Raw genomic sequence first — 288358 nt, 5'->3', positions numbered from 1 at the left:
GGGTGAATAATATGGGGATAAGGATAGTAATGATGGGTGTATTATGCAATGATGAGGAGGATGATGATGGGTGTATAATATGGGGATAAGGATAGTGATGAACGGTGTATAATATGGGGATGACGATGATGGGTGTATTATACAATGATGAGGAGTATGATGATGAGGGGTGTATAATATGGGGATAAGGATAGTGATGATGGCTGTATAATATGGGGATGACGATGATGGGTGTATTATACAATGATGCGGATGTTGATGATGACGGGTGTATAATATGGAGATAAGGATAGTGATGATGGGTGTATAATATGGGGATGACGATGATTGGTGTATTATACAATGATGAGGAGTATGATGATGATGATGATGACGGGTGTATAATATGGGGATAAGGATAGTGATGATGGGTGTATAATATGGGGATGACGATGATTGGTGTATTATACAATGATGAGGAGTATGATGATGATGATGATGACGGGTGTATAATATGGGGATAAGGATAGTGATGATGGGTGTATAATATGGGGATAAGGATAGTGATGATGGGTGTATAATATGGGGATGACGATGATGGGTGTATTATACAATGACTGGAGCATCAGGATGTCAGACAGTGTCAGTGAGTGTGCCACATCATGTCTCGCTGGCTGCTTTGCAATACATGATTTTGGGGATTTCTGCCATGCCATGTACTGACTATGTTACACTACGTAATAGTCACAAATTGTGAGTACCTCTGTCCTGTAACGTATACAGCTATATACACCCACCTTCTTCCTTCCAGGATATAGAGCCCATCCTCCATAATCACTGACTGCAGATATACATCATTATTATTTTGTTTATTTTATTTCAGGTACTTATATAGCGCCATCGATTTACGCAGCGCTTTACATATACATTGTAGTTACATTAGTCCCTACCCTCAAGGAGCTTACAACCTAAGGTCCCTAACACACATTCATACACATACTAGGGTCAATTTAGACAGGATACAAATTACCTACCAGCATGTCCTGTTACTGTATACAGGACAGATGATGTATATCTGCAGTCAGTGATGATGAAGGAAGGTCTCTATTTACAGGAAGGAAGGTGGGTGTATATATCTAGCTGTACACAGGACAGATGATGTTACCTGCATACCCTGATCTGTGAAGCTGAGCTATATACCCTGATCTGTAATTCTGAGCTACATACCCTGATTTGTGAGGCTGAGCTGTAGACTCTGTCCTGTGATGTTAGGGCTGTATACTCCTGCCCTGTGATGCTAGGGCTGTATACTCCTGCCCTGTGATGCTAGGGCTGTATACTCCTATCCTGTGATGCTACGGCTGTATACTCCTATCCTGTGATGCTAGGGCTGTATACTCCTATCCTGTGATGCTAGGGCTGTATACTCCTATCCTGTGATGCTAGGGCTGTATACTCTGTCCTGTGATGCTGAGATCCGTCCGAGACAAACGCGTTACCCCAACAATCTACAACAATGGTGGCACCCCCCAGAACGGGAGGAATATTACAGTCCGGCCAGAGGTATGAGGACAGACCAAGGAGGGGCTGTAGGGCAGGCTGGAGAGTCCAGCAGAAAAAGGAGAAGGGAACACGAGTAAGCAGTATATACAATCTTTCTAAGGTTACATTAACTCAGAAGGAAGTAAATATTTTGAATGCTAGGCTAAAATGTGCAATGACTAAACCAATGAACAAATTTGACATCTATATTGATATACACAAGTATATCCGTAAACTTAATATTAAGAAATACTTTCTGTCCAGCAAACATGATGTAAGGAATTGTAAGGCAGTAGACACTGTCGGGATCGATAGTGGTCTAAAAAATAGATCGCTTTTCAATCCTCCACAACCTGCTAACCATCATGTTGAAGTGTTTAAACAACTAGTCCTAAAGGATTTGGACCTTCTCTCAGTGAATAAACCTTTAAATCCCCAGTATATAACTGAAGGTATTAAAGCTCTTGAAAACAGGAAGGATGTAATTATCCGTCCTGCAGACAAAGGTGGGGGAGTGGTTGTCTTGGATAAAACATATTACCACTCACAGCTTTTGAATATGCTGGAGGATGAGGATACTCACCTCCAATTAGATAAGGATCCTACCCATGAATACTTGTTTAATTTAGTAGACTACGGATACTATATGCGTATTATCACAAAGAAAGAAAAGTTGTACTTATGCCCAAGCTTCAATAGAATACCCACAATTTACACACTCCCTAAAATTCCCAAGGACCCTGTTAAGCCACCTGCTAGACCCATAGTCAACAGCATTAACTCAGTGACATCACGGGTTGGTGAATACCTGGACCACTTTCTGCAATCGAGTGTAATTGCTACAAAAGCATATTTGAAAGACACCACCTGCTTTATACAGAAAATAAAAAGTGTATCCTTTCAGAAAAATGCACAATTGTTTCTGGTGACGGCCGACGTGGCCTCTTTATATACTATAATTCAGCATGAGGATGCCCTCTTGGCGCTCAACTGGGCCTTCAGTAAGAGAGATGATATACCCCGTATTCAAAAGAAATTTGTGGGGATAATTCTTGACTACTGTTTAACACATAACTATTTCTGGTATGCCAGCAATTTCTATAGCCAGAAAACTGGTGTAGCTATGGGCGCAAAGTTTGCGCCGAGCCTGGCAAACTTGTTCATGAGCGAATGGGAGGACAAGTGGATATATATCAAAACGGAAGAGAAGAATTCGTTTTTTACCAATGGTACATAGATGACCTGTTCATGGTGTGGCAGGGCACTGAGGCCTCCATAGTCGAATACTCCCAATGGTTAAACAGTAATGTTAATAACATCAAATTAGAATTTAATTGGAGTCAGGAAGAAATACACTACTTGGATGTTACTGTAATGAAGGGAAAGGATCATCCGTACACTAAGGCGTACTTTAAGAGTACGGACCGCAATAGTTATATCCTGGCACAGAGTGGTCTTCACCCACAATGGTTGCGTAATATACCTAAAGGGCAGTTCACATGTATACGCCGCAATTGCACATTTGATAGCGATTATGTGACTCAGGTAGAAGTGATTAAAAAACGCTTTGTGGAAAAAGGGTACAAGGTGCAGCCTCTGGAAAGGTTGATAGCACAGGTAGGCTCCAATTCACAAGAAGCTTGTCTGGTCCCCAAAACAAAACTACAAGATTCTAAACACGAATGGGGCTTTATAAGCAGGTACCATGAACAATATCATGAGGTAGAGACCATCATTAGAAAACATTGGAATATATTGTGCATGGACCGGGTGCTGAGTAAGCACCTGCCAGTCAATCCGCCATTTATATATAGAAAGACCTCTTCTTTTGGCGACCAGGTGGTCAAAAAGGTACTGGACCCCCCAAACAGAACGAAAATGTTCTGGGACCGAACAGGCTTCTATGCGTGCAGAAAGTGCAAATCTTGTTGGCAAGTTACAACACATTTGAGGGGTCTTACCAGCTTTACTTCAACAGCTAATGGCAAGGAATTCCAGATCAAAGAATTTATATCATGCATGTCGACGCATGTAGTGTACGCTTTAGAATGCCCGTGCGGCCTTATGTATATTGGCCGCACGAAAAGGACTTTAGGCAAAAGGGTGTCAGAACATATATATAACATCCTTCTAGGATATAAAGAGCATAGCGTATCACTGCATTTCAGGGAGAAGCATGATCGAAACCCGGAGGGCCTTACATTTTGGGGTATTGACAACTTACACCCCAACTGGAGAGGAGCTAACATGGTTAGAGAGATATCCAAGCGTGAATCATTGTGGATTTTTCTGGCCAATACACTTAGCCCTAATGGGCTGAATATTGAGCTTGACCTAAATTGTTTCATTAGCAATTATTGATACTAGTTGGCTCCTGTTACCCATTTTTTTCGGGTTCTATGTTGTATTACAGTATTATCCCCTCATCACTAAATCACTGTGGTCAGTGTCACACCGTTAAGGTGCAAGGTTCATTCCATTTTATTATTTTAATATGTATTTTTATATATATATATATATATTTTTATTTATTTATATCTTGAACAATGTTGGTTGTATTTTTATTGATTTTCCAGTATGCTGGAGGATATATCTTTATTTTTCATATTTTTTGATAAATTTTTGATATTTGAAAGAAGACGGAACATATAGCCCTTCAGTTAACCACTTTAGTTAACGACGTTAGTGGTCATCAGATTTCAATAGGGGTTTGGATATTGGCCTATTTTTGTTTATTTAGACTGTAACGGTGTAACTTTACAGTTATGATCATTTGGGTGTTTTAGTAGGAGTATTTCAGCTTTGGTGCACTTATAGCATCTATCTGATGTATTTAATATATAAACATGGACGTTTGGGTATTTTTTACGTAAATTTTCCAGCGTGCTGGTGAATTAATAATAGTTTTTTGTAGTAATTTGTATGTGAATTTATGCCCGTGATAAGGGCGCAATATATATTTCTCTTGCTGGTGAACCTATTTGGCACCCTAGCAATTGGGATTTATATTGGTATACCTTTGATTGAAACTCTATCTTTAATAGTTACCATCATCTGGGTATTTTCAATATTGTGTGTTGAATCAAACTTTTAGAAGATTAATATTTCAATATAATGTCGTGATTGTGAGTTGTATTGGTTTTGGTAATGCATTCCAATGATTTTATAACTATTCAATGTATTTTTATTATATACTGTAAATTTGAGAAGCATGGATAAGGATTAGCCTAGTAATATGGTGCTAACACAGAGTGAGCTGTTACGAATGGATGGGACGCTGCATGGCAGCTGTTTACCCTCCATAAAGGGGCGGGTACGAGTCCGATGGTTCCCGTGGTGATGGCGCTGCGGGAGCCCGCCTCCCATGCTATTTAAGTGTAGAGTCATGTTGCGCGGCCATGCCCTCTGAAGACGGAATTACGAAATGCGTCAGAGCGTGGCTACGCGACCTACCAGCTGAAGACAGGCAGCGTCATCCCGGGACTCATCATAGTGGGCGGGCCGCTCGGAGCTCTGACCAGCGGTGAGCCGATGCTGACTATGTCAGGCTGTTTTAATACTTATATTGTGTAAATGCATTTGTTAAGGGGGTTCCTAGTGGGTTCTGTTTAATAAACATTTTTACACTATGGAGAGCCTCCCCTTCTATTTCCTTACATGTGTTTACCATGACATTACATTACTCTGACTGAGGAGGACTGAGAGATTCTGGCGGGGGAAGAGCTGATCTAAGGGAGAAAGGAGATAACAGGCTTGCCTTTTTCTTACCTCTGGTAAGCTTACATCCATAGGGGGTTACTCACGAGGTGTGGTGAAGGTTTAGTAACCCATGGAAAGGTGCATTCCAGAAGGATATTAATCCCTTATCTCAACTGTCTGCTGCATGCAATGAACTGTTTATAAGAAAACCTTGAGTTTATGCAGTTGTTACTAGTGTTTCTTATACTATCGCTGGTATATTATATGCTGTCGCTGGTATTTGTTTGAATGTTTATTTTGGGACTATTAGTTCTCACGCCACTGCATTGAACTTTCTGTTTCATTACCATTTTTATATTTATATTTATCCTCGTTCATTCGAGATTGTAGTATTACTGTGTTCATTAGACCTCAACCTTTTTGAGTATTTTTGTTTAATTTTAGTAGCGCTGTTAATACTATCTTCTTAAAAGAGAGTATATTTTGACTTTATCCGTGTGTTTTCCTCTTATAACAGCAGCTTGTATTTTATGTATATATATCGGATTTATTTTCACTTTTTTCTTGCTATCCTTTGAGCACTAGGACTGGAGTTGTTTACTAACCCTGGTATTTGTTTATTCACTGAGATGTATACTCCTGACACTATGGGTGGAATACAGGGGATGGAGTTGGTGGATTCTATAAGGGGTGGGGCTTATGGGAAGTGGGAGGGGTCAACAATGAAGGGCGGGTTCTAAATCCCCCCCCATTCTAAAACTTCACCAGCCGCCACTGGTGTGGGCTGCTAGTGGATAGCAATCATATGAGGTAATGAAAAGCTTGGGAAAATTATTATGACACCAAGAGTTTTACCATCATACTCCCGAGCCAGAAAGAGACCATGGATTAAAAAAACAGGGAAACACACATATCCAGTCCATATTACCACATAAAATGTATATATGTACCATGAACTATTGGAAATAAATGTGGGAACCCTAATAGCATCATACGTATGACTGGGATAGATTTGTATACAGGTATGTAATATAAAGATAAAGAGAGATAATATATAACATAGAAGATATATTAATATATTTAATTACATCACAATTAACGTCACACAGTGATTCAGTTTCAGTAGGTTCAGAGAGATATCCTGTAACAAATTGTTCATTGTATCACTTTATTGATACAGTGAAAATTTGTCGTCACTGTTGTATCAATGCAGTGAAACAATAAACAAATTGTAGAATGATTTCTATTTTTACCTGTTCAGCTTCAGAAATAGCTGGAGATATTAGAATAGTTGGAGCATCGCATACTAGCACATTATGTGCCACTTAAAGGTGCAGCGTGCCACATGTGTGTGAGGAGGGGGAGGGGCCGCCACCAACGTCACGCGCACGGCAGATGTAGGGAGGGGCAAACGCACGCATATCGAAGTTCCTTCACTCCTCCATACCTTCACTCAAGGTAAACACCCATGCAACCTTATGGCAGTGCTAGCCCAGAACGTCCCTCCCTTCTCTCCTTTATTTATTTTTCTCACCACTGTGGTTTATGGACTCTCCAGGGTACTCACCTCAGTACATTGGAGGTGGTTCCCATGACCACCCCTTTTGCACACTCTTTTTCACCCCTCCACTCGGGTTTTCGATTTCATTTATACCCATTAATGGTCACTTCACTTACCTATTTTAGGGCACATCATCATTTCCATTCCTTTCACCATGCTGGACACTGGAATGAGAGGCCTGTGACTTTTGGAGGGCTCTGCGTGTGCGCCCCTCTGGATTTGGGGTACATAACCACCTCAACTCCCGGGACAGACCACTTCTATGGCCCTGTTTTCTGCATTCACTGCACACTGTCGCTATCTGTGGCACGTAAGCACTCAGGGTTTGCGAGATTGTCTTGTCTTACTATACTTACCCTTACATTAGAATTAATTTTTACTATATTCTACGTTATATTTTTATAAATACCTACTACATTCTTCCCTGATGAAGTGTTTTAACACAAACGCGTCGGACTCTGAGGATGTGCTTTATAAAGATATATATCTGGATACATCATCAATTTTTTATCCATTGAATTACCTATCATGCTGCTTTTTGATATGTGTATTGACCATACTATATACCATTGCTATGTGCTGACCATGTATATATTTATGAATATGATGGATTTATGATTTTGATGGTATTATTATGCATATGCACCAATATGGTAACATTCATTTATTGACCTTTTTATATGAATGATACCACTGTCATGTATTTATATACTTTTTACTTCAACCATTAAATTTGATCATTATCATCTACACGAGTCAACCACTTCATTCAAAGTCCCATTTTTCCTTATTTGTTTCATTGAATCCGGGATGGAGGCACCCTGTGTGCCTCATCTAAAGTCCCAAACTTCCCATTTGCATAGCTTCAGCAATAGCTGGAGATATTAGAATAGCTGGAGCATCGCATACTAGCACATTATGTGCCACTTACCTGCAAAAAAAAGCCAGATTTGTCCCCACTGGAGGCCGCATCCATGTTCGCTCGTCTTCCTTCCGGGACCACAGATTCCCGCTCTGTGACTGGCCAGAGTCACGTGACATCACTCCTGTGCATGCGCGCTGGACCCGCCAGTCACGGCACTCACTCGTGAAGAAATGGCGCGGAGGGCCGTTTCCTCACAGTGCATGCGCCAATGACATCGGCACAGTACAAGGTAAATATCTCCTAAACGGCATACGTTTAGGAGAGATTTAATGTACCTATAAGTAAGCCATGGCAGTTGCATTGTGGCTTCTCTGCATGCCACAGTCCACACTCTTTACTTACATACATGTACATGAGCCAATACAGCATCACACAGTATGTGTGTGGTTAAATGTCTATATGGCTGATTTGGAGTGATGGAAGTTGCATTGTGGCTCCTCTTTATGCCACAATGCAAACCCATTCCCTCACATACCTGTAACATGTATGTGAGCTCTAACGAGCAGGGCCCTCTGATTCCTCCTGTATTGAATTGTATTGTACTTGTACTGTCAGCCCTAATGTTGTAAAGCGCTGCGTAAACTGTCGGCGCTATATAAATCCTGTATAATAATAATAATAATAATAATGTGAGTCATTATAGCACCGTACATACATGTAGGTGTGAAGTTATATGGCTGCCTTGTAGTGATGTGAGTTGTATTGTGGCTTATCTGGATGCCACAATGCAAGCCCTTCACTTTCATCACATGTATGTCATTATAGCATCACACATACACATGTGATGTTAAATGGCTGTATGCACTGACTTGGAGTGATGGTAGTTGAAGGATGATTAATGCAAAGAGTAGAGCAGTCAGAGAAACCATACACAAGTGAATTTAACCCTTGAAATGCCATGGAAGATATATTGGGAGGGGGAACCGGATCTGATAGCAATAGTCAGCTTACTACCAGAATCCGTTTCCCCTGGACAGAAAGGGACAAAGGAAAGAAGGAAGAGTGAGGATAGTCAATATGGAGCGGGGAACAGTCAGGGAAACCATATACAAGTGATTTTAACCCTTTCAATGCCATGGAATCCACAGTGGGGGGGGGGGGGGTGGAACCGAATCTGATAGCAATAGGCAGCTTGCTATCATCTGTTTCCACTGGACATAAACTGTCCATGGGGAGAAGCAAGAGTGAGGATTGTGTATCTGAAGAGTAGAGCAGTTAAGGAAACCATATACAAGTGATTTTAACATTTGAAATGCCAGTGTCAGGGGAGAGATGGAACAGTGGGTATGCAGTGGGTATGCTGTAGCCGAGTGCGTAGCAGTCAGAGAAAGAGAACAGAAAGCAGTTTAACCCTTCAACCGTGGAGCAAAATTGTGACTGTCAAAATGACAGCGCTGCCTGCCTCTTTTGTTTATGATTATAATGGGGATGTCTCACCTGCCACAGACAGGGCAGCTCCCTGTACTTGTCTATGAACAGGGGGAGGAAATTGTGGTCGTTGAACCCATCCATTTTCTCTGCAAGACACAACACAAGACAAACCCTAATGTCAGGACAAACTCCCCTAATCTTGTTACAATACAGGCTTCCATTTCGAAGCAGTATAGGCCCAAGTTTAGATCCTACCTTCGTTATCATGATCGGCGCCTCCGATGCTCCTTCCTCCGCTCACAGATCGTACGTAAGACGCACGCGTGTTACGCTTTATACACACTGCGCATGCGTGTAACTCCGCCCGCCCCTGACGTTCTTTCTAGTCTATTCCCCGCCCCTTTTCATTCGGCACAGTGGGGGAAGAGCACATGGCGGATACACAGCAGGATCGTGATAATTGTAGCAATGAGGAGGAGGGGGAGGAAAGCACGGATCCGGACACGTCCCAATCCAGGAGATTTAAGGCCTCAAATATGTCCTTTGGGGAGATGTTGGAGATGGTGGACATCCTGAAGAAGGCCGACTATGAGGAGAAGTATGGACCTTACCCCAATCCCAATGACAGAAAGGCCAAGATCATGGCGAAAGTGGTCAGGAGTCTGCACCGGAAATTCAGGGTACGTCGATCGAAAGATCAGCTCAGGAAGCGGTGGTTGGACCTCAAATTAAGAGAACATGAGCAGTACAGAAAGATCCGGAGAGTGCTGCAAAAAAGTAAGTAGTTGTGCTGTGTTCCTATTCTTTTGATGTTTAGTACGTTCGTGCTGCTCCATGTGCTTTTAGGAACTGTTGTACAGTTTAAAATGGCAACTTTCATGTTCATGGGCACATTATTCGTTTGTATCAAACATTTTTCTTTCGGACTATAAAATACCATTGTTTAGGCCATATGCATTTGGCCACCATTTTTACGCCCTATACTTGTCTTAAAAGAATTTGGTTGTGTAGATGGCTTTGTTACTAGAATGAAATGCAAACTAGATTCTGTGTAAGGAGAGGACACTCAGCAGCTGTTTTCACATCTGGACACTGGAACACTAGTATGGGACACAAGAACACCATTTTTATTAGGGGGCCACACAGGTGCTCCAGTGTATACTATAGGGGGGGTGCTACATCTGTGAAGCTTGTACCAAACAGGTAAAGTATTGCAGCTTGACAAAGGACACTGAAAATGCTACATTTTGGAACTCTGCTAAACTTGCCAATTGTACCTCACTTCCAAGCAATGTTTCCTATTTCTAGTTCTGCCATCAAATATCTGTGTGCTAATTATACATTTTTGTTTTACATAGGGGAGAAAAGACTCTGAGGACACCCCTCATCCGAGGAGACCAGAGCCCTCCCCCCTCTGGAAGAAGGGGAAATCCCCCCAACACAAGCTGAGCAGGAGGAAGAAGACGTGGTGGAAATTGTCACCACAACAGGTGAGTGTCTGCGACCACAGGCTCAGGTAAGAGATGGATGCCGGCAGATTTTTGAGACCTAATTTTTTTTTGGGGTTCCTCTCTTTTTAGGTGATCGTGATGTTGTGGATCCAGATCCTTTCACATCCGAAAGTGCCCAGATCCTGATCGGGGAGATCATGGGGTGTAATTTACAATTGGAAAACATCAAGAAAAACATCAATGATGTTATTACTAAAACTAAAAACATCATTGATGTTTTGGGGGGGGTTTAAAGCCCCTCCAAATCCCTTTGTTTTTTGGTGTGCTACAATGTGCAAAATGTTTTTGTGATTTTTCCAAAAGCCAAATTTGGAGGATGCACACAGTGTGTCTACATGTGCTATCTGCCATCACGGGAGATCAATTGACGCGTTTTGGGGGTGCAACCCCTTCCTCAATAATAAAGTAGCTGAGAGGATGGGGTTTCTCATCCCAAACACGTCCCTTGATCCCCCGTGATGGCAGCTAGCACATGTTGAAATTCGTAAATTGCTGTGCATCTTCCAAATTTGGCTTTTCCTGGGGTGACTTCACCCCATCTGAACGCAATATCAAACACAGTTCCTAAATACTCATGTGTGATATTGCCTTCAAGTTCTACAGTTTGTAAGTTCAAGATTTGTGCCTTTCTTGTTGGTTTTACACATGCCTGTTTTATCGTAAATGGACATTTCTATTTTTGAGAATGCTACCCCAAAAATTGTTATACAACAAACATGTTGGTTTGTTTGAAAAACCTTTGGTAAATGCACATGTGATTGTGCAGGTATAAAAATGTTTGTTAATCAAGAATGTGTGGATTATTGTCTCAACGCTACAACACTTTTTGGGTGATGTCATTGCTGTTTTCATAGAAAATGGGGGTTATTTACTAAGGGCAAATCCTTTTGGCACTACAAGTGCAGTTTCAGTGCAGTTGTAAGTGCACTTGTAGTGAAATGTGTCTTTGCATTTAGTAAATAACAGCCAACAGTGCTTTGTATAAGGTTACACAATCACGCCATTTTCTGGAATAAACACATTTCTGGCAGGGTCAGCTAAAACAAACACAAGCAGTAAATGTCCACAAAGAATGTCTTTTTTTTTTTTGTTTTTTTATTATAAAAAGGATTCACATATTTGCTGGCATATTGATGGCCCCCGTACCCGCAAAGAACTCCAGGTATCGTAACCAGACATCATGGACACTCAGGGAGGGCAAGCCAGGACGGCCGCTTTTAAGCGCCGTCAGTGTGGTTTCATGTATCATTCCGGCCTCAGGCCCAACTGAGCCAGCATAGTTGGCCGAATGTTTCCTTAAAAAGTTATGGAGAATACAGCAAGCCAGTATAATATGGTTCAGTTTATACTCCGCCATATGGATAGGTGTCAGAAATAGGCGGAACCGGCTGGCCAGGATCCCAAATGTGTTCTCCACCACTCTTCGGGCTCTGGCCAGCCGGTAATTAAAAACCCTCTGTTCTGGGGTGAGTGTCCTCATCGGGAATGGCCGCATCAGGTGGTCCCCCAGCGCAAACGCTTCATCAGCCACGAACACAAATGGGAGTCCTTCCACATTGTCCTCTGGAGCTGGCAAGTCCAAGCTGCCATTCTGGAGACGCCTGTAGAACTCCATCTGGGCGATGACTCCACCATCGGACATCCGGCCATTCTTCCCCACATCCACATACAAGAAGTCGTAATTAGCCGACACCACCGCCAACATCACAATACTATTGAACCCCTTATAGTTGAAATAGTATGACCCCGAGTTGGGTGGTGGGACGATGTGGACGTGTCTCCCATCAATTGCCCCTCCGCAGTTAGGAAAGTCCCACCGCTCGGCAAAGTGGGAGGCCACAGTCTGCCATTCCTGTGGCGTGGAAGGAAACTGTTGAGGGAAAAAAAAACAAACTATTTTTGCTCAGAAACATGGCAAGCAGATTAGGCACAAACATTATGGGGCAACCTCCAGATAGCATTTATTAAGGGGAATTTAACAACGCCATAGTATAAGGTACACCTATCATATTCCCCCTCCCCCCCTCTCATGGGCCATTTCTAACATTATGGGGTGTGTGGAAATCTTGGACAGGTAACCCTCTTCACTTCATTGAGAAATGAATGCCTAAATACAGGGTATTACTTGGAACAACCCCTCCTTAGTTACACTATTGGCAGCCCACTGGACAGGTAAGAATTGTCATAATACAAAGATATAAATACACACTGTACACATTTGAGGACATTTGGACATTATGCTATTACCTGTCAAGATAATAATAGGATACAAAAACTTTAAACAGTACCATTTGAAAGTATACAGGCAGGCCCTTGCACTACATGCTTTGGGTAATTCATCCATAAATCAGAGCACAAAAGAGATGGGTATAGTGTGTATGGGTTTGGCAAAGTCAGCAGATAGATGATTGAGGAGAGATAGAGAATTGGGATCAGCTGACTTAGCAGTTGGGGGAGGGAGGGTTACTAAAAATGATTTGGGGACACCACAAAAAAAAAAGCCTCTGCCACTCTGCCTGAATTTAAAGCTAAAATAACATTTCTAAACATTTTAGGGGGTGTTTGGGGTAAAGCACTACTACGGAGCTGATAAAATACATTGTTAAGTGACTACATGAGGTGAATATAGGGCCAGGAGAGAACATGCTGGGGAGGTTAGTGAAGGACAATCTGTATGAAGGACCTAAAAAAATAATGACATAAAAATCCAGCATGCATGAGGACAAAGGGGACATTCACAGCAGATTCCAATCATGGTCATTAGGGAATGAGGAAAGAAATACAATATATTATCAAACATTAAATACAAAAAAATGTGAGATTAAAGGATAAAAATCTTACCTTCATATACTCCTTCTGCAGGACTTGTATAATGGCAGAACAGGTCTCTGGGATAATGATCCCCAGAGCCTGGGGGGAGATGCCTGTCGAGAACTTCAAGTCCTGCAGGCTTCTCCCTGTCGCCAAGTACCGCAGGGTAGCGACGAGCCTCTGCTCCGGAGTGATGGCTTGCCTCATGCAGGTATCCTGCCTGCTGATATAGGGGGTCAGCTAAGCCAACAGATGGTGAAACATGGGGTCCGTCATCCTGAGAAAGTTCCTGAAGTCATCAGGATTATTCTCACGGATCTCACGGAGCAAAGGCATATGAGAGAACTGGTCACGCTGAAGCAACCAATTCTTGGTCCATGAACTCCTCCCCACCCTGCTCATGGACTGGACTTGTGTCAAGGTCAGGACCCCAACACCAAGCCCCCGCACAGCACGAACTCTACAAGGAGTACGCATACGCAACATGGCTAGAAAACGGTCTGCTCAGAACGAAGTAACAGAACGCACTGAAGAACAGCAAGGCCTGTGAAGAGCGACCTGAAAAACAGTAACGAACGAACAAGAATACAATGACTAATTAAAGTCACGCGGAACTTGCTTGCACGCACTGAAGAGCAGATACAAACCCACAAGCACAAACTGAACGGCAGAAAACGATCTGAAAGCCACGAGTCTGAAAAAGCGCGAATCGTCTCTCACCAAACTTTTACTAACACGAGATTAGCAAAAGGAGCCCAAAGGGTGCCACGCTTGGTTCTGAACTGGCCTTTTCTAGTCTCGTCGTACGTGCTTGACGTCACCGCGTTCTGGGCGATTGGAAATTCCGGCAACTTTGTGCGACCGTGTGTACGCAAAACAAGTTTGAGCCAACATCCGTTGGAAAAAATCCTAGGATTTTGTTGTCGGAATGTCCGAACAAAGTCCGACCGTGTGTACGGGGCATTACTCTTTTAAATCCTGTTTTGGAGCAATTATCAACCATGCTAATCTTACAGTTGATTACTTCCTTTCTGCTATATTGACTGCCCTTCCCTAAACGGTGTTGACTGCTTTCTTTGAAGAGACGGGAACCCACCGTCAGATCTTGCTGTCTGCCATGCCCCTCACAAAAACCCCGGGCTGTTGCCTGGGTTCCCTGAAGTTTTTATATCTTCAGGGCTCTCAAAAATATTTTCAAATAATTTTTTCAATTATGTTTTCTTTTTTTTCTTCTTTTTGTTGTATTTTGGCATCTCACTCTCATATTCTGGGTCCTTTTTTTGATCCTATTTTGGTTACTAGTGTTTTTTTCTTGGCACCATTTCAACCTAATTGCTTACATATTTCTATGTATGTTGCGCCATGGTCATATTGTTGTTCGTTTAAAGTTTATGTGATGATAGCTATATACACATTTGATTCAGGATGGCTCTTAAATTATACTCCTGTAATGTAAAGGGCCTGAATTCCATCAGGAAGAGATGGCAAGCTTTGAAGGAGTTCAGGTCCTCCAATGTGGAGGTGATTATGGTTCAGGAGACCCACTTCAGACCGGGTGGGTCCTTTAAGTTTGCCTCTAAACATTTTCCCACAGCCTATATAGCCTCTGATCCCTCAGGGAAGGCCAGTGTGGCAATTCTTATTAAACGTTCTTGCCCGATACGTGTCCTCTCTTCCTATCAGGACCCCCGCGGTCGTTTTGTGCTCCTGAGCTGTAGTCACCTGAACACTCAACTCATTCTGGCTAATATTTATGCCCAAACGTAGGACAGATTAGTTTTATTATGAAAGTCTTAGAGAAACTACAATCATTTTCTCAACCTTTTATGATCATAGGAGTAGATTTCAATGTGTGCATGTCCCCGACCAAGGATAGACAGGCCCTATTTCAAGACACCCCACGAATTGCTACCCAGAAGCTTTCTACCTCCTTCCGTAAACTGACCAGATCATATAACCTCTTTGACACATGGAGAGTGAAACATCCTACTCAAAAAAGTTATACATTTTACTCTCCTTCTAACAAGTTATATTCCAGATTGGACCATTTCTTTGTAACTGCCCCCCTACTCCCGTATGTAGTTGCTTCTGAGATCTATCCCATTACTTGGTCGGATCATGCGCCTATTGAACTGGATATTGTCTTAACTGCTCCCACCCCCAAAACTTGCCACTGGCGTCTTAATGAATCCCTGGTCAAAGATCCAGTGATTCAAACCCAATTGCAACAAAAACTATCTGAATTTTTTCAACTAAATGATGGATCGGTTCCAGAAATTTCCACCTTGTGGGAAGCCCATAAGGCTTTTTTCAGGGGTGAATGCATATCTGCAGGATCTCGCCTTAAGCGGGATTCCACCAAATTAAAAGCTGATCTCCTCGCTCAATTGGAAGTCGCAGAGATGCACCTACTTGAATCCCCCACGGTGGAACGACTGAGAGTAGTTACCTGAATTCGGAAACGCATCAAATCATTAGACATGAATAGGATAGCCAAATCAATGTTATGGGCCAGGCATAAGTTCTACGAATTTGCTAACAAACCACATAGTATGCTTGTTAATAGACTAAAAACACACTCCTTCCTTTCGACTCCTGACCATTTGATGCAACCAGATGGTACTCCTACATACTGTCCTAAGGTTATGTCCCAGGTATTTGGTGATTTTTACAGGAAACTTTATAATTGCTTAAGCTCAGATTCGATACCCCAATTTTCACAGACGGAATTTGATGATTTTATGTCTTCCTTAGATTTACCCAAATTGTCCACTACACAAAATTCTACGCTCAATGCCCCTGTCACTGTAGAGGAGATAGCGGCGGTGATTAAAGCCCTACCGGCTCACAAATCTCCAGGCCCGGATGGGTTCCCTTATGTCTATTACAAAATCTTCTCTCCAATTCTAAACCCCTATCTGCAGACTTTATATTCCTCGTTGCTCAAGGGTTCCATCCCACATTCTCAGTTTTTGCATGCCCATATAACTGTCATCCCTAAACCGGGTAAAGACCCGTCACTGCCAGAGAACTACCGCCCTATCGCCTTATTAAATTCGGACTATAATATCTTTACTAAAATACTGGCCAAGAGACTTTCTCCACTACTAACGACATTGATTCACAAAGACCAAGTAGGTTTTGTCCCAACAAGACATGCGGGTGACAATACGAGAAGGACTATAGACCTGATAGACCTTTTGACTAAAACTGAACAATCTGCCATCGTCCTAAGTTTGGACGCACAGAAGGCTTTTGACCGCCTAAGTTGGCCATTCATGTTCGCGGTTCTTTCCAGATACGGCTTCTCTGGCCCTTTTATACAACCCTTACAGGCTCTATATTCTAAACCCTCATCTCAGGTTCAATTGTCCTCAAACTTGTTGCAGCGATTCTCCCTAAGCAATGGCACCAGGCAGGGGTGTCCTTTTTCGTCCCTGCTATTCATTCTGAGCCTAGAACCTCTGGCGTCGGCCATTAGGTCTCATCCGGATATCCGGGGGATCTCGCTGCGACAACAAGACTATAAGCTATCACTCTTTGCGGATGATATTTTGTTGACGCTCACCCACCCTCTCACATCCTTACCTTCTTTACATGATACTCTATCCGCCTTTGGATCTCTATCCCGGTTTAAAATTAATCAGTCAAAAACGGAGGCCCTACCCATTAACATTCCACCAACTCTGCTTAACTATCTCCGACATACCTTCAAATACCGTTGGTGCCCTTCTTCAATGAAGTACTTGGGCGTTCATCTCACTTCCTCGTATTCTTTCCTCTATCAGGCCAACTTTCCTCCTATGTTTACAGAAATAACACGTCTCCTAAACCCTGGACTCCTCTCCCTATCTCTCTCCTTGGTAGAATTAACATCCTTAAGATGTTGATACTTCCTAAATTACTGTACCTATTTGAAACACTTCCAATCCCAGTTCCAATGTCGCAATTGAAACTTCTCCAGAGAAAATGCCTCAAGTTCATATGGAAAAACGCATCTCATAGAATCGCACGATCAGTAGTTTACGCTTTAAAAAACAGAGGAGGACTGGCGGCACCAGATATAGTCAAATATTATTATGCTTCTCACCTTCGGGTAATACCCTCCTGGATTTCTAGGAAAGCTCCAAATAGGTGGGCCGAAATTGAAATGGGGATTACCGTTCCGGTGCATCCGTGCTATATGCTATGGCCTTCCTCGACTAAATTTATGCCTCAACTGAGATCTCTCTGCTTGGCACCGATGCTATTTACCCTAACTATTTGGAAGAGATGTGCGGAGCAGTTTTCCCTATCCTCCAAATGCTATAATCAAAGGCACATAAGGGGGTAGAGACGTGATGACAGTTGCTGCTACTGTCAATTCCCGTCTAGACCCCCTAAAAAAGTGGGGGGGCAAAGTGGGACTATTCCGGTACTAGGTAAGAGGGTACAGTGATGGACATACAAATGAATTAAAACATTATATAAATTCAATTTTTAATAATAAAAAATATACAAAATACCATTACAGACAGAATAACTACATACAATCATAAAAACAAAAGGGATATACCACCCTGACTAAGCAAGTGGATCCCGCAAGATGTTGAGTATGTAAAGCTTTTAGTCTCGACCGGTTTCGCGGTTAACATCGCTTCTTCAGGAGAAACATATCTAGAACATAGTATAAGATAGCTTTAACACATACAAGTAAAAATATTGAACCATTGCAGCAAAAACAATTACAGAAATAACGAAAAAATACAATACATATAGGGTAGAAATGAGGACAAGCTCACCCACTCAGGTGGATTCCATGGATATGCAGGACCCAGTATAAATCCCCCCGCGGCGGACACAGGGGATAATGGACAGACTCTAGTGAGTAAAAATTGAATTAAAAGGATTGTGAACATCAAATTAATAATGATGTGGTGATTAATGAAAGGGTGTGCAATTCCCATAAAAATAAGGTGGACCCAGGGCAGTGGCGTAGAGGGGAAAGAACAGATGGAAAGGGAGGGGGGGAGAGGGACGGAGAAATAGTGAGGCCAAGATAGGGAAGGAGAGACGTAAGAGGAACAAGGGGGGGACATAGGGAAAAAAGAGGGGAAAAAAGGAAAAGAAGTGGAAGGAGAAAAAAGGGGAGGGGGGGAGGGAGGAAAAGAAAGAGGGGGATGGGAAAGGGGAGGGCAGGGGGGAGGGGAAGGGGGGACAGGGGAAAGGGGAGGGCAGGGGGGAGGGGAAGGGGGGACAGGGGAAAAAGGAGGGGAAACACCCCTCCTCTTGTTTCCCCTCCTTTTTCCCCTGTCCCCCCTCCTCCTCTCCCCTGCCCTCCCCTTTCCCTTTTTCCATCGCTACTGCCCTGGGTCCACCTTATTTTTATGGGAATTGCACACCCTTTCATTAATCACCACATCATTATTAATTTGATGTTCACAATCCTTTTAATTCAATTTTTACTCACTAGAGTCTGTCCATTATCCCCTGTGTCCGCCGAGGGGGGATTTATACTAGGTTCTGCATATCCATGGAATCCACCTGAGTGGGTGAGCTTGTCCTCATTTCTACCCTATATGTATTGTATTTTTTCGTTATTTCTGTAATTGTTTTTGCTGCAATGGTTCAATATTTTTACTTGTATGTGTTAAAGCTATCTTATACTATGTTCTAGATATGTTTCTCCTGAAGAAGCGGTGTTAACCGCGAAACCGGTCGAGACTAAAAGCTTTACATACTCAACATCTTGCGGGATCCACTTGCTTAGTCAGGGTGGTATATCCCTTTTTGTTTTTATGATTGTATGTAGTTATTCTGTCTGTAATGGTATTTTGTATATTTTTTATTATTAAAAATTGAATTTTTATAATGTTTTAATTCATTTGTATGTCCATCACTGTACCCTCTTACCTAGTACCGGAATAGTCCCACTTTGTCCCCCCCCCCTTTTTTGGGGGGTCTAGACGGGAATTGACAGTAGCAGCAACTGTCATCACGTCTCTACCCCCTTATGTGCCTTTGATTATAGTATTTTGGGATGATGGTACGTATACTCATTACACTCTATTTTACAAATAAGGCCTTATGAGTTTTGTATCCTCCAAATGCTCTCCATTCCTGAATGTACTTTTCAACCCGGACATACCTGATGGACTGTCCTATATGAGGATGCTCCCTTGGACTCAGGCGGGAATTTTTCAATTGCGACATCTCGTACATCCGGTCACACGTAAACTTATGTCCTTTTCAGACTTGCAAGCGAAATATAAACTCCCTGCTTCCCTTCTCTACTCCTACCTATAATTTAAACATTTTTTCCACTCTAACTCCACCTCACTCTCATTAGAGAAACCTACCGATTTTGAAATCCTATGCGCCAATGGTCCCTATGAAACCAAACAGATCTCTTCTATATACAAAATTTAGCATGAAACCCCACCTTTAACAGAACTCACACATAACTACATGAAAAAATGGTCTCACATACTGCAACGACCAATCTCTATATTAGATTGGGGGAAAATTTGGGAATCTACGTCAAAAATTTTCACGTTGTGTAGTACAGAAGGAAACTGCCATTAAGATCTTGATGTTCTGGTACAGGACCCCGGACTTATTGCATGCCCGCAACCCAGCTGCCTCCAATCTTTGCTGGAGATGCTTTGGGAATGCCCTCTCATTAGCTCTTTTTGGACTAAGATTCAAGATCTTCTACAAACGTTACTATCTACACCCATACCTTTGAACCCCATACATCTCCTTCTAGGCCTCCCTCTCCCGGGAATATCTAAAGCATCAAGGAAACTGATGTCTTTTATCCTTTTGGCCGCGAAGCGCGTTATCCCTAGACATTGGCTCTCCACATCTCCCCCCACATTCCATCACTTTCTTTCCATAATGGCGGATATACGTAGGATGGAACACTTGACTGCTAAAATCGAGGACACACTACCCCTCTTTTATAAAATATGGAAAATATGGGATGATTCTGTGTATCCCCTTGAATTTGATAACCTTCAAGTCCCATAATCCTCCTGATCCCATATCCTGGTTACACTGTACTTTGCCTCCCCTTTCTCTTTTGTATTGTTATGATTCGGAACTATACATTCTTTTTTCATTATGTTTACCATATGATACGGTATGATAACTATGTTTGAATGACCCAATGTTGGAAGACGCTTGGATGTGAACATACCTGTATCCACGTTCAGTTCCACCAGTTTATATATACAACACTCTGTATTATATAGAGTTGAAATGACATCTCTTTGTACTGCAATGTATAATTTTTTTTTTCTTTGAAAAATGTTATAAATAAACAATTTAAAAAAAAAAAAGATTGCAAGCCCTATGTATCTGCGAGTTTCCCCCCTCTTTCCTTGGACAGAAAGAGTCCAGGTAGTGGGAAAAGGGTGAGCGTAGTTTAGTTGGGATGGCACAAGTGATGGGACTCAGGGAAGGGGGGGGGTGTCTGAATTAGTTTAAACCTTGAAAAGCTGGGGAAACCAAATCTGACAGCAGCAGTGTTACTATGAGATACCTCTGTTTCCTATGGCTAAAGAGAGTCCAGCGGTGAGTAAAAACAGTTTTTAGACCCTACAATGTCCCCAGTGTCTCCAATGTCTCCAGTGATCCCAGTGACCTCAGTGTCTCCAGTCCCTAGTGTGCCCAGTGATCCCAGTGTCTCCAGTCCCAGTGTGCTCAGTGATCCCAGTGTCTCCAGTGATCCCAGTGACCTCAGTGTCTCTGGTCCCCAGTGTGCCCATTGTCCCCAATGTCTCTACTGGTTCCAATGTCCCTAGTGTCTCTAGTGACTTCAGTGACCCCAGTGTCTCCTGTGATCCCAATGTCTCCAGTGACCTCAGTGTCTCCAGTGACCCCAGTGTGTCTAGTGTCCCCAGTGACCTCAGTATTTCCAATGTCTTCAGTGTGTCGTGACCCCAGTGTGTTCAGTGGCCCCAGTGTGTCCAATGTCCTCAGTGTGTCTAGGATCTCCAGTGTCTCCAAAGTCCCTAATGTCTCCAGTGTTCCCAGTGTTTCCAATGTCTTCAGTGTCTTCAGTGACCCCAGTGTGTCTAGTGTCCCCAGTGATCAGTGTCTCTAAAGTCCTCAATGTCCTCAGTGGCCCCAGTGTTTTCAATGTCCTCCGTGTCCCCAGTGTCTCCAATGTCTTCAGTGACCCCAGTGTGTCTAGTGTCCCCAGTGTCTTCAGTGACCTCAGTGTCTCCAATGTCCCCAGTGTGTATAGTGTCCCTGGTGTTTTCATTGTCCCCAGTCACCCCAGTGTGTCCAGTGTTCCAGTGACCCTAGCACTCCTGCTCCTTCAAGTGACCTAAAATAATAGGAAGAGATGATAATGATGACGTGTATACTGATAGAAAGATAGATAGATAGATAGATAGATAGATAGATAGATAGATAGATAGATAGATAGATAGATAGATAGATAGATAGATAGATAGATAGATAGATAGATAGATAGATAGATAGATAGATAGATAGATAGATAGGAGTAATAATAATAATAATAGGGACACTTCCAGTGTCTAAAAGTAATAGGAGGGATAACAATAAATAATAGGAGAGGATAATAATGATGATGTAGGAGGGGTAAGAATAAATTAGAAAAAATAATATGAAGGGATAATAATGACGACATGTGTATACTGATCTATATATAAAAAATAAATATGTGGGAGGAGTAATAATAATAGGAGAGTCTTCATCCTTCCAGGTGATATTGTCGGACTAATAATGATGACATAACAGGGACCGCGGGGAGAACTTCCAGTGTCTGTACCGAAATAGGTTTCCCCAGAAAACTGGGGACGCGCATGGGGGCGGTAGAAGGATGATTAGCATTCGGGGGAGAGTAGGAGGAGCAGCAGTGCAAAGGGCTGGAGGGGCGGAGTTCCGATCTCAGCCGAGAGCCAGGGGGAACAGATCTCAGCACAACACCGGTGTTCTGTCGAGAAGTGCCCCTCATCGGATACTGCCTGGCCTGGACTGTGCACGCGCAACACATGCGCTGTACGTAACAGCAGAACAGCTGATTTTAAAATCAGCTGTTCTTACGGCGAGACGGCGCAGGCGTCTGTCCGATTGCGCCCCACGCTCCGCCGCGCTCCCGTGGCGAGTTCATGTGCATGATGGGCAGTTTTCTACACTTTGTGGGCGGAGTTAGCTGGCCACTGCAGCAAAAAAATAAAACTCTGTCTGTGATGGGCGGATTTAAAACTTTGTGATGGGGGGATTTTTAGATTTCTTGTGGGCGTATTTGGATGGCCAGTGCAGCAAAAAAATAAAACTTTGTGATGGGTGGATTTTATGATTTCTTGTGGGCGAAATTAACATGGACAGTGCAGCAAAAAAATATAACTTTGTGATGGCCGCATTTTTACATCTCTTGTGGGCGGATTTATGGGCACTTTGGGGCGGAATTAGATGGCCAGTGCTGCAAAATATAAAAACTTTGTGATGGGCGGATTTCTACTTTTCTTTTGGGTGCCATTTGTGCCCATCATATGCAGCCATTTGTGCCCGTCAAATGCAGCCACTTGTGCCAATCAAATGGAGCCACTTGTGCCCATCATATGCAGCCATCTGTGCCAGTCAAATGCAGCCACTTTTGCCCATCATATGCAGCCATTTCTGCCAATCAAATGCAGCCACTTGTGCCTGTCATATGCAGCCACTTGTGCCCGTCCACTGTGCCCATCATATGCAACCACTGTGCCTATCATATGCAGCCACTGTGCCCATCATATGTAGCCATTTGTGCCCATCAAATGCAGCTGCTTGTGCCCATCATATGCAGCCATTTGTGCCAATCAAATGCAGCCACTTGTACCCGTCATATGCAGCCACTTGTGCCAGTCCACTGTGCCCATCATATGCAGCCACTGTGCCCATCCACTGTGCCGACCATATGCAGCCACTTGTGCCTGTCAAATGCAGCCACTTGTGCCCGTCCACTGTGCCCATCATATGCAGCCACTTGTGCCCATCATATGCAGCCACTTGTGCCCGTATGCAGCCACTGTGCCCATCATATGCAGCCACTGTGCCCATCATATGCAGCCACTGTGCCCATCATATGCAGCCACTGTGCCCATCATATGCAGCCACTTGTGCCTGTCCACTTTGCCCATCATATGCAGCCACTTGTGCCCATCCACAGAGCCCATCATATGCAGCCACTTGTGCCCATCATATGCAGCCACTGTGCCCCATCATATAGCCACTTGTGCCAATAATATGCTGCCACTTGTGCCCATTATATGCTGCCATTAGTGCCCATGAAATGCAGCCATGCATGTCATTTCACTACCCCCCCAACCCACCCACCCCGCGCGCGCACACGGATGGTCTGGCGGCACTTACTGAGTCATGGGGCTTCCTCCTCCTCTTCTGTAGTGAGGGCTGCGGCTGTGTCCGCTCGGCTCCTCAGGCTTCCTCCGCCGTGTCTCCTCTTCTGCCAAAGCATTAGGCATCCAATAGGATTGCCTAATGCTTTGGTCAATCGGGAGACAGGTCTCATTGACCTACCTCCTGATTGGCAGGGAGGAACGTGATAGGGTTGAAATAATGACTTAGAGTTCCACTTTAATTGTTTCTGCTTTTTCTTACCTGTGTACGTATCAATTGTTCTATTTAAATTGTTTGTGCTCCTTTCTTACCTGTGTACGTATCAATTGTTCTATTTAAATTGTTTGTGCTCTTTTCTCTTCTGTGTACGTATCAATCTGTATCTAGATGGAATTTGGAACTGCTGAATAATCATTACATGTTCGCTGATAAGAAACTCTTTGTACCTTAACCTCATTTGGTAATGCCGATAAGATTACTGCTTGTAGAACTGCCTATAAAAGAAGTAAAGGGAGCAGTCCTTTATGCTCAGAACTGTGATACAGACATACCTGACTCCGTGTCATCTTTCTTATAGAAGCAATAATTTGACAAAGCAATATAAACTTAAAGCAACTTATTTAAAAGTTGAACCTAACATTTTGGCGCCCGAACAACAGGGACCCACCAAGTTGCTACAAGAGGTGGCTGAGCTACGCTGACGGAACAAAAGGACAGGCATTCCGGGAACCACAGATCAAAAAACCTGGCCAGGTAAGAAAAAGCTTTATTTTTCTTATATTCTGTGCTCCCCTGATTTGTGCCTATCCGTTCTGTCAGTTACGGTTCTCCTGGTTTTAAAACACCAGCCTCTGTAGTGGTGAGTCTAGAATTACTGCATATTTTAGTTTATATTGCTGGAATTATTTGTTTGTTTTGTTGTCTGTGTCTGTCTTGTCTGTCTTGTTGAGAAAGTGAATGAGCCTTGCTGAGTTAGAAGGGGATTGCCGAACTAAGCAACAGAATGCGCCTTACCTCACATGATTGGGAACTTGAGGGCTTGTGAGCTTGGGGGTCTGACGCTTATGCTTAACCTCACATCTAACTCATAAACCATAGACGGGTTGAGAGTATAAGCCCTGTCTGCTCCATAAAGCAGGGATAAGAGTGTATGAGAGGGATTCCCAGATACGGGGAGGGAATAAGATCTCCAAAAGTCCGGAGATCTAGTCGGATACCTGGCCACTTAAAGGAATGCTTGTATATGTTGTAGCCGCATTTTTGTATATGTTGTAGCCGCATTCTGGTTTGTTATTGGGCTAGCATATAAAGTAATTATTTATTATTGGGCTAGCATATAAAGTAATTCGATTTCAGAAATCTCATTCCGGAGAGGTTTTTAGAATTCTAGCACCCTAGGAGGAAGGCAACGAGGAACTAGTGTAACTTAGCTGGTTTGTTATTGGGCTAGCATATAAAGTAATTATTCATTCTTGTATATGTTGTAGCCGCATTATATTGTACACTAAGTGTCCCACACGCTACCTAGGCAGGACTGTTAGAATGGGCCAGAGGAACACAAAACCCCGTCAGGGAATTGTGGCGCACTATACAGTGCCACAGATAATTAAAAACATCTGTGGGAAAGATGAAGCATAGGACTTAAAGGATGTCTTTCGTAAATTTAAGGTGAAAGGAGCAGCGGGTTTAGACCCGGATTTATGGAGTGAAATAGTGAAATAAAAATAGTGAAAAAAAGTGAAATAAAAAGGGACAGACAAGGAGAGGTGTTAGAGAAGCAATGGATGAGTCAGGTTCAATGCTTAATTAAGGTCTCAAATAGAGCGAAAGAAGAGGGGTGGAAATATAATCCAGACTGTGATGGTTGGGATATGAAAGATAGAAGAACAAAAAATGTTGAAATTTTAAATAATCTTAGCTCAGCCATCCCACCCCCATATACTGACATAGAACGTAAACCACACAAGATATATCCTGTACTTGAGGGGAGAGGATGGGTTTGTCAGGATTGTGGAGCACAAAACCCAGAATGGGCAGTAGAATGTGTGCATTGTGGGGCACAAAAACCTCATCCAGAAACTGTAGCTCCCGTACGCACTGATACACGCATTGTTCAGGTAAACAATCCAGAATTCGGACAAGCAGCCCATCCAAATGCCCCGCCTACTGTCACTCGTAGAATGCAAATAAGGACTTGGGCACCATGGTCAGCAGACACTCTTATGGCATTAATACAGAGCGCCCCAGACCCGGTAGCAAAGCCAGCTGCTTTTTGTAGATTTGTGACACAGTTAATGAATACACATGAAGCGACCTGGCAGGATGGGGAGGATCTATGCAGACACAAAATGACTCTGACCCTGTTTAACCAGTTTATGACAGAAATAGATCCACACAGACCTGCAGGACAAGTTGATGGGGATGGCAACCTGGAGGCAGGACATGTCAGACATATAGACTCAAGGGCCCCTTTTATTGCTAGATTAGAAGCTTTTTGTCAGGCAAAACAACAGGAGAGGGGGTCCATATCACCCATGAAGCAAATGCCAGGACAGACTGTATCGGAATTTTACTTATCTATGGAAAGTATGATGGCAGATGAGGGATTGGACTTGGCCCTGCCAGTCACAATCCGAGCCTTCAATAGACAATTTATGGAAGGATTAATTCCACAGATAAGTGAAAGACTGAAAGCTTGCACACCACCCTTAATTTGTTGCGATTTTTGGCAGAAAAAGGTTGCAAGGTTAATAAGAAAAAGTTGCAAGTGTGTCAGGAAAAAGTTATCTTTTTGGGACATTGTATATCACAGGGTACGAGACATCTCACTGAGGAGAGGGTTCAAGTGATAAAGGGAATGTTACCCCCACGGAATTTCAAACAATTGCGTATGTTTTTAGGTATCGTGTCATATTGTAGACAGTGGATACCACACGCTAGCGCTTTGATGCAGCCATTATACGATTGTTTGAAAATTGTACCGTATATGCTTACAGAAGTAGCTTATGAATCGTTTATCACTTTGAAAAAGTTGTTGATTTCTGCCCCGGCTATTGGTATACCAGATTACACCAAGATATTTAATCTGTACATTGCTGAGATCACTGGACACGCCACAGGTGTTCTGACACAGGCACATGTAAAACAAAGACCAGTCGCTTACTTTTCAGCAGCATTAGATCCAGTATCTAGAGGTTCACCGTCTTGTGTACGGGCGGTAGCTGCAGTGTCAATTATCATAGATAAGTCATCAGAGATTGTTCTAGACAATCCAGTCGTAGTGCATACCACACATGACATACATGCAATCTTGTCTCAGGTACAGCCCAAACACATTTCAATGGCTAGGCAATTAAGGTTACAGTGTACTTTACTCTTACCTCCAAATGTCACTTTTCAGCGCTGTACAACCTTAAATTTGGCCACCTTTTTGCCTCTTCAGTCACCAGATTTGGCAAGGGGGAATGATAGTGCTAATAGTACTAGTGAGAAAAGAAATGAGGACACTGACACTCTTTTGTTTAAAGAAGTAGATCAGCACGATTGTTTTCAGCTCATGGAATAGGAGACAATGGGATTCCCACACGTTACAGATACACCAATTTTAAACGCTGAGTACACCTTGTATATAGATGGTAGTAGGTTTGCTGATGACAAAGGTAAATATCACACAGGGTATGCTGTAGTGACTGATACGCAGGTAATTGAAGCACAGGCCTTACCAGCCCACATGTCAGCAGAGGAAGCAGAATTAAAAGCTTTAGAACAAGCCCTAGAATACTTAAAAGAACGAGAAGGGAATATTTACACTGACTCTGCCTATGCTTATGGTGTAGCGCATGATTATGGCCACATATGGAGGGCTAGAGGTTATCTGACAGCAGCAGGTACACCTGTAAAACATGGAGAAGGGATTAAGAGAGTCCTGAACAATCTTCAAAAGGTTAAACGAGTAGCCATCATGAAGAAAGCGGCACACACGAGCGCAAAAACAATTGAGGCAAAAGGAAATGCATTTGCAGATTTGACTGCAAAACAGGCAGCTCTAGGGGAAGGAAGCCCTGAGACCTTAGCAGCGGTAGAGGTGAGTATCCCAGAACCAACATGGCAGCAGCTGAGTAAATTACAGGAGCAAGCAGGGGAGAGCGAGAAAGATAAGTGGGTCAGAATGGGAGCAGCACCAGACCTGGACAATGTATGGAGGGAAGGAGGCAAAATATGCCTACCTGCCTCTCTGTACCCAGCGATGGCAGCGGCAGTTCACCTACCCACACACGTCAGTTCCAATTCCATGTATAGGATTGTGAACCAAGGATGGCTCGCCCCTGGATTCAGTAGCACTGCAAGAAACTACTGTGCAGCCTGCCAAATCTGTCTCCTGAATAACCCAGGACAATACTTTTTGGGAATGCACCTAGATTAGGTTTATACTTTCCACAGAGTATGCAATTGCAATGTGATAGTTTGACTGCATATGTGATACAATTACAACAACGTCTAACTAAGATCCACAAAAGTGTGTATTCTTCTCTTCCAGACCCTAATTCAATAACAGGTACACATACGCTGCTACCAGGGGATTATGTATATGTAAAGAAACACACCAGAAAGACATTGGAACCCAGGTTTGAAGGTCCTTACCAAGTACTCTTGACCACAGCCACCTCAGTAAAGCTGGAAGGAAAACCTACCTGGATACACGCATCACATTGCAAGAAACAACCCGAGAAAACAACATGATGAAATATCTACTTACATATTTTTTGTTGAAGATTGTTGTTTTACAAATATATGCATGGACTCCTGGTATTAATGTACTTGAAGTAGAGGAAACAACAACTTTCGAATGGGCTATAGATGATCCTAAAGTAGCAAATGATTATTGACAAAGGTAGACTAGTACATCTTTCCTCACAGATACAACAGGATACTGCACCACATTGGTGGGATATATTTAGTGGAATGTCTTCTACAGCAACCAATACCTTTCACTGGTTGTTAAGTCCAATGGTAATTATTATTCTAATATTAATATCACTTACAATCACAAATATATGTGTATACAGGAAAATAAATAGGAAAATTAGGAGAATAGACAGGGCATACCGATAAATGTGTATTGACATCACCCTACTCCTATAAAACTCCTCTTCTTGAATTTTAAGATGTTGGTAATACCTAGGGGGATGGGTTCTACCCCTCTGACAACTCGCGGTCAGGGAAAGGACTCTGGGGAAAAACTGACTAGAACTTATTCATGAGGACCCAGGGGGAAGGAGAGGATGATGTCAAAGGGGGAAATTGATAGGGTTGAAATAATGACTTAGAGTTCCACTTTAATTGTTTCTGCTTTTTCTTACCTGTGTACGTATCAATTGTTCTATTTAAATTGTTTGTGCTCCTTTCTTACCTGTGTACGTATCAATTGTTCTATTTAAATTGTTTGTGCTCTTTTCTCTTCTGTGTACGTATCAATCTGTATCTAGATGGAATTTGGAACTGCTGAATAATCATTACATGTTCGCTGATAAGAAACTCTTTGTACCTTAACCTCATTTGGTAATGCCGATAAGATTACTGCTTGTAGAACTGCCTATAAAAGAAGTAAAGGGAGCAGTCCTTTATGCTCAGAACTGTGATACAGACATACCTGACTCCGTGTCATCTTTCTTATAGAAGCAATAATTTGACAAAGCAATATAAACTTAAAGCAACTTATTTAAAAGTTGAACCTAACAAACGTTAGTGTGAAAATAGCAAAAAATTCATTCGCTATGCCACACAACAGGGTGGGATCGGGACGCAGTGCTCTGCGCCCCGAGCCCACCCTATTTTGAAGCCTATTAGAGCCTCTGGCTCTAATCCCATGCTTCAAAATACACATCCTGCCTATCCCCGACCATAGTATTTCATGTGTCCAGCGTCCTGAAAGGGGCACGTGAATAGGGAGGGCAGGAGAGGTGTCAGCGCCCGTGCGCCCACAATGCACAGGCCGCCACTGGTCTGTGATCTCTGTAAAGTGCTGGGGGCTGGATTGCCTCCGCTGCTTTTCCTCCAATCAGGGGCCAAAGAAGCTAAGTGCGAGTTTACCTGTAGATAAAGAAGGGGGAAGGAGGGAAGGAATTTAGCCCTATAGAGGCGAATTTAAAAGGGGTTACTTTTGGCAACAAATATCAACCATGAAGGTTATGCAAAAATAACAACTTTATTCAGATATCAATTTTAGAAATTAATTGGTAAAAGTACAATACAATAAAACAAATTGGTTTTAAGCAAAAATGAAACAAATCCCACAGACAATTCAAACATACAGGACAAACATAAAACACACAAGTGCAACAGGCCAAGTCTGGGCGTGTTGTTTTAGTCCTCTGCTACCATATATCAATATACAATTAAATTGGATGGTATGGGATCATAATGTATTACCAGTCATGTCAATTATTAAATGGTCAGCAATGGGCTAAAACAACTGTGGAGTAAGGAGAAGAGGAGAAAGTGAACGTGTGTGATCATTGATAAGGATGAAAAATTATATAAACAATGTTAAATTCATCATATGGTCATTGTTGATTAGAGCTAGTAACTGACTGTGTCAAGTAATACGGTCTTCCTTTGGATAAGGCTGAGGAGAAAAGATTAGAGCAAGCAAGGGGGCGTAATAATAAAGTCATGGAATAGTCCCCTCCGGGCTTAGGTTAGTCCGTGGCTAACAACAAATGTGTTTATCCACAAAACCAATCCTTTCCAACTTAATGCCCAAGGTATAAGTCCAAGATTACTTTGCGTAGTATTCTATTAGAATTCGATTTCATTCTATTTTATTCTATTTCTATATAACCATTTTCCGAAATTCGAATCTAGTATAGAGTGAATTCGCGTTCAAATAGAAAAGATTAGAATAAAATAGAAAATAATAGAAAAGAATAGACTAGAAAAACAATAGAACGGAATAGAATAAAATATAATATATACATTATATTTTATCCTGTTCTGTTCTATTGTTTTTCTAGTCTATTATTTTCTATTATTTTCTATTCTAATCTTTTCTATTCAAATTCATTCTATACAAATTAATTAAAATTAGAATAGAAAAGTTTAGAATAGAATAGAAAAGAATAGCATAGAAAAACAATGGTACAGAATAGAAAAAAAAGAGCATATATATATATATATATACACACAGTGGGGACGGAAAGTATTCAGACCCCCTTAAATTTTGTTATATTGCAGCCATTTGCTAAAATCATTTAGACCTCTTTCACACTGGGGCATTTTTCAGGCGCTTTACTGTTGAAAAAAGCGCCTGTAAAGCGCCCAAAAGAAGCCTCATCTGCAATCCCAATGTGAAAGCCTGAGTGCTTTCACACTCAAAAAAAAGTCCTGCAAGCAGCTTCTTTGCAGTGTATTCACTGCTCCTAAAGCGACCCTTCCAATTGAAATCAGTGGGAAGCGCCTTCAAAACGCCTTGGCAGCGGCGCTTTGTGGGCGCTTTTAAACCTTTATTCGGCCATCAGCGGCGGGTTAAAAGCGCCCCGCTAGCGCTCGAAAAACGTTTAAGCGCGCTTTAACCAGCGTTTTTTGGGAGCTGGCAGTGTGAAAGGGGTCTAGGACCCCTTTCACACTGGGGCGTTTTTCAGGCACTTTAGTGTTAAAAAAAGCGCCTGTAAAGCGCCTGAAAGAGGCCTCATCTGCAATACCAATGTGAAAGCCCGAGTGCTTTCACACTGAGGCGCTGCACTGGCAGGGCGTCAAAAAAAGTCCTGCAAGCAGCTTCTTTGCAGCGCTTTCGTGTTTTTGCCACCAGGCTGGGTGCGCCGATGACTCTTTCACACTGCCAGCGCCTGAAAAATGCATGAAAAACGCCCCAGTGTGAAAGAGGTGTGACAGTACAGTACCCTGTCCTAGTAATTGTCGCCCAGGGTTCTCAAATAGGCAGGTTGAGGGGCTCCAGGGTATTTAATGTGGAGGAATCTGTTTTATCAGTTTCCTCCAGTTTGTAAAATCCATTTGGGGACCTGGACCCCGGAGATTCCATATCGTTATGGGTGGGACGGAATCTCCAATCCTGGGACCGGGTTTTAGGAACAGCCAGGAGTCTGGCTGGTTGATTGAGCAGGTGGGCTTATAGCAGAGTCAAGACTAGGGTTCTGGGCTCCAGCCAGAGAGACAGGAGGTCTCCAGGAGTCCAGAGAGTGCAGGTGTGCACTTGTGAAAGCCAGAGACCCAAGTTTGAGGATCATAGCAGTGAGGGGCTGCTTTCTAGATAGACGCTGTGTGCATTCAAGGAGACAGATGAGAGCCTGAAGTGGAAGGCCTAAGCAGCAAGGAAGCTGAAAAGAGGTAATGTAGTTGTACGGGAACCCTGTTATATGGTCAAAAGGGCTGAAGCATAAAGCCTAAGTGGCAGTACTACTGAAGAGAGCCAGGTGGCTTGGCATTTTTTCATTTGTTATTGCTTTTGGGAGAAGAACCCCTGTGTGGGCATCCAAGTGCATGTATGAATTTTCCTTTATTTTGTTCCTTTTAATAAAAGTGGGCTACCATGTCCTTAAATTAAAGGGCCTGTTCGCTGTGAAACTCTCACTGAAAAGGCATCTACCACTGAGCTAGACATCCCCCAATGTCACAGGGGTCTCAAGCGGAGCTTTACCAGCGTTTTTCGGGCGCTGGCAGTGTGAAATAGCTCGGGCTTTCAGATTGGGATTGCAGATGAGGCTTCTTTCAGGCGCTTTTTTTTTACGCTAAAGCGCCTAAAAAAAAAAAATAAATAAATAAAAAACAAAAAAAAAAAAAAACGCCTGAAAAACGCCCCAGTGTGAAAGGGGTCTTAAGTTCATTCATTTTTTTTTTTTTTTTTTTTTTCCTTCCTCATTAATGGGGGGAGAAGAGCCTTAGTGAGAGAGGTAAAGAAGAACCCAAAGATCACTGTGGCTGATCTCCAGAGATACAGTCGGGAGATGGGAGAAAGTTGTAGAAAGTCAACCATCACTGCAGCCCTCCACCAGTCGGGGCTTTATGGCAGAGTGGCCTGACGGAAGCGTCTCTTCAGTGCAAGACACACGACAGCCCGCATGGAGTTTGCTAAAAAACACCTGAAGGACTCCAAGATGGTGAGAAATAAGATTCTCTGGTCTGATGAGACCAAAATAGAACTTTTTGGCCTTAATTCCAAGCGGTATGTGTGAAGAAAACCAGGCACTGCTCATCTCCAATACAGTCCCAACAGTGAAGCATGTTGGTGGCAGCATCATGCTGTGGGGGTTTTTTTTTAGCGGCAGGGACAGGACGACTGGTTGCAATCGAGGGAAAGATGAATGCGACCAAGTACAGGGATATCCTGGACAAAAACCTTCTCCAAAGTGCTCAGGACCTCAGACTGGGCCGAAGGTTTACCTTCCAACAAGACAATGACCCTAAGAACACAGCTAAAATAATGAAGGAGTGGCTTCACAACAACTCAGTGACTGTTCTTGAATGGCCCAGCCAGAGCCCTGACTTAAACCCAAATGAGCATCTCTGGAGAGCCCTAAAAATGGCTGTCCACCAACGTTTACCATCCAACCTGACAGAACTGGAGAGGATCTGCAAAGAGGAATGGCAGAGGATCCCCAAATCCAGGTGTGAAAAACTTGTTGCATCTTTCCCAAAAAGACTCATGGCTGTATTAGATCAAAAGGGTGCTTCTACTAAATACTGAACAAAGGGTCTGAATATTTAGGACCATGTGATATTTCAGTTTTTCTTTTTTTAATAAATCTGCAAAAATGTCAACAATTCTGTGTTTTTCTGTCAATATGGGGTGCTGTGTGTACATTAATGAGGAAAAAAATTAACTTAAATGATTTTAGCAAATGGCTGCAATATAACAAAGAGTGAAAAATTTAAGGGATTCTGAATACTTTCCGTCCCCACTGTATATATAAAACATCTTCCGAAATTCGAATTTCATATAGACTGAAATCAAATTTGAATAGAGTAGAATAGAAAAGAATAGCACAGAATAGAAAAAAAAAAAAAAAAAATATATATATATATATATATATATATATATATATATATATATATATATATATATATATATATATAATTTATTTTCTATTTTATTATATTTTTTTTAGAAAATCTTTTTTTTTTTTTTTTTTTTTTTTTTTTTTAGATTTGTTACTTTTGTAATTCAGAAATTTGGATGCATACGAATTTCCGAATAATGAAAAATTTGTCCAAATTTCGATTCAGAACGAAATGGAATGCACATGTCTACAGACCACCACCTGTACCATTTCCACATCCTTTGACCACCTCCTGTATCCTGTGCGCATCCCCTGACCACCTTCTGTACCATGTCTGCAGCCTCTAACCATCTCTTGTATCATGTCTGCAGTCTCTGAAAGGAAGTCTGGAGAGGAATCAAGAGTGAGAGCGCCGCCGGGATGGGGATTACTGGAGGAGTCAGACATGTATGGACTGTGGAGAGGAAACTATAGAATAAAATCAGAGCCACCAACTTGGAGCCGTCTAACTGAGCCCTGCATGGTGCACTTATGAGGAGGTCAGTGACAGTGCCGTCAGGCCAGTCTGGAAATGGGGCGGGGGGGGGGTTACTGATGTAATGGGGGAAGTAAATACAATAATGTAAGGGGGCATCGATATAAAGATTTCATTTTAGATTAGTAAGCCCCCCCTTACTTTGGTGTATTCACTCTGCGGAAGGTGGTCTCTGGTCACCAGAGTCTCCCACCTGCCCCCACATCAGAGTTTCCGGCATTTCCCTTTACATCAGAGTCTGCAGGATTCTTCCTTGCGGTGCACGGGAACTCAGATGTAAAGGAAAAGGCTGCAGAGCATGATCTAAGGAGGAACTCTGACGTAAGGGGTGCTCTGGTCACCAGAGACCAACTTCTATCAGAGTCCACTGCATTCCAATTTACATTAGAGTTCCCACTTACATCAAAGTCTGCAGCATTGCCCTTTACATCAGTGTTCCCCTTTACATCAGGGTCCGCAGAGTTCCCCCTTGCACTGTAAGATTAAAAGGGATGGAGGACCAGGGACAAGTCCAGGGAACACAGAAGATACATGGGTTAGATCAGAAGGGATGAAGGCCCAGAGACAGGTCCAGGGTACACAGAGGACACATGAGTTAGATTAGAAGGGATGGAGGCCTCTTCTGTGTTCCCTGGACATCCATCCCTTCTAATCTAACCCATGTACTTTCTGTGTTCCCTGGACATGTCTCTTGGGCCTCCACCCCTTTTAATCTTACAGTGCAAGGGAGAATCCTGCAGACTCTGATGTAAAGGGGAATGCTGGAAACTGTGGGGTGGTGGGTGGTGGGGGGTAGACTCTGGTGACTAGAGACCACCTTCTGCAGAGTGAATACACTAAAATAAGGGGGGGATACTAATCTAAGGTGAAATCTCTATATCAGTGCCCCCTTACATTATTGTATTTACTTCCCCCATTACATCAGCAACGACCCCCCCCCCCCCGCCTCAGACTGACCCCACGGCACTGTCACTGACCTCCTCATAGGTGCACCATGCAGGGCTGTTAGACTGCTCCAGGTTGATGGCTCTGGTTTAATTCTATAGTCTCCTCTCCACAGTCCACACATGTCTGACTCCTCCCGTAATCCCCCATCACTCTTGATTCCTCTGCAGACATGATAAAAGACAAGAGATAGTCAGAGATTGCAGACATGATACAAGAGATGGATAGAGGCTGCGCACAGGATACAGGAAGTGGTCAGAGTATGCAGACATGTAGGGGAAGCACACAGAGGGATCAGTCATGTAGGAGGAGCACACAGAGGGGTCCGTCATGTAGCGGGAGCATTTGATTGGCATGAGTGCCTATATGATGGGCACAAGTGGCTGCACATGATGGGCACAAGTGGCTGCACATGATGGGCACAAGTGGCTGCATATGATGGGCACAGTGGACGGGCACAGTAACTGCATATGATGGGCACAGTAACTGCATTTGACGGGCACAAGTGGTTGCATTTGACGGGCACAAGTGGTTGCATTTGACGGGCACAAATGGCTGCATAAGATGGGCACAAATGGTGCCTACAAGTAGAAATCCGCCCATCATAAAGTTTTTATAATTTGCAGCACTGGCCATCTAATTGCTCCCCAAAATGGCCATAAATCTGCCCACAAGATATGTAAAAAATGCGGCTATCACAAAGTTATATTTTTTTGCTGCACTGTCCATGTAAATACGCCCACAACAAATCATAAAATCTGCCCATCACAAGGTTTTATATCCGCCCATCAGAGTTTTTTTTTTTTTGCTGCAGTGGCCAGCTAATTCCGCCCACAAAGTGTAGAAAACCGCCCATCATGCACATGAACTCGCCACGGGAGCGCAGGGTACAGTCTCACAGAAAAGAAAAATTCTATCGACTATTCTGCGCCTGCGCCGTCTTGCCGTAAGAACAGCTGATGTTAAAATCAGCTGTTCTGCTGTTACGTACGGCGCATGTGTTGTGCATGCGCTGTTCAGGCCGAGCACTTCTCGACAGAACACCGGTTGTAGCGGCGCTTTGCGGGTCGTTTTAACCTATTTTCGGCCGCTAGCGGAGGTTAAAAGCGCTTTTAACCCCCGCTAGCGGCCGAAAACCTCCGCAAAAATGACGGTAAAGCGCCGCCCGCCCGCTCCAGTGTGAAAACAGCCCTAGCAGCGTCTGTCTCTGCCTCCCTCCTTTTTTATTCCCTCCTCTGTCCATAAATTTAAGCAGAAAAGCATCATTCCTGGGCGTGGCCATAGCGGCACGGGTCAGGTGACCGAGCTTGTTTACGAGGACTACTTTGATTGGCTGAGGCGCGGCAGCTCTGGGGCTCACGTCACTGACAGACTGCATATAGGCTGTGGAGAGCCTCTCGCAAATCCTGCCCGTTCGTTGTTAGCCTGGCCGTTCGTACAAATCTGCAGCTATTATGCCTCTAGAATTCGAGCTGTGTCCTGGCCGCAAGGTGGGGGGAGATCAGCCATGCTTTATCATAGCCGAGATCGGGCAGAATCACCAGGGAGACCTGGAGATCGCCAAGAAGATGATTCGCATGGCAAAGGTAATATGCAGGAAAACCTGGCGAGTGTGTATGGGTGGGCAATGTGGGCGCACTGATGTCCATAGAGGGAGGGAATGTCACGTGACCATCGTATGACAGGGCATGGATGGGAGACAGGGAAGGGATGATGATCTGCAGTGTGTGTCACCACTTTCTTTATTCCTCCAGTGTGGGTGGGAGTGGGCTGTTAGAGATTGCTGCAAAGTGTAGGGGGTGATGTGTGAGCCTGCCTCTAATGCCATCCTCCACCTCTCTGCATTGTGCCAGCTTCCAGCACCTCCATCTACTGCAGGGCTTTGGTCCCCCTGATCTAGTGTGTGTGTGTGTGTGTGTGTGTGTGTGTGTGTGTGTACATCTTCTTTCATTCTAGACACCACATCCCTCTTCACTCATCAACTTCATTCCATTCTATGTTTCACAGTATTGGCAGGTGATAGAGGCAATCATTTAGGAGGGATTGAAGTGTTAAAGGAGAAATCTGGACAGTTTTTTTTTTTTTTTTCTGGCCTTAATTCTCCTAGGGATAACAGAGGTGTACTCTCTCTCTCTCTCCCCCCCCCCCCCCATATTCATCCGGCCGAGACTTTTAACAGATCCCAACTTTAATGTTGGGATCCACTCAGATGCTGCTGCCCCCGCCACAGCCTGACACCCCAGTGAGCACTGGAAGGGCAGAACTGGCTGACAGTATCCACACTTAGCAGTCTTTGATCGACAATTTCTTGGTGTAGAGGCGTCAGATGCAGCATTAGATCAATGCTACATCCACCTAGACAAGAATAAAGGTGTGGGTTTGTTTTTGTTTTGTTTTATCTCAAACTTCTCATTTAAGCACCAAACCAAAAAATGTCATCTATTGTAGCTTACCGATCCTTAGATGTGGCTGCGTTCACTTTTTTTTTTTTTTTTTTTTTTTAACCTGGAGATCCTGCCAGTAACACACTTTCCGTTTTTTTTAAGCTGGCCATAGATGGATCATGTTTTTTGATCAGCCTGCAGGCTAATCAAACAAAAAGATTCCCCCATGCACACAAGTGAGGTGGATGGAGGAATCCTCTCTATTGAGAAATTGTATTCTGACAGTGAGGAATACACTGATCAACTGACAGGCTGCAGGCCGCTGATCATGTCAAATTTTCTATCATTACCATTTGACAGAAGTTGATAGAGTGGCCATAGATGGATCAAAATGTGGCCAGTCCCTACTGAGCTGTCTGGATTTCGTTCGATTGCCATTTTAAAGTGGAGTTCCACCCAAAAATGGAACTTCCACTTTTTGGATCCCCCCACCCCCCCCCCTCCGGTGTCACATTTGGCACCTTTCAGGGGGAGGAGGGAGCAGATACCCATCTAATACAGGTATTTGCTCCCACTTCCTGGCATAGATCACCCCGTCCTCCCCCGCTGTATTCTGGGAGACACACAGGTCCCAGAACACAGCAGGGACCTGAGAGGACGCGCAGCGCGACTTGCGCATGCACGGTAGGGAACCAGGAAGTGAAGCCTTATTCTCTTACCAAGGATGGTGGCAGCAGCCGAGAGCCAAAGGACGGATCGGCTTCGGCTGCCAGCAGCGCAGGCTCCCTGGACAGGTAAGTGTCCATATATTAAAAGTCAGCAGCTGCAGTATTTGTAGCTGCTGGCTTTTAAATTTTTTTTTTTTTTTTTTTTTTTTTTTTTTTTCAGCGGACCTCTGCTTTAAGAGTCTGCATTCTAGATAAGTAGTAAAGCAGACCCCTTGGTACGGCAGCATTGCCGGTCTGGGGAGAGGGTAGTGTTAGATTAGCGGATCTAAGCTGGGTACATGTGGTCAGAATATCAGCCAGTTCAGCAGGAACTGGCCGCCTTTTGGGCCATGTGTACAGCTGTCCTTCTGACAGAAGCTAGTCAAGGGGACATGCTGGGAAAACCAGCATCCGATCAGCACTTGCAGCCAATGACTGTGGGGGCTGATTGGTATGATCTGGAGGGGGGCCGTCCCCCTGTCAGGACGCTGTAGCACAACGGGAGAGATTGCTGCACTAACATCACTTGTTTAGTACAGTAATCTCTAGGGTTGCACCAATACTAGTATCTGTGCCGATACAAAGTATTTGCACAAGTATCGGTACTCATGCAAATGCACCGATACTTTCAGACTCTTTGAGCTGTCAGTTGGTCTCCCCTGTTGACAACTGAAGTGTTAAAGGAGTCCGGTAATTGGAGCTGTCAAAAAAAAAAAAAGCAGCCGGTAATGTTTATTAACAACATTGCTCAGCCGCTGAAACACTAAAATAAAAAACATTTGTTTCTTTTCGAATCGTTCTGTTTCTTCATCTGCAGATCAAAGGGATGAACAAATGTTCCTCTGTTTTAACCCCTTATAAACCCTCAATTTACTCTAATCGGCCTCAATTAACTTCCTATTCTCCTCCATTTAATTATTTTCCTGGCTTTTTTTTTTTTTTTTGTTCACGTCTATTTTTATTTTAAACAATTAACTTTTTTTTTTGTTTGCTTTGTTAGTGAATATTTTTTCAGATATGTTTACACATTTCACATTAAAGCGCAAAATTAAAAAAAAATCTATATTTCATTTGTAAATAACATTTTCAATGCTTTGTACCATTGCTGACAGCTGAAGTGAAAATAAAACAGTTGCGGTAGGTATCGGTAATTGGTACTCATACTCGTTAAAAAAAAAAAAAAAAAATGGTATCGGTGCATCCCTAGTAGTCCTCTGGGGGGATAAAAAAAAGATTACTAGGGATGCACAGATACACTCCCCCCCCCCCCCCATTCAGCCCGCTGGGTTGACCGAAAAAACGAAAAAAAACTTGGTGTGTACCAGGCTTTAATAAAGCAGAACTCTAGCTAACACTTACTTTAAAAGCAGTTACAGAAAACGTGTGGTGTGTGTGTGTTTTTTTTTTTTTTTTTTTTTTTTGGTTTTTTTTTTCCATTTTGGGATAAATGTTCTACATAAATGAATAAAGGCTGATTATTGTAAACACCCATGCCAGTGGTAAATGGTTTGCCCTAATCCTCTGACACTGTGGACAGTTATGTTAAAGTAAGTTGAAAAATAACACTTATGCCCTGTACACACGATAGGATTTTCCGATAGGACCTTGTTGTCGGAAATTCCGACACACAAAGTTTGAGAGCTTGCTATAAAATTTTCTGACAACAAAATCTGTTGTCGGAAATTCCGCTCGTGTGTACACAAATCTGACGCACAAAGTGCTCAGAATAAATTAAGAGACGAAAGCTATTGGCTACTGCCCCATTTATAGTCCTGACGTACGTGTTTTACATCAACACGTTCAGAATGATCGGATTTTCTGACAACTTTGTGTGACCGTGTGTATGCAAGACAAGTTTGAGCCAACATCCGTCGCAAAAAATCCATGGATTTTGTTGTCGGAATGTCCAATCAATGTCCGACCGTGTGTACACAGGGCATTAGACCTCGTTCATACGGGCTTACGTAAGCGTACACCCATGTGAGCACTGTGTTTTGCCCACACAGGATGCACAGGCGTTCAGTGCATCCCCGTGCAGGCAGTAACAGTCATTTCAGTTGGGATGCAGTGGCTGCAAGGACATATCTGCTGCTTCTGTAGAGGTGAAACTGGCCATACCGTAAACAATTTCCTTGTACAATTTCTTTATTTACCTTCAGCTATGTAGTGCAAGGGCCTGCCTGATTGGATACAAATTGAAAGTGTTTAGGGTTGCCCTTATATTGTGTGGTTTTTGGTAAGTCTAAACAAAAATTGTACAAGAATATTGATTCTATTTATTTATTTTTTTTGTTCAACCCAGCAAAAAAAAAAAAAAAAAAAGTCCGAGTGTACCAGGCTTTAGTGTAGTGCCATTTCCTGAACAGATCTCTATTGTATCCTGCTCATAATTTAGTATATGTATTACATCTGTGTGCAACGCATGAACCCAAAATGTTTGCATTGTACATATTATGAGCTTTCTGGATATATTATAATGGGGAATACATGCCATTTATATTTTTAAATTTGTTCAAGTTAAAGCTCCTCCTTTTTAAAAGAAAAAAAAAATCACAAAAGAAAAACATATGCAAGAGGTTCCAATTATTCCCTATTCTATCCAGAATTAGATGACAAACATGGTGCCTGGAGCTCCCTGTAGTAGTTAATTTACAGAACACTAATCACAAAAATATGAAACGGCAGCTACTTTCTCATTAAGAAAACAAAAATTAATCGCATTAGAGGGTATATTTCTTCTAAAGCCAGTTAGCTTACCGGTGTAGGCGCGTTAACACTTCAGCAAGATATCTGCTACTGTGCCCATCCCGTAAGTAGAGATGGCAGGTGGTCGAATTCCTGCTCTTCCAATATAGCGTCTGGGTGTGTAATGCTTGGCTCCTAAACTGCTGATTCAGCGATTACACTTAAGGCCCCTTTCACATGTGCGAACCGTTTGTCCATTTTTTTTTTTTCTCATCCGTTGACTGATGAAAATCCGACGTCAATGCATTCCTATAGAAAAACAGATGATCGTCTTTTTTTTCATCAGTGATTACACCTAAGGCCCCTTTCACACACGCGGACCATCCGTATGTTTTTCATCCATCCATTGACGGATGCAAAACTGACATCAATGCATTCCTATTTAAAAATGGATGATCGTCTATTTTCATCCGCTTCCGTCAACATCTGTCTTTTTTGAAAGCCCTATTTTTCCTCCGTTAAAAAAACGGATCGGGTGAAAAAAGGATGAATACTTCATCTGTTTTGAGGTGACTGAACTAATGAAATGAACGGTCTGCATGTGTGAAAGGGGCCTTAGACCCCTTTCACACTGGGGCGTTTTTCAGGTGCTTTAGCGTTAAAAAAAGCGCCTGAAAGAAGCCTCATCTGCAATCCCAATGTAAAAACCCGAGCCCTTTCACACTGCCAGCGCCTGAAAAACGCTGGTAAAGCGCCGCTTAAGACCTCTTTCACACTGGGGCGTTTTTTGGGCGCTGGCAGTGTAAAAGGGCTCGGACCATCTGCGCACCCAGCCCCGGGGCAAAAACACGAAAGCGCTGCAAAGAAGCTGCTTGCAGGACTTTTTTTGATGCCCTGCCAGTGCAGCTCCCCAGTGTGAAAGCACTCGGGCTTTCACATTGAGATAGCAGATGAGGCTTCTTTCAGGCACTTTACAGGCGCTTTTTTCACGCTAAAGCGCCTGAAAAATGCCCCAGTGTGAAAGGGGTCTTAGTGAGCTCTTCAGTTTGGCACTGCTCATTTGCAATAACCCCAAGGAAGCAGATTACCGGTATATAAGGGATCTTAGGTCTATTGACATACCAGTAAATCATGCACACACACAATTCAAAAAGAATGAAAAGTAACAGTTAACTGATGGCTGGTTACACAAAATAGTAGTATACAGTGTGAATGCTCTGCCACCTTCTGCAACATATGATAAATGGCTGGTTAAACTTTGTGCCACTTTCCACCTCCTGAACAGATTTACAGCTCATGGATCACAATTTCTTTGCCAACAGACTGAGCAATGGACACTGGGTTTAGTTAACTACACGTTAACCTGTTACCCTGTCACCAGATATTGTAGCAGTAATAACAACTATTTAACAATATTGACTTATTTTAATGCATTCTTTATTTCTTTTCGGTTTTTTAACATTTGGTTAGGTAATATCAGAAGTACAGTAGAAAGCATGATACATATTACAACAGGTTAGGCTATTTAGTTACATGAACCTAAAAAAAAAAAGTATATTACAATGTAATGGGCCATGAAATGGTTAAATTACAGAAAGTACTATTGTACACATCTGAACGTTAACAGTTATCACTTTTAATAGTCTATAATGCAGACCTTGGGCGACACAGGAATATTCAGAGATTTACAATATAGTAGTGCTCTTCACAGAGGCAGTAATTTAAGTTCTGGCTTGGTGTATCTGAGATAACGTTAAGGATTTAAAAATATCCTTTAATAGGAAACAGGGCAAAACAGTGCAAATGACAGAGTTGCATAAAAAAAAATCACAAGACCTTAATAAAACATTTTTTTTACAACAGACATTGATAAACAAGGAATCCTAAGACATTAATAAAAAAAGGTGTGAAATCACAAAAGGCAATGTGAAAAAAAGATAAATCCCCAAACGTAATAATAAAAAAAAGTAAGGAATAACAAAAGACATAAAAAAGGGGTAAGGAGTCATAAAAGACATTAAAAAAAAAAAAAGTAAGGAATCACAAAAGACGAGCATAAATAAGGGTTAAAGAGTGAAAATACTTAACCTGGTTCTGTGAATGCTAGCAAAGTCCAGTAAAGCATAAGATAGATCAGTGTTGGCTCGCATAAGAAGAATCTTGGCTGAAGTTCTTTGATGGTAAAGTAAAGCCCCTGACTGCTTCAAGCAGTCGCTTTTTTTTTTCTGATCCCTGAGGGCGGGGACAGAACTGAACTCATCTGACCAATTGGGTAGGTCTGAGGAGTGGCCAATGGAATGTCAGCCATTACAATAATGCGGCTGCCACTCCCTCAGCTACAGTTTAATAAATGTATTTTAGGTATGCCGCATGCCTAGTAACTCGCATATTATTGTGCAATATGCTATTGCCATTCCAGAGATAATATAAGTGATGTACCTCAGGTAGGCAGGTCACTCAGGAGGTGCAAGATGTCTATTCTGCCTCCTGTATATGATAGACTAGTCATGTGTGATCTTGATCCGTTCAGTATCTTCCACATTCAAATATATAATCGGCTTTGTCATATCATCTGATTTTATGAATTGTGTAGATTTTGAAACAATTGAAGAAGGGGTCTTTTGCAGGTCATGTAGGATAGCCATCGATACAGATCAGGTCTAAATGGCTATTAGAAACTGTTACCCCTGTTTATGCCACAAGTTTTTTAATACACCAGGGATTTCACACAAAAGCAATACAAATCGAACTGGAGGCATTTTCATACAAGTACATGGTACAAGAGGTACGGACATGTAATCTGCTTCTGTCTAGGTAAACTATTGATCACATGGTAGCAAGGTGTCATTGTATAAGTGACACCTGAGATGTGAAAATGTAATTATGGAAGACCATATGTAGTATAAGGAACCCCATGCAGATGACTCCAGTTTGCTTATAGTTGGGAAGAGATCCATGCAAGCCCCCTAGATTAAATGCACTGCAGTTGATTTGTTATGAACTGTACATGAGCAGATTTTGCATGCGATTATGAAAAGAAAAATGCAAGACGGAGCTATAGGCATGTTTAGTGTCTTAGCACTATGTGCCCCTGCTGTCTGGAAGCAAGGAGGCGACTTCTGTCAGGAAGTAACAGCAGGTGGGTAGGATCATGTACTGGGCCTCTTGCCTTGTGGGCTGGCATGGTGGTAGTGTAGGCACAATCTTCTAATTCAGAGACATTTGACAGTGGGGTTTTTTTTTCCCAGTAAAAAAAAATCGCTTCGCTAGTGCACCTGTGCCCAGACTATGGACAATAAATCATGTATACACTTTTACAAGATTAGCATTGTAATGACAATTCAAGCAATCGTTCTATTTGACAATTCAATATAAACTTGAAAAATCTTTTCATGTTTTGAGTTCTATCTGCCTGCTCTTTTCACATCCCCTGGGTTACATGCATGCTTTTCAGCTTCTCCTCTGCTGTTTGCTTTTTTTCTAAGGACTATACCATGATACCATTGCTGCCTGCAAGCAGTAATTCCTGTACTGACACCACACCCTGAGAGCCGGTTCACACTGGGACAACTTGTCAGGTGACTTAGCCGCCTGACAAGTCACGTTCCGTTCTGTACAATGGAACCATTCTAATAGGAGCGACTTAAGTCGCTCCGACTTAGAAAAAGGTTCCTGTAATACTTTGGGGTGCGACTTGAGGCGACTTCTATATAGAAGTCGTTTTGCAAGTCGCTGCTGCTGTCGTGTGCAGGTCGCCTGAGGCAGTCGCGCTGCAAGTCCTGCTGCCTCAGTGTGAACCGGCTCTTAAACACCCCCCCCAGCACTTAAAGTCTGCTTTAAAGAGGAATTAATCTGCTCACATAATTTGTAATAAGAACATCTTTGCCATTCTGAAGTTTCCCTGCAACAACTTTGCATATTTTATATATACTGTGATTCTGTACTTGCCAAATATACTGCAGAAATCTCCCTCCACTAAGTCTGGCTGCATCCATTTTAACTGTGGGCAGCAGAAGCTGCTGCCTGCTCACTTCCTGGATTTACACACAGGCACGACTCCAGCTCTGCAGCCCTGCAGCTCTCATTGGCCCTCTTATGACTCATTCCCCCCCCCCCCCTCCATTCCTGGCAAACTCTCACTAGAAAAAGAGCTTTGCATGATGTCGTAAGCCTAGGCTAATGACCAGAAAAGAAACGGGAAGTGGGATGTACAAGGTATTTACTGTTAGAAAAATATTTTACTATCCAAAGTTAAAACCACAAGGGCAGAGGATTTAATTGATGAAAAAATGACTCGGTCTGCTTTAAGATCTGCAACAGGTAAGTAATTATGTAGTTTATTTTCCCTAAGTGGAACAAAACAATCAATCAAACCATTTTAATTCTTATGCTGCTAACATTTGTAAATAGGAACTTTTTTTTTTTTTTTTTTTTTTATTCAGTAGCTTCCTGGTTTTTGGCCTAGGTCAAAATTTGGCATACATCCCAGGGGTCTTTCATTGGGAGGAGGGGCTTTCCCAGCTAAGCATGCCCTCCTTCCTGCCTGCATGCCTGAGCTAAGAGCAGATAGATTCCAGGAAGTAAATGCTACACAAATCTGCCCTTGCTCAAGATGGCTAGAAATGCTAGGATGGTGTTTTTCTAAGTGATATCTCACAAAGCATGGAAACTTTTTACTTGAACGTCTACTGTAGACGAATGCATAGACAAATACGTTGACATGGCTTCAGAACACATAAAAATATAAAGCAAGGAGACAGATGTGTATGCTTATGGCATAACAACCAATTTTCAGAGTTAGAATTTTGGGGATTTTCTACTGTATCTTAATAGTTTAGTAACATGCGACAGTAAAAAAGGTATTACATGGTGACCAAATCATAGCCATTATATCTTTTATAGAGTGTATATTTTAATTGGAAAAGATGTGCAGACTTCTTTAGCTTGCTTATGTAATCATTAAAGTATTACTAAACCCAGGACTCTGCAGTCATTATATCTGGTCTCCCACAGTACACAGAACATGGAAATGCAATTGTTTTAATATAAACTGCTAAATACAAGGGGTGCACCAAATGGAAATTTTGGTACCGAAAATGCAGGATATTTTAAAAAATATTTATATAATTGTATTCGACTTTTTAATTGATATAATCAATTTAAGTTAATGTGAATTTATTGTTGCCCATTATTGACACCTTTTAGTGCAAGAAAAGCTCAAGAAAAATGCAGCCTCTGACCATCTCTTGTATCATGCCTGCAATCTTACTTAAACACAATGCTAATAGTATTGGCAAAATTTCCGTTTAGTGCACCTCTAGCAGACATAAAACAGGAGATGGTCAGTGACTGACTGCAGACATGATACAAGAGATCAATGCAGCCTCCCAGCCTCCCCTCTGCTCGTCGGGTGCAGCCTCACCTGTGCCCGGATCAGAGCAGCGATCTGCTGTTGTCATGGAGCTGGATTTGAATTTCCTGGGGCGGGCAGCCACAGTAACAATGTCCTGCCTCCTGTCATACGTCACACTGAATTCAATGTCCCAGCATTGGATCGGTGTGCCATCTATCACAGGAGGCGGGACATTGTTACTGCAGCCGCCTCAACATTTCAGCTCCGTGACACAGGGAGATTGCCGCTCTGCGTGAGGAGGGAGGGGAGGATGGATGACACCCCGCCAATGTGCGGCACCCAGGGCGGACCCCGCCTGCATGCCAAATACACCGTTTTCGGCGGCTGAAATTTTGGTTCACCTCCTACTAAATACCTTTTCTCATCAGCAGTATATAGCGGTCTTGTCATTTTATCAGTGTACAGCCAAGCGCTGGTTAAAGCTTGTAGAAGTTTTCCTTCTGACTGCCCTATGAGGCAGCATGACCCCTAACCCTCTGTCTGGACAGTACTGATTGGCCTTGTGCTGATCACATGCACACTGGGATTGTGTAAGGTGAATCAGAAGACCAAATCAAATAGCCTTTTCTTTTTTTTTTTTTTTATACATCATGGGACACAGAGTTGGGCTAATCATTAACTACTGGATATACGCCATCTCTAGGTGAATGGACAATGGTAGACAAAGTCTTGGACATTAAGTGATCCCCTATATAACCCCTCCCATACAGGAAGTACATCAGTTTTTTTTTACCAGTGTCTGCAATGTGGATGGGCACATTTGTTCGAGCCCTCTGAGCTCCAGGTCTCTAGTCCCTCAAACTGTTCTTAAATTAATCAAGGTATTTACCGATCGTATACATTTGACACAGTCTCTATATGCTTAGATAAATGGTACCCGAGCCTTGCAAAAAAGACACAAGATTCTGCAAGGTTTTGCCTGTAATGCATTCTCCAGCCGCTGGGCCCTGCAAAGTGGAATCCTGGACACCACAGCGCTAAGACATTCCTGCAGGGTGCTGTACAGGTCCAAGGGAGTGGACCCTAAACATGAAATGGGTACCCTGTCCTTGAAGGTCCTCAAGTGACAGGAACTCACCGTGATGGGTGAAGATTGGGCTCTTAGTTTCTAAGCTGCCCTGTGCCTGGATGGGTAAGTGAAACCCCCTTATTTACTTATTGTGGGTGTCCCAGTGATTGTAACAATCGGTCAAGCTAGCTAGAGGCTGGACACCTGTGTGCGGTGACTATACGGGGGAGTTTTGGGCTAGTTGTGGGTGTTTGCAAAGTGTACCCTTTTTGCTTGTCTGGCTGTTTTTTACCTGTATGATGGTGCACAACGGTGCGCCGTTTTGCCAGGGGGCATGTGCGTTCGCAAGAGCGCTGCTGTTCTCAGCAGTTTGGCGGCTGTGGCGCATGTGGCTTCGCCATAGGCGTTGTGCACACTCTGAGCCGTGCATGCGCCATAGCCTAATTTGGGCGCATGGAGATTCGTGTCATATGCGAAATACAGCTGTGCCCATTTGCTGGGACTGCGCACGCATGTGCAGAACGTCATGGCATGCAGAACGCCATGGCGCACAGCCAGCTTATTTAAGCTGTGTATGCCAAGCATGTGGTGCTTCCAGAAGGCAGCTTTGGGACACAGAGCAGGCTCTAAACGGGGCATTTGCAGCGGTTCATTTCTCCTTACTTGGGTCACGTGAGTCACCAGGTGTTGCTTGGCGGGCTAAGGTGCTTGGCAGGATTGTTGCATAGGGGCTCGTGAGCCCTATTAAAGGGTCTCCCTTCTGAGGTGTGTTAATACTACACCCAGGTACTTCCTTTTGTGGCTTGTAAATGTCTTCAAAAAGAGGAGCGGGGACTAACACTACAGGGAAGGGCACACATATGTTGTCAGTAGCTCCTGATGAACCTAGTCGTATTCCTAATGTTGTATCCCCTGAAAGACCAGAGGCTTCCAGGCAATTTGAGCCGCTGCGCCTATCTGGTATTGTGCCTACAGTCAACACTGCTGCTTCACCCTTTATCACCAAGGATGTACTGTCCTCGGCCCTAGCCAGGTTAGAGCAGAGGATTGCTGGCATGATTGCCTCCATCCCGCAGGGTGGCAAGAAGCGTGACAGATCCCCCTCAGCTGAGCCTCCTTGTTTGGAGCAGGAATGGGTTGAGAATGGGTAAGGGCTAAAAGCTCAAGATTCTGTGAAGGGCCTGGCGGATGAGTCTGCTTCTGAGCAATCTGGACAAGAAGTTATCCAGTTTGCTTCTGCCTCTCAGTCGCAGAGGCTTTTGATCCAGACTCTTACCGAGATAGTTCGCTGTGCCTTTAAGTTGCCTTTCGCAGAGGTTACTAAGCCCCCTGGTCCACTTTGGGGTCCCTGAGGCCTCTTCAGGCCACACAGGCGTTCCCCTTACACCCACTATTGGAACAGGTGGTGTATGCAAATTGGGAGCATCCTGACAGGATTTTTGTTCCTCCTAAGAGGTTTTCCCTTTTATATACCAGGTTTCTAAGATCCAACGTTCCCTCGGATCCTCCAAAAAGAAACTTACTGTTTTCAGGCACTACATCATTTAATGCATCAAGGAGTGATTGTACAGGTTCCTGTATCTGAAAGGGGCGCAGGGTTTTATTCGAACTGGTTTACGGTTCAAAAACTGGGACACAAGCCCCATTTTGGATCTAAGTTCCCTGAACCAGTATCTACTAATCCAGTCCTTTCGAATGGAGTCTGTCCGCTCAGTTGTATCCTCGCTCCAGATGGGAGACTTTCTAGCCTCCAGCGATTTTATAAAGGAGGCGCATTTACATGTACCTATCTTTCATCAGAGGCTCATCAGAGGTTCCTGCGACTTTTGCAGTGGAGGAACGTCCTTTTCAGTTTGTGACTCTACCCTTTGGGCTTGCCACAGCTCCCCGGGTGTTCACAAAGGTCCTAGCACCAGTACTGGGTCTTTTTAAGGGCCCAAGGCATCTTGGTGCTCAGGTATCCGGACAACCTCCTGCTCAGAGATCACTCACTACAGGCTTTAGAACGGAACATAATCTGCACAGTGCGGTATTTGGAAAGCTTGGGCTGGGTCATTTTAATACTGAAAAGTCAGCCTTGAGATCAGCTCAGTCTGAAATATTTAGGTCTGATCCTAGATATGGTCCAAGCGAGGCTATTTTTGCCATCCAAAAGGATCTGTGCCCTGAAGGATCGGGTGTGTCAGATAAGGGGCACCAGACAACCCTCCATTCGGCTCTGTATGAGTCTTCTAGGAAGGATGGTGTCCTCCTTCGTGGCAGTGTCCTATGCCCAGTTCCATTCCAGGCCTATACAACAAGACCTCTTGTAGGCTTGGAACAGGAGAGGACATTGGATTATCCAATGTTCTCTCCTCGGGCACGCTTGAGCCTAAACTGTGGTTGCAGGAGCAGAACCTGCGAGAGGGAAGATCCAGATGCCAGTCTCTCAGGCTGGGGAGCGATCCTAGAGGGGTTCACGGCTCAGGGGGAAATGGTCAAGGACAGAACAGATCCTGCCCATCATTGTCCTGGAGTTGCGGGCAGAACGTCTGGCCTTTATGGTCCTGGACGGTGGAGCTTCAGGACTGCCCTATCGGTGTTTAGCCTGACGATGCCACTGCAGTGGCCTATATAAACCACCAAGGAGTCGTTCAGCTCTGAAGGAGGTCAACCACATACTAGCCTGGGCAGAGGGACATGTGCTGATACTATTGGCAGTCCATATCCCGGGAGTAGAGAACTAGAAGGCAGATTATCTCAGCTGCCAGCAGATCTGCCCAGGGGAATGGTCCCTACACCCAGGGGTGTTCCAGGAAATTTGCCAGCGTTGGATGGCCAAAGGTCAACCTATATGGCATCCAGGTTCAACAAGCTACAGCAGTTTGTGTCCCAAACAAGGGATGCTCTGGCAATCGGAGCAGATGCTCTGGTAGTTCCATGGAGCCAGTACTCCCTGGTTTATTCTTTTCCCCCAATCCCTCTCCTTCCACATTTTGTTGTGCATAATTCGGAGAGGGAGTTTCAGTCGTTCTTGTGGCACTAGCCTGGCCCAGGAGGCCCTGGTTCCTGGAGATTGTGAGACTAACAATAGACGGGCCATGGACGCTTCCACGTCGCTCTGATCTACTGTCCTATATTCCACCCCAATTTACAGTCTCTAAATTTGACACCATGGTTATTGAAGCCAGGGTGTTGAAGGACCGTGGTATCTACCCTAGTGAATGCTAAAAAAGAAGCTGTCGCTAGGAAGATCTATCATAAGATCTGGAAGACTTATATTGCATGGTGTAAAGCCAAAAAAAGGCATCGTTGGAAATAAGTGATTGGGATAATTCTCATTAGGTTACCTATGTGCCCTTGGGACTTTAACTTGGTGCATTTGAGCCCATCAAGGAAATTCCATTAGACTTGCTGTCATGCAAGCTAGCCTTCCATGTGGCCATCACCTCGGCTAGAAGGGTGTCAGTTGGTGGCCCTTTCGTGCAGGAAACCATACTTGATCCTTCATCACGACAGGGTCGTGTTATGACCTGTTCCAACCTTTTTGCCAAAAGTGGTATCAGCCTTTCATTTAAATCAACATTATTTTGCCTTTTTTTTTTTTTTTTTTTCCCCCTCTCAGCCTCGTTCAGCAGAAGACTGCAATCCTTAGACGTTGTCCGGGCAGTCAAGGTTGATGCTGCGGAGATCCGAGGATTAGACTCCTTCCTTTTTGTTTTACCAAAAGGACCCAAGAAGGGGCAAGCAGCTTCCAAATTTTCCATTGCCAATTGGGTCTGTCAATTGGTCATTCAGGCCTATGGCCTGAAACTTTTAGCTCTCACCCTAAAGGGAGGAGCTTTTTCTACCAGGGGTGTAGGAACCTCCTGGGTTTTATTAGCCCAACTCTGTGTCCCATGATGTACTCAAAGAAAAGTATTTTACAGGTAAGTATGATGGGGAGAAAAAATCCAATTTTTACACAATGCAGAGGATTAACCCCTTAGGTTCCACAGTGGGTATAACAAATGTTTTACTGCATATACAGACTGATTTTACTATTGGGGGTTTAGTAACCCTTTAATATGCCACGCAGGCATATATGCAGTTGACCTACAATCTGTATGCTGTTTTATAGGACAAAATATTTATTTATAATTCTGTTTGGACGGTCTTGTGATTCACTCACACCTGTGGCATTGCATAACCGACTTTGCTGAAAATAGTAGTGTCAGCAGCCTGGCTATGCAGTGTGGCTAGTGTCTGTGTGTGAACTTGGACTGGCTAAAAAGTTACAAATGGTTTATCAGGTAAAACTGTTTAAAAATGTTTTCTTGGAGTACCCCTTTAAAATGTGACAAGGTATATGTGGTGCTAATGTCATTACTAAATTTGGTCCCGAAATGTTTCACTCTTAAATTACTAAAAAAAAAGTTAAACACACTTTAAAAAATGCCTCCAGCTGAAATGACTTTAGGCCAGAGACCGGAATAATAAGCAATTTGTCCCTGAATGCAAGTGGTCTGTAAGTAGTCATTGCCACTTCCAAAATGGAAACCGTGAAGCCAATTTTTCACTCTTTATTTTACTTGGCTCATACCCTGAGAATTCAGTTGTCCTGTTTTTTGTTATGATGAAACCATCTGTAATATATTTTATGCAGATGCTCCAAGTCCTACTCATGTGAGTGGGTGTAATATAGTCAGCATGCAAATATATCTAGTAATGAAGGGAGGCATAACTATGTAATGTGACTGCACAGAGTAAGACCTTGGCACTTTTGGATTAATGTGTGTGTATTAAAGTGGTTGTAAACCCCTCTGCAACTTGTAACTATAGGTAAGGCTTACCTATAGGTACTGTAAATATCTCAATGATGTCAGCGCATGCGATGTAAAGAAACGGCCCTCCGGAACGTTTTGTCACTAGCAAGTGCCGTGACTGACAGCTCCCGTGCGCGGGGAGTGGGCGGGCTTCGTTTGCAGGTAAGTGCTACATAATGGGTTAGTATGCAATACATATTGGCCCATTTATGCTTTTACTTTGCAGGGGAAAAGAGGGAGTAAAACCCATCAGGGTTTACTTCCGCTTTAAATTACATTTGTGTAGCCTTCTATGGCATTAAAGCTGGCCTGTTGATGTTAAATATCAGTTCTGGGCAGACTTCATCATAGGCTTACACGAAGTGCAACTTTATACTCAAGTCCAAAGTATTCATATGCATTAACCACTTGCCACCCGCCCACCGTCAAATGGCGGCTAGGCAGTGCGGCTCTCGTTCTGGGTGGACGTCCTATGACTGCTTACCAGAACGACCGGTCTCGCGTGCCTGCACTGTGTTTCAAGGACACGACGCGACCCTGATCTGTGTAAAGAGCCGCGGCTCTTTAACCATGTGATCGGCTGTGTCCAATCACAGCCGGTCACATGTAAACACGGAGATGCCGACCAGCGGCATCCCCTCACAGGGGACAGCTAGGTATGTAATCAGAGCACCTGATTGTCAGTGACTGCTTCAAACGCTATCAAAAAAACTGCTTAGTGTTTGCAGGGATCAGGCCTGACTCTGCGAACGCTGCAGTTGTGTTTTGTAAGTGACAGTGATCGATTGATACTGTGTTTGGGTGGGCTGGGCGGAGGGTCTAAACGCAGGTGCTAGCAGGTATCTGGGCTGATCCTGCTAACGCTGCATTTTTTGGGGACACTAGAATAGATCTGATCAAATATATTGATCGGTTCACACTATACTATAGCTAGTGCTATTAGGTGCGTGCGTGGGTGTTAGTACTAATCTGATGCTGACTGGTGCGATGCGGACCCTAACTGATGCTAAAACCTGACTGATGTCACCCGCCGGGAGGTGGCATGCACCCGACAGCTGATGAAAACAGCTGCGGTGCCGAAATCGGTAGACTCCAGGACAGGCAAGTGTCCGGTTTATTAAAAGTTAGCTGCTGCAGTATGTGCAGCTGCTGGCTTTCAGTTTTTGCAGCGGTGGGCGGACCTCCGCTTTAAGGACCCAGGGGAGGGGATTCATCTTGGCTTACCCAACAGATAAGCCAAATTGTTTTTGGTGGGGGTTATATTACAATACCATGTCGTTCAACCCCAAAGTGATTATTTATAGGTTGGGTAGTGTAGGCTCTTTCGAGTGTCTTGATCTTGCTATAGTTCCAGGTGCTGACCTTTTTAAAGTATTGAGTATCACTATCCACTTAAAGAAAATCCAACAAGTAGAGCAGTGCCCCTTATAATTGCTATAGTAGGTTTACAGTCTTGAGTCATCTCACCACCAGGGTCTTGTAGAGATGCAAGCATGTACAAAAAAGAGTATCAATGTTCGGTGACCCGATCCTGTTCTCAGCTAGACGCTATCAACATGTTTTAATTAAGATATGTATGTTGAACTTTCAGGATTGTGGTGCAGACTGTGCAAAGTTCCAGAAAAGTGAACTGGAGTACAAATTCAACAAAAAAGCCTTGGAAAGGGCATACACTTCTCCACACTCCTGGGGAAAGACGTACGGGGAACACAAGCGCCACCTGGAGTTCAGCCATGATCAGTATCGAGAGCTACAAAAGTATGCAAAGGAAGTGGGCATTTATTTTACAGCCTCTGGAATGGATGAGGTAAGTCTAAAACAGGAATATGCATTAAAATTGAGTTTTGTTTAAAGCAATATTTGCACAGATTCACATTTCGGAGACTTTTTTTTTTTTTTAATTCTTTTAACACATATACACCATTTACAACAAAGAGAGCACAATAAAATAAGGCTTTCTACCAATATTCTCACCAATCACCTTAAATTTCAGAGACATTTCTAACAGCAGAGCTGCTTAGATTTTAATGTTATGTCATTTAAAGATGGGATGGCTGCTAATGTCAGTTAGGTATTCCTATACCAGGCATTCAGAATTTGTCCAACCTCTAAAGTGAAGGAATAATCACCAGGCATCGAAACACAATCCTCCAGCCTTAAATTATTGTGGTGCAGTCTTCCCTCCAGTCCATTCGATCTCCTACATGAGTGCGGAGAACAGACACTAAAAAACGAAGGTGCTGTCAGGTTTACATGGAAGTAAAAGTTTTGGTAGCTGACAGTTTTGCTCTCCTCCAGCTTCCCAGGCATAAAGGTGGTTATCTGCTCTGAGTTGGGCAGGAGACTATTTTGATTCCAGGAGGCGCTAAGGGCCAGTGGTGTTGGGCTTTTGTTTGCTTTAGAACCACTGTAAAGTGGAAATGAGCAGCAGGTCAACTGTCTGCAACCTCTAAACTGATGTCAAAAGAACATGGAGAAAATGCAACTAAACTAGCACCTGTAGCTCTCCTTGAGCAGTAAAGCTGAGCTATTTTAATAGCTTAATAATGGTGATTCTATTTTCTTACAAATACTCATGAAAGCAAGAGAGAGAACACGCTAATCTAAGTGCAGTATCCCAAAAGTTTTAATACATGGGTAAGATTAAAGTGGTGTTCCGGCCGAAATTATACTTTTTACATAAAAATACCCCTATGATACACAAGCTTCATGTATTCTAGTAAAGTTAGTCTATAAACTAAGGTCTGTTTTGTTAGTGTATAGCAGTATTTTGTTTTTATAAACTTACAGCAGGCCGTGGCCATCTTAAGTGTGGGCATCTGAAGCCAGACTGTATTTCTTCCTGGATCTCATCTCGCACATGCTCAGTGCAGAACAAGCAGTGTAATAGGTTTCAGGTCAGGTTTCCATAGCAACGGCAGTGTCAGAGGAAGTTGGCGCCCTTTCCCAGAAGGCATTGCACACAGGAAATGATGCAATGGGCCACGGCCAGGGAGGAGGAAGTAAAAAATGAATACAGCAGATATACAGTAGGTACTGAGGAAAAAAAATGAAAAAATATCCAATTAGTTTACAGTGCACAGTTTAGTGAGGGATGCTAAAGAGTTGTAAAAGTGGGTGGAACTCCACTTTAAGAACACTTGCAGGAGGAAGCATTAAAATGGGTTTATCTGTAAATGAATCTCCAGGGCTGTGCTCTAGGCGACTGTCATGGTGCTTGTCATCAATAGGAGTTATGGTGTCCGTTTATAAAACAGATTGGCCATGATCCTCAGGATCACGGCTAATCTCTGGGGTGTACCAGTTTTATGTAGCTGAGATAAGGAGCAGAGAACATGTTCTCTGCTTCACAACACAGTACAGGACCGTTTTGTCACAAACGGCCAGTTTATAAAAGTGAGATCTGAAGATCTCACAGCTTTTACACTGAAATATCTCCCTTCTAGATGTTGAATCTGGGAGAGAAGCTGGTGTGATAAGAGGAAGAAGGCTTCTTTCTTGATAATATCAGCACCAGTGGGTTAAAAATGAATACACATATATACAAGTGTGTATTTTAATTTTGTGTGTGTGTGTATGTGTGTGTATATATATATATATATATATATATATATATATATATATATATATATATATATATATATATATATATATATATATATATATATATATATATATATATATATATATGTGTATGCACCGTATCAAAAAACTATCGATCGTTCCTCGGATTAGAGTCACGGATCGGATCATTTTTTCGGATCAGCAAAGAAAAAGGCAAATCTTGTTACACCCACCGGAGTTTTAGATTTCACAGTTATTTAGTTACATGTGAAAATCAGAGGTGTTCTGTCACATTAGCAACCATGTAAGGTCAGGTTTTAAAATGTAACATCTAAACAGTCCGTTGGATTTACAAATACTGTTTATTTGCATATAAGCTCCGTTTAGTGTTGAAAATAACTGAAAACTAAAACTCCTTTTGTGTGTAACAAGATGTCCGCTTGCCCCCTTCTCACTCTATCATTACTGTGTGGGGTGTAGCAAAATGGCGGCGAAGAAATGTCACTTCCTGACGAGACAGTGGCTGCCGCCGGGTGTACCAAGATGGCCGCCGCTCCAAAGCCGCGGCCTTTCCTATGGCCGAGGCAGCGGAGCGCTCCGGATCGCGTGGTGTGCCGATCCGAACAGGTTGACCCGTTCGGATCACGGATCGGTGACGATCCGTTGAGATATACATAATTCACACACACGAGTGTGTGTGTGTGTGTGTGTGTGTGTGTATATAATATCTTTAGTTTCACTTTTTGAACTTGGCTGCACCGTAATCCCACAATATCTCATGAGATTACAGGCAGCCCACCCACTTTTACACTTATCTCGGCCGTTTTCAGAGGAAACACTTCTCCTCTGTTCTCCCTCTGAAAACTGAAGTTCTCAGTTTCATAAATCGGCTGCAGAGGAGATAATTTTCCTCTGAAAACTGCCGAGAACTGAATTGAGAAAAAACTTATCAGTTTTATAAACATACACCTATATCAGGCACGTGAGTTCCAGGATGGGGAAGATGTATGGCCTTCCTGCGTCCATGGGCATGTGGTTGTCACTTTCCAGGCTGTATGGATAGGTGGATGTGTGCTGTCAGCCTCCTGTGGCCACCCAGTAACCCGAAGTGGAACACAGCCCAAGCAACCGGAAGTGACGTCACCAGAATGAGATGAGGCCAGGCTGAATGGGAAAGTTCTGTGGAGAGAATAGGCTACGCGCTCGGAGCATTCGGGTCCTACAGGTCTGAAGAAGGAGCTGAATGCTCCAAGCACGTAGCCCATGTTATGTATTGATGATTGGGATACTGCACTTAGATTGGCACGTCCTTCTCTCTTGTTTTCATTGACACAGAGCCTTCACAACTGAGGACAGCAGCCATAGGTGATCCTTGAAACCTCTCAGTATACAACTAACTTCTCACAGCCCTGTGACCACTAAGAAACTGCCTCCTATTCCACACCAAATATCAAAGCTTTCCAAAAAAAATCTACAGAAGCGTGCCTTACTGTCCTACATCAATGATCCCAAACGTATCTATTGCTTCTGTCTTGTGTCCTTATAGACTGTAGATCATGACACAGGAAGGAGTTGACCAGCTGACCTCATTAGCACACACCCTGCATCACCCACCCTCCCATTCCCAGGTGCACATTTTTTAAATGTAATGCAATCAATCGGTGATCATCCTTCTCACTAAATGCACAATGCACAATATACAATCCGATTGCATAGTGGAGGGATATGCAATTAGCGGACCTCCAGATGTTGCAAATAGGGTTGCACCGATACTAGTATCGGTACTCTGGCAAATGCTCCAGATGCTTCACCAGATACCTGCATCCCGGAAGTCAGTGAGTGGGAGAAGGCGGAGTGCAGGTCCAGGCATGGTGAGAATCCTTGCAGCGGAGGAAGGTAAGCCTGTGGGCAGGGTTGTGGGTCACAGTACAGGCTGTGTGCAGCCGTGCATCCATTGGTGACCGGGCCATCAGAATCGTTAACGGTAGTGACGGCCCAAATCTCCGTCAGAGGCTGTGCACGGCAACGCCCATCCTGGTACACCCTGAACTCTTCCTCAGTAGCCTGCATCATAAGGCGGCAGCGGACATCTTGTTACACCCAGCCCATATAGTTCACTAACTATATGGGCTGCGTGTAACAAGATGTCTGCTGCTGCATTCTGACTAGGCTTACTGAGGCCGAGTGCAGGGGTGTATCAAGATGGGCGCTTGTGATCACATATTGTCGTTTTTATTTTATCATGCCAGACTTCCAACAAATGGTGCTGCATTATTCAGTGCCACTGTCAAACAGTTCCACCTATCATTGCCCATAAGTGCCAGCCATCAGTGCTGCATATCAGTGCCCATCAGTCAGTGCCACATATCTGTGCCACCTATCAGTGCCCATAAGTGCCAGCCATCAGTGCCGCAAATCAGTGGCCATTGGTCAGTGCCACCTATCAGTCATGCATATCGGTGCCAGCAATTAGTAGTGCAAATCTGTGCCCATCAGTATGTGCCACCTATCAGTGCCCATAGGCACTGCTGCATTGCATAGAGTGGTGTATCTAACATGGACAGCATTCTGAGAGCAGAAAGATGATCTAATTGTGCTGCTGTTTGTGTTGAGTCCTGGCAAAGCTGTATTGTTCAGTGTTATCTGCTGAGGGTTTTAAATACCTATGTGACTGTGCATCCTGCCTGGATTAACAATCATTTTAGTAATCTAAAGCAGTGATTCTCAACCCTGTCCTCAAGTACCCCCAACAGGCCATGTTTGCAGGTTTTCCTCTATCTTGCACAGGTGCTTTTAATCAGTCAATGGCTTGGTATTTTGGACAGCTTTTTTATCTTATAGGAATTCCCTAATCATGGCCTGTTGGGGATACTTGAGGACAGGGTTGAGAACCGCTGATCGAAGGAACTCCCATATACAGTGCATCGGGAAAGTATTCACAGCGCTTCACTTTTTCCACATTTTCTTATGTTACAGCCTTATTCAAAAATGGATTAAATTCATTATCTTCCTCAAATTCTATAAACCACACCCCATAATGACGTGAGGTGTGGTGTGTGTTTTGTTTTTTTGTTTTTTTTTTTGTTTTTTTTTTCTTTGTTTATTTTTCTTTGTTTTTTTTTCTTTGTTTTTTTTTCTTTGCTTTTTTTTTCTTTGCTTTTTTTTCTTTGCTTTTTTTCTTTGCTTTTTTTCTTTGCAAGTTTATTAAAATTGAAAACGAAAAAATGACGACATGTACATATTATTCACAGCCTTTGTCATGTCATTCAAAATTGAGCTCAGGTGCATCCTGTTTCCACTGATCATTCTTGAAATGTTTCTACAACTTGGAGTCCACCTGTGGTAAATTCAGTTGGACATGATTTGGAAAGGCACACGCCTGTCTAAGGTCCCGAAGTTAACAGTGCATGTCAGAGCACAAACCAAGTCATGAAGTCCAAGGAATTGTCTGTAGACCAGACAGGATTGTATTGAGGCACAGATTTGAGGAAGGGTACAGAAAAATTCCTGCAGTATTGAAGGTCCCAATGAGCACAGTGGCTTCAGTCCATTAATGGAAGCAGTTTGGAGCCACCAGGACTCTTCCTAGAGCAGGCCGCTTGGCCAAACTCGGTGATCATGGGAGAAGGGCCTTAGTCTTGGAGGTTACCAAGAACCCGATAGTCGCACTGACAGAGCTCCAGCATTTTTCTGTGGAGAGAGGAGAACCTTCTAGAAGAACCACCATCTCTGCAGCACTCCACCAATCAGGCCTGTATGGTAGAGTGGCCAGATGGAAGCCACACCTCAGGCCCATGACAGCCTGCCTGGATTTTGCCAAAAGGTATCTTAAGGACTCTCGGACCATGAGAAACAAAATTCTATGGTCTGATGAAACAAAGATTGAATTCTTTGGCCTGCATGGCAAGCGTCATGTCTGGAGGTAACCGGCACTGCTCATCACCTGGCCAATACCATCCCTACAGTGAAGCATGGTGGTGGCAGGCATCATGCTGTAGGGATGTTTTATAGTGGCAGGAACTGGTATACTAATCGGGATTGAGGAAAAGATGAATGCAGCAATGTAGAGACATTCTTGATAATCATGCTCCAAAGCGCATTTGACCTCAGACTGGTGCGACGGTTCATCTTCCAACAGGACAACGACCCTAAGCACACAGCCAAGATAACAACGGAGTGGCTATGGGACAACTATGAATGTCCAGACTTGAACCCGATTGAACATCTCTGGAGAAATCTGAAAATGGCTGTGCACTGACGCTCCCCATCCAACCTGATGGAGCTTGAGTAGTCCTGCAAAGAAGAATGGGAGAAACTGCCCAAAAAGTGTCAAGCTTGTAGCATCATACTCCAAAAAGACTGTAGGCTGTAATTGGTACCAAAGGTGCTTCAAAAAAGTATTGAGCAAAGGCTGTGAATACTTATGTATATATGGATTTTTTTTTTTCCCCCTTTTTTATTTTTAATAAAATTGCAAAGGTTTCAAAAACTCTTATTTCACGTTGTCTTTATGGGGTATTGTTTGTAGAATTTTGAGGAACATCATTTTAAAATAAGGCTGTAACATAAGAAAATGTGGAAAAAGTCAAGCGCTGTGAATACTTTCCAGATGCACTATAGCTCCCAAGTATCTTCATATATCTTGCCTGCTATATATATATATATATATATATATATATATATATATATATATATATATATATATATAATATTTTTTTTTTTTTTTTTATACACGGACTAGTGCATGCGCAGTTCACACTCCCAGCTCATCCCCAGCCTCTAGAAGATGCCAACGGTGGTGTATTACTGTAACTCCAGCTCACATGTAAAGGCATTAATTATTTCCTGCCCTATGACTGAAGAAGGGAGACCCCAGGCTCAAAAGATAAGCAGCAGTGATGGAGCATCAGCAAGGAGTGTGGAACTCTCGTTTCTATGGGATGGCAATCCTAAGATAAGTGTATGTGCATATTTGCACATTATGGCAAATGTTGCTGTGGCTACCTTCCCTCATCACAACTATAAAGTTTCACTTTATTGTGTTGATGGTAAAGGAAGGAGTCCAGGGCAGAAACATTTTGGGCCGATGCAACAGACAGAGCAGAAACACTATTTGATGCATATGAGTATGGAAATTGAATGCATTTTTTTTTTTTTTTGTGGTTATTTGTTTCAGATGGCAGTGGAGTTTCTACATGAATTGGGGGTTCCATTCTTTAAAGTTGCATCATTGGACACAAATAATCTGATCTATTTAAAAAAGACAGCCCAGAAAGGTTGGTAGAAACGTGTTGACTTTATTGCACAGACAACATAATCCTGTTTTAGAATGAATTTACAGTGTTAGGGGGCATAGGTAATGGGTGTCCCCCCCCCCCCCCCCCCCCCAAAGGTTTAATAACCTATTAAAACAAATTTGTTTTTAATTAAAAAAAATCATTTTACAATGGGGGGTCACATGAGTATTGTGCATGTATGCTAAACTTTGTCCACAAATGACTGCACTATCTGATGCAAAGACCCAAACAACTAAACAATGTAAAAATGGAATGTTATGCACATTTCACATTTGGCATTTTCCATTTAAACTAAAGATTTTCAAAACCTTGCGACAGATTGTATATTGCAATTAAGACATTTTCTTGGCAAACACTGTCAAATGGTGTGGTCATTTTGTAATGCTTTAGATAGATTCCCCAAAATGTGGCATCTATTTTGTGTGTGTATCTATCTATCACTTTACATTCACTTAGTCTAACATAGTTTTGCTACAGACATGTACGTATGTGCCCAATATCCAGAAATTCCTTGGATTTCTTTGGGCTTCTATGCAGTGTTTCGTAGACAAATCTTTTCATCAGCTGCATGTTGTCAATGACGAAAAAAACGAAACTAAAATTAAATCCATTCCAATTTTTTAGTTGACAAAAATCGAATGGGTTTAGTTAAATTATAATGCATTATTTAAAGCGAATGTAAACCCGCTCCTATACCCAGTGAAGTGAACAGCCTCAGGTGATACAGAGATTAAACAAATCTCCCTACATAAATTTTACATGTATATCTGTGGTCTTCAATTGTGTATATCCTTTAGAAAGTACACATCCTGTTAGATGTTCTCTTCCTGTTCAGCGCTGAGTGTGAAGTCTAGATATACAGCCAAGACAGCTGATTGGAGGAAAGGCGCACACACCCTCACTCCACATTGGCAAAGGAAGGAAGTAATGTGCAGAGAGCTCTGCTGTGAGACCGCAAGCTGTCTGCTACGCTATTTATTTATAGCAACCTACCACGACCCAAATGTCAGGCTGCTTTTATCTCCTGTGTCAGAACTTGTCAGAAGTTATCTGGCTGATAACAGAGCTAAGGTGCAGGAGAAAGCCACAGGATCCAGTGCTTTGGAGAGAGAGAAAACTACAAATGTGCCAAGCTCAAATTTCATGAATCGGGTTTACATCCACTTTAAGCATTTCTCTAGAATTTCCAAACTCATTATATACTCCTAGAGTAGAAATCAAAATTTTTTTGTTGTATTGGGTTCCATTCACACAGTGGCATTCTCTTTTGTGGGCGGAATCGCCACTATTCTACTTGCGATTCGGAAACGCCGCAAATCGCAGGACGCCCTTGCGATCCCTGCTGTTTTGAATGGCACCAAATCGCGGCGCAATTTTGCCGTGATTGTTGCCTGATAAATCATGGTAAACGCGCAAACAGAATCACGGGATGCCCAATAAAAGTACAAGAACTTTTCAGCATACCACGATTGTCTGCGCGTTTTTACTGCGATTCGTCGTCAAAATTGCATCGCGATTTGGTGCCATTCAGGCTGCATTCACACCTGAGTGTTTTCAGCTCGTAAAACGCTCATCTCAAAAGTTGCAAAATCCCATTCATTTTAATGGCACCTGTTCACATCTAAGCATTCTGTCGCCTGAAGCTCAAAGTACATGAGCTTCTTTTTAGGTAGATTACAGGTGTTTTACTGCTTTTTACATTGGTGACCTTTTTAGCCTTTAAACTCCTTTACAAAAACTCTGCAGATCTCCTGAAAACGATATGCTTAGGTGTGAAATGCAGCCACAGAATGGCAGGGATTGTGGCATTTACGAATCCCGGCGATTCCGCCCGCAAAACAGAACGCCATGGTGTGAATGGAGCCTTAAGGTTTGAACATGCACTACAGACAGATATATAACAGATCTATAACCTTTTGTAAAACCAAGTTTCATAACAATGCAACTTTTAAAATATTAAAAGGGAGTGCACAGGGCAGAGGACTGGTCTGGAGAGTGTCATTTTATACAGTGCTAAGAACTGCTACCTTGCTGGGAGGGGAAACGCTCACCACGTCACATCCGGACACAAATCCAGCAGTATCTGTTCTGTGGTTTGCAAGGCATTGTTCCAGAACTCCCAGGCAGAAGGCAGACAGAGGGAGCCTGCGTCTCTCAGCCAATACAGCTTGCCGATAGTCAGGGGGCTGGAGCTTTAACAGGCTGAGATCTGAGGAAGGCTAAAGTTAACATGGGTACTGGAGATTTTAGTCGTCTAAATACTACCAAAACCATTCAGATGACTAAAATGCAACTAAAATTGGCATTTTGGTTAAGTCTATGACTAAAGCTTAGTACCCACGGACCGAATGTCTATTGAACACGTTTTAGCCCGTGTACTGCAGCCGGTCTGACTCCTGTCAAAAGGGCATGACCAAAAAAGGTCTGCCGATCGGCTCTCTATCTGTGCTCTCAGCCGCTGACCAGAGTGTTCTGGTAAAGGGGCTGTCCCCTTGTAGGAATACCATAGCACAGCAGGTGAGATCGCTGTACAAACATCGAATTGTTAGTGGTGTGTTTTTTTTATTTTGTTTTTTCAGCCCTGCTGGGTTGAATGAAGAAAAACTAGTGTGTACCAGGCTCCTAAAACTGATGTCAATATTAACAGGGCTTCTATGTTGGATTAGGGCAGCTGGAAGTACAGTAAAGGTAAATGGATACTTGTGCTATTTGACAAGCCTGACATGCAAAAATATAGTACATCTGCACACAGGTCTTTGTCTGTATTAAAAGCTCTTTCACTTTATTGCAAATCATTGCAGTACAAAATAGTCAAACTCCTATTTCACATAGCAGTGTTTCAGACCATGTTTAGCCCTTTACAAGAAAGCAGTTGCTTCTAACTTGATATTGTGTAATGCACACAAGAAAAATGCTAAAAATGAACTTTATTGCACTGGGTAATTTCTTGTGAAAGCCTCCACTGTGTACAAATTTATTTTTTTTATATATTTTTTTTCTTTCCTGTCCTGTTTAGGTCGACCCATGGTAATTTCAAGTGGTATGCAGTCAATGGATACCATGCGTCGGGTTTATGAACTTGTAAAACCAATCAATCCAAACTTCTGTATACTCCAGTGCACTAGCGCATATCCCCTTCTTCCAGAGGATGTCAATCTACGTGTAATACAGGTGTGGGATCTTTTTCATTGTATTTCCATCTTTTGCATTCAAAGAGCTTTTTTTTTTTTTTTATTTGGCCATGAATCTAAGCAATATTTGAGGAGGCCACAGGACTTGCATTCAAAAATATTTAATGCAGCACTTATACTCCATCTTTATGTAAATATTTGCATCAAATTAAAGTTTCCATGATTTAATTTGTGCTTCAAGCATGAAGAGCCAAGCTTATTCATGGTTTACACAGAGCATCAGATCAATTCACAAGTTACATGGCCTATTTCAGGATACGTCTGCTTAAAACTGGACCAACATTTTGGGTGGACTGTGGCTGATTCATTAGGAGTTATATGGAGAAAAGCAAAGGCAGGCTGACTCGTGGGTGGTGTAAAGTAAGCATAGATGTGTTATGACTATTTGACTCCTAAGCTTGCTATGAAAGCTTCCGGTGGGTGCTCCCTAAAGTTGGCTTGTGATGTGTAGGTATTTGGTATTCTGACCAGTATAAATCAGTATTCAATTTTTTCAAAGCCAAGACCCCAAAGCTGGCCAAAAAAACAGGACCCATGTATGTGGTATTTAAATTTTAAAATGAAATGGTACTAGCCAGTCTTGTGTCTTAGACGTGCTACGTTACTGAGGTACACAAGATGTACCTAGCACTCTATTCTGCCCTCTGCTGCCACTCCCCCTGACACTTTTTTACCAGTAACTCATGCTAGGACCTACTGTGTAAATAAAGTAGGCAGCTCTAGCTACTACTGTCAAAAATGAACCTTCTGATCAGTGTTTGTAAACATTTGTACTGCAGTGTGATTCAGAGCAGGTTCACACCAGGACACTGCGAGAGGCGTGTTGTGTACATTTCCTGCAGTGTTCAAAACCGATTTCCTTTGCTATCTGCTGTGGGTGCCAATACATTTCAAATGGCACTGCAAACAGTGTTTGTGCACACCAGATTGCATGGTACTGCAGTGTCATGGAATTTGTGGTTTTCAAAACTAGTGCATGCACTAATTTTTGTGCATTCCAGTGCTATTCCATCCCATTCAGCTGAAAGGGCTGAAAATTTGCACTTTCATTTGTAAATATCTTTGCAATGTGTTGTACTGGTAACATAATTTTAGCATCATCATAAATGGGACAAATTATAAAATTAAAAATGTGTTTTTGTTTTTGTCAAAGTAGAAACGCCTCCTAGATGCATTTACAATAAAATTTTTGTAAAACAATATTACCAAAAGACTCCCGCATTGACAGGCTAATGCAGAAATTATTCCATGTAATGTATTCCATGTAATGAGAACAAAGTATATGATTAGTTAAAAATATGATGGCTTTAAAGGAAATTTGTAAAAAAAAAAAAAAAACTCCTTGCCAAATGTCGTCATTATTTTGGATATGTGTGGTTCTGTGGCACAACAGCACTGTCTAATGTAAAAAACACATTGCAAAATCTTTCATGCTGCTTGGAGCCACAACAGTTTGTGCACCCCAGTGCTGGCATGACCCTAATAATTGTAATATGCATTATTTATGGCACACACTTTAAAGACTGCTTGTTTTTTGCTTTTTTTAGGGATACCAGAAAGCCTTCCCAGATATCCCTATTGGATACTCCGGTCATGAAACTGGTGTTGCCATTACAGTTGCAGCTGTTGCCATGGGTGCCAAAGTAGTTGAACGCCACGTAACTCTAGATAAGAATTGGAAAGGAAATGACCACCAGGCTTCATTAGAGCCAAGTGAACTGGCTGAGCTGGTCAGATCTATCCGAACTGTGGAGAAAGCCATGGGTTCTATTGAAAAACGGCTTTTGCCTTGTGAAATTACTTGTCGCGACAAGGTAATGTCAATATTCTCCAGTAGTTTCCCTGAAGTGTGTGTGTGTGTGTGTGTGTGTGTGTGTGTGTGTGTGTGTGTGTTTTTTTTTTTTTTTTTTTTTTTCCCCCATCAAACCTCAGCACCTAAGTCTACATCTGATAGTGTGCCAATATTACAGGCGGTGCTGCTCTCCTTGAGCGGTGAGACTCCAAAGCGCAACACTGAGGGTGCAAACGCATTACCTTCAACACTAAAGTAAATTTATTAAAATGCCAAAAACATTCTCACAAACAAAAGAAATATAAGCCCGAATCACAACTCCAGTATGGTGGCTACCCTGTATATGTAGTTGGAAAGCTGACGTGTTTGAGGAGGCAAGCCCCCTTCCTCAGAGCTGGTCCAACTTGCTACATTGACATGATTCTTATACCAATATGACAGACCACCCCCAAAAAAAGCTTCAGGGGTGGGACATCCCATTCTTGGATAGTGGCAGCTAGCTATATTGCACAGCATAAGTGTACTATAATACATGATCAAGCATTACACGTGTGGATGGCATCAAATATCATACAGGAACTTCCTGTTTAGGGAAAGGCTGCTTGGCATCCTTCTTGCACGTGAGTCGGGACCTTGGAACACAGGCCATTCAATATAAGTTCTCGCTCAGTCAGCTTTGGATTGCACACTGTTTACATTGTACTTCTGTCCAGACACCCAGGGAAGCCAGCCCTCCACACAGCGCCCCCCGCCCCCCACCCACCCCACGAGGCATGCCTGACGCTTGGTGCAGCTCACTCTGTGCCCAGTATCTGGGGCGTGCATCATCGTGGGGGCCCAGAGCAAAGCCCCGGACACGCCACTATGCTCCTGCCCTGCTGTCTAGCCCTGTGTGGTGTTGCCAAGGAGGCATGGGCCAAAAACAGGACAGCCGTAGGATATACCCACTACAGGGATGGCACTGGATCTGCCCGACCAAATAAAACCTATCTAGCAGCAAGTGCCCCTTTAGAAATAACAGGTGCATCTACACTAACAACTAGACTTCTAGCACCAATATGGGATCAGTCTCTGCAACATGCATCTGAAAATATAATTTACATGTATTTTTATAAATTCATATTCATTGTACATGAAACCGTATGTATGTATGTATGACTCACAAATAGGCCTATTTTATTCAGCCACAGGCAAATGCATTTATATATTACCATGCTCTAAATCTATAGTAACAAAGTAAAAACATCAATAAATGTGAACAGTAAGGATAAAAGCTGTTATTGGATATTTTAAGTCACAAAGGACCCGTAAACCTAAAAACGTTGTGAACACTTCTAAAGAGAGGGTCTTGTGTAGGGCTGAAACGATTAATCGATAATGAAAATTGTTGTCTACGATTTTCATCATCGATTCGTTGGTCTGCATGCACCTTACTCCCTTCCTCCCTGCCTCCATCCGAGTGTTACACAATCCCCTGCATACAAGCCGCTTTCTCAAAGCGGTGCTCATGTGACTGGGCACGTCTGCGCCTCTCCTCCTCGCTGATGTCGGGGTATTCCCAGCTCCGCCCACTTTGCTGCCTCAAGGGAAGAAGAGAGAAGCAGTGGTGAGCGCCAAGCTGCGATAAGGTAGTAGCTTTTAAAATACAGAGGCAAAACACTGATTTTGGTATTTCTGGGAGGACAAGTGCCCCATCATTGGTGTATATAACCTGTGTAACACTCGTTGTTGTTTTTTTTTTTTTTTTTGTTTTTTAATGAATTTTTCCGTGTTTCCGTGTGCACAATAATCGTTAGTTGCAGCCCTACTCTTGTGACAGATGTAAATCTCACTATTAAGATAAATATATATAGTGTAAATGGAGATGGCAGTGCAACAGAAGGCTCCGGTGTAATCACCGCCTTCTGGCATAGTATTACCCGTAGTAGTATTATGGGGTGTCGACATCCGCACATTAACGCCTAATGTAAGATGATACCCACTTGTGCTAATAACACCTGGTACCCAAATGGACCAGATTGCAACCTAACCTGGATATAAGGGTTTTAATACACCCCATCCCAGGAACACCCTAAAATGGAGGAAAGGGGGAAAAAAAACTCCTTGTCAACATGCCTCAAAGCACTGCATTGATGTCCAACCACTCATTCAGCCCCTTAGGAGCTAGGCAACCTAATTGGTGGATCCAATAAGTTTCCCTAAGCATAGCTTCTGGTATTCCAACCCACTGTCCTAAGTCCCCACTAGATAGTTTCTATATCGTAACCTTTAAGGCCTGTGAGATTTTTATTGTGCACATCACAAATGACGAGGAAATGTTTTTGTCAAAACCCTTGAGGTTATTGCATTTGTGTTCTCCTCCAGAACCTGTCTTAAATGGGCATGTGCGGCCCACATATGAGGCTGCAAGGGCAAATCAAACCGTAGACCACAAACTGTGTCGAACCCCACACCTGCATCCACCATACTGGCATTTTTAATAAAATGACTTTAGTGTTGAAGTAATGAACTAGGTGTTTGCACCCTCCTTTCTTTCTTTTTATTGTAATACTTTTGTGTGTGCATGTGTATATACTGAATATATGCCTTTGAGTATTTAGATCAACGGACACCAAGTCTTGGTTGCCTTTCTCATATTTCCTGATTCAATTGACTTGTGTCAGAAGTGAAGTCTTACAACAGGAGTTTGATGTTTATGTGGGAACACATGTTTCATATCTGGTATTCTGTGTACATCAACTTTATTTAATCTTCTCTCCCAATTAATATAACTAATTTCTCATATATTCTTAAAGTTCTCTTAAGTCTTAAAATTTTCTTAAATCATTCTAGTCTGTATTCCAACAGGAAGTTGCATCAACTTTCTGCAGCATAAGACAGTCTCTCACTTTGATCTGAATGGGGAAAATTACATTCTCTTGCTAGTTCACTCGCCAACCCACTTATCACCTTCCTTCCTCTGTAGCAGCTGTTGTAAATACCTAGTACTTCCAGGTATGGGGGCAGCATGCGTGCAGTTCTCAGGCCTGAGCAGTCAGTGAACCTGACAAAAGACACAGCAATGTACTGTTTAATCTGCAATACAGAACTTGCACATGGTTAGGACTGTAGAGCAATGGTGGGAGCATAAATGGGTCATGGAGTGGGCTTAAAATAGAATGTTGCTTTGTCCTAAATGGCTAGAGTGATGGTCCCTTTTAAAGCCTGTAACGTTTAATGTCAAAGAGGTTGCTGTTTTTAAATGGCTTGTGGTAGAAGTAGTTAAAATAGGAGTTGCCATAGTTTAAGACTTAAGCTGGCCATACACCATACAATTTTCCTGTTCAATTTTCTTTAGATTTACCTTCAACTATGTAGTACAAGGGCCTGCCTGATTGCATCCAAATTGAAAGTGTTTAGGTTTGACCTCCTATTATATGGTTTTGGTAAATCTAAAGGAAAGTTGAACAGGAAAATTGAATAGTGTATGGCCAGCCTTACTTGTGTTTTTGTCAAAGCTTAATTCAACAAGCTGAATTAGAAGCTGATTGGCTGCCATGCACAGCTGCACCAGATTTTACACTCCAGTTTTAGTAAATCACCCCCACAATGTGCTTAACCTGATAACGCCCATTAAACAGTCGGTGCTGGAGGAAGTGAATTGTTGGCGTTAAGCCCAGGTTCACACTGACGGGGATTGAAATCGTGTGCGTTCAGCTGAACTCGCACAATTTCATACCCGCATGTCAGTCTGAATTTGGGGGCAGTTTCAGAGACATCTGTGTGGGTTGCTGCACCGATGTCTATACAAATCGCATGGCGACGCCAAAAGTAGTACAGAAATTACTTTTGAGATTCAGTGCAGTGCCGCAAAGTGGGCGTTGCACCGATTCGGATGGTACAAAAGCTGCCAATTTGGCATGCGATTTGACAAGCTGCAATATGAACCTAGGCTAATAGCTGGTCGAACCTCCTTTTGACAACAATGGCCTTGCACAAGCTTTCAGTAGCTCTGGGTCAGACCTGCACAATGTTCAGGAAGGAATTTTTGACCATTCCTGTTTTTTTTTTATAAAAAAAAAAAAAAAAAAAAAAAAAATCTACTTCAGCTCAGATAGATTTGAGGGATGTCTGGTTTGAACGGCTCTTGCGGTCATTCCACAGCATTTCTATGGGATTATGCTCTGGGCTCTGACTGGGTCACTCCAAAAGGCGCATTTCTTTTTTTTTTTTTTTTTCCTCTGAAGCCAGACTGTGGTGGTTTTACAGTGAGCCTTGGTCATTGTCCTATTGCATCACCCAAGTTCTAAGCTTCAGCTGATGGTCAGGCACCCTGACATTATCCTGTAAGATATATTTTGGTTAACTTGGGAATTCTATTTTCCCCTCGATGCTCTAAAACAGCGAAGCCACTGGCTGCCAGCTAGCACTGATTAGTGTGTTCTGGGAGGGGGGACGTCCCCCTGCGAGTATAGAATAGCACAGCAGAGAAGATTGTTGCACAAACATTGCTGGTTAGTACACTGATCTTCGTCTTTTTTTTTTTTTTTTTTTTTCTTTTCCCCTTGCTCAGTTCACTGGTATATACCCAACTTTAGGGTCTGATGCATGTTATGGCAAATTACTGTAGAAAAGCAGTCAATTTCAAGGGGTTCACACTGTTAAATTCATATAGGCATATGCTTTTAATGAAAGCTTTTTATTAAGCTTGACTGTGTATTTAACCACTTCCATACCGGGCAAATTCTGGCATACCTCTCCTACAGGTAAAAATCATTTTTTTTTTTTTTTTTTTTTTCTCGAATCATCATCTTCCAGGGCAGCATCCGAGAGACGGGCTCCTCCTCCATGAAACAGGAAACCCATTAGTCCACCATTATAAATTTCACAGTCTTACCTGCATGCCTCAGTTTGTGTTTAATCCGGACCCACAGGAGCTGCAGAAATGTTTATTATTTTACTTGTCTCTGTGCTTGTTGCAGGAGACACCCTGCCAGCATCCCATACAGCCCAGCGGGCCTTTGGGAGGGCGAGCAGGAGCAGCAAATTTGAACAAACTTGTTCTGCCTGAGATTTCACCCCTACAGAGGGTTCTGCAATTATCCCCCCAAGCTGGAACAATGCACTGGCATTTCCCCATACCGTCTTTTGCATGCTGGTGGGAGGTGCTGCAGCTTCCATCTGGGATCTTTCTCCAGGTGGCAAGCAAGACATCGCCAGTGTGACAGCTGGAGTGAGAGCCTGGGGAATGCTTTACTCCCTGTCACAGGCGCTGCCGAATGGGTAGGTGTTGGACAGCTTCCGCTTCTTTCTTTCCATGGGGTAGTGTCCATGCCTGCCCGCCCGATTCCTCTGTTTACCCCGCCGCATTCGGCGTCCTCCACACCCCGCAGAACAACCCGGTTCCCTCGTGGAGGCTCGTGGGGTGTACCAAGTTGACGCCGGAAAAACGGCACTTCCGGTCGGCGGCCATTTTCCCAGAGACTTTTAGGCGAAAACAGAGCGGAACGCTTCCAGTGACATCACTTCCGGGAGGCGGGAATTTCAAAAAATTAAAAAAAAAATTTGCTATAAAATTCCTCAGAACCCCCCAAACATTATATATGGTTGGGTTTTTTTTTTTTTTTTTGTTTTTAGCAGAGACGCTAGGGAATAAAATAGCAGTTGTTGCAACTTTTTATGTCACAGTATTTACGCAACAATTTTTCAAGAGCGTGTGTGGTGTTGTGTTTTTTTTTTTAAATCAATTTTATTCCTATTTACAAGGAATGTAAAAAATCCCTTTTAAATAAAAATAGGGCATGACAGCTCCTCTTTATGGAGAGATCTCTCCTCCTAGCCTGGAAAGGCTAAGATAAAAAAAAAACTCAGCCTTTTCAGCCAAATACACGGCAGTGTTTACAACTGCCAGGGCAGGATGTGATGTCATAAAGACTGCTGCAGACCATCTGGTCCGCAGTATTCTCTATGATGAACTTCCACCGTCGGCAGACTCCTTGCCTATCACACGGGCGAGCTGGTACATCATTAAAAGCCTAGGATGTACTGTGGGCTGGAAATGGTTAGATTAATTCATATAGACTTTATTTAGAAATGAATGGCATATGAAAATAACCAGATGGAGGCTTCATGCACATGTGCTCCCTTTATTCCTGTATCCTGCTTGGGCTGGGTTCACATGCTGTGGCCAGCGGTTCACAACATGGGGTCCGGTGCGTCCCTGTTAACAGTTTCAGGTGCGATTTGGGTCAGAATTTTTGCCTGAATTGGAACCAAAGATGCACAGGTCCCTTTTTAATGCAGACCGTGGCCGCCCCGGAGCTGTGAACCGACTCCATTAAGAGCCGGTCAGTCTCCTGTCATGCTAATTGGAGGCGGAGAAACCTGCATCCAGTTAGCATAGGTGTGAACCCAGCCTTACACTTTCTGTAAGCTAATGGTAACCTTTTTGTTAAAGCCCACTGAAAACAGGTCACAGGAGTTCAGAATGAATTGCACTCTTCAACTTTTTATAAGTGAAGTAGGCCCAAATAATTTTCAGCAGTTTGAGCTACAGTAGCTCTTTTATTGGCTTGGACTGCATGGGCCAGTCTTCGCTCCCCACATGCATCAATGCGCTTTGACTGCATATGACCCTGTCACCAGTTTTTCTTCCTAGGACCACTTTTGGTAGGTCCTGACTACTGCAGACTGGAAACAACCCAAAAGAGCTGCAGTTTTGGTGTTTCTTTGACCCAGTCTAGCCATTACAACATGGCCCCTGTCGAAGTCACCCAAATCTTTATGCTTGCCTATTTTTATTCCTTTCAGCACATCAATTTCATGGACATGTTGCCATTCTACCTAATCTATCCAACCCACTTTCAGATGCCATTGTAACAAGATAATCAATATTTGCTTATCTGTCATTGATCATAATGTTATGGCTGATTTTGTATATTATATGAAATATAAATGTGTATAATTTTTTTTTTTTTTTTTCAGCTTAATATGATGGTATGCTTATTCTATTATATTCTATTTTTTTTTTTTTTTTCTTTCAGCTTGGTAAATCTGTTGTGGCAAAGACTAAAATTTCCGCAGGGTCTGTGATCACTCTCAACATGTTGACGATAAAGGTAGCCGAGCCGCATGGCTTCCCCCCAGAGGAGATTTTTGACCTTGAAGGCAAGACTGTTAAGCGAGATATAGAGGAGGATGAATCTGTCACAGAAGAGGCAATTGAGAACTACAACACAAGAACTAAATGTTAACTGAAAAGCTTTGTGCCCATCAGAATATTTTTCTCCTGTCACCTCTTACCTTACCAATACATGTTATATGTAGAAGTCAGTTGCACAGGTTGTTGGATCCTTTTCAGTGGCATGCCAGATGGTGTTGCTATAACTAGATCTGTTAAGTCTCAATGGCAAGCAGAGCTGTTCGTTGTAAGGCTGTGAAAAAACTGCATGGCAATCACAATGTTTTGTAAGCAAATTTTGTCTTTGGAAACAAGCTAATCAAAAATTTATGGATTCTTGGTTTTATGTACAAGCAAAAATATTTCTAAAAAATGGTTGAGCTGCTATAAATTTGTGCTTCCTAAACTTTTTTTTAACATGTTGTTGCAAGACCAATTGGCTTGGACAGATTACAACTCCATATATACGATGACTGCATAAATTGAGTTTTCTGCAGCATGATTTAAAACGCTTAATCTTGAATCGCATCTCAGTATCAAACCTCTAATTTTTATAGCCATTTACCACTTTTATTTATAGCATGTTAACTGTCATTTCATTTGTTTATGTATTTGTTTTTATTTCTCGCATGTTTGCATCCCATCAGTCTGCCAACACAACTGACATTTTTTCATGTCACTAATTATACATTTTTCTCTGTATGCTCCAAATTTTTCTGCAGTTTAACTAGAATTCTAATTTAATTCTCATTTTCAATTTGCTACTAGAATCTTGCACTTTGTAAGGATACGTTTTCAAAATAAATGATTCTTTGTCGAGATCGGTTGTGTGCATTTTGAATATTTTGTCTATTAAAAGAAATCACCATACTGGTGTAATGATCTTATGTTCATGCTCAGTAAGGCCACTCATTTTAAAGGTAACTTGTTTAAAAAAAAAAAAAAAAAAAAAAAAAAATTGTGTAGAATGTCATGTGGCTTCTGAATCCCAGGATCCCATACTAGTTATTGGCAGAGATGTTTGGGTAGGGTCACATTTCCATTACTAGAACCTTTTGGTGACCAACGCAAGACTCCAGTTAGATTGACTACTTAATAGGCACCTTTTCTTGGGTTTACTGGTCTTAACATAGTGACTGAGTAAACTTGTATGCGTTAAATGATAATGGTAACACTTCTCTTGAGCTACAATTCTAATGAGTCCTGTTACTTTTTGAAATCTGTAACCTACCAATGTACAACTTTGTGGAAGACTTGCTTCTACATTTTCTGACTTTTTAACCGCTTAAGGACCGAGCCTCTTTCTGAGATTTGTTGTTTACAAGTTAAAAACTTTTTTTTTTTTTTTTTATGTTTTTTACCTTTTTTATTTTTTTTATTTATGCACACTTTAAAAAAAAAAAAAAAATGTCACTTTTGCTATTACAAGGAATGGAATGTAAACAACCCTTGTAATAGAAAAAAAGCATGGCAGGACCCCTTAAATATGAGTTCTGGGTTTAAAAAGACCTCAGATCTCATATTTGGACTTAAATGCAATAGGAGAAAAAAAAAAGTCATTTAAAAAAAATGAAAGAAAAAATGGCCATTTAAGAGCTATGGGCGGAAGTGGAGGAGGTTATAACAGGGGTTATAGTACCTGTGTAGTGTGAGTACTTGAGTGTTGTCTGAGTAGTGTGTGTGTGGATCGTTAGTACTTGTGTATTGCCTTGTTGAGTACCTGTGTATTGTCTTGAGTATTAGTGTCAGGAAGCTAGTTGTTAGGTAATTTGGACAGGGTATAATCCCCAATCCTCATTAAATTTAATAGGTACGATGCCCGGCGGGTGTGGAGAGGCGACTCTTTGTACATCTTGCGGCATGTATGCGTTCCTTGATCATCTGATCGAGGATGAATACTGCTGTGCAAAATGTAAGCACGTTTCCCTGGAAGCCCAGGTACTGAATCTGGGGAAGCAACTGTCGGCACTGAGAAGTCCCTCCATACTAAAGGAGAGCCAGGAATGTACACAGCAGGGGCCAGCACAGAGGCGGGTGGAGACAAAGAGGTGCATGCACTAGCAAAGAGTAGATGGGTGACAGCCAGGAAGGGTAGAGGGGGAAGTGCCAGGGAGGCCAATCCAGGGCTGGTGCATCCCAATAAATACGCTCCATTGAGTGACATTGGTGAAACCAGTCAGGGACCAGCACTGCTGGAGCTGAGGGACTCTTCTAGCTGCCAGGGGAAGAACTACTCCAATGAGAGTGGGGGGGAAGCAAAGGGAAAGGAAAGACCAATTCTGGTGGTAGGGGACTCAATTCTTATGCCGCGTACACACGAGCGGACTTTACGGCAGACTTTGTCCTGCGGACTTTTGGACAGACTTTACGATGGACTTTCTGAATGAACGGACTTGCCTACACACGATCAACCAAAGTCCGACAGATTTGTACGTGATGACGTACGACTGGACTAAAACAAGGAAGTTCATAGCCAATAGCTGCCCTAGCGTCGGTTTTTGTCCATCGGACTAGCATACAGACGACCGGACTCGAGTCCGTCGCAAAGATTTGAAACATGTTTCATTTCTAGTTCTGTCGAACTTTTGGGGAAAAAAAGTCCTCTGGAGCCCACACACGATCGAATTGTCCGACGGACTCCGGTCTGCCGAACCAATTATGCCTTAAAGTCCAGTCGTGTGTACGCGGCTTTAGAAGGACAGAGGGCAATCTGTAACAAAGACCTGAAGCGCCGAACAATATGTTGTCTACCGGGCGCTCGGGTTCGGCACATCACAGATCTGGTGGACAGATTACTGGGAGGGGCTGGGGAAGACCCAGCTGTCATGGTGCAATGACAGTCAGAGGCAGATAGTGTCCTAAAGAACAATTTTAGGGACTTGGGAGCTAAATTGAGGAAAAGGACCTCCGAGGTAGTATTCTCAGGAATACTACCGGCACATCTAGCCACACCAGAAAGGCAGAGGGAGATTAGGGAAGTAAACAAGTGGCTGAAGAGCTTGTGTAGTAAGGAGGGGTTTGGGTTCCTGGTGGACTGGGCCAACTTCTCAGTCGATAACCGGTACTATAGAAGGGACAGACTGCACCTAAATGAGGAGGGTGCAGATCTGCTGGGAATGAAGATGGCCAAAAGTTAGAGGGGTTTTTAAACTAGGTGATGGAGGGGAGGGTCCAGAGGTAGAGGTAGTCAGCATGGAACATATCCCAGAGGGCAGTATTGGGGGCATTAGTGGTAGGTTGACCAAAGCACAAAAACCCAAGGTAAGTATAGTAGCAAGTCCTAGTTGCAATCTCGGAACACCCAATATGAGGACAATATGCGACTGGTCTAAACTATGTAGCATGTTCACCAATGCAAAGAGCATGGCGGACAAGATGGGTGAACTAGAGATACTGTTGTACGAGGAGGATTTGGGTTTTGTGGGAATTTCAGAGACCTGGTTCAACAGCTCTCATGATTGGCTGGCAAACATTCAAGGGTATACCCTTTACCGGAAGGATAGAGAGGGTAAAAAAAAATGGGAGGGGTATGCCTATATATCAAGAATAAGGTACAAGTGAATGTAAGAAATGACATCACTGAGGGAGATAGGGAGGAGGTGGAGTCCTTATGGGTAGAGCTCCAAAGGGATGAAGCGAAGGGGAAAATAATACTGGAAGTATGCTATAGGCCCCCCTAACCTGAGGGAGGAAGTGGAGACATTTCCTATCACAATTTGGATTAGCAGCAAGGATGGGACGTGTTATCATAATGGGGGATTTTAATTATCCAGACAGACTGGGCGGAGGGAACCGCGCATTCATTTAAGGCTCGCCGGTTCCTTAATGTCTTGCAGGACAATTTTATGGGTCAGATGGTAGGAGCACCAACTAGAAATAAAGCATTACTGGATCTACTGATTACTAACAATACAGACCTGATCACGGATATGGAAATATGGGGCAATTTAGGTAACAGCGATCACAGGTCAATTAGTTTCAGTATAAATCACACAAATGGGAAACATAAAGGGAATACAAAGACACTGAATTTCAAAAGAGCCAACTTCCCTAAACTACAAACTTTGCTAAAAGGCCTAAATTGGGATAAAATATTAGGAACAAAGAACATGGAGGAGAGATGGGTTTGCTTTAAGAGCATATTAAATAAGGGCATTAGCCAATGCATCCCATTGGGTAATAAATTTAAAAGAGCAAACAAAAGTTCTGGATGGCTTAACTCCAATGTAAAAATGCATACAAAAGCAAAGGAGAAGGCCTTCAAAAATTCAAGGTTGAGGAATCGTCATCATCAGCATTCAGACTTTATAAAGACTAACAAGAAATATAAGGGTGCAATTAGGACGGCTAAGATAGAACATGAAAGACACATAGCGGAGGAGAGCAAAAAAAATCCCAAGAAATTCTTTAAGTATGTAAACAGTAAAAAAGGAGGACAGACCATATTGGCCCCATAAAGAATGAGGAAAGGCATCTGGTTACAAAGGATGGGAAGATGGCGAAGGTATTGAATTAATTCTTCTCCTCAGTCTTCACAAGGGAATTCGGGGGGGCTTCAGTAATCAAAACTGCAGTGTTTATTCTCATGACACATCACAGAAAGCACCTCCTCGGTTAACAGAGGACAGACTTAAAATTAGACTTGAGAAACTTAACATTAATAAATCACCGGGACCAGGTGGCTTGCATCCGAGGGTACTTAGGGAACTCAGTCAAGTAATTGCCAGAATGTTGTTCCTAATTTTCACAAACAGTCTACTGACTGGAATGGTACCAGCTGATTGGAGAAAAGCCAATGTAGCACCAATATTTAAAAAGAGCCCAAAATACATCCCTGGGAATTACAGACCAGCTAGCCTAACATCAATAGTAAGTAAACTATTGGAGGGGATGAGAAGGGACTATATACAAGATTTTAGTAATGAGAACGGTATCATCAGCATGGTTTCATGAAGAATTGTTCTTGCCAAAACAATCTACTAACCTTCTATGAGGAGGTGAGTTGCCAGCTAGATAAAGGAAGGCCCGTAGACGTGGTGTATCTGGATTTTGCAAAAGCATTTGACAAAGTTCCCCTTCAACGTTTACAGTACAAAATAAAGTCAGTTGGCATGGACCATAGGGTGAGTACATGGATTGAAAACTGGCTACAAGGGCGAGTTCAGAGGGTGGTGATAAATGGGGAGTACTCGGAATGGTCAGGGGTGGGTAGTGGGGTCCCCCAGGGTTCTGTGCTGGGACCAGTCCTATTTAATTTGTTCATAAACTACCTGGAGGATGGGATAAACAGTTCAATCTCTGTATTTGCAGACGATACTAAGCTAAGCAGGGCAATAACTTCTCCGCAGGATGTGGAAACCTTCCAAAAAGATCTGAACAAATTAATGGGGTGGGCAACTACATGGCAAATGAGGTTCAATGTAGAAAAATGTAAAATAATGCATTTGGGTGGCAAAAATATGAATGCAATCTATACACTGGGGGGAGAAACTCTGGGGGAATCTAGGATGGAAAAGGACCTGGGGTCCTAGTAGATGATAGGCTCAGCAATGGCATGCAATGCCAAGCTGCTGTTAACAAAGCAAACAGAATATTGGCATGCATTAAAAAGGGGATCAACTCCAGAGATAAAACGATAATTCTCCCACTCTACAAGACTCTGGTCTGGCCGCACCTAGAGTATGCTGTCCAATTCTGGGCACCAGTCCTCAGGAAGGATGTACTGGAAATGGAGCGAGTACAAAGAAGGGCAACAAAGCTAATAAAGGGTCTGGAGGATCTTGGTTATGAGGAAAGGTTGCGAGCACTGAACTTATCCTCTCTGGAGAAGAGACGCTTGAGAGGGGATATGATTTCAATATACAAATACCGTACTGGTGACCCCACAATAGGAATAAAACTTTTTTGCAGAAGAGGGTTTAACAAGACTCGTGGCCACTCATTAAAATTAGAAGAAAAGAGGTTTAACCTTAAACTACGTAGAGGGTTCTTTACTTTAAGAGCGGCAAGGATGTCGAATTCCCTTCCACAGGCGGTGATCTCAGCAGGGAGCAGCGATAGCTTCAAGAAACTATTAGATGAGCACCTGAATGACCGCAACATACAGGGATATACAATGTAATACTAACACCTAATCACACATAGGTTGGACTTGTGTCTTTTTTCAACCTCACCTACTATGTAACTAAGTGACGTTTTGATGTCGCTTCCGCCCTGCAATGATAAAGACGGGTGGGGGCCATCTTCCCCTCGCTCGTCTCCATGTCAGGCCACGAGAAGGACCCAATCTCCTCCACCGCTGCGGTGCCCTCTCCCACCGCTGATAAAAGTGATCTCACGGCGAAACCACCGCAGAGACCACTTTCATCTTAAACCGGACAGCTCACTGAAGAAGTTATGGCAGCTAGCTGCTGCCATAACAACGATATCCTGCAAAGTACCAACTTATATTGTCTGGAAGTGGTTAATAAACCTCACACTCTGTGCTTCAGTGATCTCTCTATCCTACAGCTACCATGTAATATTCACAAAAAATATAATTACTAAAACAGTGCTCCTATACCTTAACCTTTGTTCTAATACAAATATCTAGCTAAAAACAATTAGGTTGATTTATGTTCAATTAAGCTTTGACAACAAATAAAACTGGAAGAGGATTAGTTTCTATGCAGAGCTGCATCAGATTTTGTACTCTCCAGTTTTTTAGTAATTCAACCCCAATGTGTCTTGTGTAAAATATCTAAGTGAGAGTTTTTTGGGGTTTTTTGCACGTATTAGGTATATTAGGGCAAGATTTATTTTGGAAGTACAAGTCTAGTTTTATTGTAAAAGTGTAAATGCACTTTACCCCAAAACTTTTTGTTCCTGCAACCTCTGGAAGAAGTGCCAATATAATGCGTTGTATTTATGGTATATGGTGATTCTGCCTGCAGCCTTCAGGCTCTTAGAACATGTATGTGAAGCTAAAAACATTTTTAGCTTTAGACCACATATGTCAAACACAAGGCTAGCTGGCTGAATCCAGCCCACCAAGCCATTCCATGTGGCCGTCACACCTCTCCTAAAGCTGTGGCACCCCCCCCCGTCTCCTCCCCCACTTTGTCTCAGCAGTTGGGAGCAGAGAGGACGACAGAACTCCTCCAACAGATCTTGTGCAGATGTGGGGAAGCTTGTGTCTGCCCCCTCACCTGTCACAGCAGTTAGCAGCACCCTGCGCCTTTCTGTGCAGCTGCAGCACTCCCATCTCTGGCTTCCCTGGTCTCCGCAGACCTCTGCAGCTGACTCCAGCTCTACTCTGGTTCTACTCCAGACCCTGCACTTTCTGCTTTCTAGCTTTGTCCCCAGCTTCTTGCCAGCAGCAGCACAAGATAAGGGGGGGTGCACTGTGATATAAGGGAAGGTGAGGGGGCTGCACAATTGCTTATTATGGGAATAATACAATTCTATGCCAGTTGAAAAGGAGGGTTGTACATCCACAAGAAACTTTATTGGTGACTGCTCAGACAAAACACCATGGCAGAACCATATTCTGTCTGCGCAGTCTCCAATAACGTTTTTGTTTTTTTGTGGATATTACCAGTGGTGTGCAGCCCTCCTTTTCCCACTTGCTTCAGGAGTGAGTGGTCTCCGTGCCGGTCTGTGCCTGTCCTTCACAACGGACCTACACTGTATCTGAGCACCACAAAGCAAAAGCGCTATCTTATTCATTTTTAATATTCAAAGCAAACTCCCCCACTTCCATGTCTCAATGCTTTATTTTGCTAAAAAAACACTTTGAAAAACATCCCTTAGCATTTTTGACTATGGCCATCTTCAGTAAGGGCAGATGTGTGTAACATTACCTGGAATCAATCTGCCCTTAGCTCAGGCATGAAAAAGGGGAAAACAAAGTTTAAAGCAAGTAAATCATAAATAAGTACACTTTTGTATTTAAAAAAAAAAAAGGCCGCAAAGCATTGTAACTGTGATCACCCAATCGTGAGTACAATGCAGGACTCCTGCAGACTGCCATGTAAGCTGTCTGCTGTCCCATCCATAGACCATTTTTTTTAAAACTTCTGCCATCGACAAAAATTATTACAACCTCAACCTTCCACCCCTGAAAGAAAAACCCAGTTTTTTTTAAAGTTCGGGGGATGCTTAGAGTGATTGTAAAGGCTCGTGTTTCCTATTTAAAAAAAAAGGAAAAATGTTATTCTTACCACCTCTGTGCAGTTGGTTTTGCACAGAGTGGCCCTGATCCTCCTCCTGAGGTCCCTCTTTGCTGCTCCTCCCTCCCTTTTGAGTTCCCCCCCTCAGCCAGCAGCTTGCTACAGGGGGCACCCAAGCCCAGTCAGAGCACTGTGTATCCATTCAGACACAGAGCCGCGACCTGGCCCTGCCGCCTCTCCCCCCTTGTTGGCTGACTGACTTTGACAGCCGCAGGAGCCAATGGCGCCGCTGCTCTCCCAGCCAATCAGTGTCCTGGATGGCTGAGAGGATCATGGACATCACTGGAGAGAGAAGGGCCTTCAGTAGGTAAATAGGGGGGGGGGGGTGCTGAAGGGCTGCTACACACAGATTTTTTTTATCTGAATGCATTAAGATAAAACCTTCTGCCTTTACAACTCCTTTTCAAGCATTCACTTGTTACCATCTATTCTGTTAGCTTCCTTTTTGTTTGCACCATGCTATTATTCATTTGAAATGAAAAAAACTGTAAAGTGAGGTGGTTGGTTGCATACCTAAGACACCTCACATATTACTGACATTCAACATGCTCCCCATCCCCATAAGTAAGTTTGGTATACGCAAGTTAGCCCTATTATCCCTGATTAAGGCTCCAAGCCCACTGGCTTAAACGTTGCTTCTACAGGAGTTTTGTGTTCTGCCTGTAGAATGTTATCCTATGTGTCTATGCACATTAGGACGATTACAGGCATATTTTGAGGTCAAAGTTTAGAGACCGAAAAAAAACCTTCTCAGGGCCGTCTTTAGTGCAGAGAAACTAGCGCCAGCACTGCTGCCCGCCGGAGTTCTGCCACTTGGCTTGGCTGCTCACTACTGTCTGTTGTAAATACAGGAGTGCTGCTTCTGTATTTACAAGTGATAGCGGGCTCCTCTGTCGGTGGCCATGCAGATCCCTCCCTGCTCTACGCATCTGTATATGAGAGCTGAGGAGGGAGAGGGCGGGCAATGCTCAAAGCTCCTCATCAAGCCAGCTGCCTGCACGGCCACAGACATCCTGTAAGGTTAGTTGCTCTTCTGTAGCTAGCTGCATACTGAGCTTTCTAGATGCTGGGAGAGGATTTAGGGAGGGAGAAAAGATCTACACTGGAGGAGGGGGTGAGCATTGAAATGGAATCTGGGAGGGATGGAGAACTTGGTTGTACACCGCCCTCAACCCAGCATTCCATACATAGTGCACCCCTCAACCCAGCATTCCATACATAGTGCACCCCTCAACCTGACATTCCATACATAGGGCAGCCCTGCATTCCTTACATAACGCACTCCTCAACCTGACATTCCATACGTAGGGCACCCTTCAGCCCTGCATTCCTTACTTACCGCACCCCTCAACCCGACATTCCATACATAACGCACCCCTCATCCTAGCATTCCATACGTAGGGCACCCCTCAGCCCTGCATTCCTTACATAACGCACCCCTCAACTCTGCATTCCATACGTAATGAACCTCTCAACTGTGCAGGTAGTGCACCCCTCAACCCTACACTCTGTAAATAACACACCCCTCAATCCTACACTCTGTAAATAACACACCCCTCAACCCTACACTCTGTAAATAGCGCAACCCTGCACGCCTGACAGTGCACCCCTCATCCCTGCACTCTGTACGTAGCGCACCCCTTTCAACCATGCACTCTGTACGTAGCGCACCCTTTTAACCAGTGCACTCCTGAAAACCTGGTTTATAACAATGCCTCACTGTTAGTGCAGTTTAGCCACACTCACAATTTGATGCAGAGGAAATGATGTGTAGCAACCAATCAGTAAGCAGTAATGATTTGCTGTAATCTCTAGCAATCAATCAGTGAGCAATAATGATGTGCATAAAAATAAGGGGGGATCCCTTGCGCTATCAAAGTGAACGATGAGTGAGTATGTTTATAGTAAATAATAAATTACTGCTAGACCTGAAAAGTGTATACAGTACACTTACAGTGGGTATAATATAAAGAGTGATCAGCGCAACTTATTAACAGCTGTGTATGTCTTAAAATGAATGTGTAAATAGTGCTCTGTAAATATTGCTATGCAAACAAATAACTATGTGCAACTTCAATAAACAATGATATACTAGTAATCCTGTATGAGTAAATATGCATAAACACATTCAATAACAAATCCTATATATAAGGTTAATAAATGCTATTCTCACTATATGAGTAATGAAATAATCAATTCCATATAATCAGATGATAATAATATAATAGTCCATAAGGTGCAAGAGTGTAAAAAGTGCTTATGTGCAACAAAGGATCAAAAAAGTGTATATAAATATAAGTAAACGCAATGCAATAACAAATCCTATATATAAGGTGAATGATAGGCTATTCTCAGTATATGAATAATGAGATAATGCCATATAATCAGATGATAATGATAGTCCATTAGCTCTGAAATATAAAAGTATATATAAATATACGTAAACGCAGTGCAATAACAAATCCTATATATAAGATAAATGATAGTCTATTCTCAGTATATGAATAATGAGATAATCAATGCCATATAATCAGATGATAATAGCGATATGATAGTCTATTAGCTCTGAAATAAAGGTGCAGGAGTGCAGAAATATAAAATATATATATATATATATATATATATATATATACATACATATTATATACGTAAACGCAGTGCAATGGCAAATCTTATATATAAGGTAAATGATGGACTATTCTCAGTATATGAGAATATCGGTATCCAAATAAAGTCTTCAATAGGTGGTTGCCGATGTGCGATCTTCCTGTGCTCCACTTAGTGCTCTCTATATTCTTACCTCAATATGGGTAAAAAACGCCACAGAGATCACTGTAGTTTGGGGCCTCCCCTGGATCCAGCAACAAAGGATGATATAGCTCAAAATGGTGTATTACAAATAATAGCTTCCAATCGGTCCATACAGCCGTTCATTCACAGCGAGTATAAACAGGGGATAAAAAGGAATCTCCCACAGTGCAGTATATAAAAACTCACTAGTTTATTAAACAGTCAAATGGGGACTTACAACGATAAGAGGTAAAACAGCAGATCTGTAATTTACACAGTATTGCAGGCACCTCTTTACGTCACTTCTGTTTTTCTCATAGTCCGGTTACTTCCCTATGCATTACGTCACATCACGTGACTTCATCAGGGGTTCCGGATTGGTCTACAACACAGTCACTTTATATGATGAAACAGGAAGTACTCCGTCAACCATTTTGTTGGATACCTGTCTCCAACATGGAAGCGGCCATTTTTGCTTAGTGAAAAAACAGACTTGATATTATATGGTGTTAGTATCGGCGGCCATATTGTTGGTGGGTAAACAAATCCGATAGGGCAGGGATATGCAATTAGTGGACCTCCAACTGTTGCAAAACTACAAGTCCCATTACATATAAAAATTAAATATACAAACTATATATGTGGAAAATGGTGAACATCAAGTGTAAAAAAATATTATTACAATCTGTGATAAGTTATCAATGCTGCAGAAAAAACTATCATTTTGACAATGAAAAAAATATATAAAAAATATATATATATTAAAAATAATCATGTGTGCACTATAGCATAAATGAAAATAAGTAACTCCATGATAGGGTAAAGTTCATTCAAACTTCGTGCCTTAAATTCAAATAAAGTGTGCAAAATCTTCTTTCCAATAACTTCCACCACACCCTGGTGTCTCGTGAAACCGCTCCCAATGAAAATTCACTCACCAGCTCCAAGTGCCCACACTTGCGTGCAAGGCCTAAAAGCTTAATGGTTCCAGATCATCGGAATAAGTCCACCCAATTTTATCCATCCAGAGGAAAATGTGACATACGTTCCATATGTGAATAAACAGAATTGCTCCCAATAGTGTGATAACGTACAACCAGTTTATTTAACACACACTAAAAACAAATCTCCAATAGTTCAACTCACACTTTAAAACTGTAAATTTTGCACAGCAACCTCCACATCACACTGTATAAACAATGCACAGCATAGCAGCTTATAAATCTCCTGAGGGTTTGTGGTCACGGCGGACCCGAGCTAAGCAGGCGTCTGAGCCGATTATCTCACCCACTCCTCGCTCGCCCGACTGCCACGACCGGTATCTACCTAAGTATGGTTACACCGCACCGTTCGTCCCTCTATAAGTTACTCGTCCGCAATGTCCACCACTGCACGGCCACGCCCCGACATGTTTTGTCACTCCTGTGACTTATTCATGGGATAGGCCGCCCCGAGTGTTCATCAATCCTTATATGTCCTCCCATCAATCACTGACGGTGGAGCGCCCAGTGCGCATGTGTCCCACGTAACACCTCGCGCCTGCGCACTCCTCGTGTCCCCATAAGCACAAACCCCCATTGCTCGGGATCGCCGCTCAATAGACACTGATGTGTCGGGTTGCCCCGCTCCCTATACACATATAATTATGCACTACTCAGATGTCAATCATCTTTAAATCTAATACCATTTAACATTATACAGCACTCATTTCACTAATTTCAAATCTGAGTACCGGACCCCGAATATTATGCACAACGTGACGAATGCTTTAGTACTATTGCTAAAACTAATCAAACATCTTAAAATAACCCTCACTTCCCACTGGTCATGGAGGATCTACATAACATATGGTTGTACACAATGAAAACTACTCATTTAAAATTACGCATAATCATTAAATACAAAATTTTAAAATAGATTAATACTAAAAATATTAAAAATGTTAAAAATATTATAAATATTATAACACATACATTTGCACTACATACCCTTACAACTACCTATGAATGGCTGGAATTTGGTAATCTAAACTCATTTAGACTTATCTGTTCATATATGGATAATTCATATCTCATTTCTGTCCTCCTGAGGTTATAATCTCATTAAATCATGTATCACTTTCACCCCTCTCCCCATATACTCTACGATACCATGTATATTCAGGGGTGTGTTATCCACTAGGGCTTATTCCCAATAATCTCTGGTGGGTGTCAATGTATTATCTGGGGTGCAATAACCACTGGGGTTCACTCCCAACTACCACTGGTCAGTGTCGGTCAAAGATTTATCTTTAATTCCCCCCTCAACAAAAAACTGCATGGATCACACTTATATTCCTTATATTCAGATGTTTCCCTCTTTATTGCAATATACTCTATATTTTTGTTGGGTGATCCCCATAAAATGACTAAACTTTACCCCTTCCTCAACAGGTGTACACCTCTCTGTTACCTTACACATGCCTCACACCACAATGTGTGAACTTATGCGCATGATAAACCTGCCAAGGTTTCAGATTTCATACATCTGGGCTATCATTCCCCTCCCCACCACCGTATGCATTATCCCTAAATTCAGTGACAATGTTTAACTCATCTTTTCTAAACATTTCTCATACCCTGGTGGGTGCTACAACTCTCGGACTCATTCCAATTAAAACAATAATCAAATTAAAAATCATTAATAAAACAGTTCAAATCTAGTTCGATATTGAGTCCTCTCGGAGTCAAACTTTTAAATAAGAATATCCATTCCCGTCTCTCTCCGTAATAGATCCCTTATCCTATTAGACCCCCTCCAGGAGGGGTGCACTACATAAATGCCACAAAACTGTAGCAAAGAAGGGTCTTGTTGGTGTTTTTCCTCGAAGTGCCAAGACACACTGTGGTATTTATATCCATTTTTTATGTTGGTCAAATGTTCATTTATTCGAACCTTCAATTGTCTCTTGGTTCTCCCAACATAGAAAAGGCCGCATGGGCACCACAAAAGGTAAACCACATGCGTAGTGGTACATGTACTAAACTCCTTAATTTCAAAAATCTCTCCATCCCTATTGGTGACACTGGTAATACCCCTATTGCTGATACTCACTGTTTTGCAACAGACACATTTCCTACAGCAATAGAACCCCCTAAAATCAAACCTCAAAGCTCCTGGGTTAGATGGATCCAAGATTTTCTTAACAACACGGTCACCTATATTTGGGGCCTTCCTGTATATGAATTTAGGTTGTGTCGGTAGTATTTCCCTTAAGTGTCTATCCTTACACAGGATATACCAGTATTTTCTAAAAATGCTTTCTATTTCCCTATACTGGCAGTGGAACCCCGAAATAAAGCTGAGTTGGTGCTGATTCTCACCCATCTGGGGCTCTTTCTTCTTCAAACACTGCTCCCTAGGGATTTCCGCCACTTCTTGAATTATTTCCCTGAGTTTCTCATTATTATAACTCTTCTGTATGAACTTCTCCTTCAAGACATTTGCTTGCACTAAGTAATCATCTAATTGTGTGCAGTTCCGACGGATCAGCAATATCTGTCTCTTCGGAATATTTCTTATCCAGGACGGATGATGACCACTTCTAGTGTACAAATAACTATTGTGGTCCGTCGGCTTAAAGTATACTTTCGTTTTGAGCACATTGGAGTCTTTTTCTATAGTCACATCGAAGAAATTAATAATCCTATCACTAATTTGATATTCTAATTTAATATTATTCGTATTCTGATTCAGATGTTCTAAAAATTCCTCTACAGATTCTTTAGATCCCTCCCAAATAAACAAAATATCGTCAATGAACCTACGGTAAAATTTTAACTGGGGTCTATTCATATTAAACACCTGTCTGTCTTCCCACTCGGACATGAACAGGTTGGCGAGGCTGGGGGCATATTTCGCCCCCATCGCCACGCCAACCTGCTGGGAAAAAAACTGCCCGTTGAACCAAAAATAATTGTGGGACATGCAAAATTCCAATGCATGTCCCATAAACTTCTTCTGTACATGTGGGATGTCATCTCTCCTACTTAATGCCCAATTCAGGGCCAGAGATGCATCCTCATGCTGTATAATTGTGTATAAAGAAGCTACATCAGCCGTTATTAGATATGATGTTGCAGTCGGATCCAATTTTACTTGATCCAATAAATGTAACAGGTCCGAGGTATCCTTTAAATAAGCTCTTGTTTCCTTTACACTAGGCTGAAGAAATTTGTCCAAATATTCCCCTAACCTTGCGGTCACCGATCCAATGCCATTGACTATAGGTCGAGGAGGGGGGTGCTGAGTATTTTTATGGACTTTAGGCAGCGTATAGATAACAGGTATCCGGCATGCACTTGGTACCAGATATCTTTTTTCTTTGGGACTTAGGGCCTTTATCCCATACCCTCAATCTATCAGTGCTGCCAATTTGATAATGTATGATTCCGTGGGATCAGATTTTAATTTTTTATAGGTGATCTGGTCACTCACTAATTCCACTAATTGATCCTGATAGAATGACTTATCCATAACTACTACCCCACCTCACTTGTCAGCTGGTCGAATTATTATATTTTTTCTGTTTTCCAGGGATTTTATACCTTCTCTGATATAATGAGGATTCACCCTCTCTTTGGTGGCAATTCCTCAATGTCATTTAGTACCAGTTTTTTGAAAACTTCCACAAAGTGGTTACTTGGAATTTGGGGGTTAAAAATCGATCTATTTCTTAAGCCACTGTCCAATTTATTGGGTACCACAGAGGCTCTAGTTCCCGCCTCCGCTGGGTGGCTCAAGAAATATTTCTTTATGTTCATAGGTCTAATGAACTTATGTGTGTCTATGTACACCTGGAATTTGTTCATTTTCTTCTTCGGTGCACACTTCAAACCCATATTTAAGATGTTTAATTCTTTATGGTCTAATTCAACCCCGCTCAAATTGTAGATACCCGTGTTTATACATCTCTCAACCGTTTTTTTGGGTTGCTTAGATTTTCCTGCCCTACATCCCCTCCTTCTCTTGGTGGGGGCACGATGTCCATGGTTTGAGTCTGTGGGGGTCCATTGTTCCCCCCACCTCTCTGATACGTTGTACGTTGGTTCCCTCTCGGTGTACCCCGTTTCCCTCTCCTCCCCCGTTGTCCTAAAAAAGGTCTATTGTATGGTTGTTGGTCATAGTGATTTTCATTTTCCAAAATTGAGTATCTATTGTACACTGGGATATCATTACCTATTTCTGGGTATCGATTGGATGGGGGGTATTGTCTCCACTGTTGATAATCATGTGGAGGATTATAAAATCGTGGGATATCCCCCCTATATACCCCAGGTGACTTATAATTATACCCTCCCCTTCCTTGTGGGGTGTTCCCTCTATAAGGTCTTGGTGTTTGGTAATTGTATCCTCCCCTCCCTTGCTGCACTGGTCTGGGGGAATAGTAATTTCCACCCTGATTAATATTCCTTTTCTGGTTATCACCATTTCTCATAGTGTCCAACGGCACCTGTCCTCCTTTATTTCCCGGATTCTTATGTCCTGTTTTCTTTTGAGCAAGTTTGGGGGGATGATTATTTACAGTTGATTCTGACGCTTGACTAGGCCCCACATCCGTATCCTCCTGACTGTTAACATTGGTACTTTGCCATGTATAGATCTTATTAGTTTTAAAATCAATAGAGTCCCTGGTGAATTTCTTCACCTTCTTTTTTTGCGTTTCACGATCTATTTTCTCTAATTTCTTCTTCATATTACTATTAAACCCCTTCATCTGGTTGGACTCTTTAATTGGTTCTAATTTCTCTTGTAGCACCCTAATTTTCTCGTTGATCAATCCTAGTTTGATCTGTTTCCTATTTAATACAAGACATTGAAGCTCCCTTCCCACTCTATTAAAAAATCCCAGCCATTCTTCCATATATTTGGGGTCATTTAACCCATCCTGAGGGGATACCTCCTACCTCAGACTTCTAAAAATTAAATTCTCTCTCTGGTAGTGCTCAAATGTAAACACATCCCACCACGCTTTGATTTGTTTCTCTAGGAGATTTTCTAGCGCTTTCAACATCCCCGAGAAATCTTCCTCACAATCCGTCATCTCGATTGTTTGAAAATATACATTCAGGGTCCATTTGTCTAATCGACAAATAATTAAAAGGATCCATGGCCGCTAGTGGTTATAAAGAAATGATAATCTGACAATTGGTCTCCAAAGTACAAAAGCCCACCTATACCTTGTTACCCACCACTGCGCCTCGGAATAAATACCAACTAAATTGAATGACAAATGTTGGTATAGGTATCTCGCTACAGCTGCCACATTGTAAAAATCTATTTTTTTTTTTTTTTTTTTTTTTTTATTTAAAGCCTATGGCGTGCAAAACACACCCCAAAAACTTCACCCGGTGCATAAAAAATGTGCACACACATAAAGAGTGCTCACAAAAAAGTGCCACGGGTACACAAGACGTGCCAATTCCCTGATCCCCCGGGGCGTTAGGCTCCTGCGGGGACAAAGGTACTTACAATGGTCTGTCCGGCCGAAACCAGACAGACCCCGTTCTCTGGAGGGCCTGCCGAGACAGGACCCACCCAAGTACTAGGTGGGGCTCCCCCGAAGGGAGACCCCATGAGAGAGGGCGAACTAAGCCAGAAGGCCATGTCCACCCCCACCCAAGACGTTCAGGGCTGGCCCGAGGACCCGCATCCTTACTAATCAAACGTGAAAGACAAGACGTGACAAAACATAGGTTTTCAAAATAAATAAAAAGTGGGGAAAGGGATAGTGAAGAGGAGAGTGAAAGAAGTGGCCATTGTGTAAAACAATGACCAGGCCCTCCGGCCAGGAATAAAAAATTCCTCTGGTCCTAGCCAAAAGGCCCGGCCCAAGAGGCAGGTGCTTAAAAAGCGTGTTATGGTGCAGTGACCTTGGTGCCCAAAATCAAAGTGTCTGCCACACACAGTGATTCTATGGCACCCCTGGTCTGCCACTCCAGGGGCACTACTCCATAGGCTTTCAAGTTCAACCCCGACCCACAGCCCAGACCACAGCAGCCCCCACCACAGGCAGAAAGGCATGGAGATCCAGAAGCTTGGTGAGAGCCCTTTACCATCAGGCTCCACTGTCGCTCCCATCACTCTTACCTAATTACATTCGGGAAATACTGGCCACTCCCCCCCCCCCTCAAAGGGGAAGTAAGCGTTCTCTCCCGAATAACTGTCCGTAGCTAGAGCTACCACAATCCAGGCCAGAAGGCCAGGGACCCGACCCTCCGGCCAGACCCATGTGCAGCACCCATCCTCACCAGGAGGTCCTTTCTAGACTGGTTGGTTAGGCCCACTGAAGCCCCCATGGGCAACAGGTGATGACTTTCCCTCAACCGTCTGTCCAGGTCCAATTACACCATCGGATTTGCATGTGCCCTTCCCACTATTGGTCGGTACAACATCGCCTCCTCTGGAAACTGATAAGAACAGATACTACACTTGATCTTAGCCAAAAGGCCGAGAAGCGGTAATATTGTAAAAATCTATTAAACCATATAATTTTTATCTAAAACGTGTCTATACTTGAATCACACGTGGCAATAAAAATAGTGGTGCTCCCTCAATACATATATCACCCTTATAGTGACTATTCCTAAAACTCGTGGACACCTATTTTAAGTATACACCAATAATAAAGAAATTACATATAAAAATTAAATATACAAACTATATATGTGGAAAATGGTGAACATCAAGTGTAAAAAAATATTATTACAAGCTGTGTTAAGTTATCAATGCTGCAGAAAAAACTATCATTTTGACAATGAAAAAAAGTTCATTCAAACTTCGTGCCTTAAATTCAAATAAAGTGTGCAAAATCTTCTTTCCAATAACTTCCACCACACCCTGGTGTCTCGTGAAACCGCTCCCAATGAAAATTCACTCACCAGCTCCAAGTGCCCACATTTGCGTGCAAGGCTAAAAAGCTTAATGGTTCCAGATCATCGGAATAAGTCCACCCAATTTTATCCATCCAGAGGAAAATGTGACATACGTTCCATATGTGAATAAACAGAATTGCTCCCAATAGTGTGATAACGTACAACCAGTTTATTTAACACACACTAAAAACAAATCTCCAATAGTTCAACTCACACTTTAAAACTGTAAATTTTGCACAGCAACCTCCACATCACACTGTATAAACAATGCACAGCATAGCAGCTTATAAATCTCCTGAGGGTTTGTGGTCACGGCGGACCCGAGCTAAGCAGGCATCTGAGCCGATTATCTCACCCACTCCTCGCTCGCCCGACTGCCACGACCGGTATCTCCCTAAGTATGATTACACCGCACCGCTTCTCGGCCTTTTGGCTAAGATCAAGTGTAGTCTCGACTGCCTGATTCTTGGTCAAGAGGTGCCTGGGGTAACCGAGGGTCGGCCTTGGGGGGAGCGTCCCTTTTCGAAGGGCCCCCCCTTGCTGCTATTGGCCCAAGGCTTAGTCCCCAGGCAACAAGAAGCGATCCCCTTACCCACCTTTCCTTTGTGGATCGTGTGTGGTGCGATGGTATCAGGATGGTGGTGGTAGCTCCTGATGCTCCAAACACAATTCGGCTGGTAGTAACCGAGCCAAAAAGGGCGGATGTAGGTCTGTACTTTGTACAGAAGACCGTGTTTGAGGAACTGTTTGGTATGACACGGGAAAGTATCTTTTGCGTGCAATGCTTTCCGTTCAGTGGTTTTTATGATGTAACCTTCTGGACGAAGGCAGATATGCAGACATGTTGGCTGAGACAAGCAGAGATGATTGGAGATCCGGTCTTGGAGGGTGTGACCTTTTTGTGCAGCGAGTCCAAGCAGCGTGTACCTCTCATGGTACACATGTATGACCCTTTTGCAAACGATGAAGAGATTCAAATTTTTTTGCTTCGATATTGTGAGAGTGTGTCAGTCGCGTCAAAACAAACCAATGTTTTTGGTACTTTTAATGGGCATAGGAAATTTTGGGTTCAATTCAGGAAGGATCCGGAAGGAATTGGTGGGGTGAGACACCCACCACAGGTTTTTTCGATTGGGCCAAATAGAGGTAACCTATAGTATCCTGGGCAGCCTGTTTTTTGTAGGCTCTGCTTCTCCTTTGGTCACTCCAAGGAGAATTGCCAATCAGGGCAGGCTTGCCGGAATTGTTTTAAGACTACCCACGCAATCGCTGATTGTCCTGAAAAACTGAGTTGTCCTCTGTGTGGAAGTAGGTGTCATCTGGCAAGGGCATGCCCCAAGGTGCCTCGTGGGACTAGTGGGACTGTCAAAATGCCAGGACAAAGTAACCCAGCTAAGGAGGGGGGCTCTGAGCCTAAAGAACAAGCCTCCTATGCGGAGGTTGTTGGGGGTAGCAAACCGTGCAGTGACCCCTTGGAGGCTTTGGGCCAGGCTCTCGCCGTTCTAGCGGGGGATGAGCCACAAGCCCCAGAGCCTGATTTGATCCCTGATGAGGCCGGGGTGAGTAGGGTCTCCTCAAATGGAGGTGTTCCCGAGACCCTTGCGGCTGAGGGGGAACAGCAGGTGGAAAAAGGAGGGGAGAGTGATTCTGGTGGGAATGAGGAGGAGGATATGGACCAGAGCCAGGGCTCGTTGAAGCGGAAAATAGCAAGCTCCGAGCCACTCTCCCCCTCGAAAAATATTGAGGAGTTTCCTAGTGACGAGGAGCCCTCCCAGGCTGGCCCAGATATTGACTCGGACAGTTCGGAAGAGTCTTTTATGAGTTCGGGCCAGGTTGAGAACCCCCAGACTTCTGTGGGGCACCGTAGGAGCTCAAGAAAGAAAAAACCTGAAAAAGAAATGATGATAGTTAAAACGGAAGATGCCCAAAAACCAAAAAGGATGGCTAGGGGGAGGGGGAAAAGCATGGTAAAAAGATGATTTAATTTTATTATTTTGGTTTGCTTTGATCCTTCCTTTTTGCCTTAATGCAGCTTAGGGTATCTTCACTTAATGTACGCAGCATAAAATCTAGTTTTAGGAGGGCTGCAGTTTTTAAACTTTGTTCTGCATGCCCAAGTGATATATTGTGTGTACAAGAATGTAATTTGAGTGAGGAGCCTGGGGTTGCAAAATGGGACGGTGGGCCAGCGGTATGGTCTTTGTGTCCAGAGAGGAATAAGGGGGTGGCTATTTTGTTTAAGGGGGATAGATTTAAAATAAAAAATGTGGTACATATTGAAAGGGGGAGGGCTGTGTTAGTTTTTGTTGGTGTGGGAGGAATTGTAATAAATTTTTTTTGTGTTTATGGCTCAACAAAAAAGCAGGAAAGGTTATGTTTGTTTGATAAATTAAAATTGTACTTAGGGGGAAGGGAACCTATGTTAGTGGTGGGGGATATGAATTGTATTATGAGGGCGGCAGATAGGTGTAGTATTGGGAGAGGGGGGAGTGGGAGAGGGGAGGTGGATAAATCGGGTAAGGAGTTAAGGGATATACTAAATATGTTTAAGTTAGTGGATACTGGGAGGGATGGGGGTTATACTTTTTTTAGTAGTAATGGTACAATAATGTCTCATATTGATTTTTGTTTTGCATCTAGGAATCTGCATTTGGAGTCATTTAAAATAAAGAGGGAGCCTTTTACGGACCATGGTAGGATTGAATGTGTAGTAAGTACAAAAGGGGAAAGTGTGCATGGGAAAGGGGTATGGAAGTTAAATATTAGTTTGTTAGAAGATGAGAGGGTTAGAGATGAGTATGTATGCTTATTTAATAAACTGAAACGGAGGATGCGTGATTTTGAGAATGTTGTTGAATGGTGGGAGTGGGTGAAGGGATGTACAAAAGCGTTCTTCATAAGGAAAGGGTGTGAGAAAGCAAGGAGTGAAAGGGAGATGTATGAGGGTTGGCAGAAACGGTTGGAATATTTGGAGGGATTAAGGAAGTTAGGAGAGAATGTGAAAAATGAATTAGTAGAAGCAAGAGAGAGAGTGAATGAGTGTTTGGAAAAAGAGGTAAAAATATTCTAATACAAATTAAACCGTGTTGAGAGAGAAAGATGGGAAATGTTCAAAATTTTTCTTTAAAAAGGTGTTTGATGGGAAAATGGATATGGTAAGTGTGATTGATGAAGATGGGAAGGAAGTGGGTGGGAATGAAAAGGTGAAGAGAGAGGTATGGAAGTTCTATTCAAAATTGTATGCAGAAAGAGGAGGGGATGAGCAGGTGGAGGATGATGTGTTGGATGAAATCAATAAATATTTGGGTCCAGAGTAGAGGGAATGCTTAGGTGGAAATGTGCATAAAGAAGAGATAGAAAGGAGTATGAAAAGTATGAGAAAGGGGAAGTCGCCGGGAAGTGATGGGCTCCCGGTGGATTTTTATAGTGTTTTTTGGGAAGTGATAGGAAATTGTGTATATGAGGTGTGTATGAAAGTATTGGAAGATGGAAAGATGTCAAAATCAATGGGTGAAAGTGTGATTGTGTTACTATATAAAGGTGGGGAAAGGAATTAGTTAAAAAATTGGAGGCCGATATCATTGTTAAATACAGATTATAAAATCATAGCAAAAGTGATGACTGATAGATTAGGACGTGTGGTTGAAGGGATGGTTGGTAAGGAGCAAATATGTGCCGTACCGGGAAGAACGATTACAGAAAGTTTGATATGCTTGAGGGATGTGTTGTGGTGGTGTAAGGAGAGAAATCAAAAGGTGGCTGTGTTAACAATAGATTTTGAAAAAGCTTACAATAGGGTGGTGCATGCATATATGTTTAAAGTATTAGAAAGAATGGGGGTGCCAGAGCGAATGATGAGATGGATTAAATGTTTGTATGATAAGATGGTTAGTAGAATACTAGTGAATGGATGGTTGACAGAGGAAGTGGAAATAAAATCTGGGGTGAAGCAAGGGTGCCCTTTGTCCCCTGTGTTATTTGTATGTGCAATTGAGCCTTTGTTGAGGATGTTGGGAAGGGATAAATTGGTAAGGGGGATAGAAATACCTGGGAGTGGAGGGGAATGTTTAAGTGTGATTGGATATATGGATGACGAGACAGTGGTGTGCAAGAATGAGGTGGGTTTGAAGAGAGTGAAGTTGTTAGTAAATGTGTTTTGTATGGCTAGTGGATTTAATATTAATTTGGGAAAGAGTGTATGTAAGTTTTTTGGAGACTGGGGTAATGTAGAGCAGGGTGGATGGAGTGTCTGTACAAGCGGTGTGAGGGTGTTAGGTGTAAAATTTGATAAGGATTTGTATGGAAGGGAGAGTTGGGAGGATGTGAGGGCAAGAGTAGAGAAGAAAGTTTTATTTTGGTCCTTGAGATCACTGTCTTTGGAGGGAAAAGCCCTTATAATTAAAGCTGTAATTTTACCGTTTTTTTCTGTTCTGGTATTCTGTATTTCCTGCACCTGATAGGGCGTTTAAAAAAATAATAAAAATTTGTTTTAGTTTTTTCTGGTCATCTAAAATGGAAAAATTGAAGAGAGAGAAGGTGGTGAAGATGACGGTAAATGGGGGAAAAGGATTGGTATGTATAGAGAGGTTTTTGGTGGTAAAATATATTAGTATGTGTGTAAAGATTGCAAACAAAGAGAGTATGGCCGGATGTATGTTAAGATATATGGGAGGTAGTATTTTGAGGAAATGCAAATTAGGGGAAAGTGATTTGAGGAAGCCTGTGTGTTTGAATGCACCATGGTATTATGTAAGGATTGAGAGAGGTGTGAGGAGATATGGGTTAGGTGATGTAAGCAAGGAAGTTTGGGCTGAAAGTAAGAAAGTAATGAGTTTGATAGGGAAAAAGGAAGTGATGGAATTAATTGGAAGTTTGAGTGAAAATGAGTGTGAGAATGTTTGGAGAAGGGTGTGTAGTAAGGATTTGGTGAATCGGCTGAAGGATGTGGCTTGGATGGCAGTGCATGAGTGCTTGCCTACCAGAGTGTTTCAAAGGAGAAGAAGAATGGTTGATAGTGAGGTGTGCCCAAGAGAAGGGTGTGGGCAGTGTGAGAATGTGTATCATCTGTTTTGGGGATGTAATTTTGCAAAAGAAGTGTGGGAAAATATGGGTAAATTAATTGAAGTGTTGACTGGAATTAAGAGAGTAACATACGAAATGGTGTTGTATGGTGTATGTAAATTGGGGAAGGAAGAAATGAGAGTATTGTGGCTGTTGATAAATTGTGTGAAAGAAAGTCTTTGGGATGCTAGGAACATTTTGTTTTTTAGGAAGGAGGTGGTAGATTGTGTCGCCATGGTCCGTGGAAGGTTGTATCTCTATGGATATTGGGATTGTAAAAAATTCGGGCAGGAGAAAGCATATGCCATTTGGAAGTTTAATAAATGGAGGGAGTGGTCTGGTTAAAGTTTTTATTTCTTTATTTTTTTTTTTTAAATTGAAATATGCATTTCTAACATATGTCCTTTTGTTTTTTTCAGGGTATGTGGAGGGTTCTGTGAAGAGAAAGCAAGAAGGCATAGAAAAGGATTGAAGCATGTTATTGTAGGGATAGGCTGGAGGGAAAGATTGTATTCTGGGTAATATGACCTTTTTTTGCATATGTAAATTAGGGTGGTTGTGGGCTATTTTGTACTGTTCATTGTGGAAAAAAACTTTTGTTTTCTTTTTGTTTGAAATGTTTATCTTGAATTTTGTTATGTTATGTTTGATATTATGGATATTTTAAATAAAAGAATTAAAAAAAAAAAATAGATTTTTACAATGTGGCAGCTGTAGCGAGATACCTATACCAACATTTGTCATTCAATTTAGTTGGTATTTATTCCGAGGCGCAGTGGTGGGTAACAAGGTATAGGTGGGCTTTTGTACTTTGGAGACCAATTGTCAGTAGATTATCATTTCTATATAACCACTAGCGGCCATGGATCCTTTTAATTATTTGTCGAATAGACAAATGGACCCTGAATGTATATTTTCAAACAATCAAGAGATGACGGATTGTGAGGAAGATTTCTCAGGGATGTTGAAAGCACTAGAAAATCTCCTAAGGAAACAAATCAAAGCGTGGTGGGATGTGTTTACATTTGAGCACTACCAGAGAGAGAATTTGATTTTTAGAAGTCTGAGGTGGGAGGTATCCCCTCAGGATGGGTTAAATGACCCCAAATATATGGAAGAATGGCTGGGATTTTTTAATAGAGTGGGAAGGGAACTTCAATGTCTTGTATTAAATAGGAAACAGATCAAACTAGGATTGATCAACGAGAAAATTAGGGTGCTACAAGAGAAATTAGAACCAATTAAAGAGTCCAACCAGATGAAGGAGTTTAATAGTAATATGAAGAAGAAATTAGAAAAAATAGATTGTGAAACGCAAAAAAAGAAGGTGAAGAAATTCACCAGGGACTCTAATGATTTTAAAACTAATAAGATCTATACATGGCAAAGTACCAATGTTAACAGTCAGGAGGATACGGATGTGGGGCCTAGTCAAGAGTCTGAATCAACTATAAATAATCTTCCCCCCAAACCTGCTCAAAAGAAAACAGGACATAAGAATCCGGGAAATAAAGGAGGACAGGCGCCGTTGGACACTATGAGAAATGGTGATAACCAGAAAAGAAATATTAATCAGGGTGGAAATTACTGTTCCCCCAGACCAGTGCAGCAAGGGAGGGGAGGATACAATTACCAAACACCAAGACCTTATAGAGGGAACACCCCACAAGGAAGGGGAGGTTATAATTATAAGTCACGTGGGGTATATAGGGGGGATATCCCACGATTTTATAATCCTCCACATGATTATCAACAGTGGAGACAATACCCCCCGTCCAATCGATACCAAGAAATAGGTAATGATATCCCAGTGTACAATTGATACTCAGTTTTGGAAAATGAAAATCACTATGACCAACAACCATACAATAGACCTTTTTTAGGACAACGGGGGAGGGGAGGGAAACGGGGTACACCGAGAGGGAACCAACGTACAAAGTATCAGAGGGGTGGAGGGAACAATGGACCCCCACAGACTCAAACCATGGACATCGTGCCTCCACCAAGAGAAGGAGGGGATGTAGGGCAGGAAAATCTAAGCAACCCAAAAAAACGGTTGAGAGATGTATAAACACGGGTATCTACAATTTGAGCGGGGTTGAATTAGACCATAAAGAATTAAACATCTTAAATATGGGTTTGAAGTGTGCACCGAAGAAGACAATGAACAAATTCCAGGTGTACATAGACACACATAAGTTCATTAGATCTATGAACATAAAGAAATATTTTTTGAGCCACCCAGCAGAGGCGGGAACTAGAGCCTCTGTGGTACCCAATAAATTGGACAGTGGCTTAAGAAATAGATCGATTTTCAACCCCCAAATTCCAGTTAACCACTTTGTGGAAGTTTTCAAAAAACTGGTACTAAATGACATTGAGGAATTGCCACCAAAGAGAGGGGTGAATCCTCATTATATCAGAGAAGGTATAAAATCCCTGGAAAACAGAAAAAAATATAATAATTCGACCAGCTGACAAGTGAGGTGGGGTAGTAGTTATGGATAAGTCATTCTATCAGGATCAATTAGTGGAATTAGTGGGTGACCAGATCACCTATAAAAAATTAAAATCTGATCCCACGGAATCATACATTATCAAATTGGCAGCACTGATAGATTGGGGGTATGGGATAAAGGCCCTAAGTCCCAAAGAAAAAAGATATCTGGTACCAAGTGCATGCCGGATACCTGTTATCTATACGCTGCCTAAAGTCCATAAAAACACTCAGCACCCCCTCCTCGATCTATAGTCAATGGCATCGGATCGGTAACCGCAAGGTTAGGGGAATATTTGGACAGATTTCTTCAGCCTAGTGTAAAGGAAACAAGAGCTTATTTAAAGGATACCTCGGACCTGTTACATTTATTGGATCAAGTAAAATTGGATCCAACTGCAACATCATATCTAATAACGGCTGATGTAGCCTCTTTATACACAATTATACAGCATGAGGATGCATCTCTGGCCCTGAATTGGGCATTAAGTAGGAGAGATGACATCCCACATGTACAGAAGAGGTTTGTGGGACATGCATTGGAATTTTGCATGTCCCACAATTATTTTTGGTTCAATGGGCAGTTTTTTCCCAGCAGGTTGGCGTGGCGATGGGGGCAAAATATGCCCCCAGCCTCGCCAACCTGTTCATGTCAGAGTGGGAAGATAGACAGGTGTTTAATATGAATAGACCCCAGTTAAAATTTTACCGTAGGTTCATTGACAATATTTTGTTTATTTGGGAGGGATCTAAAGAATCTGTAGAGGAATTTTTAGAACATCTGAATCAGAATACGAATAATATTAAATTAGAATATCAAATTAGTGATAGGATTATTAATTTCTTCGATGTGACTATAGAAAAAGACTCCAATGTGCTCAAAACGAAAGTATACTTTAAGCCGACGGACCACAATAGTTATTTGTACACTAGAAGTGGTCATCATCCGTCCTGGATAAGAAATATTCTGAAGAGACAGATATTGCTGATCCGTCGGAACTGCACACAATTAGATGATTACTTAGTGCAAGCAAATGTCTTGAAGGAGAAGTTCATACAGAAGAGGTATAATAATGAGAAACTCAGGGAAATAATTCAAGAAGTGGCGGAAATCCCTAGGGAGCAGTGTTTGAAGAAGAAAGAGCCCCAGATGGGTGAGAATCAGCACCAACTCAGCTTTATTTCGGGGTTCCACTGCCAGTATAGGGAAATAGAAAGCATTTTTAGAAAATACTGGTATATCCTGTGTAAGGATAGACACTTAAGGGAAATACTACCGACACAACCTAAATTCATATACAGGAAGGCCCCAAATATAGGTGACCGTGTTGTTAAGAAAATCTTGGATCCACCTAACCCAGGAGCTTTGAGGTTTGATTTTAGGGGGTTCTATTGCTGTAGGAAATGTGTCTGTTGCAAAACAGTGAGTATCAGCAATAGGGGTATTACCAGTGTCACCAATAGGGATGGAGAGACTTTTGAAATTAAGGAGTTTAGTACATGTACCACTACGCATGTGGTTTACCTTTTGTGGTGCCCATGCAGCCTTTTCTATGTTGGGAGAACCAAGAGACAATTGAAGGTTCGAATAAATGAACATTTGACCAACATAAAAAATGGATATAAATACCACAGTGTGTCTTGGCACTTCGAGGAAAAACACCAACAAGACCCTTCTTTGCTACAGTTTTGTGGCATTGATGTAGTGCACCCCTCCTGGAGGGGGTCTAATAGGATAAGGGATCTATTACGGAGAGAGACGGGAATGGATATTCTTATTTAAAAGTTTGACTCCGAGAGGACTCAATATCGAACTAGATTTGAACTGTTTTATTAATGATTTTTAATTTGATTATTGTTTTAATTGGAATGAGTACGAGAGTTGTAGCACCCACCAGGGTATGAGAAATGTTTAGAAAAGATGAGTTAAACATTGTCACTGAATTTAGGGATAATGCGTATGGTGGTGGGGAGGGGAATGATAGCCTAGAGGTATGAAATATGAAACCTCGGCAGGTTTACCATGCGTATAAGTTCACACATTGTGGTGTGAGGCATGTGTAAGGTAACAGAGAGGTGTACACCTGTTGAGGAAGGGGTAAAGTTTAGTCATTTTATGGGGATCACCCAACAAAAATATAGAGTATATTCCAATAAAGAGGGAAACATCTGAATATAAGGAATATAAGTGTGATCCACGCAGTTTTTTGTTGAGGGGGGAATTAAAGATAAATCTTTGACCGACACCGACCAGTGGTAGTTGGGAGTGAACCCCAGTGGTTATTGCACCCCAGATAATACATTGACACCCACCAGAGATTATTGGGAATAAGCCCTAGTGGATAACACACCCCTGAATATACATGGTATCGTAGAGTATATGGGGGGAGAGGTGAAAGTGATACATGATTTAATGAAATTATAACCTCAGGAGGACAGAAATGAGATATGAACTATCCATATATAAACAGATAAGTCTAAATGAGTTTAGATTACCAAATTCCAGCCATTCATAGGTAGTTGTAAGGGTATGTAGTGCAAATGTATGTGTTATAATATTTATAATATTTTTAACATTTTGAATATTTTTAATATTTTTAGTATTAATCTATTTTAAAATTTTGTATTTAATGATTATGCGTAATTTTAAATGAGTAGTTTTAATTGTGTACAACCATATGCTATGTAGATCCTCCATGACCAGTGGGAAGTGAGTTTTATTTTAAGATGTTTGATTAGTTTTAACAATAGTACTAAAGGCATTCGTCACGTTGTGCGTAATATTCGGGGTCCGGTACTGAGATTTGAAATTAGTGAAATGAGTGCTGTATAATGTTAAATGGTACTAGATTTAAAGATGATTGACATCTGAGTAGCGCATAATTATATGTGTATAGGGAGCGGGGCAACCCGACACATCAGTGTCTATTGAGCGGCGATCCCGAGCAATGGGGGTTTGTGCTTACGGGGACACGAGGAGTGCGCAGGCGCGAGGTGTTACGTGGGACGCATGCGCACTGGGCGCTCCACCGTCAGTGATTGATGGGAGGACATAAGGATTGATGAACACTCGGGGCGGCCTATCCCATGAATAAGTCACAGGAGTGACGAAACATGTCGGAGCGTGGCCATGCAGTGGTGGACATCGCGGACGAGTAACTTATAGAGGGACGAACGGTGCGGTGTAACCAAACTTAGGGAGATACCGGTCGTGGCAGTCGGGCGAGCGAGGAGTGGGTGAGATAATCGGCTCAGACGCCTGCTTAGCTCGGGTCCGCCGTGACCACAAACCCTCAGGAGATTTATAAGCTGCTATGCTGTGCATTGTTTATACAGTGTGATGTGGAGGTTGCTGTGCAAAATTTACAGTTTTAAAGTGTGAGTTGAACTATTGGAGATTTGTTTTTAGTGTGTGTTAAATAAACTGGTTGTACGTTATCACACTATTGGGAGCCGAGAATCTGAGGAAGGTGAAATCCTTCTTACCAGTTACCTGGAATGTGGTAACAACAGATACCAGCCTTTTGGGTTGGGGAGCAGTCCTGGAAGAGGCGACTGTCCAAGGGAAATGGTCCAGAACAGAAAGGACCTTGCCCATCAGAGATTCAGGCAGCGTACCTAGCCCTAAAGGCATGGACATTCAGGTTGCGGAATTGTCCTGTCAGGATTTAATCCGACAATGCCACAGCAGTGGCTTATATCAATCACCAAGGGGGCACCAGAAGTCATGCAGCTCAGGGAGAGGTAAACTGTATCCTAACCTGGGCAGAAAAGCATGTGCCGTGCATTTCGGCAATCTTCCAGGGTTATAGAATTGGCAGGCGGACTCCTTAAGTCTCCAGCAGTTGTTTCCGGGGGAATGGTCTCTTCACCCCGACATCTTCCTGGCTATATGCCAAAGATGGGGGATCCTGGACGTAGATCTGTTTGCATCTGAGTTCAACAACAAAGTCGACAACTTTGTATCAAGAACAAGGGATCCGCTCACATACGCAACAGATGCGTTGGTGACCCCGTGGGATCAGTTCTCAGTGATTTATGCATTCCCTCCTATTCTGTTGCTACCCCAACTTCTTCACAGGATCAAGCAGGAAAGGAAATCGGTAGTGCTTGTGGCCCCAGCATGGCCCAGAAGATCTTGTTTATGCAGAGACCGTAAAAATGGCGGTAGGGGCCCCATGGACCCTACCACCACATTCAGACCTGCTATCGTAGGGACCAGTGTTCCATCCTACCTTGCAAATGCTAAACGGTTTTGGCTATTGAAACCCACATTCTAAAGAATCGTGAGCTTTCAGGATCAGTGATATCTACATTGATTAATGCAAGGAAGCCAGCTTCCAGGGTCATTTATCATAGAGTCTGGAAGGCATATGTTTGCTGGTGTGAATCCAGGGGTTGGCATCCTAGAAAATATGTTATAGGTAGAATCCTTGCCTTTCTGCAAATGGGGTTAAAGATGAAGCTGGCCTTGAGTACTGTCAAAGGCAAGGTCTCGGCCTTATTGGTATTGTTCCAATGACCACTTGCTTTGCATTCTTTGGTCCGTAGCTTTATACAGGGGGTAACGTGGCTTAATCCACCAGTTAGGTCACCCCTGAACCCTTGGGACTTGAATTTAGTTTTGTCGGCATAACAGAAACAGCTTTTTGAGCCGATATGACATATTTCCTTGGTCCTTTAACAAGGAAGCTAGTTTTTCTGGTGGCCATATCTTCAGCAAGAAGGGTATCAGAATTGGCTGATCTTGCTTGTAAAGAGCCATATTTAATCATTCACAAGGATAGAGTAGTATTGCGTTCTCATCCTAGTTTTTTGCCGAAGGTGGTTTCAGGTTTTCATCTAAACCAGGATATTGTTCTACCTTCATTTTTTTTCCAGAACCCTGTTCTACGGAAGAAAACATTCTCTGAATGTAGTGAGAGCAGTCAAAATCTATTTGGAGGCGACTGCTCAGATTCGGAAACATGTTTTGTTTGTGTTGCCTAGGAAAGGACAGGCAGCGTTGAAATCTACTATTGCTTAGTGGATTCGGCAAGTAATTATTCAGCTTATGGTTTGAAGAGGAAAGTTCCACCTTTTTAAATCAAAGCGCACTCCACCAGGGCTGTTAGTGCTTCGTGGGCAGTGCATCACCAAGCCTCCATGTCTCAAATCTGCAAGGCCGCAACTTGGTCTTCAGTCCATACATTAACCAGATTCTATCAGGTGGATGTAAAAAGACATGAGGATATTGCCTTTGGGCGCAGTGTGCTGCAGGCAGCAGTATAGGTCCTCAGGTCTGATTGCATCCCACTTTTGTTTGTGTCTTCCTCCCCTCAGATAGCATTGCTCTTGGACATCCCATACAGTAATTACTGTGGCTCTGTGTCCCGTGATGTACGATAAAGAAAATAGGATTTTTATAACATCTTACCTGTAAAATCCTTTTCTTGGAGTATATCACGGGACACCGAGGTCCCTCTCCTTTTTCTTATTACACGTATTGCTTTGCTACAAAACTAAGGTACTCCCAGTAAGGGGAGGAGTTATATAGGGAGCTAAACTTCCTGTCTAGGGTGTGCCAGTGTCCATCACATAAAGGTGCCTATATAACCCATATAGTAATTACTGTGGCTCTGTGTCCCGTGATGTACTCCAAGAAAAGGATTTTACAAATAAGCTGTTATAAAAATCCTATTTTTTTTTTTTGCAGACATATTTTTTTGGATCACCGATATGATCAACTTTGTTGTTTCCACTTTCATATCATTGTATTTATTATATGTATAGATCATTGTCTATTTTGAGTATTTTGAGCACCATTGCACTTTATTGATATCTATATCTACACCCTAGTGGGGTTTTGTGTAATAAGTTTTTTCTTTTTTTGATCACATTTTGTCACAATTAACAGCACATTCACTTACAGTATTTCACAAAAGTGAGTACACCCCTCACATTTTTGAAAATATTTTATTATATCTTTTCAGGTGACAACACTGAAGAAATGATACTTTGCTACAATGTAAAGTAGTGAGTGTACAGCTTGTATAACCGTGTAAATTTGCTGTCCCCTCAAAATAACTCAACACACAGCCATTAATGCCATTATGTCACAACAAAAGTCACTCAGCATCAGCATAGGCAGTCTTGAAGGGATCTCACATTAAAAAAAAAAATATTCAGTTACATCAGCATCAGGTGCTTGGTAGCTGGTGATCCAAGACTGATTCATTTTTATGAAGGTCAGCTGATCGACTGATTCAGTGGACAGGCGCACCCTGTGATCGGTTACAAAGCCTCCAGCAGCACTGAATGTGCGTTCCGAAAGAACGCTGGATACAGGACAGGCCAGTAGCTCAATTGCATACTATGCAAGCTCTGGCCAGTGATCTATCCTCAAGACCCAGTAACCCAGAGGATTTTCGGTGGGAAAGGTGTCCAAGTCAGATCTTGCCCCTAGGTATTCCTGCACCATGTAAATCAGACGCTGGCGATGGTTGCTGGAACCGATCATACCTTTGGGCTGCGGACTAAAAAATTGTCTGAACGCATCGGTCAGACGGCCACCTTCTCCACCGCTCCTTCTGTGACTGACCGAAGCCTCAGCAACATGTTGTCCAGGACCAGGAATTTGTAATCTCCCAGGCTCTGGAAACGCGTTGCACAAACCTTTCTGAAAGGCCTCCCGAAGATGTTTCATCCTCTGCTCCCTCTGCGACAGCAAGATAAGCTCCGCAACCTTACCCTTGTAACGTGGATCAAGGAGGGTTGCCAGCCAATAATGATCCCTCTCCTTGATACCACGAATACGAGGATCCTTCCGCAGGCTTTGCAGGATCAGGGAGGCCATACAACGTAGGTTTGCTGAGGCATTCAGTCCGGAGTCCTCTGGGTCATTAAGGACAACATAATCCGCAGCCACCTCCTCCCAGCCACGTACAAGCCCATGGGTTTCTTGGGACTGTAAATGATGCCTTGAAGACTGCTGCTGATGCTGAGTGCTAGGCTCCACCTCCATGCTAACACAATCCTCCTCGTCCTCTTCCTGTGTGATCGGCGGGCCAGCAGGAACACTGTCTGGCCTTGAGAGGTAAGGAAGTCCTCCCTCTGTTCTGCCTCAAGTGCCCTGTCCATTATTCCACGCAGCGTGTGCTGCAACAGGTGGACAAGAGGGACAGTGTCACTGATGCATGCACTGTCACTGCTCACCATCCTCGTGGCCTCCTCAAATGGTGACAGGACAGTGCATGCATCCCTCATCATAACCCACTGGTGTGGGGAAAAAAACCAAGCTCCTCTGACCCTGTCCTTGTGCCATAGTCGCACAGGTACTTATTGATGGTGCTCTGCTGCATGTGCAGCCACTGCAGCATGACCAACGTTGAGTTCCACCTGGTGGGCATGTCACAGATTAGGCGGTTCTTGGGCAGGTTAAATTACTTTTGGAGGTCAGCCAGCCGAGCACTGGCATTATATGACTGGCGGAAATGCACACAGACTTTCCTGGCCTACCTCAGGACATCCTGTAAGCCCGGGTACCAAAAACTGCTGCACCCGGGCCCAAGAACTGCTACACCACCAAGTTAAGGATGTGAGCCAAACAGGGCACATAGGTCAGGTGTCCCTGTCGGAGGGCAGAGAGGAGGTTGGTGCCATTGTCGCAAACCACCATTCCTGGCTTAAGCTGGCGTGGCGTCAACCTCCTCTGAGCCTGCCCCTGCAGAGCTAACAGAATCTGTGCCCCAGTATGGCTTCTGTCCCCCAAGCACAACAGCTCAAGCACCGCATGGCATCTTTTTGCCTGCATACTTGCGTAGCCCCTTGAACGCCTACGGAGCACCGCTGGTTCCGAGGACAAATCAGCACAGGAAGAGGCCATGGAGGAAGAAGAAGAGGAGGGGGTGGAGGAGAGAGGTGTGTCAGAATCACCACTAGTAGCATTTTGGAGGCGTGGTGGTGGAACAACCTCCAACACTACTGCACCCTGTCCTGCATCCTTCGCAGCTGCCAGCAGAGTCACCCAGTGGGCCATGAAAGATAGGTAACATCCCTGTCCATGCCTGCTGGACCATGAGTCAGCGGTAATATGCACCTTATCGCTGACTGCCCTGTCCAGCAAGGCCAAGACATTGCCTTCCACATGCCGGTAGAGAGCCGGAATCGCCTTGCGTGAAAGAAAAGTGGCCAAGCATGTGGTGCCCAAGCGGCTGCTGTTTTGGCCACGCGAGATACGCTTCAGACATTTGTTGCAAATAGCAACGGTGCAATCTGCTGCACGTCTCAAAAAAGGCCCACACCAAAGAACTTTTGGAAAAACGCGCAGAGACAGCAGCGCCCTGCACATGCGGAGCTCTGCGGTGTGATGCAGTCGGTTGGCTGCCCTTAAGCTGGCCCCTGGAGGGCATCCTGCCTCGTTGGAGATGTGCCTCCTCCTCCTCTCTCCTATTAGGTACCCATGTAGAGTCAGTGACCTCATCATCCCCTCCCTCCTCATCACTGGAGCAAACCTGGCAGTATGCTGCAGCTGGGGGAACATGACTGCCAGTTTGCTGTCCTTCTTGGGCACCCCCTCTCTCTGGGCTCACGTAACTGCCTTCCTCAAGCAGGGGCGGATCCAGAGCCTAGTCTCGGGAGGGGCACTGGCAGAAAATATGTTTTTGTGCGGAAAATTTATCGGGGCAGTGGCTGGTGTTAGCGCTTTCATCATCACGGCACCATAGTTGTTATGGTGTCAGGATGATTGAAGCGCATTATTTCTACTATTACATTGTAATATAAAATGAAATGGTTCAACTCACCATAATGCAGAATCAGTGGGAGCCCTGAGCGTGTCACTTGCCACGTCCCTGCCACCGGATGCTGATTGTCACTTGCCACATCACTTGTCACACGTTGCGGATTGTCACTTGCCACACGTTACGGATTGTCACTTGCCACGTCACCTGCCACATGTTGCAGATTGTCATTGGTCTGCTAAGATGCAGATTGTCACTTGCCAGAGGGAAGGCAGGCAGCAGAGAGATGATGTAATCTCTCTGCTGCCCGTGGCTGCACAGTGATGGTGGAACTGCAGTGACGCAGGGCAGGCAGTGAGAGATGATGTCATCTCTCTGCTCCCCGCCTGCTGGCTCGATGACTGGCCGGCGACCTGCAGTGCCCGCTCAGGCGCTCACTCACCTGCCAACCCCGCTGACTGGCCAGCACCTCTGCTCACCTGCCAACCGGTCCGCCCGCACACTCACCTGCCGACCTCCCCTCACTCATCTGCCGACCTGCCTGCTCAGGAGCAGTGGCCTAGCGTGGGTTGTCAGCACCCGGGGCAAGGCAAGTAATTTGCGCCCCCCCTAACCTGTGGACTTTTACCACTCCCCGAGTCCCTTCAAATACAATAGTACTGACCTACCTGATTCCTTTACTGACCATTACACACTACACTGACCACTATACTATACTGTCCACTACACTGACCACTATACTATACTGTCCACTACACTGACCACTATACTATACTGTCCACTACACTGACCACTATACTATACTGTCCACTACACTGACCACTATACCACTATACTATACTGTCCACTACACTGACCACTATACTATACTGTCCACTACACTGACCACTATACTATACTGTCCACTACACTGAACACTATACTATACTGTCCACTACACTGACCACTATACTATACTGTCCACTACACTGACTTCTACACTGTCCACTACACTATACTGTCCACTACACTGACCACTATACTATACTGTCCACTACACTACACTGACCACTATACTATACTGTCCACTACACCGAGAACTACACTGACCACTACACTATACTGTCCACTACACTGACCACCATACTACACAAACTGACCACCATACTACACTAACAACAGCGGCTCACATTTTTGCTTCTCTCCCCCGCGCTGTAGCTGCAATGTTCAGTGTCCGGCGCAGCGCACTGTGATTGGGCATATGGGGGTCATGTGCGGAGGCGGGACTTCAGGAGCAATCGCGGACAGGCCAGCTCTACGCCTCACGTGACCCCCATATTCCCAATCACAGCGCGCCGGACACTGAACATGGCAGCCGGAGCCCGGGGACACAGGAAGTTAAAATTAGGAGGAGGCAGCCAGTGACACATACTGGCGCCCCCCTAAATGTCTCGCCCGAGGCCACGACACCCCCATGCTACGCCACTGTTTAGGAGCTCACTCACCCACCAACTCCCGCTGACTGGCCCACCCGCACACTCGTCCCTGGGCCCTGACTGGCCTGTCCATCACTAATTTCTCGGAGGGGGCAATTGCCCCGTTGCCCCCCCTGGATCCGCCCCTGTCCTCAAGCTGGGTACCATCACTGGAGCCCTCAAAACGCTGCACATCCTCCTGCAGCATGTACCCGACACTGTGGTCAAACAGTTCAGGAGACTCCTCAGGACATGGTGGGGCTAGGGAAGGAGTGACTGATGTCACTGAGCCGAGGAAAGAGGCCGCTTTGGCAGACAAAGTACCCTGAGCCTGGGTGAGAGAGGATGAGGACGGCTTGGTCATCCACTCTACCAACTCTTTTGCATGTTGCGGCTCAACACGGCCAGCTGCCGAAAAAAAGGAAAAGCGTGCCCCACGGCCACGTGCTGATGAGGATGCACCGTGTCCATGACCAGCACTGTTGCCTCTAGACACAGAGCCTGCTTGCCCTCCTTTATTGGCCTGTGTGTGTCTGCCTCTCCTTGTTGGCCTTCCAGACATACTGTCTTTGATGTATTGGAATAGGTACACAAGGAATTGTCTGTAGTCAGCTTTAGCTGCACACTGTGCCCAGTATACAGTACACTGACTTAATAAACTGCAGCTTAGCTGAATCAACTGCCTGTATTATTAGGAATAGAACAGGAATAGTCTGCAGTCAGCTTTAGCTGCACACTGTGCCCAGTATACAGTACACTGACTTAATAAACTGCAGCTTAGCTCAATCAACTGCCTGTATTATTAGGAATAGAACATGAATTGTCTGCAGTCAGCTTTAGCTGCACACTGTGCCCAGTATTGACTTAATAAACTGCAGCTTAGCTCAATCAACTGCCTGTATTATTAGGAATAGAACAGGAATTGTCTGCATTCAGCTTTAGCTGCACACTGTGCCCAGTATACAGTACACTGACTTAATAAACTGCAGCTTAGCTCAATCAACTGCCTGTATTTTTAATATGAATAGAACAGGAATTGTCTGCAGTCAGCTTTAGCTGCACATAGTGCCCAATATACAGTACACCGACGTAATAAACTGCAGCTTAGCTCAAACAACTGCCTGTATTATTAGGAATAGAACAGGAATTGTCTGCAGTCAGCTTTAGCTGCACACTGTGCCCAGTATACAGTACACTGACTTAATAAACTGCAGCTTAGCTCAATCAACTGCATGTATTATTAGGAATAGAACAGGAATTGTCTGCAGTCAGCTTTAGCTGCACACTGTGCCCAGTATACAGTACACTGACTTAATAAACTGCAGCTTAGCTCAATCAACTGCCTGTATTATTAGGAATAGAACAGGAATTGTCTGCAGTCAGCTTTAGCTGCACACTGTGCCCAGTATACAGTACACTGACTTAACCACTTGCCGACCGCCTAACGCAGATATACTGCCGCAGAATGGCACGGGCAGGCAAAATCACGTGCAAAATAATAAATGACTCACTATACACTAGCCCCAGCCAATAGTGAAATCATATAGCAGCGCTAAATTAATTTACCTATAAATGTGTGTAAAAATTATACGTGACAAATAATTTACACCATGCTGTATCAACAAAATGTGACCTGTGTCCAAAATCAAAATACATTAAATGCGTATAAAATCTGTGTGAAAAATTTTTTTTTTTTTAAATCATATAAAACTTTCTGCAAACATATAACGTCCAATGTTCAGTGAAACGTAGTGGTATTAGTGGTAATCCATAACGTAATATAGTGCAGATCTTCAATAATTCAATCTTCCACCACACCTCTGTGACTTGTGATTCCACTCCCCTTAGGTCAGCTGGCTAGCACATCACCCTCAACCACCAGATGGCGCTAACATATTTCTGAGTAATCTCGTCTAGTCACAGACAAGAGCAAGTGTCTTGTCTCGCGAGAGTTCGGCTGTCCCTTTTGTGGTTGTCTGCACTACTGTGTGCGGGGTGAAGGCGGCTCTCTGCCACCAGAGAGTATTGCTTGGTCATCGGGACCTCAGAGCTTCACAGAAACAAAGTGGCCCCATTCACACTGGGGCGTGGCTATATGGCAATCGAACGTGCATGACGTAGGACGCTGTGACAGGGAGCGCCATACGAGGAAGTGGGGAAGCGGCTCCAGGAGGTTCCAGGGAACGGGTGAGAGTGTCACCAGTGCTTAAGCTACCTGGGTCCGCCGTGACCACCATACGTTTATCTCATCAATTGGAGTGTCTTGTGGTGATGACCATGGTTGCTGTGCCTCTTTGCTTGATTTAATTTGTGAAATGTGAGTTCAATGGTGGAGGAGAGTGTTTTTTTAATAAAGTTTTATTGCGTTACTGCACTATTGGATCGCTTTCCTTTTTTACATGTGGAGAGAGCTTTGCTTATATACTCTGGATGTCAAACAGGGATTTATTGGAGGTCATCATCTTGCCCCTTTCTGTGTGGGAAAAAGCCTTTAAGCCGAGCACGAGAGTGTAAGGCAAGCGGAGCCGGTTGAGTTTATTCGCCTAAGGGGAGTGGAATCACAAGTCACAGAGGTGTGGTGGAAGATTGAATTATTGAAGATTTGCACTATATTACGTTATGGATTACCACTAATACCACTACGTTTCACTGAACATTGGACTTTATATGTTTGCAGAAAGTTTTATATGATTTAAAAAAAAAAAAAAATTTCAAACAGATTTTATACGCATTTAATATATTTTGATTTTGGACACAGGTCACATTTTGTTGATACAGCGTGGTGTAAATTATTTGTCACATATAATTTTTACACACATTTATAGGTAAATTAATTTAGCGCTGCTATTTGATTTCACTATTGGTTGGGGCTAGTGTATAGTGAGTCATTTATTATTTTGCACTGTTTTAAATATTTAAGCGGCTGCTCAGAGTGAGGCTTTAATTCCACGAGCGCAGCGTTTGGCACATAGGAGGGGGCGGATAACCTGTGTACCATATTAGTGACATAGGCAAAATCACGTACGTGGTACGTGATTTGGCTTCCGAGGTGGTCGGCATCGTTAGGGGAGCAGTCCGTGCTGAGGGGGAGGCCACTGATTCATGGCCACCCCCTCGCGATCGCTCCCAATGAATGACAATCTTCCTCTGCTTCTGTAATGTAAACAGCGGCAGAGGAAGTACTGTCATCTCTCCTCGCACCAGTCTTTTCGTTCCGGCACCGAGGAGAGAGGACATCCAGGTAAGTGCACCAAAACTACACTAACAGTAGAACACTCTAGGCACACATTTCACCCCCCAGTCACCCCCCGATCACCCCCCTGCACCCCCTGTCACAGTGACATCAATAGCAGTTTTCTTTCTGATTATTGCATTGGTGTCATTTGTGACAGTTATAAGTGGTAGGGCAGTTAGTGGTAGGTCCCTTTAGGTCTAGGGTACCCCCCTAACCCCCCTAATAAAGTTTTAACCCCTTGATCACCTCTCGTCGTCAGTGTCACTAAGCGATCGTTTTTCTGATCGCTGTATTAGTGTCACAGGTGACGTTAGTTAGGGAGGTAAGTATTTAAGTTCTCTGTCAGCGTTTTATAGCGTCAGGGACCCCCATATACTACCTAATAAAAGGTTTTAACCCCTGATTGCCCCCTAGTTAACCCTTTCACCAGTGATCACCGTATTATTGTTACGAGTGACGCTGGTTAGTTTGTTTTTTATAGTTTCAGGGCACCCGCCATTTATTACCTAATAAAGGTTTAACCCCCTGATCGCCCGGCGGTGATATAAGTTAAGTTTTAGGGTCAGATAGGGTCTGCGTTGCCCCAGGCAGCGTCAGGTTAGTGCCAGTACCGCTAACACGCACGCAGCATACACCTCCCTTAGTGGTATAGTATCTGAACGGATCAATATCTGACCTGATCAGATCCATACTAGCTTCCCCAGCAGTTTAGGGTTCCCAAAAACGCAGTGTTAGCGGGATCAGCCCAGATACCTGCTAGCACCTGAGTTTTGCCCCTCCGCCCGGCCCGGCCCAGCCCACCCAAGTGCAGTATCGATCGATCACTGTTACTTACAAAACACTAAACACACATAACTGCAGCGTTCGCAGAGTCAGGCCTGATCCCTGTGATCGCTAACAGTTTTTTTGGTAGCATTTTGATACAGTCGCTAACAGTCAGGAGCTTTTTTACCTGTTAGTCTCACTAGTGTACCACTAAATTTAGAACCCAAAATGGCAAATTGAAGGTACACTAGTGAAGAGGCCTACACGTTTCTGAGCATGACAGATAGTGAAGAGAAAGTCACTCATCTGTCAGATTCAGGCTCAGAATACGATCCTGTAGAGGACAGCGGCTCCATGACAGATAGCTCTGACGACGGAGTTGTGGTCCCTGCCAAGGTCAGACGTACCAGACCTCAAACTTCTTCTGTTATTGATGTGCAAGAACCGCAGGTCCCTCGTATGAAGCAGAGCAGTACTAGCGCCGCTATTCCTTCTGGTGAACTGGCAAGCACCAGCGGCCTAGTACACCCTGGTAGTAGTCAATCCAGCACTGTAGTATCACGTGGTGAAGTGGCGAGTCCCATAAGTGCAGTTCAAGCTGGTGAGGTGGCAAGCACAAGTAGTGTCCCGCTGCCACCAAGAAGACGAACACAGGCCCGTTGTGCCCATAGTGCCCTTCCTGCTGAATTGGCCAATCCTAATTGGGAACCCACTACTTCCCCCATTCACTGGCCAACCCGGCATTCAGGTGGAAACAGTTGATTTTACGTCACTTGATTTTTATTCGCTGTTTTTCACCGAAGATCTCTATAGATCTATTGCGGACCAAAGCAATTTGTACGCTGGTCAACACATCGCCACTATTCCCCAGTCCTCCCTTGCCAGAGATTGGAGACCAATTACGGTTTCCGAATTTAAGCTCTTTCTGGGCCTTTCCCTCAACATGGGCATGACTAAAAAGAGTGAGTTGCGGTCATATTGGTCCACTGACCCAATTCACCATATGCCCTTGTTCTCTGCTTCCATGACCAGGGCACGATACGAGCAGATCTTGCGGTTCATGCACTTCAATGACAATGAACTCTGTCGTCCTCGTGGAGACCCTGAATACGATCTACAAAATTCGGCCCCTCGTAAACCACTTCAACCAACGTTTTGCAGACTTGTTTACTCCCCATCAAGTTGTCTGTGTTGATGAGTCCCTGATTAAGTTTTCTGTCTGCTTGTCATTCAAACAGTACCTTCCCAGCAAGCATGCCAGATACGGGGTAAGGTGTATAAGCTCTGTGACAGGGCCACAGGCTATACATGTAGTTTTATGGTTTACGAGGGAAAAGATAGCCACGTAGAGTCGACAAACTGCCTGACTACATAGGAAGCGCTGGCAAGATTGTGTGGGACTTGGTGTCACCCTTATTCAGAAAGGGGTACCACTTATATGTGGACAATTATTACACGAGCGTGCCACTTTTTAGTCACTTGTTTGATCAGCAGATTGGAGCATGTGGCACCGTGCGACCTAATCGAAGGGGCTTTCCCCAGTGGCTTGTAGATTCCCGTCTCAGGCTGGGGGAGAGAGCCTGCTTCAAGTGTAATAACTTGCTCGCTATGAAGTGGAGGGATAGTAAGAATGTTTTCGTTCTTACCTCCCTTCATGCTGACATGACAGTCCAAATTACTACAGCGACTGGTGCTGTGGAGAAACCCCTCTGCGTCCACGAATATAACCAAAATATGGGAGGGGTGGACCTCAACGACTAGTTGTTGGCGCTGTACCTAATTGCCCGCAAGGCCAGACGCTGGTACAAGAAAAAGTGTCTGTTTATTTATTTCAATTGGCTTTGCTGAACGTTCATGTGCTATACAGAGCTTCAGGACGGACTGGATCCTTCCTTAAATTCCAGGAAGAGATCGTCAGAGCCCTTTTGTTTCCAGACGGTGCCCATCATTAGAAGTGGGTGGATGAAAGGAGGTATTCTAATGGTGGGCATACCCACCGATCAATCTCTTTTTTTCGTTCAGCCCACAGGCTGCATGAAAAAAAAGTTTACAATATATGCCCAACAAGGACGAGCAACGTAATGGTATGTTGCTGGACTTTGAATGCTTATACCAGAATGATGCCTGCAGGTTTAGGTATCATCTTAGTATCATTCTTTTCAGCCAGTGGTCGGCTTTCATGTAAAAGCAATCCTAGTGGCTAATTAGCCTCTAGACTGCTTTTACAAGCAGTGGGAGGGAATGCCCCCCCCCCCCGTCTTCCATGTTTTTCTCTGGCTCTCCTGTCCCAAAAGGGAACCTGAGAATGCAGCCGGTGATTCGGCCAGCTGACCATAGAGCTGATCAGAGACCAGAATGGCTCCAAACATCTCTATGGCCTAAGAAACCGTAAGCTACGAGCATTTTATGACTTAGATTTCGCCGGATGTAAACAGCGCCATTGGGAAATTGAGAAAGCATTTTATCACACCGATCTTGGTGTGGTTAGATGCTTTGAAGGCAGAGGAGAGATCTAGGGTCTAATAGACCCCAATTTTTTCAAAAAAGAGTACCTGTCAATACCTATTACTGTCATAGGGGATATTTACATTCCCTGAGATAACAATAAAAATGATTTTAAAAAAATGAAAGGAACAGTTTAAAAATAAGATAAAAAAGCAAAAAAATAATAAAGGAAAAAAAAAAAAAGCACCCCTGTCCCCTCCTGCTCTAGTGCAAAGGCAAACGCAAGCGTCGGTCTGGTGTCAAATGTAAGCAGCAATTGCAGGGAGGGAAGTAATTTTAGCAGTAGACCTCCTCTGTAAATCTAAAGTGGTAACCTGTAAAGGCTTTTAAAAATGTATTTAGTTTGTTGCCACTGCATGTTTGTGCGCAATTTTAAAGCATGTCGTGTTTGGTATCCATGCACTCGGCCTAAGATCATCTTTTTTATTACATCAAACATTTGGGCAATATAGTGTGTTTTAGTGCATTAAAATTTTAAAAAGTGTGTTTTTTCCCCCAAAAATGCGATTGAAAAATCGCTGCGCAAATACTGGGTAAAAAAAAAAATAAAACACCCACCATTTTAATCTTTAGGGCATTTGCTTTAACCACTTGACGACCGCCTCACGCCGATGTACGTCGGCAAGGTGGCACGGACAGGCAAAATCACGTACATATACGTGATTTGCCTTCCGCGGGTGGGGGGTCCGATCGGACCCCCCCCCGGTGCCCGAGGCGGTCGCCATTTCTTCCCGGGCGATGAGAGGTCAGGGGGAGGCCATCCATTGTTGGCCACCCCCTCCCGATCGCTCCCGGCGAATGAAAACGCTTCCTTTCCCTCTGTAATGTAAACAGAGGGAAAGGAAGTGATGTCATCCCTCCTCGAGCCGGTCTTTTCGATCCGGCGCCGAGGAGAGAAGACATCAAGTAAGTCTGCACAACACTATACTAACAGTAGAACACGCCAGGCACACTTGTCACCCCCCTTCACCCCCCGATCACCCCCCTGTACCCTCTGTCACACTGACACCAATAGCAGTTTTGTTTTTTTTTGCATTGGTGTCAGTTTGTGACAGTTATAAGTGTTAGGGCAGTTAGGTTAGCCCCCTTTAGGTCTAGGGTACCCCCCCTTAGGTCCAGGGTACCCCCCTAACCCCCCACTAATAAAGGTTAACCCCGTGATTACCCCCCGTCACCAGTGTCGTTAAGCGATCGTTCTTCTGATCGCTGTATTAGTGACACAGGTGACGCTAGTTAGGGAGGTAAGTATATAGGTTCACTGTCAGTGTTTTATAGCGACAGGGACCCCTATATACTACCTGCTAAAGGTTTTAACCCCCTGATTGCCCCCTAGTTAACCCTTTCACCAGCGATCACCGTACGGGTGATGCTGGTTAGCTAGTTTGTTTTTTGTAGTTTATTATAGTTTATTACAGTTTATTATAGTTTTAGGGCACCCGCCGTTTATTACCTTATAAAGGTTTAACCCCCTAATTGCCCGGCGGTGATATAAATTACGTTTTTAGGGTCAGATAAGGTCTGCGTCGCCCCAGGCAGCGTCAGGTTAGCGCCAGTACAGCTAAAACCCACGCACGCAGCATACACCTCCCTTAGTGCTATAGTATCTGAGCGGATCGATATCTGATCCGATCAGATCTATACTCCCCAGCAGTTTAGGGTTCCCTGAAAGGCAGTGTTAGCGGGATCAGCCCAGATACCTGCTAGCACCTGCGTTTTGCTCCTCGGCCCAGCCCAGCCCAGCCCACCCAAGTGCAGTATCGATCGATAACTGACACTTACAAAACACTAAGCACACATAACTGCAGCGTTCGCAGAGTCAGGCCTGATCCCTGCGATCGCTAACAGTTTTTTGGTAGTGTTTTGATACAGTCGCTGACAGTCAGGGGCTTTTTTGCCTGTGAGTCTCACTAGTGTACCCCTAAATTTAGAGCCCAAAATGGCAAATCGAAGGTACACTAGTGAAGAGGCCTACACGTTTCTGAGCATGACAGATAGTGAAGAGGAAGTCACTCATCTGTCAAGTTCAGGCTCAGAATACGATCCTGTAGAGGACAGCAGCTCCATGACAGATAGCTCTGACGATGGAGTTGTGGTCCCTGCTAGGGTCAGGCGTAACAGAACCCGAACTTCTTCTGTCCTTGAAGTGCAAGAACCGCAGGGCTCTCGTATGGAGCAGAGAAGTACTAGCGCCGCTATTCCTTCTGGTGAACTGGCAAGCACCAGCGGCCTAGTACACCCTGGTCGTACATCCAGCACTGCAGTAACACTTGGTGACGTGGCGAGTCCCATAAGTGCAGTTCAAGCTGGCAAGGTGGCAAGCACTAGTAGTGTTCCGCTGCCACCAAGAAGACAAAGACAGGCCCGTCGTGCCCATAGTGCCCTTCCTGCTGCATTCGCCAATCCGAATTGGGAACCCACCACTTCTGCAGCACCCGTACTTCCCCCTTTCACTGGCCAACCCAGAATTCAGGTGGAAACAGTTGACTTTACGCCACTGGATTTTTATTCACTGTTTTGTACCGAAGATCTCTATAGATCTATTGTGGACCAAAGCAATTTATACGCTGGTCAACACATCGCCGCTAATCCCCAGTCCTCCCTTGCCAGAGATTGGAGACCAATTACGGTCTCCGAATTTAAGACCTTTCTGGGCCTTTCCCTCCTCATGGGCTTGAATATAAAGAGTAAGTTTCGGTCATATTGGTCCACTGACCCAATTTACCATTCGCCCTTGTTCTCTGCTTCTATGGCCAGGGCACGATACAAGCAGATTTTGCGGTTCATGCACTTCAACGACAATGAACTCTGTCGTCCTCGTGGAGACCCTGCATACGATCGGCTCTACAAAATTCGGCCCCTCGTAAACCACTTCAACCAACGTTTTGCAGACTTGTTTACCCCCCATCAAGTTGTCTGCGTTGATGAGTCCCTGATTAAATTTTCTGGCCGCTTGTCATTCAAACAGTACCTTCCCAGCAAGCGTGCCAGATACGGGGTCAAGATATATAAGCTCTGTGACAGGGCCACAGGCTATACATGTAGTTTTATGGTTTACGAGGGCAAAGATAGTCACGTAGAGCCGACAAACTGCCCTGACTACATAGGAAGCGCTGGCAAGATAGTGTGGGACTTGGTGTCACCCTTATTCGGAAAGGGGTACCACTTGTACGTGGACAATTATTATACGAGCGTGCCACTTTTTAGTCACTTGTTTGATCATCAAATTGGAGCATGTGGCACCGTGCGACCTAATCGCCGGGGCTTTCCCCAGCGGCTTGTAGATTCCCGTCTTAGGCTGGGGGAGAGAGCCTGCTTGAAGTATAATAATTTGCTCGCTATGAAGTGGAGGGATAAGAAGAATGTTTTCGTTCTCACCTCCCTTCATGCAGACACGACGACCCAAATTACTACGGCGACTGGTGTTGTGGAGAAACCCCTCTGTGTCCACGAATATAACCTTAATATGGGAGGGGTGGACCTCAACGACCAGTTGTTGGCGCCGTACCTAGTTGCCCGTAAGGCCAGACGCTGGTACAAAAAAGTGTCTGTTTATTTATTTCAATTGGCTTTGCTGAACGCTCATGTGCTATACAGAGCTTCAGGACGGACTGGATCCTTCCTTAAATTCCAGGAAGAGATCGTCAGAGCCCTTCTGTTTCCAGACGGTGTTCTACCTCACCTTCCCCAACCAAATGCAGTAGGCCGGCTGCATGAGAGGCATTTTCCTTATGCCATCCCGAGTACCCCTACCCAACGAGCCCCCCAAAAAAGATGTAGTGTCTGTAGCAAGCGCGGATTTAGGCGTGACACCCGGTGTTTTTGTCCCTCCTGTCCTGGCAATCCTGGTCTTTGCATGGGTGAATGTTTTGAACTCTACCATACACTAGTTGAGTATTAGCGTAGGGTTCAGCACTTCACAGACTAGGACACACTTTCACAGGGTCTCCCAAGATGCCATTGCATTTTGAGAGACCCAAACCTGGAACCAGTTACAAAAGTTAAAAGTTACTAAAAAAAGTGTAAAAAAATAAATAAATAAATAAAAACACAAAAAAAAATATAAAATAAAAAAACCAAAAATAGTTGTTGTTTTATTGTTCTCTCTCTCTCTCTATTCTCTCTCTATTGTTCTGCTCTTTTTTACTCTATTCTATTCTGCAATGCTTTATTGTTATTATGTTTTACCATGTTTGCTTTTCAGATATGCAATTTTTTTTATACTTTACTGTTTACTGTGTTTTGTTGGTAACCATTTTATTGTTTTCAGGTACGCCATTCAGTTGCAGCGCGGATTTATTTATCTTGACAGCAACAGCGTTTGCTCCCACGATATATAAAGCCGTGACTCCAGCGCTGTCGGAGGTGATTTCACCACCACAGTTACATACTTCAGCATATATGCCGAAGCGTGGGGGCAGCAGTGGGTGGAGGAGCGATTTGTTCCTGCCTTTTGCGGGAGGATGCCCCCATGCTTCGGCATATATATATTTTAGGCACAGGTTGCGTTAAATGTTTTATTTTTTACTATGTTTTTTTTTTGTATTTGCTTTGCAGGTATGGTAAGTCTTACTGTTATACTGTAATGTTACTTTGTTTTATTGTTAACCATCATTTGTTTAGCAGGTACGCCATTCAGTTGCAGCGCGGATTTATTTATCTTGACAGCAACAGCGTTTGCTCCCACGATATATAAAGCCGTGACTCCAGCGCTGTCGGAGGTGATTTCACCACAGTTACATACTTCAGCATATATGCCGAAGCGTGGGGGCAGCAGTGGGTGGAGGAGCGATTTGCTCCTGCCTTTTGCGGGAGGATGCCCCCATGCTTCGGCATATATAAATGGTGCATGTATGCCCATCATTAGAAGTGGGTGGATGAAGAGAGGTATTCTAATGGTGGGCATACCCACCGATCAATATCTTTTTTTCGTTCAGCCCACAGGCTGCATGAAAAAAAAGTTTACAATATATGCCCAACAAGGACCAGCAATGTACTGGTATGTTGCTGGACTTTGAGTGGTTATACCAGAATGATGCCTGCAGGTTTAGGTATCATCTTGGTATCATTCTTTTCAGGCAGCTTTCGGCTTTCATGTAAAAGCAATCCTAGCAGCTAATTAGCCTCTAGACTGCTTTTGCAAGCAGTGGGAGGGAATGCCCCCCCCCACTGTCTTCCATGTTTTTCTCTGGCTCTCCTGTCCCAACAGGGAACCTGAAAATGCAGCTGGTGATTCAGCCAGCTGACCATAGAGCTGATCAGAGACCAGAATGGCTCCAAACATCTCTATGGCCTAAGAAACCGGAAGCTACGAGCATTTCATGACTTAGATTTCGCCGGATGTAAACAGCGCCATTGGGAAATTGGGAAAGCATTTTATCACACCGATCTTGGTGTGGTCAGATGCTTTGAGGGCAGAGGAGAGATCTAGGGTCTAATAGACCCCAATTTTTTTTAAAAAGAGTACCTATCACTACCTATTGCTATCATAGGGGATATTTACATTCCCTGAGATAACAATAAAATTAATTTAAAAAAAATAAAAATGAAAGGAACAGTTTAAAAATAAGATAAGATAAAAAAGCAAAAAAAATAAGAAAAAAAAAAAAAAAAGCACCCCTGTCCCCCCCTGCTCTCGCGCAAAGGCGAACGCAAGCGTCGGTCTGGCGTCAAATGTAAACAGCAATTGCACCATGCATGTGAGGTATCACCGCGAAGGTCAGATCGAGGGCAGTAATTTTAGCAGTAGACCTCCTCTGTAAATCTAAAGCGGTAACCTGTAAAGGCTTTTAAAGGCTTTTAAAAATGTATTTATTTTGTCGCCACTGCACGTTTGTGCGCAATTTTAAAGCATGTCATGTTTGGTATCCATGTACTCGGCCTAAGATCATCTTTTTTATTTCATCAAACATTTGGGCAATATAGTGTGTTTTAGTGCATTAAAATTTTAAAAAGTGTGTTTTTTCCCCAAAAAATGCGTTTGAAAAATCGCCGCGCAAATACTGTGTGAAAAAAAAAAAATGAAACACCCACCATATTAATCTATAGGGCATTTGCTTTAAAAAAATATATATATAATGTTTGGGGGTTCAAAGTAATTTTCTTGCAAAAAAAAATAATTTTTTCATGTAATCAAAAAGTGTCAGAAAGGGCTTTGTCTTCAAGTGGTTAGAAGAGTAGGTGATGTGTGACATAAGCTTCTAAATGTTGTGCATAAAATGCCAGGACAGTTCAAACCCCCCCAAATGACCCCATTTTGGAAAGTAGACACCCCAAGCTATTTGCTGAGAGGCATGTCGAGTCCATGGAATATTTTATATTGTGACACAAGTTGCGGGAAAGATACAAATTTTTTTTTTTTTTTTGCACAAAGTTGTCACTAAATGATATATATTGCTCAAACATGCCATGGGAATATGTGAAATTACACCCCAAAATACATTCTGTTGCTTCTCCTGAGTATGGGGATACCACATGTGTGGGACTTTTTGGGAGCCTAGCCGCGCACGGGACCCCGAAAACCAAGCACCGCCTTCAGGCTTTCTAAGGGCGTAAATTTTTGATTTCACTCTTCACTGCCTATCACAGTTTCAGAGGCCATGGAATGCCCAGATGGCACAACCCCCCCCAAATGACCCCATTTTGGAAAATAGACACCCCAAGCTATTTGCTGAGAGGTATAGTGAGTATTTTGCAGACCTCACTTTTTGTCACAAACTTTTGAAAATTGAAAAAAGAAAAAAAAAATACATTTTTCTTGTCTTTCTTCATTTTCAAAAACAAATGAGAGCTGCAAAATACTCACCATGCCTCTCAGCAAATAGCTTGGGGTGTCTACTTTCCAAAATGGGGTCATTTTGGGGGGTTTTGTGCTGTCTTGGCATTTTATGGCCTTTGAAACTGCAATAGGTAGTGAGGAGTGAAATCAAAAATTTACGCCCTTAGAAATCCTGAAGGCGGTGATTGGATTTCGGGGCCCCGTATGAAGCTAGGCTCCCAAAAAGTCCTACACATGTGGTATCCCCGTACTCAGGAGAAGAAGCAGAATATATTTTGGGGTGTAATTCCACTTATGCCCATGGCCTGTGTGAGCAATATATCATTTAGTGACAACTTTGTGCAAAAAAAAAAAATTGTCACTTTCCCGCAACTTGTGTCAAAATATAAAATATTCCATGGACTCAACATGCCTCTCAGCAAATAGCTTGGGGTGTCTACTTTCCAAAATGGGGTCATTTGGGGGGGGTTTGTGCCATCTGGGCTTTTTAATGGCCTTCAAAACTGTGATAGGTAGTGAGGAGTGAAATCACAACTTTACGCCCTTAGAAATCCTGAAGGCGGTGCTTGGTTTTCGGGGCCCCGTACGCGGCTAGGCTCCCAAAAAGTCCCACACATGTGGTATCCCAATACTCAGGAGAAGCAGCTGAATGTATTTTTGGGGTGCAATTCCACATAGGCCCATATCATTTAGTGACAACTTTTTGTAAATATTTTATTTATTTTTTTTTTTTGTCATTATTCAATCACTTGGGACAAAAAAAATAAATATTCAATGGGTTCAACATGCCTCTCAGCAATTTCCTTGGGGTGTTTACTTTCCAAAATGGGGTCATTTGTGGGGGTTTTGTACTGCCCTGCCATTTTAGCACCTCAAGAAATGACATAGGAGAAGCAGCTAAATGTATTTTGGGGCACAATTTCACATATAACCATGGCATGTGTGAGCAATATATCATTTAGTGACAACTTTTTGTATCATTATTCAATCACTTGGAACAAAAAAATGTATATTTAATGGGCTCAACATGCCTCTCAGCAATTTCCTTGGGGTGTCTACTTTCCAAAATGGGGTTATTTGGGGGGGGGTTTGTACTGCCCTGCCATTTTAGCACCTCAAGAAATGACATAGGCAGTCATAAACTAAAAACTGTGTAAATTCCAGAAAATGTACCCTAGTTTGTAGACACTATAACTTTTGCGCAAACCAATAAATATACGCTTATTGACATTTTTTTTACCAAAGACATGTGGCCAAATACATTTTGGCCTAAATGTATGACTAAAATTGAATTTATTGGATTTTTTTTTATAACAAAAAAGTAGAAAATATCGTTTTTTTTTCAAAATTTTCGGTCTTTTTCCGTTTATAGTGCAAAAAATAAAAACCGCAGAGGTGATCAAATGCCATCAAAAGAAAGCTCTATTTGTGGGAAAAAAAGGACGCAAATTGCGTTTGGGTACAGCATTGCATGACCGCGCAATTAGCAGTTAAAGCGATGCAGTGCCAAATAGTAAAAAGTGCTCTGGTCAGGAAGGGGGTAAATCCTTCCGGGGCTGAAGTGGTTAATAAACTGCAGTGAGAATAACAGTACCACTCTGAAGTGAGATCTAGCTAAACTGAATACAGTGTGTATAGATATATATATATATATATATCTATACACACACAACAACTCCTGGGATGCATATATATACTAAATACACTGACTGCAGCTACCTGAATCGCCTGCCTGCTCTATCTAACTGAAATGAAATGACACTCTGACTCTCTCTCTATCTCTCTCACACGCCGCAACACACTACACAAGGCCGACACACAGGCGGCCTTATATAGTGTGGGGCGTGTGCCTACTCCCCTGAGCCATGATTGGCCAAAGGCACCCTTCCTTTGGCCAATTATGGCTCTCTGTGCTGACGGCGCTCTGATTGGCCAAAGCATGCGGGTTATAGTGCATGCTTGGCCAATCATCAGTCAGCAATGCACTGCGATGCCGCAGTGAATTATGGGCCGCGACGCGCCACTAGAATTTGGCACAAATGGCCCATAATGTTCGAAATTCGGCGAACGGCCAAACAGACAATGTTCGAGTCGAACAGGAGTTTGACTTGAACACGAAGCTCATCCCTAATTAGCAGATAGTTGGGATCAGCGCTGCCTTTCTTTTGCTTTTTCCTTCTTTTTTTGGTCCTGCCAAAAATTAGGGTAGCTGCGATCCAGTATTGATTTACATATTTATTTAGTTACTTATTTCTATTATTGATCTTTGGCACTGTGTTGCAATCTTCACATGTCCTGGGAGTGTTCTGATGGGTCGGTGTTCCAAAGAGCTTCTTTGGACATAATTTGAAGTCTCTGTACATGCATCCCAAGACTGTTCTAGGTTTCCCACTTCCCTTTGCATGGTTCCCCTTTCGTTATAATCCCCCCCCAGATCCAGACCTCCTCCCTTTTATAACACACAGGAGGGAGACTAGACCCCAGAGGAAAACCTTCAGACAATCAAGAAAAGGCAGCATGAGCATTATTTTAACCCCTTCCTCCCAACCTGGGCAGGCAGTGGACTACCTGACCGAGAGTAGGCAACCTGCCTACATGCTGCTGTATGTAAACTAAGCTAATTGTAAAAGTAAAAAGCCAAATAGGTAGGTCAGTGTATGCAGTTGCTGAAATCCCCAGAAATATTATTTTAATTATTAAAATTCTATAATTATTTAATGCATTTGTGTATTTTCAGTGTTCCTCTCAAAGCTGCGTGAAAAAAACTCTCTCTCCAATGTGCAGTATTTAAAAAAAAAAAAAAAAAAAAACATTTTATTTGTTGGTACGTGTCTCCTATGTCTATTTAATAGTAGTTTGCCTTTTAACCCTTTAAATGGCCAGAAATAAACTACAAGATTCACCCATATAGACATCAATGGCTTCTAAATTTGGGTTTGCACTATTTCAAACAAGATCTGCAGAACCCTTGGTGATCTGAAACCAGGCAGATTTGCCCATCACCAAGAGAGAGTGAATCTCCACATCTGGGACACAGCAGTAAAAACCTGACAGGGGTTCTAACACTTCTCTGCTTGGTTTGCCTGGCTTATACCATATGTGCCTCATGGTAATCATAATGGCCTACTAATATGGCTTGTAAGCATCTTACTGACATGTGCATCTGTCAGACAGATATTGAATCAACATATGCATAGAATTTCAAGGCATTGCAATCCCAGAATATATACTGTATATATGCTTGGTAAGATTCACAGTAGCATACACCTGCGCTTCCCAGGCATAAAAGGGGCTTAGAGTATGCATGCAAAATGTGCTAACAAGCTTTTTTGTTGCCCATACAGAACTATACACCACCAAATATTCCGGAGCAGTTTCTTTTTTCCTTAAAAGCAACACATTTAACATAAAATAATTACGGTATATTGCTGTTATTTATAAACATTGTTATATTCCCTATTCATAATCAGATTTACAGAACCACAAGACAAAAAAAAATTCAATTTTTTGTTTCAAGAGCAGATCAGTATATATTGATGTAGACATCTGACAGGTTGCAATTTTACAAAAACTTTTTGCTTTAGTCTTTATAAACATTCTCAGTTCATTAATGCCTGAAATAAAACTGCCTCTTGCTATGACGTCTCCCGTTATAGAATAAATTAGCTCAGAAAAAAAATACAGTGTGATATTTCAGAATGCATTTAACAAGTCTCACAGCAAGCCACTGTGATCAAAATCACCTGGCTTCTCCTTTTTCCAAAAAGCTGTTAAGAACTAGCTTGGTAATACAAAAATAATGCAAAATAGTATTGTAATTGTAAGCCATCATGCATAGATGGTTAGCAGCTCCTGTGTGTTGAGGCCTAAAAAATCCCCAGCGCCAAGGAAGCCACGTACAGCCTCCAGTACAACTGTGAATGGCTTCTGCATCATCATTTACCCGTTCATGCGTGTAGGGTACTCTACAATCACTCTAAGTACATGCACAAGTAAGCCATCAGTGTTTGCCTGAGTACAGCCGCATATAGTCGTTCATTTGCATTGCTGTACAGATTGAATTTCTTGCAGATCCCCAGGATATTACGCCTCAGCACGCAGGAGTTGCTAAGTGTCCATGAGCAGGAGGCCTAAATGTGGTGAATAAACTACTGGGACATTTTATTCTGACAGTGGCACCCGGAGCTGTCAGAATACACTGATCAGCAGCTGTAGCCGCTGATCAAGAAATGTTCTCCAGCATGTTCCTTCGACAAAATTTAATCAAAAGATTGACTTCTATCAAGCAGGGACAGCCACATACTGATTAAGAATCGTCTGGACCGATTGACCATAGCTTCTAATATTTTTGTTACCCCTTTCACTTTAAATGAATAGTAATATAATTTGCAATATTTTTATATAATTAACTATATAAGCAATGATGTTGGTGGGTATGATATGCATCACATCCCCCCAAAAATTCAGTAAATTCAAACTATAGAGCATAATGTTGGACTTTAAAGCTGCCAAACACTTTAAGAGGAAAAGAGAATTCATGCAGTATCTAGATAAATGCAAATCAATTTATTATACAAAGTTAAAAGTCAAACGCACTCCACAATACAATGCATAAAGATGTTTAGCTATCCACATGTATGAAAGAGATACCCTGTATGTATCCCTCTCCATCCTATATATATATTACACATGCTATACTGTATCATAAAACACATATTATATAGACATTTTGTTTCAGAATGTAGGCATCCTCATGGATACAGACTGGATATAGTAGAGGGTGGAAGGGTACATCATCTTCCTGCTATAAGAAGGAGCTCATATGTACGGGGTCAAATGTGAGTAGCAAAGAATCCTACCATTAGATATAAGACCAAGCGTCCCTCATACACATCAGCTAGGGAGCTGTCTATGGTGACCTGAAAACAAGTTATTGCACAAGTAGTGTGTTTGAACAGAAACTGTAAGAGTGTGTTTTGGCATCAAGGAGAAGCCATCTGACCAGGACGTTGCCTTGTAATAAAAGAAAAGTATGGCCGGACTGTTCTTTTGGGTCACAGGAGTGCACTTACTTTTTTGACCCGAATCAATTGACAGCAGGCTAAATCCCACTGTCAGTTGACATGGCAGAGCTAATCTAGGCTATGGAAGGATCCTGAATGTATTGTCAGGATCCCCATCTCACAGATCATGGCTGAGAGCCAAAGCCTGCCTTCCCCCTCTCCTGCCTGGAGCTCCAGTGAGCACTGGAGGGACAGAGCAGTGACTGACAGTCACTGCTCTGATTAGACCGAGAACTGAGTGATCAGCCAATGTATAATCTCTCAGTTTTCTGGCTTAGAGTGGGCGGGGGGAGGGCTGCTGTGGCATAGAGGTGGGTATGTATGTTTTTTATAAACCCTAAACTTCTCCTTTAAGAGACTGTGAGGGTTATTTACTAAAGCTGGAGAGTGCAAAATCTTGTGCAACTCTGCAAAGAACTCAATCATCTTCCAGTAAACAGGTTGGTGACCACCGCTCCAGGTAACTGGGTTTGAATTTCCCATCCTCCGCTGGGTGAATTGTGAGAGCTCCAGGTGCTGGCGATTGCTATTCCAATGGTATAGGTGCAATGAAAAATCTGGACTGCCGCACTCCGGATTGGAATAATAAAGGTAAAATCTTCTTTATTGAAAAAATAACATGGTATAAAATGCGTACATTGCTCTGTTGAAGTGATACAGCATAACCGCTGACGCGTTTCACGCTCCCATAGAGCGCTTACTCATAGCTATGAGTAAGCGCTCTATGGGAGCGTGAAACGCATCAGCGGTTATGCTGTATCACTTCAACAGAGCAATGTACGCATTTTATACCATGTTATTTTTTCAATAAAGAAGATTTTACCTTTATTATTCCAATCCGGAGTGTGGCAGTCCAGATTTCTCATTGCACCTCAATCAGCTTCCAGGTTTTATTGACAAAGCTTAATTGAACAAGCAGAAGTTAGAAGCTGTTTGGCTACCATGCACAGCTGCACCAGAGTGCTCCAGTTCTAGTGAATCTCCCCCACGTTGTGTCATTAGGCAAGAGACTGTGCAGCCGAGGTGGACATTTCATTTGTCACAAAACTGACTGAGCCAATGTGCTAAGTCTCTGTGGAGACCGGCTCAGGGACTCTGAAGTTCATTTACCCAAGAGGCTAGAAAATGTAAGCTCTGTTGTGGTGATGCTGAAAACTCCTGCTGGTAACCCTGTGAGTTGTTTTCAACTTTTCTCTTAACAAAAAGTGGGTTAAAAGCCTTTGAAATGTACTTACCTGGCTGGACTGGAGTTGATGAAAAGCAATACATGTGAAAAGCAATACAAGTGAATCTCCACAGATGCAAATGTTAAAATCGGTATTTAAGTTTAAGTTTATATAGAACTAGCATTCATTTAAAAAAAAAATTAAATACATATGGTTTATCCCATTCATTACTTTGCCAATCTGACAAAAAATTTGTTTGATAAAATGAAAAACTTATTCTACTGTAAACTGAGAGATTCCTGTGATCTCAGTAGCACAGTTAACACATTTTCTATAATCTAACTCAAAACCAAATTATTTTTTAATACAAAGGGTCACAATGAGTATATAATGTTAAAGCTGAAGGTTCCCACAATGCTAAGTGTTCCATGACGGCAGGAGGTGGACTTTCCTTCATCCATTCCCAAATCAGGGAATGCTTTGTGTTGTGGAGACTTATAGGACTGGTGCAGGGCTAGTGCAAGGATTTTGGAGACCCTAGGCTGAAACCTCATTTTGCCGCCCCCTGGCTCCGATTCTTGTGATGCCTCTCCACCTATTTCTTCAGCCGTGGTCCGCAGGCCCACACCTGCGCCTCTGGATCCAGCCTGAAGACAAATAGTGGTGGCATCGGCTAGGGTAGTATAGAGGCAGGCTATGGTAGTATATGGACAGGCTAGGGTAGTATATGGACAGGCAAGGGTAGTATACAGACGGGCCATGATAGTATATGGACAGGCTAGGGTAGTATATGGACAGGCTAGGGTAGTATATGGACAGGCAAGGGTAGTATACAGACAGGCTAGGGTAGTATATGGACAGGCTAGGGTAGTATATGAACAGGCTAGGGTAGTATATGAACAGGCTAGGATAGTATACAGACAGGCTAGGGTAGTATATGGACAGGCTATTGTAGTATACGGACAGGCTAGGGTAGTATACGGACAGGCTAGGGTAGCATATGGGCAGGTCAGGGTCGTATATCAAAAGTCATTGGGAGGTTCCACAATCTGAAGAACAGCATAATATGATAATGATGATCAGCCTCCCTGCTGTATTTAATAGAGGCAATGGTCAAGGCATGGGGAAAGGTGTGTGTGCAGTTATGACTGTACAGTACCTTTCCGGAGACTTTTGCCGGCGATCTGTGTGCACTGCTGGGCTAGCTGCTGAGTGGGTGAACCTCACATGGACTCTGCTGCTCTGCATGCCTGCACGGCTGCACTGCTCACTTCCAGAGCTCTTCTTTTACCTGATTCTCTCAGCACTTACTTGCTGAAGGAGTCAGGCAGTGTGCAGGGCAAGCCGAATCACTGTGCCAGGCCATCACCGAAAATAAAAAAAAAAGTCCCTCTTAATCTACAGTCTCCTGGCCCTCTGGGTGAACTGTTGGAGCTCCCCTCAGGGAATATGATTATGGATCCATGACAGGGATTCGGAGAAACAGGATGTGTACACTGACTGACTCTGACTGTACACACCCTGCATGAATTATGAAATTACAATACATTCAGTGGAGCCCAGAGGAAATTTTGTCCCCTATGCGATGGAAAAAAAAAAGTTAAGCAAAAAAAAAAGAAAAAGAATTTTTTTTATTTTCCCGAAAAATAAAATTACACTGAAGCACATAAAATCCCCCCACCCCAAAAAAAAAATGTTGAGGCCCCCCACCGCCACATATAAGCACATACGAACGTAAACAACAATGTCGGGGGCACCTACGTCTAAAAACGTTGATTGCAATACACGTTACATATCGCCGTGTATGCTGTAATGAGAGAAATAATTCTAGCTTCTCTGTAACACTAAACAGATGACCTGTAGGGGACTTTTAAAATGTCACCTATAGAAAATATAGGGTACTGAAGTTTGTCGCCATTTCACGGGCGCACACAAATATAAGGCTAAACATGCTGGATATCTATTTACTTGTCTTTTATATTTTACCAAAAATGTGGGTAGTTTATTGCATTTGTTTGCCCTAAAATTCAGTTTAGTGTGTTTTTTACTGAAATTCTGCATTTCCTTGATCTTTGCGGTAATATTGTGTGATATAAAAAACTGGCCACTATTTTATTCTCTAGGGTGTCTGCTTTCAGAAAATATATAATGCTTGGGGGTTTTATGTAATCTTCAGACCTAAAATGATTTCTTAAACTTGTACAAAAAAAATGCAAAAACGGCTCTGGCAACAAAAAGGAAGATAAAAAATCCCACTAAACTTCAGCTTTAAGTCAATCTACAGATTGTGACTGATCCATCCCATAACCGTAGAGCAGGATACAGTGGTTCTGTAAATCTGCAGCGAAAAGTATGCAAGTGCTTCATTCCTGCTGTGACATCAAAGAAAGAAAGAACTCCAGATTCATAGTCCAGGAAAACCCCAATTTTTTCTGGGTGGTGGTTGAGATGAATTGCTTTCCTTTCTCCTTTGTGGAAAGCCCAGTACTCATGATCAAATCTTTTAATACACCATGATCCACTGGTCCATCCGAGCCGACTGAACTCAGAGTCTCCTTTCCTCTGGATCGACGGGTAAGTGACGCCTATCCACCATCCTTGTCCTGCTTGAAGGACATCTACCTCCCAGTAGTGTGTGCCAGAAAAGTAAGAGTCTCTGCTTAGTATCTGCATGAGTTTATCAAACCTTTGAGGGTGGCTGGAGTTAAATTTCCCTAACCAGGCGCAGTTTACTGTAAGGAGGTCTTCAGAGAGCCTCAGCTTAGGATGCATTGTATTGGGATCTAATGTTGGACATCTGGCATCTGAAAAAATATATAAAATACATTATCAGTTTCATGTTCATATTACAAGTGAAATAGCAGTGGTTGTGGCAGAGATAGAAATAGAATAATGCGCTGCTGCTATCTTGTGGTCACATTGAGAGTGCACAGATGTTATAGAAATCCTGTGCCGAGTGCCATTGATGACCTTCCTTAAACTGCTAGTGGCCTGGCTGTAAGGCTTCATGCACAAGGCATGCATAATTACTGTTGCTGGACTTGAAGCTTCCACTTACAGCCACCAATTGAGATTAATTAAAAGATGCGGCTGTATGCAGATATGAGCTGGGAATTGCATAAAGCACCCATATGTACGTATGCTCTGAATGTACTCAGACAACATGAAGCATACATCTTAGGGTTGCCACCTGTTCGGGATTTACCCGGACAGTCCGGGTTTTGAATCATGTGTCTCCGGGTTTCAGGTGGGCTGAAACCCGGACACATAATTCAAAACCCAGACTGTCAGACATTATTCAGACAGGAATGTGGCTTGGAACAGGGCCTGACAGGAGAATGAGGGGGCACTAAGAGCGCTGCATTACTATTCTCTTTGGAGCTCCCAAAAGGTGTACTAGGTCTCTTACAATCCTATAGTCACGTATAGTGTATAGTAAAAAATTTAGGTGTTCAGTTGTTCGGGTTTGGCTTGAAGAAAAAGTGGCAAACCTAATACATCTGTGCGCGTCTTTTAAGCAACCCTTATGCCCTGTACACACGATCGGACATTGATTGGACATTCCGACAACAAAATCTATGGATTTTTTCCGACGGATGTTGGCTCAAACTTGTCTTGCATACACATGGTCGCACAAAGTTTTTGGAAAATCCGATCGTTCTGAACGCGGTGGCGTAAAACACGTACGTCGGGACAGTAGTCAATAGCTTTCGTCTCTTAATTTATTCTGAGCATGCGTGGCACTTTGTGCGTTGGATTTGTGTACACACGAATTTAACCGATCAGATTTTGTTGTCAGAAAATTTTATAGCCTGTTCTCAAACTTTGCGTGTCGGAAATTCCAACGGAAAAAGTCCGATTAGGCCCACACACAATCGGAATTTCCGACAACATAATCCGATCGCACTTTTTCCATCGGAAAATCCGACTGTGTGTACAGGGCATTAGTGCATAACTGCGTACAGCCACACATTCTAATTCAGTGTTTCTCAATCTTTTTTCAGTCAAGTCACCCTTCTGCACATCTCGAGGCACCCCAATCTAAAATTTAAAAAATGAAATAATAGTTTTACATATTGCAGCAGCATCCACACACGTGGGTGAACTCAATATTAGAAATGATTTATTCCTCCACCTTTGCGCAACTGGTACTGACTATTCTAGAGTTTCTCTTCTCCCTCTGTTTCTCTCCCTCTCCCTGCTAATGGGATGCAAGTGCTGACAAAAAGGCAGTAGAGGGACAAACAAGGATGCTGTGCAGGCACCCAATGTCCTTTTATAGCAACCAATGACATCATCTGTTGTTAGGATGCCAGTGGCTGTCCCACACGTGCCCAAAGTTGTAATGCTGCACAATAAAACCTGTGGCTTTGTGTAACAAAAAAGGCAAGCTTGATCCACTCACAGGATTGTTGTGGCAATCTGTGGCATTTTTCCCAAGGCACGCCTGAGGAACCCAATAGGCACATTGGTTGAAAAAGGTTGTTCTAATTCATCTCAATGGGCCACTGTACATGTCAACTGTGGGTCCTGGAAAGTGATTACGCAGGCCCTGCGCACTATTTGGCCTCTGTACGGCCGTGTGCAAGAAGCCTAATACTGATTTGCTGATTTCAACTATTGGCCTGGCAGAAGCTTGCAGCAAATGAAGTCACACCAATGTCACAATGTGATCTGCATGCCTGTTCTATGTTACTGAATCTTGTAAAGCAGTAGTTGATTTCAGTCAGTTCTAAAGAGACACTAAACTCTGGTTTCTGTACTTTTATCTCAAAAAAGCACCTTCTATTGCTCTCAGTCTCCTCTCAATCTCAAAATTCCCTTTTTTTCCCTGCTATAATCTGATTACCTGTTGGCTGAGGGTGACTACATTTATTTTCCAATGTCTCCTGTATGTAGGAACATAGCCACCCTCTCTTGCTCACTCCTGAGATGGGGACTATGGGATTTGTAGTGCACATAGGGCAGTACACATTACCACAAAGAACAAGTAATACATAAAAAAGTGTTGCCTTTAGTTCTACTTTAGAGATCTCCTTTCTAATTACAATTCACGCTTACTACTAATTTCTGTCTTTTTCAGTTATGTTCCCCATAGCAAAACTCTGTCTATATCCAGCAAATGACTATTAAAAATGGTCTCCCCTCCTAAATACAGCCAATCTTCATTTCTCAGTACAAAACTGGAACCGAGTAATAGTGAAAACAGCTGTTTTTCCTTTGCTTTTTAAAAAGGTGTAATCTGTTTAATACAAGTCACAAACATACTGATTTGCTGCCATCTAGTGTCTAAATTAATGTATTACATTATCTAATCAAAAAATAATAATTCAGTTTAAAGCAACACTGTTGCAAAAATCAAAGTGCCGAAAGAGCGATAGACGATAATATACACCAGGGATCTGCAATTATCGGACCTCCAGCTGTTGCAAAACTATAAGTCCCATCATGCCTCTGCCTCTGGGTGACATGCTTGTGGCTGTCAAAGTCTTGCTATGCCTCATGGGATTTGTAGTTCTGCAACAGATGGAGGTCCGCTAATTGCATATCCCTGATATACACTCATCTCTCCTACTGCCCACATGGCTGAACACTAGTCTGATGCAGAGAAATCGCTCAATTAAAGTGGTTGTAAAGGCAGAAGGTTTTTTTTTATCTTAACGCATTCTATGCATTAAGATAAAAAGCCTTTTGTGTGCAGCAGCCCCTCTAATTCTTACCTGAGCCCCATCTCTATCTACGAGTGCCTCAGCTGTCTGGGACTCTCCCTCCCGATCGGCTCAATCAAACTCAGTTAACTAGTCAGGAGAGAGAGGGGGTGGGGCCAAACCGCAGCTTTGTGTCTGAATGGATACACGGAGCTGCAGCTGTGGGGGCACTCAACAGGGGGGAGGGGCCAGGAACTCTAGCCAGGGACCCAAGAAGAGGAGGATCGGGCTGCTCTATGCAAAACCACTGCAAAGTGCAGTTAAAGTGACACTAAAGGTTCAAATATTTTTTTTTTAAAAGAACAAACATGTCATACTTACCTCCACTGTGCAGCTCGTTTTGCACAGAGTGGCCCCGATCCTCATCTTCTGGGGTCCCTCGGCAGCTGTCTTGACTCCTCCCCGCTTCTGATAACCCCCTCCGGGAAGCGCACTCCCAAGGGGGGTTACCTTGCAGGCGCGCTCCCGAGACCTGTACTCGGCATCCATAGCAGCCGACTACAGGACTCGGCCCCGCCCCCCGACCCTTGCATCACTGGAGTTGATTGACAGCAGCACGAGCCAATGGCTGTGGTAATAGTACATAAATTATATACACTTACAGTGCTACAATCCTCCGTTACAAATTAATAATCAAATAAGTAAACTAAAAAAGTTTAGTGATTGAGTGATTTAATAAATTCCTCCGTGTAAAGGCAATAATCAAAGGAAGCCACCTAGGTGTGGATAGCCTGTTCACAGCGGTCCTACTATCAACCAATCCCTCACTCAGAGTCCTGTCGGCTTCTTACAATTTTCAGTGTTCTTTCAGGGTTTCAGTGTGTAATGGTTCTCACATAAAATCAAAAAGAAAAGCACATCATTGCGCAATGCTAATTTGTAATAAATTCTCCAAAGGGCGGGTGATTGCACTCACATTTGTTGATAAACAACCAGCGCATATACAACGGTCAGACGCTTGTATCGAGTGTGTCCTCACTCCGTATCTAATATGCACAAGCACCATAGATGTCGTCACTAGGCTCCTTCCGATGCGTTGCATCACATGTCACGTGACTTTTTCAAGGGTCAAGGGTGAAAAAGTCACAGGATAAAGAAACACACTGGGGTTTTTCAATGATGTTGGGCTTCTGATGTGTTGCTTTACCTTTAGGCAGTGGAGGGTTTCCACCTGGTAACCTACTCTCAATATATGCATTGCTATATACCGTGATTCCCCGAAAGTAAGACACTTCCAGTTTTGCGTCTCACTTTAATATAAGGCATCCCCCGATAATAAGGCCACCCCGATAATAAAGCCCCCGAAGCTACCCTAAAGCATCTGACTCCTCTGGACTGTAGCGGTGGGCGCCACCACGCAGCTCACTGATTGGCCACAGCGCAACCGGAGATGTTCAGGCAGTGTGAGGTCTCTTTAAATCAGAGAACCCGTGCCGCCGCCAGGACAAGCTGCCATCTTCTGCTCGCTCTGCCCTGACGGAGTCTGGCTGACTCACAATTAGACAGTGAGTGAGCCGCACGGGGCAGGAGTCGGGCACATTGTGTGGAATCTGGCCGGCACAGATACACAGGGGTGACTGAGGTGGAGGGGGGATGTCTGATAAAGAGGTGGGGGGATGTCTGGTAAGGGGGGGGGTGGAATGTCTGGTGAAGGGGGAGAGACTAAATAATACACTGTCCACTGGCACAGGGGTGGGGGGAGGGGGACTTACTTAAAATGACACAGGGTGAATTTGAGGGGGGGGGGAATCAAAATGCCACAGGAGGATCTGAAGGGGGGGAATCAATAAAAATGGCACAATAAATGTGTACCGTATTCTTCTTCATGGAAAAATAAGACATCCCCTGAAAATAAGACCTAGCGCATCTTTGGGAGCAAAAATTAATATAAGACACTGTCTTATTTTCGGGGAAACAGGAAACGTCAGCAGGAGTCAAACTTCATATTTAATAGCAAAATTTAGAAAGCACTAGCATAGTTGCCAACATTGGCAAAAAATGTATAGGGACACTTTTTTGTCTGTAGGCAGGGTCTTATTATAATTTGGGGGGCATTCGTTTGTAGGTGTGACATAGCGAAAAAGAGAAAGAAAGAAATAGGGAGGGAAGAAGAAAGAAGGAAGGAAGGAAAGAAAGAGGGATAGAGGGACAGCAGGCCCAGATCCTACACCACAATAGCAATACTGTATGTGTGTTCCAGAAAGTTTAACAATCAGCAGATAAAGATACTCCAAACACCTGGTGTTAGCGTTTCAATCATCACGGCACCATGATTGAAGCGCATTATTACTATTATCACATTGTAATATAAAATGAAATAGTTCAACTCACCATAATGCAGAATCAGTGGAAGCCCTGAGCGTTTCACTGATGCCATCAGGTGTCCCCAGCAGAGTCCTTCCTTAGATCAGGTGCCCCCAGCAGAGTCCCTCCTTACATCAGGTGCCCCCAGTAGAGTCCCTCCTTACATCAGGTGACCCCAGTAGAGTCCCTCCTTACATTATGTGCCCCCAGTAGAGTCCCACCTTCCACAGGTTCCCCCAGTAGAGTCCATCCTTACATCAGGTGCCCCAAGTAAAGTCCCCCCTTACATCAGGTGCCTCCAGTAGAGTCCCTCCTTACATCAGGTGCCCCCAGTAGGGTCCCTTGTTACATCAGGTGCCCCCAGTAGAGTCCCTCGTTACATCAGGTGCCCCCAGTAGAGTCCCTCCTGCATGATTTGATCTCCAATGCTATTACAGAAGACCAGCTCTCGTGGAGGTCGAGCATGACTCCTCAAAGGGAAGAAACAAGAGGCGGAGCCCAGGTGCTGCCAATAGAAATGGAGCTGCCGCCCACCAGCCACCCTGCGGCCTTTCCCACAACAGGTCACAGACCGGCAGCAGGCCGCAGAGCGGGGGGTTGGCGGCAGCTCTATTTCTATTGGCAGGGCTCTGTGGACCCGGCGGTCACGCATACTCCCGTGTGCGCGGTTCTAGGATGACGTAAATGTACACCTTCCCAGAGTTATTGAGCCGCGCTGCATCCGTCATGGCCCGGTGGTTAAGTGGTTAAAGGCTAAGTTCACTTTTTTTTCTAAATTCCAGCTCCCCTATGTACCAATATAGCATTCCAGTACTTTTTGTGTAAGAATATCAAAGCTTTCCATAAAATCTACCGACACGTACCTTACTGTCCTACATTCATTACGCCCTTACAGACTGTAGGTTATGACACTGGAAGGAGTTGACCAGCTGACCTCATTAGCACAAACCCTGCATCATCCACCCTCCCATTCCCAGCTGCACATTTTTTAAATGAAATGCAATCAGAGATCACCCTTCTCACTAAATACACAATATACAATCAGATTTCATAGTGTATGGCCATCTTTATAGAAGTACATAGAAGTGAGTGGACAAAAACGCTCAGCTGTCAAGCCGTGTTCACATCTTTGCATAGCGGGAACTCGCATTCCCACATGCATTTTTATTTTTTTTTAGCGATGTGGGGAGGTGTTTTAGAGCATTTTCACTCATCACACATAAGGCAGCCCATCCACGTGAATGTGCTGCCCTACATGCAGCAATCGCCCCAAAGAAGCTTCAGAACTTTTTTTTACAACGTAGTTTGGTGCATTTTTTACTGCGATTTTTATGTGCAGTGCATTTCTGAAATGCAAGGAAATGCACAGATGTGAATGGAGCCTCATTTTTCTTGTTGTTATCGCACCAATTCACTTTCGGGACCCATTCACACCTAGCATAGTGGGAGCGCACATTTTGTGTCTCGTTTTTCCTGTCACACGCATAGGGCAGCCTGTTGATTTAAATGGGCTGTGCTATATGTGGCTTATGGGACATATTGGCGTTTTGTGGGTTGCGTGTTTTTTACTGTGCATTTTGCAGCATTTGCCACTCATTTTTTCACATGCCAAAATGTGTATTTGCTTTTGTGTTTGGTGTGTTGTTAACAAATAATGGCACTGAAGGCGCAACTAGTAATTTTAGGTCTATAAAGGTGGCCATACACTATACAATCTGATTGTACAATCTCCTTTAGATCTGCCATCAGTCATGTAGTGCAAAGGCCTGCCTGATTGGATATAGAGTGAATGGCTAGATAGGTGTTTCCTCCTGTTATATAAATTTGGTAAATCTAAAGGAGAACACGCATGTGGGAATGTGAGTTCCCGCTATGCAGAGATGTGAAGCATTGCAGCTGCAGCATGTGTACATCCCTACCTGGCTGGCTGTATAATTTAGGTAGGCAATCCCATACTTTTCGCTGAGAAACACGCATCCTATTATAGGAACAGTTTTACCTAATAAAAAATAAACCCCGCATAAGGTTAACAGAACTTACGTTTCAAGAACAGTGATCTGTCCACAAAGCACCCCGTTTTAATTAACGTTCCAGGTTTTTGTGTTGCTCTCTCTCTGAGGCCACTAAATGTATCTAAATAAAAAAAGATGCATTATTATATGTGATTACAATGGAACATTTAGAGATGGTTATGCGTAACAACTCTTCCATATATGGCATTACCATTAATGATGTAGAATATAACATTTCTCTTTTATGCAGATGACTTTTTACTTTATATCACATCACCTAGGCTTAGTATTCCTTCTATTTAAAAAGCATTTAATACGTTTGGCCTCCTAAGTAATTTCAAGGTCAACTTCAAAATCAGATATATTAAATATTTCATTACCAAGGGAAGAAGTTTTATTCTTAACATCTTCATATCCCTTTGATTGGCAAGCTGTTGCTGTGAAATATTTAGGAGTGAGGAATCCAGTGGATCTCTGTCTCATTATGATTTAAATTTTCTTCCACTTTTATCACAAACCAAATCTGAACTCTTAACTTGGTCAAAAATCCCTTTATCCTGGTTTGGTCGTATTAATGCTATCAAAATGGATATTCTCCCAAAATACTTGTATAAGTTCCAAATCTTACCAATAAAGTACCAAAAATCTTTTTGTTAATAAATTAATACATTTTATAATATTTAATAATAATTTAATAAATTAAACATTACAATTTATATGGAAGACCACCAAACCTCGACTTAATTGGAAAATCCTTTGTCGTGCAAAAGTAGAGGCGCAGCTCTACTGGACCTTGAGCTCCATTATAAAGCAGCTATATTTTCTCGTATCTTAGACTGGTTTCATCATCCTTATAATAAACAATGGGTTCAACTTAGAAATAGATTCCTCTACGCTACATCCAAAAGCTGCCCTTTGGATTCCTCTTAAAGACATCGGACTGCACTCCTCTTGCCCTTGGCTTACTTACACAGTCCTAAAGCGCTGGCACCATTTCCCTTATCTTTACCACACCCTCTCACTTCTCTACTAAACAATCCTTCTTTTCATATTGGTCTTTACTCACACGCTATTCTAAGTTGGGATAAATTAGACATATGCTTATAGAAGATACATTTCCTTAATTTTCACAATTTCAAGTTATGCATTACCAGATGAAGGGCCTCTGGTTCCTTTAAATTAGATTACAGAGTTTTTATCACTTTTTATCACCAAAAACTGCTATTCATTGCCTACTTACTTACAGAATTTGAGCAGTTTTTTCGACTCCCCAGGTTTATCTTTCTATACAGCCAACTGGACGGTGGAACTTGGCAGCCCAATTCGTGTTGAGAAATGGGATGAAATTTTTCTTAATGCCCATAAATTTTCAATGGCTTGCGAGACTCAAGAATGCAATTTTAAATTGCTTTCGAGATGGTATCGTACTCCAGTTAATATATATTGTATTTTTCCATCTCAGTTGGATCTGTGTAGGCATTGTCATGCTTCTATGGGTACCCCTCTTCATATTTGGTGGGAATGCCCTCCTATCTATAAACTTTGGGAGTGTGTAATTTGTCTTTATAACATATTCAGAAATTAATTCTTAATTCCCTAGAATTTACTCTTCTCTCTTTTTTACCTCAACTTCTATCTCAAGCTAAAAAATCTCTTCTTATCTCCGCAGTTATTGATACCTGGATATTGGAAATCTTCGATTATTCCCTCAATTCCATATTGGACTGAGAGGTTCAATGGAATTATGCGTATGGAGGAATTAGTAGCAGAAAATAGCAATACTTATGAGAAGTTTAAAAGGGTTTGGTTGACCTGGATACTTATACTTACACTTAAAAGCATCACTCTGTATAAGATTTTCTCTTATTCAACTCATGTGAGAACTCCTGCTTTTTTCTCCCCCTTCCTTTTTTTTGTACTCTTAAGTTTTCAGACTTTTGGAATGTACTTATTGTGTATTGCCTATATTTCCTATTTTTGGGTGTTGGATCATTTCGAATTACGATATATAGACAAAGGACTGTAAACTTTTCTGTTTTTTCTTATGAAGTAAGGTGGATTGTACTTGTTTTTTCTTAATCTATATAATTTTTGATAACTAATAAACAAATATTTGCTTAAATAAAAAAGATGAATATTTTTTATTTCATTTGTCTAATTTAAAAAATAGCACACCTTTTATTTATTCACAAATCATGTCTCTCTCTGATCAGTAGGTCATTGACCACCCTCTTAAAGCTTTTATCTTTCTCTTCCACCAATCATTTTATTCCTGAGCTTTATGTGAAAGAACACATCCCTGATATCCCTTTAGATGAGCATGATTAACAGCAATCAATCAGCAGTCTTGCACAGCTAAAGTCTGCACCACCCAGTACATCTAAAGGGATCCAGGGGAGGTGTTCATTCATTGTTTTTGAAAAATATCTGAGGCAGAATGCTGGGATGTTTACACTTTACAGGAGCCTACCAGCCCCTCCCACCAAACTCAAGCAAAAAGCAGCAGAGATACCAGTGATGATGTCACTGGGTCTTAAAAGGTGTGTTTATTGAAAAACAAAATGATTTGTTGGAAAAGATTTAATTGCATGTTGATCAGGGAGAAGGGGGAAACAAAGGAAAGGTATTATATGCACTGACTACACTTCAACTTTACAGTGTAGTTTATACAATTCTTAAAAATAAGGTCTTGCTGACTTGTGTAGTGTAAGGAACAGTGGTGGCCCGTCCATAGGGGGCACACGGGCGCTGCCCTCCCCAAGCTGTAATAAAAAAAAAGGTGCCCTTTAAGGGTGTCCGGGCGCCTGCCACACGGTGGTTTATGGAAAACTTCCCAGCTTGCAATCAGCTGATTGCAAGCTTAGAAGCTGATTTGCCCGTGTTTAAGGCGTCTGCAGGGCGCAAACGATGTGCCTACAAACACTACCACTCTACACTGATTTGTTTCTGTCCTCTTTTCCTGCATTTTAATTAGCGGGGATTGGAGAACGGCAGGCAGTGTTTTTTTCAGCACACCCGCGTCACTTCCGGTTTCCTGTCTCATTGCAGTATGAAGTGTACACCAATGACGGACTGAGACTGCCAGCGCGGCTCCATAGGCAGAGTTAAGCCCCCATGCAGGGCAGTAACTAGGCATGGACGGAGGAGAAGCGGCTCTGTATTGATGCAGGGACTGAGGGACAAACTTGGAGTTGGAGCAGCTTGTCCTATCAGTAGCAAGCAAATGCAAGTAAACATTTCACTCACTCACCTGATAACAGCTCCCTGCACACTAGGCTCAGCCTTATTTATTGCAGGAGAGACACCAATCTTCCCCTGTGACAGGTTGCCCATCTTCTATTGTGACAGGTTGTCCTTTGGCATGCTGCTATCTTCAGCTATCTCAGAGTTTGTTGAACTTGTCTCCAGTTACAGTTATACTGTCCCAGCAGTAAGTCTGAGCCTGAGTGTGCAGTGAATGTTCTGTTATCAGGTGAGGAGGTTAACCCTTTACTTCCCTGCATTTATTCTGTTGGTTTCTCTTATTACCTACTGGAGGTAGGGTATGAGCCCAGGTTCAGACTACTGCGATCTAAGACATGGCATGTGATTTGTACCCGCACTGCGGTGCGAATAACATGCGATGTCTGTGAGATGCGAGTTCAGCCATACAGTTGTATGGCTGAACTCGCATTAGATTCGCAGGAAAAAAAGTGCAGGGACTTGTTTTCCCCCACACTGAAATCGGATCGCATAGGTGTTCTCACCTATGCGATGCAATTTCTGTGCGAGTTGAGTGTGAACTGCCTGCGGGAGAGATGCGATGCGGGAACCGACGCTGGAATAGCACTGGTTCCCACATCGCATCAGTGTGAACCCAGGCTAAAGGAGAAGGCTCATCTCATAAAACCAGGGCTGGTGCTCCATGCTTCTAGATTAGAAGCATTCACTATTTTAGAATTCAACTGTTTGTTGAACCCGGGTGTATTACAAGGATGAAGATGATGATGACGGGTGTATTATAGAATGATGAAGATGATGATGACGGGTGTATTTTAGAATGATGAGGATGGGTGTATTATCCACTTCAGACCCGGAAGAATTTACCCCCTTCCTGACCAGAGCACTTTTTGCGATTCGGCACTGCGTCGCTTTAACTGACAATTGCGCAGTCGTGCGACGTGGCTCCCAAACAAAGTTGATGTCCTTTTTTTTCCCCACAAATAGAGCTTTCTATTGGAGGTATTTGATCACCTCTGTGGTTTTTATTTTTTGCGCTATAAACAAAAAAATAGCAACACTTTTGAAAAAACACATTATTTTTTACTTTTTGCTATAATAAATATCCACAAAAATATTTTAAAAAACATTTATTTTCCTCAGTTTAGGCCGATACTTCTTCTACATTTTTCTTCTACATATTTTTGGTAAAAAAAAATCGCAATAAGCGTTTATTGATTGGTTTGTGCAAAAGTTATAGCGTCTACAAAATAGGGGATAGTTTTATGACATTTTTATTAATAATTTTTTTTTACTAGTAATGGCGGCGATCAGCGATTTTTATCGTGACTGCGACATTATGGCGGACACATCGGACATTTTTGACACATTTTTGGGACCATTGTCATTTATACAGCAATCAGTGCTATACAAATGCACTGATTCCTGTGTAAATGACACTGGCAGTGAAGCGGTTAACCACTAGAGGGCAGTGTAGGGGTTAAGTATGTCCTGGGAAGTGTTTCTAACTGTGGGGGGGGGGGCGTGTAACACATCATTGATCTCTGCTCCCGATCACAGGAAGCAGAGAACAGTGACACTGTCACTAGGCAGAACAGGGAGATGCTGTTTACATCAGCATCTCTCCGTTCTTCCTCTCCGTGAGGCGATCGCGGGTATCCCCACAACGATCGAGTCCGCAGGACCTGCGACCCGACTCACGGAGCTCCCGGCCAGCATGCACGCAATGGCATGGCGGCAAATTTAAAGGGATGTACGGGTACACCCATTTGCCCAGACGTGCCATTCTGCCGATGTACATCGTCGTGCGCCGGTCGGGAACCGGTTATACAAGGATGAGGGTTATGATGATGGGTGTATTATAGAATGATGAGGATGGGTGTATTATACAAGGATGAGGATGATGATGACGGGTGTATTATAGAATGATGAGGATGGGTGTATTATACAAGGATGAGGATTATGATGATGACGGGTGTATTATAGAATGATGAGGATAGGTGTATTATGCAAGGATGAGGATGGGTGTATTATGCAAGGATGAGGATGATGAGGATGGGTGTATTATAGAATGAGGATGGGTGTATTATACAAGGATGAGGATGATGAGGATGGGTGTATTATACAAGGATGAGGATAGCGATGACGGGTGTATTATACAAGGATGAGGATGATGATGACGGGTGTATTATACAAGGCATAGGATGAGTGTATTATACAAGGATGAGGATAGCGATGACGGGTGTATTATACAATGATGATGAGGATGGTGATGACGGGTGTATTATACAATGATGAGCATGGGTGTATTATACAAGGATGAGGATGATGATGACGGCTGTATTATACAATGAGGAGGACGGGTGTATTATACAAGGATGAGGATGATGATGATGGCTGTATTATACAATGAGGAGGATGGGTGTATTGTACAACGATGAGGATGACGGCTGTATTGTACAAGGATGACAATGATGGCTGTATTATACAAAGATGAGGATGGGTGTATTGTACAAGGACGAGGGCTGTATTATACAAGGATGACGATGATGGCTGTATTATAAAAGGATGAGGATGATGATGAAGGGTGTATTCTACGGAGATGAGGATAGTGATGACGGGTGTATAATATGGGTTTGATGATGACGGGTGTATAATATGGGTCTGATGATGACGGGTGTATAATATGGGTCTGATGATGACGGGTGTATAATATGGGTTTGATGACGACGACGAGGAGTATGATGATGATGATGATGATGATGGGTGTATAATATGGGGATAAGGATAGTGATGATGGGTGTATAATATGGGGATGACGATGATGGGTGTATTATACAATGATGAGGATGATGATGACGGGTGTATAATATGGGGATAAGGATAGTGATGATGGGTGTATAATATGGGGATGACGATGATGGGTGTATTATACAATCATGAGGAGTATGATGATGATGGGTGTATAATATGGGGATAAGGATAGTGATGATGGGTGTATTATACAATGATGAGGAGTATGATGATGGGTGTATAATATGGGGATAAGGATAGTGATGATGGGTGTATTATACAATGATGAGGAGTATAATGATGGGTGTATAATATGGGGATAAGGATAGTGATGATGGGTGTAATATACATTGATGAGGAGTATGATGATGGGTGTATAATATGGGGATAAGGATAGTGATGATGGGTGTAATATACATTGATGAGGAGTATGATGATGGGTGTATAATATGGGGATAAGGATAGTGATGATGGGTGTATTATACAATGATGAGGAGTATGATGATGGGTGTATAATATGGGGATAAGGATAGTGATGATGGGTGTATAATATGGGGATGACGATGATGGGTGTATTATACAATGACCGGAGCATCAGGGTGTGAGGCTTGATTCACACCTATGCATTTTTAATGCTTTTTGCATTTTGCTCTACAGAATGTGTTCCATATGTTAAATGGGCTGTAGTGCAAATCTGCAAAATGCAAAAAGCACTAAAAATGCATAGGTGTGAATCAGGCCTAAGACAGTATCAGTGAGTGTGCCACATCATGTCTCGCTGGCTGCTTTGCAATACATGATTTGGGGGAGTTCTACCATGCCATGTATTGACTACGTTACATTATTATATATTTTTATGTGACATCACTGAAGAAATGACTTTGCTACAATGTAAAGTAGTGAGTGTACAGCATGTATAACAGTGTAAATTTGCTGTCCCCTCAAAATAACTCAACACACAGTCATTAATGTCTAAACCGCTGGTAACAAAAGTGAGTACACCCCTAAGTGAAAATGTCCAAATTGGGCCCAATTAGCTATTTTCCCTCCCCGGTGTCATGTAACTCGTTAGTGTTACAAGGTCTCAGGTGAGAATGGGGAGCAGGTGTGTTAAATTCGGTGTTATCGCTCTCACTCTCTCATACTGATCACTGGTAGTTCAACGAGGCACCTCATGGCAAAGAACTCTCTGAGGATCTGAAAAAAGAAATGTTGCTCTACATAAAGATGGCCTAGGCTATAAGAAGATTGCCAAGACCCTGAAGCTGAGCTGCAGCATGGTGGCCAAGACCATACAGCGATTTAACAGGAAGAGGTTCCACTCAGAACAGTCCTCGCCATGGTCGACCAAAGTAGTTGAGTGCACGTGCTCAGTGTCATATTCAGAGGTTGTGTTTGGGAAATAGACGTATGAGTGCTGCCAGCATTGCTGCAGAGGTTGAAGGGGTGGAGGGTCAGCCTGTTAGTGCTCAGACCATACGCCGCACACTGCATCAAATTGGTCTGCATGGCTGTCGTCCCAGAAGGAAGCCTCTTCTAAAGATGATGTACAAGAAAGTCCGCAAACAGTTTGCTGAAGACAAGCAGACTAAGGATATGGATTACTGGAACCATGTCCTGTGGTCTGATGAAACCAAGATAAACTTATTTGGTTCAGATGGTGTCAAGCGTGTGTGGCAGCAACCAGGTGAGGAGTACAAAGACAAGTGTGTCTTGCCTACAGTCAAGCATGGTGGTGGGAGGGTCATGGTCTGGGGCTTTATGAGTGCTGCAAGCACTGGGGAGCTACAGTTCATTGAGAGAACCATGAATGTCAACATGTAATGTGACATACTAAAGCAGAGCATGATCCCCTTCACTTCGGAGACTGGGCCACAGGGCAATATTCCAACATGATAACGACCCCAAACAAACCTCCAAGATGACCACTGCCTTGCTAAAGAAGCTGAGGGTAAAGGTGATGGACTGGCCAAGCATGTCTCCAGACCTAAACCCTATTGAGCATCTTTGGGGCATCCTCAAACGGAAGGTGGAGGAGCACAAGATCTCTAACATGCACCAGCTCTGTGATGTTGTAATGGAGGAGTGGAAGAGGACTCCAGTGGCAACCTGTGAAGCTCTGGTGAACTCCATGCCCAAGAGGGTTAAGGCAGTGCTGGAAAATAATGGTGGCCACGCAAAATATTGACACCTTTTGCCTAATTTGGACATTTTCACTTAGGGGTGTACTCACTTTTGTTGCCAGCGGTTTAGTCATTAATGGCTGTGTGTTGAGTTATTTTGAAGAGACAGCAAATTCACACTTTTTTACAAGCTGTACACTCACCACTTTACATTGTAGCAAAGTATAATTTCTTCAGTGTTGTCACATGAAAAGTGTCAGGGGATGTTATACACAACATCCAATGCAGGTGATCAGATCGCTGGGCTGCACCAAGGAATCAGGGACAAACAAGTAAATAAATAAAAAAAGTATGTTTATTATAAATGATAAAGATACACGTGAAATCAAGACAGCAAACCAAAACCAAGTAAATAGTGAAAACACAGCAAACCCCCAAACCCACCTAACTATCTAACTAATATAATACACGAGCAAGGAAACAAACATGAAATAAAAATAAGGCATGGGCAAAAGCGACAAGGGAACAGAAACCAGGAATAATGAAGCAGACCAAGGAGCAGGGAACAGGAAACAGGACTCAAGGACAGGATACACAAACGGGGTCCAGGAACAAACAGGAACAGGCTGGAACAAGAGCAGGTACTGGCAGGGACAAGGGCTTAGCAGAGGAATTGTGAAGCACTGAGGCTTAGTTCAGGGTGGGTCTATATAGTCCAGCAGACCCATGAAAGGTGTGCTGATGGCAGGTCTGAAGTCCAGGCAGGGAGAAACCCGCTGGTGGCCACTAGAATTACACCCTTTTGGTGCTGAATGTAATATTGCCACCAGCAGGTGAAACCGGAGATGACACCGTACCTGACAAAAAGATATAATAAAATATTTTCAAAAATGTGAGGTGTGTACTCACTTTTGTGAGATACTGTAGCTAGCTGTATACAGGACAGATGATGTGTACCTGCATACCCTGATCGGTGAGGCTGAGCTATATACCCTGATCAGTGAGGCTGAGCTATATACCCTGATCAGTGAGGCTGAGCTATATACCCTCATCTGTGAGGCTGAGCTATATACCCTCATCTGTGAGGCTGAGCTATATACCCTCATCTGTGAGGCTGAGCTATATACCCTCATCTGTGAGGCTGAGCTATATACCCTCATCTGTGAGGCTGAGCTGTATACTCTGTCCTGTGATGCTAGGGCTGTATACTCCTGTCCTGTGATGCTAGGGCTGTATACTGTGTCCTGTGATGCTAGGGCTGTATACTGTGTCCTGTGATGCTAGGGCTGTATACTCTGTCCTGTGATGCTAGGGCTGTATACTCTGTCCTGTGATGCTAGGGCTGTATACTCCTTTCCTGTGATGCTAGGGCTGTATACTCCTGTCCTGTGATGCTAGGGCTGTATACTCCTGTCCTGTGATGCTAGGGCTGTATACTTCTGTCCTGTGATGCTAGGGCTGTAAACTCTGTCCTGTGATGCTAGGGCTGTATACTCATTTCCTGTGATGCTAGGGCTGTATACTCTGTTCTGTGATACTAGGGCTGTATACTCTGTCCTGTGATGCTAGGGCTGTATACTCCTGTCCTGTGATGCTAGGGCTGTATACTCCTGTCCTGTGATGCTAGGGCTGTATACTCCTGTCCTGTGATGCTAGGGCTGTATACTTCTGTCCTGTGATACTAGGGCTGTATACTCTGTCCTGTGATGCTAGGGCTGTATACTCTGTCCTGTGATGCTAGGGCTGTATACTCCTGACACTATGGGTGGAATACAGGGAACGGAGTGGGTGAATTCTATAAGGGGTGGGGCTTATAGGAAGCGGGAGGGGTCAAAAAGGAAGGGCGGGGTCTGGTGCCCCCCCATCCTAAAACGTCACCAGCCGCCACTGGTAAGGAAGAAGAAATCCCCATTCTTCTGCCAGATTATGTCATTCATATGCAAAAGATTACACTGTTAATTGCAGATTACAATCCTCAAAAAATGTAATCAAAGCAATTTGGAAATGTTTACCATCTTGCAAAAGCTTACATACCTACCTACCATGCTTACCTTTTTGAAGACGGGTTGTAAGAGGCTCCTTGAATATAGATTTGAAAGTTTCTGTGAAAGAGCCATAGTAATTTTCCAGATGTTCAAAAGTAACTGGGACTGGATGCCACTGTTCAGCTGGAGCCATGGAAGTCCTAATCTCCCTCTCTGATGCTGTATAATCCTGTTTAAAAACACAAGTACCATGTCATCTACTTCACTAAACCAATAAAGGATAGTGATATACCAGAACAGAATGAATTACATACCAGATAAACTAACGCACCTCTGGATAGTGATGTACTAGAACAGAATGAATTACTACACAATTAACCACTTGCCGACCGCCTCATGACGATGTACGTCGGCAGAATGGCACGGGCAGGCAGAATCACGTACCTGTACGTGATCTGCCTCCCGCAGGCGGGGGGTCCGATCGGACCCCCCCCCAGTGCCCGAAGCGGTCGGCGTTTGTCCCCCGCCAATCGGAGGTGAGGGGGAGGCCATCCATTCGTGGCCCCCCCCCTCGCGATCGCTCCCAGTCAATGGGATCATTCCCCTTCCTCTGTATAATACACAGAGGCAGAGGAAATGATGTAATCTCTCCTCGGCTCGGTATTTTCTGTTCCGGCGCCGAGAAGAGAAGACTGCAATGTGAGTGTAAAACACACACACACAGTAGAACATGCCAGGCACACAATACACCCCCTTTACCCCCCAATCCCCCCCCCGATCACCCCCCAATCACCCCCACCCCTCTGTCACACTGACACCAAGCAGGTTTTTTTTTTTTCTGATTACTGCATTGGTGTCAGTTTGTGACAGTTAGTGTGGTAGGGCAGTTAGTGTTAGGCACCCTTTAGGGCTAGGGTACCCCCCTAACCCCCCTAATAAAGTTTTAACCCCTTGATCACCCCCGTCGCCAGTGTCGCTAAGCGATCATTTTTCTGATCGCTGTATTAGTGTCACTGGTGACGCTAGTTAGGGAGGTAAATATTTAGGTTCGCCGTCAGCGTTTTTTAGTGACAGGGACCCCCATATACTAACTAATAAAAGGTTTTAACCCCTTGATTGCCTCCTAGTTAACCCTTTCACCACTGATCACCGTATAACCGTTACGAGTGACGCTGGTTAGTTTGTTTATTTTTTATAGTGTCAGGGCACCCGCAGTTTATTACCTAATAAAGGTTTAGCCCCCTGATTGCCCGGCGGTGATATGCATCGCCCCAGGCAGCGTCAGGTTAGCGCCAGTACCGCTAACACCCACACACGCAGCATACGCCTCCCTTAGTGGTATAGTATCTGAACGGATCAATATCTGATCCGATCAGATCTATACTAACGTCCCCAGCAGTTTAGGGTTCCCAAAAATGCAGTGTTAGCGGGATCAGCCCAGATACCTGATAGCACCTGCATTTTGCCCCTCCGCCCGGCCCAGCCCACCCAAGTGCAGTATCGATCGATCACTGTCACAAAACACTAAACGCATAACTGCAGCATTCGCAGAGTCAGGCCTGATCCCTGTGATCGCTAACAGTTTTTTTGGTAGCGTTTTGGTGAACTGGCAAGCACCAGCCCCAGGCAGTGTCAGGTTAGTGCCAGTACCGCTAATACCCATGCACGCACCGTATACCTCCCTTAGTGGTATAGTATCTGAACGGATCAATATCTGATCCGATCAGATCTATACTAGCGTCCCCAGCAGTTTAGGGTTCCCAAAAACGCAGTGTTAGCCGGATCAGCCCAGATACCTGCTAGCACCTGCGTTTTGTCCCTCCGCCCGGCTCAGCCCACCCAAGTGCAGTATCGATCGATCACTGTCACTTACAAAACACTAAACGCATAACTGCAGCGCTCGCAGAGTCAGGCCTGATCCCTGCGATCGCTAACAGTTTTTTTGGTAGCGCTTTGGTGAACTGGCAAGTGCCAGCGGCCTAGTACACCCCGGTCGTAGTCACATGGCGAGTCCCATAAGTGCAGTTCAAGCTGGTGAGGTGGCAAGCACAAGTAGTGTCCCGCTGCCACCAAGAAGAAGACAAACAGGCCCGTCGTGCCCATAATGCCCTTCCTGCTGCATTTGCCAATCCTAATTGGGAACCCACCACTTCTGCAGCACCCGTACTTCCCCCATTCACATCCCCAACAAAATGCAGTCGGTTGCATGAGAGGCATTTTCTTTATGTCCTCCCGAGTACCCCTACCCAACGAACCCCCCCAAAAAAGATGTTGTGTCTGCAGCAAGCGCGGATATAGGCGTGACACCCGCTATTATTGTCCCTCCTGTCCTGACAATCCTGGTCTTTGCATTGGTGAATGTTTTGAACGCTACCATGCACTAGTTATTAGCGTAGGGTACAGCATTGCACAGACTAGGCACACTTTCACAGGGTCTCCCAAGATGCCATCGCATTTTGAGAGACCCGAACCTGGAACCGGTTACAGTTAAAATAAAATAAAAGTTACAAAAAAAAGTGTAAAAAAACAAAAAAAACCAAAAAAAATATATAAAATAAAAAAAACAAAAATAGTTGTCGTTTTATTGTTCTCTCTCGCTCTATTCTCTCTCTATTGTTCTCCTCTTTTTTACTGTATTCTATTCTGCAATGTTTTATTGTTGTTATGTTTTATAATGTTTGCTTTTCAGGTATGCAATTTTTTATACTTTACCGTTTACTGTGTTTTATTGTTAACCATTTTTTTTGTCTTCAGGTACGCCATTCACGACTTTGAGTGGTTATACCAGAATGATGCCTGCAGGTTTAGGTATCATCTTGGTATCATTCTTTTCAGCCAGCGGTCGGCTTTCATGTAAAAGCAATCCTAGCGGCTAATTAGCCTCTAGACTGCTTTTACAAGCAGTGGAAGGGAATGCCCCCCCCCCGCCGTCTTCCGTGTTTTTCTCTGGCTCTCCTGTCTCAACAGGGAACCTGAGAATGCAGCCGGTGATTCAGCCAGCTGACCATAGAGCTGATCAGAGACCAGAGTGGCTCCAAACATCTCTATGGCCTAAGAAACCGGAAGCTATGAGCATTTCATGACTTAGATTTCGCCGGATGTAAACAGCGCCATTGGGAAATTGGGAAAGCATTTTATCACACCAAGCTTGGTGTGGTCAGATGCTTTGAGGGCAGAGGAGAGATCTAGGGTCTAATAGACCCCAATTTTTTCAAAAAAGAGTACCTGTCACTACCTATTGCTATCATAGGGGATATTTACATTCCCTGAGATAACAATAAAAATGATAAAAAAAAAATGAAAGGAACAGTTTAAAAATAAGATAAAAAAGCAAAAAAATAATAAAGAAAAAAAAAAACAAAACAAAAAAAACACCCCTGTCCCCCCCTGCTCTCGCGCTAAGGCGAACGCAAACGTCGGTCTGGCGTCAAATGTAAACAGCAATTGCACCATGCATGTGAGGTATCACAGCGAAGGTCAGATCGAGGGCAGTAATTTTAGCAGTAGACCTCCTCTGTAAATCTAAAGTGGTAACCTGTAAAGGCTTTTAAAGGCTTTTAAAAATGTATTTATTTGTTGACACTGCACGTTTGTGCACAATTTTAAAGCATGTCATGTTTGGTATCCATGTACTCGGCCTAAGATCATCTTTTTTATTTCATCAAACATTTGTGTGTTTTAGTGCATTAAATTTTAAAATTTTATTTTAAAAAGTGTGTTTTTTCCCCAAAAAATGCATTTGAAAAATGGCTGCGCAAATACTGTGTGGAAAAAAAAATGAAACACCCACCATTTTCATCTGTAGGGCATTTGCTTTAAAAAAAAATAATGTTTGGGGGTTCAAAGTAATTTTCTTGCAAAAAAATAAATAATTTTTTCATGTAAACAAAAAGTGTCAGAAAGGGCTTTGTCTTCAAGTTGTTAGAAGAGTGGGTGATGTGTGATATAAGCTTCTAAATGTTGTGCATAAAATGCCAGGACAGTTCAAAACCCCCCCTAAATGACCCCATTTTGGAAAGTAGACACCCCAAGCTATTTGCTGAGAGGCGTGTCGAGTCCATGGAATATTTTATATTGTGACACAAGTTGCGGGAAAGAGACACATTTTTTTTTTGCACAAAGTTGTCACTAAATGATATATTGCTCAAACATGCCATGGGAATATGTGAAATTACATCCCAAAATACATTCTGTTGCTTCTCCTGAGTACGGGGAGGGATACCACATGTGAGACTTTTTGGGAGCCTAGCCGCGTACAGGACCCCGAAAACCAAGCACCGCCTTCAGGCTTTCTAAGGGCGTAAATTTTTATGACCCTATTTTGGAAAGTAGACACCCCAAGCTATTTGCTGAGAGGTATAGTGAGTATTTTGCAGACCTCACTTTTTGTCACAAAATTTGAAAATTGAAAAAAGAAAAAAAAAATGTTTTTTCTTGCCTTTCTTCATTTTCAAAAACAAATGAGAGCTGCAAAATACTCACCATGCCTCTCAGCAAATAGCTTGGGGTGTCTACTTTCCAAAATGGGGTCATTTGGGGGGGGGGGGGTTTGTGCCACCTGGGCATTCCATGGCCTCCGAAACTGTGATAGGCAGTGAAGAGTGAAATCAAAAATTTACACCCTTAGAAATCCTGAAGGCGGTGATTGGATTTCGGGGCCCCGTACGCGGCTAGGCTCCCAAAAAGTCCCACACATGTGGTATCCCCATACTCAGGAGAAGCAGCTAAATGTATTTTGGGGTGCAATTCCACATATGCTCATGGCCTGTGTGAGCAATATATCATTTAGTGACAACTTTTTGTAATTTTTTTTTTTTTTTTGTCATTATTCAATCACTTGGGACAAAAAAAATTAATATTCAATGGGCTCAACGTGCCTCTCAGCAATTTCCTTGGGGTGTCTACTTTCCAAAATGGAGTCATTTGGGGGAGTTTTGTACTGCCCTGCCATTTTAGCACCTCAAGAAATGACAAAGGCAGTCATAAACTAAAAGCTGTGTAAATTCCAGAAAATGTACCCTAGCTTGTAGACGCTATAACTTTTGCGCAAACCAATAAATATATGCTTACTGACATTTTTTTTACCAAAGACATGTGGCCGAATACATTTTGGCCTAAATGTATGACTAAAATTGAGTTTATTGGATTTTTTTATAACAAAAAGTAGAAAATATCATTTTTTTAAAAAATTTTCGGTCTTTTTCCGTTTATAGCGCAAAAAATAAAAACCGCAGAGGTGATCAAATACCATCAAAAGAAAGCTCTATTTGTGGGAAGAAAAGGATGCACATTTTGTTTGGGTACAGCATTGCATGACCGCGCAATTAGCAGTTAAAGTGACGCGGTGCCAAATTGTAAAAAGTGCTCTGGTCAGGAAGGGGGTAAATCCTTCCGGGGCTGAAGTGGTTAAGGAAGAAGTTGCTAGAACAATAGGACATTTCAGAGCAGACAAAGTAAAATTCAGCTACCATTAAAATATTTCTGGCAGGCTAGTAGATTTCATATATTTTTGGAGTCATCCATGCTATGCCTAATATTACAGGTCAAATTCAATATACTGTATCACTTGCGACTGGAATTTATCTATCAAAGGTGAACTCTGAGATAAGAACGACATGTGTGAGATGCATGTTCTCTTGAATATTGGCATGCTTTGTGAATTTCTTTTGAATCCGTGTAGTAATTCAGTGTGAAAAGTTTCCTCAATGCATGAGCTTCATGTAATAAAGAACAGTCACTGCTATAACTGGTCTTGTCTCAAACCCCTATTGTAGTATTCTGCACGCAGCCTGTAGGGGGAGAAGCTTCTGGGTCCTTTTCACAGCTGTGCTGTCTGCACAGGATATTTGCAGTACAATGATGATGTCACTACTACTTTTATATGGTGATATCTGACTTTCCAAAGGCAGTTAGTGCACACAAAGTAGTTTTATCGTATTTTTGGCTAATAAGGAATATATTTAAAAGAGAGTTTTGTGCCCAAAGTTCAGCTTTAAAGCAGTGGTAAACTACCACTTTAAACCTGCACCTACAAGTAAACTTACAATAAAGCTTACTTGTAGGTACAGTGAATATCTCCTAAACGTGAGCTGTGTGCAGTTTGCTCTGCATTGATGGCACACTGAATGTGCCGTCAATGCAGAGAGAGCTGTGCCACGATCGTGACTCTCATGCACACGTGTAGGAGTGACGCCATTGTGGCTTGGCCAATCAAACGGCTGGAGAGCATGAACCCAGAAGGAAGACCGGCCTAAGGTGGAAGCACCTGAGGTGGCAATGCACCACTGGGGGGCTCCTTTTACAAGGTAAGTCTGTCATAATGTGCTAGTATCACATTATGGCAAAAATCTGCAAGGTTCCCAACTTTTTTTTTTTTTTTCTAGAGTTTACTACCACTCGTTTTTCACACGCTGAATACTTCCTACACTCATGATAAATGTAGGAAGCATTTAGTTCCTTCTCACAGCCAATCCCTGTGAGAGGGAATGATCAAAGGCTGCAGGCATGCAGCCTGCCTTTACATGTGTGATTGCTGTGATTCGTTACAGCAATCACATGGTACAAAGCCAATTTCATTGGCCCTGTATCGTGCTATGTGATCTGCTGTGTCCGAGGGACACACTAATCACAGAGCGCACTGCTGCTCGGTCTAGGAGCCACACATGAGTGGCCAATGTATATATATATATATATATATATACACTCTTCCGACACTACTTCTGTCTGGCCATTTATCTACATGGGCTGGACAGGAACTAGTTAAAGTATATGTAAACCCTAACTTCTTAATTAAAATAATATTTGTTAAAAAAATAATACTGATATTGAGTGTTTTATTAGATCTGTTCAGTGAGTGCAAAAATAATATCAGTTGGTCTTGTCAGAAATTTAGAGCTGTCCTGTTTTTTGTACACAGGTCCTGCGTTATCTCAAAAAGAGTAATTAGCCCTCCTAGCTCTTATCTTGGGACTACAGATTAATTAGCCTTTCTGTTGTATAGAAAAGACCAGGGGGAGGGTTTAAGTTTAAGAGTGCATTTCAGGCAGATCAACAAGTATTTTTCTGCACTTTCAGGGTGTTCAAAGTTATACAACATGGGGCAATGTGCAGAGATGTACCACATATGTTTTTTTATGTATGCAGAGAGAGAGAGAGAGAGAGAGAGAGAGAGGAGCAAGATTATTATTATTATTATACAGTATTTATATAGCGCCAACAGTTTACGTAGCGCTTTACAACTTGAGGGTAGACAGTACAAGTACAATACAATTTGATACAGTAGGAATCAGAGGGCCCTGCTCCTTAGAGCTTACAATCTAAGAGGGGAGGTCAAGAGATACAAGAGGTAATAACTGTGGGTGATGTGCTGATTGAGAAGATAAATGTACAGTTGTTAGGTGGGGGCCAGATAGGCTTCTCTGAAGAGATGAGTTTTCAGGGATCGTCTGAAAGTGGATAAAGTAGGAGAAAAACGGACGGATTGGGGTAGAGCATTCCAGAGGATGGGGGAGGCTCTGGAGAAGTCCTGAAGGCGAGCATGGGATGAGGTGACAAGGGAGTTTGAGAGCAGGAGGTCTTGGGAGGAGCGAAGGGAACGATTAGGTTGGTATTTTGTGACTAGGTTAGAGATGTAGCTAGGGGCCAAGTTGTGGATGGCTTTGTAAGTTATAGTTAGTATCTTGAATTTAATTCGGTGACTGAGTGGCAGCCAATGGAGGGATTGGCAGAGGGGTGTAGCAGATGCTGAGCGGTTTGTGTGGTGGATGAGCCTGGCCGCAGCGTTCATGATGGACTGAAGTGGGGATAGCCTATTTAGAGGTAAACCAATGAGGAGGGAGTTGCAGTAGTCAAGGCGGGAGATGAACAGGGAGTGGATTAGAAGCTTTGTGGTGTCAATGGTTAGGAAGGGGCGTATCTTGGAGATGTTGCGAAGACAGAGGCGGCAAGCTTTGGATAGTGATAGAATGTGGGGTCGAAAGGTTAGTTCAGAGTCCAGAATTACACCTAGGACCTTGGCGTGGGGAGATGGGTTGATAGTTGAGCCGTTGATCTTGACAGGGAGATCAGGGGAAGTGGCACCTGAGGGAGGAAATATCATGAGCTCGGTTTTGGATAGGTTGAGTTTGAGAAAGTGATGTGACATCCAGGCTGATATGTCTGCTAATAAGTTGGTAATGCGTGAGGAGACAGATGGAGAGAGCTGGGGGGTGGAGAGATAGATTTGGGTGTCATCAGCGTAGAGATGATATTTAAAGCCGTGGGAGGCAATCAACTGACCCAAGGAGGTGGTGTAGATTGAGAAAAGGAGAGGTCCGAGAACAGAACCTTGGGGGACCCCAACGGAAAAAGGAAGAGGAGAGGAGGAAGTAGAGTTGTAAGTGACACTGAAGGAGCGGTGGGATAGGTAGGATGAGAACCAGCGAAGAGTGCAGTCACGGAGACCAAAGGAGTGGAGTTTTTCGAGGAGGAGTGGGTGGTCCACTGTGTCAAAGGCAGCAGAGAGCAGATGGTGTGTGAGTGTACCCTGTGCCAACTTGGCTGCCTGAATTGCAGGATGTTACACTGGTCGATACCAGTGTGTGGCTGGAGCATCAAGGGTGATTTTCCCTTGGATTGATCAAAGAAACAGAGAGGCTGTGTCTGTTGTGTCCTGGCTGGAGGTCCACCACAACAAGCCATTAACAAGACCCTGAGCGAGCAGGAGACGCTCACCTACAGTGTGGACCAACAATCGGGTCTATGTACAGAACAGTCAAAGAAGTCCCAGAAGGCTGGAGTGAGCCAGAGAGCAACTACCAAAGGTGGGGTTGAGTCTCAGGACAGAGAATCCCCCACGAAGACAAGCAACACCTGTGAAGCAGGCTAAGAGACCATCCCAGCTTACAATCCAGAAAAGTCCTGGTACCTGACAGCGCTGCCTAGCAGGAACCAGAAGTCCCCGGAAGGCAGGTTGTACCCGTGCACCCTGTCAAACCCACCTGGAAGGAGCCAGTGTGTGAGGACAACTCATCTACAGATGAGCCAGAGAGGAGCGGCAGTGGTAGGGCCATAGACTTGGGTCACCCCCTGTTGTAGGAAGAATTCAGGCCTATAGATGCTGACTGGGAAGAATGGTCATTGCATAGCAGCTCAGAAGTAAAATGGGAGTGGGGAGACTCTCAGGAAGATGTGTAGGTGCTTCCGGTGGTGTCAGATGTGTCAGAGTCAGCTGAGAAGGCCAAAGGATCCCTGCACACCCCTGTTTGTGTCCGGCAGTGGTTCCAGAACAAACCATCTAAGACCCAGACCAGAAGTGCTGAGTGCAGGCAGTGGGTAGTGAGGTCATCCCATGCCTGTGTCCTTCCTGAGAAAGGCAAGCCACGGGAACTTCCAAGGTTCTCCCAGTTTCAGAGGGAGGTGCAGCGAAGGACAGCATTAGCATGGGGCCCAGATTATCCTTATGTCCCACAAAACATCATGGACATTGGGGACTCACGTGCACAGTGGGAGGATCACATGGTGTGGAACTTCATGCATATCCCCAAACTGTTGCAGGGATCCCATAATGAAAAGGCTTGGGCTCGGTTCCAGGTCATTCGACAAGAATGGCGGCTGGGACGAGCCATATACAAAGACCAGGTGGTGATTGTCAAGGCCAACCAAGAGTCACTCTGCTGCTGTCAGGGGAACTGATGGCAGCATTACCAGATTGCCAAACCCGAATTTGTATTTGTGAATAGGCTGCTGTGAACATTTCAGCCTGATGTAGCATGGATGGACAGCAAGTGCGCTGTAGCCAAGGGTCTGCTACCTCTTGATTTCTTTCTTATGGACTAGGCTGGCCCAGTTTCCTAAACTGCTTCCAGTGATGTGCTCCTGAAGAAGATCCTTGGGTGAGGCCCTTTGTCATGTTGCATCGCTACTATGGAGGCGCTCCTCCTTCAGAGACTCTTTGTGCAAAAATGTTCTCTATATTTTTTTGCCAGCAGGATTTTAACCCCCTGCTAGCAGAATGTACAAATAGTTAGTGTGAGGATGTATTTTTCTTCTGTTTCCTGCAAGATCATCATGGCTGGCTGTCCTGTCTGATTCTGGACTTCTGGGACTGTTCCTGCTATTCTTACAGCTATGCTAGGAGGACTTCCCTTTAGTGGGGGGGGGGGGTCTGGTAAACATGTACATATGTTGGTGATTGAATTACTCTACTCGCTACATGGACCTGAAGTCAGGATGTATATATCTATATACCTGTCATGTATACAGAATGAACATTGTGTATATCTCTATTTTTTATATATTGTTAACTTATTTGTATAAAGCTGTTTCCCAAGTTTGTTCTTTTTTCCCCTTCCCCTTTTCTTATGGGGTGCCCATTTTTCTCCTGGGCGCAGGGGCCAGTTTTTTTTTCCAGCTGATGGGGACACTGCTGCTTTTTAGAGGGAGGTGGGTGTAGCACCCTCTAGTGTGTGCTAGTAGTATAAGAGTAGGAAAAAGCATATTTTGGCCAGGAATAACCTGAGTCATTGAATTGGGTCAGGGTTACTGGAGGCCAGGGCTTGATGACTGGCAGCTCTCTGGTGCCTCCCCCTGGTGTCTGGAAGGTTGGAGAACCTTATAGAACTACAGGGCGGGGGTTAGGAGCAGCCATGAATATTTATGGGGCCTCAGCCAATCCACAGAAGTGGGCTGGCAGGGGGCAGAGACAACCCCATAAATAGACATGGGCCATTCCAGCAGGGGAGTAGGGTGGAAGATGAAGATCAAGTGCTGAGGAGAGGCTATCGGTGGCCGTTGAGGAAACCCCCTGCCAGGGAGGGGTGATACCTTGGGCTGGAGGCCCAGGATAGCTAGCCTAGAAGGATCTCACCACAGGAGGCACTTGGAGGAGAACCTTCAGGAGAGGCAGCAGGACAGAGCAAAAGACAGACAATGAGTAGAGGTCAGCACTGAGCAGGGACAACACAAGGGAAGAGACTGTCAGCTGTAACAGTGCTCTCTGAAGTCAGCAGTGGGCTTAATCTTCATCCTTGCCCTGGGAAATCTACATGGAAGTGTGCCAGTTAGGCAGGACTGGGAAAGAAAGTCAGTCAGGAGGGCTGAGGGGAGGATCAACAAGGAGTGACTGGTGGCAGCCAAGTGGGCTAGCAATTTTTGCAAGCAAGTGGAGCTGGGATCAGTGGCCACAAGAGAAGCAGGAGGAATATCATGCTGTTTGCTCACTGCCCTACTTTGCCAAGGGACAGAGTTCCTGCCTGTAATGGGCCTTTGCTGAGCTAACACAAAACTGTTAGTTCCCCCAAGAGTGAGCAGCAGGTGCCTTGCTGAGAAAACCAAGTTTGTGTAGGAGGAAGGAAAAGTGGAATTTTTGTAAATAGGGAGGAATTGTCCCTTTTTTATAGATCTGGATATTTTTCAAGTTGGGCATCCCATCATTTCCTACCCCATCCAAGCTATTAACCCCTAAAAAAGTATTTTAAAAAACACGCCAAGGACTGGTTCCTGGGTTGGAGTGCAGGAAGGAAATGCTGTGTGACTAGCTGTGCAGCAGTGGGGAACTGGGACACCAGTGACTCTTACAGGGGCAGTGCTACATTTAAAATAATTTTTGCCTTGACATACACATTGAAAAGCAGTACCAGCAGAGTGTGGAGCAGGTTGCATATTTACTTTAAAGAGACCCTGTCACTAACTTAAAAAAAGGATAGGTAGAAGTACAAAAAATTAAAGTATTTAAAATGCTTACTTTGCAGCATTTTTCCATTCCATAAAAAAGTTTTTTTCCTTTGCCATGTGCCCTTGAACCCCTCCCCTCACCTTCCTACATAACTTTTTATGTAATTGGCATGGGAGACGTGAAGAAGAATACTAAAAAAGAGTGTCACTTGAGTGACAGCTCTAAGTCTGCTGGGGCTGCTGACACTACATCCAAAATGGCGGCATCCATTAGCAGTCTTAGATCTTTTAGATGTCTGCATAAAGGAGGCTTTGATGGATAATTAACATGAATATACAATAAAAACACATATCATCTTATGGGAAGATTGTTGTTGAAATGAATGGTCTTTCACCGAGGTCTCTTTAAATGACCATGCATGCATTGAACATTCCTTTTTGTGTGCAACATTTGGGAGAAAACAACCATGTGATGAAATTAAATGCCAGCCCTTTAAGAAGGAATGAAGCCCTTCAATGGGTGAAGCACATCTGCCATATGGTGGAGTCATGTGGGCACCCCACGTATGGCTCTTAAAGGTATATAACATATGAACTATGTCAGCATATTGGTAAATAACTAAGGTTTAATGTCAACTGGGCAACATCAGCACAAGGGATACCTTTTAAATATTCTTTTTAGAGCTTTGAAGATTAATTACTTGAACTGAAAAATCCGGCTTTAATGAAGAGAATATTCTACTGGTTGTGTAAGAGTACTAAATAATTACTAATTTCTATTTGGATTGTTTTCAAGATATGCTATTAGGAGGAAATGCACCACACTAATTAGTGTTCACAAAAAGGATTGGGATGTGGTTAGTATTATACATTTTATTTCTGTTTTGTTCACAAAATACATATTGGGTATATGCAGCACTGAGATGATCCAAAGTATGATGTTTCCTGGGATACATGGTACAGCAGTAGAGATATTACAGGCAGATGTCCACTGAGGGGTAATTAACTAATACTCTAATTTAACTCCATGAAATCTTATAAAAAACTATTTGCAATTTTACAATTGGTGTCTGAATAAATCTTTGCCATCATTTAATTATTTTTTGCAGGTAGACCAGTTTTAATGAACATGGCAGGTTGTCAATGTCATCAGGTACGTTTCTACTCAAGTTTTCACGAATCAGCCCTTCAACGATAAAATCTAATTGGTTGCAATGAGCCATAGTTTTATATTAGCTCTAATTTTCTCATTCACAGCAGACAGCTATTTACTTTCACACTATGTGAATACTAGCAAAAGTGTGCCTATTTGTTGAATGGGTTGAAATACCACATTTCTAAAAAGAAAAAAAATCCTATCTAAGATTACAGAGTTTAGTGGTCTGGGGACTGTAACATATAGCATACTGAGTGCAGCAGTTTAGGGTATGTACTGTAATATATGAGTACAGATTGCAGTGGGTCAGACCAGTGTTTCTCAACTCCAGTCCTCAAGGCACACCAACAGGTTTTTTCAGGATTTCCCTCAGATGAAACAGCTGCGGTAATTACTAAGGCAGTGAAACTGATCAAATCACCTGTGAAAATAATGGAATGCCTGAAAACATGACCTGTTGGGGCGCCTTGAGGACTAGGGGTGAGAAACACTGGGTCAGAGTAAGTAATGTATAGAATACAGTAGGCCAGACTATTCATTGTAAGGTGTAATGTAGGTGTAATGTATAGTGCACATTTTTCCCCTGTATAATAGATACAGAACAGCGAAAAGCATGCATCCGTATGAAGTTTGTGATTTATCACATGATGTGCAGAGTGCAGTGGCCCAGTTTATGTAATATGCAGTATGGTGAACACAATGCAGCAGTCCAGAGTATGTAATGTGCAGAATGGTGTATAGAATACAGCAGTCTAGAGCAGTGTTTCCCAACCTTTTTTCAGTCAAGCCACCCTTTAAAATTCTGCACAATCTTAAGGCACCCTATTAAAAAATGTAAAGTACTAAACGAATAGTTTTACATAATGCAGCAACATTTACACATGTAGGACACCCAACGTTAGAGGTGATTTTATTCCTCCAAAGCAAATACATCTTTGCACACTGGTACTGATTAATACTTCAGTGTTTCTCTTCTCCCTTGATTTCTCTCCCTCAGTGCCGGTTCACACAGGGGCGACTTGTCAGGCGACCTAGCCGCCTGACAAGTCGCCTCCTGTTCTGTACAATAGAACCATTCTAATAGGAGCGACGCAAGTCGCTCCGACTTAGAAAAAGGTTCCTGTACCACTTTGGGGGCGACTTGGGGCGACTTGCATAGACTTCTATACAGAAGTCGTTTGGCAAGTCGCCGTGGCAGTCGTGTGCAGGTCGCCTCGGTGAGGCGACCTGCAAGTCGTGCCGCCCCTGTGTGAACCGGGGCTCACTCAGCTAATTTGACCCCGGGGCTGAGAGAGAGGGACTGGAGAAGGGCAAACAAGAATGCTGTTCAGGGGCCCAACGTCCTTTTTTTTTTAACAGATGATGTCATTGGTTGTTAGGCCACTTGCGGCTAAAAGGTTTTAATGGTGCACAATGAAAACCCGTGGCTTTATGTAACTTATAGGGGGCTTTAAAAAAATTGCTGGCATGTATACAGTTTTTGGGCAATTTTTAAGCAATTTGCCAAGGAACCACTGAATAAAAACCTGAAGACACCCTGGTTGAAAAAGGCTGGTCTAGAGTAATTCAATTAAAGCACAGCAGTCTGGAGTATGCAACCTGAGGTGGATACACACGGCTGGTGTAGCTACTATATGCCACATTATGATTCACCCTGATTTGTGCATTTCTGGGTTCCTTGTGAGGCGTCTGCCTTCCCGTGTGGCCACTCAGGCAGATGTATGGATTCTCCTACTGGGAATGTTTTTAAATTGTTGTTTCATGGTGCGTCACCAAAATCTAGTTCATCTCCTGCCTTTGATTAAGAATTTCTTTTAAACCTGAAGGGATATGGGAAAATGGGGAGAACAAATAGTTGGCGACAAGATGACACAATGGAGGCGATTTAGAAAAACTGGTGCACGCAGAATCTGGTGCAGCTGTGCATATTGACCAGTCAGCTTCTAGCTTGTTCAATTAAGCTTTGCCAATAAAACCTAAAAGCTGATTGGTTACTATGCACAGCTACACCAGATCATGTGTGCACCAGTTTTAGTAAACCCCCCTAATATGTCAGCAATGGGGTTTTATGCTTATTTTAAAATATATATTAACAATAAAATTTGTATTGGTTTTATATAAAAAAAAAATGTTTTCTATGTGGTCAAGCATACCTAAAAAGTCCCATACTTTGTAATTCTTTGTCGTGTATGAGGATCATGGGAGGTGCCTACAAACATTCCCTAATTTATCTGTAAACAGCTTGATTGAGAAAATGTTCTCTAATGTCCGAAGGCACCTTCATTGTAGTGTGTGCTATCTTTGCTGTCTATACTAGTTCAATGAATAAGTCTTGATAAAATAATATGAATGGAAATTGTGCTAGCGCAATAACCAAATACTACCAGCTTACCTCAATGAGTTTTATGGCATCAGGCTGCTGATGAATACTTCTGACTTTGGTTGATATTTTGTCAATGATCTTTATCTGGTCTTGGCATGTCTCTATTTGACCATCATAGGCCCACAGAACCATTTTGGCCTTGTCATCAATATATTTTTTTGCAAATGTTTCTTCTTTTTCAAGCAGAAGACGCAGTTCTGTAAATTTCGAGGTGATAGAATCCTTGCTTGCCAGAGTGTGGGCCTAATGGTAAAGGTGAATAGTGAGGGATTAAGTCAAGGTGCATCATACAATATATTCACAGCAAAGGTCATAAGCTGTCTGTTATAGCAAGGTGATGTGCACTATACTGATAGAGAGGTAGCTAATGATTTCAATATTCCAGTCTCAGGTTTTGTTGGTTGGTCTCAAATTGCACAACAAGGTGGCACAAAAAAATACCTACCGTAATTTAGATTCTTTCAAGTATATTTATTTAATACATATTTAATTTAATTTGCAGTTGCTGCTAGTGAAAAGGAAATTCCAACTAATAAGCTTTTCACACAAGTCAAAAATTGCAAAACTACCAAACTGTTATATGTATTTTGCTAACAATACTAAACTATGGTAAGACACATACTAAATACTGATAAACCATTGGTTTTATTAAGTGCAGTTTTAAATCCCTCCCTTCCTACAGATCACTCCTATGCGATTTCTTCTGTTTACAATTACATGATGCCTAAACTGTATGTACAGTGTCTTGCAAAAGTATTCACCCCCCCCCCTGCCATTTTTCGTGTTTTGTTGCCTCACAACCTGGAATTAACATGGCTTGTTTGAGGATTTGCATCATTTAATTTACAGGACATGCCCACAACTTTGAAGATGTTTTTTATTTTGAGGCAAACAACAAATAGGACAAAATAAAAGAAAAAGTCAATGTGCATAACTATCCACCCCCCTAAAGTCAATACTTTGTAGAGCCACCTTTGGGGCTATCACAGCTCCAAGTGGCTTTGGATAAGTCTCTATGAGCTTGCCACATCTTACCACAGGGATTTTTGCCCATTCCTCCTTGCAAAACTGCTCCAGCTCCTTCAAGTTGGATGGTTGGCGTTTGTGAACAGCAATCTTTAAGTCTGACCGCAGATTTTCTATTGGATTGAGGTCTGGGCTTTGACTAGGCCATTCCAACACATTTACATGTTTCCCCTTAAGCCACTCAAGTTTTGCTTTAGCAGTGTGTTTGGGGTCATTGTCCTGCTGGAAGGTGAACCTCCGTCCTAGCCTCAAATCACACACAGAGTGGTACAGGTTTTGCTTAAGAATATCCCTGTATTTAGCACCATCAATCTTTCCCTCAACTCTGACCAGTTTCCCAGTCCTGACTGCTGAAAAACATCCCGTTGGGTGATGTGATGTGTTGGGTTTGCACCAGACATGGCATTTTCTTTGATGGCCAAAAAGTTCAATTTTAGTCTCATCAGACCAGAGCACCTTCCTCCATACATTTTGGGAGTCTCCCACGTGCCTTTTCGCAAACTCAAAACATGCCATTTTGTTTTTTGCAGAAAGGAATGGCTTTCTTCTGGCCACTCTGCATAAAGCCCAACTCTATGGAGTGTTTATTGTCGTCCTATGTATAGATACTCCAGTCTCTGCTGTGGAACTCTGCAGCTTCTCCAGGCTTACCTTAGGTCTCTGTGCTGCCTCTCTGATTAATGCCCTCCTTGCCCGGTCCGTGAGTTTTGGTGTGTAGCCATCTCTTGGCAGGTTTGCTGTTGTGCCATGTTCTTTCCATTTGGTTATGATAGAATTGATGGTGCTCCTAGGGATCATCAAAGATTTGGATATTTTTTTTATAACCTAAACCTGACTTGTACTTCTCAACAACATTGTTCATTGTTTGGAGAGTTCCTTGGTCTTCATGGCAGTGATTGGTTAGTGGTGCCTCTTGCTTAGGTGTTGCAGCCTCTGAGGCCTTTCAAAAAGGTTTGTATATGTAATGACAGATCATGTGACACTTAGATTGCACACAGGTGGACATCATTTCACTAATCGTGTGACTTCCGAAGGTAATTGGTTGCACCAGAGCTTTTAATGGGCTTCATAACAAAGGGGGTGAATACATACGCACATGCCAATTATCAGTTTTTTTATTTCTGAAAAATAGTTTTATGTATATATTTTTCTAATTTTACTTCACCAACTTAGACTACTGTGTTCTGATCCATCACATATAATTCAGATTAAAAAAACATTGAACTAAAGGCAGGAATGTAACAAAATAGGTAAAAAGCCAAGGGGGTGAATACTTTTGCAAGGCACTGTAAAACTGAACAATGAACTTCTCATTTGCTCGCGTTTGGTCTGTTAAATATACCATTAAAAGCATTTTGGTATAGCTGTTCAATAAGTGCAAAAAATACCTACTGATCTTGTAAAAAATTCTCAGCTGCCCTGCGAAATTGCAACACTACCTGTGTTATCTCAAGGAGTCTGATGAGCCCTCCATTGTCTTAGCTTGTGTTTAACATTTGTCTACTGGCACCTTTTTAATTTTTGTATTCATGTTAAAAATCTGCATTTTTTCCTAGAAATTACTTCAACCACTTCAGCTCTGGAAGATTTGGCTGCTCAATGACCGGGCCATTTTATGCTATTCGGCACTGCGTCACTTTAACTGACAATTGCGCGATCGTGCAAAACTGTACCCAAACAAAATTGACGTCCTTTTTTTCCGCACAAATAGTGCTTTCTTTTGGTGGCATTTGATCGCCACTGTGGTTTTTATTTTTTGCGCTATAAACAAAAGAAGAGTGACAATTTTGAAAAAAACACAATATCTTTTACTTTTTGCTATAATAAATATCCCACATTTTTTATCAAAAAAACAAATTTTTTCCTCATTTTAGGCCATTATGTATTCTTCTATATATCTTTGGTAAAAAAAAAAAAATCACAATAGCGTCTACAAAATAAGGGATTCATTTATGGCATTGTTATTATTTTTTTTTTACTAGTAATGGCGGCGATCTGCAATTTTTATTGCGACAGCGACATTATGGCAGACACATCGGACACTTTTGACACATTTTTGAAACCATTGACAATTATATAGCGATCAGTGCTATAAAAATGCACTGATTACTGTATAAATGTCACTGGCAGGGAAGGGGTTAACACTAGGGGGCGATCAAGGGGTTAACTGTGTTCCCTATGTTTGTTTCTAACTCTGGGGGGATGGGACTGTTTAGGAGGAGAGAGAAATCGGTGTTCATACATAGTATGAACACACGATCTATCTCCTCTCCCCTGAAAAAAAATATACACAGATCCCAGTTCTTGCCCTGTCACGAGCGATCGCAGGAGCTCGGCGCCCATCGCACCCGTCGGACACTCACATCAAGTCCGTCCACAACGTGCGGGCGAGCGCGTCCCTAGTGGCCAAAAGGTGAAGCGACCTAACATAACGTCGCTTCGCCCAGCCGTGCCAATCTGCCACAGTAAAACCCCCAAACAATTATATATTTCTGAAAGCAGATTCCCTGGAAATTTAAATTTTGGTAGTTGCTATTTATTAATTGCATATTTTCAGGAAAAGATATACTAAAATGAATTATTTAATATAAAAGATTGGGTCGCAATGAGTAAATAGATACAAAACATGTCAAGCCTTAATTTTGTGCACATCCATAAAATTGCTAATAATATGGTACCCAAAATAGTCTGTTGTCCAAAATTGGCCATAGGTATGTCAGAAACCATGAATCAGACTGAGACAGAAGTACAGTTAAATCTCACTTGTTTAATAATAATAAAGAAAGGTAAACAAAGTAAACATAGTCAAAACATAGCCAGAGTTCAGGAACCGAAACGGATAGTCAGATAAGCCAAAACGTCAGGGAGCCAGAGATGAGTGTAGTAGAACAGCAAGCAGGATCTGGAGCCAAAAGACATGTCAGCCAAGCAAGTCTTTAACAGGAACACAGGAGAGCATCTCTAGAGATGTGACTAAGGTGAAGGCAGAGATCATCTGGGCTGGACGGCTTAAGTAGGCAGGACTGGTGAGCAGGATATCATCAACAGGTGAGTCACTGTGGAGAGATGGGGGCTGGCAATTAGCTGACAGCTGAGCGTCCAGCTCAGAGAAGGAAGGGCTGAGCCCAACCCTGACAAGGTGATGCTTTGAAAGCCTATACAGGTTGTCAGTTAAAATATGGAATCAGCAAGAGAAAAAAAGGGGTGCCATCCAACAGTGTCACAAGAGTTGCCACCATCCCTAGCATACGAGAAAAGAAAGAGACCCCTCAAAGAGTGGTGGGACTTTGAAGGCAACGGAAATCAGAATATAAATAAAAAAGCGGGTTTTATTATTACAATTATATAAAATTATACATATTGACAAGAATTAATCCAAATACAAACATGTAAATCAATTTGACAGTAAAAACAATGTTCTGCTGGTGAATGAACAAACGGTGTATTCATATAGTCTTCTACCTGGGCCTACGCGTTTCGGGACTGTTGAGGTCCCTTCATCAGGGGCAAAATGGTAAGCAGACTTTACACTAGTAAAACATGAAATATCATAATTGGGTACAATTGTATTGAACATGTTTACTGCACTTAACATCATTCCAGGAAGGGGGAAAAAGAAAAAAAAAAAAAAAAAAAAAAAAAAAAAAACTACACACCCAAGCATGAACAGGAGAGGAGACCAACCGCCGGAGACACTCTCAGGGGCAGCTACGCATCAGACGCCAGAAAACCAAATAAGGAAACAGGCGTGTCTCTGGCCCCACCTTCTCCACACTGGTCCCAATGTATCACCACAAAAGGGGGACAACGCTACCTCAAAGGTCCCAGCGACCAGGGGATCAGGAAGAGAGAGGAAGGAGAAGAGGAGATTATCTGAAAATACAAAAAAAAGGAGAGGAGAGGAGGCCTTATGTGCTGAGATGTTAAAAAAAAGGGGGCTTATAAGGTAATTGGATGTATGTCTGCAGAAGACGCATAATGACATGCGTCTGAGCAGCAATATGACCATATATTTTGAGAAGCATGCAGATTGCGCGGTATGCGGATATTCACAAAAAGCAGTTCAGAAAGTAATCTCAGCATGCATAACTTACCCCAATATTGGTATGTAGAAAATATATCCAGTAGCAAGTAAGAGAAGTCAGTGTACTAAAAGCGCTAACTCAGCTACAGTTGCAATGGTGAGTAAAGACCTCATCTAGGGAAATCTGAAAAGGAGTGGAGAAAGTGGTGGTTGAGTATAATGCAAGCCAGTGTGTGTAGTCATGGTGTCTCATGGCAGGCACATAGAAGGGCGTATTCGTGTAACAAGAGTAAGATAAAATGAAGGTGATCCTGGAGGCTAGTGCAGAAGAAGCCTTACCTGAGTATGGTGGTTACTGGCCGCCTTACATCGCCGCCGCCGTGTCAGACAATGACACCGGCACGAGCGTAAGGGGGTGGGGTATAAGAGGAGAAGGAGGAAGTGGGTGCGGCGATGATTGGCGTGGGATCCCGCCAACCATAATGCCGCTCCTATTATTCACAGGTGCCAGGGGAATCCTACAGCGTCGACAGACGCTGAAAGGGAGAACCCGTGGTGACGTCGTGTAGGAGGAGGAAAGGGGAGTGGCTGCGGCAATGATTGGCGTGGGATTCGGCCAATCATACCGCAACTCGGATCAATTGTAGATGCCAGGGAATTCCCACAGCGTCAACAGACGCTGAGAAAGGGAAACCATGGCAATAAGCAGACACAACTCAGGATCACATCATTCCCCCTGCTATCCAAAGGGGGCTGTACATAAAGCAGTACCGCTCCAGCAGAAACGCTGGAGCGGAGAGATGCACAGAAACACAGGGCATCTCTAATTTCAAAAATGGGGGGGTAACCAGCCACTTCACCGATGCACCTGCATAAGTGTGTACCTGGCAACATAATACAAACCACCCCTGAAGGGGAGGTGTGTAGTTGGTGTATAGACAAAGAGATATAATGGGGAATGTTCACCAAGGTCGTCACATGGACATCGCAGGGGCAGAGGGACCCTGGGCGGGGACTGCACGGCACCCCCCCCAAAAACGTGAGGCCGTGGGGGGGGGGTCATGCAGAGACCGTCCACCGACGCAAAAAAGGGAACCATAAATAGCGGGCATGGTCTGGCAGAAAAGAACTGCCAGGCGTACCGCGAGTATGTTCCGGGTACCCATAAGTAGGCCCCCCGAAGGACACACGGTTCCAGGGGGGCCCACGTGCACCGGGCGGGACAAGAGGGGGCCAGAGCTGCGGCTGACAGATGTAGCCCAAAAGTGATCGACAGTGTGTCTCAAATCATGGCATGCCTGTGCGTGACAAAGAAAAGAGGGGGGGGGGGGAAGGGAGAGGGGGGAAAAGAAATAAAATAAAAACAATGACAAAATTGAACAAAATTCAAAAAAGGAAAAACATACATGAGGGCAATAAGGATAGACATGACAGTCTCAGTATTTTATAGATCTTTTTCGCAAACCCCAGAGGAGAAACCTTCTAGAAAGGGTCTAAAACTCAAATGATCGTTGAGACCAGGGGGTGAGGTGGCGGCAAGGTCCGCGATCCAACGAGCCTCCCGTTGCAGCAAGGCCTTGTTCCAATCACCACCCCTCGGACTCGGATGCACTCTGTCCAGGATTAGAAAATAGATGTTGGGAAAAGTACCATGGTGCACATTCGCCACATGTCTCCCCAGTGGGAGTTCAGGATTCGCTTTCCTCATGGCAGAAATATGCCGTGAGGCTCGCAATGAAAATTTTTGTTTAGTCTTACCTACATAGAATTGGAGGCACTGGCAGACTAAAAGATATATCACGCCCTCTGTTTTGCAGTTAGCAAAATGGCGTGGTCTATATGGATGTCCATTGGGGAGGGTCACATGTTGTTGTGTGTTCATGAATCTACATGTGGAGCATCCTCCACATGTGAAAGTCCCAAACCTCTTACAGGGGTCCCCGTGTGTTCCACCAGTAAACTCACTGCGGACCAAATGGTCACGCAGGGAACTGGTACGCCGGTAGGTGATTGCCGGTCGGGCAGGTAAGTATGGGCGTAGATTATTATCAGAGTGCAAAAGATGCCAGTGTTTGTTGAGGATGGATTTAATAGATTCATGTTGGTTTGTGAACCGCATGATGATCCTAGTAGTGGGGTCCATATTGGCCTTCTTCTGAGAGCCAGAAAGGAGTTCCCACCTAGTGTGTCTGTTAGCACGTTTAAACGCTTTTTTCAGGAGTGTAGATGAATAGCCCCTCAGAAGTAGTCTCTCTCTGAGAGCGGCAGCTTCACTTAGATAAGATTGTTGATCAGAGCAATTCGGTCTCAGCCGCAAATATTGGCTGTAGGGAATCGCTCGGATAAGTGGTTGGGGGTGGGAACTAGAGGCGTGTAAGATGGTGTTGCCAGCGGTAGGTTTTCGGAAAAGGCTGCTGGAGAGCGTTCCATCAGAGTTCTTGCTGATGGTTGTGTCCAAGAATGTAATATTGTGTGCACTATGGGTCACGGTAAACTTTAAATTGAAATTGTTGCACTGCATCATATGGATGCATTCATTAAGTTGGTTTTCGGAACCCTCCCATAACACCAAAATGTCGTCTATATAACGATACCATGCGACTATGTGTTGAGTGTGCGATCTGAAGGCCTCATCAGAAAGAAAGGACTGCTCCCACTCCCCCAGGTACAGGTTGGCGTAGGATGGGGCACAGGAGGTCCCCATTGCCACGCCCTGTACCTGGAGGAAGTGGGAGCCATCAAAAGAAAAAACATTATGATAAAGGATGAACTCCAGGGCCATAATAACAAACTCAGAGTTTTTTGTCATCTCTGTGAGTTTGAGTGATGAAATGTCTGACCACAGTCAGCCCTAAATGGTGGGGAATTGAGCTATAAAGGGCCTCAACGTCGATGGCTACCAGTAGTGACTGTGCTGAGACATGTAGGCCTTCCAGGGATTGTAACAGGTGGATAGTATCACGTACGTAAGAGGGCAAGTTTTCCACGAAAGGTTTGAGGTAAGAGTCTACAAAGAGACTCAAGTGTTCAGTAATAGCTCCGTTACCGGAGACTATGGGTCTACCTGGTGGAGTTGTACAGTTTTTATGAACTTTGGGTAGACAATAGAACGTTGGAATTTTGGGAAACTTTGTTCGTAAAAATTCCCAAGTGTCCTGATTGATGATGCCCTGTGAAAAGGCACCATCAACCAGGGCATAAAATTGGGTCTCAAATTTCGTGATGTTGGATCTGGGTATAGGTTTGTACCAGTCCCGATTAGACAACACTTTCTGGCACATGTTTTTGTATTGCTCGTTGGTCATGATCACAATATTGCCCCCCTTGTCGGAGGGCTTAATGACCAAGGAGTGACATTTTTTCAGAGTATTTAGAGCGAGCATTTCGGAAGGGGATATATTCCCGATCCTTTTGTGTATTTTAAGTTTTTGAATTTCAGATGTAACCATAGTAACGAAAGACGACAGATTGGGGTTAGAGCTCAGGGGAGGGAATTTATCCGATTTGTTCTTGAATTTTATGTTGGCATGAGATGGAATGGTTGATTCCATAGGTATATCGGCAAGGAGGGAATCTAAGTCAATAGTGTCGATCAAACCCCCTGATTTGATCGACACTATTGACTTAGATTCCCTCCTTGCCGATATACCTATGGAATCAACCATTCCATCTCATGCCAACATAAAATTCAAGAACAAATCGGATAAATTCCCTCCCCTGAGCTCTAACCCCAATCTGTCGTCTTTCGTTACTATGGTTACATCTGAAATTCAAAAACTTAAAATACACAAAAGGATCGGGAATATATCCCCTTCCGAAATGCTCGCTCTAAATACTCTGAAAAAATGTCACTCCTTGGTCATTAAGCCCTCCGACAAGGGGGGCAATATTGTGATCATGACCAACGAGCAATACAAAAACATGTGCCAGAAAGTGTTGTCTAATCGGGACTGGTACAAACCTATACCCAGATCCAACATCACGAAATTTGAGACCCAATTTTATGCCCTGGTTGATGGTGCCTTTTCACAGGGCATCATCAATCAGGACACTTGGGAATTTTTACGAACAAAGTTTCCCAAAATTCCAACGTTCTATTGTCTACCCAAAGTTCATAAAAACTGTACAACTCCACCAGGTAGACCCATAGTCTCCGGTAACGGAGCTATTACTGAACACTTGAGTCTCTTTGTAGACTCTTACCTCAAACCTTTCGTGGAAAACTTGCCCTCTTACGTACGTGATACTATCCACCTGTTACAATCCCTGGAAGGCCTACATGTCTCAGCACAGTCACTACTGGTAGCCATCGACGTTGAGGCCCTTTATAGCTCAATTCCCCACCATTTAGGGCTGACTGTGGTCAGACATTTCATCACTCAAACTCACAGAGATGACAAAAAACTCTGTGAGTTTGTTATTATGGCCCTGGAGTTCATCCTTTATCATAATGTTTTTTCTTTTGATGGCTCCCACTTCCTCCAGGTACAGGGCGTGGCAATGGGGACCTCCTGTGCCCCATCCTACGCCAACCTGTACCTGGGGGAGTGGGAGCAGTCCTTTCTTTCTGATGAGGCCTTCAGATCGCACACTCAACACATAGTCGCATGGTATCGTTATATAGACGACATTTTGGCGTTATGGGAGGGTTCCGAAAACCAACTTAATGAATGCATCCATATGATGCAGTGCAACAATTTCAATTTAAAGTTTACCGTGACCCATAGTGCACACAATATTACATTCTTGGACACAACCATCAGCAAGAACTCTGATGGAACGCTCTCCAGCAGCCTTTTCCGAAAACCTACCGCTGGCAACACCATCTTACACGCCTCTAGTTCCCACCCCCAACCACTTATCCGAGCGATTCCCTACAGCCAATATTTGCGGCTGAGACGGAATTGCTCTGATCAACAATCTTATCTAAGTGAAGCTGCCGCTCTCAGAGAGAGACTACTTCTGAGGGGCTATTCATCTACACTCCTGAAAAAAGCGTTTAAACGTGCTAACAGACACACTAGGTGGGAACTCCTTTCTGGCTCTCAGAAGAAGGCCAATATGGACCCCACTACTAGGATCATCATGCGGTTCACAAACCAACATGAATCTATTAAATCCATCCTCAACAAACACTGGCATCTTTTGCACTCTGATAATAACCTACGCCCATACTTACCTGCCCGACCGGCAATCACCTACCGGCGTACCAGTTCCCTGCGTGACCATTTGGTCCGCAGTGAGTTTACTGGTGGAACACACGGGGACCCCTGTAAGAGGTTTGGGACTTTCACATGTGGAGGATGCTCCACATGTAGATTCATGAACACACAACAACATGTGACCCTCCCCAATGGACATCCATATAGACCACGCCATTTTGCTAACTGCAAAACAGAGGGCGTGATATATCTTTTAGTCTGCCAGTGCCTCCAATTCTATGTAGGTAAGACTAAACAAAAATTTTCATTGCGAGCCTCACGGCATATTTCTGCCATGAGGAAAGCGAATCCTGAACTCCCACTGGGGAGACATGTGGCGAATGTGCACCATGGTACTTTTCCCAACATCTATTTTCTAATCCTGGACAGAGTGCATCCGAGTCCGAGGGGTGGTGATTGGAACAAGGCCTTGCTGCAACGGGAGGCTCGTTGGATCGCGGACCTTGCCGCCACCTCACCCCCTGGTCTCAACGATCATTTGAGTTTTAGACCCTTTCTAGAAGGTTTCTCCTCTGGGGTTTGCGAAAAAGATCTATAAAATACTGAGACTGTCATGTCTATCCTTATTGCCCTCATGTATGTTTTTCCTTTTTTGAATTTTGTTCAATTTTGTCATTGTTTTTATTTTATTTCTTTTCCCCCCTCTCCCTTCCCCCCCCCCCCCTCTTTTCTTTGTCACGCACAGGCATGCCATGATTTGAGACACACTGTCGATCACTTTTGGGCTACATCTGTCAGCCGCAGCTCTGGCCCCCTCTTGTCCCGCCCGGCGCACGTGGGCCCCCCTGGAACCGTGTGTCCTTCGGGGGGCCTACTTATGGGTACCCGGAACATACTCGCGGTACGCCTGGCAGTTCTTTTCTGCCAGACCATGCCCGCTATTTATGGTTCCCTTTTTTGCGTCGGTGGACGGTCTCTGCATGACCCCCCCCCCACGGCCTCACGTTTTTGGGGGGGGTGCCGTGCAGTCCCCGCCCAGGGTCCCTCTGCCCCTGCGATGTCCATGTGACGACCTTGGTGAACATTCCCCATTATATCTCTTTGTCTATACACCAACTACACACCTCCCCTTCAGGGGTGGTTTGTATTATGTTGCCAGGTACACACTTATGCAGGTGCATCGGTGAAGTGGCTGGTTACCCCCCCATTTTTGAAATTAGAGATGCCCTGTGTTTCTGTGCATCTCTCCGCTCCAGCGTTTCTGCTGGAGCGGTACTGCTTTATGTACAGCCCCCTTTGGATAGCAGGGGGAATGATGTGATCCTGAGTTGTGTCTGCTTATTGCCATGGTTTCCCTTTCTCAGCGTCTGTTGACGCTGTGGGAATTCCCTGGCATCTACAATTGATCCGAGTTGCGGTATGATTGGCCGAATCCCACGCCAATCATTGCCGCAGCCACTCCCCTTTCCTCCTCCTACACGACGTCACCACGGGTTCTCCCTTTCAGCGTCTGTCGACGCTGTAGGATTCCCCTGGCACCTGTGAATAATAGGAGCGGCATTATGGTTGGCGGGATCCCACGCCAATCATCGCCGCACCCACTTCCTCCTTCTCCTCTTATACCCCACCCCCTTACGCTCGTGCCGGTGTCATTGTCTGACACGGCGGCGGCGATGTAAGGCGGCCAGTAACCACCATACTCAGGTAAGGCTTCTTCTGCACTAGCCTCCAGGATCACCTTCATTTTATCTTACTCTTGTTACACGAATACGCCCTTCTATGTGCCTGCCATGAGACACCATGACTACACACACTGGCTTGCATTATACTCAACCACCACTTTCTCCACTCCTTTTCAGATTTCCCTAGATGAGGTCTTTACTCACCATTGCAACTGTAGCTGAGTTAGCGCTTTTAGTACACTGACTTCTCTTACTTGCTACTGGATATATTTTCTACATACCAATATTGGGGTAAGTTATGCATGCTGAGATTACTTTCTGAACTGCTTTTTGTGAATATCCGCATACCGTGCAATCTGCATGCTTCTCAAAATATATGGTCATATTGCTGCTCAGACGCATGTCATTATGCGTCTTCTGCAGACATACATCCAATTACCTTATAAGCCCCCTTTTTTTTAACATCTCAGCACATAAGGCCTCCTCTCCTCTCCTTTTTTTTGTATTTTCAGATAATCTCCTCTTCTCCTTCCTCTCTCTTCCTGATCCCCTGGTCGCTGGGACCTTTGAGGTAGCGTTGTCCCCCTTTTGTGGTGATACATTGGGACCAGTGTGGAGAAGGTGGGGCCAGAGACACGCCTGTTTCCTTATTTGGTTTTCTGGCGTCTGATGCGTAGCTGCCCCTGAGAGTGTCTCCGGCGGTTGGTCTCCTCTCCTGTTCATGCTTGGGTGTGTAGTTTTTTTTTTTTTTTTTTTTTTTTTTTTTCTTTTTCCCCCTTCCTGGAATGATGTTAAGTGCAGTAAACATGTTCAATACAATTGTACCTAATTATGATATTTCATGTTTTACTAGTGTAAAGTCTGCTTACCATTTTGCCCCTGATGAAGGGACCTCAACAGTCCCGAAACGCGTAGGCCCAGGTAGAAGACTATATGAATACACCGTTTGTTCATTCACCAGCAGAACATTGTTTTTACTGTCAAATTGATTTACATGTTTGTATTTGGATTAATTCTTGTCAATATGTATAATTTTATATAATTGTAATAATAAAACCCGCTTTTTTATTTATATTCTGATTTCCGTTGCCTTCAAAGTCCCACCACTCTTTGAGGGGTCTCTTTCTTTTCTCAGTTAAAATATGGCCCCAGAATTATATCTCCCACTTCAACATTCATAGTGATACCTCACATGTGTGGTGCAATTTATGTGTGTATATACACATGTTTGCTTTGCTGCATGTTTTAATAAGGGTGCACACAAAAGTAAAGGGTGCTTCACATTATTTTACATTTATTTTATAGAATGTCTCAGAGAAAGAGTTGGATCAATGAAGGAGAGCACAGACACAAGAGCTTAGTCAGATCAGTAAAGACATACAGTAGGAGGTGAGTGGGATGGATGAAGGAAGGCAGAGAAATAGGAGTTTAGTTTGGTTTGTTTGGAGAGTAAAAGATTGTCAGGGTAGGATAAATACCAGTCACTTTGTTGGCTATAGAAAGAAAGACATCAGATTGGTTGAATAGACTTACCAGAAGCTTTGTGAAATCAGGATGGGCAACAAGCATTTACCTTAAGATGTTACCTTTCTACTTGTTCCTGTCTTTTACAAAGCAGCACCCTCTGGACAATTTAAGGTACCATACATTTTTGCAACTTCACAAGCGTGCACAATTGTAAGGCTTGACACGTTTGGTATCTAATAACTAAATGCAACCCTATCTTTTATATTAAATAAATACATTTTAGTGTATTTTATCCTGAAAATATGCATTTGATAAATAGCTATGCAAATATTATGCAACTTAAAAAATTGTGATCATTTCCGGGGTCCCTGCTTTCATAATTGTTTGGGCGTTTAGAGTAACGTTTAACAAAAAATGCAGATTTTTACATGCATGCAAAAATATTTTAAAAAATGCCCTGGTAGACAAATGGTTAAACACAAGCTAAGACCATGGAGGGCTAACCAGACTCCTTAGGATAACACTGGAAGTGTGGACATGACGCAGGGCAGCTCTGAATTTCTGAGAAGATCAGTAGGTATTTGTTGCACCTACTGAACATAATTTTTTTTCTATACCTTTTTATAGTCCTGTACTTAAGTTGCTGTAGAGGAGACAGATGGCAGAAGCAGTAAAACAGTAGTTTAGTTTGTAAAGGAGAAGTGCATTGATTGGACTGAAGAAGAGAGCCAAAAGGAAGCATATAAGCCAACAGGAGCAAGGAGAAAGGGCATGGTTGTTCCCCAGTGAAGACAGAAACAAGAAGAAAGCCGTTCTCTGTAAAAAGTAATACTTAGAATAGTGCTGCCCATTCAGCGCTGAGACATTATAACATTAATACTTAGTAATTTAATGTCACATAATGAATTCCAAGAGTGGCACTTGCACATTCTAACAAATTACTGCCACTCTTCTGTATTTGTCTATTCTACAGAACAGCCATTAGCAAATGATGGGAAAGTTCAAACAAGAAAAACAACTTTGATTGCCTACATCATCAAGAGGCTGATGTATGGTCAAGACCCATAACCTGGACCCTTATCTAAAATACAATTACAATGCTGTATTGTTTTATATGGATACATTGTATTTTTTGTTTCATGCTAATTCAAAAGTTTAAAAAAGGCCTTTACTTGGTTTTTGAGTGCAGAGGTAAGGAAAGGTAACACCTTAAGGCTAATGCTTGTGGCCCATCCTCAATTCAAAAAGCTTCTGGTAAGGCTATTCTTGGTCACGCAATTTGATGTCTTGCTATGTCCAACAATCAATATTTATCCTGCCCTGAAAATTTGTCTTTTGTAGCATTTGCAGAAAGGTTCTCCCTAAATAGTGCAGAGACCACCAGTCACCCAAGCAGACCGACAATTAAAGTTGTTGTTAAAGAAAAACTTTATCAGGTGTGGGGTTTAGGGTCACGGGATACTCTAAAACAACCAGCAGCACCAGCAAATGATCTAGCTTCTCCCTAGTCTGTCAATATTTGCTTCTCTGGAGGTAGCTGGGAATCTCTGTATATCTAAGGCTCTACAGCTGTAGACCACAGGGCAATCATTAGCAATCAGTTCTCTTATGTCTCTATGCAACTGTCAGTCCCCAGTAAGATCCTTACACACAGTGTCCTAGTAGCAGTCTGCCACCCAATCACCTCAGGTAGATCCCCAAAGAGGGAGATGACAAAGTCCTTCTCCAGATCTGGACTCTGAAACAATGTCCTTTAGTAGGTATCCTCTTTTTAGCTGTACTCCTTAGCACAACAAATGCTGAGGCCCAGAACATATCTTGTCTTAGCAAGCATTCTTCTAGGGGCAGCAGCACCAGGAGTGCTGGAACCCTCCTTGATGAGGAAAGAACTATCTGCTCAGGGCACCTATACATTTCTTACCTTCCCAGTAGACATGTGCACCGTCAATAAATTTGTTTAGTTTCATTCCGTTCGTATTAGCCGTTAATTCGTATTTCGTAATTTGTGTCCGAAATTCAATTTGGATTCGTACGAAATACAAATTTTCGTTAGGTTTGTTAACTTTTCGTAACAATTACGAAATTTCATTATGATTAATTTAAAAAACAAAAAATACCTTTCTCAATATGGCAGTCGTCTGACTCATTATGCTCATTATGAGGGGCTCCCACCATCCCTGTGCTGACTTCCTCCTGGGGCTGTACCCCTGCTGTGCTCATTATAAGGGGCTCCCACCTTCCCAGTGCTGTGCTGACTTCCTCCTGGGGCTGTGTACCCCTGCTGTGCTCATTATGAGGGGCTCCCACCATCTCTGTGCTGTGATGACTTCCTGGGATTGTACCCCTGCTGTGCTCATTATGAGGGGCTCCCACCATCCCTGTGCTGTGATGACTTCCTGGGTTTGTACCCCTGCTGTGCTCATTATGAGGGGCTCCCACCATCCCTGTGCTGTGCTGACTTCCTGGGTTTGTACCCCTGCTGTGCTCATTATGAGGGGCTCCCACCATCCCTATGCTGTGATTACTTCCTGGGTTTGTACCCCTGCTGTGCTCATTATGAGGGGGCTCTAACCATTCCTGTGCTGACTTCCTGGGTTTGTACCCTTGCTGTGCTCATTTTGAGGGGGCTCACACCATCCCTATGCTGTGATGACTTCCTGGGTTTGTACCCCTGCTGTGCTGATTATAAGGGGCTCCCACCATCCCTGTGCTGTGCTGACTTCCCCGAGGAAGTCAGCACAGGGATGGTGGGAGCCCCTTATAATGAGCACAGCAGGGGTACAAACCCAGGAAGTCATCACAGCATAGGGATGGTGGGAGCCCCTCATGATGAGCATGAGTCAGACGACTGCCATATTGAGAAAGGTATTTTTTGCTTTTTAAATTTATCATAACGAACGTTCGTAATTGTTATATACTTTCCAATATACTTTTGTACATATGTCATGCAAAATACCAATTTTGTATTGCTGTATTTGATTTTCTTGGCTGTTAATGAATGCCACAAAGCTACTGTCAGAAATCTGGTTTAAAAAAAAAAAAAAAAAACACTTTGTGTTTATAACTTATACCCCTAATATGCATTAGCATAATTTAGGAAGCATGTGAAGGGTATCCTTTAACCCTTTGCCGACCGCATACGATATATATGGCGGAAAGGCGGCTCTCCTGTGTAGGACTACGTACCTAGTAGGTGATCCTGCACTTCCAGGTCTGGGGCGCGCACACGTGCTGCTGGTGACCCGTTCCCTCTGTGATTGGACACAGCAGGAGCCAATCAGTGGATCCGGAGCACTCAATGTCCGCCGGGACACGCCGATTATTCAGGACACAAGTAAAATGGTGGTCTGCCCATGTAAACAAGGCAGACTGCCGTTCTGTCAGTAGGGAAGGTACTGATCCTGTGTTTCTGCAAAGCAGGAACACGGATCTCTGCCTTCCGTTAGTACAAGCACCTCCCACACAGTAACCAAGCACATTTTAGGCACACAGTTAACCCCCTGATCGCCCCTGTTAACCTTTTCCCGGCCAATGTCATTTGTATAGTGACAGTGCATATTTTTAGCACTGATCACTGTATTAGTGTCACTGGTTCCCAAAAAAGTGTCACTTAGTGTCCAATTTGTCCACCGCAATGTCGCAGTCCTGCTATAAGTCACTAAACACCGCCATTACTAGTAAAAAAAAAAAAAAATTCTATAAATATATCCCATAGTTTGTAGACACTAACTTTTGCGCAAACCAATCAGTATAAGCTTATTGAGATTTTTTTAACCAATAATATGTAGCAGAACACATATTGGCCTAAATTTTTTTTCAAAATTAGATTTTTAAAAAAAAAATTATTGGATGTGTTTTATAGCAGGAAGTAAAAAGTATTGTTTTTTTTTCAAAACTGTTGGTCTTTTTTTGTTTATAGCACAAAAAATAAAAACCACAGAGGCAATTAAATACCCCAAAAGAAAGCTCTATTTGTGGGAAAAAAAAGGACATGAATTTTATTTGGGTACAGCGTCGCACGACGCTGTACCCAACAACTGACAACCCAACAACTGACAATTGTCAGTTAAAGTAACGTATTGCCGTATCGCAAAAAATGGCCTGGTCAAGAAAGGGGGTAAACCTTCCAGGGCTGAAGTGGTTAATATGTGCATGTTTTGCTGCTTTTGGTTGGTACCTCTGCAATATGTGTTACAGAAAGGAAAAAAAAATAGCAAACACATGGGCTACATACAGCATGTTAGTATTGAATGAAACCCTCTGATGTTCTCTTGTTCTTAAGAAATGCCTCATACCTTGAGTTCAGTGGCAGCTTGCTCAATATTCTGTATGTTGCCAAGTACATTGATTGTCTTTTGATCAAGCTGCTCCAGGCATCTGTTCGTCAGATTCTACAAGAAATAAGAAAGTTTATTACTATAGCACACTGTTTTCAGCAAAGCTGTATGGCTCACTTTTTCAGCAGCAGAAGGACTGCAATGCACTCCAGCAAAATGTGCTTGCTCAGCTGTTACAAGTGCACAGTGCACAATGCCAATCATCTTTGTCAGTAATTAAATAACGGAAACACTTCATTATAATATGCGCACATACCTGGCCAGTGATGCGTTATAAACAGGGCCAGATTTAATCAGCCATCAGTCCATTTCTACAGCCTTCAATCACACAACCTTTGGCGGCAAAAGTATCAGTTTTGTTATGCTTGCCTCTTTTACACTGAATATTTGAAGTTTTATGAAATGACTGTGTTTCTACGCATGGTGGAGATAAATGTGTGACTGATAACTACAGAGGAAAAGCCAACATTTGCCCTTGTTGTCCAAAGCTATGGCTGATTTCCTTCTGGAGTATGTGAGTTGTCTTGCTTGTCTCTGACTTCAGTACTTTCTCGGTCAATGAAGTCAAAACTACTTTTCTACATACTTGTTCTGAATTCAAACTATCGAAGCTGTGGATTATCATGACAGACAGATAACTGGCATCTTGCATAAAATTGTCAGCAAAGGCAGTCCACATGTTTCTCTCACAAAAGATCTCCTTTAAAAAAAAGACAATCTTAATACTTTTTTTATTAGCTATGAAGTTGAATACTTGCTGTGCATTCCATAGCAGTCACTTATTAAAGGTGTTACTCTTATCTTCTTTTATTTCACCTTCAACGGTGCTACCTTGTGATCTATTGCACTGTAACATGCCTCAAATGCAAAGGTGGTGTACAGATAGAATTGAGACGTCTTAGTTATGAATATTTGTAGCCATGTTAACCACTTGCCGACCGGCTCACGCCGATATACGTCGGCAGAATGGCACGTACAGGCAGATTAACGTACCTGTACGTTGCCCTTTAAGACGCGGCATTGTGGGCGCACGCCGTGAGCTCCGTGAGTGTGATCGTAGGTCCCGCGTACTCGATGTTCGCTGGGATACCCGCGATCGTCTCACGGAGAGGAAGATCGCGGAAATGCTGATGTAAACAAGCATTTCCCCATTCTTCCTAGTGACAGGACACTGATCACTGCTCCCTGTTATCGGGAGCGGTGATCAGTGTCGTGACACACGTAGCCCATCCCCCCACAGTTAGAACACATCCCTAGGACACACTTAACCCCTGCAGTGCTCTCTGGTTAACCCCTTCACTGCCAGTCACATTTACACAGTAATCAATGCATTTTTAATCGCACTGATCGCTGTATAAATGTGAATGGTCCCAAAATAGCGCCAAAAGTGTACGATATGTCCGCAATAATTTCGCAGTCACAATAAAAATTGCAGATCGCCGCCATTACTAGTAAAAAAAAAGTATTAATAAAAATGCCATAAAAGTTAGGGTTAATGTACACTGCTGCTGGTAAAACAAACATTTAGGAGCAGTTGGGTGTTTTTTTTTTTTCAGCTGCTCCTGAACTCTTCTCTATGTTATCATATCAGTACATGTACATAGGGTCGTTTCTAGGCAGTTGAGTTTAGAAGTATTTTTTGGAAAGCAAAAAAATGCATTCAGGACGGATGTTCAGAGGCATTTGAAACGCCAAACGTCTGTAACAGCTTGTAAACAAGTGTAAACGCAGTAACTCGCGTTTAGCTGCATTTCGTTTACAGGTGTTTTTAATTTTTGAGTATTTGAAAAGAAAAAAACGCTTCTAAACGCAAACGGCATGTAAACGTGGCAAAACGGACGTTTTTAAACATCGTCAAGTTAAAACGTTCAGGGGAGGTTGTAAAATGTCCCGTGTACATTAAGCCTTACATTACAGGCATGTTGTGAATGATAACTGCCACAGTTGCTTGTGCTCTCAACAGCATTGTCAAGCCAAATGGCTGGTGACATAACTGATCACATATGCAGCACCATGGCAACTGAGGCTAAGATGGATGGCTTGGCTTGAAAGGATAGCAGGGGTTAGTTTCCGTTTTACTGGCCACAAAAAAAGAACTGCAATGCAGTTTTAAAGAAAAAAAATATTTTTTTCGGAAAAAAATATTTTTTTCTGAAAAAAATAAATATCCTTCAATCAGGCTGGGTTCACACTAGTGCTAATTGGATGCTGGTTTCCCCAAATCCAATTTGCATGTCCGGAGACTAACCAGCTCTCAATGGAACTGGTTCACACAGCTCCAGGATGGCTGCGAAGTTTGCAGAAGAGTCCATGTGCGTCTTCTGGCCTGTTTCAGGTCCGAAACCAGCCAAAAATTTGGGCCCGATTCGTCCCTGAAACAGAGAACAGGTACCGGACCCCTGCTGTGAGCCGCTCTGCACAGCAGCACAGCTCCCAACTGTCCCTGATTTGGAGGGACTGTCCCCGATTTGGAGCAATGTCCCTCTGTCCCTCATTCCACCTCATTTGTCCCTCATTTTGGTCTGATCTACAGTCAGGTCCATAAATATTGGGACATCAACACAATTCTAATCTTTTTGGCTCTATACACCACCACAATAGATTTGAAATGAAACAAACAAGATGTGCTTTAACTGCAGACTTTCAGCTTTAATTTGAAGGGATTTACATCCAAACCAGGTGAACGCGGTAGGAATTACAACAGTTTGTATATGTGCCTCCCACTTTTTAAGGGACCAAAAGTAATGGGACAGATTAACAATCATCCATCAAACTTTTACTTTTTAATACTTGGTTGCAAATCCTTTGCAGTCAATTACAGCCTAAAGTCTGGAACGCATAGACATCACCAGACGCTGGGTTTCATCCCTGGCCTCTAGTGCAACTGTCTTCAGTTCCTGCTTGTTCTTGGGGCATTTTCCCTTCAGTTTTGTCTTCAGCAAGTGAAATGCATGCTCAATCAGATTCAGGTCAGGTGATTGACTTGGCCATTGCATAACATACCACTTCTTTCCCTTAAAAAACTCTTTGGTTGCTTTCACAGTATGCTTCGGGTTGTTGTCCATCTGCACTGTGAAGGGCCGTCCAATGAGTTCTGAAGCATTTTGCTGAATATGAGCAGATAATATTGCCCGAAACACTTCAGAATTCATCCTGCTGCTTTTGTCAGCAGTCACATCATCAGTAAATACAAGAGAACCAGTTCCATTGGCAGCCATACATGCCCACGCCATGACACTACCACCACGGTGCTTCACTGATGAGGTGGTATGCTTTGGATCATGAGCAGTTCCTTTCCTTCTCCATACTCTTCTCTTCCCATCACTCTGGTACAAGTTGATCTTGGTCTCATCTGTCCATAGGATGTTGTTTCAGAACTGTGAAGGCTTTTTTAGATTTGTTTGTCAAACTCTAATCTGGCCTTCCTGTTTTTGAGGCTCACCAATGGTTTACATCTTGTGGTGCACCCTCTGTATTCACTCTGGTGAAGTCTTCTCTTGATTGTTGACTTTGACACACATACACCTACCTCCTGGAGAGTGTTCTTGATCTGGCCAACTGTTGTGAAGAGTGTTTTCTTCACCAGGGAAAGAATTCTTCGGTCATCCTCCACAGTTGTTTTCCGTTGTCTTCCGGGTCTTTTGGTGTTGCTGAACTCACGGTGCATTCTTTTTTTTTAAGGATGTTCCAAACAGTTGATTTGGCCACACCTAATGTTTTTGCTATCTCTCTGATGGGTTTGTTTTGTTTTTTCAGCCTAATGATGGCTTGCTTCACTGATAGTGACAACTCTTTGGATCTCATATTGACATGGTGACAGCAACAGATTCCAAATGCAAATAGCACACTTGAAATGAACTATGGACCTTTTATCTGCTCCTTGTAAATGGGATAATGAGGGAATAACACACACCTGGCCATGGAACAGCTGAGCAGCCAATTGTCCCATTACTTTTGGTCCCTTAAAAAGTGGGAGGCACGTATACAGACTGTTGTAATTCCTACACCGTTCACCTGATTTGGATGTAAATACCCTCCAATTAAAGCTGAAAGTCTGCAGTTAAAGCACATTTTGTTCGTTTCATTTCAAATCCATTGTGGTGGTGTATAGAGCCAAAAAGATTTGAATTGTGTAGATGTCCCAATATTTATGGACCTGACGGTATATAGTTGTATATAAAATGCACTTTTTATGTTTCAAAGTGTTTCCCAGTGCTAAGCCTTTCATCCAATTTCTAAATTGCTGCATTTGTACATTTTAAAAGCCAATATAAAGGAATAGTAGTGGTAAAAGAAAGTCCTTGTGGATTTAATTAACCTTTTTTTTTTGTTAATTCTCCTTTAAGGGGGTGTGGCAGGGGGCGTGTCCTATGCCTACATACATTTTTTATTAGGTGTCCCTCATTCCCATCTAAAAATGTTGGGAGGTATGCAGCAGTGTGAACTCAGCCTCAAGGTTACCATATAAGCATAGCATAATATTTTTCAATGAAGGTTTGCCCCCTAACAAAGTATTCTACTTATACCATCTACCTCATCCCAAAAAACTATTGCTATCACCTTTCCAGGTAAACTGAAAGACTTCACTTTCTTTGGAGTGGGTCAGCATGCTTTATTATTGTTTTGACTTTTGTTTTGAATTCAAGATATAATGGGGTGAACGTTTTTCCTGATGTTCTGAATCACTGCAGGCATATTTTTGTAGTTATTTAATTAAAAATGCAAGATTGTTCCATGACATTTCTTTTGAGGAGTTTTTGTTCAGGTGTCAAGAGCATTGGGATCCAATGAGCAGCAACTTTTGTCATTGCCAGACGTTCTTTGAGAATCCAAAATGCATTTGTATTCAGCCCCTCTGAGTCAATACTTTGTAGAACCACCTTTAGCTGCAATTACAGCTGCAAGTCTTTTTGGGGATGTCTCTACCAGCTTTGTACATATAGAGAGTGACATTTTTGCCCATTCTTCTGTGCAAAATAGCTCAAGTTCTGTCATATTGGATGGGGAGCGTCTGTGAACCGCAATTTTCAAGTCTTGCCACAGATTCTCAATTGGATTTAGGTCTGGACTTTGACTGGGCCATTCTAACACATGAATATGCTTTGATCCGAACCATTCCATTGTAGCTCTGGCTGTATATTTAGGGTCATTGTCCTGCTAGAAGGTGAACTTCCGCCCTGGTCTCAAGTCTCTTGCAGACTCTAACAGTTTTTAATCTAAGATTGCCCTGTATTTGGTTCCATCCATCTTCCCATCAACTCTGACCAATTTCCCTGTCCCTGCTGAAGAAAAGCATCCCCACAACATGATGCTGCCACCACCATGTTTCACGGTGGGGATGGTGTGTTCAGGGTGATGTGCAGTGTTAATTTTCCACCACACATAGTGTTTTGCTTTTAGGCCAAAAAGTTAAATTTTGGTCTCACGTGACCAGAGCACCTTCTTCCACATGTTTGCTGTGTCCTCCACATGGCTTCTCGCAAACTGCAAACGGGACTGCTTATGGCTTTTGTTAAACTATGGCTTTCTTCTTGCCACTCTTCCATAAAGGCCAGATTTGCAGAGTGCAGGACTAATAGTTGTCCTGTGGACAGATTCTCCCACCTGAGCTGTGGATCTCTGCAGCTCCTCCAGAGTTACCATGGGCCTCTTGGCTGCTTCTCTGAATAATGCTCTCCTTGTCCAGCCTGTCAGTTTAGGTGGGTGGCTATGTCTTAGTAGGTTCGCAGTTGTGCTATACTCTTTCCATTTTCGGATGATAGATTGAACAGTGCTCTGTGAGATGTTCAAAGCTTGGGATTTTTTTTTAGAACCTAACCCTGCTTTAACCACTTCAGCCCCAGAGGGATTTACCCCCCTTAATGACCAGAGCATTTTTTGCGATACAGCACTGCGTCGCTTTAACTGACAATTGTGTGATCGTGCGACGCTGTACCCAAACAAAATTGACGTCCTTTCTTTTCCACAAATAGAGCTTTCTTTTGGTGGTATTTGATCACCTCTGTGGTTTTTATTTCTTGCGCTATAAACAAAAAAAGAGTGACAATTTTGAAAAAAAAAAAAAAAAAATTTTTTTTTTACTTTCTGCTATAATACATATCCATAAAAAAAAATAATGTATTCATCAGTTTAGGCCGATATATATTCTTCTACATATTCGTGGTAAACAAAAACACAATAGGCATATATTAATTGGTTTGTGCAAAAGTTATTGCGTCTACAAACTATGGGAAAGATTTAGGGACTTTTATTTTTTATTGTTTTTACTGGTAATGGCGGCGATCTGCGATTTTTAGCGGGACTGCGAAATCGCAGCGGACAAATCTGACCCCAAATTACACTTTTTGGGGACCAGTGACATTATTACATTAATCAGTGCTATAAAAATACACTGATCAATGTAAAAATGACACTGGCAGGGAAGGGGTTAACACTAGGGCGCAATCAAGGGGTTAGGTGTTTTCCCTTAGCGTGTTCTAACTGTAGGGGGGATGGGCTTACAGAAACATGACAGAGATCACTGCTCCCGATCACTGAGAACAGTAGATCCCTGTCATGTCACTAGGCAGAACAGGGAAATGCCTTGTTGTCCGTTCTGCCTCTCTGCTCCCGCGGTGCACACGCGCCCGCTATCCTGCTTTTACGGACTGGCATACAGGTACGTCAGTTTGAGTAAGAGAGCCGACCTGCCGCAATATATCTGCGTGAGCAGGTCGGCAAGTGGTTAAACTTCTTCACAACTTTATCTCTGACCTGTTTGGTGTGTTCCTTGGCCTTCATGATGCTGTTTGTTCACTAAGGTTCTCTAACAAACTTCTGAGGGCTTCACAGAACAGCTGTATTTATACTGAGATTAAATTATGCACAGGTGGACTCTAGTTACTAATTAGGTGACTTCTGAAGGCAATTGATTCCACTAGATTTTAGTTAGGGGTATCAGAGTAAAGGGGGCTGAATGCAAATGCACGCCACACTTTTCAGATATTTATTTGTAAAAAAAATATGAAAACCATTTATCAATTTCCTTCCACTTCACAATTATGTGCCACTTTGCGTTGGTCTATCATATAAAATCCCAATAATAATCAAATAATCAAAAATGGCAAATAGTGTGCAGCGCTTCCTGTACAAAGTGAATCAACGTACAACAGTCTTATAAGGCTGCTTCCACACTGTGGCCACGGCACTGTGTGAAAGCCTGAATGCCTAAAACACCTGAAAACTGCCTTCAGTGTGCAAGTAGCCTAAAAGTGAATAAAGTCCCATCCTGTGTGTCCGTGATTGAACTACATCTTCGATTAAATATTCCAGTAAAATATATGATACGTCTATGTGCTTACCAGAAAGTGAAAAGAAATAAGCAAGATGTAAACGTCACCAGCTGTGCCTGGAAATGATTCGTCACACACGTGCACCTCCACCAATCTATGCACTCACCAGATAGTCAATAGTAATATGCCTTTAGGCAGTTACTCTGAAGCAGTGAGACATCATCACATCATGGTGTAGCAGTAGAATGGGCGTCCACAATAGAATAAGGCACTAAATGAAAAAGCTCACCTATTGGAGCCCAAAAATGCTCATATGGTGTAGTATTTTATTAAAAAACTGACATAAAAACAGCTGCAGCGAGATATCTGTGATAGGTGAACCCCTTGATAACGTGCTGGAGCACAAAACACGTCAGGAGGGGCCTACGTGCTGATGCTGTCAGGACCGCTTCCTCGTGATGGGAGCGGTGGCGTACCATGTGAGTTTTTTGGCCTAATTTGTATCTCTCTGCAGCTGTTTTTGTCAGTAGGCTCAATGTGAAAGCTTTATTGAACAAGCTGAAGTTGGAAGTTAATTTTGTCACCAAGTTTGGCACTTGGCTGGCAATTCTTGCCTTATCTGAAATAGGATATTCAGGTGCATCTCAAAAAATTTGAATATCATCAAAAAGTTAATTTCAGTAATTCAATTCAAAAAGTGAATCTCATTTATTATATATATTCATTACACACAGACTGATATATTTTAAGCATTTCTTTCTTTTAGTTTTGATGATTATGACTTACAGCTAGTGAAAACCCAAAATTCAGTATCTCAGAAAATTTGAATATTACATCAGACCAAAAAAACAAAAACAAAGGATTTTTAATACAGAAATATTTGCTTACTGAAAAGTATGTCCATATACAGTACAGTATGCACTCAATACTTGATCAGGGCTACTTTTGCATGACTTACTGCATCAATGCAGCGTGGCATGGATGCGTTCAGCCTGTGGCACCGCTGAGGTGTTATGGAAGCCCAGGTTGCTTTGATAGCGGCCTTCAGCTAGTCTGCATTGTTGGGTCTCTCATCTTCCTCTTGACAATACCCCACAGATTCTCTATAGGGTTTAGGTCAGGCAAGTTTGCTGGCCAAACACAGTAATACCATGATCATTAAACCAGGTATTAGTACTTTTGGCAGTGTGGGCAGGTGCCAAGTCCTGCTAGAAAATTAAATCAGCATCTCCATAAAGCTGGTCAGCAGAGTGAAACATGAAGTGTTCTAGAATTTCCTGATAGGGCTGCGCTAACTTTGAACTTGATAAAACACAGTGGACCAAAACCAGCAGATGACGTGGCTCCCCAAATCATCACAGATTGTGGAAACTTCACACTGGACCTCATGCACCTCAGTGCCTCTCCACTCTTCCTTCAGACTCTGGGACCTTTATTTTCAAATGAAATGCAAAATTTACTTTCATCTGAAAAGAGGACGGAGCAACAGTCCAGTTTCACTTTTTGAATTTAATTACTGAAATAAAATTAACCTTTTGATGATACCTCAATTTTTTGAGATGCACGCGTGTGTGTATATATATGTATATATATATATATATATATATATATATATATATAAAATCAACCTATGCCCTTGCTCCCCTTTTTATCCAAACTCCTTGAACATCTGGTCTACAACCGATTGAGCAACCACCTTGCTGAGAATAGCCTTCTTGATCCCCTTCAATCTGGATTTCGTCCTCAACACTCCACAGAAACTGCTCTCTTCTAACTAACAAACGATCTACTAATGGCCAAAACCTATGGACACTATTCTGTACTTCTACTCCTGAACCTTTCTGCTGCCTTTGATATGGTTGACCACCCCCTCCTCCTCAAAAAACTCCACACCTTTGGTCTCTGTGACTACTCTTCGCTGGTTCTCTTCCTACTTATCCAACTGAACCTTTAGCGTTACTTACAATTCTACTTCCTCCTCTCCTCTTCCTTTCTCTGTTGGGGTCCCCCAAGGTTCTGTTCTTGGACCTCTCCTATTTTCAATCTACACATCCTCCCTGGGTCAGCTGATAGCCTCCCATGGCTTCCAATACCATCTCTATGCTGATGACATCCATATCTATTTCTCTACCCCTAAGCTCACTCCCTCCAACTCCTCACGTATCACTAATTTACTAACAGATATATCAGTCTGGATGTCACACCACTTCCTCAAACTCAATCTATCCAAAACCAAATTTATCATTTTTCCTCCCCCACATGCCCACTCCCCTGATCTCTCTGTCAAATTTGATGGCACAAATATGGAAGCCCAGGTTGCTAAGCCCATCCCCACATGCCAAGGTCCTAGGTGTAGTCCTGGACTCAGAACTCTCCTTTAAGCCCCACGTCCAATCACTGTCTAAATCTTGCTGCCTTAACCTCCGCAACATCTCCATAAAATGCCCCTTTCTAACCAATGACACAACAAAGCTCTTAATTCACTCCCTGGTCATCTCTCGCCTTGTCTACTGCAACTCCCTTCTCATTGGCTTACCTCTACATAGTCTATCCCCCCTTCAATCCATCATGAATGCTGCCAGACTCTTCCACCTTACAAACTGCTCAGTATCTGCTATTTCTCTCTGTCAATCCCTCCACTGGTTTCCGCTCACCCAGCAAATTATATTCAAAATACTAACTACTTACAAAGCCATCCACAACTTAGCCCCCAGCTACATCACTTGCCTTGTATCAAAATACCAACCTTATCATTCACTTCGTTCCTCTTAAGACCTCCTTCTCTCTAGCTCCCTCGTCACCTCCTCCCACGGTCGCTTCCAGGACTTTTCCAGAGCCTCTCCAATCCTATGGAACTCCTTACCCCAATCTGTCCCATTATCTCCTACTCTATTAGCTTTTAGACGATCCCTGAAAACCATCCTCTTCAGAGAAGCCTATCCTACCCATACCTAACAACTGTATTTTCATTTTCTCCATCAGTTCATCCCCCACAGTTATTAGTTCCATCTGACCCTCCCTTCTGGATTGTAAGCTCTAACGAGCAGGGCCCTCTGATTTCTCCTGTATTGAATTGTATTGTAACTTTACTGTCTGCCCTCATATTGTAAAGCACTGCACAAACTGTTGGCGCTATATAAATCCTGTATAATAATAATAATAAAAACACTTCTATCAATGCTACTGGCACAAATGGTCCCACTGTGCAAAGGAAGGCCTTTTTTTCTCCATTAAAATGAACATCTCAAATAAAGTATTTTCATGGCACAATTGATTAGATATTTGATACCCACACCAGCCTAGAAGGGCTTGCCTAAGCTGTTACCTGCATCTATGCCTTTATTTTAACATTTGTGGTGTGCATCTTTTATTACTTTTTTTTGTGTATTCACAGAAAGGTAGCAACCACAGTCATAAGGCCATCGCCCTGCACTCTCTTCCTGTCAGCAAGTTCCTAATGTTAGAATAACAGCATTATGCAAACTATCCTGATTGGCTGATATTGCTGCTATTCCTACTGTATACATTACTGTAGGATTACAAGTACAAATTGCTTATAGGTTCAATAATATATATATATATATATATATATATATATATATATATATATATATAAAATTTAGGTCTATGACTGAAAGTTTCCTGATATAAGATAACATACTGTAAAAATATTCAGATCAGCTAATTTCTGAACATGTGATACAACAAATTGTTCTGAATTATTATTATTATACAGGATTTATCTAGCACCAGCAGTTTGCACAGCGCTTTACAACATGAGGGCAGACAGTACAAGTTCAATGCAATTCAATACAGGCGGAATCAGAGGGCCCTGCTCAATATATAATAATGGCTTATAAATTTAAAGAATATCTGCAATATCCAGGGCAATATAATATGTTAATTTAATAGCCAGCTTCCCCACCAGTCACCTGCCACAGTCCACAAAACAAGCTATGGTTGCATTATGGTGCTATGATTACACAACTTGTGTATATTTTTAACTACTATTACAAATGGCAGATAAGCTTCATTATTTATCACATTTACAAGGCACAGAGCAAAAAGTAAACTTGTTTATGACTTGATAGCAGTAAGGAAAACGGAAACCTGTTTAGAAAGAAGACTGCTGAATTTGTATTTTCCTATGTCAAAAACCTGTCTTTTTGTATCTAGTTGTGATAGACGTGTTTAAGTACACTAATTAAAAGATGGCTTTTGCTATTCCGCTGCTTCTTTGTCAGCAGTTTTAAGTAACTTCTTTTTTTTAGCATGTGGCAGTAATTAATTATCAACTTAAAATAAAAATAATAATGGAAGTCTGTGGCAAGTTGCCAGCATGTTTCTTAGTAGAGTTGCCAGTTCTTTCATACCTTGATTAACTTTTATATTTCAAGTGATCCACCAGATGTCAGTAGACAACCAGAGCTTTGCCTACGTAGTTCCATCCACTTAGTACCGGAGAATATGAATCTACCGTATTTCATATACATTATGTCAGCCATTTACAATACTGGTTCACAACGGAAGTAGTGTTTAACAGTAATATTACAGCCAAGTTTGCACCTATGTACATTACGAAACATGGTTTTACCACAGTCTTATGAGCTAAGGCATTGGACCGTTGCTACTGCCACTGCAGCTCCTTTAAATAGTCACTGTCACTTTGCCAGTTTAGGACGTGACAGTGTCTGCGCATAGCCCACTCCCTAGGTATATCTTTTTTCCCCAGCCATACACTCTCTCGTCATCTCCCTGCACTGCCACAGGTCGAGCAGGGCTACTTTGTATATGACCTCCCCTATGTGACGGTGCCTGGGTGGTAAATCACCGGGCCCCAACACTTGGGAGGGTGCCATGGTGTCATCCTTTTGTATAAACTCCAACACAAGCCCACACTGGAGTTTAGACAGGTAGAATTGCTGCAGTGGGGAGGTGGCAAGGGAGTGCAGATTGGGAGATATCCCAATCTGCAAAAACTAATTTCAGGGAGGTGGCGCAAAGCCCCCCTCAACCAGGCCAGATGATGGAGATCCCACAGAGAATACAACTCCCATCATCCACCCACAATATTCCACAACTCCCATCACTCATTCACATTATTCCACAACTCCCATCATCCACCCACATTATTCCACAACTCCCAGGCGGGGGGGGTAATACAATAAAGAATATAAAATAATAAAAAGAGTGAAGATCAGAGTTGACGGCACACAGGAAAGGCCTCTCTCACACCATAAAGGTCTCTATGGCCATTGGGACTGCGGGAATCAATATAGAGATGATCAGCTGAACACAAATTTGCAGCAGGTGGCACTACACAAAGGGGACCCAGAAGACAGTCCACTCAGGACACCTCACCCTGGGGGAGAACAGCGGGCATGGGAGACCCCCCCAGTGCATCCATGCCACTGGAGAAGATGCAGGGAGGAGGTGGGTGGAGCTAACCACTAGACGCGGAGGAGGAGGAAGTTAAATCCTCCTCTGCTCTGAATGCTGGTGCCTCACTCACCTCCTTGTCGTGACGTCATTAGTTGCTAGATGCCAGACGGGCCGGGAATAGCAACCAGTTTGGGCAGTGAACCAGCGACAGTGGTGGAACTTGTAATAAGGGTCTCCGGGACATGTGGTCACCCTAGGTGCACCCCGTGCAACTGCTCAGGATCGGCCCTGCAGATATCGCGTGGCACTTGCGGGGTGCCAGGGAGCCGCAGCCAAAATGCGGGAGACTCCCGCACCTCGCAGGAGACTTGGGATGTCTGGCTTGGTAAGTGTAGACTTCCTGGGGAGGAGGTGGGCTATGTGACAAAACTGTAACTTTGTCCTAAATGGTCAAAGTATCAGTGTCCCTTTAAGGCCCCATTCACACCTCAGTGTTTTCTTAGCTTGGAAAAAAAAAATCAATGATTCTCTATTGTGTTGGTTCACATCTCCAATCCATGCCGCCTGAAGCCAAATGCCTGAAACTCAAAAAAGTTCTGGAGCTTTTTTGCAGCTCAAATTGGGCCGATTAGCACTTTTTTGGCATGTTTTTATTCCCATAGAAATTAATGGAAATGCTATTTGTATGGTTTTGTGCACTTTTGCGCATTTTGGCACGCGTTTTTGCACGATTTCTGCTCGAATAAAAATATGAAAAAAAAAAAAAATAGTAATAATATATGAATAAATAAGTGTAAAATACACAAATAACAAAAAATACTCATAAATACATAAATGATTAATATGTAATAATAAATAATAAACCCCCTAACCTTATAAGGATATATTAAATACATTATTATTAATAATAATAATAATAATAATAATACATAATAAAATAATAAACAACCAAGCCTGAACAAAAAAAAAAATAATAGTCATTTTATTATTATTATCATTATTAATATTAATAACAATTATTTATTTATTTTGTGTGCATGTTAGGGTATTTATTTATTTTATTATTATTATTTTAGCGCTACCACTGCAAGAGCCGCTGGTGAATAAGGGATCCCCCACCCTGCACAGCCCGGCACACGGAATTTTCCGCAGCACTCTTGAGTCAACAGTCCTTGCAGCTTTGTTTTTGTGTTTTTATTAGGGGTATTAAACTTGGATGGGGATGGGGTATTATGGGATGCCCACTTAACTTTAGCAGAACTCTTCAGGGACACCTTCTTCTGTACAGTCTATTTACACACATTAGCTCCTCCAGCACAAAAAAACTCCCAAGACCAGCTGGCATACTGTTAATGCCCTTTACAGGCAGGGACCGTGGGCCCCTTGGTTGTGTAGCAAAGTCCCAGTGCCCAGCTGTCCTTCTGAGGCTACTGATCCCAGCACCACCTCTTCAGGCACTGCCAGCCCACCTGGCTGCAGCTGCCCCTTTCTCTAGCCCTCCTGGTTAATCTTCCACAGTCCTCCCAGACTGACGCTGCATCCATCTCAGACTGCTCTCACTCAGTTCTCTCAGGCTGCCTCTCAGTCCTCCCCGACTGTAACACTCACCAGTCCACCTGGCTGTCTTCTCCTTGGAGATCTCCCGGATGTGCTCACTGGCTCCTACTGTCCTCACACCTGCTCCCATGCCACTGGACAGGATTCCTCCTTGGAATATCAGAGAATCTTATCTGAGCTCCCAGGCCCGAGGTCCACCCCAGACTAAGGGGTTACTCTCAAGGGCACACCGACAGCCTCCTAGCACTACATCTCCAACCTCCACCCAAACTTTCCTTCCCCAGCTGGGCTGACCCTGAGTATTTGAGGGGGCCTGCCCCCTGCAAACCCATCTGTTGGGGATTGGTCAGGGTCCTCATGAATACTCCAGGCAGCACCCGCTATCCTCCCTCCCATTTTTCTGGAAGTTTCCATCAAGTTCCAGAAGTAGGGGGAGGTACCAGAGATCCCTGGATCACTCACCTGACCCAGATTAAAACACAGACTTGGCTGCCAGCCAAGCCAAAACATTTCACTAGTGTAGCACACTCTAGTGTGCTAGAGTAGGAAATGTTAGGTTTTTGGTAAAGGGTTGTGGGTTAAGGTTAGAGGTTCATTATTTATGTATTTATTATTACATAGTATTCATTTATTGTATTTATTTATTATTTTTATGTATTTGTGTATTTATTTTACATTTATTGATTAATTTATTGTAATTATTAGTAGTAATAGTATTACCTTCCCTAACAAAAAAAATAATAATAATAATAAGACAATAAATAAAATATTAACCCCCTAACCTAACCTTAACTCTAACCCCTTACTCTAAAAAAAAAATAATTATAATAAATTAATAATAAAAAAGAAATAAAAGGCAATTGAAAAGCTTAAAAAGCTGAAAAACCTAGCAACAAATTTTTAGTTTTCTCTATTGGCTAAAAAAAAAATAAAAAAAAAAAAAATGGCAAAGCTCAAAAATGCTGTATAAAAATGTGCAAAAGAGCACATTAAAACGTGCCAAAATCACGCATAAAAAAAACGCAAAAAAAACTAACTGTTAGATGTCTATCTACCACTTTCTCCAACAGTCTTCTCTGTGAATTTTATTAGATAGCTGATGTAGTATCAAGCACAGAAACAGATATGCGTGCCTTCGTAGAAACATTCTGGGGAAATAACTAAGCTTCTTGCGCTATTATTATAGTGCAAGAAACTGTCCAGAATGGCGTGTAGCACATTAACTGAGCAGATAGTCCTGTTGCAGGTCTATCTGTGCCACCCTCACCAGTTTTTTCATTTCAGACTGAAATAAAAACTAGAGTTTTTGCCCCTAATACACAGAATACAGCAAGTTTTCCATATAGAAAACTGCTGCAGTTTACACCCTCAATGTCTCCCCTAGTATCCACTGCAGCTAATCAAGCACAGATTGTGCTTAATTAGCTGCTTCCCAAGCTACAGTAGCCAGGGTATTAAAACTCTAAACCAGGAAGTGATGAAATGCTGGGCCTTCCCACTAAAAGTGATGAAGGATCTGTACAACCATCTGCATCGCTTTTACAGAACAGCTAACCGGCTGAAAAATAAATAAAGCTCATAACTTCAACTGCAGGCATAAGCTTGTTTCAACCAGTACATTTTAAAACAGTCTAAGGACTTGTGTCTTTTTTCAATCATATTAACTATGTAATTATATAACTATGTAAAAATGGCAAGTGTATAAGGTAAAGCTGATCTCCAGTCAGATATAAATGACATTAATAAAATTCCGTATTCATCAATACATCATTGCATGTTTTCTTTTTTTTTCTTGCAAGCTGTGTAAGTACCTGAACTTAACTAGGCATCAACCTTTTGAAAATGTCTCTATCATCTCAAGTTAAAGGGACGTGGCACATAGATCACTTTGGTATCCACAGCGCCAGTCTGTGGTGATACCTTCAAAATATTATTTTCAGCTTTTGCAAATAACAGTTGTACAGCAGAGCTCAGAGAGGGAGAGGGACAAGCAGTACAAGGTTCCAATTAGATGTGTTGCAATGTTCATGTACTGAAGAACATGCTGAAAGGAGGAAAGAGCAAAGTGACAGAGAGGTGAGCCCATCAGTCTGCTCCTTCTACTTTCACTGTTCAGTCATAGGCAATGACAAGACCTAAATGCATTACTGAACTGCAGGAGAGAAAAACTAGATTTCCTCCGTTGTAATATCATTTGACAGGTATATCAGCTTCCATATACGTATTAAATCTGTTTATTTAGCTGTTTCGATTTGCGATCTGCCTTTTGGGCACCATTACCAATGCATTAGCACCCGCAGCAGATCGCAAAGGCAATGCGTTTTGAATGTGATACAGGAAACGCACACTGAACATACCTTTCTTGAACTGCTCCATTAAACCCATGTGATGAAGTTGGGGAATGGCAGCTTGCTGCTACCAACTAAAACATACCTAATATACGTTTACATGAAAAAAATAAAAAAATAAATAAAATGATGCACTTTAAACATTTTTCTTTGGGATAAAAACATAGCATGCTATGTAGCAAGGTTTTGTGTGAATACAAAACACACATTACCATGCCTACATATCCCATGCAAGTGAGCCGGGTGGAACCAAGCAGAGAGGAGAGGACAGAGACATCATAGCTGGTAAGGTCTGATGTGATCAGTGTGAAGCAGAGGCTGCACAAACATGGAACATACAAAAAAGCAAGAGTTTATCTGGTTGTCTGGTGTCTGAAACATGAGCTCTTTAGTGACAGTTCCCTTTAAAGCAGAACTAAACTCTTTCAGACAACATTAACTTTTTTTAATCCTCATGCTGCTAGTATTAGTAAATATATAGGAAAGTATATCATATTTACTTGTTTTAAACTTTTTTTTACATTTCTCCAGTTACTTCCTGGTTTCTAGCCTGGGCTAAAATGATGTCATACCTCCCAGAAGTCTTCAGGAGGGGAGGAGGGGCTTTCTCAGCTAAGCACACCCTCATGCATGCCTGAGCTAAGGGCAGATGGAAACCCTGCAAGTAAATGCTACCTGAATCATCTGCCCTTACTCAAGATGGCCACAGTCAGAAATGCTAGGCAGCTAAAAGAATAGTTGGTAACAAGTGAATGCTCTACTTTAAGCATCCCAAACGTAGAAAAAATATAATACAAAAAAAAAAGATTAAAACCTCAACATGTCACCCCTGAAAGAAAAGCCCAGTTTTTAAACTTTTGCTATGGATGGGGCCGCAGCTAAAAGTTACGAGCAGACAGCATACACTGACAGTCTGCACGAGTCCTGCATTGCACTTGCGATTGGCTGATCGCGAATGCAATGCTTTGCAGGCTCCTAGTAAAAAAACAAATGCACATTTTCTTTTACCGGCAAAAAGATGTGCATTTATTATAATTTTTGATTTATTTATTTATTTATTTTTTACAAAAGTGTACGATTTACTCGCTTCAAACTTTTTTTTTTTTCATTTTTTCATGCCTGAGCTAAGGACAGTTTGTGAATTAAATAGTGCTTTCAGTTTGTGGGGCTCAGGTACAGGTAAGTTCCAATTTAGACAATGCTCAATAAGAGGAAACTAAAGGAACCCCGTTCAGATTGATTTGTTACAGTAATGCTCGGTAAGATAAACGGTAATGCATGCATTTTGAATGGAATTCCAACGCATTGTTACAATAGCATCTGCACTGCAGCACTCCACAATGAACCCAGTAGTGTTCAAACTTATGGCTGAAAGCAAAAATACTAAATATATTACTATGCAACAATTAACATTTACCAAAGAAAGAATGAAAGAGCTATACATTTCCTTCAATGCACCCTTCATCCAAATGAATATATATATATATATATATATATATATATATATATATATATATACACTTATATATACTTATCTAGGTGGATGCAGCATCGGTGCGATGCTGCATCTCTCCCCCATCGACTCTAACATTGAGAACCGAGTGATTAAACACAGCCGATCACTCGGTTCTCACAGCTCCCTGAGCAGAGAGCTGGTGTCTGCCAGTCACCGCTCTCTGCTCTGCCCCCTCCTCACTCACTGGAAAGCTGGGCCGCGCCAGGTGCCAGTCCAGCCATGTGGGTGGATCCCTACCATATGGTCGAGGTCCTTCTCGAGCCTGGACCAGGTCTGTAATGTCAGCTGACAGATTAATCCATACTCCTGCACTTTGGCTATACTTCTCCTCTAACCGGTTCCCGACCGTACGTCGGCAGAATGGCACGGCTGGGCAAATGGGCGTACCTGTACGTCCCTTTGAATTTGCCGCCGTGCCATTGCGTGCGTGCTGGCCGGGAGCTCCGTGAGTCGGGTCGCGGGTCCCGTGGACTCGATCGCCTTGGGGATACCTGCGATCGCCTTACGGAGAGGATGAACGGGGAGATGCTAATGTAAAAAAGCATCTCCCCGTTCTGCCTAGTGACAGTATCACTGATCTCTGCACCCTGTAATCGGGAGCAGAGATCAGTGATGTGTCACACGTAGCCACGCTCCCCCACAGTTAGTAACACTCCCCAGGACATACTTAACCCCTCCCTAGCCTCCTAGTGGTTAACCCCTTCACTGCCAGTGTCATTTACACAGGAATCAGTGCATTTGTATAGCACTGATTGCGGTATAAATGACAATGGTCCCAAAAATTGTGTCAAAAATGTCTGATGTGTCCGCCATAATGTCGCACTCACAATAAAAATCGCTGATTGGTTTCAATTCACAGATGTATCACCATAATCCACAATACTGGATGTTCGGCCCCACCTGGGGGGCGGGCCTCCCCTCCTGGCACAGCGAGTCCCCCTGAGGGGTGCTGGGGTGGGGGAGCGGCCCCTCTCTCTGGAGTTGGCCTCCATGGATTTAGCCTACTATTGAAACCATACATGCCTCCATCTTTATTAAAATGTTTACTCGGTCTAGTACTATTTCGCTAATAGATGTACAATGGCTTTACCTGTATTGTAGCTTAACTCTTATGTTATATTCTTTTGTTGATAACTCAATAAAAACTATTGAAAGTAAAAATCGCTGATCGCCGCCATTACTAGTAAAAAAAAATGAATAATAAAAATGCCATAAAACTATCCCCTATTTTGTAAACGCTATAAATTTTTGCGCAAACCAATCAATAAAGGCTTATTGCGATTTTTTTTTTTTTTTACTAAAAATATGTAGAAGAATACGTATTGGCCTAAACTGAGGAAAAAAATTTTTTTTTAAATATTTTTTGGGGATATTTATTATAGTAAAAAGTAAAAAATAATGCGCTTTATTCAAAATTGTTGCTTTTTTTTTTGTTTATAGCGCAAAAGATAAAAACCGTAGAGGTGATCAAATCCCACCAAAAGAAAGCTCTATTTGTGGGAAAAAAAGGACGTCAATTTTGTTTGGGAGCCACGTCGCACAACCGCGCAATTGTCAGTTAAAATGATGCAGTGCCGAATCGCAAAAAACGCACTGGTCAGGAAGGGGTAAATTCTTCCGGGGCTGAAGTGGTTAAGGGAGATAGTTTAGCTACAATACAGTTCAATACATACGAGTTTAGAGAGCCCTGCTTGTGTGAGCTTACAATCTAAAATGACTGTAAGATTATTTTGGGCAAAGTTCTGCCTCACAGTGTTTCATATTATGTGTATATTATAGTGTTGCCACCTCTTTTTGTCTACAGTCACAATTTAGAGAAACCTAGAGCACTACACAGCAATCTGCAAAGCAAATGTCAAATGTCTTAACCTGGCCATACACTACTAGAATTTTCTTCTAAAAAAGTTATTTTCAAAAAGTTCATTTGATTTCCATGATTCCATTGATGGAATCAGATTGATAATCGTCCTCGACCATTGTGATAAGGATATTCGATGGAGAAGGATGGAAATTTTTTTTTTTTATGGTTTTCATCCGGGAGAAATTGTAACTCACATTTGTATCCCTAAATCAAATGCTGAGTTCAAAACATTGGCATGGCAAATTTTGTCAAACAAAATTTGTTGAGTCCATAATGGTACCAGTGAAAGCTCTGATAAACGATTTTTCTGAATTTCAATACGGATATTTGAACAGAATTCTACTAGTGTATGAAGAGCTTAAAGGAGAAGTAGGGTTGGAGCTTTTTTGGCCATACTTCTTCACAGGAGTGCAGTTCGTTCAGCACTCCTGTGACCTGTTTTTCACCTATAGCGGGCTAAAGTCTGCTGTCGCCTGATGTCACTCAGCCGGTCCAGGCTTGGGAAAGATCCTACCGTATGGTCAGGATCTGGCTCATCCTTTCAGTGATCCGCTGAGAGCCTGAGCCAGCCCCTCCCACCCCCTCCACAGCCCAGCACTCCAGTGAGTGCTAGAGGAGAGAGCAGAGAGACGCTTTTAGGCAGATGCAGTCTACTTTCTCCATGGCAGGGGGCGCTCTCCACTGCAACACTGTTGTTGGAGAGGAAGTCAGGAGGAACTAGGTTCCGCTATGGTTTGTGGGGTCACTGGGAAAGCTATCCCATGTTACTCAAGCCATCATAGGTTTACCAGAGCCTTTTTAAGGCCCTGGCTCTGGGCTCCTGGTGTTGACGTGCTTTTTGTGAGTGGACAGAGTAGGGACAAGTACAGTACTGTTAGGGTCAATAGTAGAGTTAGGGAAAGGTTCATGATGAGGAGGGTAAGCGCATACTTACCAACTGTCCCGAATTTCCCGGGACATTTCCGGGATTTAGACTATTTTCACGATTTTATTGTTTCCCGGGAAATGTCCCGAGATATCCATTTTTTCACAATTTTCCGACAGCGCCGCCTGGCACCGCTAGAGGTCCGCGGCCGGCGGAGACATCTCCGCTGGCCGACATTTTTAAGAAGACCAGGAACACGTCAGGGCAGCTAGACGGAGCTCCTGTGTCGCCGCCCACCCTCCGTCCCGCTCTGCCCCGCCCTGCTTACCGCCCCCCCACTTTGCTCTGACCACACCCTGCCCCAATCCGCCCCGCTGCCGGTGTTATGGAAAGGGGGTTCTACTAGGACACCTGATGTAAGGGGGGATTCGCCGGGGACACCTGATGTAAGGGGGGCTCCACTGGGGACACCTGATAAAAGGGGGCTCCGCTGGGGACATCTGATGTAAGGGGGGCTCCGCTGGTGACACCTGATTTAAGGGGGGCTCCGCTGGTGACACCTGATTTAAGGGGGGGCTCCGCTGGTGACACCTGATGTAAGGGGGGCTCCGCTGGGGACACCTGATGTAAGGGGGGGCACCGCTGGGGACACCTGATGTAAGGGGGGGCTCCGCTGGGGACATCTGATATAAGGGGGCTCCGCTGGGGACATCTGATGTAAGGGGGGGCTCCGCTGGGGACATCTGATGTAAGGGGGCTCCGCTGGGGACATCTGATGTAAGGGGGCTCCGCTGGGGACATCTGATGTAAGGGGGGGCACCGCTGGGGACATCTGATGTAAGCGGGGCTCCACTGGGGACACCTGATGTAAGGGGGCTCCGCTGGGGACACCTGATGTAAGGGGGGCTCCGCTGGGGACATCTGATGTAAGGGGGGGCTCCGCTGGGGACACCTGATGTAAGGGGGGCTCCGCTGGGGATATCTGATGTAAGGGGGGCTCCGCTGGGGATATCTGATGTAAGGGGGGCTCCGCTGGGGACATCTGATGTAAGGGGGGGCTTCTCTGGGGTCACCTGATGCAAGCACGGACTCTGCTGGGACACCTGATGCAAGGACGGACTCTGCTGCGGGCACCTGATGCAAGGACGGATGGCTGGTGGCAGGCGACGTGGCAGGTGACACGCTCAGGGATCCCACTGATTCCGCATTATGGTGAGTTGAATGATTTCATTTTATATTACAATGTAATAATAGAAATAATGCACTTCAATCATCCTGACACCATAACAACCATGGTGCCGGGATGATTGAAGTGATAACACCAGGTGTTTGGAGTATCTTTATCTGCTGATTGTTAAACTTTCTGGAATACCCACATTTCCATTTTTGTGTAGGATCTGGGGCTGCTGTCCCTCCATCCCTCTCCCCCCCTTTCCCTCTCCATCCCTTATTCATCTCAGACTCTAACCACACCCCTTTGAGCCACTCCCATTTAAGACACGCCCACTATTTTGTGTAAACCACACCCACTATTTTGTGTAAACCACGCCCATTTTTGCCGCGATGCGCTCCGTCTGCCGCATTTTTACTTCCCCCTGTGCCACACCTACAAATGCATGCCCCACCCCCTAATTATAAGACTCCGCCTACAGCCAAAAAAGTGTCCCTAAAATGTTTTTTTATAATGTTGGCAACTATGTAAGTGTAGGTTCACATCTCTTCTGGACACCTTCCCGGTTGAGCACTAGATGGCCAGGCTGCATTCTGCTCCCCCATACAGATGCTATAATTCTGGCTGGAACATGCTACTGGAACTGTGAGTGTACCTGGCTGGGTAGCTTTGCCACCGGGTTTGTTGTAAACTGTTGCTGCTTTCCTTCAATACAAGTTCTTATTGCACCAGCCTGCACGAGTTTCTCCACACCACACTGGACCCCACCTACATGCTGACAGTCACAGCTCTCTGCTCAGAGCAGAAGGGAGAACTGAGCGATCATGCGTGTTTTTTTGTTTAATCTAATTTCTCTTTTAATTAGTTAATAAATAGCATTGCTTCCACCAAAGGGTGACTTGTATGCTGCATGCAAGCCGCAGCCTACTTTTAGTGACAGACAACTTTCACTCATATTTAAGACACTCCTTAAAACCTGTGGTGGTCAACTTTCTTGACAGAGGGGACCTCAAGTGCGACCACTGACATCGCCACAGTAGTGCAAATAATATTTAGTGAATGTAATACTACAGAGAACTCTCAAAGACTGCAGACATGCAAAAGGAAATATTGAGACTAAAAACATGCTATAGGAATTGTTGGAGACTGGAGACATGCTTCAAAGGACAGTCATAGACAAAAGACATGTTATATGAAACTGCTGGAGAGCACTGCTATTATAACCGCTTTACAAATCAATGCTTCCACGTTTGTGATTTCCACACCTTCCTTTAAAAATGGCATCTCACAATTGATATTCCTCTTAACAAGATGCATAAAAAAAATCAGAGGAAAAAAAAACATAAAGAGAAAAGGGATAGAAAAAGTAAGTTAGTATGATAGAAATAAACCATTTAATAACCAAAAGACAGTTTAAAAGTATTTTTATTGGCTGACTGTGTACATACTCAGAGATGGAAAACACAGAGCACTGTCTGCAAGGACCTGAAGGTCTCACAATAAGTGCTAAAACAATACAGGTACTATCCATGCTGCATGTCACAAAACCTACATGTACTGTACATGAACAATGATGCCCATGATACACATTTGGTCTGCTCTTGAGTGCAGTACTCCAGTACAGAAGCAACAGAAGCACAGGAACTCACTGCAACTCGTAGATAAGAACAACTGATTTATCAGTACAAATATCAAAATGCCTGTGTATTATATATTTATCTCTTACTGGTGATTGCACATGGCTTAACTTGTAGTTTTTAGGTTACAGTTCAGAAAGAGGAACACGCTGGAAAGGGCCTAAATGCATTTGCAAAATGCTGCTTTACGTGCATTTTTAAAGTTGATTTTTTTCTTGCCAGGACCAAGAGCTGCTGGGCAAATGCCCATTGTGAAGTGGACCTTGCACAACATGCAATGTCCACTGCATACAGTCAGGTCCGTAAATATTGGGACATTGACACAATTCTAATCTTTTTGGCTCTATACACCACCACAATGGATTTGAAATGAAACGAACAAGATGTGCTTTAACTGCAGACTTTCAGCTTTAATTTGAGGGTATTTACATCCAAATCAGGTGAACGGTGTAGGAATTACAACAGTTTGTATATGTGCCTCCCACTTTTTAAGGGACCAAAAGTAAATGGGACAGATTAACAATCATCCATCAAACTTTCACTTTTTAGTACTTGGTTGCAAATCCTTTGCAGTCAATTACAGTCTGAAGTCTGGAATGCATAGACATCACCAGACGCTGGGTTTCATCCCTGGTGATGCTCTGCCAGGCCTCTACTGCAACTGTCTTCAGTTCCTGCTTGTTCTTGGGGCATTTTCCCTTCAGTTTTGTCTTCAGCAAGTGAAATGCATGCTCAATCGCATTCAGGTAAGGTGATTAACTTGGCCATTGCATAACATTCCACTTATTTCCCTTAAAAAACTCTTTGGTTGCTTCGGGTCATTGTCCATCTGCACTGTGAAGCGCCGTCCAATGAGTTCTGAAGCATTTTGCTGAATATGAGCAGAAAATATTGCCCGAAACACTTCAGAATTCATCCTGCTGCTTTTGTCATTTCTTCAGAGTTGCCACATGAAAAGATATAATAAAATATTTACAAAAATGTGAGGGGTGTACTCACTTTTGTGAGATACTGTATATCCTGTTAACCCCTGATGAAGGAGACAACACTCATATCCGAAACGTGTTGGGTATAGGATTCTGTATCTCTATTTTGCATACCTTGACTCCTTAAATATTCATGATCATGTTCGATATTTCATGTATTTTTCTATAAACAATTACAATTATATATTTTTACTTTCATTGTCTTTTGGTAGTGCCTTCAAAATCCCACCCCTAGGGGTTCTCTTTCTCTTTGTTCTTCATGGTATGTGGCACATTCTGAAATCTCAAATATCAGACTTATTTTTCATTTCGGCAAGATTTGGGGCACTCTACATTCCTTAGATCTTGACAGAAAAAAAAGCTTCATGTGAACTAAAACTAGGTGCTGGACCCAGAAACGAAAGCTAATGGCTACTGCCCCGTTTATAGTCCTGACGTACGTGTTTTACGTAATTGCGTTCAGAACGATCGGATTTTCCGACAACTTTGTGCGACCATGTGTATGCAAGACAAGTTTGAGCCAACATCCGTCGCAAAAAATCCATGGATTTTGTTGTCGGAATGTCCGATCAATGTCCGATCGTGTGTACAGGGCATTACACTTTTTTTCTAGTGTTTCAGCAAAAAGGTGCTTTCTAGGTGCAAGGTTTGTTTTTAAAAATAAAGTAGAACATGGACAGAAAGCTAACACTTTGTCTAAGTCTAGATTAAAAATGAACAGTTGAAAACTACTTAGCAAACAGTAACTGAGACAATAAATAAATACTTTGGTCTTGTAGTAGTCTTAGGCAGCCCATAGATGATTTGATTTTCTTTCCTTCTATCAGAAAAGACGATCTCTCGATTCCCTGACTGTGTTGATGGGGGGAATGCAGCCCATGGATGATAAGATGATTTTCACCAAGAGTGGAAAGAAAATCGCTCGGATCCCCCATCAACACAGTTAGTATTGATGGGGGATCGCCTCCCTCAGCGCTATTGTGTTCTGCTGATGGAGGGGGGTGCACTGCGAATCTTTCTGGCTGGGAGAACACAACGATAACTGCTAGCGGCTATAGCCATCAACAATAATCACATGCCAAAACTCCAACAAGCTGGTTGTACCCAATTTGATTGATGAATCAACTTGGGTACAATCAGCCTGCCCATACATGGATCAAAATTCAGCCGGTCGCTGCTGAACTGGCTGAATTTCGTTCCTTGCATGGCCGGCTTTAGTAATGCACAGAATAGTGTGTGTCAGCAGTATGTTGCATAGTGCCTCTTTTTTATTGATGGTCAGTGGGAGGAAAAAATTCCAGGTGTCTATAGTCAATAAGAGAAAGAAATGGGCAGTATCTGTGGTTAGTGAGAGCAAAAAATGCTTGGCATCAGTGGCCACAGCAGCCAAGGAGACGGAGCAGGGCACAGCCCTGATCAGGATTCCAGGGTTGTATTCAAATCCTGGGACAGTCCCACGGAATTGGGGAGTGGTAGAAAGGTGTATATATACCGTGTTTTGAAAAAGTATTCACACCCCTTGAAATTTTCCACATTTTGTCATGTTACAACCAAAAAACGGAAAATTGTATACTCACCTTTCCGTAATTTTCCTTTCCTGTCGCATCTCATGGCAGCATACACCTATGGGTTGTGGCTCCGCCCCCGCAACCTGATAGGACCGCGTAGCTATTAAAGTCTGAGAGAGCCCCTGCCCCAGCATTCTCCGAGTATATATACCTCACCTCAGATGGGTGGGCATTTGTATGCTGCCATGAGATGCGACAGGAAAGGAAAATTACGGAAAGGTGAGTATACAATTTTCCGTTTTCCTGTCGCATCATGGCAGCATACACCTATGGGGAATAACTCGCAAACTGGGTGGGTATGAGCAAAAGATAAGTTTTTTATTTAGAAGGTATTGAGGAGTTAGCCTGAATAATTGCTCTCCCAAATTCTACCGTGGACAATCTAGCGGAGTCCACTTTATAATGAGAAATAAAGGTGGTTTTTGAAGACCAAGTGGCTGCTTTGCAGATGGTTTTGGCTGATACCCTGCAGTAGGCCGCCCAGGAGTTCGCCATTGCCCTTGTGGAGTGTGCCCTTAAGCCCTCAGGTACTCATGCGTTGTTAGATGCGTAAGCTCTCTTAATGATCTTCACCAACCATGCTGCGATGGTGCGAGAGGTTGCTGCTTGTCCTCTTCTAAACCCATGAGGAATGACCAGTAGGTCCTCTGTCTTCCTCAAATTGCTGGTTGCCAAGAGGTAGGCCTGGATATTCGACTTTATGTCAAGCGGATGTGGATCACCCTGTTCTGTGGAGAGGGTGGGGAGACATAGTTCTTGGTTAAAGTGGAAAGATGATGACACTTTCGGGATGAAGCGATCCGATGGTTTTAAGACTACTTTGTCTGGATAGAACATCAAGTATGGTTCCTTAGCCTGTAAGGCTTGAATTTCCGATACCCTTTTAGCTGATGTAATTGCTATTAGGAAAGTGACTTTGAGAGTTAGGTCCCACAGGGAAACATTCTCTAACGGAAAAAATGGCTCATGGGATAAGGCTTCCAACACTACTGAAAGATCCCATGTCGGGAAGGAAGGTTTCCTAGGTGGTCTCAACTTTAGGCAAGCCTTCTGAAATTGGATGATGAGAGGTTCTTGAGCCCATTTCACTCCTGTCATAGCGGATAGGGCTGATACATGTACCTTCAGGGTACTAGACCCAAGACCTTTATCTAGACCTAACTGGAGAAACTCGAGGATCTGAGCAACTGATGGAGATGCCGGGTTCCAGGATTGCTGTTGTGCGATTAAGAGAAAACTCTCCCAGACCCTTTTATAGGTTTTATTGGTCGTGGATTTTCTGGCCTGGAGGAGAGTGTCTATCACTTTCTGGGAGCAACCTTGGACTAAGAACCTAGTCCTTTCAATCTCCATGCTGTTAGATGCAGCCTCTCCGGAAATGGGTGAAGGAGTTGCCCCTGCGACAGTATATCCGCTGTCATTGGGAGTGTCAGTGGTTTTGCTGTGCTCAATTGGAGGAGCGTCGTAAACCATGGTCGTCTCGGCCAAAATGGGAGGACTGCTAGCACTGTGGCTTTCGACCTCTTGAGTCTGAGTAAGAATCTCGGAATGAGTGGCGTTGGCGGAAATATGTACCCCAAACGGAAGTTCCAGTCGTGTTGTAGGCAATCCGTGCCTTCTGCCGATGGGAAAGGAATTCTGGCTAGATATCTCTGGCATTTCGTGTTGACCGGTGTTGCCGCCAGGTCTATATCCGGTATTCCCCAGGTTTGGGTTATGAGGGTAAAGGCTTGGTGACTTAAGGCCCACTCGTTGTTTGATACAAGGGTCCGACTTAGAGAGTCGGCTAGTTGATTTTGGACTCCTGGGACATACGCTGCCGTTAATCCCGACAGGTTCAGCTGTGCCCACTCGAAGACTGGACGGACTTCCTGCATCATGGAGCGACTCCTGGTGCCCCCCTGCCTGTTGATATAGGCAACTGCCACTCTGTTGTCCAATTTTAGCAGGACCTCTTTCCCCCTGAGGAGGGGGCTGAAGGCTAACAGAGCTTGGAAAGCTGCTTTCATCTCCAATATATTTGAAACCACGTTCTGTGTTCTGAATGTCCAAAGGCCCTGGACTGCGTGATGGCGGTAGTGTGCCCCCCAGCCCTTCAGGCTGGCGTCTGAAGTGATTATTTCCTGAGGAAGAGGGACTATATGCCTGCATCTCTTCAGATTGTTCAATCTGGTCCACCACCAGAGTGATTGTTTTATTTCTTTTTGGACTATGATTGGCTGAGACAATGATACCCCATTCCATTGTTTTAACAGTGATGCTTGCAGAGGTCTGGTGTTCCATTGGGCCCATTGTACCATTGGGATGGTTGCTGAGAATGACCCCAGTATGCTGAGGTACTCCCGGGCTGGTAGTGTGGTAGAGGCTAATAACTTTCTTGCCTTCTGAATGAGGCTGGGAATTTTTTCCCGCGGAAGTTCCACCGACGGGTGTCTAGTTCCGCCCCCAGGAATATCATTCTCTGAGTGGGCTGCAGATTGCTTTTCCCCCAGTTTATGATCCAGCCGAAGTTTTGTAGGGTGGTAATCAGAATGGATCGATGCAGTAGAAGGGAATCTTGATTGTCTGCTAGCAAAAGGATGTCGTCCAGGTAATGATGGACTCTCAATCCTTGTTCTCTTAGTAAGGCTATTACTGGCAGTAAGATTTTTGTGAATGTCCTTGGAGCGGTGGAGATCCCGAACGGGAGACTTCGGAATTGAAAATGATGGAGACCTACCGCAAAGTGGAGAAACTTTTGGAATGAGATGTGAATGGGGACGTGCAGATAGGCGTCTTGTAAATCGACGGAAAGCATCCAATCCCCGATATTCATGGCCCGAAGAATTGACTGGAGGCTCTCCATTTTGAATGTCTCGACTAAGATTGAGCGATTGAGATTCTTTAGATCTAAGACAGGGCGTAGATCCCCCGATTTCTTCTTCACCAGAAACAACGGGGAGTAGAATCCCGTTGACCTTTGGGATATTGGAACTTCCACTATGGCTTCCTTTTGTAACAGGTCTTGGACGTATTTTGTCAGTAGCATCCTTTTTTCCCGGGATGACGGTAATCTGGTTACAGAGAATTGGTCTCTTGGAGCCCGTATCTTGAATTTCCATTTGTGCCCGAACTGGACAGTGTTTATCGTCCATGGGTCCTTTATTGTATCCGCCCAGACCTGCTTGAAACTCATGAGTCTGGCCCCCACTAAAGCTGGTTGGGCGGACGCACCTTCAAAAAGACTTTTGTTCCCCTGTGGCAGGGGTCTTAGACTTTTGGAGCTTGAGGAATGATGACTGGGGATTCTTCCAGTTCCTCCTATACTCTTTTCCGGGCCTGTAGGATCTTGCCTCTCTGTATTTATCTGGCAGATTTCTTCTAGAAACCGGTGGTCTCTGCTGTCTGGGCCTCCTATCTGAAGGGATGAGTCCCGATTTTCCCCCCGTGACTTTAGAAATAGCCAAGTCCAGTTTTTCTCCAAAAAGGTTTACGCCATCAAAGGGTATTTTACACCAATTGGATTTTGAGGAGGGATCTGCCGACCAGGGTTTTAACCAGAGCGCCCTTCTGGCCATTACTGAGCTTAACATTGCTCTTGAAGTGGTTTTAATTATATCCACAGAGGCTTCTGCGACAAAGTCGCCTGCAAGACTAAGTTCTTGGAGGGCTGAGATAACTTTCTCCTGCTCCATTCCTTCTGATACCAGCTTCTCGGCCATCGTGGACCAGCTTGAGATAGCCTTACCGACGGCAGCCAATGCTATTGCTGGCCTGCAAGCGCCACCTGCCGAGAGGTAGGTTCTCTTAAGATCCAGATCGATCTTTCTATCCAGGACATCTTTGAATGTGACTGCATCCTCTATTGGAAGTGTTACGTGCCTGGCGAGGCGCATTAGAGAAGAGTCGACCACTGGAGGAGATATTAGTGGGTTGACGTTAGGCTCTTTAAGTGGATAGAGCTTTGATAATCTGTTGCTGAGGCCAGTTTTTTTCTCTGGCTTTTGCCACTCATCCTTAATTAGATCCTCAAGTTCCTCAATGAACGGGAAGTTCTCTGGGTCTTTTTTGAGATTTGGAAAGTATTTCCTCACTTTTTAAGGAGTTTCTTTTTCTTCCACCCAGTCGATCGCCTCTTTTACTGACTTCACGAATGGGTCGATCAGTGAGAAGTCGAAGCTGGTGGATGCCTCTAGATCATCAGTGTCAGAGAGAGGGTCTGACATCTTTGATGATGATGGGGCAGTGGATGAGGTACTTTGTATAGGTCTGCTGGCCTCTGGCTCTGCGACTTGTGGTGACGGTTCGATTGGTTCTCTTGCCTCTGTTTCTCTGTCCTTAGTTGCCTCAATGAAGCATGTGCGACAGGCTAGTTTGTCTGGAAGTGCTGTAGCACCGCAAATCCAGCATGAGTTCCCGGGTGGACGGGAAGGCTGGGTGACAGGAGATTTCCTGCGCGCAGGGGATTTCTTGTGGTGGGAGCGACTATGCCTTGATCTTGATCGGCTCCTCCTGCGACTTGATCTGCTCCTCCTGCGACTTGAGTGGCTTCTGCGACTTGAGCGACTTCTGCCGCGCTCTGAGCGACTCTGCCTGTGGCTTGAGCGGCTCCTTCTTGAAGGCTCCCCTCGTCTTGAATGTGACGTTCTGGAAGACCTGGTGGGGCTGTTCAATTTAAACAGCATTAGTGAGGGCTCTCTTTTTTCTTCCTCTTCATACTTACCCATCATCCCCTCTTACCTAGTAGGCTGGCGATGGTCTACCTGGGCAACGGTCTCCATGAAAGGTGATGAATCAACCTATAATATATAGGTGACTTAGCATGCATGGAATAGCAGATAGTAAACAAGCAAAGAAAAAAACACCATAGATCTTACCTGGGTGTGGAGATAGCAAGAGAGAGACAGGGTAGAACAGCTGGGTAGAGTAGCAAAGAGATCCGGTCAAAATTCCTCCTTACAGGTTCAGGAGAGAAGAGACAAGAAAATGCTGACATTACAGCGTTTTTAAACTTGCCGCCGTCGCGGCGGTGATGACGTCACGCTCGCGCATGCTCAGATGCGCTCCGAGGCCTCCGACGCCATTTTGGAAGCTGGAAAGTGGGATGCCCTGACGAGATACCGCTGTTTGCGCATGCGCGAGGAGCTGAGACGCTCGGCGCTAGGCACAGAGAGCGGAGGGGGGACAAGCTGGAGCTATGGAGACAGACAGGAGGGGAAGTTACCCACAGGTGCACTGAAAGGAGCTGGAGACCGCTGCGATCCATAAACCTGTTTAAGGTTTGTAATGTATTGTAACATACCCCTGAGACCATCAGAGTGGGGTTCCTTCCATTGAGCTCATTTAGAGGCTGTACAGGATAGGACTTCCACCCAGGAGAGGCTAGAACCTGGCTGGGGCGAATGTTTAGGTAAGGGATGCATGTTTTCGGTCCTTGACAGGTGAGGAAAAAAAGGAGAATGCTGGGGCAGGGGCTCTCTCAGACTTTAATAGCTACGCGGTCCTATCAGGTTGCGGGGGCGGAGCCACAACCCATAGGTGTATGCTGCCATGATGCGACAGGAAACGTAAATGTATTTTATTGGGATTTTATGTGATAGACCAACACAAAGTGGCACATAATTGTGAAATGGAGGGAAAATGATAAATGGTTTTCAAATGTTCTTACAAATAATAATGTGAAAAGCGTGGTGTGCATTTGTATTCAGTCCCCTTTACTCTGATACCCCTAACTAAAATCTAGTGGAACCAAATGCCTTCAGGAGTCACCTAATTAGTAAAATAGAGTCTACCTGTGTGTAATTTAATCCCAGTATAAATACAGCTGTTCTGTGAAGCCCTCAGGAGGTTTGTTAGAGAAACTTGGTGAACAAACAGCACCATGAAGGTCAAGGAACACACCAGACAGGTCAGGGATAAAGTTGTGGAAAAGTATAAAGCAGGGTTAGGTTATAAAAAAATATCCCAAGCTTTGAACATCTCACGGAGCACTGTTCAATCCATTATCTGAAAATGGAAAGAGTATGGCACAACTGCAAACCTACCAAGACATGGCCGTCCACCTAAACTGACAGACTGGGCAAGGAGAGCATTCATCAAAGAAGCAGCCAAGAGGCCCATGTTAAAGGGGACCTTCACACATCTTTCCATCTATTAAATCTGCTGCCCTTGTTTTAACTTTGGATAATAAAACATTTTTTTCTGCCAGTAAATACCTTATACAGCCCACTTCCTGTTTCTTGTCTGGTCATTAGCCTAGGCTTATGACATCATGCACAGCTATCTCTCTCACTCCGATGCCACGTACACATGAGCGGACTTTTTGACTGGATTGGTCCGACGGACCGAGTCCGGCGGACAATTCAACCGTGTGTGGGCTTCATCGGACCTGCAGCTGACTTTTTCGGTCGAAAATCTGACGGACTTTAGATTTGGAACATGTTTCAAATCTTTACGTCGGAACTCTGCTGGACCCAGTTCCTATCAAAAAGTCTGCTCGTCTGTATGCTAGTCCAACGGACGAAAACCAACGCTAGGGCAGCTATTGGCTACTGGCTATCAACTCCCTTATTTTAGTCCAGTCGTACGTCATCGCGTACAAATCCGTCGGACTTTGGTGTGATCGTGTGTAGGCAAGTCCATTCGTTGGGAAAGTCCGTTGGAAGTCCGCCGGATAGTCCATCGGACCAGTCCGATCGAAAAGTTCGCTTGTGTGTACGCGGCATGAGAGTTTGCCAGGAAGAGTGAGTCATAAGAGGACCAATGAGAGCTGCAGGGCTGAAGAGCTGGAGGTGTGCCTCTGTGTGTCTGTGTAAGGAAGTGAACAGGCAGCAGCTTCAGCTGCCCACTGTTAAAATGGATGCAGCCAGACTTAGTGGAGGGAGATTTCTGCAGCATATTTGGCAAGTACAAAATGACAGTATGTATTAAATATGCAAAGTGGTTGGAGGGAAGCTTCAGAATAGCAAAAATGTTTTTATTACAAATTATGTGAACAGACTGCAGTTCCTCTTTAACTCTGGAGGAGCTGCAAAATCCACAGCTCAGGATGGAGAATCTGTCCACAGGACAACTATTAGACGTGCAATCCACAAATCTGGCCTTTATGGAAGAGTGGCAAGAAGAATGTCATTGTTGAAAGAAAGCCATAAGAAGCCCTGTTTGCAGTTTGCGAGAAGCCATGTGGGGGACAAACATGGAAGAAGGTGCTCTGGTCAGATGAGACCAAGATTGAACTTTTTGGCCTTAAAGCAAAACACTATGTGTGGCAGAAAACTAACACTGCACATCACCCTGAACACACCATCCCCACCGTAAAACATGGTGGTGGCAGCATCATGTTGTGGGGATGCTTTTCTTCAGCAGGGACAGGGAAGCTGGACAGAGTTGATGGGAAGATGGATGGAGCCAAATACAGGGAAATCTTATGCCTCGTACACACGTGCGGACTTTACGACTGGACAGGTCCGACGGACTTTCAAACGAACGGACTTGCCTACACACGATAACACCAAAGTCCGACGGATTTGTACGTGATGACGTACGACCTGACTAAAATAAGGAAGTTGATAGCCAGTAGCCAATAGCTGCCCTAGTGTGGGTTTTCATCCGTCGGACTAGCATACAGAGGAGCGGATTTTTCAACCGGACTCGAGTCTGACGGAAAGATTTGAAGCATTTTTCAAATCTAAAGTCCGTCAGATTTTCGACTGGAAAAGTCCGCTGAAGGTCCGATGAAGCCCACACACGATCGGATTGTGTGCCGGACTCAGTCCTTCGGACCAGTCCGGTCGAAAAGTCCGCTCGTGTGTACACGGCATTAGAGTCTGCAACAGACTTGAGACTGGGGCAGAGGTTCACCTTCCAGCAGGACAACAACCCTAAACATATAGCCAGAGATACAATGGAATGGTTTAGATCAAAGCATATTCACTTGTTAGAATGGCCCAGTCAAAGTCCAGACCTAAATCCAATTGAGAATCTGTGGCAAGACTTGAAAATTGCTGTTCACAGACGTTCTCCATCCAATCTAATAGAGCTTGAGCTATTTTGCAAAGAAGAATGGCCAAAAATGTCACTCTCTATATGTACAAAGCTGGTAGAGACATCCCCCAAAAGACTTGCAGCTGTAATTGCAGTGAAAGGTGGTTCTACAAAGTATTGACTCAGAGGGGCTGAATACAAATGCATGCCACACTTTTCACATATTTATTTGTAAACAATTTTGAAAACCATTTGTGATTTTCCTTCCACTTCACAATTATGTGCCACTTTGTGTTGGTCTATCGCATAAAATCCCAATAAAATAAATTTATGTTTTTGGTTGTAATATGACAAAATGTGGAAAATTTCAAGGGGTATGAATACTTTTTCAAGGCACTGTATGTATATATATATATGTATATATATATATATATATATGTATATATATATATATATATATATATATATATATATATATATATATATATATATATATATATATATATATATTTAAACCCAGCATGCCATAAGGACCAGCTGGTTCAGATCTGTGTATTGCAGTGCTTTACAATGCAAGTGCTATGCTGCCCTCCCTAGGTGCATTGATGCTGTAGGTCACACACATTATAGTAACATACTAGTGTGAATGGGCCCCTAACCTTGATTTGAGTAGCAACACATCTCATTTTGAATAACTTGAACAGACCTATATCTGTGTGCATACCTCATGTACTGCTAAATTAATCTCCACTGCATCGTTTAGCCTTAGTTTACTATAAAAGCAAAAGTCTACATATAAATACTTATGATGACATTTAATGATAATTAGGGTTTAGAATTCAATATCATTTTCTATAAAACAATGGGGGTTATTTACTAAAGGCAAATCCACTTTGCACTACAAGTGCACTTGAAGGTGCAGTTGCTGGAGATCTGATAAGATCTGAAATGAGGGGAAGCTCTGCTGATTTTATCATCCAATCATGTACAAGCAAAAATGCTGTTTTTTATTTTCCTTGCATGTCCTCCTCAGATCTACAGCGACTGCACTTCCAAGTGCACTTGTAGTGCAAAGTGGATTTGCGTTTAGTAAATAACCCCCAGTGTGTAGTTTGGTGGAACAATAAACTATACCAAAAACAAATTATCAAACAAATGTATTAATGTAACTCGTTATGCACAGCAAACCTTTTTTTACTGCTTGTTTGTTAACAAGATTGGCAGATGCCAACCTTTTCTGCCAGCCAAGGTCGAATGAAAAATCAAACTCATTGCCCCAGTGACCAAATTATCATGGCAATAAAGGAGTAAACATTAGAACTTGGCATGGCCAAGTCAAATAAACAAAGCATCTCTCTGGCATGAAAATACCCATTTTTTATTTGGAAAGAAACTTGACAGCACATGCTCAGTCTTCTTACATGGGTGCCATTCAGGACTTTTATTTCAAATTCTGTCTTCTGCAAATGTTACTTTTGTATGCTAACCAATAGTGCAGTACCTCTTTACACTGCAAGCCGTTTACACTCTGTGCGGTTTATGAGAGTGTCTGAAAGAGAACTGTAACATCCAATCAAATGATTGCATTTTTCAGATCTGCATTTGAAGAATAAATACGACTATTTTATTTGCTACGGGCTACGCAGTTTTTTCTTTTAGTTTGTTTTTTTTATGTTAAACAGGGCTCCTTCTCTATGGTTTGCCTACAGCCAAACATTTTTTATTAAAAGCGGTATTAATGAAATAACATAGTTGTCATTTTTTTAGCCCAAAATGGTCTTGTTATACCAGAAAAAGGTCCGATCTGCATACTGAGAACTGTAAAGTCTCAGGATTTACAGAATTAAAAAGATGTTCTTACGTCAATCAAAGGGAGCCTTTATTATGCCCTATAAACATAAAAGTTCAGGACCTGCATACTGTATAAAATAACAGGGTAGTATTAGCTTTACCCTTCAATCTATGGAATATATGGCATTTAAGAATTGCTCCCCCTTATCAATGTCTCACTGCACAGTAGCCAACCATGCTAAATATATAATAAATGTTATCTCATTAAACAATGTGTCAGAACAGCTAGCCCGAAGCAAAAAAAAAAAACAACATATATATATATATATATATATATATATATATATATATATATATATATATATATATATATATATATAGTGAAGGGCTAGCATGACTGGGAGAAAGAGGGTTCATTTTAAATTTAAGAGGGGAGAGGCACTTACTGTGATTAGTGAGTTCACAGAGGGAGGAGGGTCTGCAGGAGGTTTTATAGGCGGGATAGTAAAGTTCCCGGCATCCGGAGGAGAACTGTTAGCCTGGTTTCACACATGTGCGGTGCGAATTGAAGCTCAGGTTTCACTGGGAAGATAAAAATCTGTTGTTCAAAGGCTTCTCTGCGTTCTAGCTGCGTATCAGTGAGCAGGGAGAGGGGGAGGGAGGGGGGGGGGAGGTGTAGTGAGGAGAAGGAGAAAATCCTTGTTCAGAACGCAATGCATCTGCGAATCAGATGTGTTCCCATAGGAGGTAATGGGCTTGTAATTCGCACCGCAATGCCCAAAAAACGCACACGTTTGAACCAGATACATTCAAATGAATGTATTTTAAAATGTCCTGCGAATTGGATGCGGTGTAAGCCGCATCTAATTTGCATAGGTGTGAACCCGAGCTTAAGGAAGAAAGTTCCCACCCACCTGCCCCTGCACTGGATCGGTTTTCCTTAGGTGGTCATAGTGGCATGGCGGTTGGGATCTTTGTAGGTGTTTTAAAAATCTGCTGTGCTTATCATATTAGGGACCCATCTAAGGTACAATGTGCAATGCCAGTTAATGGTGGGTTAACTGGTAAGTTGAACTGAGAGGCATCTGCAGAGAGTTGGGGTTGTTTCCGATACGGTGTGGTGCGGCTGAAGACTGTGTAAGTAGTTACGCAGATACAAGGTGGATGTTTGCTACTTTACGCCTCCAATGATCGGCAACCTTATGTTATTTGTTACTGTATTATTAATATTGTTTCTGTTTTAATGAATGTTTGTAAGATTTGGTTATTGGTTAATAAATGGCCGCTCCGGCCAATTTTACTCCAAAATAGTGTCATGGTGGTCATTGCAGTTTAGTTAGGGTTAAGAGGTTGGGGTAGCATAGAGGTCATTATCACTTAGGGCTGATGACATCTGTGGTGCCTTAGTCTACAATAGCCCGAAGCAAAACAAAAAAAATATAGTGAAGAGCTAGCATGATTGGGAAAAAGGGGAATCCGGGAGAAAGAGGGTTCATTTTAAATTTAAGAAGGAAAGGGGACTTACTGTGATTGGTGGGTTAACAGAAGGAGAAGGGTCTGCAGGGGGTCTTCTAGGTTGGATAGTAAAGTTCCCGGCATCTGGAGGAGTACCATTGAGATAGAAAGTTCCCTCCCGCCCGCCCCTGCATTGGATTAGTTATCCTTGGGTGGTCATACTGGCATGGCGGTTGTGGTCTTTGGAGGCGTTTTAAAAATCTGCTGTGCTTATCAATTAGGGACCCATCTATGGTATAGAGTCCCTTGCGCAATGCCAGTTAATGGTGGGTTAACTGGTAAGTTGAACTGAGAGGCATCTGCAGAGGGTTGGGGTTGTCCCTGAGCTGGTGTTGTGTGGCTGGAGACTGTGTAAGTAGTTACGCAGATACAAGGTGGATGTTTGATAGTTTGTGCCTCCAAAGATTGGCAACCTTATATTTATTGTTACGGTATTATTAATATTGTTTCTGGTTTTCAGGAATGTTTGTTATATGTGGTTATTGGTTAGTAAATGGAAGCTATGGCCAATTTTACTCCAAAATGGTATTGTGGTCGTTTTTGCAGTTTAGTTGGGGTAAAGGAGTTGGGGTAGCATAGCAGTCATTATTACGCTGGGCTGATGACCTCTGTGGTGCCTTAGTCATGACAGAAGAACCCTTTGTGTTCTGCCCATATCCAGAATATCCACTGCTTATTATCAAACATCTGGAGTGTTGTCTTATCAAAGCTCTACTAACAGTGCCATCTGAATTTAAGCTATCCATTCACTTAGATGCCTATTTTCTAATGTCTAAAAAGTGGACCTGTAGACTAAAACAATCATGTAGGTAAACTAATGGTTGCCTAATAACTGTACAGCAATTAAGTGCATAGTGACCAAAGCTTTCAGATGACATTGTTCATATTCATGTGATGCCCACATATATGACTAATACAGGCAGTTCTTTAGCCCCTGTTCACATTGACTGCGGCTTTGAAATCATGCTTCTTCATCTGAAATTGCGCAATTTTGAAGCTTTGAAGACATATTTGCGGCTTCATGTACAGATGTCTATTTAAGTCACACCCGAAATTGCCAAAAGTAGTGCATGTACTACTTTTTCAAATTGGTACAGCAGTGCAAAGTCTGCGTCGCACCAATTTGGACAGTGCCATTGCCGGCAATAGGATGCGACGTGTAATGCGATTTGACCTGTCAAGGCAAATGGTCAATTCACTTTGCAAGGATCATTCTGTTCCTTACCTATCTACTGTACATCGTTAAACTGCTGCAAACTCACAGCTTATAGCCTCCTTTCACACTACCTCCATTGTTTAAAACCCGCTGAAAAGAGACCCACAAAGGTGAAATTAGGTTTTCAGGCATGTCATAAGCAATAATGGGCTTCCTTTTTTTTTTTTTTTTTTTTTACTGCTGGATAGCAACTTTGCATTGCAAGGTCTGCAAATCAAGCATTTTGCTTGTGGTTGCAGTGCAGTCCCATTCAATTACATGGGAAGGTTTGACAAGTGGTGCCACCTCTCAAACATGGGATTCTGTGTTCAAATAACCGCACCAATGTGTACTCACCCGACCTGTACCATGTTTGCTTGTACCTGGGCAGTCAGGGGGCTTTAAAAAAAACATCAGATCAACTGTTTTTTCCACCCCCTGGCAATCCCTGTGAAAGGGGCCAAAGGGAGCTGCCTTTATCACTCCACTTATATCAAGGGGGAATGAGTTTGTATTCAATTCTATACTGATTTATTAACTTATATTCTGCAGATTAGTGTAGGGTAAGGAAAACATCAAAGATAAGAATGTGATTGACAAGTATAGGCTTGATAGTAATCATAAAGAAGAAAAAAAAAAAAAAAACATAAAACATATAGGATTAGCTGTTATTTACTGTATGCACACATTCATTCAATAAAATTGCAAGCACTAAGCAATCTCCAAAAAACAAAAACCAACCCTATCATGTTTGTATCAGAACAGTGATAACCAAATATAGGAAGCACAACTGTGAAATAACTATTTACGTGTTAGTTGAATATTATTGAAAAAAACATTTGGGTAAGCAAACAGTTTGCAAAGAAAAGTGTGGAAAAAATACATGTAACCAAGGAATGCTATTAAAAGAACTGAAATTAAATGAAGAATCCACGAGAGACTACCACGTCTGACAAAGAAATTCACAGTGAAGCAGCTGGGAACTGATATTGCTGGTTCCTCCAGCTGGTGATTGTTGTCATTGGAGAGCAATCACCTAACAAAGGCATCGCTCTTCTGCCCACATGATATATACATACTAGAAGTGTGATGTACTAACATGTGAGGTGAAAAGATGTGAACACAAATAACCAATCATGTGCAGGGGAAATTAAAAAAATGTATTCTGTCTTGCAGGGACATAACTAGAAATCTGATGAGGCCTCCTCCCCGAACTCTCTCTGGAGCAGCTGTCAGGGTAAACTGTGGCAATAAATGTGACTGATCTCAACCCCTTTACGCAAGCAGGAGCTGACTTTTAAATAGGCCTTTTCACCCAAGGCCGATAGGCAGAGCTCTTGATTATGTAGCACTGTTATGTGCTGATATCACTGTGAGCCCCTCCTACAGGGAGCCACAGGGGGATTGGTCCAATAATTGCTCCCCCTGCCGCTCTGATCACCCCCCCCCCATGATCTGACCACCCCCCCTCCCCCAGCTCTGATCCCCCTATGACCCCCCCCCCCAGCTGGCTTTCAGCTGCTGTGGAGCGCAGGAGGAGATCAAGATGGGAAGCGAGGGAGGGGTAAATATGCTATGAGATTACCGGCCCCTTAGTTTCCTGAGTTAAAACAGTGAGCGATTGGTACCAATCGCTCCTGTGTTCATTTATAAGTGAACTGTTTTTACTATGCTTCAGTTTGTGATAAAACAGCAAGCCTCTGTACAGAGCACCTCCTGTTCATTTATTCTGCAGTGCAGCTGAGGCTGCAGAGAAAGGGATTGAGAAATCTGTGTGATCTGTGATATTTTACCAAAGTTTGGATTGCTCTTCAGAGAGAATTTGATAGGCAGTGAGGTGAAGTGCTCTTGTATCATCTCTTCACTGTCTTCTTTAACCACTTCAACCTCTCAGAGCGATACCATTCACTTTAATAGGTTGTGTATCGCCCAGCGAAAGCCACAGGGGATATAATGTCTACTGTGGCCACGAACCAAAGCATCACTGCCACTGCATGTGAATACCCTCAGCCGCTGCCTTTGCAGCTAAAGGGAATAGCAGTTGGAAGGTGGTAAAACTGCAGGGTTTTACTGCCACCCAACCTCATGTGTAAACAAGCCCTAAGGGTCCATTCACACAGGCTGTGAATGAGTGGTTTGTTCATGTGGTTGGAACCACCTGTTACTCTATGGGCGTGCACCGGCTGTACAAACACAGCCACAAGTCCTAATGTGCAGGTGTGAGCAGGTGGCCCCAAATGCACACTGTCTGTGTTCAAAGCCATATACCCACATGGCCCAAATTACATAGTTAAATAGTTAGTCTGGATGAAAAAAGACACAAGTCCATCTAGTTCCACCAATAAAAAGGAAAAAAATATACAATCCTATATACATAATTGAATACCCATAGTTAATCCAGAGGAAGGCGAAAACCCCCAGCAAAGCATGATACAATTTGCTACAGCAGGGGAAAAAATTCCTTCCTGACCCCCTGAGATGCAATCAGATATTCCCTGGATCAACTTTACCTATAAATGTTAGTATTTATATTATGTACACTTTGGAAAGAATCCCGACCTTTTTTAAAGCAATCTACTGAGTTTGACAGAACCAGCTCTGGAAGGAGTCTATTCTACATTTTCACAACTCTTACTGTGAAGAAACCTTTTCATATTTGGAGATGAAATCGCTTTTCCTCCAAATGTATAGAGTGCCCCCTTGTCCTCTGTGATGACCTTAAAGTGAATAAGTCCACTATATGGACCACTTATGTATTTATACATGTTGATCATATCCCTCCTGGGGCTCCATTCACACTAGCGCGTTTTTTGATGCATTTTGCAGAAATGCATGGGAATTTTTTACATGGGTTCCTATGGAACATGTTCACATCAATGCATTTTTGTACCTCTGCGTTTTTGGAAAGGGTCAGGGACTTTTTTTCATGCAAAATGCAGCGTTTTGCATGTAATAGAATTCAATGGACCAGCATCAAAAACGCAAGTACAGTGTTTTTGCTGCATTTTTACAGCGTTTTTGCGGCTTTTTTGACGCTTTTTTTTATTTTTTAGACTGTAAAAAAAAAAAAAAAAAAACGCAAAATGTGGCAAAAACGCTGCAAAAACGCTGCTCAAAAACGCGGCAAGCATCACAAAAAACACTGCAGAAACGCTTAAAAGCAACATGCATAGATGTGAATCGAGCCTGAGGCCTGATTCACCCCTATGCAGGTTGCAGTTTGCATATTGCAGGTGCATTTTGCATTTTTCAATACACGCTTTTGATCCATTGAAGTCAATGGAACCAAAAACCAGAAAAGGGTCCATGGCCCTTTCTATAAAATGCACAGATGTGAACTACATCCATAGGAAACCATGATAAATGGACTGTAGTGTATTTATGCAAAACTGAAAACGCATTAAAAAATGTATAGGTGTGAACCAGCCCTTAATCTCCTCCTCTCATGAGAGAATACATTTAGGCCTGGTTCACACCTATGTATTTTTACTCCTTTTAACATTTTGCAGATTTGCTCTACAGTCCATCTAACATGGTTTCCCATAGAACACGTTCTGTAGTGCAAATCTGCAAAATGCAAAAAGCACTAAAAATGCATAGGTGTGAACTAGGTCTCAGTTCTTCTTCTAATCTTTCCTGATAGCTGAGCTCCTCCATGCCTCTTATCAGTTTGGTTGCCCTTCTCTGCACTTTCTCCAATTCCCCGATTATCCTTTTTGAGAACTGGTACCCAAAACTGAACTGCATATTCCAGATGAGGTCTTACTAATGATTTGTACAGGGGCAAAATTATATCTCTCTCTCTAGAGTCCATACCTCTCTTAATACAAGAAAGGACTTTGCTCACTTTGGAAACCTCTGCTTTGCATTAAGCTTATGATCTACTAGATCAGTGGTCTCCAACCTTTTTGGCACCGGGGACCGGCATTGTTGAAGAAAATTGTGCCAAGGCCCTGAGGGGGGGAGGGGGGGGGGTGTATGCAGCTTTTCGCGGGCAATTTATCGGGGCAATGGCTGGTGTTGGCGCTTCAATCATTCCAGCACCATCATTGATATGATGTCAGGATGATTGAAGCATATTATATCTATTACTACATTGTAATATATAATGAAATAGTTCAACTCACCATAATGCACAATGTGCCAGAGTGTCACTTGCCACGTCGCCTGCCACCAGATGCGGACTGTCACTTTCCACGTCGCCTGCCTTCAGATGCAGTTTGTCACTTGCCACTTTGCTTGTCACCAGATGCGGATTGTCACATTCAACATCACCTGCCTGCAGATGCAGCTTGTCACTTGCCACATCGCCTGCCACCAGATGCAGATGTCACTTTCCACGTCGCCTGCCTTCAGATGCAGCTTGTCACTTGCCCCGTCCCCTGCCACCAGATGCATTTTGCCCCTTGCCACGTCACCTGCCATCAGATGCAGCTTGTCATTTGCCACGTCACTTGCCATCAGATGCAGCTTGTCATTTGCCACGTCACCTGCCATCAGATGCAGCTTGTCATCTGCCACGTCACCTGCCACAACAGGAAGATTGTCACTGCAGTGGTGGCAGCACAGGTGTGTGCATTAGTTCAGAGGCAAGCCTGGAAATAGTGGGTAGTGAGGGAGAACAGCGGTAATGGGGGAGGGGGGGCGCAGGTAGTGAGAGATGATCTCATCTCCCTGCCTCACCTCCAGCAGTGTATCAGTGTTCTGCCACGCTGTGTGGGCGGAGGAGCAGTGATGCGGGCGGGCAGTGAGAGATGATCTCAGCTCTCTGCTCCCCGCCTCACCTCCAGCATTATAGCAGCCCCGCTGTGAGCGTGGAAGAGCGGCAATGCAGAGATGATCTCATCTCTCTGCTCGCTTGCCTCAGTATAGCGGCCCCGCTGTGAGCACCGAACAGCAGTGATACAGGCGGGCGGTGAGAGATGATGTCATCTCTCTGCTCGCTCCGCTGCCGCTCATCAGACAGTGCAGCCTTCGCGGCCCGGCTGCAAACAAGCCATGGCCCGGCAGTGGGCCGCGGCCCGGGGGTTGATGACCCCTGTACTAGATCACCCAGATCCTTTTCCACCACCGATTCCTCCAGTTGTACTCCCCCTAGTATTTATGATAAAATAAAGAAATGGTCACACTCTGAATATCCAAAAAACTTGCTTGATGTAACTTTTTTGTCACAAGTGTATCAGACAAACACAGGACAAGCAGTTGACATGTTTTGCAAGCAATAGCTTGCTTGTTCACAACAAAAGTAGCTTACACTAAGCAGTAGTGTACTTACCTTGTCCCCAGGATCCTGCGATGTCCCCCCGCGCTGTCTGCGGGCTCCGTCCTCTGACCGAAGCCTCTCTGTGCCAGGCTCCGTTCCCTGCGAGCGTCGCGACGCACGGGGGCGGAGCCTGACAGCAAACTCAAAATATGTCAAAATCATAACACATATAATACTGTAATCTTACAGATTACAGTACTGTATGAAATCATTTCACTTCCCCTTTGTCCCCAGTGCTTTGGACCATGCCCTACATGCATTTTTATATGATATATACTGTTCTTTCTGCCTGGAAACTGGAGATTGTCCATAGCAACCAAAAAGTGTCCTGTTACGTCAAAAAGTGGTTTTAGACCAGCTATAAAACAGCGATAATAAATTAGAACACTTGCAGAATTGATCGATAGTGAATTGTGGGGAAATTTATTTTATTATTTATATTTATTTATTATATTATAATTTATGATTTTGTGTTTCAAACTTCATCATACCCGGATATCCACTAGACTCTTGGTGGACAGATTTAAGTGTGTTATTGCTAAGAATTACAGACCTACAATATAAAACTCCAAATTTCTATGCAAAATAATTGTACTGCTTTGAGACGCAAAAATCTGAAATAATCATACCGTCAGGGAGGTTAAGACGGCTCTCATAGGGAAACATTGATTTTCACACGTCATGCGACGTGAGCTCCCAATGTAGGAGCGTTTGTCGTACCCGTGTGAACCCGGCCTCAGGCTTACTTTGTAATGATGGACTCACATGTTGTGGTGGCAGTTTGTAATGTCATGGCTAATTGATTCCCCTATGTCCTTGTATTGTTTCAGTTAGCTTGCCCCTATGTGCCAAAGGGGCAAGCAACTTCCTGTTCTGGGTTACACAAAGTTCAGTGCATGCCTTGCCACCTCCTCTGTGTTGCATCACATATGTGGGAGTGAACATGTGTTGAAACACATCATCTAGCTGCATTAAGTGAATTCTCTATGTGTCTGCGAATGCTCTGCCTGCTTGTCAGATCAGATCTGATTACTGCACCAGCACTAGACTGTGAGACCCAGGGATTGTGGGATGTGTATGTTGGTAGGTGCAGTTTGCGTGTCTGCCCCTAAATGGTTATTTTCCTAGTACAGTATGGCAAGGGAGGTTGTAGTTAATCAGCTCCCCTTTCAGAGAAATCTCTCCTCTAGTGCTGTAATTGGTGTGGTTAATGCCCACATAAATACCATTGATGGGTGGAGCCGAATGTAGACGGGGCATGGGAGCCCGATATCCCAGAACTGCTAAGATGTAGTCTCATGCAGTGCTAATCTAAAGGGCCCTTTGCAGGACTGAAGTTCCAGGCAAGGTGGAACAGCATATGTGAGTAGTGGTGTAGTTTGGGAATGAGTGTGCCATCTGGGAGCATGCCTGGATGGACAGAACCATAGAGGGATATTGGAAAGAGACTGGTATACTATAAAAGGCACTTTGATCCCTCTTATCCTCAGCTGTGGGTCCTGAGGCAAGATGACAGAAACGAATGCTGTGGACTTAGTATACATGGGGAAGTGGTCCTAATCCTGTGGTGCTCCCAAGGAGGAAAGAAGGTATAGAGGAAAGATGGCTTAAAAAGAAATATGCTTGCGTCCTGCACAGAAGTGACAGCTATAGAATGTCTACTCCTATGTGTGGCATTCTGCACAGAACAGTTCTAACCACTTGCTTACTGGGCACTTAAACCCCCCTCCTATCCAGACCAATTTTCAGCTTTCAGCCCTGACGCATTTTGAATGACAATTGCGTGGTCATACAACACTGTACCCAAATGAAATTTTTATCATTTTTTTCCACAAATAGAGCTTTCTTTTGGTGGTATTTGATCACCTTTGCAGTTTTTATTTTTTGTTAAAAAAATGTAAAAAGACCGAATTTAAATTTTTTTTTTTTTTTTATTTTTTTTTTTATTTTGTTATAAAATTTTAAAAGGTAATTTTTCTCCTTCATTGATGTACGCTGATGAGGCGACACTGATGGGCACTGATAGGTGGCAGTGATGGGCACTGATGGGTGGCAGTGATGGGCACTGTTGGTTGTCAATAATGGGCACTGATCGGTTACACTGATAGGCAGCACTGCTAGGTGGCACTAATTGGCACCACTGGTGGGCATTGATAGGTGGCACTTGTGGGCATTGATAGGTGGCACTTGTAGGCATTGATAGGTGGCACTCATGGGCATTGATAGGTGGCACTGTGGGCACTGTCAGGTGGCAATGGCAGGTGGCACTGGCAGGGGGTACTGGTGGCACATATGAGGCAGAATTGCCTCTTCCTCTTCGGGACTGATGTCCCTTGCTGATAAGCCGGTGATCGGCTTTTTTTTCTCCTCGCGCCGTCAGCGTGAGGAGAAAAAAAAACGATCACAGAGCTTTTGTTTTGATCATGTGATCAGCTGTCATTGGCTGACAGCTGATCACATGGTAAGGGGGCAGGACCGGCCCCTTACTCGGATCGGTGATCACCCGAGCCTCAGTGACTCGGTGATCGCAGGCGCGTGCACAGGGGAGGCTGTCATATGACACAGAAAGTGTCATATGACAAAAAGTAATCCAAGTACAGGTGGGTAGTGATACTATGCAAGAAGAAGCAGGGAGGGGACTTGTACAGTTTGGCACCAACATCCACCCATTCATAGTTCCCATTACATGTAGATTCTTCATAGGAAGTATCAGTTCTCATGCTATAGACAGAGGTCATGCATTAATCTGTGCAGCGCCATTTGGCATGCCTCATGTTTGAACACAAACAGAAGCTTCGGACACTGAAATATGAAGATTTAGGGCCCATTTACACCAAATTGCGGTACAGGAAAGGCATGTTTTGTGTGCATTTCCCACAACGCAGGTGAATGCATTGCCCTTGTGAGATGCATGCAGGTGCCAATGAATTGTTAATGGCACCCCAAATGCTTCTGCTTTTGTGGCCACCAATTTACATGGTACCACAGTACCAGGGTGGTTGGTGCAGTGCGTACTGAAAAAGTAGTGCTTGCACTACTTCTTCCATGTTCCAGTGTGTTTTGCAGCGCATTCAAATGATTGGGCTGTCAAAACTAGACTGCACAGGAACGCACACATCCCAGAGTGAGCCAGCCCTTGCTCTACTACAGACTGTCTATACAGGGCAACAAATGAAACAGCTCCTGATGACGACACCACATGGAAACACGTAAGCAGGGATTTCTTGGAGTGACGTCATTCTGCACAGCCTGCCCGCACAAAGCCTGGGTTTGCGACTCGAGCCAAGAGCACTTGAGGTTTAAGCATTTGATCCTGACATTATTCAATGTAAATGTGCTACATTTTAGGCAGTTAATAAATCAAAGGATTTTACACTATTGGCGCTTCTCTGTTCCTCACTTATGGTTGCCCATGGGAGATAAAACTGTGCTGGCCTAACCCATGATGTGCTGGAAATGAATAATCCTTTGTATGCTGGAGAGGAGTTTGTTCAGAGTGACCTCATCTAAAGTCTGGATAGTGGAGAGATGGATTGATATTGCAGATTGATATTACAGCTGCAGATGTACCACTATTTTTTTATAATTGAACTATGTGTGGGTGAGTATCCAGTTTTCTTAAAGGTGGCGGACACTTGGGGCGGTTATAACACTGAAGACGACCAGATGTACAGTATATATGATTTTTTTGCACAGAGCACCTAGCACTGGGGAATTAAAGACACTTTATAGAGACTTTGGAATATGGATTGATCTCAGTTGATGAACTTGTACACAGTATTTATTTCACATATGAATATATATTTTTTTATTTGTATTTTTTGTTGATTGAGTTCAGTTGATGGAATTTTTACACAGTATTTATTTCACATATGAATTACCTACATATATGAATTTGACACCGCTTTTATTATTAGAGATATGCATTTTTAGATAGAGCATGTATGTGTGGTTGATTTATATACATACCTTTTTTGTTTTTTTATGAGCGCAGTCACAAGAAACATATTTTATTATTTGAGGAACTTTATTAGCGCTTGTGACTGCAGCTGTCGAAGTATACAGTGCTTTGAAAAAGTATTCATACCCCTTGAAATTTTCCACATTTTGTCTTGTTACAACTAAAAACAGAAATGTATTTTATGTGATAGAACAACACAAAGTGGCACATAATTGTAAAGTGGAAGGAAAATGATAAATAGTTTTCAATTTTTCTTACAAATAGATATGTGAAAAGTGTGGCGTGCATTTGTATTCAGCCCCCCTGAGTCAATACTTTGTAGAACCACCTTTCACTGCAAGTCTTTTTTTGGGGGATGTCTCTACCAGCTTTGCACATCTAGATAGTGAAACTTTTGCCCATTCTTCTTTGCAAAATAGCTCAAGCTCTGTCAGATTGGATGAAGAGCGTCTGTGAGCAGCAATTTTCAAGTCTTGCCACAGATTCTCAATTGGATTTAGATCTGGACTTTGACTGGGCCATTCTAAGACATGAATATACTTTGATCTAAACCATTTCATTGTAGCTCTGGCTGTATGTTTAGGGTCGTTGTCCCGCTGGTAGGTGAACATCCGCCCCAGTCTCAAGTCTCTTGTAGACTAATGCCCTGTACACACGGTCGGACATTGATCAGACATTCCGACAACAAAATCCATGGATTTTTTCCGACGGATGTCGGCTCAAACTTGTCTTGCATACACATGGTCACACAAAGTTGTCAGAAAATCCGATCGTTCTGAACGCGGTGACGTAAAACACGTATGTCGGCACTATAAACGGGGCAGTAGCCAATAGCTTTCGTCTCTTAATTTATTCTGAGCATGCGTCGCACTTTGTGCATTGGATTTGTGTACACACGATCGGAATTTCCGACAACGGATTTTGTTGTCGGAAAATTTTATAGCAAGCTCTCAAACTTTCTATGTCGGAAATTCCGATGAAAAATTTGTGATGGAGCCCACGCCGGTCGGAATTTCCGACAACAAGGTCCTATCACACATTTTCTGTCCGAAAATACGACCGTGTCAACAGGGCATCACAGGTTTTCTTCTAAGATTGCCCGTTATTTGGCTCCATCCATCTTCCCATCAACTCTGACCGGCTTCCCTGTCAATGAAGAAGAAAAGCATCCCCACAACATGATGCTGCCACCACCATGTTTCACTGTGGAGATGGTATGTTCAGGGTAATGTGCAATAATACCGTATTTATCGGCGTATAATTCCAAGTTAAGGAGGGAATTTTAAGGAAAAAAACTTTTAGGAGTAAAGTTTAAGGAAGAAAAACTTACATTAAAATGCCCATCAATGCAGCGTTATCGTGTCCATCTGCAGCCTTGTCAGTGTCAATGGAGCCTTGCCCCAGTGTCCATTGCAGCCTTGTCAGTGCAGCCTTGTCAGTGCAGCTTTGCCCCAGTGCAGAATTGTCAGTGCAGCCTTGCCCCAGTGTCCATTGCAGCCTTGTCAGTGCAGCTTTGCCCCAGTGCAGCCTTGTCGGTGCAGATATGTCAGTGCAGCCTTGTCAGTGCAGCTTTTCTCCAGTGCAGCCTTGCCCCAGTGCAGCTTTGCCCCCATGCAGCCTTGCCCCAGTGCAGCCTTGCCCCCCCGTGCAGCCTTGCCCCCCCGTGCAGCCTTGCCCCCCCATGCAGCCTTGCCCCCGTGCAGCTTTGTGGGATTGCCGCGATCCCTGCCGTCATACACAGCCCTGTGTAAATTTAAATATGGCGCCGAGACTGCAGGGACTCGGCGGAGCGCTGATACACATAGCCGAGAGTCCTCGGGTTTTCTCGGCGCCGCTTACAGTCCCGCCCAGTTCCGCCCTATGGGCGGGACTGTAAGCGGCGCCGAGAAAACCCGAGGACTCTCGGCTATGTGTAGCTCCGCTCCGCCGAGTCCCTGCAGTCTCGGCGTCGTATTTGAATTTCCACACGGCTGTGTATGTCGGCGCCGATCGCGGCAATTGCCGCGATCGCTCCGATCACACACAATTGGGGGGGGATCGGCCTATAACACGCACCCACGATTTTCCCCTGATTTTCAGGGGAAAAAAGTGCGTGTTATATGCCGATAAATACGGTAGTTTTGCGCCACACAACGTTTTGCTTTTAGGCCAAAGAGTTTAATTTTGGCCTCATCTGACCAGAGCACCTTCTTCCACATGCTTGCTGTGTCCCCCACATGGCTTCTCGCAAACTGTAAACTGGACTTCTTTTGGCTTTCTTTCAACAATGGCTTTCTTCTTGCCACTTTTCCATAAAGATCAGATTTGTGGAGTGCACGACTAATAGTTGTCCTGTGGACAGATTCTCCCACCTGAGCTGTGGATCTCTGCAGCTCCTCCAGAGTTACCATGGGTCTCTTGGCTGCTTGTCTGATTAATGCTCTCCTTGCCCAACCTGTCAGTTTAGGTAGACAGCTATGTCTTGGTAGGTTTGCAGTTGTGCCATACTCTTTCCATTTTCAGATGATTGATTGAACAGTGCTCAGTGAGATGTTAAAAGCTTGGGATTTTTTTAAATAAATTAACCCTGCTTTAAACTTCTCCACAACTGTAGCCCTGACCTGTCTGGTGTTTTTTCTTGGCCTTCATGATGCTGTTTGTTCACTAAAGTTCTCTAACAAACCTCCGAGGGCTTCACAGAACAGCTGTATTTATACTGAGATTAATTTACACACAGGTGTACTATTTACTAATTGGGTGACTTCTGAAGGCAATTGGTTCCACTAGATTTTAGTTAGGGGTATCAGAGTAAAGGGGGCTGAGTACAAATGCACGCCACACTTTTCGGATATTTATTTGTAAAAAATGTTGAAAACCATTTATCATCTTCCTTCCTCTTCACAATTTACATTTACGTTTTTGGTTGTAAAGGTGGAAAATGTGAATGGGTATGAATACTTTTTCAAGGCACTGTATGTAAAGACACATGGTGCAGCAAACCATTTAAGAATAAGTTAACATGAAACAATATGATTAATGTAAATCTAATGCAGTGAAAAACACCACAAAGTGCACGTAAGAAGGTTTATAATGCCTTTAGCTTCCCCCCAGCAGACAAGGTTACAATACAAGCATAACTACATTATCAGCATTCCATCCGAATGTCATATTTCATCTCTGTAGAATAAATGTTTACACACCATGTACAACAAATAGACAACTCCTCAGCTAACAAGGCCAAAGCTTACCATATGCTCTACAACATTCACAGGTTCAAGCTCTACTTTCAAAGATGGTATCATTTTTTAGCATGCAAAAAAATCTCTAGGTGTTCTGGAACTAACCACGTACTGCCATGAACTGCATGGAACCTTTTGTACCTATATAGGATTTTCACTGCAATCTTTTTTAGGGTTCATTGACACTGCCACCAATCTATGCATTTTGAACCTAAGCATAATGCAAAGACATTTAAAAATACATTCAGGACGCAGTCACACTATGTGCAGAGACCTGCATTTTTCTGCGGAAGAAAAATACAGGTCTCTGCAAGGGCACACAGACAACGTTTTTTTTTTTTACTGCCGTCTGTGATCCCAAGGCTCCAAGAGACTTACACGACGTCAGCGCCCAGGGCAAGGCAAGTAATTTGCGCCCCCTAAACCGTGGACTTTTAGCATTCCCTGAGTCCCTTCCACTAGCACAGTATTAAACCCCTTATGGTACATTTTAGGCTTATTCATACATACATTATTGTCAAAAGTAATGGGACGCCTGCCTTTACACGCACATGAACTTTAATGGCATCCTAGTCTTAGTCTGTAGGGTTCAATATTGAATTGGCCCACCCTTTGCAGCTATGACAGCTTCAAATCTTTTGGGAAGGCTGTCCACAAGGTTTAGGAGTGTGTCTATGGGAATGTTTGACCATTCTTCCAGAAGTGCATTTGTGAGGTCAGGCACTGATGTGGACGAGAAGGTCTGGCTTGCAGTCTCCGCTCTAATTCATCCCAAAGGTGTTCTATCGGGTTGAGGTCAGGACTCTGTGCAGGCCAGTCAAGTTCCTCCACTCCAAACTCGCTCATCCATGTAGTTATGGACCTTGCTTTGTGCACTGGTCCAAATCATTTGGTGAAAGGGGGATTATGGTGTGGGGTTGTTTTTCAGGGGTTGGGCTTGGCCCCTTAGTTCCAGTGATGGGAACTCTTAAGGCGTCAGCCTATCAAGACATTTCGGACAATTTCATGCTCCCAACTTTGTGGGGACAGTTTGGGGGTGGCCCCTTCCTGTTCCAACATGACTGAGAAACAGTGCACAAAGCAAGGATATTTTCTCTTTTTCTGAGCATTCTTTGTAAACCCTAGAGATGGTTATGCATGAAAATCCCAGTAGATCAGCAGTTTTTAAAAACACTCAGACCAGCTCGTCTGGCACCAACAACCATGCCATGTTCAAAGTCACTTACAGTAAATGCCCTTTCTTCCCCATTCAGATGCTCAGTTTGAACTTCAGCAAGTCATCTTCACCATGTCTAGATGCCTAAATGAGTTGCTGCTGATTAGCAATTTGTGTTATCAAGCAATTGAACAGGTGTACCTAATAAAGTGGCCGGTGTGTGTGTATATATATATATATATATATATATATATATATATATATATATATATATATATATATATATATATATATATTATATATTTTTTTTTTTTTTTACACAGGGCTTTTCTCTTTTTTTCTGGCGGAGCGCACTGGAACGCCATTCCACCACCTATGCCAAGCATGCTCTCCTCCTAATTGTATAGCCTGCGCCCTGCCGTTCCACGGAGGGATCAAACATGGGTGCTCCTCCACCAGAGCACTCCCCAATATCTGTATAGTCCAGGTTCCTCCTCCAACCCCTATGTCGTCTGCTGCGCACTGGCCCGAGGGATCGAACGGAGCTTGTGAGAGCGGAAGGCGAAGTGATCTGTACTCTATGTAAAATAAGTGCAGCGCTGAACCAAAACTAAAAACGTGTATCAAACAAAAATAAATAAATCAGTGACTTTAAAGCAACTGTAAGTAATGTGAATCAACACAATAGAAACTTGTAAGGTGTATATGAATGTCCAAATGTAATGTGTTAAGCTCTGCAGCTCTTTATCCAATAAAATCCCTGTATTTTTTGACCTATGCCATGTGGTGCCCCGTTTTTCTCTTTTTTCTCCATGACTTCATCCATGATTGGTTTCTTCTGACCTTTTGAACCTACCTGGGATCGGAGAGTGTGTGAGTGAGCTGACAACCCCCACCTGTGACTATCCTGGTTATCGGTGACCGTGACCCAAGTGACAACCCTGCCTATCGGAGATCGCGACCGAAGGGAGAACATCTGGGTAGATTTCACAGGAGGCCACCTCCACAAGCTTTGACAGACGTACTGCTATATGGCAGATACGTCCTACTTGATTCGGTAAGAGTACCTAACTCTAGATGTTTATGACGTGTTGCCTGTGGTTGTTGTGCATTCCAGTCTTCAGTCAACATCCTGTGTCCAAGCACCCCCTCTGTTTGAGAAGAATCTTTCTATTTATATTTATGGACTCTGGCTGCAGAGCTTAACATTACATTTGGACATTCATATACACCTCACAAGTTTCTATTGTGTTGATTCACATTAATTACAGTTGCTTTAAAGTCACTGATTTATTTATTTTTGTTTGATACACGTTTTTAGTTTTGGTTCAGCGCTGCACTTATTTTATATATATTTGATGTGACTTGGTTTGTTTGTGTGCTAGCTGCTATTCACTACATTGTTCACATACATTTGTTTTGGGGTCAGCGCAGCTTCTCATCTATATCACATCTGTACTCTGTGGCTCGGCCCGCCCCTCAGTTCCGTGCGGGAGATCGGTTTGATGCCGTGTGTGGGACTCGAACGGTATCAGATCATAGATAATGGTAGGTAGCCTGCCAGGCGGTCCTCCTCCCTAGCCCCATGTCATGTAATCTGGTCTGTGGTGGACTTGGCTGGGTGGTCTCTTTGCTGGGCAGTGGCACTCTTTGCTGGGTAGTCTCTTTACTGGTGGTGGTATTTTTGCTGGGCAGTCTCTTTACTGGGCAGTCTCTTTACTGGTGGTACTTTTGCTGGGCAGTCTCTTTAGCGGTGGTACTTTTGCTGGGCAGTCTCTTTACTGGGCAGTCTCATTGCTGGTGGTCTTTTTGCTGGGCAGTCTCTTTGCTGGTGATCTTTTTGCTGGACTAATCTGGGCCGTCTCTTTATTGGGCGGTCTCTTTGCTGTCTAAGCTGGGCGATCTTTTTGTTGGGCTGGGCGGTCTTTTTGCTGGACTAAGCTAGGCGGTCTTTTTGCTGGCGGTCTCTTTGCTGGGTTGGCGGTCTCTTTGCTGGACTAAGCTGGGTGGTCTCTTTGTTGGGCTGGGCAGTCTCTTTGCGGGACTAAGCTGGGTGGTCTTTTTGCTGGTGGTCTCTTTGCTGGACTAAGCTGGGTGGTCTTTTTGCTGGTGGTCTCTTTGTTGGGCTGGCGGTCTCTTTGCTGGACTAAGCTGGGTGGTCTCTTTGCGGGACTAAGCTGGGTGGTCTTCTTGCTGGTGGTCTCTTTGCTGGAGGTCTCTTTGCTGGACAAAGTTAGGCAGTCTTTTTGCTAGACTGGGCTGGGCAGTCTCTTTGCTGGGCTGGCGGTCTCCTTGCTGGAATAAGCTGTGTGTTCTCTTTGCTGGGCTGGACGGTCTCTTCGCTGGGCAATCTCTTTGCTGGCTAAGCTGGGTGGTCTCTTTGCTGGGCTGGACGGTCTCTTTGCTGGACTGGGCAGTCTCTTTGCTGGGCAATATCTTTGCTGGGTGGTCTCTTTACTGGGCTGAGCGGTCTCTAGTGGACTAGGCTGGGTGGTCTCTTTGCTGAACTGTGGCTGTCTCTAATGCACTGGGAATGTCTCTCTGCTGCACATTTGGGAATGTCTCTTTGCTCAATATATGGGGGTGCATGTCTTGGTCCATGTGAGTTGCAGGCTTTGTGTACACCTAGCTGCCAGTGGCTGTATACAAATGTTGACACACATGTATTTTAGTCTTGCATTGATTTCTACAGGGTGTTGGCAGCTAGCTGTACCTGTGCCTTGTGGGCACCCAAGTACGCTCCCCTTTTTTTTCTGTATGGTTTAAAGCAATGGTGTGCATGAGCCCTCAACTCCTTTTTCAGCATGGTGCAGTAGTGCACAACAGAATAACATTCCAGCATGCATTGGGGCTGCTCTGAGGTGCATGTGTAAATGCAGGAGGTTGTGAAAATGTAGATACAGGATCTAAAAGCTTAGCTTGACATTGTTAACATCGCAATCTTTTTAGTTTGAAGTCTATGCGATTATACAGGTTAAGCGATCAAGTTTATTATAATTTGAAAACCTGATTAAAATAACTTTGTACATGCATTTTTTTTTTTTATTATTGCTGAACATAACCTTTTTTAGTTTATTCCTGACCTTTATATGACCTGACAACTTAGTGCTTTACAATATACAAAGCCATTACCTTCATTCTTAGTTAGTTTTCATCTATATATTCAGATCATCTTCATCCATCATCCCATCGATTCATCTACTAGACTCCTTTAGAAAGAAGTGAATTTTTTTTATAATTTTTACCATGAAAAAGATAACTAGCTTTTTTGCCCACGGCAATAAAAAATTACGAATAAGTGAACCGGGACAGGGAACGCACAACAGTCAAACTGATTTACAGTCTGCATCTTCATGTGTTTCTTCACCAATTGAATTGGATTCCGTGTCTACTGATGAAGTTCTGCCTTCTACTTCAGAAACACTTGATGGTCCTTCTTGCACTGATCCAGATTATCTTGAAAGTCCTGAAACTGCCTGGCCAAGTTGCTGGACTTTGGAACAAAAAAAACTCTTTTTGCAAGAAATACGATTGGCTTGACTTCCATGATCAGACGTTTGGGTGCAAGGTGTGCAGAAAAGTTGGTATTCTTGGCGTAGAAAAAAAAATGGCATGAAGATGTAGAAGGAATGGCAAGTTATGGCACCAAGCGATCACAGCAGCTCACTTCTTTAAGAAAAAAAATGTTTGATCACAAAGAAAGTTCTTCACACAAGGCCACCTTAAAAATTATTTTGAAATGAAAAAATGAACATCTTGAAACGATTTGTTTAAAACACTTGGCCCAAGAGAAAGAAATAACTATGAAGATCTTTCACACTGCATAAAAAATAGCCAAAGAAAACCAGTCCTTCAACAGTTTTTGCTCTGAAACAAATCTGCACGAGTTAAATGGTGTTAATATGGGCCACATTCTTCACTCAACAAATGACTGTATTAATATTGTGAATCACATCACACAAGAAATAAGAAAAAAACTTGGTCAATGAAATCATAAGATCCAAAAGTAAAATCACCCTTATTATTGATGAGTCAACCACCTTAAGTCAAAAATCTACACTGATTGTATATGTTCCATTTCTTCTCGCAAACAGTGCAATGGATTCCCCAGTAAATTTCTTTCTTGATTTGGTTCAACTTGAAAGCGTGAATGCGAAAGGAATTTGCACTTCTCTCCTTAACTGCCTGCATTCTTATGGGATAATGGACGACTACTTAAAGCGGAGTTTCGCCAAAAAAAAAAAAAAATTAAGTCAGCAGCTACAAATACTGCAGCTGCTGACTTTTAATAAATCGGACACTCACCTGTCCCAGGGTACAGCGATGTGGGGGAACGAAGCCCCGCTCGTCTCCTCCTCCCCTCTGCGGCGCTGACATTGTCACTGTGGGCACCCGGCTGTGGCTTCACAGCCGAGCACGCACTGTGCATGCACGAGCCACGCATCGCGCTGTGACTGGCTGGGCAATCATCTGGGACCTGTGATGTGTCCCAGATGATTGCCACGAGAGGGAGGGGGGAGAGGTGAACTTCCTTCCGGAGCCACGGTGCCCCGGGAAGAAGTAGGAGCTGGAACCCTCTAAAGAGTGGCCAGATGTGGCATGTCAGGGGGTCACCTTCCCTTAAAGCGGAAGTTCCATTTTTGGGTGGAACTCCGCTTTAAGGCAGCATTTGATCAGTGTTACATGTGATGGTGCAGCCGTGATGTTAGGCAATAAAAGCGGTGTTGGGAAATTGTTAAAGGAGAAATTTCCTTCAATTATTCTGTGGCACTGTCCTAATCACAGATTAGAATTTTCAGTTGGAGATACGGTCAAACAAACAAACATCAGGAATCAATAGATTTAAGGCCTTTATGGATAAGTTGTACGTACTATATCATGTGCCTCCCAAAAACGGCAGAGAACAGCAAGCCTGTGCTAGCTCCCTAGAGGCGCAGCTTTTGAAAATAGGACGATTTCTCAGTACAAGATGGGTGGCATCTACTTTTCGATCTGTGTCAGCAGTGTGGGAAAGCTACAGAGTGGGGGTTCGTCATTTTGAAGAAGCAAAGCAAGATACCGCCCGGGACAAGACTGAACGGTGTATGTATGAAGGCCTATTGAGAAAAATTACCAGCACAAACTTCTTATTGGATTTGGGACTCGTGTGATGCTCTTCAGGAGTTGTCTGAATTAAGCTTGGTGTTGCAAGAGTGAAGAATAAATCTATACAGGGCAAATAAAAAAATACAAACTCTCGTACAACTCTTTGAAAGCAGAAAAACAGAGCCAGGTTCTTATTATAAAGAAGCAGCTGTTGCCTCTGAAAAGCTCTGTTTCCAGGGAATCTCCCTTTATAGAAAAGAAGCTAAGAATGACCCTCCCATAGGTCCTGATGCTTTTTATGAAAAATTAAAATCTACAATAGAAAGTAGACTGCTCACTGAAAATGATTCAGCTCTTGCCAATTGCACCAGGGTGCTCGACTCCAAACATTAGCCTGACAATGTTGAGCAAAAGCTTACTTTTGGAGAGGAGGAAATTAGAGATTTGTCCATTAGATTCCAGTTGAATGAAAGGAAAAAGGATACATGCTTTCAGAGAATATTTGATTGAGAAAACTTTGCCTAATGACCTGTGTCCTCTTATAAATGCCATTGAAAGTGTCCCAATTTCATCCAGTGAGTGTGAAAAAGGATTCTCACAAATTAATTTAATAGTTACTCCCAACAAAGCTTCTCTTTTGACAAAAAACATTTCAGGACTACTGTTTATCAGAGTTAATGGTCCTCCTCTACGTTGTTTTGACCCCTCTAAATATGATGATTCATGGCTACTTCGTGGTCATCACGCTGCTACTGATGTGAGAAGCAGAGAAGATGCATATCACAAAAATGCTGAAATCATCTGGAAGTGTCTCTGAGCTTACTTTGGTAAGTATTTCAATATTTTTGCACATTTCACTGCATTGCTTTTTATTTATTTATTATTTATTCCATACAAATTACTTGTATAGCTCCCAAATTATACTTTGATCCCTGTTTTCTAAAGGGGCGGTCCTAGGGGGTGGGTACGGGTGTGACCAGGGGAGGGGGGTGAGTCCCAGCACCTTTTCTCTGAGAAAAAAGCCCTGTGTGTACAAATATATATATATATATATATATATATATATATATATATATATATATATATATATTAGTGACAGGAAGCCAGGAAAATCTATGGGTTGTGTGCAGGATGGGAGATATATTTGTCCCAGGTTCATGCTGTACACGGATTGCTTTTGTGTTTGTGCTGTGTAGCGAGCTTGTTTGGCGCTCAATGAGGGTTAACAAGCTCAGGTGTAACAGATAAAGCACTCAGGGCTCTCTAAAACTCCCAGGTTGCTTCAACAAGGGGCTCCACCCTGGAACCAGTTCACTGTGCATGGTAGACTGGGAAGCAGCAATACTTCTGAATGGTGAGATTAAGTCTGTTTGACTAAAAGCTTCTGTTTATTTCTATGTGACCGGCAAGTTTCTGGGCAGTGGTAGGCTGTGGCAGACCAAGTGGATAGGTTCCTGTGATTTTGTAGTTAGATGCCCAAAATGGCAAGGGTTAATTTTCCGTTTTGTTTTATTTTACCTGTTTTGATGCCTGCACTTTGTAACCACAGACGTGTAAATAAACCGCAGTTTTTGCTTTCACAATATCTTGCTGTCTGTCCGTGGCTACTTCACTGAGCTGTGACCCATCCAAGGGTAATATATAAGATTATTTGTAGTCAGAGTCTTCACTTGGAAATGCGATAATCCTAACTACCAAGACCTGAGGTGTGCCTTGGCCTAGCTGGTCAGTATGCCTAAAAGAGGGCATACCCTGAATGAATATGTATGAAATGTAAATAAAATGATAAAAGTATGGGGGAACGGGTGGGTGGGAACCCAGAAACGAGCCGACAAAGGATCTAATAGAGGAAGAGGGATATATAGCCCTCAGACTCCTCCTACAAATGCATGCTAGCCTGTGGCCAGCCTTCTAACTTGTAGTCCGAGTCTTCAATTGGAAATGCGATATTCCTAACTACCAAGACCCGAGGTGTGCCTTGGCCTAGCTGGTCAGTATGAAATAAATTAAAATTGGGGGTGTGTGGCGCATACCTATACATAGAAATGAACGAGGGGCTATATTGAAGGTGTACTGGGGGCTGACTCTGAGGGGTTGATTTACTAAAGGCCAATAGACTGTGCACCTTGGAAAGTGCAATTGCACTCTGCAAGTGCAGTTGCTCCAGAGCTTAGTAAATGAGGTAAAGCTTCACTTTGCAAAGAATACCCAATCACATGCAAGGAAAATTTAAAAAACAGCATTTTTGCTTGCACATGATTGGTTGATGAAAGGCAGCAGAGCTACTGCTCATTTACTAAGCTCTGGAGCAACTGCTCTTGCCATGTGCTACTGCACTTTCCAAAGTGCACAGTCTTTTTGCCTTTAGTAAATCAACCCCTATGTGTGCATTAACCAGCAACCTAGAATGTGTGCCCAATATCTACTGAAAAGGACAAAAGTAGTGAAAATAGTGGTGTACACCTAACCTAAAAGGTCATGTGAATGATAGAGAAAATATGAATAATTATGTTGTCCTAAATTACAAAACCAAAGATTTACCCAAAAAATGCATGTACTACGTGCATCCAGATGCATAAATAAATAGAAATTAATAGAGTGTCACCTCCGGTAGTAATGCAAATGTGATTTGCTAAGTGCATATATGCATAAATATCACTAATGGAAAAAATAATAAAAAAAATAGTAAAAAAAAAATAAAAAAACATAATAAAAATAAAAAACTAAAATCTCAACACAAAAAAATTATATAATCCAATAAAGTGCATAAAGTGTGCTAAGCACACTAGGAAGTGTATGTGACTACAATTGTTGCATTCACAAATTAAAATGAAAAAATGTGATTTCTTCAGAATAACAAAAGATATACACTACTGGCTATATCCGAGATATCAGGAATCTAAGGAACACGGTTGGGACCTACAGTGTACATACCCTGGTGGACTGGCGCCCTAGAACATAACAGTTACACGCATTACCCCTGCAGGGGTGATGGGATGCGGTGAGTGGGGACCCTTGAGGGGGAGCACTTAAGTCATTTGGATATGCCTTGCAAGCACTCAAGTCACATATGATGAGTTTTACCATTTTTACCACACCATCTGATCCTTAATTATATGCGGACTGTTTTTTTTATATATATCCTCACTACACATATGTATATATGGTGTTCTGGACTCTGGACATTAATTTCACATTAACCCTCTACTTTGGTTTTTGTTTTATTGGTCATTTTTTCATTTTAATTTGTGAATGCAACAATTGTGGTCACATACACTTCCTAGTGTGCTTAGCACATTTTATGCACTTTATTGGATTATATCATTTTTTTTGTGTTGAGATTTTAGTTTTTTATTTTTATTATATTTTTTAATTATTTTTTTACTATTTTTTATTATTTTTTCCATTGGTGATATTTATGCATATATGCACTTAGCAAATCACATTTGCATTACTACCGAGGTGACACTCTATTAAGTTCTATTTATTTATGCATCTGGATGCACGTAGTACATGCATTTTTTGGGTAAATCTTTGGTTTTGTAATTTAGGACAACATAATTATTCATATTTTCTCTATCATTCACATGACCTTTTAGGTTAGGTGTACACCACTATTTTCACTACTTTTGTCCTTTTCAGTAGATATTGGGCACACATTCTAGGTTGCTGGTTAATGCACATATAGAGTCAGCCCCCAGTACACCTTCAATATAGCCCCTCGTTCATTTCTATGTATAGGTAAGCGCCACACACCCCCAATTTTTATTTATTATTGTCTGGAGCTCTTCTCAGGTGAGCCCTAGTAGGGGAGGCAGCTACCTAATTCCTACAACCTTATAGTCTATATTTGTTATCCTAATTCCTTATTTGTCCTAAGCGTGGCTACCTTCTTTATATTTTATTCTAGCTGGTCAGTATGCCTAAAAGAGGGCAAAAAGAGACACGAAGTAGGTGTGATGTGAAAGCTTCAATCAAGGGCCAGCAACAACCATCAGTCCAGAAAATAGCGAATGCCCGGATGATTATAGAAAAGGGGGTTGCGTATGTAACTGCTGAAACAGGAGGATCTCCAGCACCCTGTGTACCTGATGATAAAAGGGACCCCCTGTTCGGGACCTACGAAAGTTGCCTCAGATCCTGATTAGGAAAGTAAACCTGGGCATGAGAACAAACTGTTTATAGTGAGAGGATGCATGGGGAAATGGAGAAAGAGCTGACCAGAGGAATATTGCAGAGAAGGACATATACTTTAATCCGACACTGTTATTATGGTACAGTAATATAACCACCAACCCCTGGCTTGTTAATCTATTCTAATTATGGGGAAATTGTAAGCGTAGTAAAAGGGAACTGCCTAGAGCACTAAATGGGAACTGCGCCAAGGGTAGGATACAGAAAGTCTGACACACCACGAAAACCTGGCCATTAACTGGTAGCCGTAACAAAGAGAACTTTCCTGACTAACTTTAAATACCCCTTAACCTGGCTTAGAGAGGGTAAGCTGCAAAAATGGACAGACTGGCAGGAGTTTGTAGGTGCCTGAAATGCTGGTCACCTGATAGATACTTGATAGTGTTGGCAGATGAGGCCAAACTGCAGAGGCAATATGCAGCAAAAGCCAGACACATGAGCCTATGAAACCTTCCATGGTAGAAGCCTACGGAATACTCTGGATAAAGAACCATTGGCCAGATCTATCACCTGTGACCAGGCATGCCCCCAGTTCCACATGCCACTGTGAAGGAATTGCAACATCCCCTGCCAGCACACTGAGAAGAGCAGGAGCCGGGTTCGCAGCTGACACCTCCGCTCTAGCCGAGCGGGCTATGAACCCCTCCATCCAGTCTAACAATTGTAGCATAGACGTTAAGAGTGCATGAAGTACCGCATGAAACTGGGTTAAAGAATCATGCAGAGAAACATGTTCTGCGCTGGTGGATGGAAGAGTTTGGGACGGAGTTGGGAATAACAACCTAAAAAGTACTACACCCCCCAGCTGAGGCCGGGAAAGGGGTACACCAGTGATAAAACTCAGCTACTCCTTAATGAACTCCCATGCGGCGTTGGAGAGATGAATACGAATTTGTCGCTTCTGAAACGCGCCACATGCCCTGATCTAAGGAAACACAAACTAGAGAAATGAGAACAGACAACCAACCCATGAAACAACAACACCCCTACGTACCTGACAATATAGGTGCAGAAATGACCAGACCAACAGCGTATGAATGTGAACCTAACAATGACACCACCCTAGTGTATGCAGTGAGCGAGCCTGAGCAACCTGCAGCGCCAAAACAGGTCATTAAAAGTGAACACTCAGGGCTGAGATACCCACAGACTGTCGTGGGTAGTACTAAAGATGTAATGGTGAAAGTGCATGTATGACGTATGGTATACGGGCGAGAAGATTGTGGGACGACAATCAATTAAAAACTAAACCTCAGCCTGTATGGATCCGTAGACGTGACAGACCCTGGATGTGAGCACTAGCTAACAGAAATGCTATGAACGAAATGCTACGACAGGAATGCTATGACAGAAAAAACAGACAGGTAGCAAAACTGAAACCCTCAGGGCTAGTGTACCTACAGACCATGGTGGGTAGTCATACAAGTGTAATGAAATTAACATGCATCGTATGTCGTATGTTATATGGCCGAGAAGATTGTGGACAACAATCATTTAAAAACGAAACCTCAGCTCATATGGAACTGTAGAAGTGACAGATCCTGAGATGTGAGCACTGCTAACTAAACCAATGTGTACGAAGAACACCAAACGAAAAGGTACGATGACATGGAAACAAACGAAGATGAAACGGCTATTAGTTTATGCCGTGGCTTTATGGCACAGACAGGCTATGAAAGAACATGCTGGACACACTGCTATGACAGAAATGCTATGACAGAACATGCTGGACAGAAGCGCTGAGACAGAAGTGCTGAGACATGAAACGCTATGACAGGGTCGCAGACCACGCTGCCAAGAATGGCTCTGACTGGAAACGGCTGCGACTGGAACGCGCTGCGATCGCACCGGCTATGACAGAACAAGCTGTGACTGGAACACTATGACTGAACACCTTAGGACAGCACCTGCTGCGACAGTGCCCACTGACTGTGATACGCTATACAGGAATGCTACAACTGAACACGCTAAGATGACCACGCTAGGACAGCACCTGTTGTGACAGAACACGCAACAACTGGAATGCTATGACTAAACATGTTCTGACAGCACCCGCTATGACTGCAACAAGTTATGACAGCCCCGCTAAGAGAGAACACGCTATAACAGGAATGCTATGACTGAACACATGATAGCACCTGCTGAGACTGAAAACGCTGAGACTGAAAATGCTGTGACAGAACCGCTATGGCTGAAAATGCTGTGACAGAACCACTATGACTACAACGCCATGAAAAGATTCCACCAAAATATGACAACCAGAACCACAAATTCTAACATTCAGTTTACAAGGGAAGGCTGGGTGATAGACAACAGGAGACATTGGTGGAAATGATTTCTGTTTGCGACAGAATTCCTGTTTTCCAAAAAATGTTACCAGCATAAACTGGCCGATTATAATTGTTCCAGGTACAAATCGTCAGAAACGACCCACCTGATCCCAGCTATAAAATATACATCGTAGGGTTGCCCCTTCTGATTATTTTGTTAACAAATTTTTGTTTATCTTTTTCCCGATCTAATGAAAGATCGTCCTGCAGCTTGCAGTCGGGTACAGGGATTGTTCTGTCAGTGGGAAGACATTGCAGCAATGCTACAAACTGGGAAGAAATTAAAGAACCGTCCCCATGGACGAATTCAGAAATGATTGCTATCATGAAAAAGTTGCACGTTCCTTTCCTGATTGTCAGCTCAGAAGCTGAAAATAATATCAGAGGTCGGCCAGAAACTTGGAAGCCCGACCTACTCCGATATCTGGGGACAGCAGGTGACACCAATAACTGGGAGGCTAGAAATAGCCGGACAGACAGAGAGGTGACAACGAAATTCAATCCGGAATTGGATATAACTGGAGAAACGAAAATACAATTCCAGCACCAAGCAGGAGATATTATTATTTGTGTATTAGGGCACAGGGAGAGAGGAGCTGGCGGGCGGCCGATCATTCCCCCCCCGCAGCGTGAACACCGGGAGAAGCGGGCAGAGGGCCCCCTCGTGAAGCCAGACCTGCCCAGAGAGAGAGAGGAGCTTGCGGGTGGCCGAATCACCCCACCAGCGTGAACACTGGGAGAAGCGGGCGGACAGCCCCCTCATGATGCTGGATACACCCTGGGGTGATAAGAAGGTGGGTGGGCGGGCAGGCGGGCGGTCTCCCCGTTAGTGCCTGGCATGAGCACCGAGAGAGGAACCGCCACCACTGTAGCAGCCGACCATCGCTCAGCAGGGACCCAGAGGTGATGTGTGTTGGCGTAACCCAGAAACGAGCCGACAAAGGATCTAATAGAGGAGGAGGGATATATAGCCCTCAGACTCCTCCTACAAATTCAGGCTAGCCTGCGTCCAGCCTTCTAGCATAATATATTATAGTATATATTATTAAATGAATATATATTATAATAGTGGTCCCTACCTAAGAATGGGGGTCCAGAGGCTGTTATGCCTGCTTTGCTGCTGCGTACATGCTGTGGAAACCCAATGGGTTCCTTCATACACAGCCTGAGACTCTGACTGCCCACAGATTTTTAATATTGGTTGAGTCTGAGATATCTCTGACTACTGTAATCAAAGATATAGTCTCAGAATCAACCAATATTAAAAGGCTGTGGTTAGCCAATTAGAGGATCCCACCCTCCCACAGTACAAACCCCCCCCCCCCTCCACTAAGTATTGGCCTCCCTCCTTCAGTACAGACCGCCCTGCCAGCCCACCCCCTCAGTACAGACTCCACTCCCTTCTAGCCCCCCTTCGCCAACATAGAACTGTACAGATCGCCAGTCTTTCTTGGTTGTTAGGAGCAGCCAGAGGGAGTGCTTCAGGACACATATAACAGGGGCTTGCAGCACTGTGCAACACACGCACAAAAAACATTGTCAGGAAGTTACTGAATAATCAGCGGTCACCTGCCATTTTTTGTGGGCAGCCCCATAGCACATCACAAGCGCCAGCACCGTGTGCAGATAACACCCCTAGCAACCTAATTGGCCTGCTAAACTATCATACCTCCTGACCAGAAGAGTGGAAGAATACTCCGCCATAGTGGCTGGTTGAACGTAGCAAAATAGCTGATTGAGCAGCCCAAGACAATGAGAGCGAAGGGTTGTGGAAGCCAAGCACCGGAACCAGATCTGAGCAGGACTTGGAAATGTAGTTGAGCTGGGGGGTATGTTAATATGACACCAATGTTGGTGGGAGGACACTGTCGGAGGACCCCAAGAACAATCTGTCAGAGGGTGTGGGAGAGGGCACCCAGAAGTGCACCCCTCTAAATGTTACACCCGGGGTGACCTCACCGGTTGCCCCCCCTCCCAGTCCTGCAAGAGACTTTTACTACTGCTCCTGTGGCTCCCAGACGCCACAACAGCAGGCAGATTTTACTCTGTACGCTATATACCCTAGTGTACTGCTATGTTCAAAAGCCCTAAAAGGATAGTCCTTATTTCTCAGCCAATATTTCCTTCTAGGATTGATTCACAAATGACACAAACGTAGCTTGTGCTGTACTGATTTGCCTTATAGAATTATCACATTTTCTCCATCTATACATTTTAAACAACTTCTTACTAAGTAAAGTCCATGGTTTCCATTCCATTCCATCTACACATCATAAATCATTCTTATCCTATTATCACCTGGACCTTGCAAGTTAATATTTAATAAAACTTTTACTGCAGACAAACATAAAATATACTTTGAAATACATTGAGGAGAATGGTTTTGTAATTTTGTCCAGCCAGTCCTGGGATTAAAGCCAGTCATACATGGATCAAAATTCAGTTGGTTAAGCAAGGATGAGCTGAATTTCGATCCATGTATGAGCCAAATGATTGTACCCACCTTGATTACTGCCAGCAGCGTAATAATTGTGTTTTCCACCCAGGACGGCATCCCCGCCCCCGCCTCCCCACTGGCAGAACACAGAAGCACTACAGGAGGCACATTAAGTATTGATGGGGGAATCAATTTTCTTTCCTTCTACTCATAGTGGAAGGAAAATTTAGTAATCTACGGGCTGCTTAACACAGCTTTGCCAGAATGAAGAGCCAAACTGGCTACCTCATTTTTCTCTGCAGCATTTTAATATGAATTAAAGCAGAGTTCCACCCATTTAAAAGTCAGCAGGTACAAAAAGTGTAGCTGCTGACTTTTAATAATCGTACACTCACCTGTCCCACGGTCCAGCGATACGAACGAAACCCCGCTCCTCTCCCCCACCTCTCTGCAGCGTCAGCATTGTAACTGTGGGCGCCCGGCTGTGGCTTCACAGCCGGGCACGCACTGCATGCACGAGCCGCGCTGCGCACTGTGGATAACCGGGCAATCTTCTGGGACCTGAAGATTGCAGGGAGGGGGGGAAGAGGTGAACTTCCTTCCGGTGCTGCGGAGCCCTAGGAGGAAGTGGGAGCTGGATGCCTCTGAAAAGAAGGTATCCACTCTCCTCCCCCCAAAAAATTACATGCCAAATATGGCATGTCAGGGGGTCACCATCACTTAAAGTGGAAGTTCCATTTTTGGGTGGAACTCCACTTTAAGCCCTGTACACATGGAGTGAATACCAAGTGTACGGCATCCGGTCTGACAAAAGCCACCAAAATGTCCGGCTTCTGTTGAAGGGGCATGACCGAAAAAGGTCTGCCGATCAGCACTCTCAGACAATGGCTGAGTTGTTTTAGAAGAAGACCATTTTGAAATGAAATATGACCTGATCTCATGGATTCCCTAAGGCTTAATGTACATGGGACGTTTTTACAACCTCTCCTGAACGATTTAACTTGGCAGATAGTAACCAACGTTTAAAACGTCCGTTTTGCCGCATTTAGAAGCATTTGGAAAAACTTTTTTTTTTTTTTTTTTTTTTTCCAAAATAGCCAAAAATGAAAAACACCTGTAAACGAAATGCGGCTAAACGCGAGTTACCGCGTTTAGCTCTTGAAATGCCTCTAAACTCAGCGTCTGAACTCATTTTTTTGCTTTCCAAAAAAGGCCTCTAAACTCAACTGCCTAAAAACGAGATTAAACGAACCTGTGTACATGTACACATAATTAGATACCACTGGATGAGTTCAGGGGCAGCTGAAAAAAGCATCCAACCAGGGCAGTTTTTTCCACTGGGCATGCTGGGCAGTTGCCCGGGGGCCCCACTTGCCTGGAGGGCCCCATCCAGGGCCGATCTTCAGTGCTGCAATCTGCTGCTTAAGTTGACTGACTGCACTGGTTGCTCACTTGCTAGAATCGCCGGCTGCCCGGCGTCTAGCTATCAGCCAGTGACGTCAGTCAGAGGCCGCGGCCGCCCCAGCATTCATGGCGCGCCGCGGCCGCCCCTAGCGGCTAGTGAACAAGCTCCGCCCACCTCTGCCATGTTCTTCAGACAGCGTGGAGAGGGAGCAGAGTGGAAAGACGGCCCTGATTGATAGCTGGCGCTGCCTTGCTGCTGTGAGTGACACACTGTACTGCACCAGGCCGGCGGCCTCAAGTAAGTCTAACACTGTCTACTTAAGTAAGTTCAAGTTGTGCATCAAACACAGCCACTGTCTGTGCCCCTCAAACGCTGCCACTGTGCCCATCAAACGCTGCCACTGTGCCCATCAAACGCTGCCACTGTGCCCATCAAACGCTGCCACTGTGCCCATCAAAAGTTATATTGTCCAAACGTTGTGTTAATGTTTAAACACTGATTTTGTTGGAAATACCAATAAATATAGCCTTATTGATAATTTGCATTTTTATTCTCGTGCGCAATTGTGTAGACAGGGCCCCCAGTGCACTGTATTGCTGGGGGCTATAATGCTCTTAAGATGGCCCTGCATCCAACTGCCTCTGAACGTCCGTTTACCAGCAGCAGTGTACATGATGCCTTAATAAACAGTATAGAGCACAAATTGACCAACACTTTAAGCAAATCCCAGGCTGCACTGCAGAGAGAGTCAAGAGGATTGTGGGAGAGACTATAAGCACAAGGCGGACTAGGCCAAGAGGCCTTGTTTCCTAGATCCCATCGGGAGAGCAACCCTCTGTTGCTGTGTGAGGGGATTGTAGCATACCAAGGGGCACACAGTCTGCAGCTCCAGCCCAGAGGAACAGAACCCGCATGCTTCCAGAAGGACGCTCCGCAGCAGCACGGAATGTCACGGAATTGGACGATTCAATGGGTCAGAGACTAAAAGCCATTGCGACACATCTGCAGCCAGGACAATCGGTTGATCGCTCTTTGGAGGACCACTGAATGCATATAGGATTGGTGAGGGGGCTTTACCCAGGAACCTTATTGCCTTCCATAAAACACCACACCTGAATACTGTGCATAAACACCTATTATCCGGATCCCGTAGAGGAGTGCTATATCACAGCACCAGCTATTTTACATTCCTTCTCATTACCCTGTTACATTGAGGGACCCTTTCCACAGAGCTCCTACATGCCGGTGACGAGGACAAATGCGAAGCTTTGTTTCTAGAACATTATTGTTGTTGCTCTTAAAGGGGACACGCCACTGGTGTTTGTATTACTTCATTGGGGGTTATTTACGAAAGGCAAATCCACTTTGCACTACAAGTGCAAACTACAAGTGCAAAGTGCACTTGAAATTGCACTGACAGTGCACTTGGAAGTGCAGTCGCTGTAGATCCGAGGGGGACATGCTAGGAAAATTTAAAAAACAGCATTTTAGCTTGCACATGATTGGATGATAAAATCAGCAGTTTCCCCTCATTTCAGATCTACCCCTCAGATTTACAGCGACTGCACTTCCAAGTGCATTTTTCAGTGCAATTTCAAGTGCACTTTGCACTTGTAGCTTGCACTTGTAGTGCAAAGTGGATCTGCCTTTCGTAAATAACCCCCACTGTGTGTGTATTGGAAGTACTATAGGCTGGCCCGGGGTTCCCCTTTAGCCATAGTATTCTACATCAATCAATATCTTGTTTTTGTTGGGGAGTCTATTTAATCAGTGTATGTTGTTGTTATTCTTTTATTGTTGCATAGTGTAATTTGAGAACTTTTTCAACCAAGTCCTGGCTACTTATACAGGACTTGGCTGACTAATATTACTTTAAACTTTTCTCTGGCCCAAGTAAACTTGAGAGAGCAGAACTGTGTTTGTGTGTTTATTACTGGGTTATTCCATTAATCACATTGCTAGGTGTGCCACAGGGGCTGGGACAGTTCTTTGGGGTTGAGAGGGATGGGAGTGTAATGGACTGAACAAACAAAAGCAGCTCCTTTGGGGGTATCGCTATTCATATAACTCCCTTCAAGTGACGGACTTTGTCATAAAAGGGAATTTCTGAAACAGAACTGACTTGAAACTCCTTGGCTTCACTAACAACCTACCTTTCTAGTCATATTTTCTGGTTCAATCATTTTTATTGCAAATATGCCAGAAAATTTGCAGTAATACAAAGCAAGCACCAAGTCCGCCCACGCAGGGGCTATGACTGGAGACCTAAGACACATAGATGCGTACACATAGCATAAACAAAGAAGGGTGGGCCTTCTTCTCAAACAATCCCATTAAACCCAAAAACAGAGCATGTATGTATGTCAGGGAAAACCACAAATTTTGTCAAAGTAGCAAGGGCCCATGTGTCAATGACCCCACGTAGGTAGTCCTGGATGCCAATAAATAATTAAAGAGGCTAAAGAGCCCAGCAAATGAAAAGAGACAGAAAGCAAAGACAAAGAAGAATGTGAAGAGTAAAGCATGGAGGGAGTAGGGAAAAGGTAGGGACCTGGGATTGCCTGAGACACCTGTAAAAGTCGACCCATGCTTGTCAGAGGAAGGTCAGGGAAGGCCTATCTCAAACTCTAGTCATATTTTCAAATCAGGAACTGTCATAACCCATGAAAAATAGCCATATTGGTGGTGCATGCGCGGAGTCTAGCAGGGCAGACATGCATTGTTAGAGCTCCACACTGCTGAGGAGAGAAGAGAAGGACAAAGCGGAGCCTGCAGGCTCAAAAGGTATCCATTTGAACCTTTTTGCCCCAGGGAACAAACTGTGAAAGTTTGGGCAGGAAAAAAGGTACTGGGAGGAAGCCGTGGCAGAAATAAAAATCACCTCACAAAGAGCTCACAGGCACTCACTGCAGCTGAAGCAGCTCCAGTCACCTCACAAGATACAGCATCAGGGCGCTCTCACAGACAGAAAATGTCACAGCAAGACTCTCCATTTGAGTCAGATACAGAACAAATCCTCTCACAAACTTCTCCACAAGCCTCCTCAGCATCCCCAGTAATATTATTACAATTTGAAAAGATGCTTCATAAGGCTTTAAAACAAACCTCAGACCAAATAACAAACAGCCTAACCAAAGAAATAAGAGAGCTGGGAAACCGCACCGCAGCCTTAGAAATAAAAATGGATGAAATTGAAATTACAACCCAAGAAAATATAACAGAATTGGAACAATTAAAAGAAGAGAATTTAATACTTCAAACTAAGCTCGAAGATTACGAAAATAGAGCCAGACGTTCAAACTTGCGCATAAGGGGAATACCTGAAACTGTGACAGACCTACAATCTACTATTACTGCTCTATTACAAGAACTAAAGCCAGATATCCCTATTGAACGTTTAGAACTGGACAGAGTACACAGAGCCCTCACAGCCAAAAAGAAAGATGGACCCCCACGTGATATAAATCACAAAATTTCATTATTACAGAACGAAAGAACAAATACTAATTGCTGCAAGAGAAAAAAAAGGAACTTAATTTTCAAGGACACAATTATCAAATTTTTGTGGACCTATCCCAACTTACTATTACTAAAAGACGATCCATGAAACCCCAACTAATGGAACTGCAACGCCACAACATTATGTATCAATGGGGTTTCCCCTTTTCAGTCAGATTTAACTACTAAGGTACAATTTACAGAAGCAGATCAGCAGATGAACTACAACAAACCCTTTTAAAATTAAATCTGACAGAACCCACAAGCAACAACTCTCCCACGTGCAGAAGAATGGCATCATCTTCTCCTTCAGGCAGCACCCAGAAAATATCAGAACAAAATGGGAATCATCATTCTCACAAAAGAGGCCGTTATGCCACATCATCCATGGACCAAGAAGATTCAATGGACTGACATCCTATTTCCTGATATCTCTTCATTTATTATACTAAGAGATGGTTCTCTATAAAAAACCTGTATTTATAACTGAATGTAACTGCATTCTGATAGTCACACACTGTGTGGGATCATGTTACATTCCAGTTATATTTCTTATTACTTCTGATTCATATAGCCTTAGAATATATAAGTGAAATAAGGAAATTCTTGTTCAGTTATATATTTTCAGGTAATAACAATAGATTTATTACTTTTTAGGACAAATATGTTCAATAATCCAGAAGTAATGGAAGCTTTTTCTTTCTTTTCTCAAAACAAATATATTATTACCTAACTAGTTCCTAGAATTATGTTTTTGTTTATTCTAATCTGAAGCAATACAACCTCAATTTTATGAGTTAACATATCTAAACAGTTACATATGAATAAAATATGTAATTGTTTACTCCTAAAAGGGTTAAAATCCCAAAATAATTCAAACCATCTTCATCAATACCAAAGTTATTAACAGTACCTTTCTAACTGAATTATTTAGCCTAGGGCAAAACTAACCATATACAACCACCCTGGAATAAATAATTTCAACAAAAACTATATTCTGCGCTCCAATTAATGAAACATCATTTTGATGTCTTTTGACATAGCACTTCTTTCCTGTAAGCGGAAGATCCGTGTACCCCCATTAGCCCTCCTCATTCTCCCAACCATATTATGTGGGAGTGTGACGAAGGCACTTATTCCCCTGAGAGAGATATTTATTCTCTTTCACGGGTAAATTGTGATTACTTGCAAAAAATAATTTTATACAATGTATCATCTAATCTCATATGTTTTTTGTTTACTCTTTACTCCAGAATTCACTGGTTTCTTTCCTATCTTTTCATCTCTTCAGTCCACACAGGTTGATCTGCGCAGTCAGCTCTGCATAACAAAAAGTAAGTCAAAACTATTTGATCTGTTGCCATGGCACCACTGAATATACTTTCCCTGAATGTTCAGGGAATAAATGTCCCTCAAAAAAGGACCAAAGCCTTCCGTACTTTCCATAACAAGAAGGCTCACATAGTATGCCTCCAAGAAACACACTTCACCAAAGATTCTACTCCAAAATATATTTTTCCTTTTTATCAACAAATTTACACGGCTTCTGCCTGTACCAAACAAAGGGGTACTCTAATTGCATTTCACCGATCCACACCATTCACCTTATCATCAGAAATTAAAGACCCAGAAGGTAGATACCTGATACTCATGGGTTATATAATGGATACAGCAATCACGGTGATTTCCTACTACGCTCCTAACAAACAACCTACACCATTCCTCTCACATATATTACAAGTGATTAATACACACAAAATAGGAACAGTGATAATGTGCGGGGATTCGAACCAGGTCCTCCTCCCATGTCTAGATAAATCACCTTTTATACCATCATAAAATAACCTCTAGATTACCTTTTCCTCAACTTCTTTTCAAATACAATCTGGTAGATTCGTGGAGAGAAAGTAACCTAATGAAAAAGAAATTCACTTATTTCTCGCACCCTCATCAAACCTTCACCAGAATAGATCATATTTTTCTAACAATAGGAATGATACCAGAAATTATTGCATCAGATATAATTCCGATTCTGTGGTCTGACCATAATGCAGTATACACTACTATAGCCTCAGCCATACCAAAAGCGCATGACCCAACGTGGTACTTACCGGACATAATGCTCAAACACCCACTACATCAGATGGCCATTGAACAAGCTTTAAAGGAATACATAATAATTAATAATACAACAGACATTTCCCCAATAACACTGTGGGAAGCTCATAAGCCTGTCTTGCGTGGTACAATACAAAGACAAATGGCACTATTTAAACGGAAACGCAAAAATCTAGCAAAAAAAACTAGAACTCAATTTTAATGCAGCCTACATATCATTCCAAGATAATCCATCTCAGAGTACAAAATCTCATCTGGAAAAATCTAGATTGGAATACGATCTATTTCTCACTGAGTCAGTTGATAAATCCCTCAAACGCTCCAAACACAATTTCTACATGAATACAAACAAACCAGGCACATATTTGGCACGGGCATTAAATTCAACTAACAAATCTTTCAAACCAATACGTTTGAAATTATCAAAAAATGTTTATACTTGTAATCCAGTTAAAATAGTCCATAAATTTCACTCACACCTCGCAACTTTATACAAGACAAACAATGAATTTAATCCTACAGAGGCTGAATCCTTATTCTCAAAAATAACCTTACCTGAGTTGTCTCAGAATCAAAAAAGCAGTTTGGATGAGCCTATAACTATAGATGAAGTTGCTAACGCCATAAAAGACCTAAAACTTAACAAAAAGACCAGGCCCAGACGGCTACTCGGCTTTATACTATAAAGCCTTCTCAGAAATACTCTCTCCCATTCTCACTGAAACTTTTAACAAACTTCTAGAAGGACATTCTTTTCGGCAAGAAACATTAATGGCAATTGTTTGTATGATCCCAAAACCCCTTTCTGATGATACTTCCTGTGTGAATTATCGGCCTATCTCTCTGTTAAACCTTGATATTAAATTATTAGCAAAAATAATAGCAAAACGCCTCAATAGCATTATAGGAAAATTAATACATAGAGATCAAGTAGGCTTCATGCCAAATAGACAGGCAGGCGATAAGATACGCAGGGCAGTGTTATTGGCACATATTGCTAAAAAACGGAAAATCCCTTTATGTTTTCTATCTCTCGATATTAAGAGGGCATTTGATACAATATCCTGGCAATATATGCAATATTCATTACAAAAATAGGGTTTTGGACCCCACTTTTTAACATGGATCAAAGCATTATATAATAAACCCAAAGCCTATATAAAATATGCTGGATACAAATCTGATGCCTTTAATATCGAAAGAGGTACCCGACAGGGTTGCCCATTATCTCCCTTATTATTTGCCCTTATACTCGAACCCATGGCCCAATACATCAGAACAAACCAAACTATAACTGGCATTGAAGTAGGAGGTATTACACACAAATTATGTATATTTGCAGACGATATATTACTTTTTCTATCATCACCACAGGTCTCTGGTCCTAACTTAATACCAGCTCTTGATGGATTTGCAGCCCTATCCGGCCTTATGATTAATCCTAAGAAATGCCTAGTGCTTAATATTTCGCTCACAAACATGGAATTGATCCCGGCTAGGGCTGCACTCCCATTCACATGGGCAGAAAAATCAATCCCATATCTTGGAATTCATTTAACAGCATCTCATTCTGACTTATTCTCAACCAATTATCCTCCTGTATTAAGACAGATCACAAATCTAATAAAACAATGGTCGCAACTTCCTTTATCCTGCATAGGGAAGATTAATGCAATCAAAATGACTATTCTACCCAAATTGCTTTATCTATTCAGAGTCCTCCCTATTCCAATTCCTTCCTATTTTTTGAGAATAGTACAAAAAAGAGCAACTTCGTTTATATGGGGCTCTTCTAAACCACGTATACCTATACACACACTACATCTTCCCAAAAATAAAGGAGGCCTGGGATACCCTAATTTTACTAACTACTACAGAGCAGCACATTTGGCCAGTCTGTCCAAATACCATGCAAAACAGGAAATCCCATTATGGGCATTTATAGAGGCTTCAGAAAATGCCCTCTATTAATATCAAACTTGTTATGGCTTGATCCTAAAGACCGCTTTAAAATTCATAATCCCATAACTAAACACTTCTTATCTCTCTGGGATAAACTAAAAACCAAATCAGTTACAATCTCCACACAATCCTCTCCTTTCTTTTATCAGAAATCCGGCCTTTTATCCGGCATGGATCTACCCAAATTCTTTTAAAGCTTGGACAACATCAGGCATTCAGACACTAAATGACTTCATAGCATCTAAATCATTCCTTTCATTCCCATCGCTTAGAGAAAAATATGATCTACCAAACTCTGAGATATTTAGATATCTCCAAATAAAAATTTCTATACACCATTCCTAAAGGAGGATACACCATTATCCCAATTATCCATTTTTGAATCAATCTGTACAAAAGATCCATTTGCTAAAGGTACAATTTCATCACTTTATAATCAATTTTATGGAGTAGTAAATCTTAATAGACCCTCTTACGTTCAGAGGTGGGAGGAGGACCTGGGACGAACTTTAGAAGACACGGACTGGTCTAACATATGGCTCACATCTAAGTCATCTTCACCCAACATCTTAGCACTGGAGACAAATTATAAAGTCCTAACTCGCTGGTACCTTGTACCCGCTAGAGTGGCAAAATAATCACCTAATACCTCAGCTCTTTGTTTTCGAGGATGCCCAGAAATAGGCACACATTTACACATATGGTGGATGTGCCCAGTAATCCAAACCTTCTGGAAGGAAGTCTTCGTGATTGCATCTAAAATATTTAAAAAAATAATACAACCAGATCCATATATAACTTTACTTAATCTAAAACCGGAATGGTTAACACTCTCTCAATTCAAACTTATGATCCAACTAATAACGGCTGCAAAACAAACAGTGGCCAAGGAATGGAAATCTCCTACATTGGTACTAGCAGGAACAATTCACAGAATGAATAATACAATGTTCCATGCTAAGATGGTAGCCATCGATCAAAATCAAATTCCAAAATTTGAAAAACTTTGGCATCCTTGGATAAAACAACAGTTCCTGTCAAATTTCAATGACTCTGTCCTGTTGCCATGGTAACAGATTAAATGACTTACAGAGATACCCATTCTAAGGCTTCAAAGAGAACTAAAAAGAATAATAAACTGACGAGCGGGACAACCTTGTGGACCATACCTCTGCCTTTCTACCCTTTTTCTTCTCTTTCCTTTTCTCCACCTTACGATTAAAGCTCATCAGAATTTATTTGACCTATATACACTCTACCTGTAAACAATATGTATAGTAGGTATAAATCATTTAAATACCTACAAAAGTAACTAAGGAAATGATATATATCTTTAATTTAGGTTTACGTGAACCCAATGTTTAATATTTGAAATTTCATGATATTTACCTATATAAACCCTACTGTAAAACAATGAGCTTACTTTATAGACCCTTGTAAACTTACTTTATGTATCTTTATAATATTGTATACTCAATAAACTTCTTTTGACAAGGAAAAATAGTCATATTAGGTTATTGATGTATCCAGCATTCCTCCCCCTTTGTTGTGTGAGTATGTAAGGCAGCAGGTTCCATGGCCACAGCTGGTGACCTGCTATCTTGTGACCATTTCCCCCAGGTTCAGACCTAAGCTCATCCTTGCAAAACTACTACTGAGGTGGTACAGCTTTCTGGGATCTTCAACTTATGTTGGAGCAGTTGTGGCAGCTCAGGCTCATTCCTACACATTTGGTGGGAATGACCCTTAATCGCTTCTTTGCCCAATGCAATCACAAAGCACAGATGAAGCAATTTGCTGCATGTCCTATTATTTCAGTTCACACCAACTGGTGTGTGCTGAAAAAAGTATGACATGGTGCATTTTTTACCCCTTGCAGATTGTTGTGACGCATTACAGCACACACACTGCGTGTGTATAGACATGTATGAAATGGCATTTTGTGACAATTCAAAAAAGCTTTAAAAAAGTGTGCGATGCATTGTAACAAAACATTGCACTGCCCCTTCAGAGTGCACACCGCAGTGTAATGGGCTGCTGGTGTGAATGAGCCCTTGAAGAAAAAAATTTAAATCTAAGAAAGTATTTGTAGACACTTGTAACACTGGGGGGATCATTTATTAAATGCAAATCCACTTTCTACTAGAAGAGCACTTGGACGTGCAGTCGCTTTAGATCTGAGGGGTAGATCCTGAAAAAAGGGGAAGCTCTGCTGATTTTATCATCCAACCACGTACAAGCAAAAATGCTGTTTTATTTTACTTGCATAACCCTCTCAGATCTACAGCGACTACACTTCCAAGTGCACTTGTAGTGCAAAGTGGATTTGCCTTGAGTAAATAAACCACATAGTTATATATTTTAATCTGTTGTGGAACAAGACAAATCAATACAACAGCATTGGTCCTGGGGATGTTATAATGTTGTCACCTAAAATCCCCAAAAATTCCACGCTCCGAATAATAATTTACAACATTTAGTAGCTAATACTAAAATACTTGACACAGAATTTAATGTAATATAAAATCCAAGTACAGAGCTCAGATGAAAATATTCATACAGTCAAATATCTGGCATTGTTTGCTTCACACAGCAAACAATAAGAAATTGTGCACACGTAGTAACAAATCAACGCCTAAGGCTTCACGCACACGAGACTCCGATGCAAACTCTGCTGAACATGTTTTTAAAAGCTGAAACCGGCGTTTAGAAACACCAGTTTTGCCGAGTTTGCATGCCGCGTTCAGCGGCGTTTTACCGCGTTTGCATCTAGAAGCGTCTGCAGAGCAGAGAATAACATTTTGCAACCCAAATTTGGGGCCCTGTATCTCAGGGCCACTTGGTGCTAGGAACCCCAAATGGAACTAACTCTACAACATACCCAAAGCTGGGGTTCCTAGCACCAAGTGGCTCCGAGATATGGGGCCCCAAATTCGGGTCACAAAATGTCATTCTCTGCTGCAGAAAAGTGCTTGACATTTTGTGACCCGACTTTGGGGCCCCATATCTTGGGGTCACAAAATTTCAGGGTCACACCCAAATTTGGTGTGCTAACACAGTGGAACTAACTCTACAACATATCTAAAGCTGGGGTTCCTAGCTCCAAGTGGCCCCGAGATATGGGGCCCCAAAGCCGGGTCACAAAATGTCAAGCACTTTTCTGCAGCAGAGAATAACATTTTGCGACCTGACTTTGGGGTCCCATATATCGGGGCCACTTGGTGCTAGGAACCCCAAATTCGGTGTGCAAAACTGTGGAACTAGCACTACAACATATCCAAATTTGGGGTTCCTATCACTAAGTGGCCCCGAGATATGGGGCCCCAAAGTCGGGTCACAAAATGTCATTCTCTGCTGTGGAAAAGTGCTTGACATTTTGTGACCCGAATTTGGGGCCCCATATCTCGGGGCCACTTGGTGCTAGGAACCCCAAATTTGGATATGTTGTAGTGCTAGTTCCACTGTGTTTGCACACCAAATTCCTAGCGGGTCGCAAAATGTCATTCTCTGCTGCAGTTTACCATCATATTTCTGTATTTTCTGGTCCAAAAAATAGGGTTCCTTTAAAAACACTTATGAACGCAAATACGGCTAAACGCGGTACTGGCGTTTAGCGTCTGAAATGTGGAAAACTTTTGTGTCTGAACCCATTTTTTTGCTTCTGGAAAAACGCGGTTAAACACAACTGCCTAAAACGACAAAAATCGAGACTGTGTACATGGACACATAGCATAACATTGAGTTCAGGGGCAGTTGAAAAAAGTGTCCAACTGCCTCTGAATGCGCGTTTAACAGCATCTCGTGTACATGATGCCTAAGACAATTTGTGATCAATCCCGGTGAATATGCAAAGTCCACAAAACTGTGTTCTCCAAAAAAATGCAACCCTCTGCTGTGCCTCCCTCCAGAGCTTGCAAAAGGATTCTGTGGGAACAGAAGAAAAAAAAAACATATGCTCTTTATCAGAAATCCATGGCTCTTCAGAGTAGCTATAAATGCTTGTGGGACCAACTCACTATACACCAGAGGGCAGAGGAAGCTCCAAATTGCAACCAAATTCCTCTTACAGAACAGGGAGACAGAAAGAAGAGCCAAGTCTCACAGTGCAGCAAATAAATAAAACACCTTTATTTAAAATAAGTATCACACGTACAATATTGGCTCTTGATACCGTGCATAAAAATAAAGCTGGAGTATAAACCAGTTACCCTGCACTCGGCTATAGCCTCAAAAAACCCTAGCTGCTGGTGAAATAAAACTTCCCAGTGTTTCTAAATACCATAATCAGCATACCAGCACTACAGTGAGTATCCCTGTATAACCACTTTGCTATTATATATTTTTATACATATATGTTTTTTTTAAGCAGAGGCCCTAGAGCAGCAGTCCCCAAGCTTTTTGGCTCCAGGGACTGGTTTCAGGGCAGCCAATTTTCGTGAGGACCGGGGGTGTGGGGGATGGGGGCAACGGGCTGGGTAAGGATGGTGGTTGTAGTGGATGGATCAGGGCATGGGATTGTCAGAACATTTGGGGTTAAAAGAATTTATATTCATATATATATATATATATATATATATATATATATATATATATATATATATATATATATATATATATGCCTTTATATTGTATATTTTTCAAATGAACATGAGAGGAGCCATTTTGGCTCTAAAGTTGAATCAGAGTTCATAGCCCATGAATAGGCATTGTTGCAAAAGTTGCTTTATGTCTTGAGACTGTGTAAAAATACCAGTATCCCAGGTTATATATCTTTTGTCTTTGACACTTATAGATAAGGGAAGTTGGTACAAACTTACAAAGCCTGCAAAACTAAATAGTATTTTCAAGAACAAACCACATAACAAAAAGGGCTTATCCACAAATGATATATTTTAAATAATGATGTTTCTTTTATACATCTTTACAATGTATCTTTATTAGGTAACATTATATAAACCTGTTTACTACATCTATATTATTATAAGGTTGCAAATATGGTATCTTATTTAGGAAACCATTCATGAACAACTGTTAGGCTTATCGTAAGAATCCTGACTTCACTTTTATGGCATTTACAGCCCCAGTTAATTGTGTGGGGTATATTTTCTCATACACATATATTTTAAGAAGCGCCAGGATGGCTGGGGATATTGACACTTGATTGTCAACCATTAGACAATTAGTGGTGTTTTGCTAAGCCAAGGTCAGAAGGTCATGTCAATCACATTTAAAGTAATTTCTGATCCAACATCGCCCCTAAGAGGCTGAAATTGGTAATTATTCAAAATGGCGTTGGTCTTGGTTGTCAAGGTAACATAGGTAATTCCATTGTCATATGACATCATCCATTACATAGTAATGAGACCTACACCCATTTTTGGGGTGAGATAAAAAGGAGAGACAGATAGCCGGAAAAGGGGAGCTATGGGAAGATCTGGGAGAGCTATGGGAAGAGAGCTATGGGAAGATCTGGAGGAGCTCTGAGGATGACTGGACAGGTCTATCTCTAAGGTGGAAAGAAGTCTCTTTTGGGACTTGCTTCTCAAACTGACAGAATTCTTAAAGACCTGGTAAAGTATTAATGTTTCCAATGTATACCTTTTTAGGTAATTGAAGTTTGGTTGAGCATATTCTTGACTAACCCAATCCATTGTTAGTTCTGCTTTGGAGTGAAGTGAATTCTAACTGCAGTATGAATTTGTTTTGCTTCTAAACCAAGAGATATATATTGTTATATCTCACAATACTGACTTCAAAGTTTTAGAATTGGATTGGTTATAGTATGTGTTAAACCATTGATTCATTCTAAATCTAAAATATAAGCTTTGATTAAATTATCAAGCTGTGCACAATATAACAATTTTGTTTGTGCATTTAAGAGTGTAATAAGAAGGTCTGTTGGTTTTGAGAAGAGATCACATCATAGTATTAAGGTAAACAATATTTGTTTACACAAGTCCGTGAAGTCACGGAAGGCTATTCACAAGTTACCAGGTTTAAAATGTACAAGTATCATTTAAGTATTGAAATGTGGTATTTTGTTATAAGAAATTGAATAAGAGAACTGTGAGTATTATCTGAACCATCATTTATCTTTGATATGTAGAAGTATATCCATTTATTTGTTTTATCACAAAATATACCTGATATTTAATTTGCACTGTATTTTTAGTTAATAAATATATATTTTTGAACAACATCATTTGTATCACTTGTCTTCAAAATAGCACGGATAAACGAACTTGAATTTCTTGTAGGTATTGGTAGGAAATTGTAAATCTCCCAAATCAAAGATTTGCATATTTTCATGATTACAATACTATTTTATTATTTCAGTATAAACATTCTGACAGGATATTCACGAAGTCTGTTCTCAGCCCCCTTTACACCACAACCCCCCTTTACAGCACAGCCCCCCCTTTATATCGGTGTTCACAGTCCCCCATTACATCACAGTTCCTCCTTAAAAGCAGTCTCATATTGTCCTCAGTTCCCCTTCACATCACAGCCCCCTTTTACATTACAGTGCCCTTTACATTAATGTAACGGGGACTACTCTGTAAAGGGGAAAAGAGAGAAAAGATATACTGTACCTGTGCTCAAATCCCTATAGCTTGTACATGTATTTGAACTATCTTTTCTCTGTTTTAACACAGGTCAGTGATCAGACCGACACCTAGTTGCTCTCCCCCACCTTGTGTCTTTATGCCCCGTGTTGGCATGGTGTCCACCATAGCATTTGCAGTGGGAGAGCAGTGAGGACCGGCCATAAAAGGGATTATTTTGACGCAGTTGGACAACTTAAGCATATATTGCAATGTGTGTGAACTAAAAATCCCTGTTTTTCATTGCATAGTTTGCTGGAAAGGGTGTACAGCAGTGTGCAGAGGGTCCATCCAGAATTTGTAGTGTTAAAATGTGGTCACACCCCTTTAGCACCTGATAGTTTAAATTCACGTACAAGCTATTAGGATTTGAGCACAGGTATATCTTTTCTCTGTTGTAACGCAGGTCAGTGACCAGACATGAACCTAGTTGCTCTCCCCCACCTTGTGTCTTTATGCCCCATGTTGGCATGGTGTTCACCGTAGCATTTGCAATGGAAAGCAGTGTAGGACTGCCCATAAGAGTGATTACTTTAATGCAGTTGGCCGGCTTAAGCATATATTGCAATATGTGTGAACTAAAAATCCCTATTTTCTCACCTCGTCTTTCAGGACAGCACCTGGAGAGAGCGCAGCTCCACCCACTTCCCAGGAAACACTGCAGTCATTCCTTTAAAGCCTGGACACTTCCACCATGGCCTCAGTTGTAGCGTTTCCTCCAGCCATGGTGGAAGCGCTGCAGGGGACCAGGGGTGTGCTGTGCTCTCTCCAGGTGGAGTAGGGTAGGAGCATACCTGTTTGTGCCTTTTTTTTTTTTTTTTGTGTCTTTTGTTACAACCAGCCCAACACCCCCCCCCCCGACGGGGGCTGTTACGATGCCCTTCAACTTCTCAAGCCCGGCAAGGGCAGAGGCCGACGGAGGTCCTGTGCCGATAGACAGGAGGGCGCGGGCTTAGGGAGTCTGCATGGTGCAGCGTCTCTGGAGTCTGTGCTTGTCCGGTCCGAGTGGAGGGTGACGTCACTGCCGGATGGGGCGGGACTTCCAGCAGTGTGCAGCGGCTTCCAGTTCCGGCCACTGGAACGCAGAAGGGGAAGGCGGCTTCGGCAGTGCAATTTCCGATCTTCGCAGTAGCGAATGGACCAGGAAAATATGAAATAAAAGCTGCCGGATGGCTGCTGGACACTGGGAGAATGGAGCCAGGGTAACCAGCAGTGAAGGCGGGAGCAGGAGCCACGAGCACCAGCCAAGCCCAGGTAGGAGAGGCAGTGGTCTCTGTTAATTACCTGGGCTATGTATGTTTTTTTTTTTTGTCCCTCCCTTCCTCCCCTGTAGGAGGGGGGGGGAGGGAGCTTGCCTCACACTACGCAGGTGACTTCTCTGGGGAGTGTGTGGGTTTTTGTTTTTTTTTTGTTTTTCTACAGCAGTGGTATTGTAGGGTAGGTTTGTTCCACTGACTGTTTGGGAAGGAGATCCAATGTACAGTATATTTACAATGTGTTTGTTGGCTTGGTGTATTTCAGACTAAAGCTAAAGAGAAAACTAAGCATGTTTCCCCTCCCCCTAAGAAATGGTGTGTTTCATGTAAAGCTTCCCTTAGGGAGTCTTGGACCAAACCTTTGTGCAGGTCTTTCATAGCAGACTTGGTCAGAGAGGAGACTTCCACTAAAGTGCCCCTCTGCCCAACCTAGTGAGATGCTCACTTCATTCCGGAAGGAATTGAAAGATACGTTTCAGTCCTTCCGCTTCTATCTGGACAAACGTCCGATGGCGCAGTCGACAGTTCTCCACCCAGCACTCACATTTCCTCTGCAGCCAGGAGAGTGGTTAGTGAGTCGGAGGATGAGGAGAAAAGTATGTCTTCAGGGTCAGACGAGGGGGAAGGCAAAGAAAAAAAGAGGTATCGTCCTCCCTTTATAGGCTCTTTGGAAGAGGTAGACTACCTTCTAAAGACCATACATATGACCCTAAATATTAAGGAGGATAAGAGCCAAATTGTCCCTACATGACAAAATGTATCGGGGTATGGATGAGGTCAAGCATCGGGTGTTCTCGGTGCACAAAGTGTTGACAGAAGCTATAAAAAAAAAGTGAGTGGAAAGACCCAGAGAGGGCCCCCTTTTTTTTCCAGGTCTCCTAAAAGGAGATTCCCTTTTGACGAAGATAGCACGCAAGTTTCAAACAAGAGACCTAAACTTGACGCAGCTTTCTCGCAAGTATCGAGAATCACCGACTTAGCTTTTGAGGACATAGGTGTTTTGAAAGACACTATGGACAAGAGAGCTAATTCTTTGGCTAGTGTAGAATCCCAAACCTTTTTTAACAATCTCAAACCAGCAATGGCATCTACGGTGGTATCCAGGAATTTAGAACATTGGTTGGAACAACTAAAGGGCCATATTGGAGGCAGGGACCTCTCGCAAAGATTTGCTGGATACTTCACCAGTCCTACAAACGGCAGTAGGTTACATGGCAGATGTCTCGGCTGAGTCCGTAAAGATGTCCGCAAGATCTTCAGCATGAATTAATTCAGCTAGACAAGCTTTGTGGGTAAAGGCCTGGTAAGGTGATTCAACCTCTGGTATTTGGCCCCGATCTTGACGCTGTTCTGGACAGAACAGCAGATAACAAAAAAGCATTTCTGGCCAAAAAGAAAGTTGCACCACAACCTAAAAAGAATTTGTCCTTTTCACCAGAGCTGGGACTCAAAGGAAACAAGACAGAAGACTTGGCGGTCCCAGAGGGGTCAAGGGAAATCTGAGGTGTTTCGAAACCCCAGCCAACCCAAAAAGACCCAGTGATGGTCTCCCGACTGTAGGAGGAAGGCTCCAGTCTTTTTTCCCGCAGTGGGAAGGGTCGACATACAGTGCGTTTTTGTTCTCAAAGTAATCTCAGAAGTTCTCGGAAAGCCCACCGTCTCGATTTTATGTGACGCAGCTCCCAGAGATCAAGAAAAATCTTTGGCGATGACATCACTCTTGCAGGAATTCCTTCAACAGAAAGTAATCCGGGAAGAGAAAGGACTAGGGTGTTATTGACATGTTTTTCTAGAAAAAAAGCCAATGGGAAAATTCAGGTTAATACTGAATTTAAAGATCTAAAACAGGTCCATTCGATACAGAAAATTTTTTCGTATGGACACAATTATTCGGTGAGGAAACTTCTTCCCGCGGGGTGCTTTCTAGCCTCCATAGATCTCAGGGACGCGTACTTGCATGTTCCCATAACACCAACGTCAGAGATATCTGCATCTGGCAATCAAAGCGGGGGGAGTGGTGTCACACTTTCAGTTCAGGGCTCTCCCGTTCGGTCTCTCCTCTTCCCTAAGGATTTTCAAAAGATCATGGCAGAAGCATTGGCATCACTCAGGTTGGAGGGGGTCTCAGTAGTACCATATCTGGACAACCTCCTTTTGTTTGCCAGCTCAAAGGACCTATTATGCAGGGATTTGAAAAGGGCACAGAGCAATTTAGAAAATTTGGACTGGCTTCTGAACAAGGAAAAATCAAACCTAATTCCTTCTCAGGTGATCATTTTCCTAAGGTATGTCATCAACTCGGTACAGGAAAAAAATTTCCTCCCAGAGGAAAAGATGATAAAAGGTGCAGGCAGCAGTAAAGAAAGTACAGGCAAATCTGTTACAGTTCGGGCAGCCATGTCCACGCCGGGGCTTCTCACAGCCTCAATCCCAGCTGTTCAGTGGGCCCGCCCCCATGCGAGAGACCACCAACAGGCGATTCTACAGACTTGGGCCTATGGAAAATCTTTTGGAGAAGCAGATCAGGATCCCATCTCCAGTAAAAAGAAAGTTAGGGTGGTGGAGGAGGCAAAGGAATTTGAGCAAGGGTTTGTTCTAGACCTTTCCCGCGGAAAAATTTTGACAACAGATGGGAGTCCCTGGGGGTGGGGTGCGCATCTCGAAAGCCAGATGGCCCAAGGGTCCTGGTCAGTAGAGGAATCCAGGAGCTCCTCCAACTGGAGGGAACTAAGTAGAGGTCGACCGATATGGGTTTTTCTCTGGCCGATGCCGATGCCGATATTTACAAATCGCGATGGCCGATATGTGATGCCGATTTTTTTGGCCCGATATATTAGGCCGATTTTTTTTTTTTTTTTTTTTTACCTTCATCTCATAAAATCTAACAGTTAGACCCCTTTCACAATGAGGCGTTTTTCAGGCGCTTTTGGGCTAAAAATAGCACCTGTAAAGTGCCTGTCAAACGGCTCCCCTGCAGTCTTAGTGTGAAAGCCCGAGTGCTTTCACACTGAGGCGATGTGCTGGCAGGATGTTAAAAAAGTCCTGCAAGCAGCATCTTTGGAGCGGTGTGTATACCACCACTCCTGCCCATTGAAATGAATGCGCACCGCTGCCGAAGCGCCTGCAAAGCGTTTCGGCAGCGGCGCTTCAGGGGCGCATTTAACCCCTTCCTCGGCCGCTAGCTGGGTTATAAGCGCCCTGCTAGCAGCCGAATAGCGCCGCTAAAATGATGGTAAAGAGCCGCTAAAACTAGCAGCGTTTTACCGTCAACGCATGCCCGCTCCAGTGTGAAAGCAACCTTCAGTGATACAGAAATTTTTTTACATTTAAACATTTATTAAACAAAACAAACCTCCAATCAGTTCACTTGTATGTAGAAAAAAAATATAAAAAAACACCTCTCTTAAATATTAAATACACAAAAACAGGTAATCAAAACTTCTGGATGAAAAAAAAAAAAAAAGGACTTTACTGCTTAGTTTTTTTTAAAATTTATTAGTGTATTTTTTTAAAAAAAAATTGCATTTGAAAGACCGCTGCGCAAATACCGTGTGACATAAAATATTGCAACAACCGCTATTTTATTCCCTAGAGTCTCTGCTAAAAAAAATATATATAATGTTTGGGGGTTCTAAGTGATTTTCTAGCATAAAATACAGGATTTTTACTTGTAAGCAACAAATGTCAGAAAAGATTTAGTCTTTAAATGGTTAAACTGAGAGCTTCTACACACGGAATTTAGTTCATTCATAAGTGTAAACATTGTATCCTTCAGGTTCTTTTTATCAGATTTGGCAGGCTGCCCAGAGAGGGGGAGAAGTCGCTTCACACAGGCAACTTACACTGACTTCTATTACAGAAGTCTTTTGCAAGTCGCGCTGAAGCTATATCGGCTTTTTTTTTTTTATCAGCACAATCGGCCGATGCCGATTAAGTAAAAAACCCCAAATATCGGCCGATATATCGGCCGGCCGATATATCGGTCGACCTCTAGAACTAAGGACCATTTTCCAGGGGCTGTGGGCCTTCAGATAGATAATCAGGGGCCAACACATCCAGGTGTTGTCAGACAATGCCACATTAGTGGCCTACATCTCAAGACGGGGGCACAAGAAGAAGGTGTCTTCTAAACTTGGCCCTGCAGACTCTGACTTGGGCAGATGACAACTTGGCATCCTTAACAGGGCCAGATAGCGGACTTCTTAAGCAGAAGAAGGATGCTAGAGTCCGAATGGAGCTTAAGTCTGGAGGTTTTTCAGAGGATAGTAGACAGATAGGGGGGCTCCCCAGGTAGACCTTTTTGCATCACAAACAAATGCAAAAGTACGGGTCTACTTTTCTCTGAACAGGCAAGACCAAGCGGCGGGTCTGGACAGACTGGCTCAGCACTGGACCTTCTGCTTGTGCTACGTTTTTCCCCCTGTGCAAATGATCCCTTTAGTACTCAAGAAGCTACAGGGAGAAAAGACGACCCTAATTCTAGTATAGATATAAACCTTGTGAGCTGCCGAAACTAAAAACCTCAAACAAAGCTAAAAGAAATATCAACTATACTATAAAATAGATGCCAGCACTCCCCACACTACCTCAAAATGTGACAATGCAAACATATATAACCCAATGTGCGGTGATAAAGTGAACATGCAGGGTGACACCTTGTTTGTGTGTAAATATATATACTTTTTTTTTTTTTTTTTTTTTTACAATAAATATATCCCAAATATAGTGCAAGTGCTCAGTTATACTAAATATAAAAATAAAGTGCAGGTGCTCAGTGTGTTTGTACACAGCCCTCAATAATGTTTTCAAGCAAACAATGATAATAGTTCATAAATGTAACAAAGGAATAGGTGAAAAAATGGTGTCTTCAAGCAATGTGCACTCTCCCCCACCAGGTGTATCCTCACCTTAAGGGCTTTAAAAATGAGCCTGTAGTGTATAGCAACAGCTTAGATGGTGATCATGTGTTTTCCTCATTCGTATAGTGGCTGGTTAACTTTAAGCATAGATCCCATATTCATTGCACCTCCTGGTAAAAACGTCGATCAACAAAGCCACAACTTCCTCCTGGTCTTTTAGTAATCACCTCATATCATGCAGGAAATAACAGAGGCGTGCAATAGTGTAATTCCGTTTTTAAAATAAATGTAATATCAACTTAAGCTCATAACATTACACTTACATTTAATATATTCTAATAGCCCCGTATTGGCCCAGGAGGCCTTGGTTTTTAGTCATACTAAAGTTAGTGGTAGAGTCCCATTGGTTGCTTCCGACCTGAAGGGACCTGCTGACTCAGGGTCTCCTTCTGAATCTCGACGTAGGTCATCTCAAGCTAGCAGCTTAGTTACTGAGGAGCAAATCCTGAGGAATAAGGGTTTGTCCGAAAGTTTAATTTGTACCCTGCTAAATAGCAAGAACAAGGTCACAAGAGCCATTTATTTTAAAACCTAGAAATGCTTCAATTCCTGGTGCTTTTCAAAAAATTACTCTCCACAGGAGGACCTTTCTGTTCTGGAATTTCTCCATGACGGAATGGAGAAGGGTTTGGCAGCTAGCACCTTAAAAGTTCAGGTAGCTGCACTATCAGTTTTCCTAGAAAGAAGGTTATCTCTAGACCCTTGGATCATCAGGTTTTTTCAAGGCACTAGCTAGGGCTAGGCCGGTTCCATTTAAGTTTTCCCCAAATGGGATTTATCAGTTGCTTTGCAGGGTCTAACTAGAAGACCTTTCGAACCACCCGAATTTTGGTTGTTAAAACTAACACTGCTGATAGCAGTCACCTCGGCTAGAAGGGTCAGTGAACTTCAGGCAGTATCTATCATTGAGCCTGTCTTGGCAGTTTTCCCAGATCGGGTAGTACTGAGGACAGACCCGGGGTTTTTGTCGAAGGATGCTTCAGTTTTTCACAGATCCCAAGAGATAATTCTACCAACGTTCTGTCCAATTCCAACATGCCCTAAAGAGAGAGTTTCATAGTCTGGACGTAAAGAGATGTGTTTTATGCTATCTGGAGGTAACAAGAGAGTTTATAAAGTCCAATTCTCTATTTTTTTTATTTTCTGGGTCTTCTGGGTCTCGTAAAGGTTATGAAGCTTCTAAAAGCATGATTGGTAGGTGGCTTCGGATGGCTATCCACAAAGCTTATAGGCTGTGCAAATAGAACCCCCTGCAGGGACGGTGGCCCATTCAACTCGGGCTGTAGCAACATCCTGGGCAGAATGAGCTGGGGCTTCGCCAGGGCGAATCTGCAAGGCGGCCACATGGACAAGTTATTTCACCTTTACTCATCACTATAGGATGGACCTGCTCTCGGCAGCAGAGCAATCATTTGGCAGGAAGGTCCTGCAGGCAGTGGTCCCACCCTAAGTGTAAGTACTCGTTTATCATCTCCAGGTGCTGTCCTAAAAGACGAGGTGAGAAAACCTTAGTTAGACTTACCGGTAACGGTATTTCTACGAGTCTTTCAGGACGTCGCCGATGATCCTCCCTTGTTTGTAAATGTTTATGTGTTGTTGTTGCTATGTTCTGCCCATATAATTTCAGTATGGCTAGAGGTACTCGGTAACAACTGAGGCCATGGTGGAAGTGTTCAGGCTTTAAATGACTGCAGTGTTTCCTGGGAAGTGGGTGGAGTTGCGCTCTCTTCAGGTGCTATCCTGAAAGACTCGTAGAAATACCGTTACCGGTAAGTCTAATTAAGGTTTTTCATTGCATAGTTTGCTGGAAAGGGTGTATAGCAGTATGCAGAGAGTCCATCCAGAATTTGTACTCTGTAAAGGGGCACTGTAATGTAAACATTGGCTGTGATGTAAAGGGGACTGCACTGTAACAGTGCCCCTTTACAGTGCATTCCCCTTTTAATTACAGTGCCCCCTTTACATCACAGCCCCCCTTTACAGCATAGTGTCCCTGTAGTCTGCTCCTTCCCTCTCTAACATCAATCTCTGCCTTCCCTGCTCAGGACTGCTACCTGCAGGGCAGAGGCTGTTAACATTCTGCGTTCCCTCTCCCAGCTCCTCCACCCACCAGCCCTGCTGATAGGATGACATTGTGGGCCAAGGGGTGAAGGAGCCTGGAAAAGACACACGGGCATGGCTGCACAGCAGGGGATGAGCGGCAACTGCTGTCTGAGATAGGCCTGTGCAAACCGCGGTTGCCACTCATGCTCTGCTGTGTGGCCTGGTCAGCAATAGGCCACGGACCGGCACAGGTCCGCTGTCTGGGGGTTTAGGACCCCTGCCCTAGAGAATAAAATGGTGATGGTCGCAATGTCACACAGTATTAGCGGTTTTTCAAATACAATTTTTTTTTTTTTAAATACACTTTAACCACTTGCCTACTGGGCACTTTTACCTCCTTCATGCTCTGGCCAATTTTCAGCTTTCAGCACTATTGCACTCTGAATGACATATATGCGGTCATGCAACACTGTACCCAAATGTTTTTTTGCTATTTTTTTATAAAGTAATTTTTCTCCTTCACTGAGGTGCGTTGATAAGACAGCACTGAAGGGCACTAATAAGGAGGCACTAATATGCAGCACTGATGGGCTACTGATATTTAGCACTGATAGGCGGCACAGATAGGTGGCACTGATAGGTGGCACTGATGGGCTCCACTTTGAAGTGATGTCATCGCGCGCAGCGGTCATCGGGCAGAACGGCAGGAATTGGTTTATACCCCAGCTTTATTTTTTATGGACAGTAACAAGAGCTAATATTGCAGGTGTGATAGTTATTTTAAATAAAGGTGTTTAATTTATTTGCTACACTATGAGGCTTGGCTTTTCTTGGCTTGTTCTGTTAGAGAACTTTGGCAGTTTGGGGCTCCTTTTTCCTTCTGGTGTATAATGAGTTGGTCCCCCAAGTGTTTATGCCTACTCTTTAAAAACGGAGAGCCATGGATTTCTGGTAAAGAGCATATGTTTTTTTTTCCTTCATTCCCACAGAATCCTTTTGCTCTGGAGGGGGATTGTGACACAGCAGAGTTGTATTTGTTTTGGAGAACTGGGTTTTGTGTAGTCTGTATATACTATACGGACTACACTATATACTCTGCTGAAAAATTGGGCATGGGGGGGTTGGTGGTGCCAGAACACTAACTCCTCACAGTTACTCTTGTTGGGCGCAGGAACAGACCCTGCTGTTAAATATTATTTTAAAAATTGTAATTACATGCCCCTGCTAAACAGGGGCAGAAAAATTGGGCCTTGGGTGTTGGTGGTGCCCTAAACCAAAAATATTGTTGGAAGCTAGCATCATCAAGATTTGGGAATAGGATAGGCAGTCTTCAAGGGATCCCAGATCCCTAGCAAATTCAATCAGTTACATCAGCACCAGGGGCTTGGTAGCTGCTGATCCAGGACTGATTCACTTTTATAAATGTGAGCCTATTAATGGAGTCTGTGGACAGGCGCACTCTTTGATCCATTACAAACCCTCCAGCAGCACTGAATGTGCGTTCAGAAAGCATGCTGGATGCAGGACAGGCCAGTAGCTTGATTGCATATTGAGCAAGTTTTGGCCAGTGGTCCATCCTCAAGACCCAGGAGATGCTTTGTTGGAAAGGTCTCCAAGTCTGCTCTTGCCCCTAGATATTCCTGCACCATATAATGCAGACTCTGCCGATGGTTGCTTGAACCTATCAGCCCTGGGTGCCAAGGACTAAAAAATTGTTTAAAGCCATCGGTCAGCCAGCCACCTTCTCCACCGCTCTTCCTCTGACCAAACAAAGCCTCAGAAACACGTTGTCCAGCACCAGGAAATGGTACCCTCCCAGGGTCTGGAAACTTTTCTTCAAGGCGTCCTGAAGATGATTCATCATCTGCTCCATCTGTGAAGGCAGGATGAGCTCCGCAACTTTACCCTTGTAACGTGGATCAAGAAGGGTTTCCAGCCAGTAATGATCCCTCTCCTTGATACCATGAATCCTAGGGTCCTTTCGCAGGCTTTGCAGAATCAGGGAGCCCATGCAGCATAGGTTTGCAGAGGCATTCGATTCTGAGTCCTCTGGGTCACTAAGGTTGACATTGTCATGAACTACCTCCTCCCAGTCATGTACAACTCCTTGGGTTTCTGAGGACTGAAAACCATACCTTGAAGACTGCTGCGTGTTATCCTCAATATCCATGCTGAAACAATCTTCCTCCTCTTTTTCTTCCTGTGTGTTTGGCGGCCCCGCAGGAATGCTAGCTGCATAAAGGGGGCCTTGAGAGGAAAGGATGTCCTGCTCTTCCTCCCACTGTTCTGCCTCAAGTGCCCTCTCCATGATTCCACAAAGCGTGTGCTCCAGCAGGAAGACTAGAAGGACAGTGTCACTGACACATGCATTGTCGCTGCTCACCATCCTTGTGGCCTCCTCAAATGGTGACAGGACAGTGCATGCATCCTTATGTAGCCACTGGCGTGGTGAAAAGAAGCCAAGCTCCCCTGAGCCTGTCCTGGTGCCATACTCGCACAGGTACTCATTGATCGCCCACTGTTGTGTGTGTGCAGCCACTGCAGCATTGACAATGTTGAGTTCCACCTAGTGGGCATGTCACAAATGAGGTGGTTGGTGGGCAGGTTGAATTCCCGTTACATGTCAGCCAGCCGAGCACTGGCATTGTATGACCGCCGGAAATGACGTGTGCCAAGCATGGAACATGTGTCAAGTGTCCCTGTCGGAGGGCGGAGAGAAGGTTGGTGCCATTGTCGCATACAACCATTCCTAGCTCAAGCTGCCATGGTGTCAACCACCTCTGAGCCTGCCCCTGCAGAGCTAACCGAATCTCTGCCCCAGTGTGACTCCTGTCCCCTAGGCAGACCAACTCAAGCACCGCATGGAATCTTTTAGCCTGACTGCTTGCGTAGCCCCTTGAATGCTTACGGAGCACTGCTGGTTCAGAGGACAATTCTGCAGAAGAGGCCATAGAGGAAGAAGAGGAGGAGGGGGTGGAGCAGAGAGATGTGGCAGAATCACAACCATCTTTTTGGAGGCATTGTGGCGGAACAAGCTCCAACACTGAACCCTGTCCTGCATCTTCCCCAGCTGCCAGCAAAGTTACCCAGTGCGCCGTGAGGGAAAGGTAACGTCCCTGACCATGCCTGTTGGACCATGAGTCAGCGGTAATATGAACCTTGCTGCTGACCACCCTGTCCAACGAGGCCAAAACATTGCCTTCCACATGACGGTAGAGAGCTGGAATGGCCTTACGTGAAGAAATGTTTTGTTTTTGCCACTGTGGTACAGCACATTCCACAAATTTGTAAAAGGGGGCAGAGTCTACCAGCTGAAAAGGCAGCAGTTGCAGTCCTAGCAATTTGGCCAAGTTAGCATTTAGACGCTGAGCATTTGGATGGCTGTGACAATATTTTTTTTTTTTTTCTTTTTTTACATTTCAGCAACCATTGGGTAAGCGAAATTTGCCTGCTGAAATCAACTGGTGGTGTACTGCTAGCAGATTGGCTGCAAGTACTTGTGGCACTTATTGCTATACCTTGATTCCTCTCAGTGCAGGTTTTTCTTGTCAAGCATGTGGTGCCCAAGTGGGTGCTGTTCTGGCCACGCTTGATCCGCTTCAAACATAGATTGCAAACAGCAACGGTGTGATCTGCTGCACATGTGTCAAAAAAAGCCCACACCAATGACATTTTGGAAGCCAGTGGGGAGTCAGTAGTGCCGTGGAGCTCTGTGGTGTGATGCAATAGGGTGGCCGCCCTTAAGCTGGCCCCTGGAGGACATCCTGCCTCGTTAAAGTTGTGCCTCCTCCTCCTCTCTTCTCTCAGGCACCCAAGTAGTCAGTGACCTCATCCCCTCCCTCCTTGTCACTGGAGAAAAATTGGCAGTATGCTGTAGTTGGGAGAACATTACTGCTAGTTTCTTGTCCTTCTGTGGCACCCCCTCTCTCTAGGGTCACGTTATTCCCTTCCTCAACCCGGAAACCAACATCGGAGCCTTCAAATTGCTGCGCATCCTCCAGCAGAATGTAACAGACACCATGGTCAAATAATTTTGATTACTCCTCTGTGCATGATGGTGGGGCTACAGAAGGAGTAACTGTGGACAAGGAGACGCAACAGGCTGTCTTGTCACACAGTTGTGCACACAGGTAAAGCTCACAGTTCCGCAGCATACAGGCTTACAGGCAATAGTTCATGGCTCTAATCAGAGCTACAATCTTTTATGTGGTTACTCTCACCCAGCAAGTACACAATCCAGCAATGGAACTTTTCACATTTTCACACAGCATCTGTCTCTCTCTCTCTCTCTCTCACTCCCCTACTGAAATTATATATATATATATATATATATATATTTTTTTTTTTTACACTAACCTGCCTAATCTAGCTCTAATTCTCTCAATCTCCACATCACACTACATACAGCGACCGTGTAAGCAGCCTTATATAGTGTGGGGTGTGGACTTAGCCCCCTAAGCCATGATTGGCTAAAGGCACCCTGCTCTCACAGCAGATCGCGTTGTGATTGGCCAAAGCATGCAGGTCAGGTGCATGCTTTGGCCAATCAGCAGCCGTCAATGCACTGCAATCTTGCAGTGTATTATGGGGTGCTCCGCGGCGCTCAAATATGCTAAGAATGCCCCATATAATCGGTTCGTTTGCGAGCAAACGAACATCGGGACCATCCCTAGCGATAATTCTTAGCAGTTTTTGAAATACTTAGACCAGCCGTCTGGCACCAACAACCGTGCCACGTTCAAAGTCACTTAAATCCCCTTTCTTTCCCATTCTGATGCTCAGTTTGAACTTCAGCATGAGGTCATCATGTTGGGATACTGCCCTGCGGCCCAGTCTCCAAAAGGAGGGGGATCATGCTCTGCTTCAGTATGTCACAGTACAGGTTTGCATTCATGGTTCCCTCAATGAACTGTAGCTCCCCAGTGCCGGCAGCACTCATGCAGCACCAGACCATGACACTCCCAAAACCATGCTTGACTGTAGACAAGATACACATGTCTTTGCACTCCTCACCTGGTTGCTGCTACACACGCTTAAAATCATCTGAACCAAATACATTTTTGTTGGTCTCATCAGACCACAGGACAAGGTTCCAGTAATCCATGTCCTTAGTCTGCTTGTCTTCAAACTGTTTGCAGGCTTTCTTGTGCATCATCTTTAGAAGAGGCTTCCTTCTGGGATGACAGTCATGCAGACCAATTTGATGCAGTGTCTGAGGACTGACAGGTTGACCCCACCCCTTCGACCTCTGCAGCAATGCTGGCAGCACTCATATGTCTATTTCCCAAAGACAACCTCTGGATATGACGTTGAGCACCTGCACTCAACTTCTTTGGTGGACCATGGCGAGGCCTGTTTTGAGTGGAACCTGTCTTGTTAAACCGCTGTATGGTCTTGGCCACTGTGCTGCAGCTCAGTTTCAGGGTCTTGGCAATCTTCTTATAGCCTAGGCCATCTTTATGTAGAGCAACAATTCTTTTTTCAGATCCTTAGAGAGTTCTTTGCCATGAAGTGCCATGTTGAACTTCCAGTGACCAGTATGAGAGAGAGAGCGATAATGCCAAATTTAACACACCTGCTCCCCATTCACACCTGAGACCTTGTAACATGACAAGGGGGAGGAAAAATGGCTAATTGGGCCCAATTTGGTTATTTTCACTTAGGGGTGTACTCACTTTTGTTGCCAGTAGTTTAGACATTAATGGCTGTGTGTTGAGTTATTTTGAGGAGACAGCAAATTTACACTGTTATACAAGCTGTACACTCACTACTTTACTTTGTAGCAAAGTGTCATTTCTTCAGTGTTGTCACATGAAAAGATATAATAAAATATTTTTAAAAATGTGAGGGGTGTACTCACTTTTGTGAGATACTGTATATACGAGGGTTCTTCAAAAAGTTTCTGCAGTTTTGTTATAGGTTTCGCAGACATCTTCACCACAGGGTGGCAATTATTATACTAAACTGCAAGGTCAGCTGCCTTGTCAGACAGACTAGTCACATGACACTCTCAGGCACGAATAATTACTACTCCTCCCACCCTCACCGTTTCCAACAAAAATATAAAAGAGCAGAAACTTTGTGAAGACCCCTCTTATATACACATAAATGTTGTGCGTTGTATTTCTGCTTTAGCCCAGGTTCACACGGAGCTGCGGGAATGAAGCCGTGCAAGTTCAGCTGAACTTGCACGATTTCACTCCTGCATGTCAGTCCCGATTTCAGCTGCAATTTCACAGACATATGTGTGCGTTTCTGCACAGATATCAATGGAAATCTCACCCCGAAATCGCAAAAAGTAGTACAGAAACTACATTTTGAAATCGATGCGGCATCGCACCGATAAGGATGGTGCAATTTCCGGCAATTGCCACCGATTTTGACATGTCAAATCGCACCAATGTGAACCAGGGCTAAAGCTGAATGGGTTGTTTTACAAGGTAATTGTTTATATATACTTTAGGCATAGTGAGTTTGCCTTACCTTCTTGTGCATGGCTTCCTGCTGTATGAGGGTCACTGGGTGGCCTTTATGAGTGCCAAGCAGGGGACACATGGTACAGATGCACACTCTGCAAATGCCACAGTACATCTCCACCAGCCTGTCCCTGTGCTGTGGGCACCGCCGGGTACCACTCCTCATTCTCCTGGCCTCCTCTCCTGCTGCATCACACACATGGTGCCCAGCCAGTGACACCCCACCACTCTCCTCTTCCAGCATGTGCGGTTGGAAGTGCTCAGGGCAATAGGACTCCCCACAGGTCAGGCAGCTCCACCGGGCAGTACATGGATGATGAACTGGGCACAGGTTACATTGCAATGGATGTTGCCTCAGGCTTTCTTGGCTCTCCCTAGGCAAGGTACAGGTTGGGCATGGCTTTTCACAATCAGGAAGTTGCTGCCAGAAGCCCTCAAGACAGCCAAGGCAGAAGCAATGCCCACAGTTTACTAAACATACAGGTACAGGACAGCCAGCACCACACAGTCCACAATGCTCAAGGAGGGGAGGATGACTGAAGGCAGAGACTTCTGGTGACACCTTCTCCATGGCACCTGTTAATTGCAAGTTGGTAGCACTGCTCTGAATTTTCTTCTTCAGAATCACTCCCAGGTCTCCACTCACACCCTATGGAGAAGCCATAAAAAGTGTAGGTGTAATGTGCTGATTGTAGGAGGCAAGCTGTCTTGTGTACACTGCACTGCCCTAGTGAACCTAGCACCAGGAAATGAAACCAAACCAGCTTTACATGTAACTCTTTGTGAGCTGAAAGCTTCGTTGTAAACATAAGCCAGATGATGACATAGAATGAGCATTTGCATCTATAAAGAGGCCAGAAAAATATTCCAAAACCAGATTTTTTTTTTTTTCCAAATATTTTTTATTCAAAGTTTTACAATTTTTACGAAAATCAACAAAAGAAAAGGAAATAAAGAAAATCACAAAAAATCTGTAGCAATCGTACATTCCCTCAATGCATGCACCTGGAGTAGCAAACACTTTACATATGATATAAGCATAGGTAGAAAAATTACAGGATATCAGTAATAGATAAAATCAAATTGAATACATCATTAACCATAGAACTTAGACCCCTTTTACACTGAGGCATTTTTCTGGTGCTTTTGGGATAAAAATAGTGCTTGAAAAACACCTCCCCTGCAGTCTCAGTGTGAAAGCCCGAGTGCTTTCACACTGAGGCGATGCGCTGGCAGGACGTTAAGAAAAACTCCTGCAAGCGGCATCTTTGGAGCAGTGATCCTGCCCATTGAAATGAATGGGCAGCACCGCCGGCAAAGCGGGTCGTTTTAACCCTTTTTCAGCCACTAGCGCGGGTTAAAAGTGCTCCGCTAGCGGCCGAAAACCTCTGCAAAAACGACAGTAAAGCAACGCTAAAAATGGCAATGCTTTACCGCCAGCGGCGCCGACGCCCCAGTGTAAAAGCAGCCTTACACAGCGCTACTCGGATCCCTCTACGCACACATGTGCAAGGAGGAGCAATAGGGCTTTATCAATTGCTAATTAAGGATAATAAGCAAGGGAGCAGTACCACTGTTACTGTATGCCCAGTACAGGTAACAAATACCTCTCAACTAAAGTTTGCCTACCCACTGGGGTTGATTTACTAAAACTGGAGGTTGCAAAATCTGGTGCAGCTGGTGAAGCCTCTAACTTCAGCTTGTTCAATTAAGCTTTGACAAAAAAAAAAAACAAAACATGGAAGCTGATTGGATTGGTTTCTAAGCAGAGCTGCAGGGCCATCTTAAGAGCATTATAGGCCCCCAGACAATACAGTGCACTGGGGCCCTGTCTACACTACATCCACTGACCACTACACTACACTACACACCAGACTAACCTACCTGATTCCTATACAGACCACTACACTACACACTAACCTCTACACACCACACCACCCTACCTGATTTCTATACTGACCATTACTACACTACCCACAGACCACTACACAATACACTACATACTGACCGCTACACAATACTCTACCCACAGACCAATACACCACACACACACAATACACTACACACAATACACAATACACTACACACAATACACTATGCACCACACACTATACACCACACATTACACTATACACTGACTTTATGGCTGCTTCCTCTCCCCAGACCATATCTACTCCCCCCTGGGCCAGCAACAAAACTCACGAGTGAGTCTCTTACCTTTTTTTTTTTTATCTTTTACGATCTGCTCTGCCTCTGCGCCACCGCCCATCACACTGCCAGACTTCCATGATCGGTTACCCGCAGAGGAGGAGAAGACAGTGGCCACAGCTCACAGTGAAGGCCAGCCCCACTCTCCCGCGATTGAGGACAGGCCAGCCCCACCTGCCCCACATGACCTTTTTCGCCCAATCACAGGGCGCCAGGGGCCGGCCTGAGACTGGACATGGCGGCCGGAGCGTGGGGTCACAGAAAATTGCAGCGAGGGTGACCTATAGATGCTTGGCTGGGGTCGCTGGGCAGGTGGGGCCCCCCAGGCAAGTGAGGCCCCTGGGCAACTGCCCAGCGTGCCCAGTGGAAAAGACTGCTCTGCAGAGCTGCACCAGATTTTTTCACTATCCAGTTTTAGTAAACCAACCCCACTGTCTGCTCTGACCAACCACATCTGCCAGTGCTATACATCAGTCATTGCACAACAAACATCAACACCAGTAAAGTTAACCTCCCTGACGGTGTGGCTCGGGGTGGATTTTCAGCACCAAAAGCGGTAACCCTGAGCCACACTCGGGATCGCATCGCAGGATCCAGGTACAGCAAACTTACCTTGTCCACTGGATCTTGCGATGTCCTCCCCGCTCTGTGTGCGAGCCGTCCTCCGCGCGATTCATCACAGTGCCGAGCTTCATTCCCTGCGAGGGTTGCGACGCACGGGCGCCAAATTCAAGAAGTAAAAAACACAATACATATACAGTACACTGTAATCTTACAGATTACATTACTGTATCAATTTATTTCACATCCCTTTTGTCCCTAGTGGTTTGTCCAGTGCCCTGCATGCAGTTTTATATTATAAATACTGTTCTTTCTGCCTGGAAACTGGAGATTGTCCATAGCAACCAAAAAGTGTCCCCTTACATCAAAAGTGGTTTTAGACAAGCTAGAAAACAGTGATAATAAATTAGAATCACTTGCAGAATTGAGCGATAGTGTTTGTGGGAAAATCCGTCATCAAACACTGAAAGTAATGACAGTGACAATTCTGCAACTGAGCAAATTTCTGTGTTTTTGATTTGATTACATTATTGAATAATTTTTATTATTATTATATTATTATTTGTTATAATTATTTATAGTTATTTATTATATTATAATTTATGATTTCGTGTTTCAGGCTCCATGCACACTGGAGCTGATAAACTGCAGTTTATTGGAGTTTGGGCGTATTTTTTAAAAGCCCATAAACTCCACTATATGTTATCGTTTTTTAGCTTTAATGAGCAGTGGAGTTTATGGGCTTTTTTCTGAACGCCAGAAATTCGCGTTCAAAGTGCCGTTTTTCCCCATCAAAAAAACGCCAAGCGCTGATAAACGCTCATTAATTAGTGCTCGGCGTTCTATTTTTTCAATGCATTGTGGGAGTTTGGAATGCATTGTGGGATTTTTGGAGTGTCCTCTGTGTATTTTTATTAGAAACGCCCATAAACGCTAATGCTAAAAAACGCTCATAAACGCTAGTACAAAACGCTGTCAAAAGCGCGTTTTTCAACCAGAGTTTTCTGCCAGCAATCTGGCGTCCAGAAAAAGCTTTTTTGAGCTTCAGTGTGCATGGAGCCTCAAACTTTATCATACCCGGGATGTCTACTAGACTCTTGTTTGGACAGATTTAAGTGAGTTATTCCTTAGGCCGTGTACACACGAGCGGACTTTTCGGCATCAAAGGTCCGACGGAACAAATTCGTCGGACATTCCGATCGTGTGTGGGCTTCATCGGACCGGAAAAAAACGTTCGTCTATATGCTAGTCCGACGGACCGAAACTGACGCAAGGGCAGCTATTGGCTACTGGCTATGAACTTCCATATTCTAGTCTGGTCGTACGTCATCACGTTCGAAACGATCGGACTTTGGTGGGATCGTGTGTAGGCAAGCCCGTTTCGTCGGAACTCCGTCGAAAAGTCCTTCGGAGTTCAGTCCGATGAGAAGTCCGCTCGCGTGTACACGGCATAAGAATTACAGGCCTACAATATAAAACGCCAAATTTTCATGCAAAATAATTGTACCGCTTTCAGCATCAAAAATCTGAAATAATCATACCGCCAGGGAGGTTAATATTGAAAAAATCTGCATGGACACTAATGCTAGGGGCCCATCCTGGAATCTGTTGTAACGGGTTTGCCTTTCTTTATTAAGCAAAGTAGAGTTGACGTGCGCGTGCCAAACCTCAAGTTTAGGCGTGAGGGGAGAAAGCCATATTAACATAATGCATTTGGGGGCCAGGAATAATAATCTAGAGATGGGAGTCCAGGCTTGAGGTGTATATGCTTCTTCATCCAAGAATCCCAGTATACATGTCAGTGGGTCAGTATGCAAAATAGTCTGGAATGCCAGGTTATTAGTAGCAATAACACGGTGCCAGTAGTGCTCCATGCTTTTCCAAAGCATGTTCAGAAGATCCGCAGGGGATCCTCCACATCTGGGACAATCTCGGCTCTCTCTATGGTTCCATTGATATAGCTTATGTGGCATTCTGTATACCCTATGCATGATGAAGAGTTGGGACAGTCCTTGCATTGGTGAAAGGGACACTATTACCTGTTCTAACACACCTTGCCATCTCCCCATCCAAAGCAGCAACATCTTTAGCCCACTCTTTTCTGCCAGTGAGCTGTAGATTACCAAGCAAACTATCTAGCAATGATCTATACAGGGAAGAGACGAGTTCCTTTTTGTCTGCAGTAGTAGCTAACTGGTCCATAAGCGGGGCATTGATCAATTTAAGAGTAGTCTGTTTAGTTTGGGCTGAAAGAGTGTGTCAAAGTTGGAGGTATTGGAAGAACCTGCAAGAGGGGATACTAAATTCCTGCTGTATATCTTGAAAGGATTTAAGATGGTGATTTTGCATACAAGTGATGAAGGAACTGGACACCCTTCGATTACCAGCCAGAACTTTGCTACAGTAGGAAAGAATGAAAACCCCTCTTTTTTTTTTTTTTTTGCTGCCTATGTCCCATTAGGCTGCATTCACACCTGATCAGAGAATATTTCAAGTAATTAACCAGTGTTGTTTGTGTGATTTGTATGTATACGTGCATTTTTTAACCGTTTTCATGTGTTTTGTAAGCTTCAGGCAGAGGAAGCTAGACGTTAGGCTGACAAACACTCGAAAAACGCATAAGTGATTGTATTGCCTCCGTGAGGCTACAGTAACACAAGCATTGGGTGCGCATTCAAGGCAATTTTTAAAGGCTTAATTTTTTTGCCTTTTTTATGAGTGACATGCCTTATAGGGATGCTTGAAAAACACACATTTTTGCCCAATTGTTCAGGTTCTTCCACTGACGTCTGTGGAGGCAAAAATGTCCAAACCTGCCTAAAATGTCCTCTACTTTTTCAAGTGACAGGCATCTCTAATGTTGAGAATTTGGAAGCTTTGACCTTCAAGTTACAAAATGCTCAAGTGTCTATGTGAAGGAAAACTTCTCAAAGTAAAAAAAAATTTAAAAAATATAGAAACTCAGAGGAACAGGTGTTCCTTTGGATCACACAGCAAGACATGTCACGGGTTTTAATACTTAACTTTGGGGTAAGTATGGGGTTGAAAAGCCACCGCTTACAGACTGACGCATGTCTTCCTCTTCTTCAAAGCCTATGAAAGTGTCAGAATCCTCCTCCTCATCCTCCTCCCCTCTCTCCTCCTGTGTGTTCTGTGACATAGGAATGATGGTGTCTGCATAAAGTGGGCCTTGAGAGGAAAGGAAGTCCTCCTCTTCCTCCTGCTTCTCTGCCTCCAGTGCCCTGTCCATAATGCCACGCAGAGTCTGCTCCAGCAGGAACACAACAGGGATTGTGTCACTGATGCATGCTCTGTCATTGCTCACGATCCTTGTGGTCTCCTCAAATGGTGACAATACAGTGCATGCATCCTTAATGATCAGCCATTGGCGTGGGGAAAAAAAGCCAAGGCAGCCTGAGCCTGTCATCGTGCCGTACTGACACGGCCCTCTGCTGCATGTATAGCCGCTGCAGCATTCCCAAAGTTGAGTTCCAGCTGGTGGGCATGTCAGAAATCAGGCGGTTTACGGGCAGGTGGAATTCCCGCTGAATTTCAGCCAACCGAGCACTGGTTGTGTATGACCGCCTGAAATGGCTACATACTCTTCTGGCCAACTTTAGTACACCTTGCAACCCTGGGTACGTACTTAGGAAACGCTGCACCACCAAATTGAGGACATGTGCCAAGCATGGCACAGGTGTCAACTTTCCCTGTCTAAGGGCAGACAGGAGGTTTGAGCCATTATCGGACACCACCATTCCTGGCTCCAGCTGGCGTGGTGTGAACCACCTCTGGGCCTGTCCTTGCAGAGCTGCAAGAATCTCTGCTCTGGTATGGTTCCTGTCCCCTAAACACACCACCTGACGCACTGCATGGCACCTTTTAGCCTGACTCTGGGAAAAGCCCTTTGAACACTTAGGGCGTACCTGATGTTCATAGGACAATTCTGCAGAGGAGGGCATGGAGGTGGCGGAGGAGGGGGTAGAGCTCACAGGTCTGGCATCATCACCACCAGCTGTATGGAGACATGGGGGCACAACAAGCTGTAGCACTGAGCCCTGTCCTGCATCCTTTCGAGTTGCAAGCAGCGTTACCCAGTGTACGGTGAATGAAATTTATCGTCCCTGCCCATGCTTGCTTGACCACGTGTCAGCAGTAAGGTGGATTTTACGGCTGACTTCCTTGCCCAATGATGCCAGAACATTCTCTTCCACGTGATGGTAGAGCGATGGAATGGCTTTACGTGAAAAGTAGTATCGACTGGGAACCTGCCATTGTGGTACAGCACATTGTGCGAATTCACGGAAGAGGGCGGAATCCACCAGGCTGAAAGGCGGAAGTTGGAGAGCCAACAGCTTTGACAAGCTTGCATTCAGGCGCTGGGCATGTGGGTGGCAGGGACTGTATTTTTTTTCTGCTGCAGAAGATGGGGCAGAGAAATTTGACGGCTACAGTCTACAGCTGGTGGTGTGCTGCTGGTAGATGAGCTGCTAGGACCTTGGACACCCTGTACTATACCATCATCCCTGTCAGTGGAGGCAGCTGAAAGGTAATGACTCGGTATCGCAGTGGCAGACTGAAGTGGGTAAGGAGGAGGAGGAGGAGGGACAGAATTGTGCCCCTTTTGTGTGGCTTTTGGGTGCTCTTGCCAACGGGCTGAGTGGTTGGACGTTAAATGTCTTGTTAGGCATGTGGTACCCAAATGGTTGGTGTTTTTGCCATGTTTGATGTGCCTGTGACACAGTTTGCAGATAGCAACAGTGCGATCTGCTGCAGATGTGCTGAAAAAGGCCCAGACAGCTGAGCTGTGGGGGGTGGGCCGGGAGATAACAGCTGCAGAATGTGATGGAATAGAGTGGCTGCTCTCTAATCTTTCTTGATGCCGACCTCCTTGGGGTTGTGCCGCCTCACCTTCAGTTTCCTCCTCTGCTCTATCTGGCACCCAAATCGCATCAGTGAACTCATCATCATCATCATCATCATCATCTTGCCTGCTTGGTGCTATGGTGGCCTGAATTTATGGGAGGAGCCCGGGGGGTATTTAAGCAGCTCGCTCACCTGTGGTGCTTGTTGGTTTCCTGTGCGCGATATATGTCATTAGGCCGACTATTCAAATACCAGCGTCCGCAAGTTCTTGTCTCGCAAGTTCCCGCATTCGCAATTTCCGTGCTCGAGAGTTTCGAAGTCCATGTTACCGATTCGTATTTTCGTACCATGCGTCTGGCTCGGCTGTTGCAGGTAGGGTTCCGACTGACTTTTGTTTTCACGCATTGTTAGATATCATGTCAATAAACCGTGATATCAAACTTACGAATCACTCCCAAATTTTCACAACGTAACCGCAATGCATACCACTCGCACCATTGTTATGTTACCGTTGTTCGTTATTTGTAAACCACCGCGACGTAGACATCGCTTCATTCAGGCATGTCTAACAAATTGTTACCATGCGTCAGTAGACAACCGTTGTGATTCGCAATTCGCTATTTTCTTATCGACTCATGTCAGTTCGATACTAAGTCATTTCTCATTTCAGAAACATTTCTAAACATTTCAAACATTTCAAACCATTTCAAATCATTTCATTCATTTCAGTCACGTACCGCGCTCCGATCCAAATCCAGTCGCATCTAAAGATGCACCGATTCGCTCCGGTGTGCCCCAGTTGCTTACGGCCTCATTTCAGTGCATGCTCCAGAGTCACATTTGTTGTCAGTCGCTCGTTACGACTCACCAATTTGTACCTCTGTCATGGCCATCATTTCACTGCCACGTATCACGCTCCTATACGATTTCAGTCGCATTAAATGCACCGATTCGTCTCGGCGTGCCCCAGGTATGTACCACATGCTCCAGAGTCCGATTCGTAGTCAGCCGCAATAGCGGCATGATCGATTCGCGCCTCTGTCATGGCAAACAAACCATTACACGATCACTCACCGCGCACCGGTTCGAATCCAGTCGCATTACGATGCACCGATTCATTACGGCGTGCCCCAGGGCTCGGCCTCATTTCAGTACATGCTCCAGAGTCTGGATCGTAGTTAGTCGCAGATATCGGGCGACCGATCCGCATCCCTGTCATGGGAATTATTACCATTCATTTCACTCACACATATCGCATCACCGTTTCAAAACCAGTCGCATCCGAGATGCACCGATTCGTTATGGAATGCCCCAGTTGTTTCGGCTGTATCCATACCTGTACCAGAGCTCGGTTCATTGTCAGTCGCAGAGGCGGCACAACCAATTCGAGTCTCGGTCAAGGTAAAACATTTCTGTCATTTCGTTGTTTCATACTGCGCTCCGATTCGAATCCAGATGCATCTAAAGATGCACCGATTCGTTCCGGTGTGCACCAATGTTTCCTGTTGCCTCATTTCAGTACATGCTCCAGAGCCCAGTTCGTGGTCAGTCGCAGTCGCGGAATGACCGAGCCGGACCTCTGTCATGGTAAGAGATTTTCACTCATTTCATGATCGAGGCAAACATTTCAAATCATTTAATTGTCGCTACACCGCAAATCACCATACAAATTACTGCTTCAAGTTAGTTCGCAAACCCTTCACGAGTTATCACCTTTCATTTTTCTCCAGGTCAATCAAAGTTCAGTAGGTCCAC

At 43.3% G+C, this 288358-nt stretch overlaps 2 protein-coding genes and 1 pseudogene across 2 annotated transcripts; 1 reads left to right on the top strand and 2 right to left on the bottom strand.

Annotated features, from left to right (window-relative positions):
- The first annotated feature begins 36566 nt into the window (after nucleotides 1–36566).
- NANS (N-acetylneuraminate synthase) lies at nucleotides 36567–74051 on the top strand. The gene is made up of 6 exons (XM_073591815.1): nucleotides 36567–36831; nucleotides 53819–54034; nucleotides 60968–61067; nucleotides 64105–64259; nucleotides 65827–66093; nucleotides 73094–74051. Exons 1-6 carry the CDS (start codon nucleotides 36700–36702, stop codon nucleotides 73301–73303), a joined length of 1080 nt encoding a protein of 359 aa, XP_073447916.1. The 5' UTR covers nucleotides 36567–36699; the 3' UTR covers nucleotides 73304–74051.
- Nucleotides 74052–91645: 17594 nt separating this feature from the next.
- Nucleotides 91646–91730, bottom strand: LOC141124345 (U2 spliceosomal RNA; annotated as a pseudogene).
- Nucleotides 91731–129056: 37326 nt separating this feature from the next.
- Nucleotides 129057–279713, bottom strand: TRIM14 (tripartite motif containing 14). Its single transcript, XM_073591800.1, has 6 exons — nucleotides 278976–279713; nucleotides 182376–182471; nucleotides 164729–164962; nucleotides 149595–149757; nucleotides 139437–139529; nucleotides 129057–132188 (listed from the first exon to the last, which is right to left on the bottom strand). Exons 1-6 carry the CDS (start codon nucleotides 279537–279539, stop codon nucleotides 131653–131655), a joined length of 1686 nt encoding a protein of 561 aa, XP_073447901.1. The 5' UTR covers nucleotides 279540–279713; the 3' UTR covers nucleotides 129057–131652.
- Between the last annotated feature and the right edge of the window lie 8645 nt (nucleotides 279714–288358).

This window comes from Aquarana catesbeiana, linkage group LG01, assembly GCF_042186555.1.
Source record: "Aquarana catesbeiana isolate 2022-GZ linkage group LG01, ASM4218655v1, whole genome shotgun sequence".
NCBI classification, from domain to species: domain Eukaryota; kingdom Metazoa; phylum Chordata; class Amphibia; order Anura; family Ranidae; genus Aquarana; species Aquarana catesbeiana.
Note: the sequence above shows the minus strand (reverse complement) of the source record. Positions and strands in the feature narration are given on the sequence as shown.

Excerpts from the sequence above, each read along its gene's own strand:
- NANS (XM_073591815.1), top strand. The coding sequence starts at position 36,700 with ATGCCTCTAGAATTCGAGCTGTGTCCTGGCCGCAAGGTGGGGGGAGAT. Across the intron at positions 36,832-53,818 it reads AGATGATTCGCATGGCAAAG|GATTGTGGTGCAGACTGTGC; the intron begins GTAATATGCAGG and ends TTGAACTTTCAG. Across the intron at positions 61,068-64,104 it reads AAAAAAGACAGCCCAGAAAG|GTCGACCCATGGTAATTTCA; the intron begins GTTGGTAGAAAC and ends TGTCCTGTTTAG.
- TRIM14 (XM_073591800.1), bottom strand. The coding sequence starts at position 279,539 with ATGGAGAAGGTGTCACCAGAAGTCTCTGCCTTCAGTCATCCTCCCCTC. Across the intron at positions 164,963-182,375 it reads AAGCTGCCACTGAACTCAAG|GCCCACACTCTGGCAAGCAA; the intron begins GTATGAGGCATT and ends CTTTACCATTAG. Across the intron at positions 139,530-149,594 it reads TACAACCCGTCTTCAAAAAG|ATACATTTAGTGGCCTCAGA; the intron begins GTAAGCATGGTA and ends TTTTTTATTTAG.